The following is a 288358-nucleotide window of genomic DNA, read 5'->3' on the forward strand; positions in this document are numbered from 1 at the left end:
AAATATACCTCATTGATAAAATTTTAAGAAGAAAGAACGACAAGGTTTTCGTATCGTGGCTAGGATTTGACGCCACGCATAATTCATGGATTCCGAAGGAATATGTATTCTAAAAAAAATAGTAAGTACGCTAGTATAATATATTTTTAATTTTTTACTCTAATGTCTGATAGATTTACCATCTTATAGTGTCCTCTCTCTATTGTTGCAGACTTCCCTTGCTCAAGAAACTGTGCTGTTTGTTTTGTTGATGCCAACGTTGGACATTACCTCAATCAAGAAGATATTTTCACCTCAACTCTGCATAATTAATTCGAAACATTTGTGTAACATGTATCTTAATAAATTATATTAAACAAAATTTTTAATAAAAAATTAAACTCCCTCCTTTTTCCTACTCCTTTACGTATCTGTGTTAGTGCGACGTAAAAATTCTCTTTAATTAGATTATCTGTCTAAGAGCAGAAAAGAAAGCAAGATAAATAAAATATATATTTGCACTCACCTATAACGGTTCAAATAAATTAAATTCTCCTCCTCCTCCAGGCTCACTTCTTATTCTTCTCCTATATAGAAAGAAAAAGTTAATGTAAAATAAAAATCTTTCGCAATCCGACAATAGACGAAGTCTTGAAATTTAAAAAAAAGTTAAAACTAACCAAAAATATCACCATCACTTCCGTGATCGTCCATTAACTCTCTTAGTTCAGCTAACATAACGTTGCAGGAAAAGAAACTAAATTTGTGAATAAACAATAAATGGAAGTTCGGACTTTCGCGTCGTAACAAAATACGAGTATGCAGCCTAACGAGAAGCCGAAACTCTTCGTTAGTCAAATGACGTATTCTGTTTACAATCGCTCTCTCAAATGAGCCCTGTACTTCCACTACATTATTTATCTCACACATTTCCTGTAATCTAACTACTTCCCGCAGCGCTAGAAGCTTTTCAAAGAGAGTTTCTTGGACAGATGGCATTTCGATAGCTGTTTGAAACTGTAACGTAGCTACAGCAAGCGATTCGCAGTATATATACCCGTTCTAACGGCGACATGTAATTTGAAAAAAAAAACTAGTTTCAAAAAAACCTGCTTAGGTACAACATCTGCTAGTAAGCTGCGTAGCGACCCAGACTTCAGTTTACGCGTCCTTTTTTTGTAGCCTTGACGAAACCGTGGTCAAAGCACGGCCATGAACAGCAATGACCGTGAAAGAAGTAAGACGTTAACCGGTTTATGCGAAAGCTGCTTGCAGGAAACATCCGCGATAGATATACACTACAAAGGAATGTTCTGCTTCAAACATATGTCTACAAAATAATAATTTTACACACAATAAAGTCGCGTCTGGTAATATAATGTGAGATTATCTTACACCTAGCATTAAATTTTTTATATAAAGCAAGTGAATTCGCTCACATCTAGATGAGTACAAGTTCGATCCTCCTCGTTGGCAATCATAAAATTATTCTCTCTAGTTCGCTATTTTCACACTAGGCAGCTGCTAAGAGAAGTATACCTTAAAGCTAACTGGAGTATACGCCATGTCAGTGTGACGTAACGTAAACTGTAGCACACTATTTAAAAAAGTGTGTGAATAAATATTAAGGTATTGTCCTTGTTGGCAACAGTGTGTGCGTGTCATCAGTCATGGAGCGACAAGTAAAGAATGAGTTTGGTGAGAAGAGAAACCGTAACATCCAGTGTAAATGTGAACTTTGTACACCAAATATTAAACCTGATCCTTTACGTACAATATATTTCTCACTAGTAAGTGAGGCTATTACATCATACTATACACATGGCAGTTTACTTCGAATGCCACAACATCTAATTCGCTATTTACCATCTGGGTTTCTCTCAACATATGCCGCTAAAGATTTAGATGAAGAATGGGAGAAACTACCCTACTATGTAAACGCAAAACTGGAAATAGCAGTCTGCAGCCCATGTGTCAGACATTATTGCTACAGAGGACAGGACGAAGTTGATGGTTTTGACGGACCGAATCCAATGATTAAAGACTGTGAAGCATGTAAGAAAGAATTTAATCATGTATTTTGAACTAACAGGTAAATAAAACAGTGTGATGTTCCACTTATTATTCGAGTTGCTTGAATAATTCATCCTAACCTATATATGCATACACATATTTTGTTTTTTTTTGTTTTTACACCAACCAAATGCTATAACCTTGAATTCTTTACCAGATTTTATTTTTTCTATCATCAAATCACCAACCTGTGTAGGTGTGACAAATTATAGCTTTCACTCACACACTGTCTCAATTCAGAGGTTGATTAAGAAATAATTCGTAATATTTTATTTTAAAAGAAACCATGCTTTACAGTTTTTCAACCAATATTTCGGCTACGTGGCAGCACGTTCTTTTGTTTTGTTATACACTGTCGTGTTTGATGTCTTTGTTCACTGAAGTTCTTTGCTGTTGTTCTTTGCGGTGAATTCACGCGCACCTAACAGATTCATTAGACGATTTATTATTTCATCTTCCGTGCTAAACATATATATTCGATATAATTTTTGATGAGATAGCACATCATGTGTTAGCCTAACTAATTTATTCGTTCAGAGATCATAATGCATTTTTTTTGTGTTAGCCATCTTGGACAAAGATAATAAGAAATCACAGACATGACACTCTCATGTATGGGCTGTTTGACCTCGAAGAGTACAAACAGTTGCCGACGTATCCAACAAAAATGGCGAGATGTTTTTGTTTTATTCCGTATGTAAAAATTCATACTATCGCGTTCGTAACAACGAAATGTCTTAATCAACCTCTGATTTCAGACTTTATCCGAGTTTTTTAAAATTAGTTTTTAACTAGTACAATGATATTTCATAGATAACATTTATTGATGTAAGGTTAGTAAACTGTGTGTGTGTGTGTGTGTGTCTCTAACGTCAAGATTTTACAGCTAGATGTGTTTTCTGTCGAAAAATAATTAAAAGGTAAGTAGTCGAAGGAAAAAAATTATTTTATTAAACTAAGCACTTTTTGTCTCAACCTTCACTGCTCACCAGTTGGCTAGAGTCGTTAGTAGCTAACCTTCAACACACAGGTAAGCAGGAGGAGAGGAGCGATTCTTTTTTACAAAAAAATCTCATATCCTGTTCACCTTTCGCCAGCAAGTAACCTTGTAAAGCAAATCCAGTTGCTGCAATTATTTTACATGTAGCTGTCTCACCTTGAGCAGTGAGAGGAACTCCAGCAAGTAACTTTTAGAAGCAAATCTACTCACAGGACCTTGCCTTTCAAGAAATATTTACCTCTTACATAAAGACCTCTGGGTAAGTGTAGTTAATATTTCATACATGCACCCTAACAAGTAAAAGAACTCTGCAAAAAAAATATATAAATTTAGTACCATATCTAACATGATGATTTATGTCTAAATGTCTTTCCTGTCACCGACATAATCAATTTAAGAGGTAATCACATAGGCAAGTAGGGTAGATTTTTTTTGCTAATTGAACTAAGCAGTTAATTACACTCAATAGAGGTTCTTTTTAAATCTCTACTAGAAGAGTAAGGTTAATAGTGAACTTGTTTTGCTCTTACAATACCTTTCAGTAAAAAGATACTCAATTACGCACTATAACAAGTGATGTTACCTATCACGCCCACCCACCTAGGCATAGCAGTAGAAAGCTACCGCAAGGAGCGACATTCCACACTTGTGTGTAGCCTTGACAGCGAGAGGCGCCCCCCGCACGTGCCTTAGCAAGTGAGAGGCCCCTTCAGGGGGAGAGGAAGCGCACGGGCATGCGCAGTGGCTGCCGCTGGTCCAGAATTCTTCTCTCGCAGCGCTGGTCCAGAATTCTTGTTTATACTCTATTTATGGGACCCTCACCAGGGTCCCCCTGTGGGTGGAGGTGGTAGAATAACACCCACGGTATCCCCTGCATGTCGTAAGAGGCGATTAAAAGGGCCCCAGGGGCTCTGAACTATGGAGCGTGGGTTGGCGACCACGGGGCCCTCAGCTGAGTCCTGGCATTGCTTCCACTTACTTGTGCCAGGCTCCTCACTTTCATCTACCCTATCCGACCTCCCTTGGTCAACTCTTGTTCTTTTCCGACCCCGACGCTATTAGGTTTGCGAGGGCTAGGGAGTCTTTCATTTTCACGCCCTTCGCGGCCCTTGTCTTCCTTTGGCCGATACCTTCATTTTTCGAAGTGTCGGATCCCTTCCATTTTTTCCCTCTGATTAGTGTTAAATAGAGGATGGTTGCCTAGTTGTACTTCCTCTTAAAACAATAATCACCACCACCACCACCTTGGTCAACTCTTGTTCTTTTCAGACCCCGACGCTATTAGGTTTGCGAGGGCTAGGGAGTCTTCCATGTTCACGCCCTTCACGGCCCTTGTCTTCCTTTGGCTGATACCTTCATTTTTCGAAGTGTCGGTCGCCTTCCATATTTTCCCTCTGATTAGTATTATATAGAGGATGGATGCCTAGTTGTACTTCCTCTTGAAACAATAATCACCACCACCACCACCACACCAGGATTCCTTGATTCAAGAACTGGAAAAAATCCAAAGAAAAGCAGCTCGATTTATTCTGGGTGATTCCGACAAAGAGTAGCATTATAAAAATGTTGCAAAGTTTGGGCCGGGAAGACTTGGGAGAAAGAAGACGAGCTGCTTGACTAAGTGGTATGTTACAAGTAACTATTCTCATTTTGGTTCCGTACTGAAGTTGATGTATGTATGTATGTATGTATGTTGGGTATTCAGCCCGAAAGCTGATTGGATCCTCAACAGGTTCACCGTTAGCTGTCATAGATGGCCTAGGTGTCACTGAAGAGGCCTACCAGGGAAATGAGGAGTGAGGGAGTTTCCCGTTGCTTTCCTCACCGAGCCAGAAGTTGCCATTGCACATCAGTCTGCCAAGCCCACTGAAATGCCTGCACTAACCGACCCTATGAGTGACATTTTCACACCATTCATAGCAGGGACTGGCTGCATAAGGAATGGCATTACTAGAGTCACTCATACCTCAGCCACTTTCACATTGTCAAAGCCACGGAAGAGACTGAGACAGGTCAATGAAAGTAACAATTTTATTCTAGCCCATACCAGAAGACATAGCGCACTGTAAACACTACATCTTGCCAGCAAAGGCATGAAGTTGACGTAAGTTGACGTATATCTCAAATATTATTATAATATTTATAGATCCACCTGTTCAGTACAATACAATATAATCCACTATTTCATGTGGTTAAAATTTATACATAATACACAAAAGTCATAGGTACATGTTTCACCTTTTTTTCGGGTATCATCAGCCTATATCAATCTTAAAAATTAATGGATATGGAGTCTTTCTAATCTTATAAACTATAGAGTAAAATGTTGGACAATGATTTCATAAAATGTTATACTATAACATCTAAAATAACAATATTGCACAGAAACTATGTTAAAAATACTGTGAATTAACAGTTTTTGAAGATTAAAACATGGTTAATCATGAATATTTGAGCGTTTAAAACCAAAATGAATCCTCTTCTTATACGGTACATCATTAAGACTGTGATGGCCTTGAGTGTAAGCACAATCATCCAAGGGGATGTTTGTTCCATTCCCAAAGCATGAGTTCAATATAGTAATATCACTGTCAGTTATTTAAAACAGAAGTGTGAACATATCAAATATGTTAAAATATGTACAGTTGATTTATCTGAAAGTTGTAGAAAAGAAAATGGGACTTCAAATATTCATGATTAACCACGTTTTAATCTTCAAAAACAGTATTTTTAACATACTTCCTGTGCAATATCGTTATTTTAGAAGTTATAGTATACCATTTTATGAAATCATTGTCCAACATTTTACTCTATAGTTTATAAGATCAGAAGGACTCCATATCCATTAATTTTTAAGATTGATATAGGCTGATGATGCCCGTAAAAAAAGGGTGAAACATATACCTATGACTTTTATGTATTATGTATAAATTTTTACCACATGAAATTGTGGATAATATTGTATTGTATTGAACAGGTGGATCTATAAATATTATAAAAATATTTGAGATATAAGTGGTATGTTCCGAGCTGTCCACGGAGAGATGGAGTGGAGTGACATTAACAGACGAATAAGTTTGAGTGATATCTTTAAAAGTAGGAAAGATCACAATATGAAGATAAAGATGGAATTCAAGAGGACAAATTGGGGCAAATATTCGTTTATAGTGAGGGGGATTAGGAACTGGAATAACTTAACAAGGGAGATGTTCAATAAATATCCAATTTCTTTGAAATAATTTAAGAAAAGGCTAGGGACACAACAGATAGGGAATCTGCCACCTGGGTGACTGTCCTAAATGCAGATCAGGATTGACTGATTGATTGATTGATTGATTGATTGATTGATTGATTGACTGATTGATGGATGGATGGATTGATTGATTGGTTGATTGATTGATTGATTGATTGATTGATTGATTGATTGATTGATTGATTGATTGATTGATTGATTGATTGATTGATTGATTGATTGATTGATTGATTGATTGATTGATTGATTGATTGATTGATTGATTGATTGATTGATTGATTGATTGATTGATTATAGGCTACCATCCTCTATATAACACTAATCAAAGAATAAATTGGAAGGGATCCGACACTCGAAAACGAAATATCGGCCATAGGAAGATAAGAGCCATGAAGGGCATGAAAATGAGAGACTCCCTAGTCTTCCATACTGAACCGTACTGTTCATGGCTTGATAAGTGATATTTAACGCAATTGTAATATTGCGCAACATGGCGCAAAGTATATGGGTGCGAAGCTGTTTAGAACGTGAGAGCTTGGAGGCGGTTTCCTAGGAAGGGTGTGACCATGCATGAGTGAAATAGAAGATGTGTTGGAGAAGGAAAGAGAGATAAGAATTTTGTTTTGGGAAGTACCATGCTTCCTTAATAGCATTTAAAGCGGGAAGAGACAGGTTTACCACGACACGGGAATCGAGTGATATCTCATCTCATTGAGGGTTTTTCCGGAAAATAAAACGATGAAAATAATCCCCAGAATTTTGTGAACATGATGGTATATCTAACCCCATTAATACATGACAAAATCGATAAATCTGCATTCATACGATCACAGTGGGAAGCAGTCGAGTAGCCTCATACCATACTCAAGTACATTCAGGGAAACGGGATGGCCTAGGGAGCGGTGATAAGGGAACAGGGAACTGGAAATCAAGTAGGGATGACAAAATAGTTAGTGTTGAACTGTAGAAGTATTGTAAGGAAAGGAATAGAATTAAGTAATTTAAATGATATATATTCACCAGATATTGTAATAGGAGTTGAATCATGGCTGAGAAATGATATAATGGATGCAGAAATTTTCTCACGGCACTGGAGTGTGTATCGTAGAGATAGGATAGGAAGGGTGGGAGGCAGAGTGTTCATTCTGGTGAAAGAAGAATTTGTAAGCTACGAAAAAGTTAAAGATGAGACACATGAAATTCTAGGTGTAAGGCTCATTTCTAAAGATAATAGGCAACTTGATATATTTGGAGTGTACAGATCGGGAAAGGGTAGCACTGACGCGGATTCGGAATTATTTGATAGGATAGTCAGCTATGTGGGAAACGACATGGAAAGAAATGTGATTGTAGCGGGAGATCTGAATTTGCCAGATGTCAGTTGGGAAGGAAATGCGAACGACAGGAAGCATGACCAACAAATGGCAAATAAGTTAATATGGGAAGGACAGCTGATTCAGAAAGTGATGGAACCAACCAGAGGGAAAAATATCCTGGATGTCGTGCTGATAAAACCAGATGAGCTCTATAGGGAAACTGAAGTAATAGATGGTATTAGTGACCATGAAGCTGTTTTTATGGTAGTTAAAAATAAATGTGATAGAAAGGAAGGTCTTAAAAGTAGGACTGTTAGGCAGTACCATATGGCTGATAAAGCAGGCATGAGGCAGTTTCTAAAAAGTAACTATGATCGGTGGAAAACGGTAAATAAAAATGTAAACAGACTCTGGGATGGGTTTAAAGTAATTGTTGAGGAATGCCAAAAAGGGTTTGTACCATTAAGGGTGGTAAGGAATCGTAAAGACCCACCTTATTATAATAGAGAAATAAAGAGACTAAGAAGGAGGTGCAGACTGGAAAGAAATAGAGTTAGAAATGGCTGTGGAAGTAAGGAGAAATTGAAGGAACTTACTAGAAAATTGAATCTAGCAAAGAAGGCAGCTAAGGATAATATGATGGCAAGCATAATTGGCAGTCATACGAATTTTATTAAAAAATGGAAGGATATGTATAGATATTTTAAGGCAGAAACAGGTTGCAAGAAGAACATTCCAGGAATAATTAATGAACAAGGGGAGTGTGTATGTGAGGATCTTCAAAAGGCAGAAGTATTCAGTCAGCAGTATGTAAAGATTGTTGGTTACAAGGATAATGTCAAGATAGAGGAGGAGACTAAGGCCAAATAAGTAATAAAATTTACATATGATAACAATGACATTTACAAAAAGATACAAAAGTTAAAAACTAGAAAAGCAACTGGAATTGATCAGATTTCTGGGGATATACTAAAGACAATGGGTTGGGATATAGTACCATATCTGAAGTACTTATTTCATTATTGTTTGGTCGGAGGAGCTATACCAGATGAATGGAGAGTTGCTATAGTTGCCCCTGTGTATAAAGGAAAGGGTGATAGACATAAAGCTGAAAATTACAGGCCAGTAAGTTTGACATGCATTGTAGGTAAGCTTTGGGAAGGCATTCTTTCTGATTATATTAGACATGTTTGTGAAATTAATAACTGGTTCGATAGAAGGCAATTCGGTTTTAGGAAAGGTTATTCCACTGAAGCTCAACTTGTAGGATTCCAGCAAGATATAGCAGATGTCTTGGATTCTGGAGGTCAAATGGACTGTGTCGCGATTGACCTGTCTAAGGCATTTGATAGGGTGGATCATGGGAGACTACTGGCAAAAATGAGTGCAATTGGACTAGATAAAAGAGTGACTGAATGGGTTGCTATATTTCTATAAAATAGATCTCAGAGAATTAGAGTAGGTGAAGCTTTATCTGACCCTGTAATAATTAAGAGGGGAATTCCTCAAGGCAGTATTATCGGACCTTTATGTTTTCTTATATATATAAGTGATATGAGTAAAGGAGTGGAATCGGGAGTAAGGCTTTTTGCGGATGATGTTATTCTCTATAGAGTGATAAATAAGTTACAAGATTGTGAGCAACTGCAACGTGACCTCGAAAATGTTGTGAGATGGACAGCAGGCAATGGTATGTTGATAAACGGGGTTAAAAGTCAGGTTGTGAGTTTTACAAGTAGGAAAAGTCTTCTCAGTTTTAATTACTGCGTTGATGGGGTGAAAGTACCTTTTGGGGATCATTGTAAGTATCTAGGTGTTAATATAAGGAAAGATCTTCATTGGGGTAATCACATAAATGGGATTGTAAATAAAGGGTACAGATCTCTGCACATGGTTATGACGGTGTTTAGGGGTTGTAGTAAGGATGTAAAGGAGAGGGCATATAAGTCTCTGGTAAGACGCCAACTAGAGTATGGTTCCAGTGTATGGGACCCTCATCAGGATTACCTGATTCAAGAACTGGAAAAAATCCAAAGAAAAGCAGCTCGATTTGTTCTCGGCGATTTCCGACAAAAAAGTAGCGTTACAAAAATGTTGCAATGTTTGGGTTGGGAAGAATTGAGAGAAAGAAGAAGAGCTGATCGACTAAGTGGTATGTTCAGGGCTGTCAGCGAAGAGATGGCGTGGAATGACATTAGTAGACGAATAAGTTTGAATGGCGTTTATAAAAGTAGGAAAGATCACAATATGAAGATAAAGTTGGAATTCAAGAGGACAAACTGGGGCAAATATTCATTTATAGGAAGGGGAGTTAGGGATTGGAATAACTTACCAAGAGAGATGTTCAATGAATTTCCAATTTCTTTGAAATCATTTCGGAAAAGGCTAGGAAAACAACAAATAGGGAATCTGCCACCTGGGCGACTGCCCTAAATGCAGATCAGTATTGATTGATTGATTGATGTTTGCCGGGAGTTTACCCGGCGTGGCTTCACTTTTTGCTCCCTATAGGAGCCGGAAGATTTGGAGGGAGGCATGTCATTCGACTGTAAGATTGCTGCCGGTGCGTGTCGCGTGTATCTTTGTCTGAATTTATTATTGAGCCATAAACCTTCGTCTGAACAAAGACTATGATTAATTTTGAACGTTCGCGCTAACTTCATTCAGAGCTGTAGAAATGTGAATAACAGTTTTATCGCGAGATCAGATTTTATTTTGTCATAGTGCGGTCATATACTTATAATTGATCGACCATAAACTTTGCCATTTTCATGGACTTCTTCACAGAAGTGGCATGGGTCGGCTCATAGAACGATGTTGATCCGGTAGTAGGATTTAGTCAACGAACTGAAATTGTCTCTGTGTTTCAGAAGGACTCACGTGTTTAGTTGAGTTAAAAGATCAGTTTAGCTCGACAAAAATAGGCTACGAACTCATGCACAGTGAAGTAAGCCTGCACACATCTTCGTGCGTGTTTTTAACAACAGAAATTATGCCTGTAACTTTAGTACGCTTCTAACCTGTCTGGTATCCGCAAGAGACGGCGTTTGTATGACGGTAGTGCTGTGCAGTTAAATAACTGAGTATTTAATTCCAGTAATTCGGGAACCGTGTTTCAAGACCGTGTGGACGTGAACTTCAAGCGGAGCCTCAAGATGATGTCTGTGATGGACCTACTTGAAAACACCAGTATGAGAGGACAACGGCTATGGACAACGTCTTCATCATGCTTGGCTAAATGGCGTAGCCGAGTCTTGATGGAGAGAGAAGAGGGTCGCCTAAAATGAGCTAAGTGAACCAAAGATGTTAGCATGTGGTAGGATTAGTGACAGTTACGCAGAAAGTTAGCAATTAATAATGTAAATACTAGTTAGTTAAGCCCTTTGGTAATTACGGAAGATTAAGATATTGATGTATGTGTCCATCAGGCCATTTTTAAGATGATTTTGAAGTCATTGACGTTCTTAAAATATATATCTTACCGTGTGTTATAATCTTTTATGGGTGGTATAGTTCTTTAATGATGCTTCTGGAAAGCTGACGTTCAGTTCAGTAACGAAAATTCAATTCTGACTACCTATGCAGGGGCACCACGAGCAGGAATCAGCTTCATGCCAAACAGGTGGATATTGCTTTAAATGAAACTTGCCGGCTTATAACTGGTTGCCTAAGATCTACACCTTGTGATACGGTATACTGCTTGGCTGGCATTGCTCCCCCAGATATTAGACGTGAAGTAGCTGCCAAACATGAAAAATCTAAAGTAGACATTTCGCAAACACATCCATTACATGATTATCAACCTGCTCAACAACGATTGAAATCGAGGAGAAGTTTTCTTCATTCTACTGAGTGCCTTTCGGAATCACCTAAATCATCAAGACTAACTTCCTGGAGACCCAGAAACCTTCATCTCAATGGATGGATGGATCCATCTGAAACTCTTCCAGCCGATTATGAAGAGTCATGGTCTACATGGAAGAGTCTGAACAGGCTACGGTCTGGGGTCGGTCGATCTAAGAACAATATGAAGAAGTGGGGTCTATCTGAAGAGTCAACCCTTTGTGCCTGTGGAAAAGAACAAACCATGGCGCACCTCCTTAGCAACTCCTGCCCTCTCGTTTGCACCATGCAAGATGTAGTGAAGGCCACACCAAATGGTCGAGATCTTGCCAAATTCTGGTCCGATATGGTATTTGAATGTACCTCTAGTATGTTTTTCTTTTTCTCTTTTAACTAACAATTTATATGATGTATTGCTTCTGATACGAATAAATAGATAAATGGCTGATCTGGGAGCTAGCATTAACTTAAAGGTTTTTTTTTGTGTCAGTTTTTCAAAATGGCGCCCGGTAATAACGACGTAGTGTTTTATCCTCCGAGTAAATTAACCGTAAAATGTGACGAAAAGTGCGGAAAATGTCGAAAATTAGTGAAAAATGGAATGTTGTGTGATTCATGTGATCGATGGTGGCATTATAAGTGCGGAAATTGCCCTAGAGACGTAAAAACTAATGAAAATGTTGACTGGATTTGTGAGCAGTGTGTTCGGAATGTTGTTGTTGGCGACGGCGTTGACGAAGCACCTAAAACAGTCGATGAGGAATATAAAAGTGCATTAGAAATTATAAACGTTCTAGAAAAGGACAATGAAACTCTTAAAGTTGAAAATCAAGAATTAAAAGAAAAACTGCGATCGCTAGAATTTGGGACTGACCATTCTTCGAGTGATATACCGGTACCAGTAACAAACTCGAGCACGTGGTGTCAAGTAGTTCGTGGATGGCAGGCTAAGAAGAAATCCACAACTGAATTTCCGGAAATAAACATCAGAAATAGGTTTTCTGCGCTAAATAATTTAATTCTGGAAGAAAGTGATCGCGCGCGTGAAACCAAATCATCGCGATCCGCTGCCGTTGCCGTGCCGAGTTTAAAATTTAGGCCTAGAATTCAGATTCAAGACCCAGTTAGACCTAAATCAGCGAAGGCAGCTGTGTTTGGTGATAGCCAAGGAAGGGGAATTGCAGGAGTGATTAACGACGAAAATATAGCAGCAACCGGAGAAATATATCCAGGAGCTTCTATCAGCAGTGTTCTGGAAAACGTAGAAGCAGCAACTAGAAACTTCGGGAGCGGCGATGCAGTGCTTATCATCGGTGGGACGAACGACGTAGCTCACGACGACGCCAAGAATGTAAGATCAAAACTTAAACATACACTAGGGAAGCTGACCCACACTAACATCTTTGTAGTGAACGTGCCCCACAGGCATGATTTGAGTAGAGACTCGTGTGTGAACATTGAAGTGGACAAGATCAATACATATATTGTTAAAATTTGTAAACATTTTCGGAATACTCAGGTTATTGAATGCAGCAGTTTTGAGAGATACTGTTATACAAAACATGGCCTCCATCTAAACAATTCAGGTAAACGAAAGATAGCAAATACTGTTCTAGATTTTATTAATCTTAAAATACACTGACTGACAGAGCAAATGCAACACCAAGAAGGAGTGGTTCGAAAGGGATGAAAGTTGGGGAAAAAACAGAGACGGCATTGACGAATAATTGATGTTTATTTCAAACCGATATGCAGGTTACACAATGCGCACGGCATCGACTCAGTAGGATGTAGGACCACCGCGAGCGGCGATGTACGCAGAAACACGTCGAGGTACAGAGTCAATAAGAGTGCGGATGGTGTCCTGAGGGATGGTTCTCCATTCTCTGTCAACCATTTGCCACAGTTGGTCGTCCGTACGAGGCTGGGGCAGAGTTTGCAAACGGCGTCCAATGAGATTCCACACGTGTTCGATTGGTGAGAGATCCGGAGAGTACGCTGGCCACGGAAGCATCTGTACACCTCGTAGAGCCTGTTGGGAGATGCGAGCAGTGTGTGGGCGGGCATTATCCTGCTGAAACAGAGCATTGGGCAGCCCCTGAAGGTACGGGAGTGCCACCGGCCGCAGCACATGCTGCACGTAGCGGTGGGCATTTAACGTGCCTTGAATACGCACTAGAGGTGACGTGGAATCATACGCAATAGCACCCCAAACCATGATGCCGCGTTGTCTAGCGGTAGGGCGCTCCACAGTCACTGCCGGGTTTGACCTTTCTCCATGCCGACGCCACACTCGTCTGCGGTGACTATCACTGACAGAACAGAAGCGTGACTCATCGGAGAACACGACGTTCCGCCATTCCCTCATCCAAGTCGCTCTAGCCCGGCACCATGCCAGGCGTGCACGTCTATGCTGTGGAGTCAATGGTAGTCTTCTGAGCGGACGCCGGGAGTGCAGGTCTCCTTCAACCAATCGACGGGAAATTGTTCTGGTCGATATTGGAACAGCCAGGGTGTCTTGCACATGCTGAAGAATGGCGGTTGACGTGGCGTGCGGGGCTGCCACCGCTTGGCGGCGGATGCGCCGATCCTCGCGTGCTGACGTCACTCGGGCTGCGCCTGGACCCCTCGCACGTGCCACATGTCCCTGCGCCAACCATCTTCGCCACAGGCGCTGCACCGTGGACACATCCCTATGGGTATCGGCTGCGATTTGACGAAGCGACCAACCTGTCCTTCTCAGCCCGATCACCATACCCCTCGTAAAGTCGTCTGTATGCTGGAAATGCCTCCGTTGACGGCGGCCTGGCATTCTTAGCTATACACGTGTCCTGTGGCACACGACAACACGTTCTACAATGACTGTCGGCTAAGAAATCACGGTACGAAGTGGGCCATTCGCCAACGCCGTGTCCCATTTATCGTTCGCTACGTGCGCAGCACAGCGGCGCATTTCACATCATGAGCATACCTCAGTGACGTCAGTCTACCCTGCAATTGGCATAAAATTCTGACCACTCCTTCTTGGTGTTGCATTTGTTCTGTCAGTCAGTGTATGTACTGTAAAACAGGCAACTCCCTTGAGTTATAATACTGACCAGGAAAACTAGTAGAAAGAGCCAGCTGTACTTCAAGCTGGCTCAGTCAACTAGAAAAAGAAACTCAGGATTGTAAGGAATTTCAAGTTACCCAATTGCAACAGTCAAGTTTTAGGGAGGAACGGGGTCTGAGATTGCTCTTGGTAAACTGTCAAAGTCTAGTAAATAAACAATTAAAATTCGGTACATTGATGGAATCTTATGAGACTGATGTGGTGATAGGAGTGGAATCGTGGTTGAGTGAAGGGGTGGGTAATAGAGAAGTATTTCCAGAAGGGTACACAGTCTATCGTAGAGACTGGGGAGATAAAAAGGGAGGGGGGTGTTTATTCTGGTGAAGGAAACTTACTGTTCACATGAATGGTTTACCGATGAAAGGGATAAAATATTAGGGATAAAATTAGTTTGTGATAATATGAAGGTGGGAATTATAGGAATATACAGGCCTGGAAGAGAGGAAAGAGACATGGAAATCTTTGAGAAAATAATAGATTATACTCATAAAAACAATAATAATGATGTGGTAATAATTGGGGGAGATCTAAATTTGCCTGAAGTTGAATGGAATGGAGCTGCAAGTGAAGCCCATGAACAGAAACTGGCAAATAAGTTAATTTGGGAGGGAGGATTTACACAAGTAGTACAAGAACCGACTCGTCTCAATAACTTGCTAGATGTATTCTTGGTTAAACCATGGGAAATTGTTGATAAAACTGAGGTAATTGAAGGAATAGGAGACCATAAGGCTGTAATAATGGATGTAGGACTCGTACCAAAAAGGCTTAATAAGAGGGTTACACAAGACAAGAAATTGTACAGAAAAACTAAAGTTGATGAATTTGGGACTTACCTTAAATCACAATTCAGTTGTTGGATAAGTGAAGGGAGTAACGTGGATACACTTTGGGCTAAATTTAAAGGAATCATTTGGGAAGGAGAGAAGAGATATGTACCTGTTAAGAAGGGAAAATGACCTCAGACCCTATTTATTATACAAGGGAAATAAGAAAATTTAAAAGAAAATGTAGAATAGTAAACAGAAAAATCAAAGAGGGTAGGGAGAGTAGAGAAACTAGAAAACAGCTAATGAGGGAACTGAATAGAGTGAAAAAGGAAGCAAAAGAAAATTATATGAATGGCATACTTCAAGAGCATAATGACCACAAAGGGAAATGGAAAAAGCTGTATTCATATATCAGGAATCAAAAAGGAAAAGGAATCCAAATTCCTGCATTGGTGGGAGAAGGGGTTGAACACTATTTAACAGATACTGAGAAAGCAAACCTATTTAGTAGGGAATTTAGAGATTCAGTAGATGATTGTCAAGAGTTGGAAACCGAAACAGAAGACAGAGAGGGAGAGACACAGAGGGAAACAAGAAGCTTCTCAATCACAAATGAAGATATTTATCAGAGAAATCAAACTGCTTCAGCAAGAAAAAGCAGCAGGAAGTGATCAAATTACTGGGGAGGTATTAAAGACAATGGGGTGGTACATAGTGCCGTATTTAAAATTTCTCTTTGACAATATCATAAATAATTGTGTAATACCAAAGGAATGGAAGTAATCTATAATAATACCAATTTATAAAGGAAAGGGTGATAAAAGGAAACCAGAGAACTACAGACCAATCAGCCTGACCAGTATAGTTTGTAAAATACTGGAGAGTTTATTATCGAAGTACATCAGAGGGATATGTGATGATAAAAATTGGTTCATGAGGAGCCAGTATGGATTTAGAAAGAAATTTTCTTGTGAGGCACAACTGGTGGGATTTCAGCAGGACATATCAGATCAATTGTATTTAGGAGGTCAGACTGCATAGCCATTGATCTTTCCAAAGCCTTTGATAGAGTGGAACATGGAATATTATTAAAGAAATTGGAGGGAATAGGATTGGACGTAAGGGTTACACGATGGATCAAAACATTTCTAAATTCAAGGGTTCAGAGAGTCAAAGTAGGAAATAATGTATCTCAGGAAGAGGAAGTTTGGAAGGGAATTGCACAGGGTAGTATAATCGGTCCGTTACTTTTCTTAATATACGCAAATGATTTAGGGAACAATATATCATCAAAAATAAGATTGTATGCAGATGACATAATTGTTTATAGGGAAATAAACAACATTGAGGATTGTTCAGAATTACAAAGGGACCTTGAAAGTATCCAACAATGGGTTGAAGACAATAATATGAAGGTTAATGGAGGCAAATCAACTGTTACAACCTTCACAAACAGGAGCTTTAAAACTGAATATGAATATACTTCGGATGAGGTAGTTATCCCAAAAGATGGCAAGTGCAAATACTTAGGTGTGAGATTTGAAATTAATTTGCACTGGAAGGGTCATGTTGATGACATTGTTGGGAAAGCATACAGATCGTTACATGTCATAATGAGACTACTTAAAGGATGCAACAAAGAATTAAAAGAAAAAAGTTACTTGAGTATGGTTCGTCCATTATTGGAATATGCAAACAGTGTTTGGGATCCTCACCAAGAATACCTAATAAAAGAAATAGATAGTGTGCATAGGAAAGCAGCAAGATTTGTAACAGGGGATTTCAGGAGAAAGAGTAGTGTATCAGAAATGTTAAAGGAACTTGGGTGGGAAACTTTAAGTAAGAGAAGGGAGAAAACTAGACTTATGGGATTATATAGAGCCTATACAGGTGAAGAAGCATGGGGAGATATCCGTGAGAGGCTTCAGTTTGAAAATAATTATATCAGCAGGACTGACCACAAATATAAAATTAGAAGGAATTTTAGCAGAAGCGATTGGGGTAAATTTTCATTCATTGGGAAGGGTGTGAAGGAGTGGAACAGTTTACCAGGGGTAGTGTTTGATCCTTTTCCAAAATCTGTACAGATATTCAAGAAGAGAATAAACAGCAACAGAGAAAATAAATGAAGTGTTAGAGGGCATTCGACCAGTGCAGGTTATTGTAAATAAAAAAGTGTGTGTGAATAAATTAATTCCATCCCCTGGTCTAAGGAGTTTGGACAGCCAAAGTAGGGGACTGCCTGTAGGGGTGAAGTACAATGGTGACTTCGAGGGCCCTGGGACCGCTACGGTAGCTGTGAAGGCCCTTCAGGAACTCTGAAAAGTGGTGGCAAAAGGGGCTCTGGTTAAGACGCAGCAGGTCGTTATGCTACTTAGGTTCCAGAACGGGTAAAAAAAAAGTAAATAAGTGCAATGTAAATATTAATCTTATACCAGTTGTATAGTATCATTTGAAGTAATTCCACATACTGTATATCAGTTGACTATATTTATAAGTAGTACAGGAGATATTATAAGTAGAATTTTGTAAACAATATAAATTTATTAAGGATGAGCTGTGTGTTTAATAGAAAACATTGTTAGCATAAATTGTATAATATTGTATTATAGGAAAATTTTCTTCTCTTGTTTATGTAATGTTTAGTGCTTGACAATAATGTATTTTAGTGTACCATTTGCCACCGAGGTAGACACCTCATTTGCAAATAAATAGATTTTGATTTGATTTTGATTTGAATATTCCTTGTGTATTGTGTCATGGAATTTTGCTGTAAATAGAATCATCCAAAGAAAGCTGGTCGTTCTCAGACATCGGGAAGAATAGAAAGATTAAAGTAGCGTAGTATCTGCATGCTGCACGTGCATGATTTATCTGCATGTTTTCTTTTGATTAAAGTCTGTTGGAGATTAGTACCTCGTTGTGAGTAATGTCAAAATTTCTGATCGAGTTTCACATTGACAAAAAAAAGAAAAGACTCGAACCTGGGTCTTGATGTTATGAGGTGGCGCCATATGTGTGTGGAGCGCTGTGTTTTTATGACAAAATAGTACGTGATAGTACCGTGAATTAAATGAATTAGACCCAAGAAGCGGTCTGGTAACTGAGCCTGATACACTGACTGACAGTTACAATGCAACACCAAGGAGGAGTGGTTCGAAAGGGATGAAAGTTGGGGAAAAAACAGAGACGGCACGGATGAATAATTGATGTTTATTTCAAACCGATATGCAGGTTACACAATGCGCACGGCATCGACTCAGTAGGATGTAGGACCACCACGAGCGGCGATGCACGCAGAAACACGTCGAGGTACAGAGTCAATAAGAGTGCGGATGGTGTCCTGAGGGATGGTTCTCCATTCTCTGTCAACCATTTGCCACAGTTGGACGTCCGTACGAGGCTGGGGCAGAGTTTGCAAACGGCGTCCAATGAGACCCCACACGTGTTCGATTGGTGAGAGATCCGGAGAGTACGCTGGCCACGGAAGCATCTGTACACCTCGTAGAGCCTGTTGGGAGATGCGAGCAGTGTGTGGGCGGGCATTATTCTGCTGAAACAGAGCATTGGGCAGCCCCTGAAGGTGCGGGAGTGCCACCGGCCGCAGCACATGCTGCACGTAGCGGTGGGCATTTAACGTGCCTTGAATACGCACTAGAGGTGACGTGGAATCATACGCAATAGCGCCCCAAACCATGATGCCGCGTTGTCTAGCGGTAGGGCGCTCCACAGTTACTGCCGGATTTGACCTTTCTCCACGCCGACGCCACACTCGTCTGCGGCGACTATCACTGACAGAACAGAAGCATGACTCATCGGAGAACACGACGTTCCGCCATTCCCTCATCCAAGTCGCTCTAGCCCGGCACCATGCCAGGCGTGCACGTCTATGCTGTGGAGTCAATGGTAGTCTTCTGAGCGGACGCCGGGAGTGCAGGCCTCCTTCAACCAATCGACGGGAAATTGTTCTGGTCGATACTGGAACAGCCAGGGTGTCTTGCACATGCTGAAGAATGGCGGTTGACGTGGCGTGCGGGGCTGCCACCGCTTGGCGGCGGATGCGCCGATCCTCGCGTGCTGACGTCACTCGGGCTGCGCCTGGACCCCTCGCACGTGCCACATGTCCCTGCGCCAACCATCTTCGCCACAGGCGCTGCACCGTGGACACATCCCTATGGGTATCGGCTGCGCTTTGACGAAGCGACCAACCTGCCCTTCTCAGCCCGATCACCATACCCCTCGTAAAGTCGTCTGTCTGCTGGAAATGCCTCCGTTGACGGCGGCCTGGCATTCTTAGCTATACACGTGTCCTGTGGCACACGACAACACGTTCTACAATGACTGTCGGCTGAGAAATCACGGTACGAAGTGGGCCATTCGCCAACGTCGTGTCCCATTTATCGTTCGCTACGTGAGCAGCACAGCGGCGCATTTCACATCATGAGCATACCTCAGTGACGTGGTTTACCCTGCAATTGGCATAAAGTTCTGACCACTCCTTCTTGGTGTTGCATTTGCTCTGTCAGTCAGTGTATTTAGAAAGAGAATTGGTTCCTTGCTTGTTATATGAAGTTGTGTAAAAACTCAAATGTTCGTCGAGATAAGGAGGAAGTAAAAGCCCTTGTTTGGATTCGAGTGCAGAAAGGCGGCTGAGACTAGCTCAGTGTCGTGGTTTGTTTACGATTTTTGGTGAGTCTGGGAGTCCCTCACCCTCCCGTTGGCTAAGTCATTGATATAGTCAAATACAGTAGAGACAATACACGACACTGAGCGAGATATCGAGGGACAGCTATTGGAGCACACTCTAGCGGATAGACCTGAACGGTACTGATTCTGTCATAAGAGCACGTGTATTTTTGTGTGAAGTTTTTGGTGTTATTTATGCGTTTTCAGTGAGTTGACATAATTAAATAATAGCGTGTGCCATTCCTTGATATCTCCTCTCAAAATGAGGGGAAAGGTATGTGCTGTGTTTGGCTGCAGTAATTACGAAGTAGAGAAAAATGCGCGCTTGTTTTTCAGGTTCCCTCGTGACAAGAACATGTGAGTAATATTGTGTTTGCATATACTGTATATTCTTCCAGTGACAGAGATTTTTATAGTACTTCATAATCTTCTGACCTGCTCGACCCATGTTTTAACGGGCTTAAAATATAATACGCATATTTTATTGTATAGTGCAGCAGTTAACCTTCAATACCGATGTGTTGTTGTAGGTGTGATCTGTGGATTTTGAAATGTCACAGAAGCGATTTGGATAAAGTGTACAAGAAAGAAGGGACGTTACGCTTGTATAAGAATTATAAGATCTGTTCAGATCATTTCCAGGCCAGCGACTTTAAAAATCCTCGACTGTACAGCCAAGGGTATGTTACATTTTTACTCTAATTGTACGTAAATATTCCTCAAAACATCACTATCGACAACATTTTCAAACTTTTCTTTCTTTTATCCCTCTTCTCAGATTAAAGCCGGGATTTTATAGATTTTATTTCTGTTAGTAGGCTTCATGTTAAGAGGAAAATTGTCCAGCTATTAAATGTTAATTCATTGCATCATATGTGTAAGGAATGTGCCGATATTTTTATTGACACATGTCTTAATATGATGATACATTGTTTTTAAATGAGGAAAAAAGACAAATCCAACCGTAAGATTTCAGGCAGGTATGCTAAAGCTAAAAAAGTAATGCATAAATGAAAGATCAAGTCATTTCACAGCAGTCCATTTCACACCTTGTTTATATGTCTAATTTCAGTCTTTGAATAATAACCTTTTAAATAATTCTTCATTCATTTATCCAGAATTGCTTTAGCAACTTCGAAGTTAATATCTCAATACCACTTTCTTTCTAGACGTAATTAATTTATCCATTTCCGTATATACATTTCCATTGATATTTGAATTTAGCGCGATTTGTTCAGGTCAAGTCACTAGGGGCGCCACCGTCGAATTGTCTCCCATTTTAGCAAGGCGAAATCCGTAAGTGTCGTGTATTGTCTCTACTGTATTTGATATAGTGTTCTCAATTCACCCCAGGGGGTGAACGGCCATTTTTAAAAGCCGCATGCAGTATTCCGTTCCTTTTCCTTCCAGATGAGATTTATCTATATGACTGAGATTTTTCTTTTCTATTGCTTGTCTGTATTTGCGTGTACCGAACGGGTGATATATTTGTGTATTATTTTTGATCGTTAGATTGTCCGGTAACCGTGAAAATTACCCAGGGATCGTCAGTTAACACTCATCCAATTTTTGTGGAATCGTACCACAAGTAACTTCTGTGGATTTTTTGGTTGGGATTTAACTGTGTTTATTTTTTATGATTATGTGGTAAATATGTTCCGGATGCAAGGGATTTTAGTGGTAAATTTATTTCTGCGGAACGTCGCTAATCCTAACATGACAGTTCCAATCAATCAATACTGATCTGCATTTAGGGCAGTCGCCCAGGTGGCAGATTCCCTATCTGTTGTTTTCCTAGTCTTTTCTTAAATGATTTCAATGACATTGGAAATTCATTGAACGTCTCCCTTGGTAAGTTATTCCAATCCCTAACTCCCCTTCCTATAAATGAATATTTGCCCCAATTTGTCCTCTTGTATTCCAACGTTATCTTCATATTGTGATCTTTCCTACTTTTAAAGACGTCACCCAAACTTATTCGTCTACTAATGTCATTCCACGCCATTTCTCCGCTCTCCGTTTTAGGTTTAAGTGTTTTGTACACTGAAGGACCAGTTCACTAGTGTATCCGTCAGTTCATCGCCATTGTCGCTCAAATTTCTAATGTACGCCGTCTTTGGCACTTTTTCTCGCACCATGAGTGCTTCAGATTGTAAATTACATTGTATTTAATAGTGATTGAAGAATTGATTATGCTTTCGTCAATTAAATAGTTCGAATTGACTTCCTCATTTATAAGAATAATATACTAGTATACCTGTCCTATCAACACTCTCGTCGCAAGAACCCGATACGAGTTCTCTCCGGCTGCTGGTTCGGTGTCATTTTCTTCCTACGGACAGGTAAGAAGGTAAGTTATGAACCCAGCATTTTTCTGTGATTTATCCATTTACTCATGCCCTAAAGGATATAATATGTAATACCGTCGGGGTCTGAAAAGAACAACGAGTTGACCAAGGGAGGTCCAATAGGATAGATGAAAGTGAGGAACCTGGTAGAAGTGGAAGCAATGCCAGAACTCAGCTGAGGTGGTCGTGGTGGTGGTGATTATTGTTCTAAGAGGAAGTACAACTAGGCAACCGTCCTCTATATAACACTAATTAGAAAGAAAAATGGAAGGGATCCAACACTTCGAAAAATGAAGGTATCGGCCAAAGAAAGACAAGGGCCAGAAAGGCGTGAAAATGAAAGACTCCCTAGGCCTCCATACGTAATACCGTCGGGGTCAGTAAAGAACAAGAGTTGACCAAGGGAGGTCAGATAGGATAGATGAAAGTGAGGAGCCTGGCACAAGTAAGTGGAAGCAATGCCAGGACTCAGGTAAGAGCCCCGTGGCCACCAACTCGGAGTTCAGAGCCCATGGGGCCCCTTTTAATTGCCTCTTACGACAGGCAGGGGATACCATGGGTGTTATTGTACCGCCCCCACCCACAGGGGGAGTTCTCAGCTGAGGACCCCGTGGTCGCCAACCCACCCTCCAAAGTTCAGAGCCCCTGAGGCGCCTTTTAGTCGCCTCTTACGACAGGCAGGGGATACCGTGGGTGTTATTCTACCGCCCCTGCCCACAGGGGGTTGGAAGATAGGAGCATGCACACCTATGCAGTTAATGCACACAGATGGTGGTTTGCAATGGACACCGGCATGCTCGCATTTCTCACTTATTTTTCTGGTCGTGAGCCTTGACATCGCAATGAGGTGTGGCCAAACGTTTCTTTTGGCAGTTAGGCCTGTAGCACCTCATTGGTGCTGGAGTGTATGGACGAACAGGCAGACGATATATTGCGACCTTTAGGGTAGGAACTGGGTTTCATATATCAAGATGAAAGCGGCCGTATCGAGTAGTTTATCGCCGACACGCCTATTTAACCTCTTCATGTCGGTTACGCCCCGACGTGCTAGGAATCTGATCATAGTATCTTTGGAAGACTTAATCAAATCTTTGTGCAAAATAACTCCTTACCGGGCGAGTTGGCTGTGCGGTTAAGAGCGCGCAGCTGTGAGCTCGCATCCGGGAGATAGGGGGTTCGAACCCTACTGTCGGCAGCCCTGAAGATGGTTTTCCAATGGTTTCCCATTTTCACACCTGGCAAATGCTGGGGCTGTACCTTAATTAAGGCCACGGCCTCTTCCTTCCCATTCCCAGGCCTTTCCTCTCCCATCGTCGCCATAAGACCTATCTGTGTCAGTGCGACGTAAAGCAAAATAGCAACAAAAAAACTCCTTTGCAGGAGTTCAGAGACTGGTGCTTCTCGTGGACACTTCAACCTTCCCAAAAGTTTTGGCTTTAAGTAGTCCCCTTGACACTCTTTATAAGGACGGATCCATCGCGGAGCTTTCGCTTCTCGCCGACTTCACCACCAGCGATTTCTTCAACTGAGTTACTGATAAAGAGTCCGGCTCCATGGCTAAATGGTTAGCGTGCTGCGCTTTGGCCACAGGGGTCCCGATTCCCGGCAGGGTTCATTTTGCTGGCACGGGGGATGGGTGTCTGTGTCATCTTCATCATCATTTCATCCTCATCCCGACGCGCAGGTCGCCTACGGGTACCAAACCAAAAGACCTGCATCTGGCGAGGCGAACTTGTCCACGGACACTCCCGGCACTAAAATCCATACGCCATTTCACTGATAAAGAACGGGCATTCATCTAAAAAGCTCTTTCCGTCGATCCTGGAAACAAGCAGGAATCGAGGTAAACGCTCATCATATCACGTACCGTACATAGTCAACTCGTACTGGAGTATACCCAAGGCCAACTAGATTATACAGGCCATAAGGCTCCCTGTCCAGCTTGGGCGTTACGTCACACAGGTGGCCCGGCCGCTTCACGTCACGCCTGTCAGTGACTTGTAGGCTGAGCTGAACCTCGCAGCAGTAAGGCTATCGAAGGTGTGGATTTAATTATACGTGTGTGAACATCGTGAATTATGCCCACGTCGTCTTGTGTACGTGGTTGTAGATGAAATTATAGTTTAAAACACCTGAATGTATCAGTGTTTAAATTTCCTACTGACTTGCTTCGGAAACAAAAATGGACCTTAGCCATCCATAGAACCGAATTTGTCCTGCAGCAAACTCAGTAGTGTGCATAAAGCATTTTGACGAACGTTTCATAATTAGAGAGGATTCTGTTTAAAGGCCTGATGGATCTATTTTACTGTAAGCGCGACCATTGAAACTCACAAACGAAGCTATTCTTACTAAGATTGAAAATGTGCCGGCCTATCCGTCAAAAAAATCTTCCAAGACTGATGAAAAGTCCTATTCAAAGACAGGAAGAAATTGAAAAACGGGAGGAAGAAAGAAAGCTGAGGTAGAAGATGATAAGATCAAAGACTTCGACGACATTAAGGGTAATTTCACTGTTACATGTAAATTAGATAGATATTGACGAAGTTTTGTCAATTCTGACACAGTCTCTATATTTTCAAAATCTATATGACTGAGGAAATTATTCCGAAATGTTGTACTTCTTTAACATTAAACGGGGTTCTTGATTTTAAAGCCATAAAGCATTATATTTTGATCAATGATGACCCTGATTAGGTGGCGGAGGCAAAATGTTAAAATGGTCAAATTTGAAAAGTATCTGGATCTTTCTGTTTAGTGCTGCTTGTAACTCTAAAGTGACTGTCCACGACAAAATATAAACTGTGAAAAAAACTAATAGATGAAATTGAAAGTGATATTAATGACTGTATCATTACCGATACATTGGAATTTTGCAAGGAACTGTTAAACTTAGCCTTTGCAAAGAAAGTGTCTTAATCCTGTATCCTAATAACATGGGTTCCTTCAATATTTTTCGCATTCCCTGGGGCATATAACAATATGAGACTATCGACGTTCCTTACAATGCTTCACCCTATGTATTTACAGTCATTTTCTGCAAAACTAAGCACGGGATATGCGGGTATAGACGATTCACATTGGAATTACTTGAGAAAGAAACTAAAACTGTTAAATGATCATGAAAGATTCTGTAACTTCTTGCTGAAGTTTGAATCGATGTTTCTACAAGGCGATTCTCAGAGAAACATTCTAATTTTGCTTGTGAACATGTTCCGGAAAATGAAAACGTCGTATTTCAAACAAGCAGTGATCGCGGAAATAGTTTTAAAAATTTCGTTGACAAATGTATATACATCTTTTGTAATATATTACGTATTAACTAGGGAAAAGTTATCGTAGGCAAACGCATGGCTAAGAGGAAGAAATACTCACGTCGGAACACCCATAAATCGCCAAAGAAAAGAAAAAATGATCAATTGAAACCTTAGGAACTGTTAGGTAATTTTTAAGCTGAAGTCTATTTTTTTTAGAAATGTATCAACCTGTTATTGTGAATTGTTATTATGTATTTGCCTAGTAACATTAAAACTATGTTTAACTTATTATGTCTTTAATCTTTTTCATGAAACCGTGTTCGGTTACAAACGACAGATGTCAGCTTAATTTTACGTAAAGAAATTACTATTGAGATAATGTTCGATAGAATGCAGTTCGGTTTTAGGAAAGGTTATTCCACTGAAGCTCAACTTGTAGGATTCCAGCAAGATATAGCAGATATCTTGGATTCTGGTGGTCAAATGGACTGTATTGCGATCGCATTTGATATGGTGGATCATGGGAGACTTCTGGCAAAAATGAGTGCAATTGGACTAGACAAAAGAGTGACTGAATGGGTTGCTATATTTCTAGAAAATAGATCTCAGAGAATTAGAGTAGGTGAAGCTTTATCTGACCCTGTAATAATTAAGAGGGGAATTCCTCAAGGCAGTATTATCGGACCTTTATGTTTTCTTATATATATAAATGATATGAGTAAAGGAGTGGAATCGGAGGTAAGGCTTTTTGCGGATGATGTTATCCTCTATCTATAGAGTGATAAATAAGTTACAAGATTGTGAGCAACTGCAACGTGACCTCGAAAATGTAGTGAGATGGACAGCAGGCAATGGTATGTTGATAAACGGGGTTAAAAGTCAGGTTGTGAGATTGACAAATAGGAAAAGTCCTCTCAGTTTTAATTACTGCGTATATGGGGTGAAAGTTCCTTTTGGGGATCATTGTAAGTATCTAGGTGTTAATAGGAAAAATCTTAATTGGGGTAATCACATAAATGGGATTGTAAATAAAGGGTACGGTACAGATCTCTGCACATGGTTATGAGGGTGTTTAGGGGTTGTAGTAATGATGTAAAGGAGAGGGCATATAAGTCTCTGGTAAGACCCCAACTAGAGTATGGGTTTCAGTGTATGGGACCCTCACCAGGATTACCTGATTCAAGAACTGAAGAATATCCAAAGAAAAGCAGCTCGATTTCTTCTGGGTGATTTCCGACAAAAGAGTAGCGTTCCAAAAATGTTGCAAAGTTTGGGTTGGGAAGAATTGAGAGAAAGAAGAAGAGCTGGTGTTCCGAGCTGTGAGCGGAGAGATGGCGTGGAATGACATTAGTAGACGAATAAGTTTGAATGGCGTTTATAAAATTAGGAAAGATCACAATATGAAGATAAAGTTGGAATTCAAGAGGACAAACTGGGGCAAATATTCAGTTATAGGAAGGGGAGTTAGGGATTGGAATAACTTACCAAGGGAGACGTTCAATAAATTTCCAATTTCTTTGAAATCATTTAGGAAAAGGCTAGGAAAGCAACAGATAGGGAATCTGCCACCTGGGCGACTGCCCTAAATGCAGATCAGTATTGATTGATTGTATATTGATTGTATAAACTGCCCTGCCACTCTTCCCCCAGCATAAAACTCGTGTTGTACACAAGCCTGAATAAATCCACAATTGAAGACGTGTTCAATTACATCGATAAGGTTCAATAAATGAACAATACCATGGTGACAGTGACAGCGGGCCGTACACTGCCACGCTGAGCGTGGTGGTGGTGGGTGGTGATTATTGTTTTAAGAGGAAGTACAAGTAGGCAACCAGGTGGTGGAAAAAAATGGAAGCGAACTGTCACTTCGAAAAATGAAGGTATCGGCCAAAGAAAGTGGTGGTGGTGGTGGTGGTGGTGGTGGTGGTGGTGATGGTGGTGGTGGTGATTATTGTTTTAAGAGGAAGTACAACTAGGCAACCAGGTGGTGATTACTGTTTTAAGAGGAAGTACAACTAGGCAACCATCATCTATATAACACTAATCAGAGAGAAAAATGGAGGGGGTCCGGCACTTCGAAAAATGAAGGTATTGCCCAAAGAAAGACAAGGCCTACGAAGGACGTGAAAATGAAAGACTCTGTAGCCCTCGGAAACCTAATAGTATAAGGGTCAGAAAAGAACAAGAGTTGACAAAGGGAGGTCGGATGGGATAGATGAAAATAAGGAGCCTGGCACAAGTAAGTGGAAGCAATGCAAGGACTCAGCTAAGAGCCCCGTGGTCACCGACCCAATCTCCCAAGTTCAGAAACCTTGGGGCCCCTTTTAGTCGCCTCTTACCACAGGGAGGGATACCGTGGGTGTTATGCTACCGCCTCCACCCACAGGGAGAAAACTAGGCAACCATCCTCTATATCACACTAATAAGAGAGAAAATATGGAAAAATGAAGGTGGTGGTGGTGGTGGTAGCGGTGGTGATTATTGTTTTAAGAGGTCGAACAATTAGGCGACCATCCTCTATATAACACTAATATAAGAGAAAAACATTGAAGTGATCCGACAGTTCGAAATATGAAGATATCAGCCAAAGAAAAAAAGGGCCACGAAGGGCTTGAAAATGAAGGATTCCCTAGACCTCGAGTGTTCTAATACCGTCGGGGTGGGAAAAGAGCAAGAGTTGACCAAGGGAGGTCAAATAGGATATTCGAACGTGAGGAGCCTTGCGCAAGTAAGTGGAACCAATGCCAGGGCTCAGCTGACGGTTCCGTGGTCACCAACCCACGCTACAAAGTTCAGAGCCTCTGGGGCCCATATTAGTCACCTCTTACGACAGGCAGGGGATACCGTGTTATTATACTGCTCCCACAAGGTCCAGGTGATTGAAAGTGTTCACCTCTAACGTCCGACCTAAAGAAAGATGAAGCTCAAAAAGCTCACCGCAAACAGCAAGGCATGAATCCGGTGTCGAATGAGAGCGAAGCTCGCCGTTCGTAGAATTCTACCAGTAGTATGTAGCGATATTTACACCGTGAATTTAGGGACGATCTTATTGCCCGCTTAGGCTTAAAAATTGGTCTTGATATTGTGCCTTCTGAGAATATTGCCAATCGTATCCGTGCCAGATTGTACGAATGGCAAGTAGGTCAGACTCAAAGGACGAGAAACACGTGACAAGGTTTTTGGCAGGGTAGGCGCGCTCTTGCGATTTATGGTCACTGCGACAGAAAAATCGCTGTCGTAGTATTTTATCCTTAGGCTAGGCGCGCGCTTGCGATTTAAAATCGCGCGATTGTTTAGCCGCAAAAATGAAACGCATTGCTACAAATACAAATGCACATACACGTGACTGTAAAATCGCAGCGATTAAGCAGATACAACCGGACCTATTTTCTTGGTGACGCGACTGTCACGCTCTCGGAATGACCCTCATAGAGAGCAATGAATCTGTGCGCACAAACGACCTTTTGGTAGCAGTTCAAGCAATTGTCTTCACTATCTGACTGCAGGAATTTTAGAATAGAACCAGAAATATCTGTCAACGAAACAAACGGTGATGTCGACCTTATAAATAGTGTGCCCGATACCGAGAGATTGTTATTAAGAGATTGAAAAACACAAGGTCTTTAAAATAAAGAACTCAAATAATGTAGCGATCCTAACATAAAAGAAAAACTCGGTTAGAAGTCTGTTTATATGTCTGTCGAAATTGGAACGAGTCTTCCGGGGTAGAGTAGAAAGAAAAGGTGTGTTTGATACCCCACTTCAGTTCAGTTTAATTAATTTACCTTTTCTACGGTGGTGGCGGTTGAGTCATGCTAGATTCTTGTAGTGTTTCAAAGATGGTGGGCGTAATAACCTTCCCGCGCAAACGATATTAGGATCGAGTTCTTTTATTTGTTAGAAGTGCCGGTTCGCACACATACTCTTTGCGTACAACTAAATCATCATCATCATCTTCCTTTCATTTATTAGTCCTATAGAAGAACTGTTACGGTCTATACAAAATATTTGCATTTTCACTCCGTCTCTTCCCACCGGGGCAGTAGTTTATGACTGCTTTGGGGATTCTGCTTCTGTCCATCCTGTTCAGGTGTTCTAGCCAATTTCTGTGGTATTCATAGATGTATTCCAATAGAGGTCTGCTTTTAAGGTCATTCAGCACTACTGTATTTCTTTTGTGTTCCCACTTGTGACTCCTGCTGTTCACCGCATGTATTTCATGTCAGCTGTAGTTATTCTTCTCTCATCGCATTTCCTCAGGGTCCACGTTTAACTTCCACAGCAAAGTACAGGTCTTGCCAAGGTTTTGTAGATTCTTGTACGGGTGTGTTTTTGAACTAATGATGGTTTAAAAACTTTATTGATGATTCTCAAACATCTGTTGAATTTGGAGATTTTCTCGGGTATGTCCAGTTCTTCAAAGAAAGACAGTTTGTAGCCGAGGTATTTAAAATCATTTACTCTTTCCAAAAAATGTTGTAGTACAAGCAGATCTTGCTTCTTACTAGTTCCTTGCCACAGAAAGCCATTGTCTTAGTTTTCTCAGGGGACACTTCCATTGAGTAGGCTACTTTTCTGAGACTAGGTTTAGGTTATACATTGAACGCTGTGAATCATCTTCTGAGGTGGCGACCAACACTAAGTAATCAGCAAATAATATTGTGTCCAGCTGTAGATTTCTGTTAATGCGGTTGGAACCATGTCTTGTTTCTCTAAATTCTCGCATGAGAGCATTCATATAGATTACTAGCAAGATACCCGTGCTTCGGTATTATACGGTATTATACTGAAATTTATAATTGAATGCTTTTTGTTTTAGATATATAATCTGCCGAAATTCGCGATCTGTCTCGTTTCTTGCGAGAATCCACCAAAATTCCCGATCTGACTCGTTTTCTATTAGATTACGGCACGTTTCCTCCCATTTTTCAATCTTCCTTTCCAGCAATCGATTTCGTACTTCCCGGGCTAGGCTCAGATATTCCTCCCGGTCAGTTGGGTCCGTAAATCTTTGCCATCTCCTCCTATAATCATTTTTAATATGGATAAAATCCTTCAGAAGATACGGCGTGGTGTCATATTGGGTGCCTTGGCGGCACTGAACCCGCGGCTGGACTGCATTCTTAGTCATTATCCATCCAGGAGCCGTTTCTAGCGCGGTCCGCATATTTGACGACGGTCCAGAACATTATTATTATTATTTGTTGCTGGAATGAATGATGACAGGGAAAACCGGAGTATACGGAGAAAAACCTGTCCCGCCTCTGTTTTGTCCAGCACGAATGTCACATGAAGAGACCGGGATTTGAACCACGGAACCCAGCAGTGAGGGGCCGGCGCGCTGCCGCCTGAGCAATGGAGGATCCTTATAAGTACATTAAGGACAGTAAAATCAATTGGTCTCACCTCCTTTTACACCCCACCGCCGTTAAGTTTATTTACCGCCAACCCCCACCCCCAAAAAATAATTAAAAGAAGGAGTGTTTCTTTAAGTTTAAAGCAGATTCCAAACACCAATGTTCACGTCTATTACCTCCAGTTTTGAGATATATGTATCCCAATAAAAATAATTCACTTTTTTCACTTCATTTCACACTGCTCCCCCCCCCCCCTAAGTGAATTTTCCCGCAAAAAATACTTGTTTGTTTAATAGTAAAGGATCTTCTAAATACCAATTATCGCGACTCTACCTTCTTCAGTTTTTTATTTATGTGTCCACATTAAAGGAATTCAACTCCTTTACACTCCCGCCCCCAAAAATGATTTTCCCCCAAAACGCGTTTTTCTTTGTTTTTAAAGGAGATCCAAATACGAATTTTCACGTCTGTAACAACTTTAGTTTTTATTAGATGTATGTATTCTCATACAATTAAGTCAATTAATTTTTCCATTCTTTCACCCCCCCTCCCCCCCACTTCATTGGATTTTCCGATAATACGTGTTTCTTTACTTTTAAAGCAGATTGCAAATATCAAATTTCACGTCTGTAACATCTTAATTTTTCAGATATCAGTAGGCTAATTAAAAGGATTCAACACCATTTTCAGTAACTTTACCCCCCTCCACCCAAGTGGTATTTCCGAAAACTAAAAATACACGTTTCTTTATGTTTAATAGAGATAAAAAAATACCATTTTTCACTTCAGTAACATGTTAAGTTTTTTTAGATTTACCGTAAAAGTTCTCATTTAAAAATTTCACCCCTTTTGAGCTCCTCTTAAGCGGAGTTTCAAAAAACAAATCACCTATGTTTCTTTACATTTACAGGAGATTCCAAACATCCACTTTTTACGTCTGTAACATTTTACGTTTCCAAGATATTCTATAGATATAGTCTTTCAAAAAATTCACCCCAATTTGTCACTCCTATTTAACCGCAATTAATTGGATTTTCCAAAAACTAAAAAAAATACGTGTTTCTTTATTTTTAAAGGAGATCTCTTATACAAATTTTCAGTTCTGTAATATCTTCCGTTTCTGAGATATATGTATCCTCATTAAAGGCATTCAACCCATTTTCACCCTTTTACACCCCTCCTATTGGGATTTACAGGGGAAAAAAAATACGCGTTTCTTTACTTTTTAGAGAAGATTCTAACTACCAACTGTTACATCTGTAAATTTTAAAGTTTTAATGTGTAGACACACTCATTTTAAAAAATTCACCCCCCTTTTCACCCCCCAATGTTTGGATTTTCCAAAAAAAAAAGGAAAAATACGTGTTGCTTTACTTTTAAAGTAGATCCCAAATACCAATTTTCAGGTCTGTAATATCTTCAGGTTCTGAAATATAAGTAGCCTCATTAAAGCATTTAACATATTTTCACCCTTTTCCACCCTTCCTATTGGGATTTTCCAAAAACCAAAATATACGTATTTCTTTATTTTTAAAGGAGATTCTAAATACTAATTTTTACATCTATAAACTTTAAAAGTTTTGTGATATATATAGATACACTCAGTTTAGAAATTCACCCCCTTCTCACCTCCCCCCATTAATTGGATTTTCCAAAAACAAAAAATACGTGGTTCTTTATTTTTAAAGGAGATACAAAACACCAATTTTCAGGTCTGTAATATCTTCAGTTTCTGAGATATAAGTATCCTCATTAAATGCATTCAACCCCTTCCCCCCCCCCCCGCCTCCTTTCCTATTACGATTTTCCGAAAACAAAAAATAAGTGTTTGTTTATTTTAAATGAAGATTCTAAATACCAATTTTTACATCTGTAAACTTTCAACGTTTTGAGATATAGATACACTGATTTTAAAATTTCACCCCCCTTTTCACCCTTCCATTAACTGGATTTACCAAAAACAAAAAATACGTGTTTCTTTATTTTTAAAAGTGATCAAAAGTACCAATTTTCAGGTCTGTAAAACCTTTAGTTTCTGAGATATAGGTACCGGTATCCTGATTAAAGGCATTCAACCCCTTTTTCACCCTTTTTCGCCCCTTCTATTGGGATTTTCTGAAAACAAAGAAATACGTGTTTCTTTATTTTTAAAGAAGATTCTAAATACCAATTTTACTTCTGTAAACTTTTAAAGTTTTGAGATATAGATACACTCATTTTAAAATTTCACTCCCATTTTCACCCCCTTAGCGACGGAATATCCAAAAATCCTCTCTTAGCGAGCACCTACATCTTAATATGAATGTATCTCCAAAATTTCATTTCGTTATGTCCAGTAGTTTTGGCTCGGCGATGATGAATCAGTCAGTCAGTCAGTCAGTCAGTCAGGACAAGCTATTTTATATATATATAGATGATCAGGAGAGGGGAAAGCCCGCAACCCTGTCTTAATCGTGTGTTTATTGTTTTCCACTCCGAAAATTTATCGTTGATCTTTACGAAAATCAGGTTATGTTTGTAAAGGTTACTTATGTTCTGCCCAATCTGTTTTTTTTTTTCTAAGGGCTTTACGTCGCACCGACACAGATAGGTCTTATGGCGACGATGGGATGGGAAAGGCCTAGGAGTTGGAAGAAAGCGGCCGTGGCCTTAATTAAGGTACAGCCCCAGCATTTGCCTGGTGTGAAAATGGGAAACCACGGAAAACTATTTTCAGAGCTGCCGATAGTGGGATTCGAACTTACTATCTCCCGGATGCAAGCCTCTACGCGCACGGCCAACTCGCCCGATCTGTTGTGGGGTGTGGTCAGACATTCAAATATTAAGTAAGGTATTGCGGTTTACTTTGTCAAGAGCTCTTTTTGAAATCCACAAAGGCAATATGTGTTTCTACATTAAATTCCCTGTGTTTTTCTAGGATGATTTTCATTGTGAAATAGCCATCGCAGCAAGATCTTCCCTTTCTGAAGCCAAATTGTTCCTCTCCCAGAATGTTCTCATAGTGTTTGTACAGTTTATTTTTAATGATGTTGGCGTATATTTTATAACCAGAATTTAATAACCATATGCCTCTGTAGTTTTCACAATCATTTTTGTCACCTTTCTTGAAAATGGGTACCGTATAACTATTGCTAAATAACCAATTAAATAAAACCTATAATTACGACAATCGATGAGTTCATTATTAGCTAGGAAACATTAAAAGCAATAAAAGGATCCAACAATAATAATTGTGATTTTTGGGCCTTCCAAGTAAATAGTATGACTGCAAAGCTGACAAATTAATGAAACTAATTACGCGCAACATACCGGTAACATACACATATAAGGTAATTGAAGAAATAGATCGTCATGCTTTAATATTATTTGAATAACATATTCCCCAGAAAAAAATGTCTAAATGTTCTGAAGGAGGCCATAGCCCCCACTTGAGCAATTTTTAAAGATGAAAAAGTCAACAGTTATTTAAATAATTTCTGATTTCGATATTTTTTGGTAAGCAAAATTTCATCGTGCAACTACAAAGCATCAGCGATTTATCAGTCGTAGTGCGTGTAGCACTCTGAAGAGTGCTCATTCCACGTCAAACCAAAATACCTGCATCTGGCGAACCGAACATGTCCTCGGACACTCCTGGCACTAAAAGCCATACGCCATTTCATTACAGGTTCAAGGGATGTACGTTCGGCCGACCTCTGGGGAAGTAAGCAATCTGCGCTGCAAGCGACATGGCTGTGTTAAGCGTAACGACATCCTCAATCATGACCGGTTCCGCTGCCTCTCGTAACAAATAGCCAACAGCCATTCCAGCCCTCAGTCCGGTATTACTGGCTGAGAATTGAACCCCTAGTCACAGGGTACCCTACCCCTACACTGTAAGAAATTCCACTGTCATTAGGTCTTTCATCCTTAGGGAGTAATTTTATCACTGATGATGTTTTAGCTGAACTAATTTCTGTAAAGAGGAAGCCATTCAATATAAGGGCATTATGCGGTTCCGTTCACTGTGCGGTCCGCTGTCAAGCTATATAAGTACGCTAGAACAATGTTACATTGATGAGATTGTTGACAGCTTGCTGTTGTAAGTACAAACTTGCTATGTCTAAACTAAGTTCTCGGAATACATTTTGAGATCCATTAGAGGGAAAAAAAGTGAGGGGCACATAAAAAGGCGGGTGAGAGAGCGTACTGCGTAGAGTGAGATGGATGTCACCAAACTGCTTCAATGAACTGTCCGTCTCAGGCTATTCAATTAGCCATGAGTGAATGTGAGGTAAACAAGCTTGTAGTTTACAAGTTTTCTCTCCGTCTCTGTTTAACACGAAACAACAAATAATCCAAATACTTAGATAGTGAACTCAAGAAAAACCACACGCGGCACGAACTGCATTCATGGAAGAGAAAGGTTCAACCGGCGATCGCGTTAAACGGCGCAGCTAGTGCTCACCCGCCTTCTTACAGGCTGCTCACTGACTCTCGCAGTAAGTCGCCTCTAACGTATTAAATTCTGACTTAACCTAAATGACTTTATAACAAACATATTTCTGAAATCATGTCGTTTGTCTGTACCGACTTTCAGCCACATCATTACTTCTAGCAAATGTCCATTAGAAAACTGAGGCACGTAATGATCATTCGAAATATGTCGTCACTTTTAGAAAATAAAATAGATTGTATGAACTGTAAGCGTACTGCGTTAGCTTTAGAGCACATGGGTCGGTCATTGTGGAAGTAACTGCAACTATGTGGTTCAGTCTGCATGTCCTATGAAAAGCCGCAAGAGCCTCAACAGCAGGGATTTTAATAAAGGAAGGTAACAATATCAATAACCAAGGTTACCGTAGATATTTAAAGTACGTAAAAGGTGAAGCACTATGTATGGCTAAGTTACAATTTAATGAGACTATTTCATAACACTGAATGTATATAGAACTGTACTATAGGATACAGAGTCACGGTAACTGTCCACGTTACAACAGTGAGATGACATCCCTATGAAAGCTGCTTTCCCACCGCAGGCGGAGCGGAGCGGAGCGGGTCCGAATTGGGCGAGACCAAGCGAGACCGAGCCTAGTGAGTGAGCAGTGGAGGCTACTCTTTAAGGGCACGGGGACACATGCCCACCCCCTATCCTCTTATAAGATATGAGCCTTCTTGCTTTTTCAGGTAGAATAAAAATCAGGAAAATCGAGATTAAGGTATTTACGTCCTCAAGACAGGCATACATACAACCAATTACATGGATCATATGCTTCTATTCTGCTAATGCCAGTGCTAAATGCAGCAGCTGGGTACAACCCCTCTGTGAGTGAAGGAGCAATGTATAAGGAAACTTCCCGCTACTTTGCCGCTGGGCATGTGGACGAGGAAGAACACTGCAAACCTTAAGCTACAGGAACCTCGGTCACACACTCGGTCTGTCCGGAACTCACTTGCTGGCACTGTGGGGTGGACGGCGGATTTGTGTTTTCTAACGATACTAACTTTTCACCCCGGAGTGCTGTTCAAAGTCTGAAAACTTGCTGTTGCAGTCAGTGTGTTAGTAATTGCGAAAGCAAGTGCGAGTGCGGTGTGTAATATTTCCTAAATCCAAAATTTAATCGTTATATTTAGTAGTTTCTTCGTAAGGATGAAAACAGTCCGAATGATGTTGGTCTCTTTAACTCAGTGTTTATTATTTATTATACAACATACTTAGTGTATTCAGTTGACCATTTACTCTACAACGTACTCTATTCCGTGCATTGTCATTCCTTTTCTGTGTATTCATAACACTGATGTAAAGTTAAATGATGCAGAGGATGATGATGCTAATAAGTTAATGTCAGGCTGAGTACCTACTTCAGACAGTAGAACGCTGGTCTTCTGAGTTCAAGATGGCAGGTTCGAACCTAGCTTAGTCCGGTAATACTCGAATTACGTATTTTTTTAAATTTCAGTTTAGTTCTGCTCTCTCGCGAACCGGCACTGCGAGTGAGTATTCACACATCGGTCGGTCAAAACAATTCTTGTCCAAGAACTGGGGCATCGGCATTTTTCTTGCCTCTAGCCGTTGCTTTATTGCTCTTATATAGTCCATGGCGGGAAATTGGTAGAAAAAGGAGACGTTCATGACTTGAAGTATGGTGAATTTCATACATTACATGAAACGATCGTTTCTTGGGTACAAGACTACATACTCGAGGCTATACATAGCCAAACAGTATTACAGCAACACGTGTGACGAACTGTAGCTCAAGACTCTGCAATCGAACCTCACTCACAGAAGGAGAATCGGCCGCCGGAAACGCCCTCAACACAAACAAATTTGTTTCATTTCGCTCGACTTGGTCAGGCTCTTGTCGGTCCGAACTCGCTCGGCTTTCACTTTGAATAGCCCTGCACTGCAGCATATGTTTGGTTCAGTGGCTGAATCGGTTCGGCTCGGACACGCTCCGCTCCGTGCAGTGTGAAAGCCGCCTAATGCTCAAAGTAACTTTACTCATCAGACTGGGTATCGCGACTAAAGTGTCCTTGTTTTGTTACAAGCTTTTACTTTACCTTAGTGGTTACCATGATTGTTGTATTACATAGATACAGATCACGTAGCTTTTGCGCGACAAGTTTCCTCCATTGCCTCCCGCGTTTCGTCAATGAAACGCTCACCACTTTTAGGTTTCGAGCAAATGAGTTAGTCATTTAAGACACAAGACATGTTGAGAAAACTTCCGGGTGTCTCTCGGTTTCTTTTGGAAAAATACAAAGCACACTTTATACCTTTTCCTCAAGTACAATATGAATTAGAAAACAATTCATTGCTCTATTTAAGAGTGTTACGATGTTTCTGTGGTCTAAAGGGAAAGTGGTGGACAAACGCACACCAAGCAAATTTAAATTTGGAATATCTTTGCAGGGTTACTTTTCGTAACATTTTCAAAAATACAATATAACAATATGAACGTTCAATAACAATCGGTAATTTCCAGTATGCAGACTACGTCGGCGATTTTTAAGATGAAAATGAAAATCAACAGCCTGTTTTCAGTCATTTGACCGAGTCAGGAATGGAATGAATGAAGCCCCCTTCTAGCGACGAGGATGGGAATTGTGCCGGGTGCTGAAGATTGTCGCACTCCTCTGGGGCAATGATTAATGAAATGAAATGATATTGGAGAGTGTTGCTGGAATGCAAGATGACAGGGAAAACTGGAATATCCGGAGAAAAACCTGTCCCGCCTCCGCTTTGTCCAGCACAAATCTCAGATGGAGTGACCGGGATTTGAACCACGGAACCTAGTGGTGAGGGGCCGGCATACTGCCGCCTGAGCCATGGAGGCTCTCATTTTAAGATGTTACTGTTTATTTTAATATTAAACACTTTACTCACAACGCCTGAAAAGAGAACATGAATTTAACTCACTATGAAACGGATCGTTGGCAACTATCAGCTCAGATTTAATGAACGGTCTGTCACAATGTCGTGCCTTCTTAAATAACTTATTAAAATGTGCCAGAAAACTTAAAGAGTATTACAAAGTCAATTTGAGTGATCAGGTTGTTCATTTTAAAGAATTTATTGCTTGAAAACCAGATTCAAGAACTGTTTCCTAATTTAGAGAGTGCATTACAAAATGTTTGTTATCTGGTGCAACCAATTGTTCTGTAGAGCATTCTATCTCACTCCTCAAAAGAATCAAGAATTATTTACGGTCAGTGCTGACATACCACTGTAACTTGGCTACAGTATGAAGATGTGATCAACGAATTTGTAACAGACAAAGAATGCGGCTAATTACTTCCCTAACTTGCACATATTTATTTATTATTCGCTAATCAACCCCGTAGGGACCAAAGAAACTTTCATTGTACACAGTACAAAATATTAGGGGAACATTTTCTTGAATGTATGCCATGCTCCTCAAAACAATACCTCATATCCAGGTAGGTATATTACCAACTGAACTTTTATTCTTTACCGTTGAAGTATACAAAAGAAATCGATGGATTTGCATTCATTTTCAGAACACAAACGAAAATGTCCAAATAGGGGGAAAAAAAGTGTTAACAGTCCTCCAGCGTGGAAGTTTATCACAGTTGGAGAGCTTCAATATGATTTATGTCCTCCACGAGTATTTATCATAGCTTGGCACCTACGTGGCATGCTTTGTATAAGTCAATGGAGGTCATGTTGCGGTATTAGGTCCCATTCTTCAATGAGAGCCTGTTCGAGGTCTTGGAGAGTCTGTGGTGGAACAGGACGACCACGAGCACTTCTGTCAAGACTATCTCACACATGCTCGATGAGATTAAGGTCGGGACTCACTGCTAGCCATTCTATCTCTTGAATGTCCAGTTCTAGCAAGACAGCTCTGGTGATGCGTGCTACATGAGCCCTGGCATTGTCGTGCATGGTTTCGAATTCAGGGCCAACAGCATTTGTAGCAAGCAACATATGCTGTAGCAGTATCTGCTCGTTGTACCCCACAGCGGTAAGATTACCACGAACGATGACAAGATCCGTATGGCCATCAATACTGATGCCGCCCCACACCACCACAGAACTTTGTCCAAATCAGTCGCCTTCCTGGACAACATATGGCATGTACTGCTCACCTTGATGTCTCCATATGTTACGTCCATCACGCTGTGTCAGGGGAAATTTGGACTTGTCTGTGAGCAACACAGATCTCCATTGGCGAAGTTGACAGTTGACGTGGATACGGGCAAATAGAAGGTGAACTACGCAATTTTGTTGCATTAAACGGGGCAATCAAACAGGACGTCTGGGTCGTAAGGCCACTTCTCTTAAAATGTTCCTTACTGTCTGGTCTGGCAGCGTGACTCCAGTTACCCTCCTGAAGTCTTGTTGCAGTTCTCTGGCAGTTACTGAACAATGCCGCAACACACAGATGTGGTCAGATATCAGTCATCCTGTGGGGATGTCATGCATCCACGACCTTGTCCAACCCTCCTTGTGAACTGACCTGTCTCACTGTAATGATTCCACAAACTTTGAATAACTGACGGAGAGACATTGAGATTCTCAGCAACACAATGAAAAAGTCCATCCTTCCTGGATCTAAGTGGCGGCCTTTGCGACTTGAACCTCATTAATTTGTCTCGTGGGATGTGCTGGTTTACATACAACATGCTCAAATGACCACAGTAGTCTGTGAACCTCACAACGACGCACCGATATTCACTTTGTTTTGAGGGGTCACCTGAGATTTTAATGCATGGCTATACCTACGGATGGAGCATAACTTCAATTTCACATACCCTGAGTAGCTGAGGTCTCAAGGTATGCTGTACGAGCATTGGAACCCCATCAACCAAATTAACGTTCACATACCAGATGTTACAAAACATGTTCCCCTAATTTTTTGAACTGCGTATATTCTGTCATTTACTCAGTTTTCTATTGATCCACTAGGTTTTCATGAGCTCACTGTATCGAGCATGGCGTTTATCCAACCACTTTGAAGCAGTTGTCCACTTTTGATTCCAGAAACACCCCAAAAGTCATGATGCTTTTTCTGAAAAAGGCTCTGTAATTATTATTATTAATCCTAGAGGTGCCAACTAGCTAAATTTCTCCCTGACTACAGCCATAATAGACCTTGGCCTTGCTAGCAGATATTGCTTAGCCAGAAGACCTGTAGATAGCAAGGTGACATGTGGTGGACCTCCAAGACCCTTAACGTGGCCGGGAATCAAATCATTACCTCCAGGCCGGCATGAAACAAAACAGTGGTGGCCTAAATTAAGGAACATCTCCCTGCTGTGAAAAACGTAGTATGGTAGTCTTTGACCAAGGTGCCCAAATTTTCGAAAACTTAGCCCAGGACAAAAATTTGTGATTACTTTTCAGAAAGTCAATCCAGAACAAGAACATTAATAATAATCTTAAAGCAAGGAAAGCTATTTTAAATTATATTGCTATCTATTGCTATTGTAGCGAAATGTGATAATGAACATAACTGAGACCTTGTCCTCATGTCCACTAAAATGTTTCATGAACTAATGCATCTTCTTCCTTGTTTCAGAAGGAGAAAGCGATTAATATGTAAGTACCACAACAAACTATTTCCAGTAAATTTAATGAATGACATAAACTTTTGCGGGTTCTAGAAGTACATTTCACAGGATATTTTACTTATTTGTACTGTACATTAGCATTGTTCCAGCGGCAACAATAAAATAGTTGCTTATATAATTTATTGTGAATATGTTACATCAAACTCTATCGATCCAAAAGACTAGTAACCAGGCAGGCATGTTTGGTCTATGTTGCCCCACATTTACGTCATCAGCGTAAGCCTGCCATATCTCTAGCCTCTGTGTCATTCATTAAGAGAGAGCTAAAATATAATCCAGTGGGTTTCTTAAGTAACCCGTTATCGGCTGACATTGAAAAGTCCCTCTTAGACGTTTAACACTTTTAACACTGTAGCCTGCCTTGTGGCCATAATCATTAAGGTTCCCAGTCTATATGGTCTGTCATCATGGTTAGCCCATCCGAGTCCCATTGGACGAAAATATGTCCTTCATTAGATTGCCTGCCAAAAGCCTGGAATCTGTAAAAAATGTCCTTCATTAGATTGCCTGCCAAAAACCTGGATTCTGTAAAATATTTCCTTCATTAGATTGCCTGCCAAAAGCCTGGATTCTGTAAAAGATGTCCTTCATTAGATTGCCTACTAAAATCCTGGATTCTGTAAAATATTTCCTTCATTAAATTACCTGCCAAAAGCCTGGAATCTGTAAAATATTTCTTTCCGTAGATTGTCTGCCAAAAGCCTGGATTCTGTAAAATATCCACATTCATAATTTAAAATACCAAACTAACTCCAAACCTAACTAAAAGTTGCACATTCTAGGAGCCTTGAATCAAGCTGGTTTATCAGCTTAATCAGTCTTAACACCAACATTTTCAAATGCTGTCATGGATCAAATGATAGCAGCGGGGCTGAGTGGATCAGACGGTTGAGGTGCTGGCCTTCTGACCCCAACTTGGCAGCTTCGATCCTGGCACAATCCAGTTATATTTGAAGGTGCTCAAATATGTCAGCCTCGTGTTGGTAGATTTAGTGGCATGAGTGGAGGCGATTATTATTTTAAGAGGAAGCACAACTAGGCAACCATCCTCTATATAACACTAATCAGTGAGAAAAACCAAAAGGGATCCCCCACTTCGAAAAATGAAGGTAGAGGCCAAAGGAAGACAAGGGCCATGAGCGGCGTGAAAATAAAAGACTCCCTAGGGCTCAAGTGCTCTAATACTGTTGGGGTCAGAAAAGAACAAGTGTTGATCAAGGGAGGTTGGATAGGATAGAGGAAAGTGAGGACCCTGGCACAAGTAAGTGGAAACAATGCCAGGACTCAGCTGAGTGCCCCGTGGTCGCCAATCCAAGAGTTCCTGGAGCCCCTTTCATAGCTGGCTTGATGAGTTACAACTCTCAAAACTTATGCCACTGTTTATGTTATGACTTATTCAGTAAAACAGTTATCATCAGTGTCATGTGGGACTCTTGTAGTAAAAAGAATAGGTGCTATTCTACTATCCCATCCACAGGGGGATTAGTGGCATGACAGAAAACTCTTGTTGTATAAAATTCTGGTACCTCAGAATCTATGAAAACCGTCAAAAGTGAGACGTAAAAACAGTAACATTTTTATTATTTAAAAAGTGATATCTGCAATAAAGTAAGGTTTAGGTCCTCAACCAGTCAAAGTTCTAGTGGCATGTATTCTGAAGACATGCTCATTTGTGGCTCTGCAGCAAATTTTCCGCTGATGGCAATAGAGAAAAATCTGCTTCGGAACTGAAGAAAAGATTTATGATTTTGTTATAGATGCATTTGCAGAAAAATATTGCCAAAGTGAAGTTATATAAAAATATTTAGAAATTTTGTAAGTGATATTTTGTTCTTATAAACTTTCAGCATAATGCATAATTTCATAACTGGCTTGATGAGTTACAACTCTCAAAACTTACGCCACTTATTAAGTTATGACTTATTCAGAAAAACAGGTATCATCACTTTCACGTGGGACTCTTGTAGTAGAAAGGGTAGAACCTAAAATTTACTGGGAGTGTAGGCCTAATTGGATAATTTTACCATATATGTTGGAAGAGATAAGTCTCTAGGGTAGCTTGGAGTACCTCATTAATTCCTTTCTACCTTTATAAATCTCTACTGACACCTTCAATTATCAATTTTAATGCAGATTGCATCAAACTGGGGTGTGATGTTAAAAATTAATCTGGATATCCAGGAACATGATTTTTGCAGGTCATCACTTCAGACTCGCCTACTGAGCTCTTCTGATTCCAAACTAGAATTCCGAACCCTCCATGGGAAGTTTTATTCACGGGTTACGAGTTTCTGGTAGCAAATTTAGAAACTCTAGTGTGCCAAAACGTACCTTATTAAACAGTGCTTATCTCTTTGTAAAACATACTGTCTTGGAGTGTTTAATACTTGAATTGTGCAATAAGCATCCTCTTCTCTGTTCCAGGGAAGTGGAAAGAAGTGTTTTGAAGCGGGTGAGTACTCAGTAAGAGAAATGGTTGTTCATAGTAGTGAAGTACAATAGGAAGATATCTGAACCTATTTCATACCTGCCATTTTGATCAGCTCATTTAGTGTTGCTGTGTCTTTGTCCTCTATCGAGGAACATTACGAATCTCAGCCTGATAATATGCAGCAGCTGCACACAGCAGGCAGAAAACTCATCCCCACCATCCCCTATTCAGTCTACAGCCAGCCAGATTATGGCTTACTTCAAAGAAGAGCTTCCTCCCAAATAACCAAAATCCAGAATGGGATACAGGAAGGAAACTGTCTCGTAGGATGAAGGTGCTACCTGGATCATCCCTTACTGAAAGCCAAGGAAGATTTGGCCTGGTCAAAAGCTCTTTTATCCAGTACGAAGAACTTTGATAGGACCAAGATTGGGTGCAAGGAGAACATTGGGAAACCTTCCTCCACCGATGATTTGATCCAAGCAAATGACAAGGCGGTCTCAGTTGCTCGTTATCTCTGTTACTTTCTTCATGTTATCTGATCAAAAACTTTTGATGTAGGTTTCAGACCCCTCTCAATAGTATTTATCTGAATTTCTACCATTAGCAGTTTCATCTTCTTTCCAATCAAGTTTTAAAATGTGTCAAAATTATTTATAATATTTTCTATTCTAGTTACTGTTTAACTTCTAGTTACTCTTGTTTTTTCTAATTTCACCATACTTCACTGTAGAGAACTTGTAATTTCTTCCTACACATCGTACTTAGAGGATTTTGCTTTCTTGACAAAGCTAAACTTTTAAATCTAGCACAATTTATCTTCTCTTCTTTGCATTCCCCTAGACTTATGATGCAGCTTGAATTAATATTCAGCCACTCACACATCCAGTACTTCATGTCGATTCCCAAACATATGTCACTGTGCTGACTACCATTTCCTGCCTCTTTTTTCACTGCCTTGGTAGTAACAATCTTCTAGATTACTTCATCCTTCGCATCTGATGACGTACCCAAAGTTAACACACAGCACTTATGCATTTTCTTTAGCTGTGCAGGAGTCCAGGAATTGTACAATCCTAAACTAAATAACAGTGTCTGTACCCATTTCTCCAATACCTTTTTGTTATTTAAATTCTCTGAGCTAATCAGCATGTTACTACAAATGACACTGCCTCTAGTTTAATTGGTCCATTCCTTCTTATTACCCACACTTTATACGTTATCAAATGTGTAGTACTCTGCAGATTACTCATTTCCATTCTTTGTCACCTCTAACATTTACATATTCATCCTCATCATGTTAGAAATTCTTCTCCTTGCTTCCTTGTTGTCCATATCCCCTTGCTACCCTTCGCCCAATTCCTTCAATATTGACTGTTCACAGTTATGTCATTTTTTACAGAACATTATGTTCTCTTCTTTTTCAGAGACGAGAGGATGATGAAGAGGAGGCTGGGCCCTCTTGGAAAGGTGGGTGTTTATTTTAGAGCAGTAAGGATACTACAGAGAATTCCACTAATCAAATACCATTCTATCACACTCAAACAGGAGATGAACTTGTAAAATCTTACACATTTTCAGATTTTAGCTATTTAACACTACTGACGACAGTGGTTATGCAAGTTAGTCCTGTATTTAGTCAAATATATGCTAACATATTTCAGAAATTAATGGGGCTATGAACATGATTTCTGTACTAGAGCTTAATATAAGTCTCAGCAGTCTTTACAGAATGTTACACTGAGTAGAATAATCACTTCATCATTGAATTATAAAATCTCTGCAGTAGTAATCATATTCTCTGTAAAACATAGAATGCATCATTCAGATCCAACCGAGTTCAAGAGAATACAGGTTTTCAATTAGCAAAGCCTGGGTCACATTTTGCAAGTGTTTTGAATGGTCTCCTTAACACCTGAGCACCTTTAAGAGATTAGTAAAATTTCTGCTGCGCTAGGACTAATATGGTGTGATAACCTACTAATTTCAGAGAAGAGCTGCTATGTACTTGGTACTGACTGGCTTCAGTTCTTTTAGTTTCCAGGATCTTCAACACCGCAGCTGATATTTCTGTTAGTAAGTGTGATAACTGGTGTAGATTGCTTCTCACAGAGGAGATTTTAAACCAGGTGGTAAGAATGAAATCTCATCTAGACAGAGAGAAAACATTTACTCACAAATGTATGGCTAGACTTTCATCCAGTTTCCACAAGACACATTTTGATTCATATTTAATTTATATAGACATCATCAGAGGTTTGGATATTTGTTATCAAGATGATCACATCAAGTAAATCCTCTCGTCAGTTCTGTTCTACCTAAAGTGATGCTCGCATGTTCTATTGACGGGCAATACAACTCTTTTGTAGTGAAGTCCATTAATTTCAGTTCACTTCACTCACCACTTGTTATTTGGTGATTGAGTCAATTCCGTCAACTGGTTTAACTGGTATCAGCGTGTCTTTCAGAATCTAGATATTTACTATGAACTTAAACAGTGTTTTATAGATTTTGTTGTTTATAGAACTTAATTCCTTTAAAATATTCTTTAAATCACATCACATCAAGGCTTAAAAGAAAAAAGCGATAATAAATTACAAAAAAAAAAAATGAAGTCTCAAAAAATTCGGCCTTATTTTTCTTAACATCCATAAAGGAAGCTTTCTATTATCATTTCTCTGCTATATCAGTATTTTATAAAGAACGCATAATATGTGAAAGAACCATTTCATTTCCCCTTTGAATATTTTAGTCGATGCACCTTGTCCAGAATTTGGACCTTGGTTTATTTCTCATAACGCACTTATCATTCTTGTTGTTCAATTTGGCAACAATTATGTGAAGTGTATCTCCCTAATTCTGGCACCTCAGTGTTTCCGTAAACTTTAGAAGTAGTTAGTGGTATGTAACATTACCGGTATTATAAATAGCATTAATCAGGAGCACAAAGAGACTTGCTAAATTCCACCAAAGAAAAATTGTAACAGGGAGATTGGTGACAGGGAGCTAAGTTGCATGTTCATCATAGACTTCTGGCAGTTGGAAAGAAAGCCTGAAAACCTATCTTCCTAACAAAGTAACATCTCTTGTGAGAACATAGGCATCAGTACTGCACAAGAGTCGAATGAATATGTAATCCGAGCAAAAAATAGGCAACAACTCCAGCATATTTGCAACAGACTGTATAACATCCCATGAAGAAAATGGTTTGGGTGTATATCACGCATGAAGGACCAGCTAGGGGGTTGATGATACCTGACCAGTATATCCAAATGCTGGAAATGAGAGTTGCTGGTGACAGAATTTTTCAGCAAACCATTGTTCAGGAAAGTTATGAAATTCTTCAGTGAGAACAATATTCCTTAAAACAGAAAGTACTTGTTAGCTATTAGCAAACTGGGCGAGTTGGCCGTGCGGTTAGAGGTGCACGGCTTTGAACTTGCATCCAGGAGATAGTGGGTTCGAATCCCACTGTCGGCAGCCCTGATGATGGTTTTCCATGGTTTCCCATTTTCCCACCAGGCAAATGCTGGGGCTGTACCTTAACACCACAGCCGCTTCCTTCCAACTCCTACGCCTTTCCTACCCCATCATCACCATAAGACCTATCTGTGTCGGTGCAACATAAAGCCACTAGCAAAAAAAAAAGCTATTAGCAAAGATTGAAGATATGTATTAGGTGAATAAGTGCAAAAAATAAAAATGTGTAGGCCTACGTTCTGATTAAATTGCACAGGACTGTAATTCAGTAAAATCTTTTGCATTACCAGTATCTCACTTTCATGCTGGTCAAGATAACTGACAACCAGATTGAAGGTCAAATGATGAAGTAACTGTAGAATGTTTAATTTCATTTTTGTTTGTTGCAGCGGACTTTATAGAAAGGTGGCTTCAACAGACACTACAACGGTAAGTACCACAGCAATAGAAGGAACTTGTTTATCTAAGGATCTAGAGCTAAGAGAGGCTATTGTTCTTTGAATTAAATTTTTTATTTTTTATTTAATTTTGGTTGGTAATTTCCTTTAACTCCATAAATGCTGACATCAGTGTCTGTTTTATACCTTCCTGTTTTCATTTTTCTGATTTACAGACTTATTAACAGTTTATAGAGTGTACAATGTTCCGTTGTGAAACATGATCAATTATCTTGGAAAACAGGAAAGTAAATGGGAAATAGCTGTAAATAAATATTTGAACAAATTTTAATTTAGACAAACATTAATTACATTCCTAGGAGTATGTATGAGAACAAGCTGCCCTATAATTTCCTCCACTCCATAGACATCAAACGTTTGTCGTGGATGATTGACAAGCTGTGTACTAACTGATTATAAGAGGACTTCAGAGACAATATCAACAGCAGAACACATTCTCCTTTGGAGAGATTGACAAGTTTAATAAAATTCCTCTAAAACTGTAGGGAGGTTACCCTGATTGGCCACCCAAAGTGAACAGCAGCACTAATCAACACAAACATTGCACCATACAGAATTCTAGGCTTACGATCAATTTGAGGAAATAAACACATTGGAGATTGTGATTGCTGCAATAATTGTGAAAAGTCTGATTAGACTGCCTTATTCCTTTTTGAGCTACAGTAGTAACTTTCATGGTATTTGGAATGCAGTTCATGCAGAATAGGTCAAAAGCAACCATAAAATCCTGGTCAAGCGGTAATTCTTTTTTGAGTTTTTCATCTACTTGGTTTCAGAAAATAATATACATTTCTGCTTTCTAATCTTGGGTTACGACAGAATGTTGAAGAGTTGGCATATGTCTTGAAGGAGTACCTAATTTCAGTTGTAAACTTCTCTGATAATAATTTGGCTCAGGGCTACTTCAGTCATTTGGATCAGCCAGGTCCCTTTGGATCTCCAACTTAGCAAGAAATGCATCACAGAACTTACTCTGTGGTGATGTTTTGTATTCCAAAGTACAACAGGATGTAAGTTTTAACCGGAGGGAGGTTGTAATAAATCTCTGAAGTCAGCCTATGCATTAACTCAAATGGGGATAGAAAACTCACAGCAGGTGGTTACATTCCTCCTCCTACACATCCTGTGTACTGATGGTTAGCCTCTTCCTCTCTGTCCTACTGAGATAGGTTATATTGTTAAATACGTCCTTCCCAATCTGCAAGGTCCATATTCTCGAAGTCTATCAAGCAAATTTTTGGTCTTCCTACCAACCATTCCCCTCCCTTGTTGGCACCGTCCTCATGACATGCCCAAACCACATCAAGCTGGTTATGTTGAACTGATCTTACAACATTGTCTCAACCCAGCTTCCTTTCTTACCATGTCATTCCTTAACTTGTCCAGTTTTGGTTTTAGAATTGTGGACTTCAGGAACTTCATCTCAGATGCCTGTAATCTTGATGACTACTTCTTAGTTAGGATGCATATTTTGATATCATAGGTTAAGATCAGTATGAGGATTGATTGAACATCACCATCTTTGTTTTTACTGGTACTTCGGGGTCCTAGAGGAGTATTATTAGTTGCTAGTAAAATTGAGAGCTCTTTTGCACTTTATTTGCCACCTCCTTTTTGGCTAGTATGTCTCAAGGAAAGGTAAACAAGTTTCTGAAAGACCTAGAAGAGAGTATCAGTGAAGGGAGGAACCTCAACATACACCTTGGGACAGAAAGAAACTGTTGAGTATTAAGAAACAGCTGTTTCAACAAAAGAGTAACCTGGTCATTGGCTATGTCATTAGAGATGTAGATGTTGTCAAGGTGATTCCAAGTGAGAACCTCAATAGTGAGCACATAGTAGCTAACGATTAGCTACTATGATAACGATTAGCAAATATCCTACGATTAAAGTGTGGGACGAAAATGGATTGGAAAGATGGCTAACTATCAAGATTGTATAAGAGAACTATTGCCAACTGAGAAAGTGAAGAGTGCTGAGGTAGAGTGGAGCAAATTTATAAACACTGTCATAAGGAAATAATTGAAGATAATTGTAAGACTAAGGGGAAAACAGCCATACTGGTAGAATGAAAGATTGCAATCCTCAATAAAGGAAAGGAATGCTGCACAATAAGAATGAGATAGAAAGAAATCCAAGGCCGAAACAGTTTACCAGGACAAGCAACAGAGAGTTAAAAGAGTAGTGAAAGAGAAGAAAATAGTAGTGGTGGTGGTGGTGATTATTGTTTTAAGAGGAAGTAGAACTAGGCAACCATCATCTTTATTACACTAATTAGAGAGAAATATGGAAGGGGTCAAACACTTTGAAAATGAAGGTATCGGCCAAAGAAAGACAAAGGCCGTGAAGGGCATGAAAATACACCTAGCCTCAAGTGCTCTAAGACCATCGGGGTCATAAAAGAACAAGAAATAACCAAGGGAAGTTGGACAGATTAGATGAAAGTCAGGAGCCTGGAACAAGTAAGTGGCAGCAATGCCAGGACTCACCTAAGGGCTCCGTAGTCCCCAACCCACGCTCCAAAGTTCAGAGCCCCTGGGAACTCTATTAGTCACCACTTACAACAGTCAGCGGATACCGTATGTGTTATTCTGCTGCCTCCACCCACAGTGGGGGAGGAGAAAATAAAGCACTGGGATAACTGCACTCAAAAACTGGAGGAAGACAATAGAGGTACCGTATTATGAAACTGATCAAAAAGGAAAGGAATGCAGTTGAAACCATCAAGGCAATTGAGGTTCCCATTGGAAACCTGGCCAGTAAAGCAGAGGAGAGATTGGGAGGAATCATATGGTATATGTGAGAGGAGCTTTATTCCAAGATACAGTCTTTGGTGCATTTTTGGTGATTTCATTTCTTAAACAGGGGATTAATCATGGCCTTGCTGCAATCAGCAGGTGTTTTTTCATCTATCCATACACACTGCATTGAGCACTCTGTGTAGCACTCCTGCACCAGTGTCAGGTGCTTCTCTTTTCCTGGGTGATATTATCTTCTCATTGATGTACATCGCTCGGTTTATTCTTTTTCTTCTTCTATTTTCATTTAGTTTCACTCTGTCCTAGGATTGATATCTTCCTTCTCTCCACTCCTCACGATCAAACTCGGTACACTGATTGTGAGTGTGTTGTCTTCTTCTTGTATCACCAAACTATCACTATTGCTCTGCATTTAGGGCAGTCGCCCAGGTGGCAGATGCCCTATCTATTGTTTTCCTAGCCTTTTCTTAAATGATTGCAAAGAAATTGGAAATTTATTGAACATCTCCCTTGGTAAGTTATTCCAATCCCAAACTCCCCTTCCTATAAATGAATATTTGCCCTGATTTGTTCTCTTGAATTCCAACTTTATCATCATATTGTGATCTTTCCTACTTTTAAAGACACCACTGAAACTTATTCATCTACTGATGTCATTCCACACTATCTATCCACTGACAACTCGGAACATACCACTTACATGTTATAATTTTTTTTTCTTTTTTTGCTATTTTGTTTTACGTCGCACCGATGGGAAGGAAGTGGCCGTGGCCTTAATTAAGGTACAGCCTGGTGTGAATATGGGAAACCACAGAAAACCATCTTCAGGGCTGCCGACAGTGGGATTCGAACCCACTATCTCCCGGATGCGAGCTCATAGCTGCGCGCCCCTAACCGCACGGCCAACTCGCCCGGTATTCTCATATTTTGGTCCATATTGAATTGTACAATAACGTCAAAGAAATATTAATGTTTATTTATTCCACCTATCCAATATTGAATTTCCTGTTGAATTTATGTGTTATTCCCTATACAAAGGCTTCAACAAGCACCCTAATGCACCCATAGCTGCAGTAGTTTGTCAGGTTTGATAACAGCCAGCAAGTGTACCTGACTTGATTGTTATACTGACAAATCTGAAGGATACAAAAATGAGCAAATTACTTACTTTGAATGCATTGTCTACAATATCCACCCTTGTTATCGTAAAAAGAAACAAATAAAACAGAGCTACCAGCATTTATTGCAGTTTGAGATTTCTAGATGGCAGCACTATCTCTATAGAGAGGGAGACAAACAGAAAGAGGAGACAAGGACAACCTCGCCATCATACGAGTACCTTCTCAGTGGTGGTGATTATTGTTTTAAGAGGAAGTACAACTAGGCAACCATCCTCTATATAACACTAATCAGAGGGAAAAATGGAAGGGATCCGACACTTCGAAAAATGAAGATATCGGCCAAAGAAAGACAAGGGCCACGAAGGGCGTGAAAATGAAAGACTCCCTAGCCCTCGCAAACCTAATAGCGTCGATGTCGGAAAAGAACAAGAGTTGACCAAGGGAGGTCGAATAGGATAGATGAAAGTGAGGAGCCTGGCACAAGTAAGTGGAAGCAATGCCAGGACTCAGCTGAGGGCCCGTGGTCGCCAACCCACGCTCCAAAGTTCAGAGCCCTTGGGGCGAGTACCTTCTCAGCCCTCGACCAGCTCATTTCTGCTTCACCAGGAAGACAGGTCTCAACACTCTTCTCCGTCTTGAGGAGGGATGTTTAGGATAACAAGAAAGCCAGACAAACACAAGAAAAGGGAAGAAACTTAAAGTTTACAAACCTCTTTTCCTTTTGTGTTTGTCCTGTGTTTGTAATTTTTAACCACCCATATTAGTGCCTTCCCTCTTCCTCACAAATATCTGACCATCATACTGAGTATAATTAAATGTTAATTTTTCTCTTTCAGAGTCCAGGACATCCCTGTTATTACACTTGATGTAAGTAAGAGCTCTTACGGACCATTACTACCCAGATCTCTTACTGATTACACTGTACACTGTACTCCATTTAAACGGTTACAATTTTCCTTTATTATTAGCTTTCATTAAAGGTATTTATTTAGGCTTAAATAAAAGAAGGAAAATTATTAACTTACCATGGAAATTATATCCATAGAGAATGATTGAAGTCAGCAATCATTTATAAGGACTAAGGAATAACAGACAGTGCCAGAGAGAAGGAAGGTTTTTACAATTTGGGAAGTACTACAGCAGTAGTGCAAATGCCTCTGTTGCTGACACAACAAGTAACAGAAACTAATTCTAATTTTCACATGATTTCACATTCATCATCCACAAAATCCAGTTACCTGAGTGTGACAAATGAAGTTCCTCTACTCTTAAGACATTATTTTGGATCGTGCCCTCATTTTTTTCATTTGTTCAGTCTACCTCTTCACTGAGGATTGTTCTTGGAAGTTCATTCTTGAACCACTCCTTGTCCAGCTTCTTGACATGACCCCATATCTCTACCAAGCTAAGTAGTTTCAGCCTCTTTCAACAGTGTCTAACCACTTCATTTTTTATTCTAATATTATAGTTTTCTGGACCATAAATTTCAGACAATTCATCTCTGTGGCTTATTTCTTTACATCATTATCTATGTGATGAGCAGAAATACCTGTTCTACGATCCAACAACCCCAGGTATTATGAGATGGAACATTAAGTTCAAGGCTGTTTCCTATATTGAAAACCATCTGTGTATAATGCAATTACAAGATCAGATTTCCATGAATAATACTGTCATCGAATTTTATGAAATTGCTGACAGATGTACAAACAAGAGACCTTCTGAATCACATGGAAACATGCTTAGAATGTAGGTCATTCACTAAAATAAGTGGTCTCAATAATTCCCATTCTACTTTAAGAGACATCTGAATAATCATTCAAGAAACACAAGGAAACACAATTTATTTTAATGTGTAATGCAAAATTATGAGAACACAGTGATACTGACCCCTTTATGCTATACATTAACAAAAAGGATCCATCTTATATTCATTTCAATAAGTGCTTCATATGGCTAAAATAGTAATTTATTCATATAATATGATGCTGTGGTTGTTGCATTTAACTAAATTCTCTGATCTATGGCTCTGTGCATCTGTGAATTTTTGTCCACGTGGTCCATTGATCTTTCATAGTCTACCGAGGAATACGCTTTTCTGCAGGTCAGTGCATGTCTATGCACACTGTTGTCTCTTTCATCACACAGATACACAGTGCCATTGCACCAGTAACTGGGCATTCTCCTAGGTGGTGATTTTGTTTGTGGTAATTTCATACAGAATATCATGGATATGTTTTCTTGTTTTGCTGCAGGATGACGCTGATGAACAAAGACCCTCTCCGGGGCCTTCCCGGGAAGGTGGGTATGCAGTTTAAATATTTCATGCAGTAAGGATATTACAGAGAATCAGAATAATCAAATACCATTACATCATAATCAACCAGGTAGTAAACTTATAAAATTGGGTAACATTATATTTTTATGTATTTTAGCTATTTAACTCTGTTCATGTCAGTGATTAAGCAAGTTATTCCTGTATTTAATAGTCATACTTAACATTCTCCTTCTTAACATAAAGATGCAAAGCGTTGGGTAAGTTCTAAACTCAAGTGCATGCTAACATTTCTCAGAAATTAATGGAGGTGTTCTCCTTACGAGATATGAACATGATCACTGTACTGAGGTAGAAAACCTCTGGAGCTTTGGTGAAAGTCTCCATATGCTTTACAGTCTGTTATACTGAATAAAACAAATAAACAGCCATTGAATTAGTAAATCTTTTTATTAGTAATCAGATCCTTTGTAAAACAGGAGAAGTACTGTGAGAGGCTTTGGTGAAAAGACAGAAACAACAAAATTTAATTATTTCCAGTGCAACTTGAACGGTGATTTGTAGAAAATATTTGAAAAATGGTTAACTGGTCAGAATCAGACAAATATTCATTAGTAGGGCAAAAAAAAAAAAAAAAAAAAAAAAGCAGCTCGATTTGTTCTGGGTGATTTCCGACAAAAGAGTAGCGTTACTAAAATGTTGCAATGTTTGGGTTGGGAAGAATTGAGAGAAAGAAGAAGAGCTGCTCGACTAAGTGGTATGTTCCGAGCTGTCAGCGGAGAGATGGCATGGAATGACATTAGTAGACGAATAGGTTTGAATGGCGTCTATAAAAGTAGGAAAGATCACAATATGAAGATAAAGTTGGAATTCAAGAGGACAAACTGGGGCAAATATTCATTTATAGGAAGGGGAGTTAGGGATTGGAATAACTTACCAAGGGAGATGTTCAATAAATTTCCAAATTCTTTGAAATCATTTCGGAAAAGGCTAGGAAAGCAACAGATAGGGAATCTGCCACCTGGGCGACTGCCCTAAATGCAGATCAGTATTGATTGATTGATTGAAGATAGTTTGGAAGATACTTTGATTATCACTTCAGTTTTAGACTTGAGAAGTGTATGCTTGACAGGGCAGACCCAGCATATGATGTATTGCCTAAATTCTTGTAGATAACAGCAAATGGCTCAAATTACAGACTTATGGTGCCAGAATACTGAATGTTGCTTTTGGACTCAAACGTAATTTTGAGTGGTCCTTCAAGCACCATTTTGACCTCTTAAACTGATGTCAAAAACAAAAGCCTGGTTGATAACAACACCTCATTTAATGTTTTTGGATATGTTACAACCATTAATGATGCCGAAGCTGTGAGTTCAATCCATATTTCATGCAGGTTTTCTGAAAATCTTAAGAAATTACTTGTACTATCGACTCCTCTCATTACATCATGACGTCCAGCACTATAACAACAACTTCCAGTGGCCTTCCAATTTAGACCCTTATAAACTGAGCATCTCAAAATAAGAATTTCACTTTATGTTAAACAATATAACTCAACCCTCAAAATTTCAATGGGCCGGCCCCTACACATGGAGACCAAATCTATTGGCCAATGGCACGTCTTCAAGACTGCCACCCATTTCTATGTGTAGATCATGTTAACCTCATCATTCAAGACAAGACATACTCTCAAATTCCATTAGTGGAGTTAGCCATCAGAACTCAGCTTCATGTCATTTGGATTAAGGAATGCACCAAGTACATTTCAGACATGACAAGATTACACTAGACAAGAAAACAACAATGCACACACAAGGGGAAAGAAGAAAGTCTCAAGGTTTCATGTGTCATGTAATACAAACAAATGTCAAGCAATGGCAGAGTTAGACTGTTTTGGAACAAGTGACACTCTCGGCAAGACCGTCACGTGCATCGGCCCAAAGCTACGACGACCACATGCATTACACTAACGTGCTCCCAGCTTGAGTTGTTAATATTTATGGAAACCCCATATAAATTATGCTTATTTTCTATTGTTTGAGTATTTGATGTGTTTTAGTTAATGCCAGTGAACTGTGGAGTCGACCCACTATGTCCAGGAATTGGACACTTGGTTTAATACTCCTAACATACATGTATAGTTTAACTTTCATTATGGTACACTGTCATCACTTCATTTTTTTTAACAGACTGATTCAAATTCACAGAAGAACAAGGGAAACTATGGCAGGAAAACAAAATGACACCAACTGATGAATGTTTTTTCATCAGAAGTGAATCAAACCCCAGGCTCACTACTGTAGATTTGACTCAACAACTGGAAGTGAACTTACACATTCTGAAGTTCTTCAAAGACTTCTGGCAGCTGGAAGGAAAGCCTGCAAACATCTTTATACAGGAGAAATGTGTAGTAAACATCTCTGGTGAGTACATAATCTTCAGGATTGTTCATTGGAACTCTGGAAGAAAGTAATTTCCTCTGATGATGAGTGTCACTTTGAAGTGCAGGCACCAGAGGGGTGAATATGTAAGCCAAGTGAAAACATACTGTACAACACCCCATGAAGAAGATGGTTTGGGGGTGTTTCACGCATGAAGGACTGGTTGAGGTGTTGATGATATGTAAGCAGTATATCCAAATATTGGAAATGAGAGTTCCTGGTGGGCAGCAGAAGAGGTTTTCAGATGGTGACAGAATTATTCAGCAATACCTGACTTCCTGCCATACTTAAAAAAAAGTGAAGATGTTCTTCATTAAGAACAAAGGCGTGGGAACTCCCCCATCATTAATCAAATAGAGAACGTGTGGGCTTTTTGGTAAAACGAGGCTCACAAAACTTGACTATTCCACAAAAGTACGAAAGACAGAGTCTCTACACAATGAAGTTTCATGGCATTCATACATACATCATTATAGACTCTTGTGCCTTTCAGCGTTCAGTCTGCAAGCGTCTGTGAATTTACTACATGCCACCACAATCCTCTGTTTACAACTAGTGCTGTGGCCTCATTAAGTCCTATACCTCTTATCTTTAAATCGTTAGCAACTGAGTCTAACCATTGTCGTCTTGGCCTCCCTCTACTTCTCTTACCGTCCATAACAGAGTCCATTATTCTCCTAGGTAACCTATCTTCCTCCATTTGCCTTGCATGGCCCCACCACTGAAGCTGGTTTATGCATACAGCTTCATCCATCGAGTTCATTTCTAACTTGGCCTTTATCCCGTCATTGTTAGTACCCTCCTGCCATTGTTCCTGCCAGTTTGTTCCAGCAATCATTCTCACTACTTTCATGTCTGTTACTCCAAACTTACAAATAAGATATCCTGAGTCCATCAGCTTTCGCTCCCATAAAGCAAAGTTAGACTGAGAACAGAGCGATGTACAGATAGTTTCGTCTGGGAGCTGACTTCCTTCTTACAAAATACTGTTGATCGCAAGTGTGAGCTCATTGCATTAGCTTTGCTGCATCTTGATTCAATCTCACTTACTATACTACCATCCTGGGAGAACAAACATCCTAATTACTTGAAATTATCAACCTGTTCCAGCTTTGTATCACCAATCTGACATTCAATTCTGTTGAATTTCTTACCTACTGACATCAATTTAGTCTTTGAAAGGCTAATTTTCATACCACACTCATTGCACCTATTTTCAAGTTCCAAGATATTAGACTCCAGGCTTTCAGCACAATCTGCCATTAAGACCAAGTCGTCAGCATAGGGCAGACTGTTTACTACAATTCCACCTTACTGAATCACTCCCTGCTACTTTATCCCCCTGTGGGTGGGGGCGGTAGAATAACACCCACGGTATCCCCTGCCTGTCGTAAGAGGCGACTGAAAGGGGCCCCACGGGCTCTGAACTTTGGAGCGTGGGTTGGCGACCACGGGGCCTTAGCTGAGTCCTGGCATTGCTTCCACTTACTTGTGCCAGGCTCCTCACTTTCATCTATCCTATCCGACCTCCCTTGGTCAACTCTTGTTCTTTTCCGACCCCGACGCTATTAGGTTTGCGAGGGCTAGGGAGTCTTTCATTTTCATGCCCTTCGTGGCCCTTGCCTTTCTTTGGCCGTTAACTTCATTTTTCGAAGTGTTGGACCCCTTCCGTTTTTCCCTCTGATTAGTGTTAAATAGAGGATGGTTGCCTAGTTGTACTTCCTCTTAAAACAATAATCACCACCACCACCACCACCTGCTACTTTAAACCTTTCAGCAGATGATCCAAGTAAACTACAAACAGCAATGGTGAAAGATTACAGCCTTGTCTAACCCCTGTAAGTACTCTGAACCAAGAACTCATGATACCATCAATTCTCACCACAGCCCAATTGTCAACATAAATGTTTTTGACTGATTTTAGTAATCTACGCTTAATTCCATAGTCCCCCAGTATGGTGAACATCTTTTCCCTTGGTACCCTGTCATATGCTTTCTCCATGACTAAATGGTTAACGTGCTGGCCTTTGGTCACAGGGGTCCTGGGTTCAATTCCCAGTAGGGTCAGGAATTTTAAATATCATTGGTTAATTTTGCTGGTGCGGGTGCTGGGTGTATGTGTTGTCCTCATCATAATTTCATCCTCATCATGATGCGCAGGTCGCCTACGGGCATCGATTTAAAAGACCTGCACCTGGCGAGCCGAACATGTCTTCGGACACTCCAGGCACTAAAAGCCATACGCCATTTCATTTCTAGATATACGAAACATAAACAACACTCCATGCTAATCTTACTACTCTATGAAGCCATTTCTTCCCTGACTTCTCACTATACTTCACCATTTCATGTCTAATCTCATCTATTCCTGCTGTTTTATGACAATGGGGTTTATATACCATCCTTTCCACTTCCTCAAGCATCTATTCCTCTCGTAGCATTTATCAATTACCTGGCGTGTACTGAAAATCTGATCCAGACAGCCCCTCTGTGGTCTGAAAATACACTGGTTTTCATCCAACTTCCTCTCAACCACTGATCGCACCTCCCTTCCAAGATACCAATGAATACTTTGCCTGTTAAACTAATCAGTGAGATACGTCAATAGTTGTTGCAATCCTTCCTGTTCCCTTGCTTATAGATAGGTGCAATTACTGCTTTTGTTCAATATGAAGGTACCTTACCAACACTCCATGCTAATCTTACTACTCTATGAAGTTATTTCTTCCCTGACTTCCCACTATACTTAACCATTTCAGGTCTAATCTCATCTATTCCTGCTGTTTTATGACAATGGGGTTTATATACCATCCTTTCCACTTCCTCAAGAGTAATTTCACCAACATCATTTTACTCCTCCCCATGAGCTCGGTTGTTCACGACACCACCATGAAGATTTCCTTTTACGTTGAGAAGATGTTCAAAATATTCCCTCCACCTGTCCAGTGATTCCCTGTGATCTATTATGAGTTCACCTGAACTACCCAAAACACTGTTCATTTCCTTTTTCCTTCCCTTCCTAAGCTTCTTTATTAATGTCCAGAAAGGTTACCCTCTTACTTGACCTAGCCTTTCCAGGTTATTAAAAATATTTCCACAACTTCTTTTTGGATTCAACAAATATTTGTTTCTTTCATCTACGTACAATTCCCTGTTGCATCAGCCTTTGTTTGGAGCCATTTCTGATAAGCCTTTTTATTTTACGTTTACAAGCTGCTTTCACTTCAATGTTCCATCATGATGTTCACTTTTTTTCCTTCTTTACACACAGTTGTTCCTAGGCATTCCCTTGCTGTTTCCAATATAGCATCTCTGTATGCCACCCATTCTCTTTCTACATCCTGAACTTGCTTACTGTTCACTGTTGAGAACTTCTCACTAATCATATACATGTACTTCTGTCTAATTTCCTCACCTTAGAGATTTTCTATCCTTATTCGTTTGCAGACAGATTTCACTTTCTCTATCGTAGGCCTAGAGATACGTAGTTCACTACAGATCAGATAGTGGTCTGTATCATTGAAAAATCCCCAAAAACCTGTACATTCCAGACAGATTTCTTGAATTCGAAGTTGGTTAAGATACAGTCTATTATGGATCTGGTACCCCTAGCCTCCCATGTGTAGTGGTGAGTAGCCTTTTGCTTGAAGAATGTATTCGTAAATGCTAATCCCATACTAGCAAATTCTTCCCATTGCAATTAGCTTCCATATCTTCCCCATATTTACCAATCACCCTTTCAAATCCTTCAGTTCTATTTCCAATTCTCGCATTGAAATTGCTCATTAGAACCATCCTATCCTTGCCTGTTGACCCTGACTGCGATGTCACTCAATGCTTCTTAAAACTTGTCAACTTTCTCATCTGCACCCTCACATGGTGAATACACTGCGACAATTCTCATCCTAATTCCTGCAACTGCCAAATCTACCCACATCATTCGCTCATTTACATGCCTAACAGAAACTATGTTGCAATAGTATTACTGTTGAACAGTCTTATCCCTTACTCTGGGCTTCCCTTTTTAAAACCCGTCAAGTACACCTTATAATCTCCTATCTCTGCCTCGTTATCTCCCCTTACCCGAATATCACTTACTCCTAGCACATCCATATTCATTCTCTTTGCTGACTCAGCCAGTTCTTCTTCCTTTCTCCCATGTTGTTGTTTGAGTCATCAGTCCATAGACTGGTTTTATGCAGCCTTCCATGCCATCCTATCCTGTGCTAAGCTTTTCATTTCTATGTAACTACTGCATCCTACATCTGCTCTAATCTGCTTGCCATATTCATACCTTGGTCTACCTCTACCGTTCTTACCTCCTACACTTCCTTCAAAAACCAACTGAACAAGTCCTGGGTGTCTTAAGATGTGTCCTATCATTCTATCTCTTCTTCTCGTCAAATTTAGCCAAATTGATCTCCTCTCGCCAATTCGATTCAGTATCCCTTCATTTGTGATTTGATCTATCCATCTCACCTTCAGCATTCTTCTGTAACACCACATTTCAAAAGCATCTATTCTCTTTCTTTCTGAGATAGTTATCGTCCATGTTTCACTTCCATACAATGCCACGCTCCATATGAAAGTCTTCAAAAACATTGTTCTAATTCCTATATCAATGTTTGAAGTGAGCAAATTTCATTTCTTAAGATAGCTCTTCCTTGCTGGTGCTAATCTGCATTTTATGTCCTCCTTACTTCTGCCATCATTAGTTATTTTACTACCCAGGTAACAATATTCATCTACTTCCAGTTTCATTTCCTAATTTAATATTTCCTGCATCACCTGCTTTCGTTTGACTGCACTCCATTACTTTTGTTTTGGACTTATTTATTTTCATCTTGTACTCCTTACCCAAGACTTCGTCCATACCATTCAGCAGCTTCTCGAGATCTTCTGCAATCTCAGATAAAATAACTATATCATCGGCAAATCTTAAGGTTTTGATTTCCTCTCCTTGGATTGTGATTCCCTTTCCAAATTCCTCTTTGATTTCCTTTACTGCCTGTTCTATGTAAATATTGAAAAGGAGGGGGGACAAGCTACAGCCTTGCTTCACTCCTTTCTGGATTGCTGCTTCTTTTCCAAAGCCCACAATTCTTATCGCTGCAGACTGATTTTTACACAGATTGTAGATAAATCTTCGTTCTTGGTATCCGATCCCAATCACCTTCAGAATCTCAAATAGCTTAGTCCAATCAACATTATCGAATGCCTTTTCTAGATGTACGAATGCCATGTACGTGGGCTTGTCCTTCTTGATTCGATACTCTAAGATCAGATGTAAAGTCAGAACTGCTTCACATGTTCCTACATTTCTTCTGAAGCCAATGAACTCCTCCCAACTCAGCTTCAACATTTTTTTTCCATTCTTCTGTAAATAATACATGTTAAAATTTTGCAGGCATGAGATAATAAACTAATGATGCGATAGTTTTCACACCAGTAGCGGCTCATTCTAAAGGGCAGAGGGGCACGTGCCCCTCCAGCTAAGTAACTGTTAATGCATGGTTTTATAAATACTGGCAATTTGAATGGAGATACATTCAGTTTTGATATTAGGCACCGCATGCAGCTAGAGCGTCAATGTTTTCATCATACGCGTACTTTGCTTCCTCCAGCGGGCTCTACGCTGGCCGCACATGCTGGGTCCTGTGCCCTTAGCTGCTGACTCTTTCTTACGTAATTTTCGTTCACGCATGCGTGGAACTAATTTTTAACATGCACTGAATGGGAGATTGGGTCATTACCGAAGCCAGCCCGCTACGATTATGAAAATACACGAAGGCTTATCGCGCCGAGCAGAACATCGTGTTCCAAGTCTGTCATCTGCGGTCTGATAAACATGCTGTACTGGCTAATGAAATTAGTCAGTATCCTATCTTGTAATATTTAGTGTGGTGTCGTTAAAAGTAAATCTGTCATGTTTTGTGTGCGGACATACAGAATCCCTATGAAGAGTCTCTTAAGGTATATCACACAGGTATGATTAACATCTAGGCTACGTACAATGAATTCTGTGAGTAATATTTTAAATAGACCTTTTATCTCAACTGTCCCTAACGGAAAAGACTGAGATAAAGACACTCGGTCAACCAACGCCTCATTTACAACTAGAGCAAGTTGGACAATATAAAGGGCGTGAATATCGACGTAGATTCCAGCCAGGGGTGTATACAGAATACGAGTGGTTGTGTGGCTGAGATTCAAGGAATGCGTTTTTCTGTTTTCCGTGCATGTTATTCGGACATGACCAGACGTGGACGAAAACCGGAGTAACAGATCTCAAGTACTTGAAAGAAAAAATTTATAAAACATGAAAGTTCCTCCCAACATATCAATTCATGCATGGAATTAGCTGTGCTAGGGAAAGTTAATATAGTGACTCAACTGGATTCTGCTTATCGCCAATCCATTAACAAACACAATGATCAGGTTAGGAAAAATAGGCACATATTATGCAGAATTATTCAGTGCATAAAATTCTGTGGCATATTTGAAGTGGTACTCCATGGCCATGATGAGACAGAAAATTCTCTAAATCCTGGAATTTTCAAAGGTCTCATTAATTTTACGGCTGAAATAGACGTTGCCATGAAAGAACACCTGGCCAAAGCTTCTGTATTTAAAGGCACTTCAAAGACCATTCAGAACGAGCTTCTTGACTGTATGTTGAATGTGTGAAGGGAAACAAATTTTTTCAGAAATTGGGGAATCCCAGTTCGTTGCAATAGAAGCAGATGAAACAACGGATGTTTCAAACAAATGCCAATTGGTACTTGTTTTTTGATATGCATTAGAGGGTCACGTCCATGAAAGATTCTGGGGGTTCATGAATCCAACCGACAGGACAGCGGATGGATTGAGTCAATATCTGTTAGAGCAAATTAATCCCATATTAAGGGACACACCACATAAACCTATTTGTCAGAGTTATGACGGAGCCAGTGTAATGAGCGGAAGGACAGGGGGTGTGCAGGCAAAATTGAAAGTACACTACCCTAATGCACATTTCATTCATTGTTATGGACACCAGCTAAATTTGACAATGCAGAAGGTTTGTTCGTACAATCCCCAAGTCAAATTATTTTTCTGTAACCTGTCTGCAATTCAAACTTTTTTTCCAACTCGTCTCACAGAAGTGACCTCTTGAATGAAATAATGAAGACTAGACTCCCTCAGACAATCACTACTCGCTGGAACTACAACATTCGTACGGTGAATATAGTTTATGAGAATAGAGATAAACTGATCGAGTGCTTTTGTAGAATAGAAGAAGAAGGTAAAATGTCTGTTAGCATAAATAAAGCCAGTGGACTACGAAGTGCTCTTGATGATACCATATTCATGTTCTGGTTGTCTATTTTTCACAAATTAATGCCGCATGTTGACATTTTGTACAATCAGCTACAAAAATGCGAAACAGATTCTGTCCAAATAAAAAAGGCTATTTCTGACTTCGCAAAGTGCGTAGCACAACAACGTGAAGAAATAGATACAATTTCATGTGATCTCACGGACTACAATAATTCCGATAAAAGACGTAGAGTAAGAGACACAAGGACCATTGCAGCGAAAGAAGTATGTGACGTTGTAATGAATCAGGTGCATGATAGGTTTGCATTTACTGGGTACATTGAAGCTGCAACACTACTGTACTCCAATTCATTTGACAAATTCTCTACAAACTTTCCACAAAATGTATTAAATTCTACTGCGTTACATTATCCAATGTTGCAGAAAGAAAGGCTAAAGACGGAATTAGAAGTGATTTATAAACGGACAGATTTCAGGCAAGTCAAAGGAGCTGTACCACTTCTCGCTTTTATTTTAGAAAATAATCTGAAATCAATGTTCAAAGAAACGCTAAAGCTTCTCAGGATAATTGTGACAACACCCATGTCCACAGCCAAAGCAGAGCGCTGTTTTTTGACACTGGCTCGTATTAAGACATTTTTATGCAACACAATGACCGAAGAACGACTATCTGCTCTGGCAATGATTTCTATTGGGAAAGACCTTATTTACGATGTGACTGACTTTGACGATAAAGTAATTTGTAAGTTTGTGAATTTAAGGCATAGAAGAATGGAATTCATGTTTAAATAAAGGGATAACACTGCGGTCATTGAACAAGGCCCTACCGTATTCATTTGTATGGCCAGGGCGAGTAGACTGTACTTCATTCGTCCTGTAGACTCAGTAGAAGGCCTATCAGTCGGTACAGTAATTTGAATGGACTTCTGTATTACAAGGCCATCCAACGGTAGTTCCATAATGTATATAGCGCTGTGAACGTATTTCAGATAAACTTCAGTGGCAGTAGACACACTGAAATAGTTCAAGATACATTAGTGACAGTAGGTGCTGTACATTTAAATAGTTCAAGATACTTTAGTGACAGTAGGTGCTGTACGTTTAAATAGTTCAAGCTACTTTAATGAGAGTAGGTGCTTTACATTTAAATAGTTTAAGATACTTTAGTGACAGTAGGTGCTGTACATTTAAATAGTTTAAGATACTTTAGTGACAGTAGGTGCTGTACATTTAAATAGTTCAAGATACTTTAGTGACAGTAGGTGCTGTACGTTTAAATAGTTCAAGCTACTTTAATGACAGTAGGTGCTTTACATTTAAATAGTTTAAGATACTTTAGTGACAGCAGGTACTGTACATTTAAATAGTTCAAGATACTTTAGTGACAGCAGGTGCTGTACATTTAAATAGTTCAAGATACTTTAGTGACAGCAGGTGCTGTACATTTAAATAGTTCAAGATACTTAGGGTGATGAAGAGTCTGGATCGCTGTCTTCTTCGAATGGACACCTACATTTCATTCCACAGTTTCTCTTAAAATGAAGAAGATGACAGTGAAGTAGGTGAGTAATGATCAAGCATTGTGTGATGTGTATCCGGGTATGCATTTCTTTACTCACGTGTGCTTAGAAAGAACGTAAATTTGTGAAAAAGTAGTGTGCCCCTCCGCCAGTTCCCCTCAGCAGCCGCTGCTGTTTCACACCTGTCAGCACCGGCTTTCTTGGGAATAGGTATAACAACATTCTGCCGAAAATTGGATGGGACTTCTCCTGTCTCATACATCTTACACACTAAATGGAATAACCTTGCCAAGCTGGTTTCTCCTAAGGCAGTCAGTAATTCAGAGAGAATGTCATCAATTCCAAGTGCCTTGTTCCTATTTAGGTCACTCACAGCTCTATCAAACTCTGACCTCAAAATTGGGTCTCCCATTTCATCAGCATCAACAGCCTCTCCTTGTTCCAGAACCAAATTATCTACATCTTCACCTTGATACAACTGTTGGATATGTTCCTGCCACCTTTCTGCTTTGTCTTCTTTCCCTAGAAGTGGCTTTCCATCTGAGCTCTTAATATTCATACACCTAGATTTCCTTTCTCCAAAGGATTCCTTGATTTTCCTGTATGCAGCATCTAGCTTTCCTAGGACCATACAACCTTCGACATCCTTGCTCTTCTCCTTCAGCCATTCTTCCTTAGCTACCTTGCACTTTCTATCCACTTCATTCTTTAGTCGCCTATATTCTTTTCTGCCCTCTTCATCTCTAGCATTTTTGTATTTTCATCGTTCATCAATCAGGTCTAGTATCTCCTGAGTTATCCACTGATTCTTAGTTGATCTTTTCTTCCTTCCTAACATTTCTTCAGCTGCCCTACTTACTTCATTTTTCATGACTATCCACTCTTCCTCTATAGTGTTTCCTTCAGCCTTTTCATTTAGTCCTTTTGCAACATGTTCCTTGAAACAATCCCTTATACTCTTTTCTTTCAACTTGTCTAGATCCCATCTGTTTGCATTCTGTCCTTTCTTCAATTTCTTCAGCTTCAGATGGCATTTCATGACCAACAAGTTGTGATCAGAGTCCACGTCTGCTCCTGGGAAAGTTTTGCAATCCAACACCTGGTTTCTGAATCTCTGCCTAATCATAATGAAGTCTATTTGATACCTTCCAGTGTCTCCAGGTCTCGTCCACGTATACAGCCGTCGTTATGGTGTTTAACCAAGTATTGCACGGACTAAATTATGATCAGTGTAGAATTGAACCAGCCGACTTCCTCTTTCGTTCCTATGTCCAGTCTGAATTCTCCTACTGTATTACCTTCTCTTCCTTGGCCTACCACTGCATTCCAGTCTCCCATCACAATTAGATTATCGTCATTTTTTAAATATTGTTTTAAATCTTATATCTCTTCATTGGTTATTCCAATTTCCTCATTATCCACTGAGCTAGTAGGCATACAGACCTGCACTATTGTGGTGGGCATTGGTTTGGTGTCTATCTTGACGACAATAATTCTTTCACTATGCTGGTCATAGTAGGTTACCTGCTGCCCTACTTTCTTATTCATTATTAAACCAACTCCTGCATTTCCCCTGTTTGATTTTTTGTTGATAATTTGGTAGTCGGCCGACCGAAAATCCTGTTCTTTCTGCCAACGTACTTCACTTATACCAACTACATCTAACTTTCAGCCATGTAGCAGTATCAACACAGCTAAGCCATTTTGAGTATTATTACAAGGCCATATCCGTCAATCATCCAGACTGCCGCCCTTGCAAATTATGAAAGGTTGCTAACCCCCTTTCGATGAACCATTCCTCAGTCTGGTCTCTCAACAGATACCCATCCGATATGGTTGCACATGCGGCTCGGCTTTCTGCTTCATTGGGACACGCAAGCTTCCCCACCGCTGCAAGGTCACGTGGTTCGCAGGGGAGGCTTCTCCCACAAGCCCCATATTTATTGATAGCTCCCTATGGATTTCCATTTTGTTCGCCAACTTGCTTCTGAGGACTCCCTCGCCTGTCAAATGGGAGTGGGATTCCATTACTCCCATAGGTCTGAAGCTTCCTTAAAATGTTCTGAACTCCGTAAATTTGTGAAGCAGGATGCTACCCTACTTACACATAGTCCAATTGAGGATCTCTCCTCTAACAGTTTAGGGACCACAGTGGATCGTATAGCCGAAGCCGCTTGAGCACAAGGAGCGCCATGACTCAGAATATGTCTGAGATGCCACTCCCATTCCGTAGCAATTGGTGTCCCAAATATCAGGACCACTTACAAGGCCACTCAGCCGTTGTCCATGGTTCACAAACTACAACGTGACTACAGTCACCCACACCATGAACCATACAGTTTGGATGAAGTTAAAAATGCTTGGAGTGTGAAGGAAATGGTTGTGGCCTTAATTAAGGTACAGCCCCTGGATTTGTCTAGTGTAAAAATGGGAAACAACGGAAAACCATCGTCAGGGCTGCTGACTGTTGGGTTCAAACCCACTATCTCCTGATTGCAAGTTCACCGCTGCATGACCCAAACCACATGGCCACTTGCTTGGTATTGAACAGAAAGGAGGATCTTTTAGCTATTAGCAAAGATTGAAGGTATGTATTAGGTGAATAAGTGCAAAAAATATATATACTGTATATATGAATGTTATGACCATGTTAGAATTAATTTGCACAGGATTGTAATTTAGTAAGATCTTCTCCATTTTCTCAGTTATGTCTTGATCAAGATAACTGAAAACTAGAGTCAAGTTCAAATGATGAAGAAACTGTAGAATCATTGTTTGATTCATTTTATATGTTTGTTGCAGCTCACGTTATGGAAGTTATGGCGAGGTTACAGTAAGTATTACAGCTATTTCTTGTTTATTACCTGAGGATAAATCTTTTCACTGGTACAGTTCCCTAACACCATTTTTGTGGTCAAACAGTAGTTCATTTATGCATTAGTTTTCATGTACTTGAACATTAAATTTCCTCCAGTCTCAGAAAATATTACATCATTCTGATATCTACCTTGGGTTATAATGGACAGTTTGTGTCTTGATGGCATGGCTAACTTCACAGCTTGCTTGCATCTCTGAGAAATTTTTTTGCTACAAGCAGAGCCAGCGCTGCTTCAACTGCTTTGTACGACCCACTCGGGTGAGCTCCACTTAGCACCAGAGAACATGTTCCATGGTTTACGATGTTTTGTGTTCCAAGTTACAACATGATGCAGGTTTCAACCAGAGGGAGGTCAGCCTATATATTTACTCACTTGGTGATAAGAAACTCACAAACAATTATACCAATTATAGCATACAAATATAGGCAAAACATTTTCTTGGTATGCAAAAAATGTTTGTATTGTGTACGCTATTCACCATGCTAAATACTGGCTGTTATCACATTTTAGTTAAGTTTGAAGCAGCACAGTGGTTCAAGTGTGTGAGAGGGAGAGAGAGAGAGAGAGAGAGAGAGAGAGAGAGAGAGTGAGAGAGAAGAGGGATGAGCATCTCTCCTTCATCAACCTTGTTTCTGCATCGCAGCTTCATCAGATCTTCAGCGTTGATGGATAAGTGTAGGATTAGAATAGGGAATACAGGTCCTAACAGATCACTTAGGGGAGGACATGTCAGTCCCTGGTAAGACTCCAATTGAAGTATGGTTTCAGTGTATGTGACCCATACCAGGACTACTTTTTATGAGAAATGCAAAAGAATCAAAGGATACCAGATATAGTAATAGGAGTTGAATCATGGCTGAGAAATGATATAATGGATGCAGAAATTTTCTCACGGCACTGGAGTGTGTATCGTAGAGATAGGATAGGAAGGGTGGGAGGGGGAGTGTTCATTCTGGTGAAAGAAGAATTTGTAAGCTACGAAAAAGTTAAAGATGAGACACATGAAATTCTAGGTGCAAGGCTCATTTCTAAAGATAATAGGCAACTTGATATATTTGGAGTGTACAGATCGGGAAAGGGTAGCACTGACGCGGATTCGGAATTATTTGATAGGATAGTCAGCTATGTGGGAAACGACATGGAAAGAAATGTGATTGTAGCGGGAGATATGAATTTGCCAGATGTCAATTGGGAAGGAAATGCGAACGACAGGAAGCATGACCAACAAATGGCAAATAAGTTAATATGGGAATAACAGCTGATTCAGAAAGTGATGGAACCAACCAGAGGGAAAAATATCCTGGATGTGGTGCTGATAAAACTAGATGAGCTCTATAGGAAAACTGAAGTAATAGATGGTATTAGTGATCATGAAGCTGTTTTTGTGGTAGTTAAAAATAAATGTGATAGAAAGGAAGGTCTTAAAAGTAGGACTGTTAGGCAGTACCATATGGCTGATAAAGCAGGCATGAGGTAGTTTCTAAAAAGTAGCTATGATCGGTGGAAAACGGTACATAAAAATGTAAACAGACTCTGGGATGGGTTTATAGAAATTGTTGAGGAATGCGAAAACTGGTTTGTACCATTAAGGGTGGTAAGGAATGGTAAAGACCCACCTTATTATAATTGAGAAATAAAGAGACTAAGAAGGAGGTGCAGGCTGGAAAGAAATAGAGTTAGAAATGGCTGTGGAAGTAAGGAGAAATTGAAGGAACTTACTAGAAAATTGAATCTAGCAAAGAAGGCAGCTAAGGATAACATGATGGTAAGCATAATTGGTAGTCATACGAATTTTAGTGAAAAATGGAAGGGTATGTATAGGTATTTTAAGGCAGAAACAGGTTCCAAGGAGGACAATCCAGGAATAATAAATGAACAAGGGGAGTGTGTATGTGATGATCTTCAAAAGGCAGAAGTATTCAGTCAGCAGTATGTATTGTTGGTTACAAGGATAATGTCGAGATAGAGGAGGAGACTAAGGCCAATGAAGTAATAAAATTTATGTATGATAACAATGACATTTACAATAAGATACAAAAGTTGAAAACTAGAAAAGCGGCTGGAATTGATCAGATTTCTGGGGATATACTAAAGACAATGGGTTGGGATATAGTACCATATCTGAAGTACTTATTTGATTATTGTTTGGTCGGAGGAGCTATACCAGATGAATGGAGAGTTGCTATAGTAGCCCCGGTGTATAAAGGAAAGGGTGATAGACATAAAGCTGAAAATTACAGGCCAATAAGTTTGACATGCATTGTATGTAAGCTTTGGGAAGGCATTCTTTCTGATTATATTAGACATGTTTGTGAAATTAATAACTGGTTCGATAGAAGGCAATTCGGTTTTAGGAAGGGTTATTCCACTGAAGCTCAACTTGTAGGATTCCAGCAGGATATAGCAGATATCTTGGATTCTGGAGGTCAAATGGACTGTATTGCGATTGACCTGTCTAAAGCATTTGATAGGGTGGATCATTGGAGACTACTGGCAAAAATGAGTGCAATTGGACTAGACAAAAGAGTGACTGAATGGGTTGCTATATTTCTAGAAAATAGATCTCAGAGAATTAGAGTAAGTGAAGCTTTATCTGACCCTGTAATAATTAAGAGGGGAAGTCCTCAAGGCAGTATTATTGGACCTTTATGTTTTCTTATATATATAAATGACTAGCAAGATACCCGTGCTTCGCTACGGTATTATACCGAAATTTATAATTGAATGCTTATTGTTTTAGATATATAATCCGCCGAAATTCGCGATCTGACTCGTTTTCTGCGAGAATCCTCCAAAATTCCCGATCTGACTCGTTTTCTATTATTTTACAGCACGTTTCCTCCCATTTTCCAATATTCCCTTCCAACAATCGATTTCGTACTTCCCGGGCTAGGCTCAGGTATTCCTCCTGGTCAGTTGGGTCCGTAAATCTTTGCCATCTTTTCCGTTAATCATTTTTAATATGGATAAAATCCTTCAGGAGATCCGGCGTGGTGTCATATTGGGTGATTTGGCGGCACTGAACCCGCGGCCGGACTGCATTCTTAGTCATTACCCGTCCAGGAGCCGTTGCCAGCGCGGTCCGCACATTTGACGACGGTCCGGAACATTATTATTATTATTATTATTATTATTATTATTATTATTATTATTATTATTATGTGTTGCTGGAATGGCTGATGACAGGGAAAACCGGAGTATCCGGAGAAAAACCTATCCCGCCTTTGTTTTGTCCAGCAAGAATGTCACATGGAGTGACCGGGATTTGAACCACGGAACCCAGCTTTGAGAGGCCGGAGCGGTGCCGCCTGAGTAACGGAGGATCCTTATAAGTACATTAATAACAGTAAATTAATTGGTCTCACCTCCTTCTACACCCCACCGCCGTTAAGTTTATTTACCGCCACCCCCCCAAAAAAAATTAAAAGAATGCTTGTTTCTTTATGTTTTAGGGAGATTCCAAACACCAATGTTGACGTCTATTACCTTCAGTTTTGAGATATAAGTATCCCCATAAATGTAATTTACTTTTTTCACTTCATTTCACACTACTCCCTTCCCCCTAAGTGAACTTTCCCGAAAAAAATACTTGTTTCTTTAATAGAAAAGGATCTTCTAAATACCAATTATCATGACTCTAACTTCTTCATGAAAGGAATTCAACTCCTTTACACTCCCGCCCTCCAAGATGGTTTCCCGCCCAAAACGCGTTTTTCTTTGTTTTTAAAGGAGATCCAAATACGAATTTTCACATCTGTAATAACTTTAGTTTTTATTAGATGTATGTAATCTCATACAATTAAGCCAATTAATTTTTCAATTCTTTCACCCCCCCCCCCCCCCCCCGCTTCATTGGATTTTTAGAGAATACGTGTATTTTTACTTTTAAAGCAGATTGAAAATATCAAATTTCACGTCTATAAAATCTGCATTTTTGATATATCAGTAGCCTAATTAAAAGAATTCAACACCATTTTCAGTCACTTTTACCCCCCCCCCCTCCACCCAGGTGATATTTCCGAAAACTAAAAATACACGTTTCTTTATGTTTAATAGATATAAAAAATACCATTTTTCACTTCTGTAACATGTTAAGTTTTTTAGATATACTGTAAAAATTCTCATTTCAAAATTTCACCCCTTTTGAGTTCCCCTTAAGTGGAGTTTCCACAAACAAATCACCTATGTTTCTTTACATTTACAGGTGATTCCAAACACCCACTTTTTACGTCTGTAACATTTTACGATTCCAAGATATTCTGTAGATATAGTCTTTCAAAAAATTCACCCCAATTTGTCACTCCTGTTTAACCGCCATTAATTGGAGTTTCCAAAAACTAAAAAATACTTGTTTCTTTATTTTTAAAGGAGATCCCATATACAAATTATCAGTTCTGTAATATCTTTCGTTTCTGAGATATATGTATCCTCATTAAAGGCATTCAACCCATTTTTCACCCTTTTACACCCCTCCTATTGGGAATTACAGGAAAAAAAATACGTGTTCTTTTATTTTTAGAGGAGATTCTAACTACCAATTTTTACATCTGTAAATTTTAAAGTTTTAAGATGTAGACACACTCATTTAATAAAATCACCCCCCTTTTCACCCCCCAATATTTGGATTTTCCAAAAACGAAAAAATACGTGTTTCCTTACTTTTAAAGTAGATCCCAAATACCAATTTTCAAGTCTGTAATATCTTCAGGTTCTGAAATATAAGTAGACTCATGAAAAGCATTCGACCCCTTCTTCAACCTTTCCTTCCCTTCTTATTAGGATTTTTCGAAAACAAAATATACGTGTTTCTTTTTTTTTAAAGGAGATTCTAAATACCAATTTTCACATCTATAACCTTTAAAAGTTTTGAGATATAGATACACTTCATTTTAAAATATTACCCCCTTTTCACCTCCTCCCTTAATTGGATTTTCCAGAAACAAAAAATACGTGTTTCTTTATTTTTAAAGGAGATCCCAAACACCGATTTTCAGGTCTGTAATATCTTCAGTTTCTGAGATATAAGTAGCCTCATTAAAGGCATTCAACCCTTTTTCCACCCCTTTTCACTCCTCCTATTGCGATTTTCCGAAAACAAAAAAATACGTGTTTCTTTATTTTTAATGAAGATTCTAAATACCAATTTTTACATCTGCAAACTTTAAAAGTTTTGAGATATAGATTCACTCATTTTAAAAATTCTCCCCCTTTTCACCCTCCCATTAATTGGATTTTCCAAAAACAAAAAAATACGTGTTTCTTTATTTTTAAAAGAGATCAAAAGTACCAATTTTCAGGTCTGTAATATCTTCAGTTTCTGAGATATAAGTACCGGTATCCTGATTGAAGGCATTCAACCCATTTTCCCCCATTTTCACCCTTTTTCACCCCTCCTATTGGGGTTTTCAGAAAACACAAAAATACGTGTATCCTTATTTTAAAAGAAGATTCTAAATACCAATTTTTACATCTGTAAACTTTTAAAGTTATGAGATATAGATACACTCTTTTTAAAATTTCACCCCCCCTTTTCACCCCCTTAGCGACGGAATATCAAAAAATCCTCTCTTAGCGAGCACCTACATCTTAATATGAATATATCACCAAAATTTCATTTCTTTATGTACAGTAGTTTTGGCTCGGCGATGATGAATCAGTCAGTCAGTCAGGACAAGTTATTTTATATATATAGACAAGCAAGATACCCGTGCTTCGCTACGGTATTATACTGAAATGTATAATTGAATGCTTATTGTTTTAGATATATAATCCGACGAAATTCACGATCTGACTCGTTTTCTGCAAGAATCCACCAAAATTCCCGATCTGACTGGTTTTCTCTTATTTTACGGCACGTTTCCTCCCATTTTTCAATCTTTCTTTCCAGCAATCGATTTCGTACTTCCCGGGCTAGGCTCAGGTATTCCTCCCGGTCAGATGGGTCCGTAAATCTTTGCCATCTTTTCCTATAATCATTTTTAATATGGATAAAATCCTTCAGGTGATCCGGCGTGGTGTCATATTGGGTGCCTTGGCGGCACTGAACCCGCGGCCGGACTGCATTCTTAGTCATTACCCGTCCAGGAGCCGTTTCCAGCGCGGTCCGCACATTTGACGACGGTCCGGAATATTATTATTATTATTATTATTATTATTACTATTATGTGTTGCTGGAATGGCTGATGACAGGGAAAACCGGAGTATCCGGAGAAAAACCTGTCCCGCCACCGTTTTGTCCAGCACGAATGTCACATGGAGTGACCGGGATTTGAACCACAGAACCCAGCTCTGAGAGGCCGGCGCGCTGCCGCCTGAGCAACGGAGGATCCTTATAAGTACATTAATAACAGCTAAAATCAATTGGTCTCGCCTACTTCTACACCCCACCGCCGTTAAGTTTATTTACCGCCCCCCCCCAAAAAAATTTAATAATAATAATAATAATAATAATAATAATAATAATAATAATAATAATAATAATAATAATAATGTTATTTGCTTTATGTCCCACTAACTACTTTTACGGTCTTCGGAGATGCCGAGGTGCCGGAATTTTGTCCCGCTGGAGTTCTTTTGCGTGCCAGTAAATCTACCGACACGGGACTGTCGTATTTGAGCACCTTCAAATACCACCGGACTGAGCCAGGATCGAACCTGCCAAGTTGGGGTTAGAAGGCCAGCGCCTTAAACCGTCTGAGCCACTCAGCCCGGCCCAAAAATTTAAAGAATGCTTGTTTCTTTATGTTTAAGGGAGATTCCAAACACCAATGTTCACGTCTATTACCTTCAGTTTTGAGATATAAGTATCCCAATAAAAATAATTTACTTTCTGACTTCATATCACAATACTCCCCCCCCCCCCCTAAGTGAACTTTCCCGCAAAAAATACTTGTTTCTTTAATAGTAAAGGATCTTCTAAATACCAATTATCACGACTCTAACTTCTTCAGTTTTTGATTTATGTGTCCTCATGAAAGGAATTCAACTCCTTTACACTCCCGCCCTCCAAGATGGTTTCCCCACCAAAACGCGCTTTTCTTTGTTTTTAAAGGAGATCCAAATACGAATTTTCACGTCTGTAACAACTTTAGTTTTTATTAGATGTATGTATTCTCATACAATTAAGCCAATTAATTTTTCAATTCTTCCCCCCCACCCCCTTCATTGGATTTTCCGAGAATACGTGTTTCTTTACTTTTAAAGCAGATTGCAAATATCAAATTTCACGTCTGTAACGTCTTCATTTTTGTGATATCAGTAGCCTAATTAAAAGAATTCAACACCATTTTCAGTCACTTTTACCACCCCCCTCCACCCAAGTGGTATTTCCGAAAACTAAAAACACACGTTTCTTTATGTTTAATAGAGATAAAAAAATACCTTCACTTCTGTAACATGTAAAGTTTTTTTTAGATATACTGTAAAAATTCTCATTTCAAAATTTCACCCCTTTTGAGTTCCCCTTAAGTGGAGTTTCCAAAAACAAATCACCTATGTTTATTTACATTTACAGGAGATTCCAAACACCCACTTTTTACGTCTGTAACATTTTACGTTTCCAAGATATTCTGTAGATATAGTCTTTCAAAAAATTCACCCCAATTTGTCACTCCTGTTTAACCGCCATTAATTGGATTTCCCAAAAACTAAGAATTACGTGTTTCTTTATTTTTAAAGGAGATCCCATATACAAATTTTCAGTTCTGTAATTTCTTTGGTTTCTGAGATATATGTATCCCCGTTAAAGGCATTCAACCCATTTTTCACCCCTTTTACACCCCTCCTATTAGGATTTACAGGAAACAAAAAAATACGTGTTCCTTTATTTTTAGAGGAGATTCTAACTACCAATTTTTATATCTGTAAATTTTAAAGTTTTAAGATGTAGACGCACTCATTTTAAAAAATTCACCCCCCCTTTTCACCCCCCAATATTTGGATTTTCCAAAAACGAAAAGAATACGTGTTTCTTTACTTTTAAAGTAGATCCAAAATACCAATTTTCAGGTCTGTAATATCTTCAGGTTCTGAAATATAAGTAGCCTCATTAAAGGAATTCAACCCATTTTTTACCCTTTTACACCCTTCCTATTGGGATTTTCCGAAAACAAAAGAATACGTGTTTCTTTATTTTTAAAGGATTCTAAATACCAATTTTTACATCTATAAACTTTAAAAGTTTTGAGATACAGATGCACTCATTTTAAAAAATCACCCCCTTTTCACCCCCCCCCCCCCCCCGTTAATTGGATTTTCCACAAACAAAAAATATACGTGTTTCTTTATTTTTAAAGGAGATCCCAAACACCAATTTTCAGGTCTGTAATATCTTCAGGTTCTGAAATATAAGTGCCTCATTAAAGGCATTCAACCCATTTTTCACCCCCTTTTCACTCGTCCTATTGAGATTTTCCGAAAACAAAAAAAATACGTGTTTCTTTATTCTTAAAGGAAATTCTAAATACCAATTTTTACATCTATAACCTTTAAAAGTTTTGAGATATAGATACACTCATTTTAAAATATTACCCCCCTTTTCACTCCCCCTTAATTGGGTTTTCCAGAAACAAAAAAATAAGTGCTCCTTTATTTTTAAAGGAGATCCCAAACACCAATTTTCAGGTCTGTAATATCTTCAGTTTCTGAGATATAGGTAGCCTCGTTAAAGGCATTCAACCCATTTTCACCCCTTTTCACTCCTCCTATTGCGATTTTCCGAAAACAAAAAAATACATGTTTCTTTATTTTTAATGAAGATTCTAAATACCAATTTTTACATCAGCAAACTTTAAAAGTTTCGAGATATAGATTCACTCATTTTAAAAATTCACCCCCTTTTCACCCTCCCATTAATTGGATTTAACAAAAACAAAAAAATACGTGTTTCTTTATTTTTAAAAGAGATCAAAAGTACCAATTTTCAGGTCTGTAATATCTTCAGTTTCTGATATATAAGTACCGGTATCCTGATTAAAGGCATTCAACCTATTTTCCCCCATTTTCACCCTTTTTCACCCCTCCTATTGGGATTTTCTGAAAACAAAAAAATACGTGTTTCCTTATTTTTAAAGAAGATTTTAAATACCAATTTTCACATCTATAAACGTTTAAAGTTTTGAGATATAGATACACTCATTTTAAAATTTCAGCCCCCCTTTTCACCCCCTTACTGAAGGAATATCCAAAAATCCTTTCTTAGCGAGCACCTACATCATAATGTGAATATATCCCCAAAATTTCATTCCTTTATGTCCAGTAGTTTGGGCTCGGCGATGATGAATCAGTCAGTCAGTCAGTCAGTCAGTCAGGACAAGCTATTTTATATATATAGATATGAGTAAAGGAGTGGAATCGGAGGTAAGGCTTTTTGCGGATGATGTTATTCTCTATAGAGTGATAAATAAGTTACAAGTTTGTGAGCAACTGCAACGTGACCTTGAAAATGTTGTGAGATGGACAGCAGGCAATGGTATGTTGATAAACGGGGTTAAAAGTCAGGTTGTGAGTTTTACAAATAGGAAAAGTCCTCTCAGTTTTAATTACTGCGTTGATGGGGTGAAGGTTCCTTTTGGGGATCATTGTAAGTATCTAGGTGTTAATATAAGGAAAGATCTTCATTGGGGTAATCACATAAATGAGATTGTAAATAAAGGGTACAGATATCTGCACATGGTTATGAGGGTGTTTAGGGGTTGTAGTAAGGATGTAAAGGAGAGTGCATATAAGTCTCTGGTAAGACCCCAACTAGAGTATCGTTCCAGTGTATGGGACCCTCACCAGGATTACCTGATTCAAGAACTGGAAAAAATCCAAAGAAAAGCAGCTCGATTTGTTCTGGGTGTTTTCCGACAAAAGAGTAGCGTTACAAAAATGTTGCAATGTTTGGGTTGGGAAGAACTGAGAGAAAGAAGAAGAGCTGCTCGACTAAGTGGTATGTTCCGAGCTGTCAGCGGAGAGATGGCGTGGAATGACATTATTAGACGAATAAATTTGAATGGCGTTTATAAAAGTAGGAAAGATCACAATATGAAGTTAAAGTTGGAATTCAAAAGGACAAACTGGGGAAAATATTCATTTATAGGAAGGGGAGTTAGGGATTGGAATAACTTACCAAGGGAGATGTTCAATAAATTTCCAATTTCTTTGAAATCATTTAGGAAAAGGCCAGGAAAACAACAGACAGGGAATCTGCCACCTGGGCGACTCCCCTAAATGCAGATCAGTATTGATTGATTGATTGAAACCTACAGAGGCTGTTCTTGGTCATCTCCAACAAAATAGTAGTGTTAAGAAAAACGTTGCAGTCTTTGCTCTGGGAAAAGATGTAAGGAGACAAGCTGCTCAAGTAAGCAGGATTCCGAGCTGTCAGTGGAGAGATGGCGTGGATTGTTATTAACAGATGAATAAGGATGAGTGAAAAGATCATAATATGAAGATAAAGTTGGAAATGAAGAGGATAAATTAGGGCAAATAGTCATTTATAGGAGGGGGAATAATGGATTGGAATAATTATCAAAGGAAATGTTTGATATATTCTCCAAGAAAAACCAAACCCAAGTAAAAATTGATAGGGAATCAGCCTTCTGAATGCAGATCAATGATGATTGAATGAATAAGGCAAAATATCAACCAGCCAATCAGGAAAGAAGATGTCCCACCCTCTGAACAACGAAGGGCATGAAAGTGAAAGACTCGTGTCTAATACCGGTGTGGCTGGGAAGGAACAAGATTTGACCAGGGCAGGTCAGATGAGAGTGGAGACTCGGCTAGGGGCCCTATTTTCACCAAATTACACTAAGTAATAATAATAATAACTTAAATGTTTCCACCTTTTCAATACAATATATTCACAAGATTACAAAATTATACGGTACTAGTTTCGACCCATCTAGGGGTCATCATCAGCCGTATTGGAGCAAAGATTGCCATTTGAGTTACCTCATCCAACAGATAGCAGTTATTGTGTGTGTTCTCTACTGCCCTCATCTCTAGGCAACCAGATAGTCAAGGTTTGATTCAATGTCAATCCTAGGGTGAAAATTTCACCTGAAAAATCATGCTGTGACAGGTGGAGCATCCGGCCTTAAGCCCCCAGCCAAAATGACCCTAGAAATATCTTACCACAGTGCTGTGTATAATTAAATGTTATTTTTCTCTTTCAGAACAGAGTATCCCCCTGGCATCACCATTCACGTAAGTAACAGCTAATAATAGTATGACTGGTAGAGGTGTTAGAAAACATTTCTATTCTTTTGAAGATTTATTGATTTAAAATCCTAAACTTACCTGATGTGATGAATCCAGCATTCATAAAAAATTTGAGTACTTATTGTGATGTCATTAGGGTGCAGTCTTACTTTTTATGATTTTTAACTCATTTTGTTCACATTATCACCATAATCATTCAATAAGTGCATTATTAATTTTTAAGAAATGATAATATCATTGTTTCATGAATACAATGAGTTTAACATTTGTCACTTTTAATTAAAAGTGGATAAGGATGACCCTGAATATGGTAAAAACTAGTTCCTTAACATGATGTATATATAGGCCTAATGACAAATTAAAATATATTACCTATTGTAATATTATAAATAGTTCATTAATATGAACCGATCATGAAGATTACTTCATATGACATAGTTATCCATCAATACAATAATTTTGACCGTCATATTTTAAGTCGCCATGTAACGAGCTATCAACGTGCTCTTTTAAGGTTTGTAGCAGAGAACTGTGCTCCCCTCGTCATTTACAGGTCACGTGATTTAAAATTAACTTGCACTTGGATTTACGAGAACCTCCTTAGGTTTACGCCACGGTTGTAATATTGTCATCAGTAACTGAGCCTTGACTCCAAGGGTGGAGAGACAGTGAAACTTCTCAATAACAGACAGGCTTTGGGCAAAAATGAATGTCTATTATTAACCCAGCGCAGGGTGTGAGGTTACTAGGAACAGAAGTGGGCCCTCACCCATGAAATAAATGAAGAAAGTCATTTTTATAGTACAGTTTTAGATTTAATATGTTAATTAATTTTTCTGTATTTATTTTCATAAGAATTATTGTAGATTTACAATATTTTAGTTACAAATGTAGGATATTCTACCTTGTTTAATCAGTATCACATACATCTCATTCACGCGTGACTCTTTTACGCATTTCTGCCAATTTGAGATTGGTAGAATGCACAGTTTGTTTTATATTGTCTTCAGAGAAAAATATATGCCATGCTTCCATTGCCAAATTTAAATTTCATGTTTATCTCCTGGCACCTGGTAGATGTCCCACAGGAATCCTATGCCTAGTTTTATGAGTTGTGCTTCTGCATGTACATCCTGCATGGTAAATGCATCCTTCACTGTTTATATGGATCTATTTTGCACCACATGATCAGAATTCACAACAACAGGTTCTGTTTCAATTCCCAAAAACTCAATTTTGCTACTTTGTTCAATTCGTTTACCATTATCACTGAAACTATCAATTATATCATCTTAGTCTTCAAGTGCTTCTTCCTTCATCTATCCATTGTAACATTTTCTGTGGAGTCACAACACCCATAGTTCAATATATTTACAGTATTCAACGATGCAGAAATATTAATGTAACAAGGTACAAGGTGAGGGAAAATCTCAATGAACTGCAAGGATTACAACAACAACAACACTTCCCCAACAAGTAACAGTTGCAGACTGACACAGAAAACAATGAAATTTGAACAGATAGAAGGATAGGCACGTGCACTGTGGGACATGACAAAAGCACCACATGCCCAGTGCCGGGTTAAGAAGTGACCGCTGTTCAGAAAAAAATGCAGGATGTTACACAATAAGATAAGCATAATACACTACTTTGTGAACATTCAAAGAACAAAATACACATGGTGAATTTAAATTTACTAAAGAAAATACTGTAGGGCCTACACATAGTGCAATCTATTGTGAATTTACTGCATTGCCCATTATCTTTCATTTAGAACAGCCTCTAACTTCTGGCCAGACCCACATTGTCCGAAATCTTTTCCTGAATCTTTACAATTACAATTGTCTTTCCAATATAAGTTTCAAGTTGAGATGCTAAATATGTTTGCATTTCTCCAACACTTCTCATGATAATCAAACAGAATACCACCTGCATTTAAAAAAAAAAGAAATATGTTTGGTAGTATCATTAAACAGTTTGCTACTGTCCGTTGTGTCAGATTCCAGGAATTGCAACCGTTTTCTTTCAGGGTCCATTATTAAAATGTTTTGTTGCATTGGGTAGGAAGTTTTCAGTGTCCCCATCTGTTATTAACTATGTCCCTTAATGAGAAGTAATACTGCCATTAAACCCCATGTATTTCTGCTGGAGAACTTTTCTTTTTTGCTATTTGCTTTATGTTGCACCAACACAGATAGGTCTTATGGCGACGATGGGGTAGGAAAGGCCTAGGAATGTGAAGGAATCTGCCATGGCCGTCATTAAGGTACAGCCCCAGCATTTGCCTGGTGTGAAAATGGGAAACCATGGAAAACCATCTTCAGGGCTGCCAACAGTGGGGTTCGAACCCACTATCTCCTGGATGCAAGAAGGAGAACTTTAAAATGTCCATAATTTACAGGTGCCCACTATTCAAAGGTAAAGTTTAACTTTGTCTTGACTGTTGCTGTTGATCTGGAGATGAATCATCACCTTCAAAATCAGTAACATCTGCAGCATTCCCATTAATGATGCCAATGTATACAGTTTAGAGCAACAAACTCTCCGAGATGCACTTTTATGCCACTGTCTAATGATGTAGCCACAACTGCTGCGTGGGAAAGTCACGATTAACTATATCCATTCTAAGCAAGTATTTGTAGCTGAGGTCAAGGCTGTCAATTGCAAGTGTAATTTCATAAGAGACAACAATTGTGGAACATCTTGTGGAATACATGACTGAACTAGAAGGTCCACAAAGTCTAAAACTTCATATGGAAATCAGGAGGAAGATAATGACAATTGTGAAAAAGCTAAAGAAAGGAATGTAAATTGGATGAGAAATGCAGAACCTAAAGCCACAAGATAACTGTTAGTGGTGTCTGAAGATCTCTGTCCAGTCCAGGATTCTTCATTAGCAGTTGTCGTTGAAATGTGAAGTCTATTCCATGCTTTGTAAATGAGAGTGCTCTACAGTGAACAAAAAAGATTACTGTCAACTTCAAGATCAAAGCAGTACAATTCTATTGCAAGACAGAAGGTGAATAATATGAAGTTCCAAATAGCTTACTTCACAGTCATCGTGAGTTTTGTAGCAGAGCTCTTTAGTTAGTTTGGTATACGTGTGCCAATGTTTCTTCTTCCTACTGAGGAGTTCTGAACAACTTGCACTGCATTGTGAAAGAATATAACGTAATCACTAAGACAATGTTCTCCTTTGACAATTGGTAAAAAACAAAATATGTATTTTACTCTGTTTCATGAGTAATCATAATCAACTGGTTCACCAAACTTCATAGGGAGATGGCTTCTAAGAAGAAGACATTCAGGGATAAAAATGCTTTACTTCAGCAAAAATATTAATATTGCCCTTCAACAATAGAGTTAAATGTAAGTTACCTTCAATTTTAAACGTATTACCAAAAACTTATCTGAGCCCCCTTCAGATTGCAGCAAAAATAAAACAAAATGACACAAAATTCTTTTAAAAAATGCTTTTAAAATAACACCAGTTCCTTTTGTAATTATGAACTAGTATTTATCTCCAGCTATCAAAATGTATGTATTTTGTGGAAGGAGGAGTTTTATCTCTTCCTAAATAACATTCATTCTTCTTCTCTTTTAGCCAAAGCCTACAATACAACAAGGCCGCCCTGAAGATGAAGGAGGTTAGTATGTGATCTTTACAAGTCTCCACAACATAGTGTCATTGTAAGTGAATGGAGAGTACCAGTATCTGATAAACTCCCATTGTTTCCAACATTGTTGCTCCAGTAATTTCGGTGGACAAAATACGATTTGAAATGATAGTCACTTTTCAAGCCTCATTTATGTTAGGAAAATTGGGAAATTAAACCTCAAAGTTCGGAGGAGAACAGCCAGTGGTGTAGTTAGGTCACCTTCTGGCCCTCTACATTGCTTCCTGTTGTACCAGAACGAGGATCCTTTTCCATATTCCCTACTCGTGCATATTCCAGAAGCTAGATCATATCCCTCCTTGTGTCACAAGATTTCTTATATAAATGAATGCTTTTTCCTTCTAGTTCTTTCCTATATTCTGTCTCTTCTCTTGTACTTCATTTCCATTCTCTTTGTTTGTGGTGGTATTTATGTACAGTTTATTTTAATAAATTTAATTAATTTTAATAAATAAATAAATAAATAAATAAATAAATAAATAAATAAATAAATAAATAAATAAATAAATAAATAAATAAATGAATAAATATATAAATAAATAAATAAATAAATAAATAAATAAATAAATAAATAAATAAAAATGATATTTTTTTACAATTTTCTTTAAGTTGCACCAACACAGATAGGTGTTATGGAAACATTGGGGTAGGAAAGGGCTAGGAGTGGGAAGAAAGCAACCATGTGGGCTTAATTAATTAAGCCTGGTGTGAAAATGTGAAACCACAGAATACCATCCTAGGGCTGCCAACATCGGGGTTCAAACCCACTATCTCATGAACACAAGCTGATAGTTATGTGACCAAAACCATTCAGCCACTTGCTCGGTACAACTTGATTTTCGAGTATGAAAGTGCACATTAAAACTGCACAAAACCGCATCAAACAATACTCACTACAATATAATAGAATATTTGTTGATTTAGGTTCTTTTCTTATGACAGTGTTTATAAGGTAAAATAATCAACAATTGGTGGAGCTGTAATTCAACTCTTTGATTACTGCTTATTGTTTGTTTCAGTTGGCAGAGTAGCAATCAATTGGCCGTAAGTACCTACAGAATATCAACAGGCTGGTAGAGTTTCTTGCCTTGGGAACCAGTGTCGTCTTTTGTCTGTGTCACTCCCATGTCGCTGCAGTTCCAGAGATCTAGGATGTAAATGATACAAGCCTTAAAGAGAGTAAAACCCTGGGTAGTTCTAGGATATACAGCAGGTAATGGACACGGTGGTAATGGAAAATACCTGTTATTTCATAAAATGCAGCAATGAGAAAGTTTAGATACTGGTCCATTTTGATAGTTAAGCACAGAGTTATGAGTGGAACCAGCTTAATGCTATCTCGTAAAGTGCAAGAATGAGAAGTTGTAGATTATATCATATTTCATTACAAGAAGGACGGAGCTACGAGTGGAACCAGTTTTACATGTGTGGCAATGATTAAGTTGTGGATCATGGTGAGGTGTATGGAAGTGAGAGTAAGGCTAGTGTTGGCACCAAGTACAAATCAAATTACCCTAATATTAACAAAATGTTACCCTAAATTACCCTAGATTTAAAAAGTGCATGAAGGCTTATAGTAGTTAGTGCCCATTAGACTCATACTAAAGAATAAGACTAAGTATCATTTTCTGTAAGCCAGACAAAAGTCTATATTTCTATGACTTAGCAGTGACAATATTTATATACCTATTCTATTACATTTTACTGTGTTTAAACTAGCTGATGATCAAAATCTGTCTATTGAATCAGAATAATAATGTTATTGGTTTTTATGTCTTATTAAATACCTCTGTGATTTCTGAGGAAATTTGTTTGGAAGGGTAATAGGGAGGTACATTCAGGGAAACAGGGTGGCCTAGGGAGCGGTGATAAGGAAACAGGGAACTGAAAATCAAGTGGGCATGACATAAAATTGTTAGTGTTGTACTGTAGAAGTATTGTAAAGAAAGGAATAGAATTAAGTAATTTAAGAGATATATATTTACCAGATATTGTAATAGAAGTTGAATCATGGCTGAGAAATGATATAATGGATGCAGAAATTTTCTCATGGCACTGGAGTGTGTATTGTAGAGATAGGATAGGAATGGTGGGAGGGGGAGTATTCATTCTGGTGAAAGAAGAATTTGTAAGCTACGAAAATGTTAAAGATGAGACACATGAAATTCTGAGTGTAAGGCTCATTTCTAAAGATAACAGGCAACTTGATATATTTGGAGTGTACAGACCAGGAAAGGGTAGCACTGACATGGATTCAGAATTATTTGATAGGATAGTTGGCTATGTGGGGAACGACATGGAAAGAAATGTGATTGCAGCGGGAGATCTGAATTTACAAGTAACTATTCTCATTTTGGTTCCGTATTGAAGTTGACGTATGTCTCAAATATTATTACAATATTATAAGTCCACCTGTTCAATACAATACAATATGATCCACTATTTCATATGGTCAAATTTTTTTTATACATAATACATAAAAGTCAAAGGTACATGTTTCACCCTCCTTATGGGCATCATCAGCCTATATCAACCTTAAAAATAATACAAATAGAGACATTCTAACCTTATAAATTATAGGTTAAAATGTTGAAAAATGATTTCTAAAACATAGTCAAGTTCGACTACCACATAATTTCCGAACTCCGCTAGCTTTGACATACGTTTTATCATTAGCAACGCCTCTATAAGCAGTTCCATTTTCTTTTCGACTTTCAGATATCCCAACCATCTACATTTTAACATGTTTATCACGTTCACACTTCCGTTTTAAATGACTGACAGTGATTTTACCATCTTGGATTCAACTTGGGAATTGAAGAAACATCCCCCTTTGATGATTGTGTTTACACTCAAGGCCATCACAGTCTTAATGATATTATAAAAAAATGGATCCATTTTAATTTTAAACTCTCAAAATTTCATGTTTAATCACGTTTTAATCTTCAAAACTGTTAATTCACTCTCTTTTAACATACTTTGGTGCATTATCGTTGTTTTAGATGTTATTGTATAATGTTTTACGAAATCATTTTTCAACATTTTAACCTATAATTTATAAGATTAGAATGTCTCTATTTGTATTATTTTTAAGGTTGATATAGGCTGATGATGCCCGTAAGGAGAGTGAAACATGTACCTTTGACTTTTATGTATTATGTATTAAAAAATTTTTGAACATATGAAATAGTGGATCATATTGTATTGTATTGAACAGGTGGACTTATAATATTGTAATAATATTTGAGACAGATCTGAATTTGCCAGATGTCAATTGGGAAGGAAATGCGAACGACAGGAAGCATGACCAACAAATGGCAAATAAGTTAATATGGGAAGGACAGCTGATTCAGAAAGTGATGGAACCAACCAGAGGGAAAAATATCCTGGATGTGGTGCGGATAAAACCAGATGAGCTCTATAGGAAAACTGAAGTAATAGATGGTATTAGTGATCATGAAGCTGTTTTTGTCGTAGTTAAAAATAAATGTGATAGAAAGGAAGGTCTTAAAAGTAGGACTATTAGGCAGTACCATATGGCTGATAAAGCAGGCATGAGGCAGTTTCTAAAAAGTAACTATGATCGGTGGAAATGGTAAATAAAAATGTAAACAGACTCTGGGATGGGTTTAAAGAATTTTTAAGGAATGCAAAAACAGGTTTGTACCTTTAAGGGAGGTAAGGAATGGTAAAGACCCACTTTATTATAATAGAGAAATAAAGAGACTAAGAAGGAGGTGCAGAGTGGAAAGAAATAGAGTTAGAAATGGCTGTGGAAGTAAGGAGAAATTGAAGGAACTTACTAGAAAACTGAATCTAGTAAAGAAGGCAGCTAAAGATAACATTATGGCAAGCATAATTGGCAGTCATACAAATTTTAGTGAAAAATGGAAGGGTATGTATAGGTATTTTAAGGCAGAAACAGGTTCCAAAAAGGACATTCCAGGAATAATTAATGAACAAGAGGAGTGTGTATATGAGGATCTTCAAAAGGCAGAAGTATTCAGTCAGCAGTATGTAAAGATTGTTGGTTACAAGGAAAATGTCGAGATAGAGGAGGAGACTAAGGCCAATGAAGTATTAAAATTAACATATGATAACAATGACATTTACAATAAGATACAAAAGTTGAAAACTAGAAAAGCGGCTGGAATTGATCAGATTTCTGGGGATATACTAAAGATAATGGATTGGGATATAGGACCATATCTGAGATACTTATTTGATTATTGTTTGGTCGGAGGAGCTATACCAGATAAATGGAGAGTTGCTATAGTAGCCCCTGTGTATAAAGGAAAGGGTGATAGACATAAAGCTAAAATTACAGGCCAGTAAGTTTGACATGCGTTGTATGTAAGCTTTGGGAAGGCATTCTTTCTGATTATATTAGACATGCTTGTGAAATTAATAACTGGTTCGATAGAAGGCAGTTCGGTTTTAGGAAAGGTTATTCCACTGAAGCTCAACTTGTAGGATTCCAGCAAGATATAGCAGATATCTTGGATTCTGGAGGTCAAATGGACTGTATTGCGATTGACCTGTCTAAAGCATTTGATAGGGTGGATCATGGGAGACTACTGGCAAAAATGAGTGCAATTGTACTAGACAAAACAGTGACTGAATGGGTTGCTATATTTCTAGAAAATAGATCTCAGAGAATTACAATAGGTGAAGCTTTATCTGACCCTGTAATAATTAAGAGGGGAATTCCTCAAGGCAGTATTATTGGACCTTTATGTTTTCTTATATATATAAATGATATGAGTAAAGGAGTGGAATCGGAGGTAAGGGTTTTTGTGGATGATGTTATTCTGTATAGAGTAATAAATAATTTACAAGATTCTGAGCAACTGCAACGTGACCTTGATAATGTTGTGAGATGGACAGCAGGCAATGGTATGTTGATAAACAGGTTAAAAGTCAGGTTGTGAGTTTCACAAATAGAAAAAGTCCTCTCCGTTTTAATTACTGCATTGATGGGGTGAAAATTCCTTTTGGGGATCATTGTAAGTATCTAGGTGTTAATATAAGGAAAGACCTTCATTGGGGTAATCACATAAATGGGATTGTAAATAAAGGGTACAGATCTCTGCACATGGTTATGAGGGTGTTTAGGGTTTGTAGTAAGGATGTAAAGGAGAGGGCATATAAGTCTCTGGTAAGACCCCAACTAGAGTATGGTTCCAGTGTATGGGACCCTCACCATGATTACCTGATTCAAGAATTGGAAAAAATCCAAAGAAAAGCAGCTTGATTTGTTCTGGGTGAATTCCGACAAAAGAGTAGTGTTACAAAAATGTTGCAAAGTTTGGGTTGGGAAGAATTGAGAGAAAGAAGAAGAGCTGCTCAACTAAGTGGTATGTAGGATGCTAAATGGTTTTTCCTAAATGTAAAATTTTCATGTATTGAATAGGTGACAAAATAAACCATTTAGCATCCTACATTCAGTATCTTCAATACGGATAACAATGACTTTTATCACTTGTAAGTGGTAAGTTCCGAGCTGTCAGCGGGTAGATGGCGTGGAATGACATTAGTAGACGAATAAGTTTGAGTGGCGTTTATAAAAGTAGGAAAGATCACAATATGAATATAAAGTTGGAATTCAAGAGGACAAACTGGGGCAAATATTCATTTGTAGGAAAGGGAGTTAGGGATTGGAATAACTTACCAAGGAAGACATTCAATAAATTTCCAATTTCTTTGAAATCATTTAGGAAAAGGCTAGGAAAACACCAGATAGGGAATCTGCCATTGGGCGACTGCCCTAAATGCAGATCAGTATTGATTGATTGAAGACACCAAAAATATGTCCTGTAGTAGGTCTTTTACATGTCAGTAAATCTACTAACGTATTTGAACTCCACAGGCCTGAGCTGGAATCGAACCCACCAACTTAGGCTCTTAGCCTTTGAGCCTGGCCTACGGTAACATTTGATCTATTTTTATGAAGTCAAATTATAAAATGCTGATTGATCATTATTATTTAGGTTTAAAACCTGATCTTTTTAAATGATTGGAAATAGGCTCCTTACTCTGAATAGAACTGAAGGTGTTCTCTCTCTGTCAAATTCATCAGTGGAAATAATTTTGTATTAAAAAAAGCTGCCACAGAAGTCAGGTAAATACAGGCAGGACCCTCAACAAGACTGAATCCATTTAATTTTGTATTCAAAACTTGTAACTTTTCATTATTAACCTAAATTTACCCTATGTAGATTTGTCACCAACACCTTTGTTTATAAGGAAAGGAGCAAACAAGTGTCAGAGAGATGAACATGGGATTTCAAGAAGAATGAGACAGTGATGCTATATAAGCTGGTGTAGAAGGCAGCTCGGGGTCAGTTGGTCGTGAGAGAGGTCAGCAACTAAACCTCTGCGGTATCAGTCCCTCGGGTACGTCACCCCTGATACCAAGCCGGGTCATCGGAGTATGCCTCAGACTAGATTGGACTCGACATACTGGATCTGGTTGTCAGATAAATTAACGTGCAATTTCAAGAGGATGTGTCTTCATGTAAACGTCTAAGTAGGATCTGGTTGTCAGATAATTTAACTTACAATTTCAGCCCAAAGCTTTTACAGTGAAAAGAACAGTTAACCCCTAGCATTTGAATTTGTTTAGCTGGTCACATACCCCATTTATTTTTCTGGAAATGTATGGCTATACTGTTATTTTTTCTTAAGGCTAAAACAATTTATTTTGCAAAACTCAATCTGAAATAAATCTGTTGACATGCTTTGAGCAAATGTCCCTATATACTCTGAATGAGCAAATTTCATAGGATAGCGGAGCACTGATTTGCAGGTGTGTTGTCTGCGCACCACACGCCCCCTGTGCCAGCAGCAGTTGTATAGAAAACCATGTGAGCAGTGGCTGTGCATGTGACAGGTGTAACATGGAACGACGTTGTGAGCTGACACCGTTCGAACGAGATATGGTGGTCAGAGCCCCATGGATGGGAAGTGCGATTTCGGAAGTGGTGCGGGAATTCGGCTTCACACAATCAACCGTGCCCGGGGTGTATTGTGAATGGTTGAATGCAGGTGTCACCGTCCACAACAGAAGAACGACCGGTCGTCCAGGCACCCTTGATGACCGTGACCGGCGACATCTGAGACGGATTTTCAGTAGTCACAGACGGGCAACCATGCAACAAATCATGGCTCAATTCAACACAAGCTGTGCTAGACATGTCTCCCAGTGGACAATCCGTAAGAACATGGGTTCTATGGGGTATGGGAGCCGGCGCCGCACACAGGTGCCACTGTTAACGTAACGTCATCAGGCACAACGGTGCGCATTTGTCGCCAGTCACCAGGGATAGACACTGGAACCATGCTGTAACATGATATGGTTGGACGAATCACCATTTCAACTGCACCATGCCGATGGGAGGCACCGTGTGTAGTGCAGACCACATGAAGCGATGGATCCCACCTGCCTCGAAGGTGTGGTCCAGGGCGCTGGTGTCTCTGTTATGGCCTGGGGTGCATTTTCCTGGTATGGAATGGGCCCCCTAGTTGTTCTGGAAGAGACTTTAAATGGAACGCGGTATGTTGAGCTGACTGGAGACCATCTCCACCGATTTTTGGCCTTCCAGCGCCCAGACGGTTCTGCGGTGTTTCAAGATGATAACGTGTCGCCACATCGCTCCGACGTCACCCGGAAATGGTTCCAGGAACATGCAGCGGAGGTCCAACGACTGCCATGGCCACCCAGGAGCTCCGATATGAACCCTATCGAGCATATCTGGGATGTTCCGGAACGCAGGCTCTGTGCCACGGATCCTGCACCCACAAACAGACCAGCATTGGCGGCTGCTCTACAAACGATTTGGTGTCAGCTGCATCCAGAGGACTACCAGGGACTTGCCAAATCACTTCCACGGCATCTCACTGCAGTTCGCAGGGCCAGAGGAGCCCCACACGCTATTAGGTGACTATCCCATGACATTTGCTAAGTCAGTGTATATTCACTTGTCTAATTAGTGTGGGTAGGTGGTAGCATGGTAGTGCAACTTCAGATTCACTGAATATTTCTCAAACACTAACTTTCACAAAGACTTGAGTTCAAATCATTCACAATCGCAGATTGCCTGCCTAGATCATACCAAGAATTATATTTTCTGAAGTCTAGGTATTGCCCAAGAACTGGCTACTTAAAACACGTTTTTCTTGGAGTAAACATTATGTCAGAACATCTCCAACATACGAACTTTAAGGGTTGATTTGAAGTTGATGTCTTCTTCTTGTCCCCAGCATTTATCCCTCATAATTCCAGAGTCCACTTTTCTGTACTTCACTTTCCATCGCTTCCAGTCCTCAGACATGTCTCTCACATTTTGTCAGTAATTGAAGCCACTCCAAGTGCAGCTCTGACATCCTGATTTCTTATGTTGGCCAATTTACGGAGTCTCAGAAGCCATCAAGATGGTGTTCATATCTTTTTGTCATGGCCAGCATTCTGAACCATGTAGTGAGTGCTACAGGACAATGACTGTTTTGTAAATCTTCTATTTTATATAAAACCGAACTTCCAGCTAAAAAGTACTCGCATATCTTAGCACCACTTCATCAAGGCTGCATTTACTCTATTCCTTGTGTCTGACAGTTTATCACAATCTGAAACAAAGACTGATCCCAAATATTTAAACCGACTTGTTTTAGGAAGATCAACACCATCAATGTTGATGGACCCATTTTGTTGCACTCCTTACGTTAACCGTATTTACCCAAGTATTTACCAAGAGTTGCAGAAGATCATCATTATTATTATCATCAGCAGATTCCAAGGATGTGGTGACTGAAATCTGCAATGATGGTGTCAGACACAGGATGAAGAAAAGTGGAGATAAAGCCGACCCCTGGGGCACACCAACTTGGATATTAAATAGTGCAAAGATTCCTGCAGCATATCACACAGAGCTGGTGACATTCCTATATAGGAGATGGATCCATTGAACATAAACTTCTAGGATACGGAGCAATCTGAGTGCGTACTAAATAAGATCATGCAGTACTTTGTCAAATGACTTTTCAAGATCCAGGAATGCCATGTGGAGTGGTTTCCATTTCTCTTGGTGGCATTCTATTAGGAGGCATGCAGCATGTATGACATCGACCCTTCCTCTATTTACTGGTTCGGAGTGACATCAACAGTATTGCGAAGATGCACGTCCAGGACATATTCACAAATCTTCCTAGTATGGCAAAGCAGGTGGAATGGTCTACAACTGGAGCATTCACTGACATCACCTTTACCCTTTCCATATTGGAACTGTAATGCTGGTAACCCAGATAGGAGGGACTTCATATTCATCAGCGAGTTTATTGAAAAGATTTGCCAGACTCTGAGCTGCTTCAGGCACAAGCAGCTTCTGTACTTCAGCTGGAAGGTCATTTAATCTGGTTACCTTACCATTTTCCATTTTGTTGATAGCCGTGGCATCTTCTTCAGCAGTGATGAATGAAGCTGATAATATTTCATAAAAGTTTCATGAATTTGAGAACGAGTATTCCTGAGACAATAAGATTCTACTTAATTCAGAGTGTTTTACTACACCATGGTGCAAATAGATTACAGACTTATTCTGTCATGACATGGACGGACGGACGGACGGATGGACGGACGGACGGACGGACGGACGGACAGACAGACAGACAGACAGACAGACAGACAGATGAAATCAAAATATCAAAGTAAAACTGTCTCATCTCCACTTTACCAGGAATTATTTAATATACAGTTAAAAAACATAACCTGGAATTCCATGTTGAAAAATTAAAATATAATTTGATCGACTGAGGGTATGAAACCCACTAAACTGTATTTCATTAAACACTTCTTTTTCCTCTTTCAGGATAATACGAACATCATACGTTACGGTAAGTACCACCTAACAGCATTGTTCCAGAAACCATCAGCCTACTTCTCAGTTATCACATTTAACTGTTTTAACTAATAGTAGTCAAAATAAGTTCCTCTTGCTGGTATATATAGGTGTGTTGTTATCCATTAATATAACTTCCAAGTTCTTCCAGTTTTTCAAAACAAACTTTGAACAGTAAATCATTTTTCATAATCAGTATAAATAAGTGAAAAGTTGTCTTACAAAATATTCAGGAAACCCACTGCACTTCACATGTAATAGCAAACAACATGCACAAATTAGCAGGACTGATTACAATGATCCATACCATTGCGCACAACAGCTTTCAAAAATAAAATACACACAATAAAACAAATTGAAATAGAAAACAACCACAAACTTGACATTATTAAGAACACAAAAATAAAACATCAGAAAAACACCATCTGAAAAAACACAAGCCCTTAATTACATGTACAAGAACACATCTAAAAATAGCCTTCAGAACAAACAACATGCTGCAAAGATACATCACAAATGCAACCTAAAGACCTTCTGTCTAAATGTGATATTTATGAACTCAGATGGCAAGAACCTAACTGCAACATCAAATATATATTCAAAACAAAATACAGTTTTAACACCAGGAACAAGGGACACAAAAATGCCATTGGATACGTGCGGTACGGCATGTATATTCCATAATATAGATGTTGATTTCCATAGGGAATCTGAAGTATTTGTCCCAAATGAGTAAATTTATAATACCAATATAAATGGCCTGTTATTGGACATTTTAAATTTTCCAGCTAACTCGATCCTGGTTGCCAGCATTTTGCTCTCGTGTGCTAGGTAGGGCTCATCAGCTGGTACCTACCAATACGCTGGCTAGTGCATACCGTGGAGGCTTGCTTGCTCAAATGTTTTCATTCCCCACCCTGAAGGGGCCAAGGGATGCGGGCAGGTCAGTAAAGGAGGTGAATAAGTTGGAGATGGGAGAGGATGTCTGTCTATACCTAAGTATGGGACAATTGCTTTATTTATTTCATAGGTTAAGTTACAGTCTTGTATAAGAGAGAAGATATAAACTAGGGTATGATGGGCAATGTGGAGTGTCAGGATGTGAAAGAAAACAGTTTAACACACATTAAAATACCGTAAAATAAATCACACTAATATAGGAAACTATGAGCATTTCAGAAATTAATACGCCTTGGACATACTGCAAGGCGCAAGTACAAATGCATGACCGTAGGTCGGTAATGTCTTTGAGGTTGAGTCAGAGGTACTCCTGAAGCCTGTGGTAATGTGATGGGGAGGGCCCACATAAAATAAACGGTGGTTGGTACGCATGGATGTTGATGGGGTGGAAGGAGGGCTGTTTTGTCTAATGTTATGTAAATAAAAACAAGGCATCATTGAGATATGTGTTTAATTGACTGTACAGTTGAAGGTGTGCCATAAAACTACCTCTGCCTACAATATTTATCCATTTATACAGGTGAAAAGTTATTTGTTGCCTAACAGCAACAGTATGCAGTAGAGGGTTAAGGTAGAGGTCCTGTATTTGTCTAGTGTGAAAATGGGAAACCACAGAAAACCATCTTCAGGGCTCCGACAGTGCAATTTGAACCCACTATCTCCTGGATGCAAGCTCACAGCTGAGTGCCCCTAACCACATGGCTAACTCACCTGGTGAACCAATTCTTGTCTTTTTCTTCTTCTTGCTATTGGTTTTACGTCGCACCGACACAGATATGTCTTATGGCGACAATGGGACTGGAAAGGCCTAGGACTGGGAAGGAAGCGGCCATGGCCTTAATTAAGGTACAGCCCCAGCATTTGCCTGGTGTGAAAATGGGAACCATGGAAAACCATTTTCAGGGTTGCCAACAGTGGGGTTTGAACCCACTATCTCCCGAATACTGGATACTGGCCGCACTTAAGCGACTGCAGCTATCGAGCTTGGTATGTGAACCAATTCAACATAACATACAGGCTCTTTCCAGATCATAGAAAAATAAATACAGAGGCTGCTGTTGCTCTCTGCATTTTTCCTGGAGTTGTATAGCACAGAAGATCATATCTGTTGTGCCTCTGGAGGTTCAGAAACCACATTGAGACTCAGGCAAAATCCTCTCTGTGATAACTCGGAGCTAGTTTAATAGAATTCTTGCAAGAATTTTACCTGCAATTGCCAAAAGCAATATAGCATGGTAGTTCCCACATACCCTATGATCGCCTTTCTTGAAGATAGTGATGGTAGCATTCTTCAAGTCATCAAGTACTTCTCAAGTTTCCCAAATCAAGAGGATGAGTGTGAAAAGTATAGTCTTTAAGGGACCAGGAGCCTTTCTTGGTTTTCGTTGACTGAGTGCTTTGGTGAAGTCTCTGTATGTGGGTGGAACGGCCATGGTTGTTGGGGTTGCTGACGGACATTACAAAGTAAGTCCTCGGCGACACTGGAGACATGATTTAGAAGCGCACAGAAATGTTCCTTCCAATGCTCTAAAATTTCTCCATTACATTACAAGTAATGGAATTAAAATGTTCAATGTTTCAAATTGTGTTACTGTATATTGTGCTAATTTTATGAACACAGCTGTTTCTTGCAGGATAAACCTCTGTCACAGAAAACATTCTCACACAATTTTATTATTTGTCCTTGAATGTTCACTTAATGATATTGTGATGGATGGCAATATATTTTAGATGATGTAACATTTCAATGTGATCATGTTTACACAGCAGAGAAGATTGTTTCCAATTCCAAATATAATTAATTCAGTTCAAGCCCTTGACACTCTGATCACATTTGAAATTAGATATAGTGGCTGCATACAAGCTGCTTCCTACCCCCTGTCAGTCAGGTGATGGTGGTGATTATTGTTTTCAGAGGAAGTACAACTAGGCAACCATCCTCTATATAACACTAATCAGAGGGAAAAATGGAAGGGATCCGACACTTCGAAAAATGAAGATATCGGTCAAAGAAAGACAAGGGCCACAAAGGGAGTGAAAATGAAAGACTCCCTAGCCCTCGCAAAAATAATAGCGTCGGGGTCGGAAAACAACAAGTGTTGACCAAGGTAGGTCAGATAGGATAGATGAAAGTGAGGAGCCTGGCACAAGTAAGTGGAAGCAATGCCAGGACTCAGCTGATGGCCCCGTGGTCGCCAACCCACGCTCCAAAGTTCAGAGCCCCTGGAGCCCCTTTTAGTCGCCTCTTACGACAGGCAGGGGATACAGTGGGTGTTATTCTACCGCCCCCACCCATAGGGGGACCCTGTCAGTCAGTACACCATGGCTCTCTTTCGGCTGGGGATCTGTCTGGTATTAGCATCATCAATTTCCTGGTACCATTGTAACCATGGCGACCAGTAGCGCCATCTTCTCACTGTGCGCTTTCTTCCTCTAACTAAGAGCTTGAAAAAAATCTCATTTCAGATGCTTCTCAGTCCAGAATTAAAATCCTTCTTGCCAGAAAATAAACCCAGAACCTTGGAATAAGAGACAGGCATGCTACCTCTACACCACAGGACTGGCTAATAATAATAATAGTATCTTATTTACAATATGTAGAAAGTCTTCATTCTCTCACAATTCATGAGCCTTACCATTCGTTTGCAATGACACTCATTTTTCTCTCAGTTTATTGGAACGCTTTTTCTCCCCTGTGGTGGAATCTCCGTACTCCCTGCTACTCTCTCTCTCGACTTCTCAGCCCAAAAATAAATCCATGATTCTATGTTTTTCCACGTAGCAGAGAAAATGCATGAGGGAGGTGTCATTAATATTTCTATACTAGGTGATTGGTTATTTATCTCCAAGTTCTGTTTGTGATAATATTACTTTTTGGATGCTTAACTTTTCATTATGTAACAACCATCTGTTATCTCATTTCAGCCAACTCCTGTTGCCACAGGAAATAACCGAGGTATGTATGTAAACGTGCAGCTTAAACATCTACAAAGAATAGAGCAGTCATTAGGCTAGAAATGAGATGATTAATCAGAACTGGATAGACTTGAAATTTATTTTCCTTTCCAACTCATTGTATCAGTACACAACACACAGAGCTGACTACTAATTAACATTTATTACAACCATTATGTTTCAATACCAGGTATTAAACTTCCATGAATGCAGATGGCATTGATTAGGAAATTCCCAGATGTCAGTGTATTCATAGTTTAATGAATTTGTCAAGTTCTAGATTTAACAATCCTGTAGTCTGTTTAGACATGGTGGTAACCGTAAATATTAGAATAATTTAATTTTTCTGCTGCTAATTCACTTGAGAAAAAACAGGAATTTTTCATGGGTTAGCCAAAGATACTTGTTCAGTTATTAAAGTAAAGTGAACTCATGAGTTTGTGCTGCACAATGGAGATGAGTTGCAATTACCATTTTGAACACATACCAGCCCTCTGTCATTCTTAAAATCCCGGTACAGGAATTGAGGATGGCAGTTGATAGTGCTATGGAGGCAGACCTCTTACATACCTCAAAAGACCAGGTGGAATGAGTAACCTGAGAAGTCACAGTGTACAACTAGGCAACCATCCTCTATATAACACTAATCAGAGAGAAAAAATGGAAGGGGTCCGACACTTCAAAAAATGAAGGTATCGGCCAAAGGAAGAGAGGGGCCATGAAGGGCATGAAAATGAAAGACTCCCTAGGCCTCCATACATAATACTGTTGGGGTCTGAAAAGAAAAAGAATTGACCAACGGAGGACAGATACTTACTTACTGGTCGGCGCTACAGTCCTTGTAGGTCCTTGGCCTCCTTTATCACCTGCCTCCATTCATCTCGGTCCTCAGCTTTTCTTCTCCAACGTTTAACTCCTAACTTTCTAAGGTCATCCTCAACATCATCAATCCACCTTTTCCTGGGTCTTCCTCTTCTCCTCCTTCCATCAAGTTTCCCTATAAACACCTTTTTTACGGTGCAGGTTTCTGCCATTCTCTGAACATGACCGGCCCACCTAATTCTTCCCTGCTTAATTTTAGCAACAATATCTGGCTGGCCAAACAGTCCTTGCAGCTCTACATTTGTCCTCATTCTCCACCCATCCTGCTCTCTTACTGCACCGAATATCTTTCTCAATATCTTCCTTTCCCACCGTAACAGCCACTGTTCTTCTCTGGAGGTCATCACCCAGCATTCTGAGCCATACATAACTATTGGTCTTAGTACTGTTGTGTATATTTTAATTTTTGTATTCCTGCTGACATTCCTGGATTTAAACATATTTTGCAAGGCGTAAAAGCATCGGTTTCCACTTGTTATCCTCTCCTGTATTTCCACGGAGGTTTTATTGTCCTCTGTTATAGAGCCTAGATATTTGAAAGATGTGACTCTTTGATATTCCTTCCCATTTAATCTTACTGGGGTCCTTCCTCTTACTCCCTCTGTTACTCCCTCTGTATCTCCCATCTTCATATATTTTGTTTTGTTTATATTCACTTCTAGTCCTAGGTCCCGTGCTTTCCCTTCTAATACTGAGTAGCTCTCTTCAAGAGCTCTTTCATTTCTTGCAATTATTGCTACATCATCAGCATATGCTATCACTTGTACTAATCTGTTCAAAATGGTTCCCCCTGGGTTGATGGGCAATTCACGGATTACTTTTTCCAATGCTAGGTTAAAAAGAAGTGTGGAAAGTACATCTCCCTGTCTTAGTCCTCTCTCCACTAAAAACTCCTCTGACAGATCTTGCTCCACTCTCACCTTGCATACCGTTGTTTTCAAAGTCATTTCTGTTAATCTAATCAATTTCCTTGGGATTCCAAATTCTTTCATAATCTTGTAAATTTTACCCCTATCTAGACTGTCATATGCCTGTTTAAAATCAACATACAGCTGATGTAGCTGTTTGTCATATTCATAAAATTTCTCTAGCACTTGTCGTAATATAAATATCTGATCCAGAGTAGAGCGATGTTTTCTAAAACCTGCTTGGTAATCCCCTAATATTCTTTCCATCCATAATTCCAATCTTAAGGCTAGTACCTTACCAAAAACCTTGTACGTTCCATCCAGCAAGGTGATCCCTCGATAATTTCCACATACTGCCTTATCTCCCTTTTTATGTAATGGGTAAATTATACCCAATGTCCAATCCTTGGGTATTTCCTCCTTTGTCCAAACCTCCTTAATCAATTCATAAACAGCCATTTCTATTCCCTCTCCCCCATATCTCAACAGCTCTGACTCCATTCCATCTTCACCTGGGGCTCTATTATTCTTTAATGCATTAATTGCAGCTTTGACCTCTTCTAAGTCTGGCTCTTTTACTGATTCCTCTTCCAATTCTCTTTCTTCCCCATCAGCATTTATATTTTCCTCCTCTCTATCATCTTCATTATTTCCATTGAGTAACTCGTAAAAATACTCCTGCCATCTTCCAAGCACTTTGCTTTTATCACCCAGAAGGTTTCCATCTTTATCCTTGAAGAAAACAGCTCTTGGTTGAAACCCTCTCTTAATGTCTTTTGTTCTTTCATAGAACTTTCGTACCTCGTTTCTATCCTTCATTTCATCCAGTTCTTCGATTCTCTTTCTTTCAAAAGCTCTTTTCTTATATCTACATATCTTATCTGCTCTTCTTCGTTTCTCTCTATACTCTTCTACTGTTTGTCTTGTTCTCCTTTGAAGCATTCTGTTCCTAGCATCATTCCTCTCTTGGATTAATGTTGAACATTCCTCATCAAACCATTCTGCTCTCTTTACCAATTTCTTCTTTCCCAAGGTACTATCTGCAACTTCACTGATAGTTGTTTTCAGTATCTCCCATTTATCTTCCACTTCTCCTTTCTCCCATAATTCCCTTTTTATTGCCAAAGATTCAGCTATTTTCTTTTTGTATTTCTCTTGCAATTCCTCATTTTTTAGTCCTTCAATATTGTGCTTTGCCTTTCTTGTTACTTTTTCCGTTCTTGCCAAATCTATTTTTTGTCTGTACTTGACTCTAACAAGATAGTGGTCTGTATCTGCATCAGCACCTCTGCAGCTTCTAACATCCATAATATCTGATGCATGTCGCCTGTCTATGATAACATGGTCTATTTGATTTCTTGTCACACCATCTGGTGAAATCCAGGTCTCCTTGTGAATGTTTTTCCTAGGATGCCAAGTACTTTTAATTATCATCTGCTTTCCACTCACAAAATCAATCAATCTCAATCCGTTATCATTACTTACTTCATGCAGGCTTTCTTTCCCTACTAAGTGTTTGTACACTTCTTCTCTTCCAATTTTTGCATTTAAATCTCCAAGGATAATTTTTACATCATGCCTTTGAACTTTATTAATTTCTTCCTCCAGTTTGGTATAAAATGCATCTTTCTTCTCATCTTCTGCCTCCTCAGTAGGGGCGTACACACAAAACACAGTTACGTTGAAGAATTTTGCCCTAATTCTCACAGAGCACATCCTATCATTGATTGGAGTAAAGTTGATCACGCTTTGCTTTACTGACTTATGTATGAGGAATCCTGTGCCATTACTGCCTGCTTTTTCTCCACTGTACATCAAAATATGTTGTCCAGACATCATCATCCCTTGCCCTTTCCATCTTAGTTCCTGTAGAGCTGCTATTTTCACTCCATACTTATCCATTTCATTCCTTAATACTTTTAACTTGCCAGGTCTCTTCAATGTCTTAACATTCCACGTTGCTAATATAATATCATTTTTCCTTCTCTTTAGCCGTTTTTCTCGCCGGTTCGTCACCAAGTTTTCCAGTCCTGCATTATTCATTCTTAAGGTATCCGTAACAGTTGGTTTTTTTACGAGGTAGGGGAGTTAACCCTACGCTCAACCCCCAACCTGGAGGACCAGGGTATCACTCTTAGTCTGGATCATCACCTTAGACCTGTCCGGCTTGGGTGGCCCTACCAGGAGCAGATGCTCCCGCCGGCATAGCTCTAAGGATCATTTGACCACGCAAGCCTCCAATAAACACCCGGCAAAATATATTTTGCCTTCGTCAAGGTGGTGATACCTTCGGGAGGACGGAGGACAGATAGGGTAGGTGAAAGTAAGGAGCCTGGCACAAGTAAGCGGAAGAAATGCCAGGACTCAGCTGAGGGCCCCATTGTCACAGACCCATGCTACAAAGTTCAGAGCCCCTGAGACCCATTTTACTTGCCTCTTATTACAAGCAGGGGTTACTGTGGGTGTTATTCTACCTCCCCCACCCACAGGGAGAACACGTTTGACTTGTAAAATGATGTCACGCAGAGAATTTAAAATTGTCACACTAATAATTTCAATTAAAAATTATTATCACTTAATTTCCAGCTGATGACTACCTATTAATTTCAGCATTGGTGAACATTGGCTTCTGTGACTATTTCTCATTATATGCTCTAGTGTGGCCAGTAAGTTTGTAGCCCTGTTCACTGACCCATCGTACCAGTGAATAACGGTCTGCTCATTATTATCAATCCTAAAGTACAATGGACTGCTCTCTTCTGCTCCCCTCTCAGAGCACAAATGTATTATTCCATCTCCCTTTCAGTTGATAGCAGCTGTGACCATCATCTCCCCAACCCAATGATTCCAGGCAAGTATGGGCAAGTAAGTTTGAGGAGGTCGAGGAAGGAGGAGTAGGAAGAGATTGTGTTCTTGATGGAGTAGCTTTATTCATTATTTCTTCAAAAGGGATGTTAGGTTTTCTGTTATTAATAAGTTACCATTAGGATTGGTTCTTTGACCTATATTGGTAAAAATGTTTTCATATATAGTTAGCAGAGTACCTTTACTAGCTGTTTGAATAGTGTAGACAATGAATGAAAAAGAGAACTCATTGCTGAAAATCTGTTTTTCTATTACCTTTTAACATTTGTGAGGATGAAGAGGGACAAGACATGTTCCTCAAATTTTATTTTAAAGAATAAACTTTTAAGTATTGTAAAGGTGGAACTTTTTCTTTATAAGAATCAAAAACTATTCAGAGTTGACAATACAGGCAAAAAATGACTTTGTTGTTTTAAAAATGTTTGGAAATGGATCTTCAAGAAAAGTCTCAAGGCAGTGTTGTTCTATTTTGCTGATTTTATTTTCACATTGTTTTCAAAAATATGTTTTTATTTTAAACAATTGAAATTGCCATATTGTATTGTTGTTTTAAAAATGTTTGGAAATGGATCTTCAAGAAAAGTCTCAAGGCAGTGTTGTTCTATTTTGCTGATTTTATTTTCACATTGTTTTCAAAAATATGTTTTTATTTTAAACAATTGAAATTGCCATATTGTACTAATGTGAATACTTATAGAGTTCTCAGAATACCAAAGAAAATGTGTTACAAAAAATAATTGAGAGTTCTGACAGAACCCTCCATAGTAGTTGAGAATTTAGAGCAGCCACCATGTGGTAAAAATAAATAGACCTGGTGAACACGAGACCTGTTGGTGTCTTCTGAAATGAAACTCCTTCACCATGCAACTTGAATGTAAACAGGTTAAGGTCATAACAAAGTCATTACAGTCCCAACTAAGCCTATACAGCATCATGTCTATAAGTCTGTACTATTTCTTACAATGTGTAGTCGAGTGAACTGTAGGTTCTGGTCAGGTTAAATGTACAGTAATTGGAAGTGAAAACTTGTGTGTTTGACATTTGTATTTTTGTTCTTTTGTTCACAGGTCACACATCACGCACCCGCCTTTCGTAAGTACCATTATTAGATATGTTTGTTAAGAAATGGGGATATCTAGATTATCATATTTTCTCGAGTTGTAGTGTGTATTTCAATGGATACCCTGGGGTGAATAATGAATCAGTTACTATTTCACAGGAACGAGCTCAAAATTAATTAATGGAGCTACAGCAACACTATTATAACTCTCCATCCTTCTTGTATCAAATCTTGCTCACCCATAAACAACTGAAATGTTATTTCACCAGTGGGGGTTGTCACATCCTAGTAAAGGTCCCGAGAGTCATTACTAGACCATATCCTCTTTAAGCTCAGGTAGTCAGGACTGTAGTGGTCCCTAAACTGGAGTGATGACACTCACCATGTTTTAAGAGTCTTAGACCTATGAGTTGCACTTCCAGAAGACAGGCCAGGGCTCCTTAGAAATACCCTGGTGTGGCTTATAAAGTAAGCTGTGTCAGGATGTTTCAGTAAGGATGAAGAGGTGGCATATTATAAGGTGTTAAAAGAGGATGTTAAAGTGCAGTGTGGAAAATGATATCATGCAATATAATGTTTGGCACTGTTGCAAAAAATGGTCACACTTTAGGCAAAAGTAAGGACAAATTGTCCCCACTATTACACCTTGGATGTCCAAAATTCCCTGTTCTTGTGGCAAACATGTCATCCATTGGTACACATATCATAGAAAAACAATGAAATATTTGCCTCAACCAACCACAACCAGCTGAGCAGTAAATCCGTAACAATGAAGATGTATGTCACGCACAGTGCACGAGAGGGACAGTCTAAAATCGTTTCTACTAGGCTTCCTACAAAACCAGGCGAGTTGGCTGTGCGGTTAGGGACACGCGGCTGTGAGCTTTCATCCGGGAGGTAGTGGGTTCGAATCCCACTGTCTGCAGCCCTGAAGTTGGTTTTCTGTAGTTTCCCATAAAGTTACTACAAACATTGCTATGTAGCATTTTACATACAAGTGAAGAAACCACAGGCACCAGCACTTCACCTGCACATTATCACAAACCAGAATTGAGACTGATATAGTGATACAGTTTCATTCAGAGCAGCCAACTTCACATCTTTAAATTCACAACAGTTTCATTCATCCATTTGCTATTATTCTTCATTCATCTGACTCTCTAATTCAAGAACATTTCTACTAAGTCACCATAGATAATTCAATGTTGTACTCTCTGTTTCAGGGTGAGGAGAATGCCATCTTTCTCCATATCTGTAAGTATGATTTTGTACCTCACTAAATATCATAGTTTTCAGTTATTTGGTCTTAAATATAAATATAAGTATGAAACCAATTTAGGTTTTGATGTCTTAAATGTAAATATGGGATCTGATCGATGTTTGGATGTCTTAAATGTTGTCCAGTCCTTATCCTATTTCTCTACAGTGCCATGTACCTTGTTTTACAACCAGTTTCCCTTCCTGATGTCAAGCTCATCTGGGGAGTTAACAAGATGACATACAACAGTACGAAGGAGAGGGTGAAACCCAGTGCCAACACATAACCTACTGCTGTTGTATAGGACCAAGATTTGAAGTCCTGATCTGATGGACAAATCACCATCAGAAGCATCATAAGCCCTCACTCTATATGAACACTGTGGTGAGGTTTGGCACACAGTCAAGTGATTAGAAATTGTGTCCCAGCACCTCTTGTACCCTGCCACACCACACTCTGGTGGTGAACTAAAGCCGGCTAACCACGGTGTCAGCCCATCTAGGCTTTATGCCTTAACAATCATGGCCACCAGGCAGGCTAGTTTTGATGTCTTAAATAGAAATGATTCCTCCTTCTTGCCATCGATATCTGGTAATCATTATTGTCTGTTATTCCTTCCTCTGTAAACAACTGGTGAAAGTCTCCTCCTTCATTCTTACTCTTAGGTACCAGTAAGTCTCAGTGTCATTATCATTATTTCATGATTTTGTACTCCTTTTGCTGCATGATCTACTTCTTCTCCTGACTTCCAGTCATTGAGACTTATATTTGAAATGATTGCCCTGATTTCTCATCATCATAAATATCATAGATGTACTTTACTTCAACCTCATATTTCCTTACTAGCAGTTACCCGCGGCTTCGCTCGCTGGGATTCATAAAATTATAAAAGTAATCGTTCCTTGGTACTGTAATAAGACATTATCTGAAAATCCCCAAAATATAAACACTCACCAACAAAGTGAGTTTCATTTACCCCGGAAACTCTTCATAACCACGTTTGTGTTATTGCCCTTTGGGGTTAAGATGACCATGCAACGTAGAACTGTACATGTGAGAAAGTCTTCTCTCAAATTGAAAAAAAATATATTTATTTCCATCTATTTCCATGTCTGTAACATCTTCAGTTTTTGAGATAAGCTATAAGTATCTCCATCAAAAGAATTCAATCCCTTTATCAGTCCTTCCCATTTTCCGAAAACAAAAAATACATGTTTCTTTACTTTTAAAGGAGATTCCAAATAAAAATTTACCGTCTATAACATCTTCAGTTTTTGAGATAGAAGCATCTTTATTAAAAATTCATTTTTCACTTCTTTTCACCCTCCATTAAATGCCTTTCCCAAAATAAAAAAAATATGTGTTCCTGTATTTTTAAAGGACTTCCCAAATACCAAGTTTCATGTCTGTAACATGTTAATATTTTTATGTATACTCTAGATATACCGATACTCATTTTAAAAACTCACCCACTTTTCCACTTCTTTTCAGCCCCTTAAGTGGATTTTCTAAAAACAAAAAAATATGTGTTTCTTTATTTTTAAAGGAGATTTAAAATACAAACTATTACATCTGTAACATCTTCAGTTTGTGATATATAGGTTTCCTCATAAAAAGAATTCAACTTCTTCTTCTCTTCCTTCCACCCCCTCTCCCTTTAAATCGACTTTCCGAAAACAAAACATGTGTTTATTTTTAAAGGAATTTCAAAATACCAAGTTTCATGTCTGGAAGATCTATAACTTTTAGAGAGATAAGAATCCTCATACAAATAATTCAACAAATTTTTCAAGTCTTTCCCTCCCCCTTAGGTGGATTTCCGAAAACAAAAGAAGACGTGTTCCTTTATTTTTAAAGGAGATTCCAAATACCAATTTTCACACCTGTAACTGTCAATTTTTGACATATGTATCCTCATAAAATGAATTCAACTCCTTTACACCCCCTCCTCCATAGTTTATTTCCCTCCGAAATGCGTGTTTATTTCTTTTAAAGGAGATTCCAAATACCAATTTTCACGTCTGTATCAACTTTAGTTTTCATAAGGTACATGTTTCCATATACAAATAATTCAAATAATTTTTCAATTCTTTCACCCCCCTTAATTGGATTTTCCAAAATCAAAGGAATATGTGTTACTTAACTTTTAAATGGGATTCCAAATACCAATTTTCACATCTGCAACATCTTTAGTTTTTCAGATTTAAGTAGTCTCATACAAATAACTCACCTAATCTTTCAATTTTTTCACCCCGCCCTAAGTGGATTCAACCCTCTTTTCACCTTTTTCAACCCCCCTTAATGGGATTTTCCAAAAACAAAATCATACATGTTTCTTGATTTTTAAAGAAGATGGCAAATACCAATTTTTACGTCAGTAAACTTTAAAGTTTTTGAGATATAGATATACACTGCCTTAGCAAATGTCATGGGATAGTCACCTAATAGTGTGTGGGGCCTCCTCTGGCCCTGCAAACTGCAGTGAGACACTGTGGAAGTGAGTCGACAAGTCCCTCATAGTCCTCTGGATGCAGCTGACACCAAATCGTTTGCAGAGCGGGTGCAGGATATATGGCACGGAGCCTGCGTTCCGGGACATCCCAGATATGCTCAATAGGGTTCATATCGGGGCTCCTGGGTGGACATGGCAGTCGTTGGACCTCCGCTGCATGTTCCTGGAACCATTTCCGGGTGACGTCGGAGCGATGTGGCGGCGCGTTATCATCTTGAAACACCGCAGAACCGTTTGGGCGCTGGAAGGCCAAAAATGGGTGGAGATGGTCTCCGAGCAGCTCAACATACCGTGTACCATTCAAAGTTTCTTCCAGAACAACTAGGGGGCCCATTCCATACCAGGAAAATGCACCCCAGGCCATAACATAGACACCAGCACCCTGGACCACACCTTCGAGGCAGGCGGGATCCATCGCTTCATGTGGTCTGCGCCATACACGGTGCGTCCCATCGACATGTACAGTTGAAATCGTGATTCGTCCGACCATATCACGTTACGCCATGGTTCCAGTGTCCATCCCTGGTGACTGGCGACAAATGCACGTCGTTGTGCCCAATGACGTTGGGTTAACAGTGGCACCCGTGTGCGGCGCCGGCTCCCATACCCCATAGAACCCATGTTCCTACGGATTGTCCAATGGGAGACGTGTCTAGCATGGCCTGTGTTAAAATGAGCTGTGATTTGTTGCACGGTTGCCCGTCTGTCACTATTGACAATCCGTCTCAGATGTCGCTGGTCATGGTCATCAAGGGTGGCTGGACGGCCAGTCGTTCATCTGTTGTGGACGGTGCCACCCGCATTCAACCATTTACGATACACCCTGGACACAGTTGATCGTGTGAAGCCGAATTCCCGCACCACTTCCGAAATCGCACTTCCCATCCGTCGGGCACCGACCACCATGCCCCGTTCGAATGGTATCAGCTCACGACGGCGTTCCATGTTACACCTGTCACATGCACAGCCACTGTTCACAAGGTCTCTTATACAACTGCCGCTGGCACAGGGGGCGTGTGGTGCGTATACAACACACCTGCGCATCAGTGCTCCACTACCCGATGACATTTGCTCAGTCAGTGTACTCATTTTAAAATTTCACCCCCTCTTCACCCCCTTAGGGATGGAATATCCAAAAACCCTCCCTTAATGAGCAATTACACTCTAGTATAAATGTATCCCCAAAATTTCATTACATTATCTCCAATAGTTTTGGCTCGGCGATGATGAGTCAGTCAGTCAGTCAGTCAGTCAGTCAGTCAGTCAGTCAGTCAGTCAGTCAGGACATGTTATTATATATACAGTATATAGATATCTTTTCTCAAGAACCATATGCAGCAAAAGAAGTTTTTATTAGACCCTTAGTTTTCCTTGCCTATGTCCTTGGTGACCTGTCCTTTTATCTTACTTGTGATGTAATGTGTTGTGCATTGCTTGCAGGATGTGTAGGTCTCTGTCACTCCTCAAGGTATAACTACCAACATGTGCTCTTTGGAGAACACACACTGTATTTCAATGCATAGATGGGCTTTAATTTCACTAAGTTTCAGCTTAGGGTTAATAATATCACCCTCTTCATTCCTGGTCATATTAATCCATTTCAGAGCTTTCTGTAATATTGCTTTTATGTATTATTATTAAATGGCTGTCCAGATTAAATAAAGTCTGAATTAATAGGGTCCAGATTAATGAAGTTATACTGTACTATGGAAGTTAACACCAGCTGTGGTCAAGAACTATTCGAAGGATGTTAAAAGAATAATATTAAATCCAGTTTTTTTGGATACTCTAGTGCTATAACCAAATCATTGTTGTTCATTAACATAATCTATTTTTAATCACTTATGTACCACAAACATCAGATATAATTTTGATTTCTTCTCTTCCTTAGGCTCGACCATCAGAGCTGGAGGTACCAGATGAGGTAGCTCCTGGGTGCTATTGGGGTAAGTAACAAATGACATGTGAATAAGAGTGAAGTTAAGTGATAGTGGCAGTAATTATCTGATACACAGAAGCAATTTACTCTTGATGAGGAGAATACCTCAAAGAGATAGTATGCCACCTAAGGAATGTGGACATTATAAACCTATTAATAAACTAGATTTGAACAAGGTAAAAGAGATGGAAGAGAGGTGGTGGTGGTGGTGGTGGTGGTGGTGATGATGGTGATGATTATTGTTTTAAGAGGAAGTACAACTCTATATAACACTAATCAGAGAGAAAAATTGGAGGGGATCCGACAATTTGAAAAATGAAGGTATCGGCCAAAGGAAGGCAAGGGCCACGAAGGATGTGAAAATGAAAGACTCTCTAGGCCTCGAGTGCTCTAATAGCGTTAGAGTTGGAAAAGAACAAGAGTTGAACAACGAAGGTTGGATAGAATAGATGTAAGTGAGGAGCCTGGCACAAGTAAGTGGAAGCAATGCTAGGACTCAGCTAAGGGCCCCCTTGGTCGCCAATCCATGCTCCAAAGTTCAGAGCCCCTGGGGCATTTATAATTGTCACTATTGGTAGAACTGAGGCCTCTGAAACTTAATCAGCAGATGTTCATGAAGAGAAATGCGATGCCTATAAAGCCACAATTCCATGCTACAAAGCAAAATACAGTAGAAGTCTGTTACAGCAAGAATCCAAAATAGCAAAAAATTAATCGTTATAATGGATCATTTGTGAAATTCAGAAAAACCCACACATTAAAATAGGTATAAAATGACAATCAGTCTGTTTAAAACTTGCATTTTTACAGATAATTTCCATACTATGGCATACTCATTATTTTTCTAATTCTGTTACTATATAAACATGTTTGTTCAATTTCATCCGTAAAACTGTAATAGTACCCCTCCAGAGGCTCCTATGGCAAATGTTTCTATTTTCTTTTTCAGACAGCTTCACCTAACCTAACTTAATCATATATTATGAAAACATTTTCATTATAAATTTAGATAGAAACAGACTTTACCGGGCGAGTTGGCCATGCGGTTAGGAGCACACAGCTGTGAGCTCACATCTGTGAGATAGTGGGTTCAAACCCCACTGTCGGCAGCCCTGAAGATGGTTTTCCATGGTTTCCTATTTTCACACCAGGCAAATGCTGGGGCTGTACCTTAATTAAGGAGAATAAGCAATCGTTTACTTCAGCCCTTATTTCTAATGAGTTAACAACTGCTATTGGCCACATTATTTATGCATCTGTTGTAAAAACATAGTCTCCTCTTTCATTTCAAATTTAGTTTACAGTGCACAAGTCGACTGGCCTTACTGGTGGTGGTGATTATTGTTTTAAGAGGAAGTACAACTAGGCAACCATCCTCTATATAACACTAATCAGAGGGAAAATATGGAAGGGGTCCGACACTTCGAAAAATGAAGATATCGGCCAAAGGAAGACAAGGGCCACGAAGGGCATGAAAAAGAAAGACTCCCTAGCCCTCGCAAACCTAATAGCGTCGGGGTCGGAAAAGAACAATGTTGACCAAGAGAGGTCGGATAGGATAGATGAAAGTGAGGAGCCTGGCACAAGTAAGTGGAAGCAATGCCAGGACTCAGCTGAGGGCCCCGTGGTCGCTAACCCACGCTCCAAAGTTCAGAGCCCTTGGGGCCGACTGGCCTTACTAATCAATTGTCAATGATGAGTTAGTGCATGTAGCAAGAAAAAAGATACTGAAGATGGTCTATCACATTTTAAATAATCGCTTGAGTACATACATTTCGATAACAGAAAAATTAATGTGCTTAATTACTCATAATATCAGATAAATCAATGAGAGGATTCTTGCTGAAACTGAAGGATATTACACAGTTTAATATAGATTTTTTTCTTTCTGCTTTACATCGCACCGACTCAGATAGGTCTTATTGCGACGATGGGACAGGAAGGGCAGGAAGTGGAAGGAAGCGGCCGTGGCCTTAATTAAGGTACAGCCCCAGCATTTGCCTGGTGTGAAAATGGGAAACCACGGAAAACCATCTTCAGGGCTGCCGACAGTGGGGTTCGAACCCACTATCTCTTGATTACTGGATACTGGCCGCACTTAAGCAACTGCAGGTGGTGGTGGTGATTATTGTTTTAAGAGGAAGTACAACTAGGCAACCATTCTCTATATAACACTAATCAGAGGGAAAATATGGAAGGGGTCCGACACTTCGAAAAATGAAGATATCGGCCAAAGGAAGACAAGGGCCACGAAGGGCGTGAAAATGAAAGACTCCCTAGCCCTCGCAAACCTAATAGCGTCGGGGTCGGAAAAGAACAAGAGTTGACCAAGGGAGGTCGGATAGGATAGATGACAGTGAGGAGCCTGGCACTAGTAAGTGGAAGCAATGCCAGGACTCAGCTAAGGGCCCCGTGGTCGCCAAACCACGCTCCAAAGTTTGGAGCCCCTGGGGCCCCTTTTAGTCGCCTCTTACGACAGGCAGGGGATACCGTGGATGTTATTCTACCGCCAGGGGGGGGGATCCTTTAGCTATTAGCAAAGATTGAAGGTATGTATTAGGGGAAGCTGAAGAGCATTTGTTTAATAGACTAACCATGTGCATGTATATTTTAATTAAAAGGGAATTACATTAATTAGTGATTCCCAGCCATTCCATTAAGGAAGGTGAAAGGCTGATAGCACATGCATTGCGTTCACCAACAACATCTGACAGAAATTATAGTCAATTCAATCATGAAGTTTTGCAATAATTTTTATAGTGATGCAGTTCTATAACTACTATACCTTATTGGGAAGCACTTCCCTCTTATCACGGATAGCAAAACCGTTGTCACATATATCCCACCATCACAAGATAGTTCCTCAAACAACAACAGCTTGCTTGTTGTGATATGCATCACTTCTTCCCGGTTCAAGAAGTGTCATGAACAACAAACTGTTATCACAGATATTCCACCATCAGAAGGCATGTCCTTGAATGACAACAGCTTGCTTATTGTGATATGCATCACTCCTTCCTGGTTTTACAGATTCTATACAGTTCAAGAAGTATCATGAACAACGAACTGTTATCACAGATATTCCACCATCGAAAGGTATGTCCTTGAATGACAACAACTTGCTTGTTGCGATATGCATCACTCCTTCCTGGTTTTACGGATTCTGTACAGTTCAAGAAGTGTCACAGACAACGAACTGTTATCACAGATATTCCATCCATCGATATGCATCACTCCTTCCTGGTTTTACGGATTCTATACAGTTCAAGAAGTGTCACAGACAACAAACTCTAGGAAGAGATATTCCACAATCACAACGCATGTCCTCAAATGACAACAGCTTGCTTGCTGCAGTATGCATCACTCCTTTCTGGTTTTAACTATTCTGTACAATTCAAGAAGTGGAAGAAGCCCCACTCCTGTACCCCAATCCACCCAGTGATGAGCTACCTCAGTTCTACACTGATATATTATACCAGATAACTGGTAATATAGAAGATCTCTGCTCAGCTACACCTGAAGCAGTGGGACTAATCGCGTTCACCTGTAACTCAGCTTGCATCGGACATACACGTCAAGCAGATAAGATAAATTTGATTCATTCTACTTGTGTGTAAATTTTGTTGTTTGTATTTTTCTTGTGTTGATCAATTTCAAATCAGTTGTTTAATAAGTCTGTAAGATACATCATATGCTAAATAAATAAATAAATAAATAAATAAATAAACAACTGCACAGACCATAAAAAATATCCAGTGCTCAACATATTTCTCCACAACCTGAAAAATAGCAACATTTATTTCCAGTACACTTTAAAGAATGAAATTTTCTCTTCAGGAACAATCCAATGTTAATTCCTGGCAGTTTCCATTCTAGATTTCTCAGAGAGTTGCACGAGACTCACCTGGAAATGACATAAAAGAAGCGATTCGCTGGCCAAACATTAATTGGGATATTAGAAGTTGTGAAAGCTGCTCTTTCACATGATCAGACCCTTCAAAAGCATCTGTTCACCTTGGGATACTCCAGTGGAAAGCTGGGAATGAATAAATATCAATTATGCTGGTCGTTTTGAAAAATTGGTTTGTCATCACCATCGTCATTTCCTGTTTCCAGCTTCCCAGTTTGGGTTGTGAATCAAGGACATCCATCACTGTCTGTCTCTCCACCACTCTTCTTCTTTTCCAACTACATCGTCGGGTTTTCCTCCCCTCTTCTCTATGCACTCACACACCGAATCTGTCCACCTCTTTCGGGGTCTTCCTTGTGGTCTCTTTCCTGTTAACTTCTCTGGCACTCTCTCTTCTTCCATCTCATCATATGCCCATACCACCTTAGCTTTGTTGTTTCTATCTTGTCTTCAAGTTTCAAGATTCCTGTCCTTTCCCTTATCTCTTCATTTCTAATTCTATCCTTTCTGGTCTTGCCCTTGATACCTCTTAGAAATTTCATCTCCGCTGCCTGTATCCTACTCTCCTGTCATTTTATTGTAGTCCTTCTTTTGCCAATTTCCTTGGTAATCTTTCCATCTTCTGTGATCACACTTCCGAAGTACTTGAAACTTTTAACCACTTCCAGAATTTTACCATTCAGTTTTATCTTTCCTCTTCCTTCCTTCCCATTGTAATCACTATTGAATTACTTTTCTCTGTGCTAACTTTCATCCCAAATATAATAATAATAATAATAATAATAATAATAATAATAATAATAATAATAATAATAATAATAATAATAATAATAATAATAATAATAATTTCATTATTATTAGTAGTAAAGCTCTAAGTGGTGGTGGTGGTGATTATTGTTTTAAGAGGAAGTACAACTGGGCAACCATCCTCTATATAACACTAATCAGAGAGAAAAATGGAAGGGACCCGACACTTCGAAAATGAAGATATCGGCCAAAGGAAGACAAGGGCCACGAAGGGCGTGAAAATGAAAGACTCCCTAGCCCTCGCAAACCTAATAGCGTCGGGGTCAGAAAAGAACAAGAGTTGACCAAGAGAGGTCGGATAGGATAGATGAAAGTGAGGAGCCAGGCACAAGTAAGCGGAAGCAATGCCAGGACTTAGCTGAGGACCCCGTGGTCGCCAACCCACGCTCCAAAGTTCAGAGTCCCTGGGGCCCCTCTTAGTCGCCTCTTATGACAGGCAGGGGATACCGTGGGTGTTATTCTACCGCCCCCACCCACAGGGGGGTAAAGCTCTAAATTGTATGGAAGAAGATGAAAATGAGATGCCAGTTAGGAGCAACAGGAATGTTGAAATTCTGAACTCTCTTGAAATGACATTTATGGTTGCAGTGCTGAGAGCTAACATGGAAAGATTCAAAGCTGTCTGAGGAAATTCATTGTGGTGAATAATATTTTAATTACATTATTATTATTATTATTATTATTATTATTATTTTACCTTGGAGGTATTTTACTTTATAATTACATTCATAATATAGAAAAAATAGTAATTACAATATTGGCTTATCCAGATTGTGGATTTGGGCTGAGAAGAGTTGTAGGTAGTTGTGACATTCAGACCTGCCAATGAATAAACACATCTTTTGGTTCTTTACGACTGACAGGAGATGTTGTAGTTGTATTCTACTGCTCTCACCCACAGAAGGAAGCCTGATGCAAACATATCAAACTCAGCTGTGCAGCTACAGTTGCCTGTGTGTACCATGGGAGATACTGTACTGCTTTTTGCTGCTCATGAACTTTCATCTCTTTACTGCTTCTCGGCAACAGCAGACTTCCTCTTATTATGACATACATTTCATCCAGCTGTTGACAAAATCATCATCATCTGTTTACCTCCTAATTTTGCTACAAATTGCAATGACTATTAATATTAGGCTACCCTCACAGCTTGGAATGTAAAATGTTCAACCTTGATAGTGACATAGATTTATGAACTTGTAAATCATTTCTTCTATCAGAGAATTTCCTCTGCAAATTTAACAGTTTTTGTTAAATACAGTAGTTTATTCTAATATCACCATTGCTGACATGTTATTAATTCTATTTTGGAAGACCTGTTGATTGGTTGAAATGTAACAAGAGAACATGCAGAACTTCTCATAAAGCCTGCACATGGAGTCTGAGATATGGCAATGAGAAAACAAGCTTTCTGAGCAGGCAGCATCATAGATGCCTGGACTAACAGTAGCCAGTGTGATAGGGAACTGAACATTTTGCTATTGTTCTTAAAGCACAAAATATATGTACAAAAGAAATCATACTGAAAACAAAAATCTGCATACTTATATTTTAAAGTGATGGTAGCTAAAGAGAGTTTTTGTATGCATTCTGCACAGAGGGGTGATCTTCTCTTCTTCAGACTAGCTCTGCCCTATCCCTGGTGATACTTTGTACAGGCTTGAGGACCTGACTCTGTATGTGGGACACTGTAGCTATTTTATTATTTGCATGAATGAAACAGATGACTTTCAATAACATTAACACAGCCTGAATTCATTGAAACTCATATATATAATACTCATCTGTTGGAGAGGCGAAGAGTACTCTGAAGGATGAAAACTAATAATTAATATTTTTCATTTTCTGCAGTGCTGAGGAATAGGAAGCGGGCTGTAAAGCGCCCGTGGTGTTTCGCCTGTGAGGAGCCTTACAGCCTGCCTGTGAAGCACCCAAGAAGGTGGTAAGTCTTATATTTAATATATACTAGCTGCTTCGCTATGGAATTCTACGTTGTATATGGAATTCTAGTGTACACATTGTGAGCAAGATTGTATTAAATTGCATAGCTCTTGACGTTACCGTAGAAATGCAACGGGAAAGTCACCAAACATCTTTTCTCACATGAAGACTGAGTTAGGGAATTTTCACTGTAATGGTAGACCCGCTTGCATGCCATCAGTCACAATCAGGTTGGGGAGTTTTCATTATAATGGTGGACACTCACTCTCCACCAGCCTTTTTACATCCTCAGAAAGACTGTCTTAGTGAAATGAACATACATTACAATGTCAGTAGAAATGGCGCGATTTAAAGCAATGCTTTCACATGAAATACTCGATCAAATGAAACACCACACATTTTCTCACTTTTGATGAACAGGACTACACTGCCAATCTAACAGTACATAGTTCCAGAGCTGGAATGACCAAGCCGCAGACAGCCGTAATTCGTGAACACTCTGTGGCTTTTATGGAGGTGAGAGGGTCGAATAGTGGAGAGGTGGTGGTGGTGGTGGTGATTGTTGTTTTAAGAGGAAGTACAACTAGGCAACCATCCTCTATATAACACTAATCAGACGGATAATATAGAAGGGGTCCGACACTTCGAAAAATGAAGAGATCGGCCAAAGGAAGACAAGGGCCACGAAGGGCGTGAAAATGAAAGACTCCCTAGCCCTCGCAAACCTAATAGCGTCGGGGTCGGAAAAGAACAAGAGTTGACCAAGGGAGGTCGGATAGGATAGATGAAAGTGAGGAGCCTGGCACAAGTAAGTGGAAGCAATGCCAGGACTCAGCTGAGGGCCCCGTGGTCGCCAACCCACGCTCCAAATTTCAGAGCCCCTGGGGTCAAATAGTGGAGACACCCAGGGCAAAAACTATGCCCTTTTACTAATCTGTTTCATATGAGTACCCGAGGAGTCGGAAAATATCAATTCACTACACTGGCGGCGGAAAAAAAATCTATCTGACTTGGAGGCAAATGTTTCCTCCAAGGCAGATGAGAAATCCCCGCTTCACTGATAATTTGGAATAAAATGAATGTAGAATTTAATAAAAGTGAAGAGGAAGAAGCTTTTCTTACAAAATGCCTCTTTTTCCGGGTTGAATTTGGAGTTGTTTCATAAATTGTGTTGCTATAATTTGGAATAGGCCTAAATTGTTATTCTAGACCAGGCCATACTACTACTACTAACAAGTTAGCCTCTGCCTTAAGTATGCACACTGCTCATTCAAAACAGTGCATCAGAGTAGGGATCAAATAACTGGAATACTATGTTTTCTTTTTTTTTTTTTGCTTTACGCGCACCGACGATGAGGCAGGAAAGGGCTAGGATGGGGAAGGAAGTGGCCGTGGCCTTATTTAAGGTACACCCCCAGCATTTGCCTGGTGTGAAAATGGAAAACCACGGAAAACCATTTTCAGGGCTGCCGACAGTGGGGTTCGAACCCATGATCTCCCGAATACCGGATACTGGCCGCACTTAAGCGACTGCAGCTATCAAGCTCGGTGGAATACTATGAAGAACCAGTGTGTTACATTCCATCTGTATCAGAAAATGTATGAACCAGAGGAATGGCATGCTAAAGAAGAAAGTTTTCTAACTCCACGGCTATTTCCCGCCAATATTCAGTCAGGCTATTATACTCGGTACGCAGCAGTAATCCCATGTATCGGAGTTGAGAGGCAGCATAAGAGACAAATAACATCAATACAAACAATGGTCAATATAATGTTATTGTTGATAAATGTTATGCGCTTTCGATATTGTAGGCCTTCACATTTAGTTTTCTTCTGACTCTGAAATACCACTCATCATAGTTGGTACGATAAAACTGAATAAAACATAAATGATCGGAAAATGTATTCTCTGTAACTTTTGTTATGTAATACTTTTCGTTTCGGACCAAAAACAAACATATTTAAGAATTAACTTTTAGGTGCCTTCCCCTAAACTACAATTTCATTAAGGGTGAATAAAATTGTTTATAGCTTAGAGTATAGTTTCTAATTCCCCGACTCTATATACCAATTCTTATTAAATTCTGTTAACCCATTTTCTCGTGGCTCGGCGTCGACCTGGACTTGGCAACAAACATACAAATTCATGAATATCTGTGTTATCATAGCCCCCCTAAAAATGTATAAGACATAAATGGTCAAAATTTAATTCTATATAACTTTGGTTATGTAGTATGTATCGATACGACCAATAATAATGTAGGTAAATATTTGAGAATTAAATTTTAGGCCTTCCCCTAAACTACCATTTCATTCAGCATGAATAAAATTATTTATAGCCTAGATTATAGTGGCTCATTCTCAGACTTTGTATACTAGTTTTCAATGAGATAGGACCACTAATGACGTAAATATTTAAGAATTAAATTTTAGGCCATCCCCTAAACTACCATTTCTATCAGCATGAATACAATTATTTGTGGCTTAGATTGTAGCGACTTATTCCCCGACTTTTGCATACTGATTTTTATTAAATTCTCTTTAGCTGTTTTCTAGTGATGCGTGTACAGACAGACAGACAGACAGACAGACAGACAGACAGACAGACAGACAGACAGACAGACAGACAGACAGACAGACAGACAGACAGACAGAAATTATGGAAGAGTAAAAAGTGCATTTCCTTGTTACTATGGACATGACCAATACAGAAATACAATTCTTTTCAAATTCAGAGCAATGCGCAAACAAAACTCTTATTTTATATATATAGACTAGCTGACCCGACAGACGTCGTTCTGTCAAAAATAAGTGACAGTGGAACGAACTCAAATTCAGTCTGTACTGCACACAAAAATCAAAATACCTAATGCAAATGACGAATTATCAACATTGAGTTAATTTTCTACTGCTACAAAAAGTTAGTAACAAACTACTGGGAAAACGTGTTTTCATTACCTGCAATATTAATATCTTGATTGTGAATAAGGAAATGCTCAAATAGGTCACAACATATCACTACCTAGAAATAACCCTGATTGGCTGTAACGTAGATAGGAACTGTTCAGCAGGTCTTCAAATCCCTCATAGAGCCATAATTATTCCCCGTTGCAAATCAAGTAATTTGATAAGTTGATGGCGTGAAGATAATGTGGAAAAGCTTACTTCTCTTTCTTTGTAGGAAATAACTATCATAGAAAACACTGATTCCAATCAACACTATGAAGATATTTTTCATTGTAAAGCTTTAAGGTACACGATATTTTTTGTTTGATTACCTGGTGCGTAAACAAAGAAAGTTGATGGTTTTCCAACACAGGAACAGGCAACATACAATTGGCCATGCGAGAAACATGGGTTTTCAAGATTAATGCCGCAAACACTCAATGACTGCCCCGGGGATTTATTTATGGTCATAGCAAAAGCGAGCCGCACTGGAAACTGCAATCGTTTAAATTCAAATGGTATGTCAGTCGCAATCATAGGGATGTGTGGAATCAAAACGTGTTCTCCTTTATTCTTCCCCCTTAGAATGGTTGCTTTGATCACGTTGTTCAGTAATGTTTTCACCGCTAGCCATGTGCCATTACAAAGACGCAGTTGGTTGATATTTCGCAACATTATGAACACTGATCTGACATATAATTAAAGAATGTGAGGCGGCAATCCTGGCAAATATAGCGAGTTCAAAAATTCGGGTGAATACTTGATGACATCATCTTGGTTAGTAGCGGAATCAACTGATTTGTGTGTCCTCAATTCACCGAATTTTTAAATTTAATTCATATACATCCATGTTTTTGGCAGCCAATATAGCTCGTTCACTCAACCAAATTTGATCTGTGTAATTTTGAGCAATGTTTGGGAAAACCTCTTGAATGAGTTCGGTTTTGGATTCAGTAAACTGACAAAAATTGTCAGGAAAAGTGATGCAGCCAGTCAGAACGTCTGAAGGGAATTTGCCATTACCAATGTCAATGAAAATAAATAAATGAAATGGCGTATGGCTTTTAGTGTCGAGAGTGTCCGAGGGCATGTTTGGCTCGCCAGGTACAGGTCTTTCGATTTGACTCCCGTAGGCGACCTGCACGTCGTGATGAGGATGAAATGATGATGAAGACGACACATACACCCAGCCCCCATGCCAGCAAAATTAACCAATGATGGTTAAAATTCCCGACCCTGCCGGGAATCGAACCCGGGACCCCTGTGACCAAAGGCCAGCACGCTAACCACTTAGCCATGTAACCAGACACGGCGATGTCAATTAACTTAGTTGTTTTGAAAAAATCTCTCCAGATAGATCATTTTGCAACTCGACAAGCATATTCTGGCTTAAATTTAGTATCTTGGCGTGTTTCCACAAAACTGATGACTTTAAACATGCATTAAGTTCATCAGCTGGCGTTGATCATGGAATCACTGGCAATGTTTGACGAAAATCTCCTGCTAACAAAATCATCGCTCCACTAAATCGGTTTTGATTGTTCCACAGATCTTGCATGGTTGGGTCTAACACCTCCAAAGACTTTTTATGTGCCATGGTGCATTCATCCCACACTATCATTTACATTGCTGCAAAACCTTTGCCATTGCTGAGTTCTTCGATATGTTGCAGGTTGGAGTTTCGTTGCTTTGCATATTCAATGGCAATTTTAGTACTGAATAGGCTGTTCGACCACCTTCCAACAATGTAGCTGCAATGCCTGATGAAGCAAGTCTGTGTGCAATTTCATTGTGTGAGTGAATTGTTGCTAAGATCAATGAATTTAAGGAAGTTTTTCCTGTACCCCTGGGAGCATCCAAGAAGTAAATCCCTCCAATTCCATCATTTATGACTTTCATTAGAGTATCAAATACATACTTTTGTTGTTGGTTCAACAGCGGAAGATTTATTCGAACTCATGCTCTTAAAGCACCGAGATCATACAGTTTTCGCGTTGCAACTCTTGATTAAAAGCGTTGTGCATCGGGCGATTGGGCGCAGCCATGCCTAATTGAGATTGTACTTTGTTTGACATCATCAGCACATGTTCTCAATTGATATCAATGCCTCATTGCACATTTCTTCACTGATTTGTAAATTTGTGCAGTCCGATTAGACTGAAAATTGGCTTGGCTTGCAGCATTTCGAGTTCTTCGCCCGAAGTTGCTCCGCCCGCGTCTTGAGTCTTGAAATGAGTATACTGTAAATGGAAGCACACACAAAATAAATCAATCAGCCAAAGAAATCAATGAACTTGTTTGTTGAGAAGCGAAGATTTAAAAACAATCAGGGTAGACAAAGGTCTCTAAACTACGACACTGCGTGCGATTGCCTGGAGAGCGTACATGCAAAACCAAAACCCAAGGAGACATTCTTCCTGTCACAAACTGAGAACTAAGCATGAACTAAGCATGGGGTTTGTTTTAAAAATAACTTCCATATCTGAAGACCATTTGTCTTGCTTTGACCCCCCATGTAAATTCAATAGCAAAGAAGTTGGCCAGCGACTGACTTTTTTGTGCCTGCACATAAAAATCACTGAACATGACTGAAAAGAAACACAAATAGTGCATGTTCTTATCATTTAAATTTAAAAACAAACTTATTATACAATAGGAGTTATGACATGATAAGTTCTATGTAATGAAGATTTTGCATTTGAGGTAACATACCATTATATTCACATTTTCACACTCAATTATTTTGTAAACCTGCTTTTTGTTCACGGCATCAAATACGGCTTGAAATTTTGTACATAATCCAATATTCACCCATTTTAACCGATAACATTGAGATTTACGGACATTTGGCAAACGCGCTGGTTTAGAGGAGGGCAGTGTTAAGTGCAAACGTGGGAGGTGGTGGTGGTGGTGATTATTGTTTTAAGAGGAAGTACAACTAGGCAACCATCCTCTATATAACACTAATCAGAGAGAAAAATGGAAGGGATCCGACACTTCGAAAAACGAAGGTATCGGCCAAAGGAAGACAAGGGCCACGAAGGGCGTGAAAATGAAAGACTCCCTAGCCCTCGCAAACCTAATAGCGTCGGGGTCAGAAAAGAACAAGAGTTGACCAAGGGAGGTCGGATAGGATAGATGAAAGTGAGGAGCCTGGCACAAGTAAGTGGAAGCAACGCCAGGACTCAGCTAAGGGCCCCGTGGTCGCCAACCCACGCTCCAAATTTCAGAGCCCCTGGGGCCAAACGTGGGAGAAGGAAAGAGAGAGGAACAGTTTGAATGGAAAAGGAGAAGTGAAGCTTTTACGGTTTTTCCTGGCATTTTTTCAGTTTTTCTTTTCGTAAAAACCTTACTCGGTCTTCGACGAATATTTGAAAAAAAAAAAAGAATTAGCCGAATTGGTCCAGCCGTTCCCGAGTTTTGCGCTTAGCAACACATTTAGCGATTCATTTTTATTTATATAGATGTATGGATATGATCATATTTATCTTGTCATCCTTATACCAGACTTGTATTGATACTAATGAACAGCAATTTTTTATGACCCATAATTCGATTTTAACTATAGCTGTTTTATAACTTTTCAGCATAATATCCTTTTCAACATAATATCCTTTTATTTCAAAACATTTTTCCCAAAGCTCTACAAATTTGAAAATGACCTCATGGTAAAAATCCTTTCCATCAGCTTGTAGACACTGGTGCAATTCTTACTGAATTTTTTAATGTTGCCTCATAGTATTGACCTCACATCTGCGTAAGGTAGTCAGGGATCCCATGGGCCCCTAGACAGAACATACTCCTTAAGTGAGGGCTCCTGTTATGGTGCAATGCTTGATGGAGCTGGCAAAGTGTTTGGACAAAACTGCAAGCAAACGTTCTAGTTCAATTTCTGATGACCTCACAATTTGTTCCTGGTTCATAATAAAGGAACCAATTTTCATCATCTTTTACACCATTACTTTCATTTCAGTGTCTACAGAAAACCCAGTAGTTATGAACTTCTCATCAGCCTAAGCTTGCACTGCACTGTATCCTGCTGAAGGTGATGTGCCCAACTCTTTCCATCTTGCATTCAGTGCAGGGGGACCACAATCCGCCATTGAATATATTATTCATTGTACAATTCCTCTGTATGAGCCTTTGGCTCATTGGAATTAATTATTGAAATAAACATCATCATAATCATCATCTGTTTCAATTTCATTTCCTACCTTTGCTGGCTGCAATGCACACTTCCTCATGGCAACTCTGAAGTCTATGGCAAATTTCAGCAGGAATTTTTTCTTAACCCTTTTGGAGCCAGGAGCCGATCTGGTCAGCCGCTCACCATCAGCTGGAAGAGGCCAGAGCTCCACCTCCACTCTATTACTGTAAAGTGCCAGGCCGTTTTTAGCGGAAATACATGTATTTTAAAATTTGCGTATATCTACCAGTGTATAGCAAATACCGATATGAAATTTTCTACATATCGACTACGTAGAATAAACAACTGATTTAGAATGATATAAAGAATCAAAAGCATTTTATTGTTGATTTATAGTTGTCAATAATTTTCACTTTTACAAAGATGAAATCATTTTCGCACTTACACTCTCAATATCTACTTTTTTAAAGTTATTTACGATACATAAGAGTATACATAATGATGTATAATGTATTTCTAAATACAGTTATATATAATAATTAATCTGAACGAGAAAAATGAAATCATAAAAAGTAAACATTCAAACATGTCACTAGTAAAAACAAGACAATTTTTACTCACCGATAAAATTCACGTATATGTATCGATGTATGGCAAATACTGACAAGAAACATTTTATGTGCGGACAACATAGTATAAAAAATAATTCTGAATTATTAAAATATTAAAAATCTAGTTGATATTATAGTTTTTGTGTTTCACAAAAACCTTTTCTCATTTTTGATTCTAGTATCTATTAAAAAGAATTTTACAATACAACAGAATATACACAATTACAAAATGTATGGTGCTAAAGCCCTGATTTGCTTTGGCCTACTAAACGACTTTTGCTTAGTTCGAAAACCTGCAGTTTACGAAGTGACACATGGACAGTGAGACAAATCCTCTCGGTCATTATCCTTGGTTTTCTATACCGAGATCGCCCTCCCACACTCAGATATCTTCTCAGTTGCAATCCTTAGAGTCACTTAGGTCAAGTGGACTTCGAACCAACCCTCAGGCTCAGGTAAATAATTCATGACCTGGCCAGGAATTGAACCTGTTACCTCTGGGTGAGAGGCAGGCACGCTACACTTGTCCCGCGGGGATTGGTGGTGGTGATTATTGTTTTAAGAGGAAGTACAACTGGACAACCATCCTCTATATAACACTAATCAGAGAGAAAAAATGGAAGGGTTCGACACTTCGAAATATGAAGGTATCGGCCAAAGGAGGACAAGGGCCACAAAGGGCATGAAAATGGACGACTCCCTAGGCCTCCATACATAATACCGCCGGGGTCTGAAAAGAACAAGAGTTGACCAAGGGAGGTCACATGGGATAGATGAAAGTGAGGAGCCTGGCACAAGCAAGTGGAAGCAATGCCAGGACTCAGCTAAGGGCCCTGTGGTCACCAACCCACGCTCCAAAGTTCAGAGCCCCTGGGGCCTTGCCCGCGGGGTGGTGGTGGTGGTGATTATTGTTTTAAGAGGAAGTACAACTAGGCAACCATCCTCTATATAACACTAATCAGAGGGAAAAATGGAAGGGGTCCGACACTTCGAAAAATGAAGATATCGGCCAAAGGAAGACAAGGGCCACGAAGGGCGTGAAAATGAAAGACTCCCTAGCCCTCGCAAACCTAATAGCGTTGGGGTCGGAAAAGAACAAGAGTGACCAAGGGAGGTCGGATAGGATAGATGAAAGTGAGGAGCCGGGCACAAGTAAGTGGAAGGAATGCCAGGACTCAGCTGAGGGCCCCGTGGTCGCCAACCCACGCTCCAAAGTTCAGAGCCCCTGGGGCTTGCCCGCGGGGATCGGCAGTTACATAATTATAGAGGACTATATGTGACTATAATGTTTAGGAGACGAAAAGTGAAAAGTAAATTGAAGTGTGATATGGGTGTAGAATCAGTTGGAGGGTCATGTTTAGTTCCAAGGAGTTCCATGAAGTAGACAGGAGGCTAAGGAATGTTGTCAGGTTAATTGGGAGAAATTTCCACAAAATGTTCTCCAGAGACATTATTATTATAATGATCTTCATTATCACTAGTTTCATCTACCACCATATTCACAGTAGCTTTAGTGCCGTTAGAAACAAATAAATGTCTCTTTTTTAGCTGCGATGATTCCGAGGGCGTTGCCGGTATGATTTCATCGCTACTCCCTGAACTAAATTCACTATTGATATCCGATAAATCATATGCGTTAACTTTGCATTGTTCCAAATACTGCATTAATTTGTCATCATAAATACGTGCTGAAAAGATATCACGTGAATCACTTGCTATTTTGCTGTCACAAATCCACTCACTGCAAGGAGCAATCTCTTACTGATCGGTTAGCGGTATTTGTAAATACAGCAAACGACTCTTGTGAAAGCTATAACACCCTCTTAGATCTGCCAAAGCAAGGTTAGGCACACAATAACGTGTAGCCCCTTTACTATAGGTTGTCACAAAAGTATGCACGACACTATAGATTGCCTGAAAATTACGTATATCACAGAATTTTAAGCCGGCCGATGTAATCAGGTCTGTCAACTTACGACTGGCTTTTAAAAGCTGATCTGATCAGCTTTGGAAATTTAAAGTGCGGGTGCTCGCACTACCACCTGGCTCCACAAGGGTTAAACAAGGAATTCAATGAGAGAAGACAGCTGAAGAGAAATATCACTGCCAATAATTTCATAACAACTGTATATCCCAAAGTGATAAAAACTAATGATTACACAATGCCTAAAGTATGGAAAATAAGTTGATGAATTCCTTTTTTTGCACATTTATTTTATATAACCTTTGTATTGTGTTTGAATATCATTTATGTTGCTGTGCTGTACTCCTTCCTTTATCTACTGTGAACATAAGATTCTCATACCTTTGTACTTACTTTCATTCTGTCTCAACTTGCTGACGAGTTAATATGGGGCATAAAGTAGCCTGCGTTACAAAAGCCCGGATTCAATTCACAACCTCTCTGCACTGTTCATGTGAGTGAATATGATGCTGCTGCCAGCAATTTAGGGTTGTTAAGCCTGGAGAAAACCCCTTGGTGCTCCTTGTTACGAGTAGTTTATGAATGAACACAGGGCTTCACCCCCTCCCTACCTCATCACTATCCTACATTCAGATGCACAGGTCACCTATAGGCGTGAAATAGAAAGACCTGTATCAGGCAAGCTCAACATGTCCTGAGACATACCTGGCACAAAAAGCCATAAGAATTACAAAGACCACACAAGACTAGTAAGATGAGCTCTGAAATTACTGTGATTTTTATATTTTTTCATTTCTGGTAACAAGTTGGACAAATATAATGTAACATGTTTAGCAGTTGTTGCATTTCTTTCTGTTAATCTCTTTTCAGCCCTTGAGCTCGCTCATCTGGGACCTCCAACAAAGGGCAGGTAAGTGTTTTATACAGCTTCCTAGGAGGAAGCATAAATTGAACAATTCAAAATTAATTCTGATAAATCAACATTTTCAAGTGGATTAGTAATTTTATTGAAGAGTATACATTGTATACACAGAATAAATAACTATGAGTAGGTTAATATCTCAGAGACTGATGGTGTAAACTAACCTTTTAAACACTATAGGAAGCCTGTGTCATGAGAAGCAGGCGTTATGTTGTCGCATTATCCAACCCCCTCAATGAGCTGCGCTACATGGAAAATGTCACTACGTTATTATTACTCGTGCCACACCAAAAGTTTTTTACTTAAAAAAAAATGACATTAAAAGAAGCAGCTTCTCAATTGAAACAGACTAAATTACATGCGTACTTTTGTTGTATCTCTTCTGGCTCTTAAAACTCAAGCATCCCATCTTGATCCCTTTAGGGAATTTTTGGACACTTTCTTCTTCTAGGGATCTTGCAGTTACCAGGTTCTCTGACACAAATGTTTAAGCTTCTAGGCTGCTTTAATTTGCTATGCACACCTCTGTATACTTCAACTTCCATATATTGGTATGAAAACCCTCCCTTAGTATAATAATTCTATTTTCAAGTTTAGTCAGGCCACTTAAGGGGGGTATAATTTTACAATTTCTCATTAGCATTGTCTATAAGGTAACAATTCAACTTTAAACCTGCTGGAATTAGCTACAACATCTGTTTTATTACAAGATAAGTATAATATTTAATATTAAATTCTATAACTTAATTGGATTTCTTTTTATACCAGCCTCATCGGAAGGAGGGTGAACACCGTGAAGTGAAGGGGGACGACCATCTATCCCCCAAACGGGGCCCAATGGGCCCAACAGCCACCCCTTCAAGTGAAATATCTAACAATGACCCCTTCAGGATGAAATATCCAACAGGGCAATTGTTCTGGTGCAAGCGTCATCAAAGGTAAGTCCTGTGGAGGTGAACGCCCCCACAAACATGCACGGTGGGTACGAACCCATCCTCCCTAGAGTTTTACCTATTCTAGTTGTCTCTTAACACTTGAGTACAACCATCACAAGAATACAAGTATCCTATAGATTTCATCTTAATAAGAACCCAATTGAGAATTTCAACCACCCGGCAAATTAAGCAATTCTGCCCTCGAATCCTAAAGGCAGAACTCAAGATAAAACTGCAAACAACAACAACAACAGGTATCTAGGTGATGGAAGGAAACCCCTGACAGCAGAAGTTTTCAAGAAAATTTTCTACAGTTGGGCAGTGTCATGGCATAAGACAAAGAAATGGTTTGCAGAGATCTGGAAAAGAAATACTGGGTGCCAAAACAGCACCCTAGCTTTAACAGACTCAACAGCACAACTTAATCCCTCCCCACCATCTACCTCCTCCAACGAATTTTCCCCAGGAAATGAACATCTTGAACAAACTGACCCTGACCCTGCAGCCAGCCATGACAATCTCATCCAGTGTTACTTCAGCAGACACCTCCCAAAGGATGATATCATTGTGATACTCCCCCCTCCTGTTTAACCCCTCAGCGCCGACCTCTATACGTGGTATAGACCCATACATGGTTCTGCATTTCCGGCTATAGCGCGAAGAGTTTTGGAGTTATGGATATGCAAGTTATTTTGTTTTCAAGATGACATTTTCGGGTTTATCAGTGTTGTAAATAGGAATTGAAAATCGTTAAAATGTAGTTGTTTTTGCAAGGATAATTATTTGTCAAGTAAGTCTGAGCACTAATCTCTGCTTTTCTAAAGTATGTTTGCTTCATTCTTTCCCACAGAATAAAATAAAGAAATGATGATCTGAGAAGTTTGTCTTTCCGCGCGATGTTCTTTGCTCTAATTTTACATTAATAGAGCAGTTTATTTATTATATTTGTCTTTATTTCTCAGCTTGTAATATTTTCGTAACTCTCCGCGAGCGCTTTATGTAGGCATCAGTTAGTGCTGCTTTCTGTCATACGATACGAGAACCAGTTGTTCGTGGTATGTATCTCGTTTGAAAGACGATGTCTCGACCTTTTATCTGAAATATGTATTGAGTTGGTTTGTTAATCCCCTCATTCAGTTTTGTCCTGCTGCTTTCGGTCTCGCTGCAGCTTCATCAGTCCGTGTGACGCGCCGCGCTCAATGGCTAGCTCCAGCCGTGGCTTGACTGACAGTAACGTGCTTGAAATATTGTATAATTCAGATGAAAGTTTAGTCGAAAGTAGTAGTGGCAGTATAAGCAGATAGATGATGTGGCTGTGACGGATGCAGTGCTAAATGATGAGAGTGACGATGAGGAAGAACCAGTACTTGGAAATTTTGTCTAGGAGACTATAGATAATTATACAGGTCAAAGGGAAGTTTTCAAGAGTGGATTCTGATTCCTAAATTCTCTAATAATATTCAAACAAGTCACAAGGACAAACATTGAGCAGTTATCTTATCGGGTTCAGCTGATGGAAGGTTTGTTTACAAAATACGCTCGCTCAGGTGGGGAACGAAATATTCAAGGCGTGCGCGCATCAGATAATACAGTTCCAAGGTTGCAGGAAAGACTTTTTATCAGGAAATTATCACCCAAGTATGAGAAATACAAACCTCTGAGACGTTGTATTGTGTGTTCAAAACACGGCGAAAAGAATACGTCGGTGTACTGCTGCCAGGAGTGTGACTTGGGTCTCTGTCACGAAGAGTGCTTCGAACTCTACCACACGAAACTAAGTTACTAAGGAAATCTGAAACAATTATGTAATTATCTGCATGCATATAATTCTATCATAAGGAATTCCAAATTTCGTGAATATCGGGCTACTCTTATACATGTAGTAACGCTTTAAGTGAATCAATGTATTTCAGTCGCGCGAAGTGCAAACCTCATCCGGCTGCGGGGTAAGATGCTCTTTAAATGGCTGTGGCGCTGAGGGGTAAACTGCCAAAACCATGAAAGCCCACAGGATATCCCTCCAAGAAACACTCACCTACTTGACCAATAGCCTGTCAGTCATTGAAGAAACCTACAACCTTCTCATCCTAATAACTCCTGTCAAAAACAAAGTCATGAATCCCATAACAAAAGCCCTAGAAAAAAATGCAGTACTTCTGAATAACCTATCCCAACTGACATCTCAATAAATCCACAAGCAGAGACTGCACACTTCACAGAACCTCACAAAATTAATAGTACCCAAACCCCCGTAGAAACAGATACCAAACAAACACAGAAAAATGGGCTAGGCAAGGGATCAAAATCAAAGCCCCATACAATTAATATCAATCAATCAATACTGATCTGCATTTAGGGCAGTCGCCCAGGTGGCAGATTCTCTTTCTGTTGTTTTCCTAGCCTTTTCTTAAATGATTTCAAAGAAACTGGAAATTTATTGAACATCTCCCGTGGTAAGTTATTCCAATCCTTAACTCCCCTTCCTATAAATGAATATTTGCCCCAGTTTGTCCTCTTGAAATCCAACGCAGCCCAGAAGCCAGATCCGAGCCAAAACCGTGCCTCCTCTCAACCAATGATGGAGGTGGAGACTACCACTGCAGCCCCTGCCCCCACACCACCACCAAAGACTGCACCACCTACACAGCTGAAGAGAAATCGCCTGAACCATAGACCCAACGCAAAAGCTATAACACATCTCGACAGCTTGTAATACAATGTTTCAACTGTCAACACTTACACCACTCCGCCCACGGCTGTTCTCATCCTCAAGATGTAACAGGTGTGGGAGTAACCCCCACCATTCTGCATGTGAGGTACCCAAACAGAAGACAACATTCAATAACTGTAAGGTTGCCCACGCAGCCTCTTACCCTGGTTGCCCCTCAATGAGAGTGGTGGTGGTGGTGGTGATTATTGTTTTAAGAGGAAGTACAACTTGGCAACCGTCCTCTATATAACACTAATCAGAAAGAAAAAATGGAAGGGGTCCGTTCCTTTGAAAAATGAAGGTATTGGCCAAAGTGGTGGTGGTGGTGATTATTGTTTTAAGAGGAAGTACAACTAGGCAACCATCCTCTATATAAAATTAATCTGTGTATTAAATTGAAGGGACACATCAAAAAATGAAGATATCGGCCAAAGAAAGACAAGGGCCACGAAGGGCGTGAAAATGAAAGACTCCCTAGCCCTCGCAAACCTAATAGCGTCAGGGTCGGAAAAGAACAAGAGTTTGCCAAGAGAGATCGGATAGGATAGCAGAAAGTGAGGAGCCTGGCAGAAGTAAGTGGAAGCAATGCCAGGACTCAGCTTAGGGCCTCGTGGTCGCCAACCCACGCTCCAAATTTCAGAGCCCCTGAGGCCCCTTTTAGTCACCTTTTACAACAGGCAGGGGATACCGTGGGTGTTATTCTACCGCCCCCACCCACAGGGGGGCCCTTCATGAGAGTGGCAATCAGACATAAACAAGCCACACTCAACAGAAAAACATAGCAGATACCCAAACTAGTGGACTTCAACATAATACCTCCAAACGTAAATCTACCTCCAGACGCTATGAAACTGGCTCTACAGTTACTAACTACACTCATTACGACGGAGTGATACTAAGCAGGAACACCAAGGCAGATGCACTTTTAATACGTTATTGATAACTTCATACCAACAGATAAAACTATTTATGGACTTACGTCTTACCATAGCACACAACACTGGTACACTGAGAAGGTACCAATAAAAGCATAAATCACGCACAAACAGTTAAGCAACATCAGGCGTGGTCACCCACTGGATGGATCCCCAAGTCTGCGCTCAGACCCAAACTAGGAAGCAGTGAGTTCTTTCCTAACACCTGACTATATAAACTTACTTGTCATAAGTCCACAAATCAAAATTTAATACTAAAGTTACTAGCTGCAACTTGAATGCGTGCTGTGTCATCATACGCCACGATAGCTGTCCGGTCGGAGAGGATTTCATACCATACTTCTTAACATTACCTAACATTTGCTCTGTAGTCTGCTTCATGCTTTGTTAGCTACAGAGCTAAATTACTTCCACTCCACAGTCGTAAGAGCAGCGCAGAGACGAACCGGAAATAACGAAAAGACAAAAAAAAAAAAAAAATACCTTGCCTCCCCCCTTGGGGTACGGGGCATTGGGGTGTACACACAGGTTACAGGAGTATAAGGCTGGAGCAGAAGCTAGAGAACAGATAACAAGATAGATCTGGAAGACATGTAGAAAGGTGGTGTTGGTGATTATAGTTTTAAGAAAAAGTACAACTAGGCAACCATCCTCTATATAAAATTAATCTGTGTATTAAATTGAAATGACACATCAAAAAATGAAGATATCGGCCAAAGGAAGGAAAGGGCAATGAAGGGCGTGAAAATGAAAGACTCCCTAGGCCTCGGGAACCTAATACCGTCGAGTTCGGAAAAGAACAAAAGTTGACCAAGAGAGGTCAGATAGGATAGACGAAAGTGAGGAGCATGGCACAAGTAAGTAGAAGCAATGCCAGGACTCAGCTAAGGGTCCCGTGGTCGCCAACCGACGCTCCAAAGTTCAGATCCCCTGGGGGCCCCTTTTAGTCGCATCTTATGACAGGCAGGGGATACGTGGGTGTTAGTCAACCACCCCCACCCACAGGGGGAGCCCCTTTTAGTCGCCTCTTATGACAGGCAGGGGATACCATGGCTGTTTTCTACCACCCCCACCCACAGGGGGAGGTGGTGTTGGTGGTGATTATTGTTTTAAGACGAAGTACAACTAGGCAACCATCCTCTATATAACACTAATCAGAGGGGAAAAATGGAAGGGATCCGACACTTCGAAAAATGAAGATATCTATCAAAGTAAGACAAGGGCCACGAAGGGCGTGAAAATGAAGGACTCTCTAGCCCTCGCAAACCTAATAGCGTCGGGGTCGGAAAAGAACAAGAGTTGGTCAAGAGAGGTCGGATAGGATAGATGAAAGTGAGGAACCTGGCACAAGTAAGTGGAAGCAATACCAGGACTCAGCTAAGGGCCCCATGGTTGCCAACCCACGTTCCAAAGTTCAGAGCCCCTGAGGCCCCTTTTAGTCACATCTTATGACAGGCAGTGGATACCGTGGGTGTTAGTCTACCACCCCCACCCACAGGGGAGCCCCTTTTAGTCGCCTCATACGACAGGCAGGGGATACCATGGGTGTTTTCTACCACCCCCACCCACAGGGGGAAGACATGTAGAAAAAGACTAAAAAAACCTCAATTGCAGTGAAGTAGAACATGCAAACAGTAACAGAAACCATGAACACTGCAAAGAAATGTGTATTTTATCTTCAAACCACCCAGATGGATTTCAGTTCTTAAAAAAAAGGATTATGGTAAACCTAAAAAATCAATAACCATTTTATTATTTATTAATACAAATTCATTCCCCCTATGACAAGGATGCTACAAACATGAAATATACTTGAACCGTGTGTTTGGTCTCCTCCCGCCTTAAAGGACTTGGTACCTGTGCTGTGCTCCTAGCGGGCTCATTGAAAATTTACTACCATCATTGTGCGTATTTCTGAATGTCCTAGGCATTGATTGTGTAATAAATGTGTCTCTCCCTGTTCCTCACTTATGGCTCCATGGACAAGGAATTCTTTCCGTCCTGGGGCGTCCCTCCGTATTTGCATTTCTTTCGTATGTCGATCGTCTGCCATGCTCCCTCGCGTGTACTTACCCCCTCCCGGCTTCTCCGAGAGAGGGGCGTGATGACGTTGGTATCGGGACCTACCCCTCCCGGCGAGCCAGTGTGCCTCGCCGGGCGGTGGTCCGTCTCACTTACCTGCTGCTCTTGGTGGAGAGCACTACTCTTGGGTCGAACCAAGGACCGTGAGAGGGGCATGGGAGGTAAGATCTACTGGCTTGCTATGTGTTGGTAGGATGATGGGAGGAACTAGGAACTTGTACAGATATGTAACGCCATGTATCTGGTGGTAGTTGATAAGGAACGGCTTGGTGCCGAGATATTTTGTGAAAGTAACGTAAAGTAACTTAAGGTGTTGTACGTTTCTTGTAACATGAAAGAAAGGTTCCAGAATGTTCTGGACGTGTAGTTGGGAAGTATGCGTGTCATTGTGAGTTCACTGATAGAAGAGTTTTCCTTACCTTGTAACTGGCGAGCTGTATATACGTTGTAGCGCTGTAGTGATTAGTAAGACATTTATTTGGTACCAAGGTGCGCAGCTTACGTTATGTTAAGCCTTTTATTAGAAGAGTGGAATTCCTCTTATATTTTACAAGGATGAGAAATGGAAACGGGTTAAAACCCTTCTTTAGTTATGTTATGTTGATTTTCGTGCGCTTCCGAATTGGTTTGTTTTACATTGTCTATGAATAAAGTTGTTGTCAAGCTGTTTGAATTGGGACTTGACATTATCCTCTGGGTTGGACCTTACTTTTATATCCAGATCCCTGGCCCGCTCTCCTTTGGGTCATCCTGCCGGGGGTACGGCACAGTGGTGGTAGCAGAGCGTGGTTCGATCTGGATTTCCTTTTTTTTTTTCATTAACTTGCGAAATTTGAGCTCCCAGAGCTCTCTCGTCTCGGTGCTTGTAATTTTGCCTTGTGTGTTGTATCATTTACACGATGTCTGCTCGCGACATTATTTATCCGGGAGCTTTGCGGAAGGAGGAATTGCTGTATGAGTTAGCAATACGTAATTTGGAATCGAAAGGGACAGTTAAGGCCGATGAACTCTTGTTGAGGAACAATTTACATCGGAATGTCTCAGCGCCCTGTTATACCGAAAGCGAGGTCACGAGTTCGGTATCCCTTATTGAGACTAACCTCTCTGATATCGCCTCAGTGATGGATTTTCTGGAGAGCGACGTCGCTTCGCCCCATCAACTTAAGAGAGTACAGGGTCGTTTGATGCATTATGTTCATCGTGTAGGTGATTTGCTGTCATTAGAATTGAAGGAGGAGGTGTTAAATCAGGTTCAGGATTTACAGGTCAAATCTTCTACGCTTTTAGAGAAAGTTGAGACTTGGCTAGCTGACCCGTCCATCAAGACTAAGCCAGTGTTACCTTCCACTGCGGCGGTGGTAGGCGAGTTAAACCAACCCACTCCTGACCTTGGGCCTGACGGGCAGCGAACTTCCCTCGAGCCGCATTTCTCATCTTTAGAGCGTTCTTCAAAACAGACTACGAGGCAACAGCCACCTTTGTCGCCGCAGGTTTCACCATTTTCGAGTATTCCTCACCCATTGAATAACATGCTGAAGGACAGCCCGCGCTACTCAGTGAATTCGGCGAGTGATGTGGTTGCATTTCTTCGTTTTCTTGTCGAATTCTTGGATCATGCTCAAGTATTTGGGTTGACGCATGCACAAATTTTACAGGTGATCTATCCGCATACTGTTGGAGTTCTTTCTGATAAGATTGTTAATGCTATATCGGAACAATTATCGTTGCATCAGTTTCATGCCCATATACTAACTCACTTTATCCCCGCTAGGGCTCTTAATTCCTTGGTGCAACAATTCTACTTTCGTGTGCAACGTTTAAATGAGACCTTATCAGAATTTATTTCTGACATTAAATTTTATGCCAGGGTATTCGCACTTGATTATACGGAGGAGCAGGTGGTTTCGACTATCGTGGAAGGGATTACTCCGTCGTATCGTTCTTGCTTGTGTTTTGTGTCTCAGCCTCGTAACTTTGCCGAGTTGGAAGCTATGGTCGTCTCGGCGGAGGGCATTCGACATGCCGACTCGCTTCGCGATCCTGATCTTTCTTCTGGCCGGGGTGTTTCTGAGCGTGCTGTTACTCGTAAACCCGCCCCGTTAAAAATATGTTTTGGCTGCGGCGCGTCTGATCATCTCCGTAATAAGTGCCCTTCTCGATCTCTTCAGGCACAAGGGCCTAGCCGTGGTTCGAGTACCGAGGGGCCGCCTAGGGTTTCGAAGGTTGTATGTTTTCGCTGTGGGACCCCGGGTCATGTAGCGAGGGATTGCACGAAAGGGCCGAAAGGTATCTGACTAGACCGGCAAAAGGCCAGGGACAGGCTCATTAATTCGCCGTCGCCTAGTCAAAATCATCGTACGACTCCAGGTGAACGTTTGTCATCCTGTCCTGCCGAATGTTTGCGGATAACGACCGAGAATAAGGGGGTAGCTCCATTTGTCAAGGCCGAGATTAATAATGAGCCAGTGACGGCACTCTTAGATACTGGAAGTGTTGTTTCCTTTGTAAGCGAGAAGTGGTTTGGTCTGCATAAATCTGTGTGTAAATTTCCCGTCGTCCACCCGGTTTCCTTTTCCTGTGTGGCTGCTAATTCTTCTAGAGTTGAAGTCTTGGGAGTTGTGAAGTGTAAGATTCGTGTTGCTAATTTTTCGTGGAAATTTCCGTTGTATGTGGCCAAAGATTTACCGTGTCCTGTAATCTTTGGATCTGATTTTTTCGCTTACTCAGGCTTGGTTTTGGATATACAGGAAGGGTCCTGCTGGTTCAAATTTTGTCGTGATGTTCGGATTCCTGTATTGCGGTCTAACTCGGGTTCTTCTTTTGCCGTGGTGCCCTCTGAGGACGAAAAGGGCGCCGATCTTAGCCATTTGCCCGAGGATCAGGCCAAGAGCATTAGGGAGTTGTGTGATGCCTTTCCCGAGGTTCTGACGGAAAAATTGGGGATGACTAACTTGTTGGAGTACAAGATAGAGGTCTCAGATTCTATTCCTGTTAGGAGTCCGCCCTATCGTCTTTCTCCCCCAAAAATGCGAGCATTGAAGGAGATCATCGATAACATGTTGCAGGAGGGAATAATTCGGCCTTCCACGTCCGCTTACTCCTCACCCATATTTCTCGTGCCTAAGCCTCAGGGAGGTTACCGTCCAGTTTTGGATTATAGGTCATTGAATAAGAAGGTGATATTGCAATCTGTTCCGCTCCCAGACTTACATTCCTGTTTTTCGTGGTTCAGAAAGGCTAGGTATTTTACCGTCCTGGATTTAAACCAGGCATATTATCAAATCCCTTTGGCAGAGGAGTCCCGTCATTTGACAGCCTTCGCAACCGACTGGAACCTCTACGAATTTTGTCGATTGCCCTTTGGCATTTCCACTGGCGCTGCGGTGCTTAGTAGGCTTCTAGATCAGTTGTTTTCGGATATTAAATTCAGTTATCTTTATCATTACCTCGACGATGTCGTCATCTATTCGGAAACCTTTGAGGAGCACCTTGACCACCTGCGCGAAGTGTTGTCTAGACTGCGTAACGCTGGCCTGACGGTTAAATTGTCGAAGGTTTCCTTTGCAAAGCCGCAGATGTCCTTTTTAGGCCATATAGTGTCATCTAATGGAGTTTCAGTCGACCAGTCTCGCACCCGGGCCATTGATGAGTTCAGACCCCCACAGGACGTTAAAGGCGTCGCCCGCTTCATCGGGATGGTAAACTTCTTCCGTAAGTTTATCCCTAACCTTGCTAAGCGTGCTGGGCCTCTTAACGCCCTCCGGCGTAAAGGGGTGAAGTTTGAATGGGGTACTTCACAACAAGCAGCCTTCGAGGATCTGAAGTTGGCTATAACTAATGCTCCCATACTTGCGATGCCCGATTTTTCAAAAACCTTCATTGTTCAGACCGATGCTTCAGCCTCGGCGGTTGCAGCTGTCTTAATGCAGGAATCCGACCTGGGCCGACGACCTGTTGCTTACGCTTCCAGGACCTTGACTCCTCTTGAAAGTAAATATTCAGTCTATGAGTTAGAGGGTTTGGCTGTGTTGTTTGCCCTAGAGAGGTTTCGAATGTATTTAGAACATGTAAAATTCGAGCTTGAAACCGATAACCAAGCGTTGAGCTGGGTCCTGGGTAAACCTAGGAAAACGGGCCGTCTAGCTCGGTGGGCCATAAGAATATCGGCGTTTCAGTTCGATGTACGGCACATTCGAGGCTCGGACAATGTTGTGGCCGATTCGCTTAGCCGCATGTTCACTGGTCAGCCTATTCAGGATGATGACTCTTCTGACCCTGAGGTCCTAACTTCTTTACCCCTGGCTGGAGCGATCTTGACTGATGCCCCGTTGTTATACCATGATCTTGCAAAATTCCAAGTGGAAGATCCTATCTTAGGGCCTATTGTCCAGCAGTTGAAAGAAGGCAAGATTGTTAACCCATATGTGTTAAGAAATGGTGTCCTGTGCTGTCCCTCCCGCTCTGATCACAAGATGAAAGTTGTTGTTCCATCGGTATTAGTACCTATGATATTTAAATATTTCCATGAAACTCCTTTGGCTGGTCATCTGGGAGTGTTTAAGACCAGGGAGAAAATTCGCGAAACCTTTATTTGGAAGGGGCTGGATGCTGAAGTCCGTGAGATGGTCAAAGCGTGTAAGATTTGTAGGATGAGCAAGCCTGCCCTTAATACTCGGGTCGGCCTGTTGTCTTCTACCCAGGCTACGCGACCCATGCAACGTCTATTTATAGATTATGTGGGACCCCTCCCCAAGTCAAGGACGGATGGCAATAGATTTATATTTGTTTGTGTCGACGGCTTCACTCGTTTTTCTTGGTTTTTTCCGACGAGGTTAGCCACGGCAGAGTCCACCATAAGGTGTTTAAAAACCATATTTTCTTCTTTTGGTCCGAGCCAGTACTTGGTGTCCGATAATGCGAGGGCGTTCACGTCGAATTTGTTCAGAAAGTTTTGCTTTAGCCTGTCCATTACGCATGTAACAACGTCCCCGTACCACCCCCAACCTTCTTATGCAGAGAGAGTCAACCGCAATTTGCGGGCCGCTCTCATCGCCTTCCATCATGACGATGTTTTGAGATGGGACACTTCGTTGCCATGGCTGGCTTTCGCATTTAATTCTGCTGTACATGAAGCGCATCAGTTTTCTCCTGTGTCTCTTATGTTCTCCTTCGTTCCCAACTCTCCACTCAGTAATCTCTGGAACATTGATGAACTGTTACCAGAGAGGATTGACCCCCTTAACATCAGGGCAATTTGGAAAAAGGCTAAGGAAAACCTCAAGGTGTCCTATGAGAAGAAGAGAGAACGTTACAATGAGGGGCGCCGACCGACCGATCTCGCTGTAGGAGATAATGTTTTTGTTAAGAATTTCGTGCCTTCCGGGAAGCTCGCTCCTAGATTCCGTGGACCGTATGAAATTATGGATTTCTTAACGCCGGTCACCTTGTTGGTAAAGGATCCGGAGACGGAGAGAGTCTTCCGAGTTCATCTTTCGCAAGTAAAGCCTGCTTAGCGTTTCAGCTACGGGTACCTTGGTTTCATGTGGTATGAAGCTTTAACTTGGTTATCCGGAGAGTTTTGACTCATTTCCATTCTTGTCGGAGATATGCTCTTCCCTTAGTTAGTTTAAGTTTGTTCTTCCCTTTTTAAGAAAAACAAATCTGGATGTATTATTTATTTATTATGTATGATTTAATGTGAGTCCTCCCGGAGTCCTATCGCACCCGTACTGCTCCCATGCCCCCCGGTCCGGTCCCCTACACTGCATTGGCCCCCTGTACCCTGTACCGGTGGATGGATATCTTTCGACATCTTTGCTGGCCTTCTGCTTTATTTTACAGTGGACTGGAGTATCCACCTACGCCCACTGCTCCATGAGAAGGGCCCCTCGTGGCTGCGATTCCTGGCGATCATTGACTCCAGCCGCCGTGTCTTACGGCTACCGAGTTCAGAAGGATTGGGATTTCCAGCGTCTGAGTTGCCTAAGGAGGCTCCGAGACGGTCCGCTACTGTGGCCGTTGTCCTGCATGCATGCCGCTCAAGGTTTGGTTGGGTTGTATCCCAGCTATGATGGTTGCCGGCCCTGATGGCCCACCTTTCCCCTGGCGATTGCTGGGGACATCTTCATTGAACTGAATGTTGCCATATCCCGGGATATACTTGTCAAAGACTCGCTACTTCATTGTGGTGTACAGTAAGAAACTAATTTTTTGATACAGCAAGAATGTAAAGTCAGAGATATACTTGTCAAAGACTCGCTACTTCATTATGGTGTATAGTAAGAAAGTAATTTCAGTGCTAATCTTGGCAAGAACTCGCTATTTCGTTTAATGTACAGCAAGAATGTAAATTCAGAGATAATCTTGGACTCACTACGTCATTTTGGTGACCAGCAAGAGTATTAATTTTATATATTATCTGGGCAAAGACTTGTTTCTTCATTTTTATGTGCAGCAAGATGTTACTTTTGTATATAGTTATTTATTGTAAAGCAAGAACACTATTGTATATCCAGCAAGTATTCAAGATAATGAACTTTATGCGGCTGATCTTTAATGAAGGAAAACACTTTGGTCAACCCTGGGTTGGTGTTTTGGGGGGGGAGGTCTGAACCGTGTGTTTGGTCTCCTCCCGCCTTAAAGGACTTGGTACCTGTGCTGTGCTCCTAGCGGGCTCATTGAAAATTTACTACCATCATTGTGCGTATTTCTGAATGTCCTAGGCATTGATTGTGTAATAAATGTGTCTCTCCCTGTTCCTCACTTATGGCTCCATGGACAAGGAATTCTTTCCGTCCTGGGGCGTCCCTCCGTATTTGCATTTCTTTCGTATGTCGATCGTCTGCCATGCTCCCTCGCGTGTACTTACCCCCTCCCGGCTTCTCCGAGAGAGGGGCGTGATGACGTTGGTATCGGGACCTACCCCTCCCGGCGAGCCAGTGTGCCTCGCCGGGCGGTGGTCCGTCTCACTTACCTGCTGCTCTTGGTGGAGAGCACTACTCTTGGGTCGAACCAAGGACCGTGAGAGGGGCATGGGAGGTAAGATCTACTGGCTTGCTATGTGTTGGTAGGATGATGGGAGGAACTAGGAACTTGTACAGATATGTAACGCCATGTATCTGGTGGTAGTTGATAAGGAACGGCTTGGTGCCGAGATATTTTGTGAAAGTAACGTAAAGTAACTTAAAGTGTTGTACGTTTCTTGTAACATGAAAGAAAGGTTCCAGAATGTTCTGGACGTGTAGTTGGGAAGTATGCGTGTCATTGTGAGTTCACTGATAGAAGAGTTTTCCTTACCTTGTAACTGGCGAGCTGTATATACGTTGTAGCGCTGTAGTGATTAGTAAGACATTTATTTGGTACCAAGGTGCGCAGCTTACGTTATGTTAAGCCTTTTATTAGAAGAGTGGAATTCCTCTTATATTTTACAAGGATGAGAAATGGAAACGGGTTAAAACCCTTCTTTAGTTATGTTATGTTGATTTTCGTGCGCTTCCGAATTGGTTTGTTTTACATTGTCTATGAATAAAGTTGTTGTCAAGCTGTTTGAATTGGGACTTGACATTATCCTCTGGGTTGGACCTTACTTTTATATCCAGATCCCTGGCCCGCTCTCCTTTGGGTCATCCTGCCGGGGGTACGGCACAATACTGATTACAATTTTTTTTATGTGTATGTCTTTTTACCAATTTTCTTTATGTCACATTGACACAGATAGGTCTTACGGTGACAATGGGATAAGAAAGGGCTAGGAGTGGAAGAAATTAACTGTAGCCTAAATTAAGGCTTAATTAAACCTTCTCTGAACATGGAAAATCATGCAAAATCATCTTCAGGGTTGCCAACTGTGGGTGGTGGTGGTGATTATGGTTTTAAGAGGAAGTACAACTAGGCAACCATTTTATACTTTATTAATACAAATTCACCCCCCCCCCAATATAACAAGCATGCTACAAACACAAAATATACTGATAACAATATTTTTATGTGTGTGTGTGTTTTTTTTAAGTCACATTGACACAGATAGGTCTTATGGAGGGTTACCATAATATATTTTTAAGAACAGGCACTAATCAGAGAGAAAAAATGGAAGGAGTCCGACACTTCGAAAAAGGAAGATAACATCCAAAGGAAGACAAGGGCCACGAAGGGCATGAAAATGAAAGACTCACTATGCCTCCATACGTAATACCATCGGGGCTTGAAAAAAGAAACAAGAGTTGACCAAGGGAGATCAGGTGGTGGTGGTGATTATTGTTTTAAGAGGAAGTGCAACTAGGCAACCATCCTCTATGTAACACTCATCAGAGGGAAAAATTGAAGGGATCCGACACTTCGAAAAATGAAGATGTCGGTCAAAGAAAGACAAGGGCCACGAAGGGCATGAAAATGAAAGACTCCCTAGCCCTCACAAACCTAACAGCGTCGGGGTCGGAAAAGAACAAGATTTGATCAAGGGAGGTCGGATGGGATAGATGAAAGTGAGGAGCCTGGCACAAGTAAGTGGAAGCAATGCCAGGACTCAGCTAAGGGCCCCGTGGTCACCAACCCACGCTCCAAAATTCAGAACCCCTGGGGCCCCTTTTAGTCACCTCTTACGACAGGCAGGGGATACCGTGGATGTTATTCTACCGCCCCCACCCACAGGGGGAAGGGAGGTCAGATAGGATAGATGAAATTGAGTAGCCTGGCACAAGTAAGTGGAAGCAATGCCAGGACTCAGCTGAGGGCCCTGTGGTCACCAACCCATGCTCTAAAGTTCAGAGCCCCTGAGGCCACTTTTAGTTGATTCATACAACAGGCAGCAGATACCGTGGGTGTTATTCTACTGCCCCCACCTACAGGGGGATGCTAACTGTGGGGTTTGAACCCACGATCTCCCCAACGCGAGCTCGCAGCTGCGCAACACTAACCGCACAGCCAACTCACTCAGTTATATTTTTGAAAGTCATTGGTGAATAATAGAATATCTGAGATGGAAAGGAACATAAGGTTCAGAAATAAATTATGATGTAAAATTTGTCGAATGCTAAACAAATTATTGAGGAGTATGGGTAGAGAACCTTGTATTTCGTGAAGTCATGTCCGATTGAGTCCATCAGAATTCGACAGCTGTAGGAAAAGTATAGGGAATGTGCCCTGAGCCATGATCATGTGTTCTTGAACGAAGATGTTGTGTAGGTGATATTTGCTCTTATAATAGTTTACGATAGGCTGGTAAACCGACTTCTTCTTTTCAGGCTGGCCAACATGTGACTCCAGGCGCAACTATCGGCCAAAGGAAGACAAGGGCCATAAAGGGCGTGAAAATGAAAGACTCCCTAGGCCTCCATACATAATACCGTCAGGGTCTTGAAAGAACAAGAGTTGACCAAGGGAGGTCGGATAGGATAGAGGAAGACATCATAAAACGCTGCAAATTGACATGCATGCAGGTTGCGGAGTGTTCACATACTTCACGGAAAGAATCAAAGTTTCACGTTTAGTCACTTAAAATAAGAAGGTATGCTTTACATCTTGTTTCTTCATTTACAGCCTCTGGGCTTTTTTTTTCTTTTTTTTTTCAGACCAAGAATCATTTAACATTCGTTACTAACCTTGTCAGAAAATTCTGGCTCATTTCTCATTTCCTCTTGAAAAGTATGTCTTGTCAGTGGTGGTGGTGGTGGTGATTACTGTTTTAAGAGGAAGTAGAACTAAGCAACCATCCTCTATATAACACTAATCAGAGGGAAAAATAGAAGGGATCCGACACTTCGAAAAATGAAGATATCGGTCAAAGGAAGACAAAGGCCATGAAGGGTGTGAAAATGAAAGACTCCCTAGGGCTCCATTCGTAATACCGCCAGGGTCTGAAAAGAACAAGGGAGGTCTGATAGGATAGATGAAAGTGAGGAGCCTGGCACAAGTAATTTAAGTCAATGCCAGGACTCAGCTGAGGGCCCCGTGGTCACCAACCCACGCTCCAAAGTTCAGAGTCCCTGGGGCCCCTTAAAGTCACCTCTTACGACAGGCAGGGGACACCGTTGGTGTTATTCTACCACCCCCACCCACAGGGGGAACTGAATGGCAGTATATGTCTCTGGAAGTGCTGAAGTGGTAATCTCAACATTTCAGTTTCAGCGCTTCGATCACTATTGCTAATCATAGTCTCATTAAGCCTGGTGTGTAAATGGCAAGCCGCCGAAAACCATCCTCATGATGCCGACAGTAGAGTTCGAACCCACTATCTCCCGAATCAAACTCATAGCTGCGTGACCCTAAATATATGACCAACTCATTCGGTTATGTCTTTGAAAGTCATTGGTAAAAAATAGGATGTCTGAGATAGAAAAGAACAGAAGATTCAGAATTAAATTACGTCATATAGAAGTATGTAAATTTAATTTAATGTTAAACAAATGATTCCAGCATATGTGCAGTGAACCTTGTGAAGCAGTATCCGGTTATGTCCGTGAGAATTCAACCTACCAAGATGCATGGCTAGTGCATACCGTGGAGGCCTAGGACCTTGGGGGATGTTTTCATTCCCCTTCCTGAAGGTAATGCCCTCTTTCTGGTCAGGAGAGTTGACGGGGTTGTGGAGATTTGCTGGTGTTAGGAGACAGAAAATGGGAGCTTTTATTATTAGGGAGATGTGGAGATGTGGCCTCCTGTCTAAGAGGTGCAGTCCATTCCATGCTTTTTATTAGAATTTTTACAAGTACATACTGGGTTACATATACAGATGTGTTATACAATACATTACAGTTTCTGGATTTACATATACTGAGTTACATATACAGATGTGTTACATTCACAGTGCAGTTACAGATTCCGAGTTTACATGTATGTTGGTAGGAAGGGGAGATTTAGTCTGGGGTGATTTAGGTGTAGTGTGAGGAGATGGATAGTATATCTCAAATATTATTATAATATTTATAGATCCACCTGTTCAATACAATACAATATAATCCACTAATTCATGTCGTTAAAATTTATATATAATACATAAAAGTCATAGGTACATGTTTCACCCTTTTTTACGGGCATCATCAGCCTATATCAATCTTAAAAATTAATGGATATGGAATCATTCTAATCTTATAAACTATAGAGTAAAATGTTGGAAAATGATTTCATAAAATGTTATACTATAATGTATAAAATAAGGATAATGCACAGAAATTATGTTAAAAATACTGTGAATTAACGTTTTTTGAAGATTAAAACATGGTTAATCATGAATATTTGAGCATTTAAAACCAAAATGGATCCTCTTCTTATACATCATTAAGACTGTGACGGCCTTGAGTGTAAGCACAATCATCCAAGGGGGATTTTTGTTCCTTTCCCATAGCATGAGTTCAAGATAGTAAAATCACTGTCAGTTATTTAAAACAGAAATGTGAACGTATCAAATATGTTGAAAGATATACGGTTGATTTATCTGAAAGTCGTAGAAAAGAAAATGGGACTTCTTGTGGAGACGTAGCTAATGATAAAATGTTGTGTCAAAGCTAGCTGATGTCAGTATTTAATTATGTTAGTACGGTAATCAATTGGAGAAAAGACAGTCAAGTGGGTGTTAGTAACCCTGTTGAAACATTTGTTGGAAGAAATGATCGAGTTTTTTCCTCGTATGGTGAGTGTTATGTATGGAAAATTCTAAATTCCCATAGAGGGAATTAGATATTTTTCACTAATAGAGCATGTCAAGAACATATCAGATGTAAGGCTTTTCAGGCGTTTGCTCTATTAACCAGCATTTCGTCTTAGGTCTGACACTAGACTCGTCAGAGTGGGATGTGTCAGAGCCTACCCACTGACGCTGGGTGTATGCAGGTGAGCTTATCAGAAGCCTATTTATGAGGCACAGTCTGGTAACTGCATACAGGAGATAAATCTCCACAATGGAATTATTGCCCACCTAGCAATTCCAAATGGAAAATTCTAAATTCCCATAGAGGGAATTAGATATTTTTCACCAATAGTGCCTGTCAAAAACATATCAGATGTAAGGCTTTTCAGGCGTTTGCTCTATTAACCAGCGTTTCATCTTAGGTCTGACACTAGACTCGTCAGAGTGGGATGTGTCAGACCCTACCCACTGACGCTGGGTGTATGCAGGTGAGCATAGCATAGCATAGCGTGAGTTATTTCATTCCCACTCCTCATACGAGGAGGGGCGGGCCAGCAGCTCAACAAAGGAGCTCTTCGGCCTTTGAGATTAAAAGGTCAGCAATGAAAGTAAAACGCAGAAGGGCATGTGTTGTACATACCATATAGAGAGGATGGTAAATGAGTTTGGTGCATGGAGACCGTGACAACAAGCCGGGACCCAGGGAGGACCCGCAAAGCCCCCGCACGAGCAGACCCTTACAAACACCAGAGGAAAAGGGAAGAGAAATTTATTTACATAGCAAAGCATCTTGGGCGCGCATTCCGGAAGAAGAAAAGTGGTACAGAATAAAACATTAATGTTGAGAAAGACAAGAAGAACAAAGACTTACGAGCTAGAGTTTTACTAGTAATGCATAGGGACAGGTAACGGGTTCGGCGGGAAGGTGGTGTAAGGAGGACAAGGGAAGTGTTGCAGTATGAAATAATAAAGGGTGGTTGTGATATTGGTAATCAAGGTAGCGAGTAGGCAAAGGTGATCTAAAATTGGGAGGGACGACGAAAAAGAAGTGTGTTGGGGAGCAGGGAGATAGATGGGCTGCGGGGCTGGGGTGGATGGCGGGTCCGGTGGTGATCGATGAGGAGAAGTGAGAGGAGAGGAGCGAATAGTATGGGGCGGGGAGCGAGAGTGTTCCACTCGGTGATGTCGACGATGGAGGCGGACGCCGGAAGTAACCAGATGAAGGACGTCGTCATTGCAGGGAAGTTGGAGACGGACCATGAACGTTGGACCATGATTGTTGTAGATACGAAAAACTCTATGGGAGGGGATGCCTGCCGCGTGGAGTTCGCTCATGATGTCCTCCTCCGTTATAGCTGGGTCAGCACCGCGGACAACACAGCTCGGCGGCGGAAGGAGACGATGACCTGCGGTAGCTGCAGCTGCTTGTTCTGCTCATCACTACTACTACCCCTACCACTACCATCACCACTTCTGCCCATACTACCCCATCTACTTCTCTTCTTCATACAACAACTAGCCACCTCACTCCTATCATGTCCACTCCCACCCCCTCCCTCTCTACCACACTATCCAGTCCACACACGCCTCCTGTCACCTACACGGATGTCGTCCTTAAAGCTCAGAACATCTCCCACGCCGAAGCAACCACAGCAACGCCACCTCACCAGCAGTCTCCATCTCCGAGCTGTGTCATCCATGGCATTGACCCCGCCATCGCCAACCGGGACATCCTGGAAGAACTACAACTGGCAGGCGTCCCCGCCCGTCGGGCGTTTCGTATCTTCAACGCCAACGGCCCGACCTTCATGGTGCGCATACAACTCTCCTCTGCAGCCGACGTAGACCATCTACTCACCAACGGTGTCCGTTTTTGCGGGCGGACTTATCGAGTGGAGCCCTCTCGCTCCCCACCCGCCCCGACCGATTCCCTCCTTTTACCCCTTCTCGCAGCCCACCGCCCGCCCCGCCACCCACCCCACCCCCACAAGCTGTCCCCCAACCCGCTCCACCACCGAACTTCCTCATATCGCCCTTCCAGACTCTAGACCTCCTTCGCCTACTAGCCACTTCCATTACCAACATAACCATGACCCTTTCCTACCTTCTATCGCAATCCTACCCTCCTCCTTACTCCACCTTTCTCCCAGCTCAATATATGTAATTTATGTAATTCATGTACTTATCTGTAAATACTGTCACTTTCTGTAATGCGCCCCCGAGATACATTGGTATTAAATAAATAAATCACTTGTCCCCTCTTCCCCCGGTGTTTGCGGGGGTTTGCCTATGTGGGGTGCTTTGTGGGTCTTCCCTGGGTTCCCGGCTTCTTGTGATGGTGCCTTTACGCCAGATTCATTAACTATTTTCCCCCTCTGGTGTGTACTACACACACCCCCCCACATTTTCTCTATTTCAGTAAAATCTTTCCTTCACATGGCCGAAGAGCTCCTTAGTTGAGCTGATGGCCCGCCCCTCCTTGTTTGAGGAGAGGGAGTGAAATGACTTGTTTTCGCTTCGCTCACCTGCATACACCCAGCGTCAGTGGGTAGGGTCTGACTCATCCCACTCTGACGAGTCTAGTGTCAGACCTAAGATGAAACGCTGGTTAATAGAGCAAACGCCTGAAAAGCCTTACATCTGATATGAGTGGTGGTGGTGGTGGTGATTATTGTTTTAAGAGGAAGTACAACTAGGCAACCATCCTCTATATAACACTAATCAGAGGGAAAAATGGAAGGGATCCGACACTTCGAAAAATGAAGATATCAGCCAAAGTAAGACAAGGGCCACGAAGGGCGTGAAAATGAAAGACTCCCTAGCCCTCGCAAACCTAATAGCGTCGGGGTCGGAAATGAACAAGAGTTGACCAAGAGAGGTCGGATAGGATAGATGAAAGTGAGGAGCCTGGCACAAGTAAGTGGAAGCAATGCCAGGACTCAGCTGAGGGCCCCGTGGTCGCCAACCCACGCTCCAAAGTTCACAGTCTCTGGGGACCCTTCTTGTCGCCTCTTACGACAGGCAGGGGTTACCGTGGGTGTTATTCTACCGCCCCCACCCACAGGGGATGTATACACCTGACAGCGTCCTGTGTGTGTTTCTTTGTAGTTACGACAGTACACGCCTCAAGCAACACAGAATCCAGCACATCAGGCCCATGTCTGCCATCGTCAAGCCATCTGCATCCCATGTCACTACTTCTTTGTGGCTATGATAGTACACGCCTCAGGCAGCACAGAATCCAGCACATCTGGCCCATGTCTGCCATCGTCAAGCCATCTGCATCACGCGTCACTATTTCTTTCGGAATCAACCTGGGACCCAGGAAAAGGATCCTTATCATTCAATGCAGCTTCAAGATAAAATACATCAAAATGCAGCTCCATCTGAGGATCAGTAGTGGTGTCGGCCTCCGGATCCCAAGGGTTTAGACTCGGCATAAATAGTCAGATTTTTGAAGTGTGGAAACAAATTCAATTCGACATTCCATGTTAAAGCAAGCTAAAGATATCAGTAGTGGTGTCGGCCTCCAGATCCCAAGGGTTTAGACTCGGCATAGATAGTCAGATTTTTGAAGTGTGGAAACAAATTCCATTCGACGCTCCATGTTAAAGCAAGCTAAAGATAAATATATCTCGTGACACATTTGATAACACGACAAGATTCCTTAAAAGCCAGCCATAGATGCAGTTTACTCTGCCATCTATTTGGCCCAGAATAAAGGGGAACATCAAAATTCACAAGCAACCAGCCAGACGGCATCAAATTACAATGTTTGTACACTGTAGCTGAGGCCAAAAGTGGTTATATGCCTACTGGGGATTCCACTATAAAAAAAAACGCACCCTACCTGCTACCTCCGGGGTGGTGTGGAAATGCAGGTCCACAAACAACTGCCCTTCTGCTCATTGGCGATGGACATAATATGTAAACTACTTTATTCTCTCTTCCTCATCTTCACGAATGAGCCAGCAACAACATCCCCTACATCTACACCTCGTGAAATTGGAGCACTACTCTACTACTAATGAGGTGCTGTTTTTCAAAAAATCTGAGACCTGTCACACTCATATAATTTGTTCTCAAAACTCTTGAGAAAATGCTTGATCGGCATGTTAAGGATAATGATCTGGCTAACACACTGCCAACAGAGACTGGATATAGAAGGTGCTTTTGATAACACACCCTTTCATACTATGTCCACTGCAGTCAGGAGCACAGAATGGATGAAACTCATGTAGGATAATGGAATCGATGCTCCATAGCCACAGGCGTAATTCAGGGGTGGCAAGGGGTGGCAGATGCCCCACCAAAATTTTGAAGGAAACCAAATTTTCATAATATTACAAACTTAGAAATACATATTTTTCAAGTATGTTTTTGTTGTCTGGCCCCGCGGTGTAGGGGGCAATGCATCTGCCTGTCACCCGGCAGCCCCGGGTTCGATTCCTGGCTGGGCCAGGGGTTTTTAATTGTAAATTATTAATATCCCTGACCTAGGGACTGGGTGTTTGTGTCGTCCTTAATGTTCCTTTCCTCACATTCAACACTTTACACTTCCGACATTTCCAAATACACGCAGGTTCACAACATGTGGTGCAAAGTAGGGGCAAAAGATTTTCTTAGGTCGACGTCCTGAATAAAAGGCATCTTTTAAAAAATGTTTTTGTTACTCTGTTTAATTTAGCTCAATGAAACAAAATTATCATTGGAAAATTGTATAGGCTACCTTATAATATTTATATTGGAATTATGAATTTACTCATTTAGGACAAATTATTCAGGTTCCCTATGAGAATCAAAATCTGTATCATATGATGGCCTAACAGGCATCAATTTTCGTAAAAGAGACTCGAGTCTCTCATAGTGCATTAACACTGCCTGTGATTCCAAGTAGCCTATGCCATGGCATTTTGGTAGGTGTGCTAGTTACCAACTGATGAGCCCAAATTTGCACACTGGGACAAAAAGCTGACAACCAAGAATGGGTTAGCTGGAAAAAAATTTTGGTTTCCAATAACAGACGATTTATATTGGAATTAAATACATAATGTTGATAGAAGTGATTTGTTGTTCAATTTTACCTTCTCCCCTCAATTCTAATTAAAATGTCTCTAAAAGTTCTGAATAAAAGCTGAAGGGTGGGAGCTAAATGTCTCAATCTGTGGACTGTGGTGGTGGTGGTGGTGGTGGTGAATATTGTTTTAAGAGGAAGTACAACTAGGCAACCATCCTCTATATAACACTAATCAGAGAGAAAAATGGAAGGGATCCAACACTTCGAAAAATGAAGATATCGGTCAAAGAAAGACAAGGGCCACGAAGGGCGTGAAAACGAAAGACTCCCTAGCCCTCGCAAACCTAATAGCGTCGGTGTCGGAAAAGAACAAGAGTTGACCACGAGAGGTCAGATAGGAAAGATGAAAGTGAGGAGCCTGGCACAAGTAAGTGGAAGCAATGCCAGGACTCAGCTAAGGGTCCCGTGGTCGCTAACCCACGCTCCAAAGTTCAGAGCCCCTGGGGCCCCTTTTAGTCGCCTCTTACGACAGGCAGGGGATACCGTGGGTGTTATTCTACCGCCCCCACCCACAGGGGGAATCAGAGAGCAAAATGGAAGGGGTCCGACACTTCAAAAAATGAAGGTATCGGCCAAAGGAAGACAAGGGCCACGAAGGGCGTGAAAATGAAAGACTCCCTAGCCCTCGCAAACCTAATAGCGTCGGGGTCGGAAAAGAACAAGAGTTGACCAAGGGAGGTCGGATAGGATAGATGACAGTGAGGAGCCTGGCACAAGTAAGTGGAAGCAATGCCAGGACTCAGCTGAGGGCCCCGTGGTCGCCAACCCACGCTCCATAGTTCAGAGCCCCTGGGGCCCTGTGGACTGTGGCTCTACATAATTTTCTCGATGGTTAGATGTTCAGATTACTTAAAAGGATGTGTAGTGGAGACACTGGTTTATTAATGTTACAATGCACTGTTTGTCTCATACATCTCCTGTAGTTGTATTCAATGGCTGTTCTGTTTTTCTGAATTCTTCAATATTTTTAATAGCTAAATGGTAAGCAAACTCTCTAATGTATTTATTTTTCTACATTTAATATGTACCAGTGTGAGGAATATAATAGGCCTATTTGTTAGATAAATTTAAAGACACTCTGTCGCCTTTTCAAGAAATTTTATAGACTGTCAAAAAACATGGATGATTTCAACTTTGAATTTAATTTGCTTTTACCCAGAAGAGTTTTAAAGCAATGTGACTCATTATCAAAAACCGTAAAGTTCCGCAGTGTAATCAACGAAGCTGTAAAATCAGTGAAGAATAGGATACTTGAAGTTTTACGATCTTTTAAAACTCAAGAATGTTTTACTCAATATTGTTCAATTACTGCATAGATGTAGCAGTTAAAAGAGGATTTAAAGCATCACAGTTCCCAAGAAAAGGCAACAATCCAGCAAAATTTAGCGATAGGAGTAAAGGTCCATTTGAGACACTGCTACACCGCTACAATTCTGTTTTCTGTAAGTGACATAAGAGATAGAGACCACGTGGTGGTGGTGGTGGTGGTGGTGATTTTTGTTTTGAGAGGAATTACAATGAGGTAATCATCCTCTCTGAACAAATTAGTGTTGAAAAAATTGAAAATTAAAAAAAAAATTGAACACAGGAATTTGGAAAGGCAGTACATAATAACTTTACAATGGCAAAAAATGAGAGTATCCTCCTATTCAATACATCATATATTCTGTCATTAAACGGAGCAAACAAATTCAAACATGTTCCGGCACGCTTGAGCCATCTTCAGTGAAAAAAATTAGGGGGTTGGAATAATTTACATAATATAAGTTGAAAAAAATGCTAAAAAACATAATGAAAGAGCAAATGAAAAAACAAACAAAAGAGAGCCTAGACGGAAACAAAATTAGCACAAATATACAATATTTACATCAATATGCAGAGCAAAAAAAACTTATTGCGACAAAATCAGTGAAACAGGTGTTAATTTAAAATAATAATTGAAACTAAAAACTGCATTAACCTAAGAAACAAGGGAATGAGAAAACAAATGATGCAGATGGAAATGAATAATAGTAGCATATGGTGAGGTTGTGGACCTCATAGTTTACAAATTATTGGTTTAGTAAAAATGACAAAACAATTTGAAACTGCCTCCAAAAGCCTGGATTCTGTAAAATATTTCCTTCATTAGATTGCCTGCCAAATGGTGGTGGTGATTATTGTTTTAAGAGGAAGTACAACTTGGCAACCATCCTCTATATAACACTAATCAGAAGGGAAAAATGGAAGGGGTCCGACACTTCGAAAAATGAAGGTATCGGCCAAAGGAAGACAAGGGCCACGAAGGGCGTGAAAATGAAAGACTCCCTAGCCCTCGGAAACCTAATAGCGTCGGGGTCGGAAAAGAACAAGAGTTGACCAAGAGAGGTCGGATAGTATAGATGAAAGTGAGGAGCCTGGCACAAGTAAGTGGAAGCAATGCCAGGACTCAGCTTAGGGCCTCGTGGTCGCCAACCCACGCTCCAAAGTTCAGAGCCCCTGAGGCCCCTTTTAGTCGCCTCTTACGACAGGCAGGGGATACCGTGGGTGTTATTCTACCGCCCCCACCCACAGGGGGTTGCCTGCCAAAGGCCTGGAATCTGTAAAATATGTCCTTCATTAGATTGCCTGCCAAAAGCCTGGAATCTGTAAAATATTTTCTTCGTTAGATTCCCTACTAAAAGCCTGGATTCTGTAAAATATTTGCTTCATTAAATTACCTACCAAAAGCCTGGAATCTGTGAAATATTTCCTTCATTAGATTGCCTGACAAAAGCCTGGAATCTGTAAAATATTTCCTTTCTTAGATTGCCTGCCAAAAGCCTGGATTCTGTAAATCATCCACATTCACAATTTAAAATACCAAACTAACTCCATACCTAACTAAAAGTTGCATCTAGGAGCCTTGAACCAAGTTGGTTTATCAGATTAACCAGTCTTAACACCAACATTTTCCAACGCTGTCACGGATCAAGTGATAGCAGCGGGGCTGAGTGGATTAGATGGTTCAGGTGCTGGCCTTCTGACCCCAACTTGGCAGCTTCGATTCTGGCTCAATCCAGTGGTATTTGAAGGTGCTCAAATATGTCAGCCTTGTGTTGGTAGATTTAGTGGCATGAGTGGTGGTGATTATTATTTTAAAAGGAAGCACAACTAGGCAACCATCCTCTATATTACACTAATCAGAGAGAAAAACCGAAACGGATCTGACACTTCGAAAAATGAAGGTAGAGGCCAAAGGAAGACAAGGGCCATGAGGGGCGTGAAAATAAATGACTCCCTAGGGCTTGAGTGCTCTAATACTGTTGGGGTCAGAAAAGAACAAGTGTTGATCAAGGGAGGTTGGATAGGATAGAGGAAAGTGAGGAGCCTGGCACAAGTAAGTGGAAGCAATGCCAGGACTCAGCTGAATGCTCCATGGTCGCCAATCCAAGAGCCCCTCGAGCCCCTTTCATAACTGGCTTGATGAGTTACAACTCTCAAAACTTATGCCACTGATTCAGTAGTCATGTGGGACTCTTGTAGTAAAAAAGGTAGGTGTTATTCTACCACCCCATCCACAGGGGGATTAGTGGCATGACAGAAAACTCTTGTTGTATAAAATTCTGGTACCTCAGAATCTATGAAAACCGTCAAAAGTGAGACGTAAAAACAGTAACATTTTTATTATTTAAAAAGTGATAGCTGCAATAAAGTAAGGTTTAGGTCCTCAACCAGTCAAAGTTCTCGTGGCATGTATTCTGGAGATATGCTCATTTGTGGCTCTGCAGCAGATATACACATATTAGGAATTTGCCGCTGAGGGCAATAGAGAAAAATCTGCTTCGGAACTGAAGAAAAGATTTATGATTTTGTTATAGATGCATTTGTAGAAAAATATTGCCAAAGTGAAGTTATATAAAAATATTTAGAAATTTTGTAAGTTTTTATTTTGTTTTTATAAACTTTCAGCATAATGCATAATTTCATAACTGGCTTGATGAGTTACAACTCTCAAAACTTATGCCACTGATAAAGTTATGACTTATTCAGAGAAACAGTTATCATCAGTTTCACGTGGGACTCTTGTAGTAAAAAGGGTACAACCTAAAATTTACTGGGAGTGTAGGCCTAATTGGATAATTTTACCATCTACATTGGAAGTTATAAGTTTCTCGGGTAGCTTGGAGTACCTCATTAATTCCTTTCTACCTTTGTAAATCTCTACTGACACCTTCAATTATCAATTTTAATGCAGATTGCATCAAACTGGGGTGTGATGTTAAAAATTAATCTGGATATCCAGGAACAAGATTTTTGCAGGTCATCACTTCAGACTCGCCTACTGAGCTCTTCTGCTTCCAAACTAGAATTCCGAACCCTCCATGGGAAGTTTTATTCACGGGTTACGTGTTTCTGGTAGCAAATTTAGAAACTCTAGTGTGCCAGAAAGTACCTTGTTAAACAGTGCTTATCTCTTTGTAAAACATACTGTCTTGGAGTGTTTAATATACTTGAATTGTGCAATAAGCATCCTTTTCTCTGTTCCAGGGAAGTAGAAAGAAGAATATTAAAGCGGGTGAGGTGGTGGTGGTGGTGATTACTGTTTTAAGAGGAAGTACAACTAGGCAACCATCCTCTATATAACACTAATCAGAGAGAAAAATGGAAGGGGTCCGACACTTCGAAAAATGAAGATATCGGCCAAATATTGAAGCGGGTGAGTACTCAGTAAAAAAATGGTTTTTCATAGTAGTGAAGTACAATAGGAAGATATCTGAACTTATTTCATACCTGCCATTTTGATCAGCTCATTTAGCGTTGCTGTGTCTTTGTCCTCTATCCAAGAACATTACGAATCTCAGCCTGATAATATGCAGCAGCTGCACACACCAGGCAGAAAACTCATATCCACCATCCCCTATTCGGTCTACAGCCAGCCAGATGACGGTTTACTTCAAAGAAGAGCTTCCTCCCAAATAACCAAAATCCAGAATGGGATACAGGAAGGAAACTGTCTCGTAGGATGAAGGTGCTACCTGGATCATCCCTCACTGAAAGCCAAGGAAGATTTGGCCTGGTCAAAAGCTCTTTTATCCAGTGCGAAGAACTTTGATAGGACCAAGATTGGGTGCAAGGAGAACATTGGGAAACCTTCCTCCACAGAAGATTTGATCCAAGCAAATGACAAGGCGGTCTCAGTTGCTTGTTATCTCTGTTACTTTCTTCATGTTATCTGATCAAAAACTTTTGATGTAGGTTTCAGACCCTCTCAATGGTATTTATCTGAATTTCTACCATTAGCAGTTTCATCTTCTTTCCAATCAAGTTTTAAAATGTGTCAAAATTATTTATAATATTTTCTGTTCTAGTTACCATATAACTTCTAGTTACTCTTGTTTTTTTCTAATTTCACCATACTTCACTGTAGAGAACTTGTAATTTCTTTCTACACATCGTACTTAGAGGGTTTTGCTTTCTTGACAAAGCTAAACTTTTAATTCTAGCACAATTTATCTTCTCTTCTGTGCATTCCCCTAGACTTAAGATGCAGCTTGAATTAATATTCAGCCACTTACACATCCAGTACTTCATGTCGATTCCCAAACATATGTCACTGTGCTGACTACCATTTCTTGCCTCATTTTTCACTGCCTTGGTAGTAACAATCTTCTAGATTACTTCATCCTTCGCATCTGATGACGTATCCAAAGTTAACACACAGCACTTATGCATTTTCTTTAGCTGTGCAGGAGTCCAGGAATTGTACAATCCTAAACTAAATAACAATGTCTTTACCCATTTCTCCAATACCTTTTTGTTATTTATATTCTCTGAGCTAATCAGCATGTTACTAGAAATGACACTGCCTCTAATTTAATTGGTCTATTCCTTCTTATTACCCACACTTCATACGTTATCAAATGTGTAGTACTCTGCAGATTACTCATTTCCTTTCTTTGTCACCTCTAACATTTACATATTCATTCTCATCATGTTAGAAATTCTTCTCCTTGCTTCCTTGTTGTCCATATCCCCTTGCTACCCTTCACCCAGTTCCTTCAATTTTGACTGTTCACAGTTAAGTCATTTTTTACGGAACATTATGTTCTCTTCCTTTTCAGAAACGAGACGATGATGATGATGAGGCTGGGCCTCTTGGAAATGTGGGTGTTTATTTTAGAGCAGTAAGGATACTACAGAGAATTCCACTAATCAAATACCATTATATCACACTCAAACTGGAGATGAACTTGTAAAATCTTACACATTTTCAGATCTTAGCTCTTTAACACTACTGATGACAGTGGTTATGCAAGTTAGTCCTGTATTTAGTCAGATATATGCTAACATATTTCAGAAATTAATGGGGCTATGAACATGATTTCTGTACTAGAGCTTAATATAAGTCTCAGCAGTCTTTACAGAATGTTACACTGAGTAGCATAATCACTTCATCATTGAATTACAAAATCTCTGAAGGAGTAATCAGATTCTCTGTAAAATATAGAATGTATCATTCAGATCCAACCGAGTTCAAGAGAATACAGGTTTTCAATTAGCAAAGCCTGGGCCACATTTTGCAAGTGCTTTGAATGGTCTCCTTAACACCTGAGCACCTTTAAGAGATTAGTAAAATTTCTGCTGCGCTAGGACTAATATGGTGTGATAACCTACTAGAGAAGAGCTGCTATGTACTTGGTACTGACTGGCTTCAGTTCTTTTAGTTTCCAGGATCTTCAACACCACAGCTGATATTTCTGTTAGTAAGTGTGATAACTGGTGTAGATTGCTTCTCACAGAGGAGATTTTAAACCAGGTGGTAAGAATGAAATCTCATCTAGACAGAGAGAAAACATTTACTCACAAATGTATGGCTAGACTTTCATCCAGTTTCCACAAGACACATTGTGATTCATATTTAATTTATATAGATATCATCAGAGGTTTGAATATTTGTTATTGAGATGAACACATCAAGTAAATCCTCAAGTCAGTTCTGTTCTACCTAAAGTGATGCTCGCATGTTCTATTGACGGGCAATACAACTCTTGTATTGAAGTCCATTAATTTCAATTCACTTCACTCACAACTTGTTATTTGGTGATTGAGTCAATTCCATCAACTGGTTTAACTGGTATCAGCGTGTCTTTCAGAATCTAGATATTTACTATGAACTTACACAGTGTTTTATAGATTTCGTTGTTTATAGAACTTAATTCCTTTAACATATTCTTTAAATCACATCACATCAAGGCTTAAAAGAAAAAAGCAATAATAAATTACAAAAATGGTAAAATGAAGTCACCAAAAATTGGGCCTTCTTATTTTTCTTAAACATCCATAAAGGAAGCTTTCTATTATCATTTCTCTGCTATATCAGTATTTTATAAAGAATGCATAATATGTGAAAGAACCATTTCATTTCCCCTTTGAATATTTTAGTCGATGCACCATGTCCAGAATTTGGAGCTTGGTTTATTTCTCATAACGCACTTATCACTTCATGTTTTTCAATTTGGCAACAATTATGTAAAGTGTATCTCCCTAATTCTGGCACCTCAGTGTTTCCGTAAACTTTAGAAGTAGTTAGTGGTATGTAACATTACCGGTATTATAAATAGCATTAATCAGGAGCACAAGGAGACTTGCTAAATTCCACCAAACAAAAATTGTAACTGTAAAGGAAAAAGAAAATGATGCCAACTGACGAACATTTTCCCCTCAGAAGAAGCAAATTATGCTCACTGTTCTGGAATTGGCCGACAAACTGGGGGAAAAGAGAGCAAAGTTGCATGTTCATCATAGACTTCTGGCAGCTGGAAGGAAAGCCTGAAAACCTATCTTCCATAATAGTAACATCTCTTGTGAGAACATAGGCATCAGGATTGCATTATGTATACACTGGAAGGAAGTTATTTCCTCTTATGAGAGTCACTTTGACATGCAGGGCCAAAGAGACGAATATGTAATCCGAGCAAAAAATAGGCAACAACTCCAGCATATTTGCAACAGACTGTACAACACCCCATGAAGAAAATGGTTTAAGTGGGTATCACGCATGAAGGACCAGCTAGGGTGTTAATGATACCTGACCAGTATATCCAAATACTGGAAATGAGAGTTGCTGGTGACAGAATTATTCAGCAAACCATTGTTCAAGAAAGTAATGAAATTCTTCAATGAGAACAATATTCCTTAAAACAGAAAGTACATGTTAGCTATTAGCAAACCGGGTGAGTTGGCCATGCAGTTAACACAGAAAGTACATGTTAGCTATTAGCAAACCGGGCGAGTTGGTCGTGCGGTTAGAGGTGCGCAGCTGTGAGCTTGCATCCAGAAGATAGTGGGTTCGAATCCCACTGTCGGCAGCCCTGAAGATGGTTTTCCATGGTTTCCCATTCTCACACCAGGCAAATGCTGGGGCTGTACCTTAACACCACAGCCGCTTCCTTCCAACTCCTAGGCCTTTCCTACCCCATCATCGCCATAAGACCTATCTGTGTCGGTGCAACGTAAAGCCACTAGCAAAAAAAAAAAGCTATTAGCAAAGATTCAAGATATGTATTATGTGAATAAGTGAAAAAAATAAAAATGTGTAGGCCTACGTTCTGATTAATTTGCACAGACTGTAATTCAGTAAAATCTTTTGCATTACCAGTATCTCACTTTCATGCTGGTCAAGATAACTGACAACCAGATTGAAGGTCAAATGATGAAGTAACTGTAGAATGTTTAATTTTATTTTCGTTTGTTGCAGCGGACTTTATAGAAAGGTGGCTTCAACAGACACTACAACGGTAAGTACCACAGCAATAGAAGGAACTTGTTTATCTAAGGATCTAGAGCTAAGAGGTGGTGGTGATTATTGTTTTAAGAGGAAGTACAACTAGGCAACCATCCTCTATATAACACTAATCAGAGGGAAAATCAATGGAAGGGATCCGACACTTCGAAAAATGAAGATATCGTCCAAAGGAAGACAAGGGCCACGAAGGGTGTGAAAATGAAAGACTCCCTAGCCCTCGCAAACCTAATAGCGTCGGGGTCGGAAAAGAACAAGAGATGACCAAGGGAGGTCGGACAGGATAGATTAAAGTGAGGAGCCTGGCACAAGTAAGTGGAAGCAATGTCAGGACTCAGCTGAGGGCCCCGTGGTTGCCAACCCACGCTCCAAAGTTCAGAGCCCCTGAGGCCCCTTTTAGTCGACAGGCAGGGGATACCGTGGGTGTTATTCTACCCCCACCCACAGGGGGAATGGCACCTCTGATGGTATTGTACTTTGAAATACACTTTTTATTTTTTATTTAATTTTGGTTGGTAATTTCCTTTAACTCCATAAATGATGACATCAGTGTCTGTTTTATACCTTCCTGTTTTCATTTTTCTCATTTACAGACTTATTAAGAGTTTATAGAGTGTACAATCTTCCGCGGTGAAACATGATCAAATATCTTGGAAAACAGGAAAGTAAATGGGAAATAGCTGTAAATAAATATTTGAACAAATTTTCATTTAGACAAACATTAATTACATTCCTAGGAGTATGTATGATAACAAGCTGCCCTATAATTTCCTCCATTTCATAGACATCAAACGTTTGTCATGGATGATTGACAAGCTGTGTACTAACTGATTATAAGAGGACTTCAGAGACAATATCAACAGCAGAACACATTTTCCTTTGGAGAGATTGACAAGTTTAATAAAATTCCTCTAAAACTGTAGGGAGGTTACCCTGATTGGCCACCCGAAGTGAACTGCAGCACTAATCAACACAAGCATTACACCATACAGAATTCTAGGCTTAAAATCAATTTGAGGAAATAAACACATTGGAGATTGCGATTGCTGCAATAATTGTGAAAAGTCTGATTAGACTGCCTTATTCCTTTTAGAGCTACAGTAGTAACTTTCATGGTATTTGGAATGCGGTTCAGGCAGAATAGGTCAAAAGCAACCATAAACTCCTGGTCAAGTGGTAATTCATTTTTGAGTTTTTCATTTACTTGGTTTCAGAACATAATATACATTTCTGCTTTCTAATCTTGGGTTACAACAGAATGTTTAAGAGTTGGTATATGTCTTGAAGGAGTAAGTAATTTCAGTTGCAAACTTCTCTGATAATAATTTGGCTCAGGGCTACTTCAGTCATTTGGATCAGCCAGGTCCGGTGATTATGGTGGTGATTATTGTTTTAAGAGGAAGTACAACTAGGCAACCATCCTCTATTTAACACTAATCAGAGAGAAGGAATGGAAGGGGTCCGACACTTCAAAAAAATGAAGATATCGGCCAAAGGAAGACAAGAGCCATGAAGGGCGTGAAAAAGAAAAACTCCCTAGCCCTCGCAAACCTAATAGCCGCGGGGTCGGAAAAGAACAAGAGTTGACCAAGGAAGGTCGGATAGGATAGATGAAAGTGAGGAGCCTGGCACAAGTAAGTGGAAGCAATGCCAAAACTCAGCTGAGGGCCCCGTGGTCGCCAACCCACGCTCCAAAGTTCAGAGCCCTTGGAGCCCCTTTTAGTCGCCTCTTACGACAGGCAGGGGATACCGTGGGTGTTATTCTACTGCCCCCACCCACAGGGGGAAACAGCCAGGTCCCTTTGGATCTCCAACTTAGCAAGAAATGCATCACTGAACTTATTCTATGGTGATGTTTTGTATTCCAAAGTACAACAGGATGTAAGTTTCAACCAGAGGGAGGTTGTAATAAATCTCTGAAGTCAGCCTATGCATTAACTCAAATGGGGATAGGAAACTCACAGCAGGTGCTTACATTCCTCCTCCTACACATCCTGTGTACTGATGGTTAGCCTCTTCCTCTCTGTCCTACTGAGATAGGTTATATTGTTAAATACATCCTTCCCAATCTGCAAGGTCCATTTTCTCGAAGCCTATCAAGCAAATTTTTGGTCTTCCTACCAACCATTCCCCTCCCTTGTTGGCACCGTCCTCATGACATGCCCAAACCACATGAAGCTGGTTATGCTGACCTGATCTTCAAACATTGTCTCAACCCAGCTTCCTTTCTTACCACATCATTCCTTAACTTGTCCAGTTTTGGTGGTGGTGGTGGTGGTGATTTTTGTTTTAAGAGGAAGTACAACAAGGTAATCATCCTCTCTGAACAATTAAGTGGAAAAGAAATTTAAAATATAAAACAAAATTATTTATTCAACAAAGGAATTTGGAAACGCAGTACAAAATAAAACAAAAAATAATTATAAAACTAGGCCGAAAGGATTACTAACGTATCAAAAGGGAACGTACGTTCCCTGAGTAACAGTACACTTGTAATTTACATACCCTTGATAAGTCCACTGTCGCACATAAAGCGGATGACGAGATCAGCAAATGACATCCTCACAGAGTGCGCCGATCTCTCTCGCCCAAGACGGAGCCTCGGCCTGCAGGAAACACTCGAACGCATACTAGCCGATGACGCGACTACTGCTGATCTCGTCATCCGCTTTATCTTAGGAGATAAGAGTGCGTGTATCGTAAATGACCTATCCTCAGCCTGCACAGTACTATGGCCTCTCTCCGTGAAGGTCAGAAAGAGGACTGCCACAGGGTAGTTGTCCTCTTAATTGCTCTCAGCTTGTTGGGAGTTCGGATATCTAGCCACTCCGATTCCCAGAACGCCAAGATGGTTCGACGTAGCTGAGAACAAATATCCTTAGCAGGTACATTGACGGGTCTTGGAGGTAAAAGTGCAGCTTCCTTTGCTGCTTCATCCACAAGTTTGTTTCCCGCAATCCCAATGTGGCTTGGAAGCCACGCGAAAGTAATTCTTGTGCTAGCATCGCTTAACCTGGCTAGAAGGTCATGTATCTGCTGCACCAGTGTGTGTTGCGAGAAACAGGTTTCAATAGACTGCAGAGAGCTTAACGAATCGGTACACAACAGAAAGTGGCTTCTTTCGTCAAGCAGTGCAAACTGCAGAGCCTCTAACATGGCGTAAAGCTCTGCAGTATACACGCTACATACTTTAGGGAGCGAGATCTTCGTACTCATATCATCAATGACAAAAGAGCAACCAACATTATCTCCGATTTTAGAACCATCCGTGAAGATAAGTCTCGCTGCCGGATATTGGTGAACAAAGTCCTGGAAATACCTCCGATGAACGGAGGAATCCGTGTTCACCTTGGGTCCACGGAGCAGATCTAGACGTATATCCGGTCGAGGAATCAACTACGGAGGTACCTCGCTATGAGTTCGTTCAAGACAACCACCGATATCAATATTCAAATCATGACACAAGCTATCTATCCGAAACCCAACCGGCCGTGTGGCATTCGGCCGGTCTTGGCACCGCTGGTGGTATTGGGTGCGATAGATGCATTGATAGCTTGGATGTAGCGGCATTTCACGAATTTTGGCAGCATACATTAGGAGTAACTGCTGCCTCCTTATCCATAAAGGTGGAACTCCCACTTCAGCGAGCAGGCTGGGAATGGGGCTAGTACGGAAAGCACCCGTTGCCAGCCTTACTCCACATGGTGAATACTGTCTAAAAGGCTCAGCGTAGATTTTGATGCTGAGCCATAAGCCGCACTTCCAGAGTCAATTCGGGAGAGGACCGTCGCCGTGTAAAATCGTAGCAGTACCGCACGGTCAGCCCCCCACGAAGTGCCGCTGAGAAACTTAAGCATGTTAAGTCTCTTCATGCAGGCAACCTTTAACTGACGGATGTGGGGCTGCCACGTAAGTCTCTTATCAAAATGGAGACCCAGGAATTTGCAGGTGTCAACCACTGGTAAGACACTGTTTTGCAAGCGGAGCTCTGGTTCGGGATGCACAGGCCGACGTCGACAGAAGTGTACAACTGAGGTTTTCGCTGCTGAAAATCGAAAACCATGTTGCAGGGCCCATCTGTCGACTCGGTTAATAGCTTGCTGTAGCTGTCTCTCTGAAAACGCCACCCTTCCGGAGCTGTAATGTAGAGCTAAGTCGTCTACATACAGCGATGGAACGACTGCGGGCTCAGCAGCGGCAACTATGCCGTTGTTGGCGATTGCGAACAGCGTGACACTCAGTACCGATCCCTGAGGTACTCCATTTTCCTGAACGTAATATTGAGAAAATGCATTCCCTACTAGGACTCGAAAGAGATGGAGGGACATGAAGTTCTCAATAAACGTTGGCAAATTTCCCCGAAATCCCCACTGGTGTAGAGTGGAGAGAATCCCATATCGCCAGGTAGTATCATAAGCTTTTTCCAGGTCAAAAAACACGGCAACTAGGTTTTCCTTCCGGAGAAAGGCCTCCTGAATGGCGCTCTCCAGTCTGACCAGATGATCAGTGGCAGACCGATGAGAGCGGAAACCACACTGGTAGTTAGACAAGAGGCCCTCCCTTTCCATGGCCCACACAAAACGCCGGTTAACCATCCTTTCAAATAGCTTACAGAGGCCATTTGTAAGGCATATTGGCCTCTAACTATACAGAAGTTTTGGATCTTTACCTGGCTTGGGAATTGGTATTACAATTCCCTCACGCCATTGAGATGGAAACACTCCCTCACTCCATATTCTGTTGAATAGGGTGAGGATATCCTTGAGACATCTGTCACTCAAATGCTTAAGCATTTGATTATGGATTTTGTCCGGTCCAGGAGCCGTATCTCTGCATAGCGCAAGTGCACTTCGCAACTCCCATTCCGTGAAGGCCACGTTGTAGGGATGCGAAGCACTAGAGGCAAAATAGAGATGGTGGGCCTCTGCTTCGCGCTTAATTGGAAGAAATGCAGGGTCGTATCTCCTAGAGCTGGACGTATCTGCGATATGTGACGCGATGTGGTCTGCAATGACTGAAGGATTCGTAACTATATCTCCATTAATGGAGAATCCGGGTACTGAGGGCACATTCTGTACTTCGACAATACGGCGGAGTTTAGTCCACACTTGTGATGACGGAGTATGTGCCGTGATGGATGACACATACTTTTCCCACGTAGCTTTCTTACTTTCTCGACAAAAAACGGGCCTTCGCGCACAGACGCTTAATTGCGATATGATTGGCCATAGTAGGATTCCGACGATAATGCTTAAAAGGCCGTCGGCGATCACGTATGGCTGCTGCAATTTTGTCCGTCCACCATGGGACCTGTTTCCGGCGACGAATACCGGACGAGGAAGGAATTGTTTCCTCTGCAGCAGCCAAAATTCCAGTAGTAATGGAAGAGGCATGGTCGTCAACAGACTCCAGCATATCATCAGCCATCACTGCGCGTTTTGTAAATTCTGGCCAATTTGCCCGCCGAAGTAACCAGCGCTTGGGTACTTCGGACTGTCTTTGATTCAAGAGAGACAGAATTATCGGGAAGTGGTCACTATCACAGAGGTCGTCGTGAACTTGCCACCGCAGCAGGGGAACTAGCGCACGGCTACACAAAGTGACATCCAGGTGTGAGAATGTGCCATGCGCGCTACTGAAATGTGTCGGTTCCCCTGTATTGAGCACACAAAGATCAAATAGGTTGATCATTCGCTCGAGCTTCCTCCCCCTAGAACAGGAAGATGGAGAACCCCATAGTGTGTTACGGGCGTTCACATCCCCCAGCATGAGGAAAGGAGGAGGCAACTGAGCGATCAAATCTTGTAGTGCACTCATATCAAGGTTATAATCCGGTGGAAAGTACACGTTGCTAACCGTTGTCATTACTGGCAACGGAGTGCGAACTGCAACTGCATCTAGCTGAGTACGGAGCGGTACTTCTTCGCTGAAGATGTCAGAGCGAACTAGGGTACAAACGCCCCCAGTTGCCGCGCCATCCACAGCTACTCTGTCTTTGGAATAAAGACGATATCCTCTCATAGTCGTGTCGTGTCCAGGTCTCAAACGAGATTCCTGTAGACAGACTATGGAGGCCGCATAGACGGATATCAGTTGACGTAACTCAGCTATGCGACAGTGGTAACTACTGCAGTTCCACTGCAATAGTGCCATTGTGTGGATTGGTAGTGTTGCGAAATTAGGACAATTGCTTGCCCTTCTTTTTGTCAACTACCTGCCATTTTCCGCCGTTGTTGTCGGTATTGTCGTCACCATCCACGACAATGAGTGGTTCAGTCTCCATTGTCTCCTCAGAAGAAGGAGGCGCAGTGACTGGACCCTCCGCGGACGGTGATCTCATTGGTCTGGAACAGTGGGCCTTCTTCCTGGGAGAACTAGGTTCTCCAGAAAGTGATCGAGCAAGAGGGCATCGGGGCCTCTCGCTCTTGCCCACCGTTTCTCTCTTTTTGGGAGGAGAGCCGGCAGATGGCTTGCCGGATTTCTTCGGTGATCCTGTGGACCCCGACTGAGTTGGAGAAGGCTTCTTCTCCAATGTTTTAAGGGAGCTCTGTGGCTTCACCTTCTCCTCCTTTATGATCTGGGCATTGGAAGGAGGGCTGAACTTTCCAGCCCTATTCGGGAAAGTCTTTCCCCCCGCCCTGTTGGGGGAGGACTTCCCAGCCGAACGTTCCTGGGAAGGGCCCTTCCCAGGCACCGTCGACAGTAACGCTCTTTTCGGTGATTCACATGCTGAAACTCCAGTTTCTTTAGTTACTGAATTTTGTTGCTGGCTTTGACTTTTCAATGCATTTTCAGTACCGGTGTTCTGTACAAAACTCTGTGGAGTGATCCGTACATTTGCGACCTTTTCCACGAATGAGATGGAGAACTCCGGAGCAGCCATGGATTTGAACTTCCTCCGGGCGTCTGGATAAGATAGCTTATCCAGCGTTTTTATCTCCTGGATCTTCTTCTCCCGCTTGAATGTGGGGCACTCCTTGGAGATTGGAGCATGCGTTCCCGGGCAGTTGACGCACACAGGTGGTGGTGTGCATTCAACCCCAGCATGCTCGCACTTCCCACACATTTTGCAGGTCGTCAAACCTGTACATCGCAATGAGGTGTGGCCAAACTTTTGACAGTTATAACACCTCATTGGTGCCGGAATGTACGGACGAACAGTCAGGCGATACATTGCTACCTTTATTCGTTCAGGTATGGTCTCAGCGTTGAAGGTAAGGATGAAAGCACCCGTATCGAGTAGCTTATCACCCACACGCCTCTTCAACCTCTTTACGTCGGTTACACCCCGACGTGCTAGGTACCGGATCATTGAATCATCGGAAGACTTAACCAAATTCCTGTGGAATATAACTCCCTTGCAGGAGTTAAGGGTTTGGTGCTTCTCGATTTTCACCTCTACCTTACCGAATAACTTGGCTTTAAGTAGCCATCTGGACTGTTCAGCCGTAGATGTCTTGATAAGTACGGATCCATCTCGGAGCTTGCGCATCTCGTCGACTTCACCAGCAACAATTTCTTCAATTGAATTACTTATCATAAAAGGACATTCGTCAAGGAAACTTTTACCATCGACCCTGGAAGCAACCAGGAATCGAGGAAGACGTTCGTCACTCATGTAGTCTACAGGAACTGGAGTATACCGCTTACGTTTTTTTACCAATATTTGACGCTGTTTTTTGAAGGGTGCCACCCTTTGTAAAAGAAGGAAGAGAAAGAGGTTCCGTCTTTTGTCCCACGAGTACTCACGGAAATATGAGGTCGACCTCCGGCAGAGCCAAGGAGATTTACCGGAGGCAAGGCTATATACTGCAGAGGGCGCCCGGTATCTGGAGGTGGTGGTGGTGGTGGTGATTATTGTTTTAAGAGGATGTACAACTAGGCAACCATCCTCTATATAACACTCGAGGGAAAAATGGAAGGGGTCCGACACTTCAAAAAATGAAGGTATCGGCCAAAGGAAGTCAAGGGCCGCGAAGGGCATGAAAATGAAAGACTCCCTAGCCCTCGCAAACCTAATAGCGTCGGGGTCAGAAAAGAACAAGAGTTGACCAAGAGAGGTCGGATAGGATAGATGAATGTGAGGAGCCTGGCACAAGTAAGTGGAAACAATGCCAGGACTCAGCTGAGGGCCCCGTGGTCGCCAATCCACGCTCCATAGTTCAGAGCCCCTGGGGCTGTATCTGGAGGTGGTGGTGGTGGTGGTGATTAATGTTTTAAGAGGAAGTACAACTAGGCAACCATCCTCTACATAACACTAATTAGAGGGAAAAAAGGAAGGGATCCGACACTTTGAAAAATGAAGATATCGGTCAAAGAAAGACAAGGGTCACGAAGGGCATGAAAATGAAAGACTCCCTAGCCCTCGCAAACCTAATAGCGTCGGGGTCAGAAAAGAACAAGAGTTGACCAAGAGAGGTCGGATAGGATAGGTGAAAGTGAGGAGCCTGGCACAAGTAAGTGGAAGCAATGCCAGGACTCAGCTAAGGGCCCCGTGGTCGCCAACCCACGCTCCAAAGTCCAGAGCCCCTGGGGGGTATCTGGAGGGGGTCGCTTGGAACTACTCTCCCAGTAGCCATGCATCACCTCGCCACGACCCGAAACTTGTAATTGGGGGAGGATAAAACCTCCGTTCTAACCTATTTATTTTTATAATTTAATTTTTTAATTTATTTTTTAATTTTTTAATTTTATTTTTTTTATTTTTCTGTAATGTCTAACCTAATCTACCCGAGGCAGAGAGGGTGGCCAGACAGGAAGAGGAATGAAATTAAAGATGGTGAGAATAGAAGGGTAGAAATAGTGATGAAGAATAAAGAGCACAGACACCTCTCAAGCAACTCGGGGGACACCTTGTTAGTCTGGACCTACACCGAGGCCTATCCAGCATGGGTAACCCTGAGCTGGCACAGCCCTCGGGATCAAAAAGCACACAAGCCCCCACACCGACTTCAAGGTCATGGTGTCCCTAGAGGGGGGTCCACTTTTGGTTTTAGAATTGTGGACTTCAGGAACTTCATCTCAGATGCCTGTAATCTTGATGACTACTTCTTAGTTAGGGTGCATATTTCGATTCTAAATTAAGATCAGTATGAGGAATTGATTGAACATCACCATCTTTGTTTTTACTGGTACTTCGGAGTCCTAGAGGAGTATTATTAGTTGCTAGTAAAATTGAGAGCTATTTACACTTTATTTGCCACCTCCTTTTTGGCTAGTATGTCTCAAGGAAAGGCAAACAAGTTTCTGAAAGACCTAGAAGAGAGTATCAGTGAAGGGAGGAACCTCAACATACACCTTGGGACAGAAAGAAACTGTTGAGTATTAAGAAACAGCTGATTCAACAAAAGAGTAACCTGGTCATTGGCTATGTCATTAGAGATGTAGATGTTGTCAAAGTGATTCCAAGTGAGAACCTCAATAGTGAGCACATAGTAGCACATCTGAGTGACATTAGTACGCCCAAGATAACGATTAGCAAATATCCTACGATTAAAGTGTGGGACGATTGGAAAGATGGCTAACTATCAAGATTGTATAAGAGAACTATTGCCAACTGAAAAAGTGGAGAGCACTGAGGTAGAGTGGAGCAAATTTATAAACACTGTCATAAGGAAATAATTGAAGATAATTGTAACACTAAGGGGAAAACAGCCACACTGGTAGAATGAAAGATTGCAATCCTCAATAAAGGAAAGGAATGCTGCACAATAAGAATGAGATAGAAAGAAATCCAAGGCCGAACAAGGTTACCAGGACAAACAAGAGAGAGTTAAAAGAGTAGTGAAAGAGAAGAAAATAGTAGTGGTGGTGGTGGTGGTGGTGGTGGTGATTATTGTTTTAAGGGGAAGTAGAACTTGGCAACCATCATCTTTATTACATATGGAAGGGGTCAAACACTTTGAAAATGAAGGTATCAGCCAAAGAAAGACAAATTCCGTGAAGGGCATGAAAATACACCTAGCCTCAAGTGTTCCAAGACCATCGGGGTCATAAAAGAACAAGAGATAACCAAGGGAAGTCGGACAGATTAGATGAAAGTCAGGAGCCTGGAACAAGTAAGTGGCAGCAATGCCAGGACTCACCTAAGGGCTCCGTAGTCCCCAACCCACGCTCCAAAGTTCAGAGCCCCTGGGAACTCTCTTAGTCACCACTTACAACAGTCAGCGGATACCGTATGTGTTATTCTACTGCCTCCACCCACAGTGGCGGAGGAGAAAATAAAGCACTGGGATAACTGCACTCAAAAACTGGAGGAAGACAATAAAGGTACCGTATTATGAAACTAATGTTTAGAGTGATTAAAAAGGAAAGGAATGCAGTTGAAACCATCAAGGCAATTGAGGTTCCCATTGGAAACCTGGCCAGTAAAGCAGGGGAGAAATTGGGAGGAATCATATGGTCCATGTGAGAGGATACAGATACAGTCTTTGGTGCATTTTTGGTGATTTCATTTCTTAAACAGGGGATTAATCACAGCTTTGCTGCAATCAGCAGGTGTCTTTTCATCTATCCATACACACTGCATTGAGCACCCTGTGCAGCACTCCAGCACCAGTGTCAGGTGTTTCTCTTTTCCCGGGTGATATTATCTTCTCATTGATGTACTGGATCTTATCGCTCGGTTGTATTCTTCTACTTTCATTTAGTTTCACTCTGTCCTAGGATTGATATCTTCCTTCTCTCCACTCCTCACGATCAAACTCGGTACACTGATTGTGAGTGTGTTGTCTTCTTCTTGCATCATCAAACTATCACTATTGCTCTGCATTTAGGGCAGTCACCCAGGTGGCAGATGCCCTACCTATTGTTTTCGTAGCCTTTTCTTAAATGATTGCAAAGAAATTGGAAATTTATTGAACATCTCCCTTGGTAAGTTATTCCAATCCCAAACTCCCCTTCCTATAAATGAATATTTGCCCCAATTTGTTCTCTTGAATTCCAACTTTATCTTCATATTGTGATCTTTCCTACTTTTAAAGACACCACTGAAACTTATTCATCTACTGATGTCACTCCACACTATCTATTCACTGACAGCTCGGAACATACCACTTACATGTTATAATTCTCTTTTTTTTTTCTTTTTTATTTTTTTGCTATTTTGCTTTACCAACACAGATAGGTCTTATGGCGACGATAGGACAGGAATGGCCTAGGAATGGGAAGGAAGCGGCCGTGGCCTTAATTAAGGTACAGCCCCAGCATTTGCCTGGTGTGAAAATGGGAAACCACAGAAAACCATCTTCAGGGCTGCCGACAGTGGGATTCGAAGCCACTATCTCCCGGATGCGAGCTCGTAGCTGCGCGATCCTAACCACACGGCCAACTCACCCGGTATTCTCATATTTTGGTCCATATTGAATTGTACAATAAAAGTCAAAGAAATATTAATGTTTATTTATTCCACCTATCCAATATTGAATTTCCTGTTGAATTTATGTGTTATTCCCTATACAAATGCTTCAACAAGCACCCTAATGCACCCATAGCTGCAGTAGTTTGTCAGGTTTGATAACAGCCAGCAAGTGTACCTGACTTGATTGTTATACTGACAAATCTGAAGGATACAAAAATGAGCAAATTACTTACTTTGAATGCATTGTCTACAATATCCACCCTTGTTATCGTAAAAAGAAACAAAAAAAAAACCAGAGCTTCCAGCATTTATTGCAGTTTGAGATTGCTAGATGGCAGCACTATCCCTATAGAGAGGGAGACGAACAGAAAAAGGAGACGAGGATAACCTCGCCATCATACCTTCTCAGCCCTCGACCAGCTCATTTCTGCTTCACCAGGAAGGCAGGTCTCAAAACTCTTCTCCGTCTTGAGGAGGGATGTTTAGGATAACAAGAAAGCCAGGCAAACACAAGAAAAGGGAAGAAACTTAAAGTTTACAAACCTCTTTTCCTTTTGTGTTTGTCCTGTGTTTGTAATTTTTAACCACCCATATTAGTGCCTTCCCTCTTCCTCACAAATATCTGACCATCATACTGAGTATAATTAAATGTTAATTTTTCTCTTTCAGAGTCCAGGACATCCCTGTTATCACACTTGATGTAAGTAAGAGCTTTTACGGACCATTACAACCCAGATCTCTTACTGATATAGAAACAAGATTACACTGTACTCTTCTTCTTCTTCTTCTTCTTTTATGACCACATAGGATCACTTTAGTCAGTCCGTCGTTCAGGTCTCTTTGAAGGGATTGTTCGGGCTTTGCGGTCCTCCCAGTACTTCTTCAGACGCTCCGATCTTCGTGCCCTTTCCTCATTTGAAAATGTGCGTGTTGTTGGTTTGTTTTGTGTAAGGGTAAAGCGGAGGTTTGTATTCTTGAGTTTTGTATTCAATTTTATCTTATTTTTGGTGTCTTCTGTTATAAGGCCTATTTCCTTCAGATCCTCTCTTACTTCTCTGATCCATTTACATCCTGTTGTGGTATTTTTTGAGACGAGATTGTGTTGTACTAGTTGTTTCAGAAGTCTCGAGTCCTGCATCCTCATGATATGTCCAAAGAATCCCAGTCTCCTCTTACGCATAGTATCTGTAATGGGTTCTAGCTCTTTGTACACGACTTTGTTAGGTATTAACCGCCACTGTCCATCTTTCCGATATTTTTTGTTGATACAGGTTCTTCCAATCCTCCTTTCAATTTTCTGAAGTCTGTCAGTCTTTGATTGTTTATTCAGGTAAAAGAGTGTTTCTGCTGCATATGTAGCTTCCGGTTTTATAACTGTGTTGTAGTGTTTTATTTTTGTATTTATTGATAGACATTTCTTTTTGTAGATATCCCATGTTAATTTTTGTGCTTTAGCTAATCTATTTGTTCTTACTTGGATTGAGATTTTTTTCATTTAAGTTATGTGTTATTACTTCTCCAAGATATTTAAACTGAGTTACTATTTTGATTTTATTACCATTTATGGTAACTTCTTTTAGCTGTGTTGGTTTTTGGGGCATAATTTCTGTTTTTTCAAATGATATTTTGAGGCCAATTTTATTTGCAATGTTTTGAAGTTCTGATATCTGGGTTTTTGCTTCTTTTATGTCCACTGCTAGTAATGCTAAATCGTCAGCAAAACCCAGGCAATTTGTTTTGATTTTTCGGCCAATCTTTATTTTGGGGGGACATTTTCTAAACCATTCCCTCATTACCATTTCTAGAGCACAGTTAAATAATAGTGGTGAGAGCCCATCTCCCTGCCGTAGTCCAGTTTTAATTTCAAATGTCTCTGATGTTTCACCCCTAAACTTCACTTTTGACTTGGTATTGGTGAGAGTCAATTTTATCATGTTTATTAATTTGGGGTGTAGTCCAAGGTGTCTTAAAATTTTAAACAGAGATTCTCTATGGATGCAATCATAAGCTTTCTTGAAATCTACAAATGTTATCACCATATCTCTGTTTCTTCTCCTGTTATAGTCCATTATCAACTTAAGACTCATGATCTGATCAGGACAGCTCCTCCAGGGTCTGAAACCTCCTTGATATTCTCCTAGTTCTTTCTCAAGTTGTAAACTTATCCTATTAAGGATGATTATTGAAAATATTTTGTATGTTATGTCTAGGAGCGAGATTCCCCTGTAGTTATTAGGGTCGGTTTTGTCCCCTTTTTTGTGCAGAGGATGAATGAGGGCTGTTGTCCAGTGTTCTGGTAGTTCTTCTTTAATCCAGATAGAGACAAGTTGTTGATGGAGGGCAACTTTTGCTGAGGTTCCTGCATATTTCCAGATTTCCGCAAAGGTCTGATCTTCTCCTGGCGCTTTGTAGTTTTTTAATTTATTCAGAGCTTGGTAGACTTCCTTTATTGTGGTGGTGGTGGTGATTATTGTTTTAAGAGGAAATACAACTAGGCAACCATCCTCTATTTAACACTAATCAGAGGGAAAATATGGAAGGGGCCCGACACTTCGAAAAATGAAGGTATCGGCCAAAGAAAGGCAAGGGCCTAGAAGGGCGTGAAAATGAAAGACTCCCTAGCCCTCGCAAACCTAATAGCGTCGGGGTCGGAAAAGAACAAGAGTTGACCAAGGGAGGTCGGATAGGATAGATGAAAGTGAGGAGCCTGGCACAAGTAAGTGGAAGCAATGCCAGGACTCAGCTAAGGGCCCCGTGGTCGCCAACCCACGCTCCAAATTTCCTTTATTGTGGGGGGATTGATGTTTTCTGGTGATGTTTTTATCGGGGTGTTGGTGTCCAAATGAAGGAGTTCTGTAGGTTCCTCACAATTTAAAAGCTTGTTGAAATGTTTAGCCAGAATTTCTGCATTGTCTTTATTGTTATGGGCCAGCTTACCATCTTCATCCTTCATCAGTAGGGTCGGGGGTTCATATTTTTGGAGCTGCTTTCTGAAGGTTTTGTAGTAGTCCCTTGATTTAGTTTTACTGAACTGTTCTTCAATTAACTGCAGGGTGTCCTTATAATGTTGTCTTTTTATTCTTCTTAAGACTTGGGTAGTTTCTTTTCTCTGTTTTACTAGCTTTTGATAGGATATTTCTGTCTTTTGGGACTGATGTAATAGCCATGCCTGATGTCTTTTCTCCACTGTTTCATCACATTCACTGTTCCACCATTGGTGTTTTTTACGTGGTTTAATTGGAGCTAGGTCTTCTGCAATTTGTTTAAGGTTGTGTACTAAGTCTTCAAGTTTGTCTGTGATTTTTATTTTTTCAGTTGCTTTCTGGTAATTTTTGTTGTTGATTAGCTGGGTAGGATCTATTTTTCTTTTAGTTTTAAGGGCTTGCTTTTGTTGTCTCCCCTGGGGAGTGAGTTTAATTTTAATTTTAACTACGTAGTGATCTGAACCTGTGTCTATTCCTCGGAGGACTTTGATGTTATAGATCTCTTTGTGGTGGTATTTGTCCATGCAGACATGGTCCAGTTGCCATTCTCCTTTAGTGTAGTCAGGGTGTTTCCATGTTTTGAGTTTTTGAGGTTTCCTCTTAAAACATGTAGATTTTGAGATTAAATTATGGTTTCTACACAGGTCAACTAGTCTCTCTCCATTTTTATTTGTTTTCTTGTGTGCTGGCCATTTTCCGATGATGTCACGGTATTTTCTTTCTCTGCCTAGTTGAGCGTTGAAGTCGCCTATTAATAATTTTATATGGTGTTTGGGGATGTTATCTATGGTCTGGTCCAATAGGTCCCAAAATTCTCCTGTTTCCTCCTGGTCTTTTGAGGAGTTGTTTTTATCATTAGTGGGAGCATGGGCATTTATTATAGTATAGATTTTATTAGATGCCTTTAAGGTGAGCGTTGAGAGTCGTGGAGACTGTGATCTGAATTCTTGAACTGAGTTTATTATTTTAAGGCTGACCAAAAATCCTGTTCCAAATTGTGGGACATTCTTCATCACTCTCTTCCCGGGTATACCGTTATAAAGTCTGTACCCTGTACTCTATTTAAAAAGTCACAATTTTCCTTTATTACTAGCTTTCATTAAAGGTCTCTATTTAGGCTTAAATAAAAGAAGGAAAATTATTAACTTACCATAGAAATTTTATCCATAGAGAAGGATTGAAGTCAGCAATCATCTATAAAGACCAAGGAATAACAGACAGTGCCAGAGAGAAGGAAAGTTTTTACAATTTTGGAAGTACTACAGCATTAGTGCAATGCCTGTTGCTGACACAACAAGTAACAGAAAATAATTCTAATTTTCACATGATTTCACATTCATCATCCACAAACTCCAGTTACCTGAGTGTGACAAATGAAGTTCCTCTACTCTTAAGACATTCTTTTGGATCGAGTCCTCATTTTTTTCACATGTTCAGTCTACCTCTTCACTGAGTATTGTTCTTGGAAGTTCATTCTTGAACCACGCCTTGTCCAGCTTCTTGACATGACCCCATATCTCTACCAAGCTTAGTAGTTTCAGCCTCTTTCAACAGTGTCTAACCACTTCATTTTTTATTCTAATATTATAGTTTTCTGGACCATAAATTTCAGACAATTCATCTCCGTGGCTTATTTCTTTACATCATTATCTATGTGATGAGCAGGAATACCTGTTCTACAATCCAACAACTGATGCTAGGACTAAACATGGTGACACTGTCAATCTACAAGGTCTTTTGTTATAATGATTTTCCTAAAAGTCCTTAAGAATTATTTATAGCTCCCCTCATTATACCATTGAAAAAGTACGTATACATTACTGGGAGGTGGTGGTGGTGATTATAGTTTTAAGAGGAAGTACAACTAGGCAACCATCCTCTATATAACACTAATCAGAGAGAAAAAAGGAAGGGGTCCGACACTTCGAAAAATGAAGGTATCGGCCAAAGGAAGACAAGGGCCACGAAGGGCGTGAAAATGAAAGACTCCCTAGCCCTCGCAAACCTAATAGCGTCGGGGTCGGAAAAGAACAAGAGTTGACCAAGGGAGGTCGGATAGGATAGATAAAAGTGAGGAGCCTGGCACAAGTAAGTGGAAGCAATGCTAGGACTCAGCTGAGGGCCCCGTGGTCGCCAACCCACGCTCCAAAGTTCAGAGCCCCTGAGGCCCCTTTTAGTCGCCTCTTACGACAGGCAGGGGATACCGTGGGTGTTATTCTACCGCCCCCACCCACAGGGGGGCATTACTGGGAAGTAAACTCATCACGCAGCTTTTATATATACATTGAAGTGAGTACATTATTAAATTGTCACTTTCCATTAATCAGAGTGAATATAATTGGTAGCAATACAGTATGTATTTCACAAAATTGAGATAAAAATAACTTTAAAACAGTAACATCACAAGATACTTAGGAAACAGCTTGTATGCATTATATTTGTTAATAATTCGACATTTAGATGTTTTAAACATAAATGTATGAATGTAATTAATAGCATGAAAATAACACTTAGAAAGTTCTTCTACCACTATAATTCAACATTTAACATTTCTGATGAAGAACTCTTCCTCACTTCTACGCTGTGGTACACGTCATTCTGAATTTCTGAGATGAAATACATCAGTATAATAGCAGCATTAAGTAAGAGGTGGGTGGTGGTGATTATTGTTTTAAGAGGAAGTACAACTAGGCAACCATCCTCTATATAACACTAATCAGAGAGAAAAAAATGGAAGGGGTCCGACACTTCGAAAAGTGAAGGTATCGGTCAAAGGTGGTGGTGGTGGTGATTATTGTTTTAAGAGGAAGTAGAACTAGGCAACCATCCTCTATATAACACTAATCAGAGAGAAAAACGGAAGGGGTCCGACACTTCGAAAAATGAAGGTATCGGCCAAAGGAAGACAAGGGCCACGAAGGGCGTGAAAATGAAAGACTCCCTAGCCCTCGCAAACCTAATAGCGCCGGGGTCGGAAAAGAACAAGAGTTGACCAAGGGAGGTCGGATAGGATAGATGAAAGTGAGGAGCCTGACACAAGTAAGTGGAAGCAATGCCAGGACTCAGCTGAGGGCCCCGTGGTCGCCAATCCACGCTCCATAGTTCAGAGCCCCTGGGGCCCCTTTTAGTCGCCTCTTACGACAGGCAGGGGATACCGTGGGTGTTATTCTACCGCCCCCACCCACAGGGGGACATTAAGTAAGAACTAGTATTAGGTTTAATGGTCCACCCAATCAATACACCTCAGTACATTGAAGCTACCAGTACCGTATGACAATTCTCAAGAAATATTTAGAATCAAAATTTCAACATGTGAAGAATATTTGTAAGAAAGTGATGGACAGTTTTATGGGGAAATATTGTGTATTGCTTTTAGTGTATTTTCAAACATTTCAGAATGGAAATGGGTTCATCCATTTTACATTATTAGACTGTAATAATTATGTATTTTAATTAGATATGAGACGGTATGGCTGAAGAAGTCTTAAATTAGACGAAACTTGTACCAAAAATGTATAACATATTATAACACTGGATGTGTTCTCACTTGTAAAGTGAAGTGTACTGATTGGGTGGACCATGAAGTTAAATCTAATACTAGTTCTTTAAGAAGAAACTGAAATTTACTGATTGGGTGGAACATTAAACCTCATACTAGTTCTTCATTAAGCTGTATCAATACGAACCTATATGATGAAGTTTGTAAATTGCAACAATAACAGCAGTCGGTAAGCAGACGTTTAGTGTAGTGTTTGGCTAAAGTCAGTATGGTATAGTAGTTATGCCAAAGGTGGGATTAAACAGGAAGACAGAAAGAATGGAATAAAAATTAATGGTTTAGATGGCCAGATTCATCCTGTTACAGAATGGTGCAGATCACACAGCCAGAAACTCAAGACTATGTGTCAGGCTATGTATGAAGACCAATGGCTTAGGTTGGATGATGCTTCCTCAGTAGAGGAAATGCTGCCAGAAACTCCTTGCTAGTAGTGTGTAGCATCTACAAATAGGTATCTGTTGCTCTATGACAGTAGCAAACTAACTTACCCCATGTCATGCAAGGCTGTGGAATACTGCTACGGTACTCACTGCGAGTCGTAAGAGGTGACGGAAATCAGAGGGTCAAATTCAGATTACATCAGTATCACACTCGAGACAGGAAAAAATCCTGAAAGCCTCTCGGAAGTTAGTGCGTATGCAGCGGTTTACCACACCTGGAACCCATTTGTGGTGCCAAAAGTAAGGCCAAAACTAGAGCATCCATACATGAGCGCCAAACAGCATCATTGTCAAAGACTGTCATCCTTGCACCCTTAACTTCATGGTAATGAAAGCCAATAGAAAAGGAACTACCTAGCCGGGCACTCATTTCCGACTGCAAGTTAGTGATCCTGGAGTGGGTTGCCCAGTTCTACTCCCTCTTAAAATAATAATTACCACCACCAACACCAAATAATATCTGTGTCACTGGGCCCTGGCAATGAGAAGTACACAACCAAAACAATCAGAATTGCCTTGCTAGTTAACTCAGGTGAACCTTTTGAGGAAATTGAGAAAGCAGTGTGCGAAATGAAGGCTGGAAAAGCAATACGCCCGGTGGTGGTGATTTTTGTTTTAAGAGAAAGTACAACGAGGTAATCATCCTCTCTGAACAAATAAGTGGAAAAGAAATTTAAAATATAAAACAAAATTATTTATTCAACAAAGGAATTTGGAAACGCAGTACAAAATAAAACAAAAAATAATTATAAAACTAGGCCGAAAGGATTACTAACGTATCAAAAGGGAACGTACGTTCCCTGAGTAACAGTACACTTGTAATTTACATACCCTTGATAAGTCCACTGTCGCACATAAAGCGGATGACGAGATCAGCAGTAGTCGCGTCATCGGCTAGTATGCGTTCGAGTGTTTCCTGCAGGCCGAGGCTCCGTCTTAGGCCAGAGAGATCGGCGCACTCTGTGAGGATGTGGGCCACGGTGAAGTCGGCACCACAAGAACACACTGGGGGGTCTTCCCTCTTTAGGAGATAAGAGTGCGTGGATCGTAAATGACCTATCCTCAGCCTGCACAGTACTATGGCCTCTCTCCGTGAAGGTCGGAAAGAGGACCGCCACACGGTAGTTGTCTTCTTAATTGCTCTCAGCTTGTTGGGAGTTCGGTTATCTAGCCACTCCGATTCCCAGAACGCCAAGATGGTTCGACGTAGCTGAGAACAAATATCCTTAGCAGGTACATTGACGGGTCTTGGAGGTAAAAGTGCAGCTTCCTTTGCTGCTTCATCCGCAAGTTCGTTTCCCGCAATCCCAACGTGGCTTGGAAGCCACGCGAAAGTAATTCTGGTGCCAGCATCGCTTAACCTGGCTAGAAGGTCATGTATCTGCTGCACCAGTGGGTGTTGCGAGAAACAGGTTTCAATAGACTGCAGAGAGCTTAACGAATCGGTACACAACAGAAAGTGGCTTCTTTCGTCACGCAGTGCAAACTGCAGAGCCTCTAAGATGGCGTAAAGCTCTGCAGTATACACGCTACATACTTTAGGGAGCGAGATCTTCGTACTCATATCATCAATGACAAAAGAGCAACCAACATTATCTCCGATTTTAGAACCATCCGTGAAGATAAGTCTCGCGGCCGGATATTGGTGAACAAAGTCCTGGAAATACCTCCGATGAACGGAGGAATCCGTGTTCACCTTGGGTCCACGGAGCAGATCTAGACGTATATCCGGTCGCGGAACCAACCACGGAGGTACCTCGCTAAGAGTTCGTTCAAGACAACCACCGATATCAATATTCAAATCATGACACAAGCTATCAATCCGAAACCCAACCGGCCGTGTGGCATTCGGCCGGTCTTGGCACCGCTGGTGGTATTGGGTGCGATAGATGCATTGATAGCTTGGATGTAGCGGCATTTCACGAATTTTGGCAGCGTACGTTAGGAGTAACTGCTGCCTCCTTATCCGTAAAGGTGGAACTCCCGCTTCAGCGAGCAGGCTGGGAATGGGGCTAGTACGGAAAGCACCCGTTGCCAGCCTTACTCCACTATGGGGAATACTGTCTAAAAGGCTCAGCGTAGATTTTGATGCTGAGCCATAAGCCGCACTTCCATAGTCAATTTGGGAGAGGACCGTCGCCGTGTAAAATCGCAGCAGCACCGCACGGTCAGCCCCCCATGAAGTGCCGCTGAGAAACTTAAGCATGTTAAGTCTCTTCATGCAGGCAACCTTTAACTGACGGATGTGGGGCTGCCACGTAAGTCTCTTATCAAAATGGAGACCCAGGAACTTGCAGGTGTCAACCACTGGTAAGACACTGTTTCGCAAGCGGAGCTCTGGTTCGGGATGCACAGGCCGACGTCGACAGAAGTGTACAACTGAGGTTTTCGCTGCTGAAAATCGAAAACCATGTTGCAGGGCCCATCTGTCGACTCGGTTAATAGCTTGCTGTAGCTGTCTCTCTGCAAACGCCACCCTTCCGGAGCTGTAATGTAGAGCTAAGTCGTCTACATACAGCGATGGAACGACTGCGGGCCCAGCAGCGGCAACTATGCCGTTGATGGCGATTGCGAACAGCGTGACACTCAGTACCGATCCCTGAGGTACTCCATTTTCCTGAACGTAATATTGAGAAAATGCATTCCCTACTCGGACTCGAAAGAGACGGAGGGACATGAAGTTCTCAATAAACATTGGCATATTTCCCCGAAATCCCCACTGGTGTAGAGTGGAGAGAATCCCATATCGCCAAGTAGTATCGTAAGCTTTTTCCAGGTCAAAAAACACGGCGACTAGTTGTTCCTTCCGGAGAACGGCCTCCTGAATGGCGCTCTCCAGTCTGACCAGATGATCAGTGGCAGACCGATGAGAGCGGAAACCACACTGGTAGTTAGACAAGAGGCCCTCCCTTTCCATGGCCCACACAAGACGCCGGTTAACCATCCTTTCAAATAGCTTACAGAGGCCATTTGTAAGGCATATTGGCCTATAACTATCCAGAAGTTTTGGATCTTTACCTGGCTTGGGAATTGGTATTACAATTCCCTCACGCCATTGAGATGGAAACACTCCCTCACTCCATATTCTGTTGAATAGGGTGAGGATATCCTTGAGACATCTGTCACTCAAATGCTTAAGCATTTGATTATGGATTTTGTCCGGTCCAGGAGCCGTATCTCTGCATAGCGCAAGTGCACTTCGCAACTCCCACTCCGTGAAGGCCACGTTGTAGGGATGCGAAGCACTAGAGGCAAAAGAGAGGTGGTGGGCCTCTGCTTCGCGCTTAATTGGAAGAAATGCAGGGTCGCATCTCCTAGAGCTGGACGTATCTGCGAAATGTGACGCGATGTGGTCTGCAATGACTGAAGGATTCGTAACTATATCTCCATTAATGGAGATTCCGGGTACTGAGGGCACATTCTGTACTCCGACACTACGGCGGAATTTTGTCCACACTTGTGATGACGGAGTATGTGCCGTGATGGATGACACATACTTTTCCCACGTAGCTTTCTTACTTTCTCGAATCAAAAAACGGGCCTTCGCGCGCAGACGCTTAAATGCGATATGATTGGCCAACGTAGGATTCCGACGATAATGCTTAAAAGCCCGTCGGCGATCACGTATGGCTGCTGCAATTTCGTCCGTCCACCATGGGACCTGTTTCCGGCGACGAATACCGGACGAGGAAGGAATTGTTTCCTCTGCAGCAGCCAAAATTCCAGTAGTAATGGAAGAGACGTCGTCGTCAACAGACTCCAGCATATCATCAGCCATCACTGCGCGTTTTGTAAATTCTGGCCAATTTGCCCGCCGAAGTAACCAGCGCTTGGGTACTTCGGACTGTCTTTGATTCAAGAGAGACAGAATTATCGGGAAGTGGTCACTATCACAGAGGTCGTCATGAACTTGCCACCGTAGCAGGGGAACTAGCGCACGGCTACACAAAGTGACATCCAGGTGTGAGAATGTGCCATGCGCGCTACTGAAATGTGTCGGTTCCCCTGTATTGAGCACACAAAGATCAAATAGGTTGATCATTCGCTCGAGCTTCCTCCCCCTAGAACAGGAAGACGGAGAACCCCATAGTGTGTTACGGGCGTTCACATCCCCCAGCATGAGGAAAGGAGGAGGCAACTGAGCGATCAAATCTTGTAGTGCATGCATATCAAGGTTATAATCCGGTGGAAAGTACACGTTTCAAACCATTGTCATTACTGGCAACGGAGTGCGAACTGCAACTGTGTCTAGCTGAGTACGGAGCGGTACTTCTTCGCTGAAGATGTCGGAGCGAACTAAGGTACAAGCGCCCCCAGTTGCCGCGCCATCCACAGCTACTCTGTCTTTGGAATAAAGACGATATCCTCTCATAGTCGTGTCGTGTCCAGGTCTCAAACGAGATTCCTGTAGACAGACTATGGAGGCCGCATAGACGGATATCAGTTGACGTAACTCAGCTAGGCGACAGTGGTAACTACTGCAGTTCCACTGCAATAGTGCCATTGTGTGGATTGGTAGTGTTGCGAAATTAGGACAATTGCTTGCCCTTCTTTTTGTCAACTACCTGCCATTTTCCGCCGTTGTTGTCGGTATTGTCATCACCATCCACGACAATGAGTGGTTCAGTCTCCATTGTCTCCTCAGAAGAAGGAGGCGCGGTGACTGGACCCTCCGCGGACGGTGATCTTATTTGTCTGGAACAGTGGGCCTTCTTCCTGGGAGAACTAGGTTCTCCAGAAAGTGATCCAACAAGAGGGCGTCTGGCCCTCTCGCTCTTGCCCACCGTTTCTCTCTTTTTGGGAGGAGAGCCGGCAGATGGCTTGCCGGATTTCTTCGGTGATCCTGTGGACCCCGACTGAGTTGGAGAAGGCATCTTCTCCAATGTTTTAAGGGAGCTCTGTGGCTTCACCTTCTCCTCCTTTATGATCTGGGCATTGGAAGGAGGGCTGGACTTTCCAGCCCTATTTGGGGAAGTCTTTCCCCCCGCCCTGTTGGGGGAGGACTTCCCAGCCGAACGTTCCTGGGAAGAGCCCTTCCCAGGCAACGTCGACAGTAACGCTCTTTTCGGTGCTTCGCTATTTGAAACTCCAGTTTCTTTACTTATTGAGTTTTGTTGCTGGCTTTGACTTTTCAATGCATTTTCAGTACCGGTGTTCTGTACAAAACTCTGTGGAGTGATCCGTATGTTTGCGACCTTTTCCGCGAATGAGATGGAGAACTCCGGAGCAGCCATGGACTTGAACTTCCTCCGGGCGTCTGGATAAGATAGCTTATCCAGCGTTTTTATCTCCTGGATCTTCTTCTCCCGCTTGAATGTGGGGCACTCCTTGGAGATTGGAGCATGCGTACCCGGGCAGTTGACGCACACAGGTGGTGGTGTGCATTCAACCCCAGCATGCTCGCACTTCCCACACATTTTGCAGGTCATCGAACCTGTACATCGCAATGAGGTGTGGCCAAACTTTTGACAGTTATAACACCTCATTGGTGCCGGAATGTACGGACGAACAGTCAGGCGATACATTGCTACCTTTATTCGTTCAGGTATGGTCTCAGCGTCGAAGGTAAGGATGAAAGCACCCGTATCGAGTAGCTTATCACCCACACGCCTCTTCAACCTCTTCACGTCAGTTACGCCCCGACGTGCTAGGTACCGGATCATTGTATCATCGGAAGACTTAACCAAATCCCTGTGGAATATAACTCCCTTGCAGGAGTTAAGGGTTTGGTGCTTCTCGATTTTCACCTCTACCTTTCCGAATAACTTGGCTTTAAGTAGCTGTCTGGACTGTTCAGCCGTAGATGTCTTAATAAGTACGGATCCATCGCGGAGCTTGCGCATCTCGTCGACTTCACCAGCAACAATTTCTTCGATGGAATTGCTGATTATGAAAGGACATTCATCAAGAAAACTCTTACCATCGACCCTGGAAGCAACCACGAATCGAGGAAGACGTTCGTCACTTACATAATCCACTGGAACTGGAGTATACCGCTTGCGTTTCTTGGCAATCTTGGACGCAGTTTTTTGAAGGGTGCCACCCTTTGAATTATTAGAAAGTAAAGAGAGAGGTTCCGTTTCTTGGTCCCACGAGTACTCACGGAAATATGACGTCGACCTCCGGCAGAGCCAAGGAGATTTACCGGAGGCAAGGCTATATACTCCAGAGGGCGCCCGGTATCTGGAGGGGGTCGCTTGGAACTACTCACCCAGTAGCCATGCATCACCTCGCCACGACCCGAAACTTGTGATTGGGGGAGGATAAAACCTCCGTACTAACCTAATTTTTTTTAATTTAATTTTTTTAAATTTTTTTTTTAATATATTTTTTTTCTGTAATATCTAACCTAATCTACCCGAGGCAGAGAGGGTGGCCAGACAGGAAGAGGAATGAAATTAAAGATGGTGAGAATAGAAGGGTAGAAATAGTGATGAAGAATAAAGAGCACAGACACCTCTCAAGCAACTCGGGGGACACCTATTTAGTCTGGCCCTACACCGAGGCCTATCCAGCATGGGTAACCCTGAGCTGGCACAGCCCTCGGGATCAACAAGCACACAAGCCCCCACACCGACTTCAAGGTCATGGTGTCCCTAGAGGGGGGCAATACGCCCTCACAGAATTCAACGAGAGATGTGGTAATATTGGAATAAAGTTTCTTCAGGTTTTGTTTAATAAGATCAAGGACAGTCACCTAGTGCTAACTGTGTTATGGAAAAGTATCTTGTTGTCATTCTACAAGAACTAGGGTGACTTGAGAGACTGTGAAAACTACAGAGGTATTAAACTCGAGCAACATCCAACCAATCATGTGAGACATTTCGTCTAGACAAAGACCCATGCTGACCAGTGTGGATTTGTACCTAGAAAGGCCACAGCAGATGCAATTCAGGCCATGACAATTCTAGCGGAAGAACACGGAGATGCCAAAAAAAGGGATCTGTACATAGCTTTTATTGAGCTTGAGAAGGCATGCAAAAGAATGCCAAGGTATCTGTTTTGGGTAGCATTACGAGCTCATGGAATTCCAGAATCTTATGTGATTTTGTGTCGGGATACGTACGAGGATGTGAGATGCAATGCAGGTATATCAAAAGCTTCTCCAGTCCATGTTAGAGTCCATCAGGGAAGTGTTCTTAGCCTGCTCCTTTAAATCACTGTCTGAATTTCCTTGATATTGGAAATCACATACGGCCTCCTTGAGACAAGACTCTTTGCTTTGATATATGACAGGAGTTATTTGAAAAATGGCAAAAATTGATAGTACAGGGTGGACTGAAAGTGAGCTGCTCACAGACCGAACATCTTCACTGCAATTTCCCAGATCCCATAGCTTCAATTCCAAATATTTTCCTGGACTCCATTTCACTGACAATATTTGGCAGTTTTAAATACCCTGACTCCGCAAAGAAGAATCTGAGTAGATATGATGAGGATGTAAATCTCAGTATCATTGAACTCTGTGATAAGAGTATACCACAGAAGCTTAAAGGAAAGTTCTACAAGACAGTGGTGAGAACTGCACTGGTGTATGCTTCAAAATGCTGGGCATTCTATGAGCATCAAAAGCATTGTCTAAATACCACAGAGAAGAAATGCTTAGAATGTTAGGAGGAGTTTTGGAGAAAGGTTACGTTGAGAATCTGCACATCTGAAGCATGTTACATGTGAAGGATACAGTCGATGAGAAGGTTTAACATGTGTGGGAGTCCGGCCCCACTGTGTAATGGGCAGTGCCTCCACCTGTCACCTGGCAGCCTCGGGTCCTATTCCCGGCCGGGTCAGGGATTTTTAATTATAAAATGATTAATATCACTGGCCTGGGGATCGGGTGGTTGTGTCATCCATAACATTGCTTGCCTCACATTCAACACTCAACCCTGCTGCAATTCCACTTACATGCAGGTTCTTATCATATGGTGAAAGTAGTGACAAAAGATCTACAGAGGTCGACACCACAAACAAACAAACAAAAATAGAAAAAACAGAAAACCATGTGTGGAAAACATGCTTGGAGAAGGTGAAGGAAGAGGATGAAAGCTATGTAGCCAAAAGAGCAATTGATCTTCAATTAAGCGGGATAAGAATAAGTAGCAGCCCTGAGAGCAACTGGGCTCAGCAGATGAGGCAACAACAATAACTTTACAGCTCAACTGATGTTGAAACACAAGCAGCTGCTAACAACAAAGGGCAACTGTGTTCCACTAGCTCTGGAGGATCTGCAGCAGGACATCGTCAATGAAGTAAATTGATGACTAAGTGAGAAAGAAGAGGAGGAAGGAGAAGAACAAGATGAATAGGATTTGAAAACTGTTATGTGCCCATGCTGCAAGTGTATGACATGTGTACCTGGAGTGTGCAAAGTGTGTCCTTTTCTTTAGAGACAACAGAGTGCAATCAAGTGGTAAATAATACACAAGTATCTGTGTGTGGAGCTAGAGCCAAAACTTAAGCAAGATTTGAATGGTACTGGTGCTCATGAAAATGTTCAGGATGTGCTTCAGTTTACTGAAGGTGCTCCACATTCGGTTTTGGACACATTGGCTACATTTGGTGTGATGTGTATTCAAGTAACAATCATCAGTGGCTGACATTAAAGCTGAGTTAAGCCAGAAATATCCACATCTATCTGAGACCCCTAAATTGTTTCCAACCCCAGGGATTATGAGATGGAACATTAAGTTCAAGGCTGTTTCCTATATTAAAAACCATCTGTGTATAATGCAATTACAAGATCAGATTTCCATGAATAATACTGTCATCGAATTTTATGAAATCGCTGACAGGTGGTGGTGGTGATTATTGTTTTAAGAGGAAGTACAACTAGGCAACCATCCTCTATATAACACTAAACAGAGAGAAAAATGGAAGGGGTCCGACATTTCGAAAAATGAAGATATCGGCCAAAGAAAGACAAGGGCCACGAAGGGCATGAAAATTAAAGACTCCCTAGCCCTCGCAAACCTAATAGCGTCGGGGTCGGAAAAGAACAAGGGTTGACCAAGAGAGGTCGGATAGGATAGATTAAAGTGAGGAGCCTGGCACAAGTAAGTGGAAGCAATGCCATGACTCAGCTAAGGGCCCCGTGGTCGCCAACCCACGCTCCAAATTTCAGAGCCCCTGGGGCCCCTTTTAGTCGCCTCTTACGACAGGCAGGGGATACCGTGGGTGTTATTCTACCGCCCCCACCCACAGGGGGAATCGCTGACAGATGTACAAACAAGAGACACTCTGAATCACATGGAAACATGCTTAGAATGTAGGTCATTCACCAAAATAACAGTGGTCTCAATAATTCCCATTCTACTTTAAGAGACATCTGAATAATCATCTATTCAAGAAAGGCAAGGAAACACAATCTATTTTAATGTGTAATGCAAAATTATGAGAACACAGTGATACTCAACCCTTTATGCTATACATTAACAAAAAGGACCCATCTTATATTCATTTCAATAAGTGCTTCATATGGCTAAAATAGTCATTTATTCTTATAATATGATGCTGTGGTTGTTGCATTTAACTAAATTCTCTGATCTATGGCTCTGTGCATCTGTGAATTTTTGTCCATGTGGTCCATTGATCTTTCATAGTCTACCGAGGAATACGTTTTTCTGCAGGTCAGTGCATGTCTATGCACACTGTTGTCTCTTTCATCACACAGATACACAGTGCCATTGCATCAGTAACTGGGCATTCTCCCAACTGGTGATTTTGTTTGTGGTAATTTAATACAGAATATCATGGATATGTTTTCTTGTTTTGCTACAGGATGACGCTGATGAAGAAAGGCTTGCTCCAGGGCCTTCCCGGGAAGGTGGGTATGCAGTTTAAACATTTCGTGCAGTAAGGATACTACAGAGAATCAGAATAATCAAATACCATTACATCATAATCAACCAGGTAGTAAACTTATAAAATTGGGTAACATTATATTTTTACGTATTTTAGCTATTTAACTCTGTTCATGTCAGTGATTAAGCAAGTTATTCCTGTATTTAGTAGTCATACTTAACATTCTCCTTCTTAACATAAAGATGCAAAGCGTTGGGTAAGTTCTAAACTCAAGTGCATGCTAACATTTCTCAGAAATTAATGGATGTGTTCTCCTTAAGAGATATGAACATGATCACTGTACTGAGGTAGAAAACCTCTAGAGCTTTGGTGAAAGTCTCCATATGCTTTACAGTCTGTTACACTGAATAAAACAAATACACAGCCATTGAATTAGCAAATCTTTTTATTAGTAATCAGATCCATTGTAAAACAGGAGAAGTACTGTGAGAGGCTTTGGTGAAAAGACAGAAACAACAAAATTTAATTATTTCCAGTGCAACTTGAACGGTGATTTGTAGAAAATATTTGAACTATGGTTAACTGTTCAGAATCATACAAATATTCATTAGCAAAGAAAGGACTCTTGATAACTTTCAAAGAAAGTAAAGATTGAACTTAGTATGGCAATAGTTTGTCCGTAAAATGAAAGGTTATGCAGGGACAAATGTTTCAGGAGAATTACTGAAAACTTGGTGGCTTTGCAAACTATCCAGGAACATCCATTTCGGATCAGCACTTGGACAAGATTGTGCTAATGTGATCAGTCAATGAACTTCATGCTACTTCAAATCAAATCAAATCAAAATCTCTTTATTTGCAAATGAGGTGTCTACCTCGGTGGCAAATGGTACACTAAAATACATTATTGTCAAGCACTAAATTTTAAATTAACAGTAGACGAAGAAAATTTTTCCTAGAATACAATATTATACAATTTACGCTAATAATTTTTTCTATTAAACACACACATCATCCTTAATAAATTTATATTGTTTACAAAATTCTACTTATAATATCTTACAAACATAGTCAACTCATATACAGTATGGTATGTGAAATTACTTCTAATAATACTATACAACTGGTATAAGATTAAAATTAACATTGAATTTATTTACATATTTATATTTTACCCATTTTGGAACCTAAGTAGCACTTCCACCTGATGTCCTGTGAACTGAGGAATTAGAGAAGGAGTTACGAAGACAGATGGCAAGCATGAAGAAGGACTCGTAGTAGGGAAAGATAGTTTGGAAGATACTTTGATAATCACTTCAGTTTTAGACCTGAGAAGTGTGTGCTTGGCAGGGCAGAACCAGCACATGTTGTATTGCCTAAATTCTTGTAGATAACAGCAAATGGTGGTGGTGGTGGTGATTATTGTTTTAAGAGGAAGTACAACTAGGCAACCATCCTCTATATAACACTAATCAGAGAGAAAATATGGAAGGGACCGACCCTTCGAAAAATGAAGATATCGGCCAAAGGAAGACAAGGGCCACGAAGGGCGTGAAAATGAAAGACTCCCTAGCCCTCGCAAACCTAATAGCGTCGGGGTCGGAAAAGAACAAGAGTTGACCAAGGGAGGTCGGATAGGATAGATGAAAGTGAGGAGCCTGACACAAGTAAGTGGAAGCAATGCCAGGACTCAGCTAAGGGCCCCGTGGTTGCCAACCCACGCTCCAAAGTTCAGAGCCCCTGGGGCCCCTTTTAGTCGCCTCTTACGACAGGCAGGGGATACCGTGGGTGTTATTCTACCGCCCCCACCCACAGGGGGTAACAGCAAATGGCTCAAAAATTCAGACTTATGGTGCCAGAATACTGAATGTTGCTTTTGGACTGAAACGTAATTTTGAGTGGTCCTTCAAGCACCATTTTGACATCTTAAACTGACGTCAAAAACAAAAGCCTGGTTGATAACAACACCTCATTTAATGTTTTTGGATATGTTACAACCATTAATGATGCAAAAGCTGTGAGTTAAATCCATATTTCATGCAGGTTTTCTGAAAATCTTAAGAAATTACCTGTACTGTCGACTCCTCTCACTACATCATGACGTCCAGCATTATAACAACAACTTCCAGTGGCCCTCCAATTTAGACCCTTATAAACTGAGCATCTCAAAATAAGAATTTCACTTTATGTTAAATAATATAACTCAACCCTCAAAATTTCAATGGGCTGGCCCCTACACATGGAGACCAAATCTAGTGGCCAATGGCATGTCTTCAAGACTGCCACCCATTTCTATGTGTAGATCATGTTAACCTCATCATTCAAGACAAGACATACTCTCAAATTCCATTAGCGGAATTAGCCATCAGAACTCAACCTGTACATTCCAGAGAGATTTCTTGAATTCGAAGTCATTTAAGATATATTCTATTACGGATCTGGTACCCCTAGCCTCCCATGTGTAGCGGTGAGTAGCCTTTTGCTTAAAGAATGTATTTGTAAATGCTAATCCCATACTAGCAAACGATTCCCATTACAATTAGCTTCCATATCTTCCCCACATTTACCAATCACCCTTTCGTATCCTTCAGTTCTATTTCCAATTCTCGCATTGAAATTGCTCATTAGAACCATCCTATCCTTGCTGTTGACCCTGATTGCGATGTCACTCAATGCTTCTTAAAACTTGTCAACTTTCTCATCTGCACCCTCACATGGTGAATACACTGCGACAATTCTCATCCTAATTACTGCAACTGCCAAATCTACCCACATCATTCGCTCATTTACATGCCTAACAGAAACTATGTTGCAATAGTATTACTGATGAACAGTCTTATTCCTTACTCTGGGCTTCCCTTTTTAAAACCCGTCAAGTACACTTTATAATCTCCTATCTCTGCCTCGTTATCTCCCCTTACCCGAATATCACTTACTCCTAGCACATCCATATTCACTCTCTTTGCTGACTCAGCCAGTTCATCTTCCTTTCTCCCATGTTGTTGTTTGAGTCATCAGTCCATATACTGGTTTGATGCAGTCCTCCATGCCACCCTATCCTGTGCTAACCTTTTCATTTCTATGTAACTACTGCATCCTACATCTGCTCTAATCTGCTTGTCATATTCATTCCTTGGTCTACCTCCACCATTCTTACCTCCTACACTTCCTTCAAAAACCAACTGAACAAGTCCTGGTTGTCTTAAGATGTGTCCTATCATTCCCTTCTACTCATCAAATTTAGCCAAATTGATCTCCTCTCACCAATTCAATTCAATTCAATTCAATTCAATTCAATTCAATTCAGTATCACTTCATTTAGCTTCAGCATTCTTCTGTAACACCACATTTCAAAAGCTTCTATTCTCTTTCTTTCTGAGCTAATTATCGTCCATGTTTCACTTCCATACAATGCTACGCTCCATATGAAAGTCTTCAAAAACATCTTTCTAATTCCTATATCAATGTTTGAAGTGAGCAAATTTCTTTTCTTAAGAAAGCTCTTCCTTGCTTGTGCTAATCTGCATTTTATGTCCTCCTTACTTCTGCCATCATTAGTTATTTTACTACCCAGGTAAAAATATTCATCTACTTCCACTTTCATTTCCTAATTTTTTTATTTCCTGCATCACCTGCTTTCGTTTGACTGCACTCCATTACTTTTGTTTAGGACTTATTTATTTTCATCTTGTACTCCTTACCCAAGACTTCGTCCATACCATTCAGCAGCTTCTTGAGATCTTCTGCAATCTCAGATAAAATAACTATATCATCGGCAAATCTCAAGGTTTTGATTTCCTCTCCTTCGATTGTGATTCCCTTTCCAAATTCCTCTTTGATTTCCTTTACTGCCTGTTCTATGTTAACATTGAAAAGGAGGAGGGACAAGCTACAGCCTTGCTTCACTCCTTTCTGGATTGCTGCTTCTCTTCCAAAGCCCACGATTCTTATCACTGCAGACTGATTTTTACACAGATTGTAGATAAATCTTTGTTCTTGGTATCTGATCCCAATCACCTTCAGAATCTTAAATAGCTTAGTCCAATCAACATTATTGAATGTCTTTTCTAGATCTACGAATGCCATGTACGTGGGCTTGTCCTTCTTGATTAGATCGCCTAAGATCAGATGTAAAGTCAGAACTGCTTCATATGTTCCTACATTTCTTCTGAAGCCAATGAACTCCTCCCAACTCAGCTTCAACATTTTTTTTTTCATTCTTCTATAAATAATATGTGTTAAAATTTTGCAGGCATGAGATAATAAACTAATGGTGCGATAGTATTCACACCTGTCAGCACCGGCTTTCTTGGGAATAGGTATAACATCATTCTGCCAAAAATTGGATGGGACTTCTCCTGTCTCATGCATCTTACACACTAAATGGAATAACCTTGCCAAGCTGGTTTCTCCTAAGGCAGTCAGTAATTCAGAGAGAATGTCATCAATTCCAGGTGCCTTGTTCCTATTTAGGTCACTCAAAGCTCTGTCAAACTCTGAACTCAAAATTGGGTGGTGGTGGTGGTGATTATTGTTTTAAGAGGAAGTACAACTAGGCAACCATCCTCTATATAACACTAATCAGAGGGAAAATATGGACGGGTCCGACACTTCGAAAAATGAAGATGTCGGCCAAAGAAAGACAAGGGCCACGAAGGGCGTGAAAATGAAAGACTCCCTAGCCCTCGCAAACCTAATAGCATCGGGGTCAGAAAAGAACAAGAGTTGACCAAGAGAGGTCGGATAGGATAGATGACAGTGAGGAGCCTGGCACAAGTAAGTGGAAGCAATGCCAGGACTCAGCTGAGGGCCCCGTGGTCGGTGGTGGTGGTGGTGATTATTGTTTTAAGAGGAAGTACAACTAGGCAACCATCCTCTATTTAACACTAATCAGAGGGAAAAACGGAAGGGGTCCAACACTTCGAAAAATGAAGTTATCGGCCAAAGAAAGGCAAGGGCCACGAAGGGCGTGAAAATGAAAGACTACCTAGCCCTCGCAAACCTAATAGCGTCGGGGTCGGAAAAGAACAAGAGTTGACCAAGGGAGGTCGGATAGGATAGATGAAAGTGAGGAGCCTGGCACAAGTAAGTGGAAGCAATGTCAGGACTCAGCTGAGGGCCCCGTGGTCGCCAACCCACGCTCCAAAATTCAGAGCCCCTGGGGCCCCTTTTAGTCGCCTCTTACGACAGGCAGGGGATACCGTGGGTGTTATTCTACCGCCCCCACCCACAGGGGGAAGGCAGGGGAGGTGGTGGTGGTGATTATTGTTTTAAGAGGAAGTACAACTAGGCAACCATCCTCTACATAACACTAATCAGAGAGAGAAAATTGAAGGGGTCCGACACTTCGAAAAATGAAGGTATCGGCCAAAGAAAGACAAGGGCCACGAAGGGCGTGAAAATGAAAGACTCCCTAGCCCTCGCAAACCTAATAGCGTCGGGGTCGGAAAAGAACAAGAGTTGACCAAGGGAGGTCGGATAGGATAGAAGAAAGTGAGGAGCCTGGCACAAGTAAGTGGAAGCAATGCTAGGACTCAGCTGAGGGCCCCGTGGTCGCCAACCCACGCTCCAAGGTTCAGAGCCCTTGAGGCCCCTTTTAGTCGCCTCTTACGACAGGCAGGGGATACCGTGGGTGTTATTCTACCGCCCCCACCCACAGGGGGATGCCATTCTCAAGCCATCGTATCTCTTGTAGGGCTAGTATATCTATATTTTATTCTTGTATATAACTCACAAGAGTTTGGAGGGCGCCAGTTCTGTACAATGATCGTACATTCCATGTTCCAAATCGCAGCCAATTATCCTTGCAGGGTCGTCTATATTCAATTTGTTGATGGACCCATTTTGTTGCACTCCTTATGTTAAACGTATTTACCCAAGTAACTTTTCCAGTGTTAGACCTGCTGTTGTAGTTCTTGCCGAGATATTCAGAAGATCATCATTATTATTATCATCAGCAGAATCAAAGGATGTGGTGACTGAAATCTGCAATGATGGTGTCAGATACAGGATGAAGAAAAGTGGAGATAAAGCTGATCCCTGGGGTGGTGGTGGTGGTGGTGATTATTGTTTTAAGAGGAAGTACAACTGGGCAACCATCCTCTCTATAATACTAATCAGAGGGAAGAATGGAAGGGGTCTGACACTTCGAAAAATGAAGATATCGGCCAAAGGAAGGCAAGGGCCACGAAGGGCGTGAAAATGAAAGACTCCCTAGCCCTCGCAAACCTAATAGCGTCGGGGTCGTAAAAGAACAAGAGTTGACCAAGGGAGGTCGGATAGGATAGATGAAAGTGAGGAGGTGATGGTGGTGGTGATTATTGTTTTAAGAGGAAGTACAACTAGGCAACCATCCTCTATTTAACACTAATCAGAGGGAAAAATGGAAGGGATTCGACACTTCGAAATATGAAGATATCGGCCATAGGAAGATAAGGGCCACGAAGGGCGTGAAAATGAAAGACTCCCTAGCCCTCGCAAACCTAATAGCGTCGGGGTCGGAAAAGAACAAGAGTTGACCAAGGGAGGTCGGATAGGATAGTTGAAAGTTAGGAGCCTGGCACAAGTAAGTAGAAGCAATGCCAGGACTCAGCTGGGGGGCCCGTGGTCGCCAACCCACGCTCCAAAGTTCAGAGCCCCTGGGGACCCTTTTAGTCGCCTCTTACGACAGGCAGGGGATACCGTGGGTGTTATTCTACCGCCCCCACCCACAGGGGGGTGATCCCTGGGGCAGGTGGTTTGAATGACATTTATAAAAGTAGGAAAGATCAAAATATGAAGATAAAGTTGGAATTCAAGAGGACAAACTGGGGCAAATATTCATTTATAGAAAGGGGAGTTAGGTATTGGAATAACTTACCAAGGGAGATGTTCAATAAATTTCCAATTTCTTTGAAATCATTTAGGAAAAGGCTAGGAAAGCAACAGATAGGGAATCTGCCACCTAGGCGACTGCCCTAAATGCAGATCAGTATTGATTGATTGATTGATTGATTGATTGATTGATTGAAAAGTGGTGGTGATTATTGTTTTAAGAGGAGGTACAACTAGGCACCCATCCTCTATATAACATTAATCAGAGGAAAAATATGGAAGGAATCCGACACTTCGAAAAATGAAGGTATCGGCCCAAGAAAGACAAGGGCCACGAAGGGCGTGAAAGTGAAGGACTCCCTAGCCCTCGCAAACCTAATAGCGTCGGGGTCGGAAAAGAACAAGTGTTGACCAAGGGAGGTCGTATAGGATAGATGAAAGTGAGGAACCTGGCACAAGTAAGTGGAAGCAATGCCAGGACTCAGCTGAGGGCCCCATGGTCGCCAACCCACGCTCCGAAGTTCAGAGCCCTTGGGGCCCCTTTTAGTCGCCTCCTACCACAGGCAGGGGATACCGTGGGTGTTATTCTACCGCCCCCACCCACAGGGGGAAGAATCCTAAGAAATGCCATGCATTACACAAAAGGTACCTGGCTTTGAACGACCTCAGAAAATATGGTCCAAGATAAACCAGATCCAGACTAACCGTGGTGTGTGTGCAGATCTGCTGTATAAATGGAGGAAAAAGTCATCCCTGCTGTGACTGTGGTGCTGAGAGGCAAACTGTGAAGCACATCACACAAGGTGGTGGTGGTGGTGGTGATTATTGTTTTAAGAGGAAGTACAACTAGGCAACCATGCTCTATATAACACTAATCAGAGGGAAATTTGGAAGGGATCCGACACTTCGAAAAATGAAGATGTCGGCCAAAGGAAGAGAAGGGCCACGAAGGGCGTGAAAATGAAAGACTCCCTAGCCCTCAAAACCTAATAGCGTCGGGGTCGGAAAGGAACAAGAGTTGACCAAGAGATGGTGGTGGTGATTATTGTTTTAAGAGGAAGTACAACTAGGCAACCATCCTCTATATAACACTAATCAGACGGAAAAATGGAAGGGATCCGACACTTCGAAAAATGAAGATATCGGCCAAAGCAAGACAAGGGCCAAGAAGGGCGTGAAAATGAAAGACTCCCTAGCCCTCGCAAACCTAATAGCGTCGGGGTCTGAAAAGAACAAGAGTTGACCAAGAGAGGTCGGATAGGATAGATGAAAGTGAGGAGCCTGGCACTAGTAAGTGGAAGCAATGCCAGGACTCGGCTAAGGGCCACGTGGTTGCCAACCCAAACTCCAAAGTTCAGAGCCCCTGAGGCCCCTTTTAGTCGCCTCTTACGACAGGCAGGGGATACCGTGGGTGTTATTCTACCGCCCCCACCCACAGGGGGGCACATCACACAAGATGGTGGTGGTGATTATTGTTTTAAGAGGAAGTACAACTAGGCAACCATCCTCTATATAACACTAATCAGGGAGAAAAATGGAAGGGGTCCGACACTTCGAAAAATGAAGATATCGGCCAAAGGAAGATGAGGTGGTGGTGGTGATTATTGTTTTAAGAGGAAGTACAACTAGGCAAGCATCCTCTTTATAACACTAATCAGAGGGAAAATATGGAAGGGGTCCGACACTTCGAAAAATGAAGATATTGGCCAAAGAAAGACAAGGGCCACGAAAGGCGTGAAAATGAAAGACTCCCTAGCCCTCGCAAACCTAATAGCATCGGGGTCGGAAAAGAACAAGAGTTGACCAAGAGAGGTCGGATAGGATAGATGAAAGTGAGGAGCCTGGCACAAGTAAGTGGAAGCAATGCCAGGACTCAGCTTTGGGCCTCGTGGTCGCCAACCCACGCTCCAAAGTTCAGAGCCCCTGAGGCCCCTTTTAGTCGCCTCTTACGACAGGCAGGGGATACCGTGGATGTTATTCTACCGCCCCCACCCACAGGGGGAAGGAAGACGAGGGCCACGAAGGGCGTGAAAATGAAAGACTCCCTAGCCCTCGCAAACCTAATAGCGTCGGGGTCTGAAAAGAACAAGAGTTGACCAAGGGAGGCCGGATAGGATAGATTAAAGTGAGGAGCCTGGCACAAGTAAGTGGAAGCAATGCCAGGTCTCAGCTGATGGTGGTGGTGATTATTGTTTTAAGAGGAAGTACAACTAGGCAACCATCCTCTATATAACACTAATCAGAGGGAAAATTGGAAGGGGTCCAACACTTCGAAAAGTGAAGATATCGGCCAAAGTAAGGCAATGGCCACGAAGGGCGTGAAAATGAAAGACTCCCTAGCCCTCGCAAACCTAATAGCGTCGGGGTCGGAAAAGAACAAGAGTTGACCAAGAAAGGTCGGATAGGATAGATGAAAGCGAGGAGCCTGGCACAAGTAAGTGGAAGCAATGCCAAAACTCAGCTGAGGGCCCCGTGGTCGCCAACCCACGCTCCAAAGTTCAGAGCCCCTGAGGCCCCTTTTAGTCGCCTCTTACGACAGGCAGGGGATACCGTGGGTGTTATTCTACCGCCCCCACCCACAGGGGGATCAACCTGACTGAGAGATGGTCCAATGAATGGAGACAATTTGCTCCAGCAGAATCCTAAGAAATGCCATGCATTACACAAAAGGTACCTGGCTTTGAACAACCTCAGAAAATATGGTCCAAGATAAACCGGATCCAGACTAACCGTGGTGTGTGTGCAGATCTGCTGTATAAAAGGAGGAAAAAGTCATCCCTGCTGTGACTGTGGTGCTGAGAGGCAAACTGTGAAGCACATCACACAAGAATGCCCACTGAGATGTTTCAATGGAGAAACAAATGAATTTTTCCTGGCGATGCCACAGGTGATTACCTATCTAAATAATGTAGATATAAATCTGTAATTTATTGTACTGATCATGTATATGTCATATGATAAATAAATAAATGAATAGTAAGGGAAGGTAGGGAATTTTAGCATTAATTTTGTGGTTGAAATAGATATGCCAGTGTAAAATATGTTTTGTTAATTTTAATCTTCTGTCTGAGCTGCAGTTTTCTTTTTTTTTTTTTACAAAAAGGGAGAATAAAAAACAAATATATCCATGAAAAAGTAACCATTTTTGTAGAGAAGTATTTGAAAAGTGTGTTCACACTCATTTTTGAATTTTCCCTTTTGTTTTTTCACAGTTCCAATGAATTTAGCAACCTGTAAGGTGGTGGTGATTATTGTTTTAAGAGGAAGTACAACTAGGCAACCATCCTCTATATAACACTAATCACAGAGAAAAATGGAAGGGATCCGACACTTCGAAAAATGAAGATATCGGTCAAAGAAAGACAAGGGCCACGAAGGGCGTGAAAATGAAAGACTCCCTAGCCCTCGCAAACCTAATAGCGTCGGGGTCGGAAAAGAACAAGAGTTGACCAAGGGAGGTCGGATAGGATAGGTGAAAGTGAGGAGCCTGGCACAAGTAAGTGGAAGCAATGCCAGGACTCAGCTGAGGGCCCCGTGGTCGCCAACCCACGCTCCAAAGTTCAGAGCCCCTGGGGCCTAGCAACCTGTAAGAGGAATTGTTTTTTGCTTGTGGCATTTAACAACATACTGCAGAGAGTGGTGGTGGTGATTATTGTTTTAAAAGGAAGTACATCTAGGTAACCATCCTCCATATAACACTAATCAGAAGGAAAAATGGAAGGGATCCAACACTTCAAAAAATGAAGGAAGACAAGGGCCACGACAGGCGTGAAAATGAAAGACACACTAGCCCGCGCAAACCTAATAGCGTCGGGGTCGGAAAAGAACCAGAGTTGACAAAGAGAGGTCGGATAGGATAGATCAAAGTGAGGAGCTTGGCACAAGAAAGTGGAAGCAATGCCAGGACTCAGCTTAGGGCCCCGTGGTCGCCAACCCACACTCCAAAGTTCAGAGCCCCTGGGGCCCCTTTTAGTCGCCTCTTACGACTTGCAGGGGATACCGTGGGTGTTATTCTACCGCCCCGACAACCACCCAGCAGAGGAGTACTAATGGTGCCATTTCGAATGTAATTAATGACCATAATTCGAATCGAAAGAGAAGACTTCATTCTGTGTAGAAATATAAAGAAAAGTTTGCTTTTTGTCTATGTTGGCTGCTAGATTTTTACTTTTACAGGTAAAATAACGTTAAGTAACAAATACATTTGAATTAGATTATTAAATTAAAGTGATTAATATATAATATTTAATCAAAAATTACACCCGTGTCCATAACAGAAAGGTTGATACACATATAGCAGTGTAAAATGGTTGTTTGAGCCATATTGACTTGTCTGACACCATTACAGAACTATTTCAAATAGTTTTACTTAAGTCCATCTTGTCAATACACCTTATAATAAAAGAACACAGAGTTTGGCTATAAGATACAAAGAACATGTTAATGCAGTCAAACATGGGAGAACTTATGGTTGTAAAAAATCATAAATTTACAGACATTTCTAAGGACATGGAATTAATACATTCAGCCAAAAACGGAAAATCAATGACTGTTTTGGAAAGTTTAGAAATTAATCTTGCACAAAAAAAAGAAGATGAATCAAGTTTAAATGAGAGTTCAGAAGATAACCCACTGTATAGACTAGCATATGATCATTTAAGGAACATCAAGAAGAAAAAAAGGAAGAAAAACTTGAAGATCTTAAATTTATATAAGTATTCTAATTCAGTTCAACAAAATTTTATGTATTGATCATTTTCCTATTATTTCATTAGTTTTCTTTATTCATTTATATGATGAATTAGGACACAATAGTACTTCTTATTGTAAAAAAAAAAAAGAGTTATACTGTTTTATTCTTTGAACTGACCACTGATGAATTGAATGGATGGCTTCCCGAAACATGTATGTTAAAATAAATAGTTTTTTTTCATTATAAGGTGTACTGAAAGGCAGACTCAAATAAAACTATTTTAAATAGTTTTGTATTAGATTACTGTTTATGGATCGACTGCAAAAATCAGTAAATAATATATAAATTCTTTCAAGGTCACCTATTCAATACAATGACGTTTTATTGTGATTTAATCACATGTCACACGTCATTGTATTGAATAGGTGGACCTTGAAAGAATTTATATATTATTTACTGTAATCCCACTTCAATATGGAACCAATGAAATTCATAACTATAAGTGCAAAAATCAGTTAACTCTCATTCCATGCAGGCACAAAATGAGGGATTTAAAATGTGTAGTCATAAAACTGCATCCCTTTCCTTCACCCGGAAAAGAAAAGGAAGTAGTACCTCTATTCTTGAAAGGTGACATACATTTTTTGGTTTTTTATTTGCTTTACATCTCACCGACACAGAGAGGTCTTATTGTGATGATGGAATAATAAAGGAAGCAGTCATGGCCTTAATAAAGGTACAGTCCCAGCAATATCCTGGTGTGAAAAGAGGAAACCATGGAAAACCATCTTCAGAGTTGCAGAGAGTGGGGTTTAAACCCACTATCTCCTGGATGCAAGCTCACAGCTGCACGACCCTAACCGTATGGCCAACTCGCCCGGTTGTTAAAATGTTGGGCAAGATTCAGCACTTCATCAGGAATTGCCATATCCTCAGTAGATGTTGGAAGTCAGTCTGGTCGAGGCCTCCCTACTAACAGCTGCCCTAAATTTTCCTTGAAGTATGTGTTGTTGCAGGTGGTATTTCCCATTACACATAATGCTGTCTTCCATTCTTTCATCATCATCATCATCATCATCATAATTCTACAGTTCCAGTCTCCTGGGTACTGTTAATGAGCCTCTTCCACTTCTTCCTGTCCATATTTAACTTGTCATGGAAAACATCATCCACTGTCCAATCCTCTGGTAATTAGATCAACCTTGATCACGACCATCCATCGGGTTTTAGGTCTTCCTGCAGGTCTTTTCCCCTCCACCTGTCTTTCCAAATTTATTCTGGCTCTTCTTGTAGGCTCCATCTTCATCATATACCCGTACGACCGCAGTTTGGATGTGACGATTTGGTCTAATAGGTTTGTCTTTATTCCAGCTTCTTTCCTCACCTCTTCATTTCTTAACTTGTCCATCTTGGTCTTCTGGACGGTGGATCTAAGAAATTCCATCTCCGATGCTTGCACTCTTCATGAATCTCTTTTTGTGAGGGTGCACGCTTCAATTACATAGGTCAATAGTGGTATGAAATAGCTGTTAAACATCATCAGTTTGGCTGGTTTTGGAATCATGTCATCCCATAAAAGTGTACTTACTTGTTGGTACAATTCTGATCACTTTTGCACTCTTGTGTGTAATTTCCTTTCTGACCAAATTATCACCGGAGATTACACTTCCAAGGTAACGAAAACTATTAACACATTCTAGCTGGTGGTCTCCTAGTTTTACACTTGCTGGATGCCGTTATCTTGACTCCCATCACCACTGTCTTGGTCTCACTGATGTTGAGGTTATATTCCTGGAATTGGGATTTCTACATGTTGAGTCTGGTCTGTACTTCTTCTTCTGTTTCACCCGAAATCATGAAATCATCAGCAAACGCCACTGCATTGGTGGTGGTGGTGGTGGTGATTACTGTTTTAAGTAGAAGTACAACTAGGCACCCATCCTCTATATAACACTAATCAGAGAGAAAGAAGGGAAGGGACCCGACAATTCAAAAATTGAAGATATCGGCCAAAGAAACACCCGGGTGGTGGTGGTGGTGGTGGTGGTCGTGGTGGTGGTGGTGGTTATAGTTTTAAGAGGAAGTACAACTAGGCAAAATTCCTTTATATAACACTAATCAGAGAGAAAAAATGAAAGGGATCCAACACTTCGAAAAATGAAGATATCGGTCAAAGAAAAACAAGGGCCACGAAGGGCATGAAAAAAAAGACGCACTAGCCCTCGCAAACCTAATAGCGTCGGGGTCGGAAAAGAAGAAGAGTTGACCAAGGGAGGTCAGATAGGATAGATGACAGTGAGGAGTCTGGCACAAGTAAGTGGAAACAATGCAAGAACTCAGCTAAGGGCCCCGAGGTCGCCAACCCACGCAGAAAAGTTCAGATCCCCTGGGGCCCCTTTTAGTCACCTCTAACAAAGGAAGGGGTTGCCGTGTTTGTTATTCTATCGCCCCCATCCACAGAGGGAAGAACGGAGGTCAGATAGGATAGATGAAAATGAGGAGACTGGCACAAGAAAGTAGAAACAATGTCAGAACTCAGTTAAGGGCCCCGTAGTCGCCAACCCACGCTCCCAAGTTGGGAGCCCTTAGGGCCCCTTTTAATCACCACTTACGACAGGCAGCGATACCGTGGGTGTTATACTGTTGCCTCCACCCATAGGGGGAAAAATGCCCTGTGTTCATCAACCCATGCTCCAAAGTACAGAGCCCCTCGGGCACCGTTTAGTCGCCTCTTACGACAGGCAGGGGATACCATGAAGGTGGTACTGATTATTGTTTTAAGAGGAAGTACAACTAGGCAACCATCCTCTCTATAATCCCCCTGTAGGTGGGGGCGGTAGAATAACACCCATGGTATCCCCTGCCTGTCGTAAAAGGCGACTCAAAGGGGCCTCAGGGGCTCTGAAATATGGAGCTTGGGTTGGCAGCCACGGGGCCCTCAGCTGAGTCCTGGCATTGCTTCCACTTACTTGTGCCAGACTCCTCACTGTCATCTATCCTATCTGACCTCCCTTGGTCAACTCTTGTTCTTTTCCGACCCCGACGCTATTAGGTTTGCGAGGGCTAGGGAGTCTTTCATTTTCATGCCCTTCGCGGCCCTTGACTTCCTTTGGCCTATACCTTCATTTTTCGAAGTGTCGGACCCCTTCCTTTTTTCCCTCTGATTAGTGTTATATAGAGAATGGTTGCCTAGTTGTACTTCCTCTTAAAACATTAATCACCACCACCACCTCTCTATAACACTAATCAGAGGGAAAAATGGAAGCAATCCGACACTTCAAAAAATGAAAATATCGGTCAAAGAAAGACAAGGGCCACGATGGGCGTGAACGTGAAAGACTCCCTAGCCCTCGCAAACCTAATAGCGTCGGGGTCAGAAAAGAACAAGAGTTGACCAAGGGATGGTGGTGGTGGTGATTACTGTTTTAAGAGGAAGTACAACTAGGCAACCATTCTCTATATAACACTAATCAGAGAGAAAAATGGAAGGGGTCCGACATTCGAAAAATGAAGATATCGGCCAAAGGAAGACAAGGGCCACGAAGGGCGTGAAAATGAAAGACACCCTAGCCCTCGCAAACCTAATAGCGTCAGAGTCGGAAAAGAACAAGAGTTGACCAAGGGAGGTCGGATAGGATAGATGGAAGTGAGGAGCCTGGCACAAGTAAGTGGAAGCAATGCCAGGACTCAGCTAAGGGTGTCGTGGTCGCCAACCCACGCTCCAAAATTCAGAGCCCCTGGGGTTTCTGAGTGTTACTTTTGAAATCTACCAATGAAAAATAAATTCTCTGAGTGTCTTGATTATTCATGAATGATCTCGAACCTTCCCTGAGGGTTTATAAACTGCGGCTTTAAACGTCAATTGACCATTTGATTGTCATCATACTAAGTGTGTGTGTCAAAGCAGGAGGCGGGCCGCCTCTTTCATCAGGCAGCAGTACAACTACCAGGTAATGACCACATAACATCTTTCTTTCTTGCTAGCTCCGCAGTCCCTGAGGCCCCTTTTAGTCGCCTCTTACAACAGGCAGGGGATACCGTGGGTATTATTCAACCACCCCCACCCACAGGGGGAGATGAAAGTGAGGATACTGGCACAAGTAAGTGGAAGCAATGCCAGGGCTCAGCTGAGGTGGTGGTGGTGATTACTGTTTTAAGAGGAAGTACAACTAGACAACCATCCTCTATATAACACTAATCAGAGAGAAAATATGGAAGGGATCCGACACTTCGAAAAATGAAGATATCGGCCAAAAGAAGACAAGGGCCACGAAGGGCGTGAAAATGAAAGACTCCCTAGCCCTCGCAAACCTAATAGCGTTGGGGTCGGAAAAGAACAAGAGTTGACCAAGGGAGTTCGGATAGGGTAGATGAAAGTGAGGAGCCTGGCACAAGTAAGTGGAAGCAATACCAGGACTCAGCTGAGTGCCCCGTGGTCCCCAACCCACGCTCCAAAGTTCTGGGCGGTGGTGGTGGTGATTATTGTTTTAAGAGGAAGTACAACTTGGCAACCATCCTCTTTATAACACTAATCAGAGGAGAAAATGGAAGGGAACCGACACTTCGAAAAATGAAGATATCGGACAAAGAAAGACAAGGGCCACGAAGGGCGTGAAAATGAAAGACTCCCTAGCCCTCGCAAACCTAATAGCGTCGGGGTCGGAAAAGAACAAGAGTTGACAACAGAGATCGGATAGGATAGATGAAAGTGAGGACCCTGGCACAAGTAAATGGAAGCAATGTCAGAACTCAGCTAAGGGCCCCGTGGTGGCCAACCCATGCTCCAAATTTCAGTCCCTGAGGTGGTGGTGGTGGTGGAGGTGATTACTGTTTTAAGAGGAAGTACAACTAGGAAACCATCCTCTATATAACACTAACCAGAGGAAAAAAATGGAAGGGGCCACACTTCGAAAAATGAAGGTATCGGCCAAAGAAAGACAAGGGCCACGAAGCACGTGAAAATGAAAGACTCCCTAACCCGCGCAACCTAATAGCTTCCGGGTTGGAAAAGAACAAGAGTTGACCAAGGGAGGTCGGATAGGATAGGTGGAAGTGAGGAGCCTGGCACAAGTAAGTGGAAGCAATGCTAGGACTTACATTAGCTAATGGTGGTGATTATTGTTTCAAGAGGAAGTACAACTAGGCAACCATCCTCTATATAACACTAATCAGAGAGAAAAGATGGAACAGGTCCGAAACTTCGAAAATTGAAGGTATCGGCCAAAGGAAGACAAGGGCCACGAAGGGCGTGAAAATGAAAGACTCCCTAGCCCTCGCAAACCTAATAGCGTCGGGGTCGGAAAAGAACAAGTGTAGGCCAAGAGAGATCGGATAGGATAGGTGAAAGTGACGAGCCTGGCACAAGTAAGTGGAATCAGTGTCAGGACTCAGCTAAGGTGGTGGTGGTGATTATTGTTTTAAGAGGAAGTACAACTAGGCAACCATCCTCTATATAACACTAATCAGAGAGAAAAATGGAAGGGAACCGAAACTTCGAAAAATGAAGATATCGGACAAAGAAAGGCAAGGGCCACAAAGGGCGTGAAAATGAAAGACTCCCTAGCCCTCGCAAACCTAATAGCGTCGGGGTCGGAAAAGAACAAGAGTTGACCAAGGGAGGTCGGATAGGATAGATGAAAGTGAGGAGCCTGGCACAAGTAAGTGGAAGCAATGCCAGGACTCAGCTGAGGGCCCCGTGGTCGCCAACCCACGCTCCAAAGTTCAGATGGTGGTGATTATTGTTTTAAGAGGAAGTACAACTAGGCAACCATCCTCTATTTAACACTAATCAGAGGGAAAATGGAAGGGATCCGACACTTCGAAATATGAAGATATCGGCCATAGGAAGATAAGGGCTACGAAGGGCGTGAAAATGAAAGACTCCCTAGCCCTCGCAAACCTAATAGCGTCGGGGTCGGAAAAGAACAAGAGTTGACCAAGGGAGGTCGGATAGGATAGATGAAAGTGAGGAGCCTGGCACAAGTAAGTGGAAGCAATGCCAGGACTCAGCTAAGGGCCTCCAAAGTTCAGAGCCCCTGGGGCCCCTTTCGACAGGCAGGGGATACCGCGCGTGTTATTCTACCACCCCCGCCCACGGGGGGAACTCAGCTGAGGACTTCGTGGTCACCAACTGACGCTCCAAAGTTCAGAGCCCCTGGATCCCCTGTGGGTGGGGGCCTTAGAATAACACCCACGGTATCCCCTGCCTGTCGTAAGAGGCGACTAAAATGGGCCCCAGGGGCTTTGAACTTTGGAGCGTGGGTTGGCGACCACGGGGTCCATAGGTGAGGTGGTGGTGGTGGTGATTATTGTTTTAAGAGGAAGTACAACTAGGCAATCATCCTCTATATAACACTAATCAGAGAGAAAAATGGAAGGGATCCGACACTTCGAAAAATGAAGGTATCGGCCAAAGAAAGACAAGGGCCACGAAGGGCGTGAAAATGAAAGACTCCCTAGCCCTCGCAAACCTAATAGCGTCGGGGTCGGAAAAGAACAAGTGTTGACCAAGAGAGGTCGGATACAATAGATGAAAGTGAGGAGCCTGGCACAAGTAAGTGGAAGCAATGCCAGGACTCAGCTGAGGGCCCCGTGGTCGCCAACCCACGCTCCAAAGTTCAGAGCCCCTGGGGCCCCTTTTAGTCGCCTCTTACGACAGGCAGGGGATACCGTGGGTGTTATTCTACCGCCCCCACCCACAGGGGGGGCCCATAGGTGAGTCCTGGCATTGCTTCCACTTACTTCTGCCAGGCTCCTCACTTTCATCTATCCTATCCGACCTCTCTTCGTCAACTCTTGTTCTTTTCCGACCCCGACGCTATTAGGTTTGCGATGGCTAGGGAGTCTTTCACGTTCACGTCCTTCGTGGCCCTTGTCTTCCTTTGGTCGATATCTTCATTTTTCGAAGTTTCGGATCTCTTCCATTTTTGCCCTCTGATAAGTGTTATATAGAGGATGGTTGCCTATTTGTACTTCCTCTTAAAACAATAATCATCACCACCACCACTCAGAGCCCCTGGGACCCCTTGTAGTCGCCTCTTACGACAGGCATAGGACACCGTGGATATTATTCTACCGCCCCCACCCACTTGGGGAGAAGTACAACTCTATATAACACTAATCAGAGAGGAAAAAGGAACTGATCCGACACTTCGAAAAATGAAGGTATCGCCCAAAGGAAGACAAGGGCCACGGAGGGCGTGAAAAAGAAAGACTCCCTAGGCCTCCATACATAATACCGTCGGGCTCGGAAAAGAACAAGAGTTGACCAAGCGAGGTCGGATAGGACAGATGAAAGTGAGGAACCTGGCACAAGTAACTGGAAGCAATGCCAGGACTCAGCTTGGGGCCCTGTGGTCGCCAACCTACGCTCCAAAATTCAGAGCTCATGGGGCTGAAAGTGAGGAGCCTGGCACAAGTAAGTGGAAGCAATGCTAGCACTTACTTTAGCTAATGGTGGTGATTATTGTTTTAAGAGGAAGTACAACTTGGCATCCGTCCTCTATATAACACTAATCAGAGAGAAAAGATGGTGGTGGTGGTGGTGATTATTGTTTTAAGAGGAAGTACAACTAGGCAACCATCCTCTATATAACACTAATCAGAGGGAAAAATGGAAGGGATGCGACACTTCGAGAAATGAAGATATCGGTCAAAGAAAGACAAGGGCCACGAAGGGCGTGAAAATGAAAGACTCCCTAGCCCTCGCAAACCTAATAGCGTCGGGGTCGGAAAAGAACAAGAGTTGACCAAGAGAGGTCGGATAGGATAGAAGAAAGTGAGGAGCCTTGCACAAGTAAGTGGAAGCAATGCCAGGACTCAGCTGAGGGCCTCGTGGTCGCCAACCCACGCTCCAAAGTTCAGAGCCCCTGAGGCCCCTTTTAGTCGCCTCTTACGACAGGCAGGGGATACCGTGGGTGTTATTCTACTGCCCCCACCCACAGGGGGAAGAGAAAAGATGGAAGGGGTCCGAAACTTCGAAAAATGAAGGTATCGGCCAAAGGAAGACAAGGGCCACGAAGGGCGTGAAAATGAAAGACTCCCTAGCCCTCGCAAACCTGATAGCGTCGGGGTCGGAAAAGAACAAGAGTTGACCAAGAGAGGTCGGATGGGATAGATGAAAGTGAGGAGCCTGGCACAAGTAAGTGGAAGCAATGCCAGGACTCAGCTAAGGTCCCTTTGGTCGTCAACCTACGTTCCAAAATTCAGAGCCCATGTGGCTGAAAGTGAGGAGCCTGGCGTACCGGTAAGTAAGTGGTAGCAATGACAGGACTCAGCTGAGGGCCCTATGGTCGCCAACCCGCACTCCAAAAGTTCTGAGCCAGTGGGGCCCGTGAGAAGTCACCTCTTACGACAGCCAAGCTCATTGCAAACAGAAACTAGTTCTCTTCTCAAAGCATGAATCCGGTCTCGAGTGGGAACGAAGCTCGCCCTTCATAGAAGTCGACGAGTAGTATGAAGCGATTTTTACACCGTGAATTTAAGGACGATCTTATGGCCCCGCTCAGGGCATTAAATCGAAGTTGTCAAGGCACCTAACGCAGAATACTAGAGACGGCAATTTACCAGCCTTTCTCCGTCCAAGACGTTCAAAGCGTTTCATGTAGTACCGTAAATGATCTCCCCATTGACTTTACTCAAATTCACTGATCTTATGAGGTAGACTTACGGGACCTCTAAATAACATTGGAATACTTCATTTTAGGTTTATAAAATTGTGTAATGCTTATAATATACTGACGCGCTTCTCACTTGCGACCAGGATCAAGAGAGATTTTATTTGCAACAGTCACTCCATAGTAACCAGACTCAAGATAGACAGAGTCTGTTAGAAATATAGTTCACGCCAGGGCCTCCAGAGTCAAGGAGAATGATGATGACGAGTTAACTATGGAGGGTAGCCATGATCTACTCAGTATGAAGCCGTCACCTTTGTTAAAATTATTCGGGTGTTTTTCCATTTATATCGCCACACGAATGATTCTAGGTATAAATTTAAAAAACTGCTTTAAAAATGATTCGATGGTGATTGTGTATGGCAGACTTTGCTGGCTGGCAGAGACGTAAGTGCCTGCTATGTTCCTTGACCCTCGTTGCTACCTTACAACACGTTTGGCTAACAAACACCAATCCACAGGAGCTAGGAATCAATATATTCCTGCACAGTTTAAACCAAAAGGATCCTTAACAGATCGCAAGCAATTGCTTATTATGGAATTAGGCTTAAAAATGATCTTGATATTTTGCCTACTGAGAATATTGCCAACTGTATCCGTGAGAGATTGTACGAATGGCAAGAAGGCCAGACTCCAAGGACGAGAATCACGTGACAATCTGTCTTTTGGGAGGGTAGGTGCGCTCTTGCGATTTTTGGTCGCTGCGACAGCAAAATCGATGTCGCAGTATTTTATCCTTAGGCTAGGCGCGCACATGCGATTGAAAATCGCGCGACTGTTTAGCCGCAAAAACGAAGCGCAATGCTACAAATACAAATGCACATTACATGCGACCGTAAAATCGCAGCGATTAAAAAGATGCCACCGGACCTATTTTCTCGGTGACGCGACTGTCTCGCTCTCGGAATGAGCCTCATAGAAAGCAATGGATCTGTGCGCACAAGGGTTCAAGCGATTGTCTTCACTATCTGACTGGATGAATTTTAGAATAGAGCCAGAAATATCTGACAACGAATCAAACGTTGATGTCGGCCTTATCAATAGTAAGTCCGATACCGAAAGATTGATATTAGAGTCTGGAAAACACGAGCTATTTAAAGCAAAGAACTCTAAGAATGTAGCGATTCTAACATAAAATAAAAACTTAGGTCAGAAGTATGTGTATATGTTTCTCGAAATTGGAACGAATATTCCGCAGTAGACGAGAAAAAAACAACTGTGTTTGATACCCCATTTAAGTTCAGTTTAATTAATTTACCTTGTCTACGGTGGTGGCAATTGTATCATGCTAGATTCTTGTAGTATTTCAAAGATGATGGGCGTAATAACATTCCCGGGCAAATTATATTAGGATCAAGTTCTTTTATTTGTTATAAGTACCAGGTCGCACATACACTCTTTGGATACAACTAAATAAAACCTACAATTAGAGCAATCGATGAGTTCATTTTTAGCTAGTGAATATTAAAAGTAATAAAAGGATCCAACAATAATATTTGTGATTTTGGGGCATTCTAAGTAATTAGTACGACTGCAAAACTGATTAATGAAACTAATTATGTATTACATACCGTTAACATACTAAAATAATTGAAGTAAGAGATCAACAGTCATGCTTTAATATTATTTGAAAAGCATATTTTCTTGAAAAACATTCTAAATGTTCTGAAGGAGGCCATAACTTGAGCAAAATTTAAAGATGAAAAAGTCAACAGTTATTTAATTAATTTCTGATTTAGCAAAATTATCGGTAAGCAAATTTCGAGAAATTAGTACATTATTCATCGTGCAACTGCAAAGCATGAACGATTTAAAAGTTGTAGTGCGCGTAGTACGCTGAAGAGTGCTCATTCCACGTCAAACCAAAAGACATGCACCTGGCGAGCCGAACTTGTCCTCGGACACTCCCGGCACAAAAAGCCATACGCCATTTCATTACAGGTTCAAGGGATGTACGTTCGACCGGCCTCTGGGGAAGTAAGCAATCTGTTCTGCAAGCGACATGACTATGTTAAGCGTGACGACATCCTCAACCATGACCGGTTCCGCAGCCTCTCGTAACAAATAGCCTACAGGCATTCCAGCCCTCAGTCCGGTATTACTGGCTGAGAATTGAACCCCTGGGCACAGGGTACCTTACCCCCACACTGGAAGAAATTCAGCTGTCATTAGAGCTTTCACCCCCAGGGAGTAATATTACTAACACTGATGATGTTTTAGCTGAACTAATTTCTTTAAAAAGGAAGTCATTCAACATCAGGATATTATGTGGTTCCGTTCACTGTGCGGTCCGCTCTCAAGCTATATAAGTACGCTAGAACAATGTTAGATTGATGAGATTGTTGACAGCTTGCTGTTGTAAGTATAAACTTGCTATGTCTAAACTAAGTTCTCGGAATACATTTCGAGATCTAACTCGTTAGTTGTTTTACGTCGCACCGACACAGATAGGTCTTATGGCGACAATGGAACAGGAAAGGGCTAGGATTGGGAAGGAAGCGGCCGTGGCCTTAATTCAGGTACAGCCGCAGCATTTGCCTGTTGTGAAAATGGCAAACCACGGAAAACCATTTTCAGGGCTGCCGACAGTGGGGTTCGAACCTACTATCTCCCGAATACTGGATACTGGCCGCACTTAAGCGACTGCAGCTATCGAGCTCGGTATATTTCGAGATCCATTTGAGGAAAAAAAAAAGTTAGGGGGTACATAAGAAGGCGGGTGAGAGAGCGTTCTGCGTAGAGTGAGATGGATGTCACCAGACTGCTTTAATTAACTCTTCGTCTCAGGCTATTCAATTAGCCATGAGTGAATGTTAGCTAAACAAGCATGTAGTTTACAGGTTTTCTCTCTGTCTCCCGTATTTAACACGAATACAACAAGTAATCCAAATACTTAGAGTGAACTCAAGAAAAATCGCACGCGCCACGAACTGCATTCATGGAAGAGAAAGGATCAACTGGCGTTCGCGTTAAACGGCGCAGCTAGTGCTCACCCGCCTTCTTACATGCTGCTCACAGACTCTCGCCGTAAGTGGCCTATAACGTATTCATTTCTGACTTAACCTAAACGTCTTTTTAACAAACATCTTCCTGAAATTACGTCGTCTGTCTGTACCGACCATCAACCACATCTTTTCATCTAGCTAATGTCCATTAGAAAACTGAGCCACGTAATGATCATTCGAAATATGACGTCACTTTTACTACTACTGCTACTAATAAACTAATGGAAAGGTTAATTCTGAACAGGATAGCTCCTGCAATTGAACACCTGATCCCAATAGAGCAAGCTGGGTTCCCCCCCCAAGCGAGACTTTAGTGACCATGTCCTTGCCTTAACATTATATCTGGAGATTGGTTTTGTGAAGAAATTTAAAAACATTTCTGTCTTCCTTGATCTGTCAGCGGCCTATGATACTGTCTGGAGAGAGGGTCTCCTCCTGAAGCTCATCAAGATTGTACCTTGTCTTAAGGTGATTACTCTCATTGATAATGTATTGAGTAATCGATTATTCCAGGTATTCTCTGAAAATTCCTGGAGTAGATTTCACAAATTGAATAACGGCTTACCGCAGGGTTCAGTTTGTACATCCATGATATCCCAGAAACTACAGCTCGGAAATTCATTTATGCCTACTATATAAACCTAACAGTACAGAGATCTACTTTCAAGGATGCTGAGGATATACTGTCTGAAGATCTACGGGGAATTGATGAATACTTTAGAAAATGGAGACTTCAGCCAAGTCCTTCGAAGACGGAAGTAGCCGCATTCCATCTCAACAACTTAGAGGCTACTTATCAACCTAGGATAGGTTCAGGTATCAACTTTTGAAATACAATAGTACACCAAAATACCTGGGTGTAACATTAGACAGATCACTGACATATCGAAGTCACATAGAAAAAACAGCCGCCAAACTTAAGACCCGGAATAACCTGCTGAGCAAGTTAGCTGGAGATTCATGGAGAGCCGACGCCAATACTTTGCGAACTACCGCCTTGGCCATGGTGTATTCTACAGCTGAGTATTGTGCTGGAATATGGTTAAATAGCTCTCACTGCAATCTAATTGATATCCAACTTCGCCAGGCTATGCGTAGGTATTGTATCCGGCACTCTGTACTCAACTCCAGTGCAATGGTTACCTGTCCTTTGCAACATCTCTTCCCCACATATAAGGAGACAACAAGCACTTAATAGCTTATGGTGCAGAATAGTGAAGAATGAGGCCCTTCCTATACATCAGGATATAAAGCAGCACACTATAACTAGGCTGAAATCAAGAAAGCTGCCTTCCAAGCTGGTTTTGGACCTGTCATGTCTTCGGTTCAATCCCAGGAATGCCTGGAAAGAAGAGTGGAGGATGTCATCTCCCAGTGGCTTATGTGATATCTCCGACCCCAGCATGAAACTGCCTGGCTTTAGTCTGCCCCGTGCTGTTTGGTTAACCTTGAACAGGATCCGATGTTGTGTCGGTAGGACTGGCGCGGCCTTACATCTGTGGGGATGGGTAGATTCTCCCTGCAGTGCAGTCTATAATATATAATTTCGTGTGCTCTTTCTAGCTGGGTGCAGCCCTTGTAAGGCAGACCCTCCGATGAGGGTGGGCGGCATCTGCCATGTGTAGGTAATTGCGTGTTATTGTGGTGGAGGATAGTGCTATATGTGGTGTGTGAATTGCAGGGATGTTGGGGACAGCACAGACACCCAGCCCCCGGGCCACTGGAATTAACCAATGGAGGTTAAAATCCCCGACCCGGCCGGGAATCGAACCCGGGACCCTTCAGGACCATTCAGCCAACGAGTCGGACAAGTGCAGTCTATGAAGCACGTAGTTCAAGAGTGCCCCCTACGTGCATTTCCTGGCTCAGTGGAAGTAACACCAGAAGTGATTACATGGATAAAAAATATGGACATTAAAATATAAAAGTGAAGTCCTGATGCTGTCACCAACTTGTATATTTTGTATTATGTTTGTATACTTGGATTGTCATGTACACATCATACGCTAATAATAATAATTACGGTACTAAACGTTTTCATTCCTCCCCCGAGGCGGGCCTCTTAGAAGGTGACGCCGTCTCTCAGGCCAGGAGATTTGTAGCGGTGAATGAGATGTGCGGAGAAGATGAGGGGGTGGGCGGCCGTGGCCTATACTACGAACTGTCCCGGCATTCGCCTTAGTGCAGGAGAATGGAAAATCACGGAAAACCATTCTCAGGACAGCCGACAGGTGGGGCCAGGCGTGTAGTCCGGCATTGTGCCCCAGGCCCGTCTCCCGAATGCAGAGGCGTAGAGCCACGGTAGAGCCGTGGCCAACTTTCTATGCTCGGTTGGCCGGTCAGAGTACAGAGCTGTTGGACCACGGACAAGCCGTGTCCTCTTAAGGGACGAAACCCACTCTGCATCTACCGACGCGTCACTTTTAGAAAATAAAATAGATTGTATGAACTGTAAGCGCACTGCGTTAGCTTTAGATAGTGATGTGCTTGAGCCCGGCTCGAGCTGCTCGAACAGATGACATCAGAGTTCGAGCAAGTTCGAGCTTTGCTGGAACGGGGTCCACTCAACCTCGGGAGGTCAACTGAGTAGACGTGGGTTCGATTCCCACCTCAGCCATCCTGGAAGTGGTTTTCCGTGGTTTCCCACTTCTCCTCCAGGCGAATGCCGGGATGGTACCTAACTTAAGGCCACGGCCGCTTCCTTCCCTCTTCCTTGCCTATCCCTTCCAATCTTCCCATCCCTTCACAAGGCCCCTGTTCGGCATAGCAGGTGAGGCAGCCTGGGCGAGGTACTGGTCATACTCCCCAGTTGTATCCCCCGACCAAGTGTCTGAAGCTCCGGGACACTGCCCTTGAGGCGGTAGAGGTGGGATCCCTCGCTAAGTCCGAGGGAAAAACCGAACCTGGAGGGTAAACAGATGATGATGATGATGATGATGATGATGACCTATATATTGGAGACAATCAAAATTTGTTTTTTGTGCAATGATTCGTTACAAATGCATCGATCCGAATAAACCAACTGTCTACTAAAATGTGTTGTTTGGGCCGTATACAGTAAATATAGAAAAAGGAAACCATTACACGTGTCATAATATTTACATATTTGAATGGTTATAAAACTAAAAATGTATGATATTTTATCTTCAGTTGTTGACACATTTTTCGCTCGGCTGTATGGCTCAATAGTTAACGTGTTGGCCTTTGGTCCCGGGGTCGATACACGGCAGGGTCAGGATTTTTAACACCATAAGATGTTACCTTGTTATATTTGTTCCAGATGGGCTCGAAAACTACTGGACCGATTGACCTGAATTGTGGTAAAGGATACAGCTTGAAATCTCGAGTCACTTTTGATTTTCATATATATTTCACGCAATCAGACAGTAACATTGTTGCATAATAATATTTAGACCTATACATGCATTGGTGTACACGAATGATGAGATGTCAATCCTTTCTTACTCACATTCTTCTATACGAGCAAACAGAGCAATTCTACCCCAAGGAGTGGATTCAACCCCCCCCCCCCCCCCCCCAACATTGAGGACAGAAGGAGAACCTCGCCTGCCGCGCTTATCGGGTCGGCTCGATCCCGCTCAAACACGGGTATTATTTGCCCATCACTAGCTGAAATACGTCAGCGTCTTGGCGGTAGATTGAATGGCATGCAAAAGAACTACCGGCACCTTGGCGTCTCCGAAAACAGTAAAAGTTGTTAATGGGACGTAAAGCCAAAGAAATTATTATTTTTTTCTTGGCCCTAATATTTTTCCAGCGCTTTATTTCCTGCTTGGGGCCATGACCATAGAAGTAAAGAACCCCATTGTTCGTTATTGCCTTTACGACCCACTAACTACTTTTTCGGTCTGCGGCATCGGTTTCTTTAATTGCCCTTCGTCTTATTCTTCTTCTTCGTCTTAATCTGTTTACCCTCCAGGGTCGGTTTTTCCCTCGGACTCAGCGAGGGATCCCACCTCCACCGCCTCAAGGGCAGTGTCCTGGAGCTTCAGACTCTGGGTCAAGGGATACAACTGGGGAGGATGACCAGTATCTTGCCCAGGTGGCCTCTCCTGCTATGCTGAACAGGCGCCCTATGGGAGGATGGGAAGATTAGAAGGGATAGACAAAGAAGAGGGAAGGAAGCGGCCGTGCCCGTATGTTAGGTACCATCCAGGCAATGACCTGGAGGAGAAGTGGGAAACCACGGAAAGCCACTTCGAGGATGACTGAGGTGGGAATCGAACCGACCCCTACTCAGTTGACCTCCAGAGGCTCAGTGGACCCCGTTCCAGCCCTCGTACCACTTTCCAAATTTCATGGCAGAGCCGGGAATCGAACCCGGGCCTCCGGGGATGGCAGCTAATCACACTAACCACTACACCACAGAGGTGGACTAATTGCCAATCAATAAATAAATTGATGGCATCATAACGTAATGCTTACGCACGTAAAATCGGTATAAACTGTATACCTCAACAGTAAAGTAACTTTCCAGGCGGACATTCTGAGCCTTTCACAAGTCTAATGCAAGCGGCCGTCCACTGTGCTATTCACGAAAAACAAAACGGAGCCTATTAATAATATTTTACCTGCATATGTCGACGTCGTTTTATTTGGAGGTGTCTCCCCCTTATTTGCAATGGTGTTATTCGACGAAGGACGAAGATTATGAATTTTTAAGTGTCTTATTATCGTCGATGTATTTTCACTATCGTTTTTTAATATTTTATCACATCGTATGCATTTTACTCGTTTGTCTGTAAGCTCTTCAAAGTAGTCCCAAGTCCATGACCTTTTTCTACCGGCCATTGTCTGCTCTCTCTGAAGTAATAACAAATTTGTCTATTATAATAATGTATTACTAATTATTAATGAGAAAGCAATAACTCATAGCAAACGAAAAACATGTTAACTATCGGTACCGGTACATGAAAGTAATGATTAACAACATTAAACCTGCAAAACACGACAAAGTTATATAGAATTAAAAATAGGAGAGGATTTCCACCAATCAATACTTATTTATTGCATATATTAAACTACAGGACCGGTTTCGACCTCATATACAGGTCATCTTCAGCTGAACCATACATACATACTTACATAATGAAGCTTTGATTAAGATTGTGTTGTTAAAGGAATGCTATACGATGATGATGTACATTTAGTCACATACAAATGGGGCACGTCTTAGCATGAACTGGCGTATATGTCATTCTGTACAATATTGCAACTGTATGTCTAAAATATTATGTTGAAAGTCTTAAAATTATTGTATAAAATATGTCTTTACTTAAACTAACATATATATGTACAAGATAAATACAGTATATAAAAACACTTCATGCATATGAACATTCGTTCTTGCTTGTTGGTCAATACATCGACTAGCTTCCGTATTTGAGTCTTATTTACAGTTGTACACTTCAGCTGCTATTCTTGGAGTTTGTAAAATTGCATGGGTAAAAAGTTTTGTCTTCCTGTGTATATGTGGGATAAAACACTTTCAATTTTAAAAAGGGGCCAAATGTATGGATGAAATTCAACTAAAATATGTTCAGCTCTGCTGTGTGTGTTGCCCTTTTATTGGAACCAATTCGTGTTGTCCTGTGGCGTCCGTAAATTTGGATGACATTGGGTTCAAAGTAGTGGCTCCTTTCCCATTTGTAGCTGTGCAATGATGTTATGTTTATCTGTGGAAGATAAGATTGAGTTATAAGTGATATCGTGTTGGAGGAATGTCTAAGGGTTATGTGTGTGAATTGGAATGTGTACTTACTGTTGTTGGTGTAGCTGAGTTGTGTTTGACGTGCGAGCCTGTAATGTACTACCAAATACTTTAACCAATACCGGACAGCTGTATCTCAACAGCATTGAGTGGAGTGCGAACAGCGACGGTGGTGACATCTAGCGTGTTGGTGTGAACTGCATACTTGTCTGTGCTACAGCTGAGAGGAATGCACTACACTCATTGGAAATATTTTTGTTAAAATAATTGAATAACCATAGTAATTAAGAATGAAATTTTAAAATATGAAATTCCTCCTCCATAAACCTCCAAACGAGCATTATGTTAGCCGTGCCTTTCGCTATGTCTTAAAAATTATAAAGCAGAATTTGTCTGAGGATCCACCCAGCCTCTGGGGAAATATTTAATAACTACACTCTCCTCTTCTTTCTAATCTTTTCTCAATTACCTAGCGCAGGATTTTGTATGGACTTAGCCTAGTTTTCCGGCCGGATGCCTTTCATAACAGCAATCATATTTGGAGGGATATATACCGTACTCACTAGTGTTTTTGTGGTTGTTTTTTGCATGATGTGTTGTTATACTTGAAGATGCGTATGAATACGAACACAAACCCGTAGCCCTCGATCTACAGGAATTAACAGACGCGATTAAAATCTCCGACTTAGCCGGGAATCGTACCAGGGCCCTCTGAACCGAAGGTCATTACGCTGACCATTCCGTGGTGGTGATTATTTTAAAAGGAAGTAAAACTGGCCAGCCATCCCCTATTAACACTAATCAGAAGGGAAATGAGCCGGCCCCGTGGTGTAGGGGTAGCGTGTCTGCCTCTTACGCGCAGGCCCCGGGTTCGATTCCCGGCCAGGTCAGGGATTTTTACCTGGACCCGAGGGCTGGTTCGAGGTCCACTCAGCCTACGTGATTAGAACTGAGGAGCTATCTGACGGTGAGATAGTGGCCCCGGTCTAGAAAGCCAAGAATAACGGCCGAGAGGATTCGTCGTGCTGACCACACGACACCTCGTAATCTGCAGGCTTTCGGGCTGAGCAACGGTCGCTTGGTAGGCCAAGGCCCTTCAAGGGCTGTAGTGCCAAGGGGCTTGGTTTTAGAAGGGTAATGGAAGAAGTCCAACACTCCATCCATGATTTATTAAGATTTTGGGAAAGAAAAGAAGCTGCAATTAAGAAACAGTAGTTTGGTCCATTATGTTGACTTCTTTTTTCTTCTTCTTCTTCTTCTTCTTCGGTACGGCCGATCTTCCCGAACTCTACAGAGCAACTCAACCTCACGCTGCTATCTCGCTTTTGCCGTTCTTTGAATTACCTCTGAAGACAAAGATACATAATATATAACACATATTGGGGTTACGTGAGTGAACTACGATGTTCCTGACAAAGATGAAGGGTCCAGAATTTCCTAAAGTCTCTTTCAAAAATTAATGCATGAAGAATTACCATATACATGTATTAAATTAATTGGACTGGTGCTCAAGCCTATGCCAATAATGCACTGAAATAATTTTCTTACGCCGGGCTGAGTGGCTCAGACGGTTGATGCGATGGCCTTCTGATCCAATTTGGTAGGTTCGATCCTGGCTCAGTCCGGTGGTATTTGAAGGTGCTCAAATACGTCAGCCTCGTGTAGGTAGATTTACTGGCATGTAAAACAATTCCTGCGGGATTATATTCCGGCACCTCGGCGTCTCCGAAAACCGTAAAAGTACATAGTGGGACGTAAAGAAAATTATTATTATTTTCTTACAGTAAAAGAAAAGGTAACTGGATTCGAAACTCATGGGTTTGAATTTTCAATTTCAAGACTACCCGATAACCATTACGCTACAGACCCACAAGTTTTCGATTGTGAAATTTATGGCACTGTTTAACAATATGGACCCTCAAGCTTGAGTATACTAGATTTGCATATTTGTTAATATTATTGGTTTTACGTCCTACTAACATTTCAGTAGGGTATTTGATTGAATTTCTTAATATAAGGAGCATAGAATGTAATCTCAACACAGATGCGAGGTCATTACTTTTTGTAATACTTGCGGTCCTTATCATTTCTCACGCCCATTATCTTGCTGGGTAATTTTTTCAGCGCATAACACTTTTCTTGGAATATAACTGCAATGTAAGATTATTTAGTGACAAACACTGATACATTATAAACAACACGGCAGTGCGCCAAGAATCATGCAGATGGCAATATGTTTTTGAAGAGTTGGTCACACCAAGCCATGTAGGTAGCAGCACAATCGGCTTTCTCGCTGAAAACAGCAAGGTGTCCGGTATTATCGTATTAAAGTATTTGGTACTACTTCGTGTTCTTCTTGGGCTCATACTAGCTGCTGTGAGGGGAAGGGAAGGAGGGGTAGGGAGAGTTGTTGTTGTGGGGGTAGGGGTGGAGCTGGGTGTGTTGTTTGGTGTTTTTCTGTTGCGTGTCGCGTTCTGTTTATCGATTAACTTAAGGTAAGGGTTTTTTAGGGCGGGGATAACTGTACTGAAGATGATGTTAATTTTTTCTGTGATTTCATTTATGTTGTAATTTGGATTGGTGTACTGATCTAGAGTGATGTAAAATTCTTCTGTTATGTTGAGCAGGGGGCCTTTGGGGTTTATGTTTAGGATTTGCATATCGTTATCGATGTTTGTAAAACTGTGTTTATAGTCTGCGACATGTTGTCCTATTGAGGAAAAATGATTGTGTTTCACCGCGTTTATGTGTTCGTTATATCAATATAACGAACAAATAAACGCTCAACATAACAGAAGGAATTCCTGGTATCCTTTTCTACGTATTTATTAACTGAAGGTTTGATTCTTGTGTATCAGTCATTTCAAATGTACATATACTTTCATGCTTTTATGTCTCCTTGTATGCATTTTGTAAATATGTATATAATGTATATTATTGTTAATAGCCTAGCTGTATTTATTACTTTGTCTTTACTTGGAGACTTATTGACACTGGTGATAAGTAAACAAATCAAATCGCATCAAATAAAATCCATCTAGTAACAAAACTTGTTGATGGAGGACGAGTTCGACAGCCGTAGCGGACGGACGTGTTCCTCTCGCTCGCTCTCTCTCTCCTCGCCAGGCGCTCTGCACTTTCCTAGTACTAGTCAGGCAGTTGTACTTGTTAGTACATCTTCGAAAGAGCATTTGTCAGAGCTGAGCACTTTTCAGTGCTCGCTATTTCTCTTTCAGGAGCTTTATTTTCAGGAGGACCAGGATGGAGAAGCCGACCCTACCAGTGAGACTGGTCGACCACGATTACGAGGCAGCCTTCGAGAAACTACAAGACGCTCTCTACACGATGGAAGCCCCCCACTATGAACGCCCGGAGCTGGTGGTGTTCAACCGGTGGGGGGAAGACAACCACCAGGGGACGCTGAGAGTATTCGACCACCTCAACGCGGTCGCGGAGTCCATCGGGGAGCCAATCCTGCAGATCATAGGCCATATGGTCCCTGTCTGGGCGATCATCATTCGCCCTATTGACGCAGCTAGCTTCAAGGTCTACGAGGAGCGCGCGTCCCAGGAGTTCCAGGTTGCCCGGCTACCAGGACTCAGGGAGCATCTGGACGTCTCAGGCTACCAGGAGGCAGCCTCGCAGACGGAGCCGAGGACCGAGTACGACGGCGGCGCTCCCGAGCGCCACGACGCCGCGACCCCAGTTGGAAGGCTGTACTCTACGAAGTACACGCAGACCAACAAGGCCGCCAACCAGGATCGTCGACCAACTACCAAGGCGAAGTGGTCGCAGACGCAGGCCTACCAGGAAGGGCCAGTTACCCGGGCGCAAGCCAGGAACGCGCCCGTGATGGTGGACAGCAGCACAGCAGTTGAGAAGGACGCCCCCTGGCGTTCTGAGACTGCTGCCCAGGCCCAGCCTGCCTGCATGTCTGTCGAGCTACAGACCTCGATATGCGCCCCTCAGGACAGGGAACGCAGTCGAGTGTTAGCACCGACCGACTCCGCCGCCAACCAGGAGATGGAAGATGACGGCGACGCAGCGGAGCCACCAGATACCCCGGGGTCACCAGGCCGGGAGGAGTGCCACAAGGACGAGGCCTTTTCCCCTGCCGAGAAGCAACCCCTGGAAAGAAGAAGAAGACGACGCCGGACCAGGAAGCAGAAGGCGACGCTGGCCCACCAGGAGAGGGCCGCCCAGCCGCAACCCAGGACTGCTCCCAGGACAGCAGTCTGCCGAGGAACAAATCAGGAGAGGACCTCAGCGCGTAGCGGCAGCCAGGTGAGATGGAAACGTCCCCCTCAGCAGCTCTTGCAGTGTTTCCGCTGTCTGAGGTGGGGCCACCGGCAGGAGAGCTGTGGGCTCCAAGTGAAGTGCAACCGTTGTGGGGGTGATCACCACTACACGGCCTGCGCGACACTTAAGGAGGCGGCGGTTTGCGCCAACTGCGCGGGGGGCCACCCGGCCTCCCATCGCAGTTGCCCAGTCTACCGGGCCATGGCGCGGGCAGAGAGGAAGGAGGCCCGGCGTCATGACCCACCCCCTTCCAGGAGGCCCCCGCCTCGGCGGGCTTGGCCTCATTCTCCGGGATCGGAGACTGGGTACGAGGGACCCCAAGGAGGTGGTGCGGTGCGGCAGCCCCTAGTGGTACTCGACGCATGGCTCCGCAGCCGGCAAGGCCCGCGCTAGTCACGGCAGTGCCCAGACGGACTGATCCCATGGCAGATGGAACGGCGAGACTATGGTTCATGGCTAGCTGGTGCATGATACCTCTTCTCAACTAACACTACCACTGGACCTTTCCCAGTCCACATCCTTGCATGTGCTATCACAAAATGTCAGGTTTTACATGTAGGCTCTTTCTCTTTCTGCCTATGTGGTTTTTCCCTGACCCTTCAATACCACACCTCAACACTACCTTACCAATACAAACTCTTGCCGTGGTAGCGAGTCTAACTCGGAAACCGGCAGATACTCCTTGTATCACTTTCCCACTCTTCCCTGCTATCTCTTTCTTCTTAGAAATCAATAGCATGTCGGAGGCCATGTAGATTGAGTCGATGGTCACGGCGGGGGAGCGGGCTACGGGGGCCCCCCGTATAAAAAAAACTTGTGTTTTTATCTTATGCGTATGTCAAATGGGCTTTAAGACTTGGTCATCAAGGTGTCGATCCTGTTCATTTTTATATCAAAATAGCATTGTTCCTAATTCACCTCTCTTTCACAGTAGGTGATGAAGAGAAAAAGGAATGAACAGCCATGTTTTTTGAGAATGAGGTGGTGGTGAATGTTTTAAGAGAAAATAAAACTAGGGAACCCTCTCTATATAACACTATTGAGAGAGAGAGAAAGGGAATGGATCCAGCATTTTGAAAAATGAAAGAATTGGTCAAAGAAAGACAAAGGCCATGAAGGGCACGGAAATGAAAGACTCCCTAGGCCTTAAGTGCTCGAATCCAATCGGGTCTGAAAAGAACAATTGAGGAGCTTGGCACAAGTAAATGAAAGCAATGCCAGGACTCAGCTAACGGTCCCGTGGTTGCCAACCCACGCTCCAAATTACAGAGCCCCTGGGGCATCTTTTAGTTGCCTTTTACGACAAGCAGGGTATACCAGACGATCGGTGACAGACCGATGAGAGCGAAAAGTGGTGGTGGTGGTGATTATTGTTTTAAGAGGAAGTACAACTAGGCAACCATCCTCTATATAACACTAATCAGAGGTAAAAGTGGAAGGGATCCGACACTTCGAAAAATGAAGATATCGGTCAAAGAAAGACAAGGGCCACGAAGGGCGTGAAAATTAAAGACTCCCTAGCCCTCGCAAACCTAATAGCGTCGGGGTCGGAAAAGAACAAGAGTTGACCAAGAGAGGTCGGATAGGATAGATGAAAGCGAGGAGCCCGGCACAAGTAAGTGGAAGCAATGCCAGGACCCAGCTTAGGGCCTCGTGGTCGCCAACCCACGCTCCAATTTTCAGAGCCCCTGAGGCCTGAGAGCGAAAACCACACTGGTAGTTAGACAAGAGACCATCCTTTTCCATAGCACACACAAGCACCGGTTAACCATCCTTTCAAATAGCTTACAAAGGCCATTAGTAAGGCACATTGGCCTGTAACTATCCAGAAGTTTTGGATCTTTCCCTGGCTTGGTGATTGGTATCACAACTCCGTCACGCCATTGAGATGTAAACAATCCCTCACTCCATATTCTGTTGAATAACTTGTGGATATCCTTGAGACATCGTTTAATCGAACGATTAAGCATTTGATTATGGATTTTGTCTGGTTCAGGAGGCATATTTCTGCATAGCGCGAGTGCACTCCACAATTCCCACTCCGTGAAAGGCTCGTTACAGGAATGCGGAACAATAGAGGCAAAGGAGAGATGGTGTGCCTCTGCCTCGTGCTTAATTGGTAGAAATGCAGAGTTGTATCTCCCAGAGCTGGACATATCTGCGAAATGTGACGTGATGTGGTCTGCAATGACTGAAGGATTCCTAACTATATCTCCATTAATTGAGATTCCAGGGACTGAGGGCAAGTTATAAACTCTGACAATAAGGTAGAGTTCTGTCCACACTTGTGATGACACAGTATGTGCCGTCATGGAAGATGCATACTTTTCCCACGTAGCTTTCTAATGTTCTCAAATCAAAAAATGGGCCTTCGCATGCAGTCGCTTAAATGTAATATGATTGGCCATCATAGGATTCCGACGATAATGCTTAAAATCCTGTCGGTGATCATGTATAGCTGCTGAAATTTTGTCCGTCCACCATGGGACCTGTTTCCGGCGAGGAATACCGGACGAGGAAGGAATTGTTTCCTATGCAGCAGGTAGAATTCCAGTAATAATGGAAGAAAAGTGGTCGTCAACAGACTCCAGCATATCAAGGTCCGCCATCACTGCACATTTGGAAAATTCTGGCCAATTTGCCCGCCGAAGTAACCAGCATTTGGGTACTTTGGACCTTTTATTATTTAAGAGAGTTAGAATTATCAGGAAATGGTCACTATCACGGAGGTCATCATGTACTTGCCAGTGGAAAAGGGGAATGAGATCCAGGTGTGAGAATGTGCCATATGGACTGCTGAAATGAGTCAGTTTCACTCTGTTAAGCACACAAGGATTGAACTGGTTGATCAATTGCTTGAGCATCCTCCCCAGCACAGGAAGACGGAGAACGCCAGAGTGTGTTACGAGCGTTCACATCTCTCAGCAAGAGAAAAGGAGGAGGTAACTGAGCGATCAAATTTTGTGGTGCATGCATTTGAAGATCGTTGTACTGTGGAATGTACACGTTGCACACCGTTGTCATTACTGGCAATGCAGTGCGAACTTCACCTAGCTGAGTACGGAGCGATAATTCATCGCTGAAGATGTCGGAATGAACTAGGGTAGAAACTCCCCCAGTCGCCACGCCATCTTCAGCTACTCTGTCCGAGCCATGTCATGTCCATGTCTGAAACGAGATTCCTGTAGACACACTATGGAGGCCGTTGAGACGAATATCAATTGACGTATCTCAGCTAGGCGACAGTTATAACTATTGCAGTTCCACTGCAAAACTGGATAGGTAGCGCTTCGAAATTAGAGCAATTTCTTGCCCTTTGTTCGGTCCACTACCTGCCAGGCCACCGTCCTTCTCGGTGTTCTTATGTCGTCATCATCCGCGACAATGAGTGGCACAGTCTCCATGGTCTCCTCAGAAGAGGAAGATGCGGTGACTGGTCACTCCGCGGACGGTGATCTCACTGATCAGGAAGAGTGGGCCTTCTTCCTGGGAGAACAAGGTTCCTCAGAAAGTGATCGAGCAAGAGGGCATCTGTCTTTCAATTTCTGTCAATTTCTTTTTTTTAGGAGAACCGGCAGATGGCTTGCCGGTCTTCTTCCAGGATTCTGTGACCACCGATTGAGTTGGAGGAGGATTCTTCTCCAACTTCTAAGGGGAGCTGTGGGGCTTCCCTTCTCTTCTTTTTTTGTTCTAGGCATTAAAATGAGGGCTGGACTTTCCAGCCCTATTTGGGGAAATCTTTCTTGCATCTGGATCTAATCCAAAGTTTTTATTTCTTAGATCTTCTCCTGCTTGAATGTGTGACAATCCTTGGAGATAGGAGCATGCAAACCTGGGCAGTTAACACACACAGGTGGTGGTGTGCAGTCAACCCCAGCATGCTCGCACACATTTTGCAGGTCGTTGAACCTTGACATCTCAATGAAGTGTGGTCAGACTTTCGGCAATTATAGCACCTCATTGGTGCTGGGATATACGAACGAACAGTCAGTCGGTACATGGCTCCGTTTATTCTATCAGGTACGGTCTTTTTTTCAAAGGTAAGGGTGAAAGCGCCCGTATCGAGCAACTTGTCACCCACACGCCTCTTCAACCTCTTTACGTCAGTTACACTCCGACGTGCTAGGTAACTGATCATGGTATCATCGGAAGACTTAACTATAACTTTCTTGCAGGAATTCATGGTTTGGTACGTCTCAATTTTGACGCCTACCTTTCCAAATAATTTGGCTTTAAGTAGCGTTCTCAATGTATTTTATGCCGTCATCGCCATCCACGACAATGAGTGGTTCAGTCTCCATGTTCTTCTCAGAAGAGGAAGATGCGGTGATTGGGCACCCCACGAACGGTGATCTCACTGATTGGGAAGAGTGGCCCTTCTTCCTGGGAGAACAAGGTTCCCTGGAAAGTGATTGGCCAATGCTGTCTTGATTAATACGGATCCACCGTGAAACTTGCGCATCCCATCGACCTCACCACCAGCAATTTCTTATCGAATTACTAATCGTGAATGGACATTCGTCTAAAAAGCTTTTACCATCGATCCTGGAAGCAGCCATGAATTGAGGTAGACATTCATCACTTAGATAGTGACCGGCTCCAAGGCTAAGTGGTTAGCGTGCTGGCCTTTGGTCACAAGGGTCCCGGGTTCAATTCGCGGCAGGGTAGGGAACTTTAACCATCATTGGTTAGTTTTGCTGGCATTGGTTAATTAGATAATTTCGCTGACAAGGAGGCTGGATGTATATGTCGCTTCATCCTCATCACGATGTGCAGGTCGCGTACGAGCATCAACTCAAAAAGACCTGCACCTGGCGAGCCGAGCAAGTCCTCAGACACTCCGGCACTAAAAGCCATACGCCATTTCATTTACTAAGATGTCTAGAAGTACTGGAGTATATAGCTTTCTTTTTGTTCTCTATAAGAACGCATTTATCGAAGAGTTCCATTCTTGGTCCCACAGGTACTCAGGAAAGTAATACCAAAGGCAAGGATAGATACTCCAGAGGGCGCCCAGTATCTGGACGCTAGGAACTACTCTCCCAGTAGCCATGCATCACCTCGCCACGACCTGAAACTTATGATTGGGGCGATAAAACCACCGTACTTACCTATTCTACCCGAGACAGAGGGATACAGGAGGTGACCAAGTGAGGTCGGAAAGGAACAAGTGTTGGTCATGGTGGTGTTGGTGATTACTGTTTTAAGAGAAAGTACAACTGGGCAACCATCCTCTATATAACACTAATCAGACAGAAAAAATGGAATGGATGGTGGTGGTGGTGATTATAGTTTTAAGAGGAAATACAACCATCCTCTATATAATGCCAATCAGAGAGAAAAAATGGAAGGGATCCGACACTTCAAGAAATGAATGTATCGGCAAAATGAAGCCAAGGGACATTAAGAGTGAGATTATGAAAGCCTCCCTAGGCTTCAGAAACCTAATACTGTCAGGGTCGGAAAAGAGCAAGAGCTGACCAAGGAAGGTCGGATAGGATAGATGAAAGTGAGGAGCCTGGCATAAGTAAGTGGAACAAAGCCAGGACTCAGGTAAGGACCCTATTGTCGCCAACCCATGCTCTATAGGTCAGAGCCGCTAGGGCCCCTTTCAGTCGCCCCTTACGACAGGCAGAGGATACCGTGACTTATTTTACCACCCGTACCCACGGGGGAAGAGGTTGGTGGTGATTATTGTTTTTAAAGTACAACTAAGCACCCTTCCTCTATATAATTCTAATCACAGGGTCAAAAAGATGGAAGGGATTCAGCACTTCGAAAAATGAAGGTATCGGCCAAACGAAGTCAAAGGGTGTGAAAATGAAAGACTCCCTAGGACTCGCAACCTAATACCCTTGGGATAAGAAAAGAACAAGAGCTGACCAAGAAAGGTAGGATAGGTCAAAGCGAGGAATTTGGCACAAGGAAGTGGAAGCATTGCTGGGAAGGACACTGCTGAGTGACCCATAATCGCCAATCTATGCTCCCAAGTTAAGAGGGCCTGTTGTCTTTTAGTCGCCTCTTACAACACGCAGGGCATACTGTGAATGTTATTCTACCACCCCCACCCACAGGGGGTGTCCGAGACTGGGTGTAAGGCAAACGTGAGATAATTGGCCTCCTACCACATGCTGCAGATAACTTGTGCTCATGCGGGTCTTTTAGTATGCTTTCCCCTGTATGTTTCTTTCACCACAGTCAATGACAAGGCTGTCTCAGTTGCTTGCCCTCAGACTATGGTAGATATGAAGGGAAGAAGAGCTGGGTTATCTGATCAAAAACTTTTTATTGGGTTTCAGACCCTCTCAGTAGGAGTATTTTTTGGCATTTCTACAGATATAAGTTTCATCATCTTTCCAATCAAAGTTTTAAATACCTATGTATATTATTTTAATATTTTCTGTTCCAGTTCCCCTTTGCTTCTAGCTACTCTTGTTTTCACTAATTCTACCATACTTCATTCTAGAGAACTCATAATTTCTACCTACATAGTGTACTTAGAGGTGTTTGATATCTTAACAAAGCTAAACTTTTACCTCTAACACATTTTCTCCTCTCCTCTCTTGTGCATTCGTTTGGACGTAGGATGCACATTAAATTAGTATTCATTTGTTGCTTCTTTCTATCACTGTCTTGGGAGTGCCTTCTAGAATACTTCATCCTTGGTACCTGCTACCGTTCCCAGACTTGGCACAAAGCACTTATGCATTTAATTTAGCTGTCCAAGAGTTCACTTGACAGCAATCGTGCAGTCCTAAACTAATTGATGCTAGTATCCAGTATTCGGGAGATAGTGGGTCGTCGCCATAAGACCTATCTGTGTCGGTGCGACGTAAAGCCCCTAGCAAAAAAAAAGTGGGTTCGAATCCCACTGTCGGCAGCCCTGAAGATGGTTTTCCATGGTTTCCCATTTTCAGACCAGGCAAATGCTGGGGCTGTACCTTAATTAAGGCCATGGCTGATTCCTTCCACTCCTAGCCCTTTCCTATCCCATCGTCGCCATAAGACCTAGATGTGTCGGTACAATGTGAAACAACTTGTAAAAAAATAAGTGATGGTGTCATTGTCTATGTCTCCTTTCACCCATATCTTTTCGCCTTTTAAATCCTCTGAGTTAATTATCATCTTACTTGATGCTAGAAGTGACACTGCCTCTAATTTAATTGGTCCATTCCTTCTTATTACCCACACTTTATACATTATCAATGTGTAGTACTATGCAGTTTACTCATTTCCATTCTTTGTCACCTCTAACATTTACATATTCATTCACATTATGTTAGAAATTCTTCTCCTTGCTTCCTTGTTGTCCATATTCCCCTGCCAGTCTTCACCCAATTTCATTTTTTTACTATGTTTTTGTACAGGTCATTATGTTCTCTTTTTCCTTTCATAAGCGGGAGGAAGATGAACCACTAGCTGGGCCAGCGAGGAAAGGTGGTTATTTATTTTAAGCACTTCAAGCAGTCAGGGTACTACAGAGAATTCAGTACAACTAAATACCATTATTCATAATCAAACAAGTGATGCACTTGTAAGGTGGTGACTGATGTTGTAAGAGTAAGTACAACCTTGTAATCATCATCTCTGAACAAATTAAGTGGAAAAGGAATTTAAAATAAAATAAAACCATGAATTTAACGAGGACATTTCAAAATGAAGTACAAAAAAGAATTGAGTTAAATTAAAATTAGCACTAATGAATGAAAAGGGAACATGGATTTACTGAGTAACTGAACACTTGAAATTTACATACCCTTAATTAACCCACTGTCACACATAAAGTGGCTGATGAGATCAGAAGAAATCGCGTTATCGGATAATATGCATTCAAGTGTTTCCTGCAGCCCAAGGCTCCATCGTAGGCTAGAGAGATCGGCGCACTCTGTGAGGCTGTTAGCCCTGGTGAAAGCGCCATCACAAGAACACACTTGAGGGGTCTTCCCTCCTTAGTAGATAAGAATGCCTAGCTCGTCCATGACCTATCCTCAGTGGAGAAAACAGTGGGTTTCTCGGGAAATGAGAAAGGAAATCAGCAGTTACAATTTTTATTAAATAAATAATGTAGAAATAACAACATGAATTAGGAAAATTTTAACAATGATTACATCATATTTCAGCACTTGGCCTTGAGCTAAAAAGTTGCCACAGGCTGTGCGAATAAGGACAAATAAGTAAGACTGTGTCTTACGACAGCTGAGAAATGAGATTACAATCTCTTAATAATTAAATTAACTTGAGGGCTGGTAAAAAACCAGACCGAATTAAGTGGAATAATTATGAACAATTAATAAGATTAAAGCTTAACAAAATAACAAGGTTAAAGTTAGGAAATTTGGAGCAAATTTACGCTGTAGCCCAACAGATCTGGAATTGAATTTTAACACACAATTCTCCGCCAGGGAGTAATAAGTTCAAGAAAAAGGGACCTTTTGTCCAGTAACTTCATTATTCATTTAAGAGCTGCAGTTAATAAGTTTGTAGACGATCCAGCCGACATCTGGATAAAACGTGTCTATGGACACAATTAGCTAAAACAGTCATTAAGAATAATTCAATAGATCCTGGTGCAAGGCCCAAACCCTAAGCTGGTGTTGCTTTCATGTCCAAATGTAAAGTACGAGGCCGACAGGGCCACATCAGTGCAGCTAGCTGGCTGGCAGTCATGCTTGGAGCGAACCAGACCTGAGCGAAGAAGGTGAGGTAAATGACCCCGAATTGACTGCAGCAAAGAAGATACCTTGAAGAAAAGTAGCTAGTCCATATGCGTGAAGTAAATATGTTTCTAATAGAAGTACAGCATAGTAGCTACTGCAGAACACCAGCGGCGATTCCGGCCAAATCCGGAATGATAAGGCGAAGGCGAAGCATTCCAGTGGGCATGTCCCTTAAATAGCACTAAAGAAGATTCCAGATGCGACGCAACATGGTACTGCAAAACTAACATAAGTAATTTACAAACTGTGCATGGAAATCTTAGCAAAAAAATAACAAAATAGTAAGAAAAAGGGAGCCCAGAAAGAATAACTTTAAAAATTTACAATTAATAAATATAACAAGTACTAAATACAAATAATGAAAAGAACCAACGAAAGGACAAGAAAGCGCGGAAGGATACACTTGCGGTACCAATCAAGAGAAAAGTTGCCAGTGACGTAAGCAGTCATGTTAAAGTGCTGCAACCAATCAAAAACCAAGAAAAAATGACGTAAAGCAGCGCAAAAGTGAAGGAAAATATACGAACAGAGTTCGTTTAACTTGTTACATGAGTGCACGTTGAAGGAAACTTGTAATCAATTAATGAAAAAAGTAATTAAGGTAAGAACAACATGTAACATAGATTTAGAAAAATAGGAAATGTACCGAAACAGCGAAAATTAGAAACAAATGGTACATTCATGAACGCATGAACCACTCAGCGTACACAATACTATGGCCTCTCTCCGTGAAGGTCAGAAAGAGGAGTGCCGCATGGTGGTGGTGGTGGTGATCATTGTTTTAAAAGGAAGTACAACTAGGCAACCGTCCTCTATATAACACTAATAAGAGAGAATAAATGGAAGGGGTCCGACACTTCGAAAATGAAGTTCAAGGCCTCTGGGGCCACTTTTAGTCGCCTCTTACGACTGGCAGGGGATATAGTAGGTGTCATTCTGCCCCCTCCCCCACCCACAGGGGGAAAGAGGTGGTGGTGATTATTGTTTTAAGAGGAAGTACAACTAGGCAACCATCCTCTATATAACACTAATCATAGAGAAAAAATGGAAGGGGTCCGACACTTCGAAAAATGAAGATATCGGCCAAAGGAAGAAAAGGGCCACGAAGGGCGTGAAAATGAAAGACTCCCTAGCCCTCGCAAACCTAATAGCGTCGGGGTCGGAAAAGAACAAGAGTTGACCAAGGGAGGTCGGATAGGATAGATGAAAGTGAGGAGCCTGGCACAAGTAAGTGGAAACAATGCCAGGACTCAGCTGAGGGCCCCGTGGTCGCCAACCCACGCTCCAAAGTTCAGAGCTCCTGGGGCCCCTTTTAGTCGCCTCTTACGACAGGCAGGGGATACCGTGGGTGTTATTCTACCGCCCCCACCCACAGGGGGACAGGGGGAAAGAGTGTGTATATCGTCCGTGACCTATCCTCAGCCTACACCTCTCTCCGCGAAGGCCGGAAAGAGGACCGCCAGACGGTGGGTGTCTTCTTAATTGCTCTCAGCTTGTTGGAGTTCGGATAACTAGCCACTCCGATTCCCAGGATGCCAAGATGGTTCGACATACTTGAGAACAAATATCTTTACCTGGTACATTTATAGATCTTGGAGGTAAAAGTACCGCTTTTTATGCAGATTCACCCGCAAGTTCATTTCCCGCAATCCTAACGTGGCTTAGTGGTGGTGGTAATTATTATTTTAAGAGGAAGTACAACTATCCTCCATATAACACTATCAGGGTGCTCTAGTACTGTCGGGGTCAGAAAAGAACAAGAGTTGACCAAGGGAGGTCGAATACGATAATAAAAGAGAGGAGCCAGGCACAAGTAAGTGGAAGCAATGCCAGCATTCAGTTAATGGCCCCGTGATCATCATCCTACCCTCCTAAGAGCCTTGAGGCTCCTTTTATCGCCACTTACGACAGGCAGGGTATACCGTAGGTGTTATTCTACTGCTCCCACCCACAGGGTGGGACGGTGGGGGATTTGGTCCTGTCCAAGAGGCGTGTCTCTGCATAGCGAGAATGCACTCCGCAACTCCCACTCCTTGAAAGGCACATTATAGGAATGCGAAGCACTGGAGGCGAAGGAGAGATGGTGTACCTCTGCTTCGCACGTAATTGGTAGAAATGCAGAGTCATATCTCCCAGAGTTGGACATATCTGAGAAATGCGATGCGAAGTGGTCTGCAATGACTGAAGGAATCGTAACCATATCTCCATTAATAGACATTCCGTGGCTGGGAGGGGTCAAGATCTGTACCCCGACAATACGGCGGAGTTTTGTCCACACATATGATGACGGAATATGCGCCGTCATAAAAGATACCTACTTTTACCACGTACCTTTCTTATTTTTTTAAATCAAATAACGGGCCTACACCCAGTTGCTTAAATGTGATATGATTGCCATCGTAGGATACCGACGATAATGGTCAAAAGCTCATCTGCGATCACGTATGGCTGGTGCGATTTCGTTGGTACTATGGCACCTGTTTCTGGCGAGGGATACCGAACGAGGAAGGAATTGATTCCTCTACACTTGCCAGAATTCCAGTAGTAATGGAAGAAACGTGGTCGTCAACAGACTCCAGCATAATGCCGGCCATCCTGGCGCGTTTTGAAAATGCTGGCCAATTTTGTCGCCGAAATAAATAGCGCTTGTGTACTTCGGACTGTCTTTGATTCATGAGAGATAGAATTATCAGGAAGTGGTCATTATCAAAGAGGTACTTGCACCATAGCGGGGAAACTAGCACACGGCTGCACAAGGTGCCATCCAGATGTGAGAATGTGCCATGTGCGATGCTGATATATGTTGGTTCCCCTGTATTACGCACGCAAAGTTCGAACTGGTTGATCAATCTCTCGATAATCCTCCCCCTAGCACAGGAAGACGCAGAACCCCAGATTGTTTTAAGGGCGTACGCGTCTCCCAGCATGAGGAAAGGAGGTAACTGAGCCATCAAATCTTGGATGTGGTGGTGGTTATTGAAGAGGAAGTACAACTAGGCAACCATCCTCTATATAACACTAATCAGAGAGAAAAATTGGAAGGGATCCGACACTTTGAAAAATGAAGATATCGGCCAAAGGAAGAGAAGGGCCACGAAGGGCGTAAAAATGAAATACTCCCTAGCCCTCGCAGACTTAATAGTGTCAGGGTCAGAAAAGAACAAGAGTTGACCAGGAAAGGTCAGATAGGATATATGAAAGTGAGGAGCCTGGCACAAGTAAGTGGAATCAATGCCAGAACTAAGGTAAGGGCTCCGTGGTCGCCAATCCATGCTCCAAAGTTCAGAGCCCTTGAGGCCCCTTCTAGTCGCCTCTTACAACAGGCAGGGGATACCGTGGGTGTTATTCTACCCCACCACTACCACCACCCACAGGGGGATGGAGTCCGCAGAGCCGGATATCAATGGACGTAACTCAGCTAGGCAACAGTGAGAACTATTGCAGATCCATTGCAATAGTGCCAGTGCACTGCAGTGTGTGGATAGGTAGCGTAATGCAATTAGGACAATTGCTTGCCTTTATTGCCAAGTACTACCGTGTATTTTCCGCCGCTCTTGTCGGTGTCCTTGTCATCACCATCCACGTCAATAAATGCTTCAATCTCCATTGTCTCCTCGGAAGAGGGAGACACTGCGACTGAACACCTTGGACACGGTGATCTCATTGATCGAGAAAGGTGGACCTTCTTCCTGGGAGAACTAGGTTCCCCAGAATGTGAACGAGCATGGCCACGACGACACCTGTACCCTTGTCCATCGTTTTCTCAGTTTCAGGAGAAGGCTTGGCAGATGATTTTCCAGGCTTTATCGAGGATGAGGTGCTTCCCAATTGAGTTGGAGAAGGCTGCTTCTCCGACTTCGTAGGGGAGCTCCTTTTTTTTTCTCTCTTTATGGGCTTTCGTAGGAAGGCTGGACAACTTTCTAGCCCTGTATGGGGAAGTTTTTCCCCCTGCCCTGTTGGGGGAGGACTTCCCAGCCGAACGTTCCTGGGATGGACCCTTCACAATCTTCATCGGCAATAACGCACTTGATATTCTAGGTGTTGGAGACAACTTTTTGGGATCTCCAATTTCCATGACTAATGCTTCTTGTTGTTGGCTACTATGCGTTCGACCCTTGTGCTGTACTGCTAACTGGTACAAAACTCTGTGGGGAGTGGTGGTGGTGATTATTGGTTTAAGAGAGAAGTAGAACTAGGCAGCCATCCTCTTTATAATACTAATCAGAGGGAAGAAACAGAAGGGATCCGACACTTCAAAAAAAAAAAAAAACAAGAAACAAGGGCCACGAAGGACGTGAAAATAAAATACTCCCGAGGCCTCAAGTGCTCAAATGCCTTCGGGGTCAGAAAACAACAAGAGTTGACTAAGGGAGGTCTGATAGGATTGATGAAGGTGAGGATCCTGGCACAAGGAAGTGGAAGCAATGTCATGATTCAGCTTAGGGCCCTGTGGTCGTCAATCCACACTCCAAAGTTCAGAGCACCTGGAAGTGGTGGTAGCGATTATTGGTTTAAGAGGAAGTACAACTAGAAGGAAGTTCGAGTTTAGCAAAGGTTATTCCACTGAAGCTCAACTTGTAGGATTCCAGCAAGATATAGAAGATATATTCAGGAGGTCAAATGGACTGTATCGCAACTGGCAGAAATGAGCGCAATTGGACTAGACAAAAGAGTAACTGAATGGGTTGCTATATTCCTAGAAAATAGATCTCAGATAATTAGAGTAGGGAAATCTTTATCTGACCCTGTAATAATTAAGAGGGAAATTCCTCAAGGCAGTAATATTGGACCTTTATGTTTTCTTATAAATGGCATTAGTAAAGTAGTGGAATCAGATATGAGGCTTTTTGCAGATGATGTTATTCAGTATAAAGTAATAAATAAGTTACAAGGTTATGAGCAAGTGCAAAATGACCTTGATAATGTTGTGAGATGGACAGCAGGCAATGGTATGATGATGTATGTGCTGGGTATTCAGAACAAAGGCTGGTTTGATCCTCTACAGCTCCACCAACAGCTGTCATAGACAGCTTAGGTGTCACTGAAGAGGCATACTAGGGAAATGAGGAGTGAGATAGTTTCACGTTGCTTTCCTCACTGAGCCAGAAGTTGCTATTACATATCAGTCTGCCAAGCCCACTGAAATGTATACACCAACCGACCCTATGAGCGATATTTTCATACCATTCATAACAGGGACTGGCTGCATAATGAATGGTACTACTAGAATTGCTCATAACTCAGTCACTTTCATATTGTCAAAGCCAAGAAGCAGACTGAGACAGGTCAATGAAAGTAACAAATTTATTCTAGACCATACCAGAAGACATAGTGCACTGTAAATACCACATCTCTCAAAAAAAAAAAAAAAAAAAAAAAAAAAAACCCATGGCACTACAGCCCTTGAGGCCTCAGGGGCTCTGAACTTCGGAGCGTGGGTTGGCGACCACGGGGCCCTCAGCTGAGTCCTGGCATTGCTTCCACTTACTTGTGCCAGGCTCCTCACTTTCATCTATCCTATCCGACCTCTCTTGGTCAACACTTGTTCTTTTCCGACCCCGACGCTATTAGGTTTGCGAGGGCTAGGGAGTCTTTCATTTTCACGCCCTTCGTGGCCCTTGTCTTCCTTTGGCCGATATCTTCATTTTTCGAAGTGTCGGACCCCTTCTATATTTTCCGTCTGATTAGTGTTATATAGAGGATGGTTGCCTAGTTGTACTTCATCTTAAAACAATAATCACCACCACCACCACCTACAGCCCTTGAAGAGCTTTGGCCTACTAAGCGACAGCTGCTCAGCCCGAAGGCCTGCAAATTACGAGGTGTCAAGTGGTCAGCACGAAGAATCCTCTCCGCCGTTATTCTTGGCTTCCTAGACTAGACTGGGTCTCTCCAACAAAGGCATGATGATAAATGGGGTCAAAAATCAGGTTGTTGTGCCGATGACCTTCGATGTTAGGCCCCTTTAAACAACAAGCATCAAATCAGGTTGTGAATTTCACAAATAGCAAAAGCACCGGGCGAGTTGGCCATGCGGTCGGAGGCGCGCGGCTGTGAGCTTGCATCCGGGAGACAGTGGGTTCGAATCACACTGTGGACAGCCCTGAAGATGGTTTTCCGTGGTTTCCCATTTTCACACCAGGCAAATGCTGGGGCTGACCTTAATTAAGGCCACGGCCGCTTCCTTCCCCTTTCCTATCCCATCGTCGCCATAAGACCTATCTGTGTTGGCGCGATGTAAAGCCACTAGCAAATAGCAAAAGTCCTCTCAATTTTAATTTTGTGTTGATGGGGGGAAGGTTCCATTTGTGGATCACTGTAAGTACCGAGGTGTTAATATAAGGAAAGACCTTCATTGGGGTAATCACATAAATGGGATTGTAAATAAAGGGTACAGTTGTCCGCTTATGGTAATGAGGGTGTTTAGTGGTTGTAGTAAGGATGTAAAGGAGAGGGCATATAAGTCTCTGGTAAGACCCCAACTAGAGTATCATTCCAGTGTATGGGACCCTCACCAGGGTCCCCATGTGGGTGGAGGTGGTAGAATAACACCCACGGTATCCCCTGCCTGTCGTAAGAGGTGATTAAAAGGGGCCTCAGGGGATTCGAAATTTGGAGTGTGGGTTGGCGACCACGAGGCCCTTAGCTGAGTCCTGGCATTGCATCCACTAACTTGTGCCAGGCTCCTCACTTTTATCTATTGTATCCGACCTCCCTTGGTCAACTCTTGTTCTTTTCAGACCCCGACGCTATTAGGTTTGCGAGGCTAGGGAGTCTTCCATTTTCACGCCCTTCACGGCCCTTGTCTTCCTTTGGCTGATACCTTCATTTTTCGAAGTGTCGGTCCCCTTCCATATTTTCCCTCTGATTAGTATTATATAGAGGATGGTTGCCTAGTTGTACTTCCTCTTGAAACAATAATCACCACCACCACCACACCAGGATTCCTTGATTCAAGAACTGGAAAAAATCCAAAGAAAAGCAGCTCGATTTATTCTGGGTGATTCCGACAAAGAGTAGCATTATAAAAAAGTTGCAAAGTTTGGGCCGGGAAGACTTTGGAGAAAGAAGACGAGCTGCTTGACTAAGTGGTATGTTACAAGTAACTATTCTCATTTTGGTTCCGTACTGAAGTTGACGTATGTATGTATGTATGTATGTTGGGTATTCAGCCCGAAGGCTGATTGGATCCTCAACAGGTTCACCGTTAGCTGTCATAGATGGCCTAGGTGTCACTGAAGAGGCCTACCAGGGAAATGAGGAGTGAGGGAGTTTCCCGTTGCTTTCCTCACCGAGCCAGAAGTTGCCATTGCACATCAGTCTGCCAAGCCCACTGAAATGCCTGCACTAACCGACCCTATGAGTGACATTTTCACACCATTCATAGCAGGGACTGGCTGCATAAGGAATGGCATTACTATAGTCACTCATACCTCAGCCACTTTCATATTGTCAAAGCCACGGAAGAGACTGAGACAGGTCAATGAAAGTAACAATTTTATTCTAGCCCATACCAGAAGACATAGCGCACTGTAAACACTACCACTTGCCAGCAAAGGCATGAAGTTGACGTAAGTTGATGTATATCTCAAATATTATTATAATATTTATAGATCCACCTGTTCAGTACAATACAATATAATCCACTATTTCATGTGGTTAAAATTTATACATAATACACAAAAGTCATAGGTACATGTTTCACCTTTTTTTTCAGGTATCTTCAGCCTATATCAATCTTAAAAATTAATGGATATGGAGTCTTTCTAATCTTATAAACTATAGAGTAAAATGTTGGACAATGATTTCATAAAATGGTATACTATAACTTCTAAAATAACGATATTGCACAGGAAGTATGTTAAAAATACTGTTTTTGAAGATTAAAACATGGTTAATCATGAATATTTGAGCGTTTAAAACCAAAATGAATCATCTTCTTATACGGTACATCATTAAGACTGTGACAGCCTTGAGTGTAAGCACAATCATCCAAGGGGGATGTTTGTTCCATTCCCATAGCATGAGTTCAGTTATTTAAAACAGAAGTGTGAACATATCAAATATGTTAAAATATGTACAGTTGATTTATCTGAAAGTTGTAGAAAAGAAAATGCCATTAGGCAACAAATAACTTTTCACCTGTATAAATGGACAAATATTGTAGACAGAGGTAGTTTTACGGCACACCTTCAACTGTACAATCAATTAAACACATATCCCAGTGATGCCTTGTTTTTTTTTACATAACATAAGTCAAAACAGCCCTACAACAGTTTGAGTGATATCTTTAAAAGTAGGAAAGATCACAATATGAAGATAAAGATGGAATTCAAGAGGACAAATTGGGGCAAATATTCGTTTATAGTAAGGGGGATTAGGAACTGGAATAACTTAACAAGGGAGATGTTCAATAAATATCCAATTTCTTTGAAATAATTTAAGAAAAGGCTGGGGCACAACAGATAGGGAATCTGCCACCTGGGTGACTGTCCTAAATGCAGATCAGGATTGATTGATTGATTGATTGATTGATTGATTGATTGATTGATTGATTGATTGATTGATTGATTGATTGATTGATTGATTGATTGATTGATTGATTGATTGATTATAGGTTACCATCCTCTATATAACACTAATCAAAGAATAAATTGGAAGGGATCCGACACTCGAAAACGAAATATCGGCCATAGGAAGATAAGAGCCATGAAGGGCATGAAAATGAGAGACTCCCTAGTCTTCCATACTGAACCGTACTGTTCATGGCTTGATAAGTGATATTTAACGCAATTGTAATATTGCGCAACATGGCGCAAAGTATATGGGTGCGAAGCTGTTTAGAACGTGGGAGCTTGGAGGTGGTTTCCTAGGAAGGGTGTGACCATGCATGAGTGAAATAGAAGATGTGTTGGAGAAGGAAAGAGAGATAAGATTTTTGTTTTGGGAAGTACCATGCTTCCTTAACAGCATTTAAAGCGGGAAGAGACAGGTTTACCACGACACGGGAATCGAGTGATATCTCATCTCATTGAGGGTTTTTCCGGAAAATAAAACGATGAAAATAATCCCCAGAATTTTGTGAACATGATGGTATGTCTAACCCTATTAATACATGACAAATTCGATAAATCCGCATTCGTACGACCACAGTGGGAAGCAGTCGAGTAGCCTCATACCATACTCAAGTATGTTTGCCGGGAGTTTACCCGGCGTGGCTTCACTTTTTGCTCCCTATAAGAGCCGGAAGATTTGGAGGGAGGCATCTCATTCGACTGTAAGATTGCTGCCGGTGCGTGTCGCGTGTATCTTTGTCTGAATTGATTATTGAGCCATAAACCTTCGTCTGAACAAAGACTATGATTAATTTTGAACGTTCGCGCTAACTTCATTCAGAGCTGTAGAAATGTGAATAACAGTTTTATCGCGAGATCAGATTTTATTTTGTCATAGTGCGGTCATATATTTATAATTGATCGAACATAAACTTTGCCATTTTCATAGACTTCTTCACAGAAGTGGCATGGGTCGGCTCATAGAACGATGTTGATCCGGTAGTAGGATTTAGTCTACGAACTGAAATTGTCTCTGTGTTTCAGAAGGACTCACATGTTTAGTTGAGTTGAAAGATCAGTTTAGCTCGACAAAAATAGGCTACGAACTCATGCACAGTGAAGTAAGCCTGCACACAATTTGTGCGTGTTTTTAACAACAGAAATTATGCCTGTAACTTTAGTACGCTTCTAACCTGTCTGGTATCCGCAAGAGACGGCGTTTGTATGACGGTAGTGCTGTGCAGTTAAATAACTGAGTATTTAATTCCAGTAATTCGGGAACCGTGTTTCAAGACCGTGTGGACGTGAACTTCAAGCGGAGCCTCAAGATGATGTCTGTGATGGACCTACTTGAAAACACCAGTATGAGAGGACAACGGCTATGGACAACGTCTTCATCATACTTGGCTAAATGGCGTAGCCGAGTCTTGATGGAGAGAGAAGAGGGTCGCCTAAAATGAGCTAAGTGAACCAAAGATGTTAGCATGTGGTAGGATTAGTGACAGTTACGCAGAAAGTTAGCAATTAATAATGTAAATACTAGTTAGTTAAGCCCTTTGGTAATTACGGAAGATTAAGATATTGATGTATGTGTCCATCAGGCCATTTTTAAGATGATTTTGAAGTCATTGACGTTCTTAAAATATATATCTTACCGTGTGTTATAATCTTTTATGGGTGGTATAGTTCTTTAATGATGCTTCTGGAAAGCTGACGTTCAGTTCAGTAACGTAAATTCAATTCTGACTACCTATGCAGGGGCACCACGAGCAGGAATCAGCTTCATGCCAAACAGGTGGATATTGCTTTAAATGAAACTTGCCGGCTTATAACTGGTTGCCTAAGATCTACACCTTGTGATACGGTATACTGCTTGGCTGGCATTGCTCCCCCAGATATTAGACGTGAAGTAGCTGCCAAACATGAAAAATCTAAAGTAGACATTTCGCAAACACATCCATTACATGATTATCAACCTGCTCAACAACGATTGAAATCGAGGAGAAGTTTTCTTCATTCTACTGAGTGCCTTTCGGAATCACCTAAATCATCAAGACTAACTTCCTGGAGACCCAGAAACCTTCATCTCAATGGATGGATGGATCCATCTGAAACTCTTCCAGCCGATTATGAAGAGTCATGGTCTACATGGAAGAGTCTGAACAGGCTACGGTCTGGGGTCGGTCGATCTAAGAACAATATGAAGAAGTGGGGTCTATCTGAAGAGTCAACCCTTTGTGCCTGTGGAAAAGAACAAACCATGGCGCACCTCCTTAGCAACTCCTGCCCTCTCGTTTGCACCATGCAAGATGTAGTGAAGGCCACACCAAATGGTCGAGATCTTGCCAAATTCTGGTCCGATATGGTATTTGAATGTACCTCTAGTATGTTTTTCTTTTTCTCTTTTAACTAACAATTTATATGATGTATTGCTTCTGATACGAATAAATAGATAAATGGCTGATCTGGGAGCTAGCATTAACTTAAAGGTTTTTTTTTGTGTCAGTTTTTCAAAATGGCGCCCGGTAATGACGACGTAGTGTTTTATCCTCCGAGTAAATTAACCGTAAAATGTGACGAAAAGTGCGGAAAATGTCGAAAAGTAGTGAAAAATGGAATGTTGTGTGATTCATGTGATCGATGGTGGCATTATAAGTGCGGAAATTGCCCTAGAGACGTAAAAACTAATGAAAATGTTGACTGGATTTGTGAGCAGTGTGTTCGGAATGTTGTTGTTGGCGACGGCGTTGACGAAGCACCTAAAACAGTCGATGAGGAATATAAAAGTGCATTAGAAATTATAAACGTTCTAGAAAAGGACAATGAAACTCTTAAAGTTGAAAATCAAGAATTAAAAGAAAAACTGCGATCGCTAGAATTTGGGACTGACCATTCTTCGAGTGATATACCGGTACCAGTAACAAACTCGAGCACGTGGTGTCAAGTAGTTCGTGGATGGCAGGCTAAGAAGAAATCCACAACTGAATTTCCGGAAATAAACATCAGAAATAGGTTTTCTGCGCTAAATAATTTAATTCTGGAAGAAAGTGATCGCGCGCGTGAAACCAAATCATCGCGATCCGCTGCCGTTGCCGTGCCGAGTTTAAAATTTAGGCCTAGAATTCAGATTCAATACCCAGTTAGACCTAAATCAGCGAAGGCAGCTGTGTTTGGTGATAGCCAAGGAAGGGGAATTGCAGGAGTGATTAACGACGAAAATATAGCAGCAACCGGAGAAATATATCCAGGAGCTTCTATCAGCAGTGTTCTGGAAAACGTAGAAGCAGCAACTAGAAACTTCGGGAGCGGCGATGCAGTGCTTATCATCGGTGGGACGAACGACGTAGCTCACGACGACGCCAAGAATGTAAGATCAAAACTTAAACATACACTAGGGAAGCTGACCCACACTAACATCTTTGTAGTGAACGAGCCCCACAGGTATGATTTGAGTAGAGACTCGTGTGTGAACATTGAAGTGGACAAGATCAATACATATATTGTTAAAATTTGTAAACATTTTCGGAATACTCAGGTTATTGAATGCAGCAGTTTTGAGAGATACTGTTATACAAAACATGGCCTCCATCTAAACAATTCAGGTAAACGAAAGATAGCAAATACTGTTCTAGATTTTATTAATCTTAAAATATGTACTGTAAAACAGGCAACTCCCTTGAGTTATAATACTGACCAGGAAAACTAGTAGAAAGAGCCAGCTGTACTTCAAGCTGGCTCAGTCAACTAGAAAAAGAAACTCAGGATAGTAAGGAATTTCAAGTTACCCAATTGCAACAGTCAAGTTTTAGGGAGGAACGGGGTCTGAGATTGCTCTTGGTAAACTGTCAAAGTCTAGTAAATAAACAATTAAAATTCGGTACATTGATGGAATCTTATGAGACTGATGTGGTGATAGGAGTGGAATCGTGGTTGAGAGAAGGGGTGGGTAATAGAGAAGTATTTCCAGAAGGGTACACAGTCTATCGTAGAGACTGAGGAGATAAAAAGGGAGGGGGGTGTTTATTCTGGTGAAGGAAACTTACTGTTCACATGAATGGTTTACCGATGAAAGGGATAAAATATTAGGGATAAAATTAGTTTGTGATAATATGAAGGTGGGAATTATAGGAATATACAGGCCTGGAAGAGAGGAAAGAGACATGGAAATCTTTGAGAAAATAATAGATTATACTCATAAAAACAATAATAATGATGTGGTAATAATTGGGGGAGATCTAAATTTGCCTGAAGTTGAATGGAATGGAGCTGCAAGTGAAGCCCATGAACAGAAACTGGCAAATAAGTTAATTTGGGAGGGAGGATTTACACAAGTAGTACAAGAACCGACTCGTCTCAATAACTTGCTAGATGTATTCTTGGTTAAACCATGGGAAATTGTTGATAAAACTGAGGTAATTGAAGGAATAGGAGACCATAAGGCTGTAATAATGGATGTAGGACTCGTACCAAAAAGGCTTAATAAGAGGGTTACACAAGACAAGAAATTGTACAGAAAAACTAAAGTTGATGAATTTGGGACTTACCTTAAATCACAATTCAGTTGTTGGATAAGTGAAGGGAGTAACGTGGATACACTTTGGGCTAAATTTAAAGGAATCATTTGGGAAGGAGAGAAGAGATATGTACCTGTTAAGAAGGGAAAATGACCTCAGACCCTATTTATTATACAAGGGAAATAAGAAAATTTAAAAGAAAATGTAGAATAGTAAACAGGAAAATCAAAGAGGGTAGGGAGAGTAGAGAAACTAGAAAACAGCTAATGAGGGAACTGAATAGAGTGAAAAAGGAAGCAAAAGAAAATTATATGAATGGCATACTTCAAGAGCATAATGACCACAAAGGGAAATGGAAAAAGCTGTATTCATATATCAGGAATCAAAAAGGAAAAGGAATCCAAATTCCTGCATTGGTGGGAGAAGGGGTTGAACACTATTTAACAGATACTGAGAAAGCAAACCTATTTAGTAGGGAATTTAGAGATTCAGTAGATGATTGTCAAGAGTTGGAAACCGAAACAGAAGACAGAGAGGGAGAGACACAGAGGGAAACAAGAAGCTTCTCAATCACAAATGAAGATATTTATCAGAGAAATCAAACTGCTTCAGCAAGAAAAAGCAGCAGGAAGTGATCAAATTACTGGGGAGGTATTAAAGACAATGGGGTGGTACATAGTGCCGTATTTAAAATTTCTCTTTGACTATATCATAAATAATTGTGTAATACCAAAGGAATGGAAGGAATCTGTAATAATACCAATTTATAAAGGAAAGGGTGATAAAAGGAAACCAGAGAACTACAGACCAATCAGCCTGACCAGTATAGTTTGTAAAATACTGGAGAGTTTATTATCGAAGTACATCAGAGGGATATGTGATGATAAAAATTGGTTCATGAGGAGCCAGTATGGATTTAGGAAGAAATTTTCTTGTGAGGCACAACTGGTGGGATTTCAGCAGGACATATCAGATCAATTGGATTTAGGAGGTCAGACTGCATAGCCATTGATCTTTCCAAAGCCTTTGATAGAGTGGAACATGGAATATTATTAAAGAAATTGGAGGGAATAGGATTGGACGTAAGGGTTACACGATGGATCAAAACATTTCTAAATTCAAGGGTTCAGAGAGTCAAAGTAGGAAATAATGTATCTCAGGAAGAGGAAGTTTGGAAGGGAATTGCACAGGGTAGTATAATCGGTCCGTTACTTTTCTTAATATACGCAAATGATTTAGGGAACAATATAACATCAAAAATAAGATTGTATGCAGATGACATAATTGTTTATAGGGAAATAAACAACATTGAGGATTGTTCAGAATTACAAAGGGACCTTGAAAGTATCCAACAATGGGTTGAAGACAATAATATGAAGGTTAATGGAGGCAAATCAACTGTTACAACCTTCACAAACAGGAGCTTTAAAACTGAATATGAATATACTTCGGATGAGGTAGTTATCCCAAAAGATGGCAAGTGCAAATACTTAGGTGTGAGATTTGAAAGTAATTTGCACTGGAAGGGTCATGTTGATGACATTGTTGGGAAAGCATACAGATCGTTACATGTCATAATGAGACTACTTAAAGGATGCAACAAAGAATTAAAAGAAAAAAGTTACTTGAGTATGGTTCGTCCATTATTGGAATATGCAAACAGTGTTTGGGATCCTCACCAAGAATACCTAATAAAAGAAATAGATAGTGTGCATAGGAAAGCAGCAAGATTTGTAACAGGGGATTTCAGGAGAAAGAGTAGTGTATCAGAAATGTTAAAGGAACTTGGGTGGGAAACTTTAAGTAAGAGAAGGGAGAAAACTAGACTTATGGGATTATATAGAGCCTATACAGGTGAAGAAGCATGGGGAGATATCCGTGAGAGGCTTCAGTTTGAAAATAATTATATCAGCAGGACTGACCACAAATATAAAATTAGAAGGAATTTTAGCAGAAGCGATTGGGGTAAATTTTCATTCATTGGGAAGGGTGTGAAGGAGTGGAACAGTTTACCAGGGGTAGTGTTTGATCCTTTTCCAAAATCTGTACAGATATTCAAGAAGAGAATAAACAGCAACAGAGAAAATAAATGAAGTGTTAGAGGGCATTCGACCAGTGCAGGTTATTGTAAATAAAAAAGTGTGTGTGAATAAATTAATTCCATCCCCTGGTCTAAGGAGTTTGGACAGCCAAAGTAGGGGACTGCCTGTAGGGGTGAAGTACAGTGGTGACTTCGAGGGCCCTGGGACCGCTACGGTAGCTGTGAAGGCCCTTCAGGAACTCTGAAAAGTGGTGGCAAAAGGGGCTCTGGTTAAGACGCAGCAGGTCGTTATGCTACTTAGGTTCCAGAACGGGTAAAAAAAAAGTAAATAAGTGCAATGTAAATATTAATCTTATACCAGTTGTATAGTATCATTTGAAGTAATTCCACATACTGTATATCAGTTGACTATATTTGTAAGTAGTACAGGAGATATTATAAGTAGAATTTTGTAAACAATATAAATTTATTAAGGATGAGCTGTGTGTTTAATAGAAAACATTGTTAGCATAAATTGTATAATATTGTATTATAGGAAAATTTTCTTCTCTTGTTTATGTAATGTTTAGTGCTTGACAATAATGTATTTTAGTGTACCATTTGCCACCGAGGTAGACACCTCATTCGCAAATAAATAGATTTTGATTTGATTTTGATTTGAATATTCCTTGTGTATTGTGACATGGAATTTTGCTGTAAATAGAATCATCCAAAGAAAGCTGGTCGTTCTCAGACATCGGGAAGAATAGAAAGATTAAAGTAGCGTAGTATCTGCATGCTGCACGTGCATGATTTATCTGCATGTTTTCTTTTGATTAAAGTCTGTTGGAGATTAGTACCTCGTTGTGAGTAATGTCAAAATTTCTGATCGAGTTTCACATTGACAAAAAAAAAGACTCGAACCTGGGTCTTGATGTTATGAGGTGGCGCCATATGTGTGTGGAGCGCTGTGTTTTTATGACAAAATAGTACGTGATAGTACCGTGAATTAAATGAATTAGACCCAAGAAGCGGTCTGGTAACTGAGCCTGATACACTGACTGACAGTTACAATGCAACACCAAGGAGGAGTGGTTCGAAAGGGATGAAAGTTGGGGAAAAAACAGAGACGGCACGGATGAATAATTGATGTTTATTTCAAACCGATATGCAGGTTACACAATGCGCACGGCATCGACTCAGTAGGATGTAGGACCACCACGAGCGGCGATGCACGCAGAAACACGTCGAGGTACAGAGTCAATAAGAGTGCGGATGGTGTCCTGAGGGATGGTTCTCCATTCTCTGTCAACCATTTGCCACAGTTGGACGTCCGTACGAGGCTGGGGCAGAGTTTGCAAACGGCGTCCAATGAGACCCCACACGTGTTCGATTGGTGAGAGATCCGGAGAGTACGCTGGCCACGGAAGCATCTGTACACCTCGTAGAGCCTGTTGGGAGATGCGAGCAGTGTGTGGGCGGGCATTATTCTGCTGAAACAGAGCATTGGGCAGCCCCTGAAGGTGCGGGAGTGCCACCGGCCGCAGCACATGATGCACGTAGCGGTGGGCATTTAACGTGCCTTGAATACGCACTAGAGGTGACGTGGAATCATACGCAATAGCGCCCCAAACCATGATGCCGCGTTGTCTAGCGGTAGGGCGCTCCACAGTTACTGCCGGATTTGACCTTTCTCCACGCCGACGCCACACTCGTCTGCGGCGACTATCACTGACAGAACAGAAGCATGACTCATCGGAGAACACGATGTTCCGCCATTCCCTCATCCAAGTCGCTCTAGCCCGGCACCATGCCAGGCGTGCACGTCTATGCTGTGGAGTCAATGGTAGTCTTCTGAGCGGACGCCGGGAGTGCAGGCCTCCTTCAACCAATCGACGGGAAATTGTTCTGGTCGATATTGGAACAGCCAGGGTGTCTTGCACATGCTGAAGAATGGCGGTTGACGTGGCGTGCGGGGCTGCCACCGCTTGGCGGCGGATGCGCCGATCCTCGCGTGCTGACGTCACTCGGGCTGCGCCTGGACCCCTCGCACGTGCCACATGTCCCTGCGCCAACCATCTTCGCCACAGGCGCTGCACCGTGGACACATCCCTATGGGTATCGGCTGCGCTTTGACGAAGCGACCAACCTGCCCTTCTCAGCCCGATCACCATACCCCTCGTAAAGTCGTCTGTCTGCTGGAAATGCCTCCGTTGACGGCGGCCTGGCATTCTTAGCTATACACGTGTCCTGTGGCACACGACAACACGTTCTACAATGACTGTCGGCTGAGAAATCACGGTACGAAGTGGGCCATTCGCCAACGTCGTGTCCCATTTATCGTTCGCTACGTGAGCAGCACAGCGGCGCATTTCACATCATGAGCATACCTCAGTGACGTCAGTTTACCCTGCAATTGGCATAAAGTTCTGACCACTCCTTCTTGGTGTTGCATTTGCTCTGTCAGTCAGTGTATTTAGAAAGAGAATTGGTTCCTTGCTTGTTATATGAAGTTGTGTAAAAACTCAAATGTTCGTCGAGATAAGGAGGAAGTAAAAGCCCTTGTTTGGATTCGAGTGCAGAAAGGCGGCTGAGACTAGCTCAGTGTCGTGGTTTGTTTACGATTTTTGGTGAGTCTGGGAGTCCCTCACCCTCCCGTTGGCTAAGTCATTGATATAGTCAAATACAGTAGAGACAATACACGACACTGAGCGAGATATCGAGGGACAGCTATTGGAGCACACTCTAGCGGATAGACCTGAACGGTACTGATTCTGTCATAAGAGCACGTGTATTTTTGTGTGAAGTTTTTGGTGTTATTTATGCGTTTTCAGTGAGTTGACATAATTAAATAATAGCGTGTGCCATTCCTTGATATCTCCTCTCAAAGTGAGGGGAAAGGTATGTGCTGTGTTTGGCTGCAGTAATTACGAAGTAGAGAAAAATGCGCGCTTGTTTTTCAGGTTCCCTCGTGACAAGAACATGTGAGTAATATTGTGTTTGCATATACTGTATATTCTTCCAGTGACAGAGATTTTTATAGTACTTCATAATCTTCTGACCTGCTCGACCCATGTTTTAACGGGCTTAAAGTATAATACGCATATTTTATTGTATAGTGCAGCAGTTAACCTTCAATACCGATGTGTTGTTGTAGGTGTGATCTGTGGATTTTGAAATGTCACAGAAGCGATTTGGATGAAGTGTACAAGAAAGAAGGGACGTTACGCTTGTATAAGAATTATAAGATCTGTTCAGATCATTTCCAGGCCAGCGACTTTAAAAATCCTCGACTGTACAGCCAAGGGTATGTTACATTTTTACTCTAATTGTACGTAAATATTCCTCAAAGCATCACTATCGACAACATTTTCAAACTTTTCTTTCTTTTATCCCTCTTCTCAGATTAAAGCCGGGATTTTATAGATTTTATTTCTGTTAGTAGGCTTCATGTTAAGAGGAAAATTGTCCAGCTATTAAATGTTAATTCATTGCATCATATGTGTAAGGAATGTGCCGATATTTTTATTGACAAATGTCTTAATATGATGATACATTGTTTTTAAATGAGGAAAAAAGACAAATCCAACCGTAAGATTTCAGGCAGGTATGCTAAAGCTAAAAAAGTAATGCATAAATGAAAGATCAAGTCATTTCACAGCAGTCCATTTCACACCTTGTTTATATGTCTAATTTCAGTCTTTGAATAATAACCTTTTAAATAATTCTTCATTCATTTATCCAGAATTGCTTTAGCAACTTCGAAGTTAATATCTCAATACCACTTTCTTTCTAGACGTAATTAATTTATCCATTTCCGTATATACATTTCCATTGATATTTGAATTTAGCGCGATTTGTTCAGGTCAAGTCACTAGGGGCGCCACCGTCGAATTGTCTCCCATTTTAGCAAGGCGAAATCCGTAAGTGTCGTGTATTGTCTCTACTGTATTTGATATAGTGTTCTCAATTCACCCCAGGGGGTGAACGGCCATTTTTAAAAGCCGCATGCAGTATTCCGTTCCTTTTCCTTCCAGATGAGATTTATCTATATGACTGAGATTTTTCTTTTCTATTGCTTGTCTGTATTTGCGTGTACCGAACGGGTGATATATTTGTGTATTATTTTTGATCGTTAGATTGTCCGGTAACCGTGAAAATTACCCAGGGATCGTCAGTTAACACTCATCCAATTTTTGTGGAATCGTACCACAAGTAACTTCTGTGGATTTTTTGGTTGGGATTTAACTGTGTTTATTTTTTATGATTATGTGGTAAATATGTTCCGGATGCAAGGGATTTTAGTGGTAAATTTATTTCTGCGGAACGTCGCTAATCCTAACATGACAGTTCCAATCAATCAATACTGATCTGCATTTAGGGCAGTCGCCCAGGTGGCAGATTCCCTATCTGTTGTTTTCCTAGTCTTTTCTTAAATGATTTCAATGACATTGGAAATTCATTGAACGTCTCCCTTGGTAAGTTATTCCAATCCCTAACTCCCCTTCCTATAAATGAATATTTGCCCCAATTTGTCCTCTTGTATTCCAACGTTATCTTCATATTGTGATCTTTCCTACTTTTAAAGACGTCACCCAAACTTATTCGTCTACTAATGTCATTCCACGCCATTTCTCCGCTCTCCGTTATAGGTTTAAGTGTTTTGTACACTGAAGGACCAGTTCACTAGTGTATCCGTCAGTTCATCGCCATTGTCGCTCAAATTTCTAATGTACGCCGTCTTTGGCACTTTTTCTCGCACCATGAGTGCTTCAGATTGTAAATTACATTGTATTTAATAGTGATTGAAGAATTGATTATGCTTTCGTCAATTAAATAGTTCGAATTGACTTCCTCATTTATAAGAATAATATACTAGTATACCTGTCCTATCAACACTCTCGTCGCAAGAACCCGATACGAGTTCTCTCCGGCTGCTGGTTCGGTGTCATTTTCTTCCTACGGACAGGTAAGAAGGTAAGTTATGAACCCAGCATTTTTCTGTGATTTATCCATTTACTCATGCCCTAAAGGATATAATATGTAATACCGTCGGGGTCTGAAAAGAACAACGAGTTGACCAAGGGAGGTCCAATAGGATAGATGAAAGTGAGGAACCTGGTAGAAGTGGAAGCAATGCCAGAACTCAGCTGAGGTGGTCGTGGTGGTGGTGATTATTGTTCTAAGAGGAAGTACAACTAGGCAACCGTCCTCTATATAACACTAATCAGAAAGAAAAATGGAAGGGATCCAACACTTCGAAAAATGAAGGTATCGGCCAAAGAAAGACAAGGGCCAGAAAGGCGTGAAAATGAAAGACTCCCTAGGCCTCCATACGTAATACCGTCGGGGTCAGTAAAGAACAAGAGTTGACCAAGGCAGGTCGGATAGGATAGATGAAAGTGAGGAGCCTGGCACAAGTAAGTGGAAGCAATGCCAGGACTCAGGTAAGAGCCCCGTGGCCACCAACTCGGAGTTCAGAGCCCATGGGGCCCCTTTTAATTGCCTCTTACGACAGGCAGGGGATACCATGGGTGTTATTGTACCGCCCCCACCCACAGGGGGAGTTCTCAGCTGAGGACCCCGTGGTCGCCAACCCACCCTCCAAAGTTCAGAGCCCCTGAGGCGCCTTTTAGTCGCCTCTTACGACAGGCAGGGGATACCGTGGGTGTTATTCTACCGCCCCTGCCCACAGGGGGTTGGAAGATAGGAGCATGCACACCTATGCAGTTAATGCACACAGATGGTGGTTTGCAATGGACACCGGCATGCTCGCATTTCTCACTTATTTTTCTGGTCGTGAGCCTTGACATCGCAATGAGGTGTGGCCAAACGTTTCTTTTGGCAGTTAGGCCTGTAGCACCTCATTGGTGCTGGAGTGTATGGACGAACAGGCAGACGATATATTGCGACCTTTAGGGTAGGAACTGGGTTTCATATATCAAGATGAAAGCGGCCGTATCGAGTAGTTTATCGCCGACACGCCTATTTAACCTCTTCATGTCGGTTACGCCCCGACGTGCTAGGAATCTGATCATAGTATCTTTGGAAGACTTAATCAAATCTTTGTGCAAAATAACTCCTTACCGGGCGAGTTGGCTGTGCGGTTAAGAGCGCGCAGCTGTGAGCTCGCATCCGGGAGATAGGGGGTTCGAACCCTACTGTCGGCAGCCCTGAAGATGGTTTTCCAATGGTTTCCCATTTTCACACCTGGCAAATGCTGGGGCTGTACCTTAATTAAGGCCACGGCCTCTTCCTTCCCATTCCCAGGCCTTTCCTCTCCCATCGTCGCCATAAGACCTATCTGTGTCAGTGCGACGTAAAGCAAAATAGCAACAAAAAAACTCCTTTGCAGGAGTTCAGAGACTGGTGCTTCTCGTGGACACTTCAACCTTCCCAAAAGTTTTGGCTTTAAGTAGTCCCCTTGACACTCTTTATAAGGACGGATCCATCGCGGAGCTTTCGCTTCTCGCCGACTTCACCACCAGCGATTTCTTCAACTGAGTTACTGATAGAGTCCGGCTCCATGGCTAAATGGTTAGCGTGCTGCGCTTTGGCCACAGGGGTCCCGATTCCCGGCAGGGTTCATTTTGCTGGCACGGGGGATGGGTGTCTGTGTCGTCTTCATCATCATTTCATTCTCATCCCGACGCGCAGGTCGCCTACGGGTACCAAACCAAAAGACCTGCATCTGGCGAGGCGAACTTGTCCACGGACACTCCCGGCACTAAAATCCATACGCCATTTCACTGATAAAGAACGGGCATTCATCTAAAAAGCTCTTTCCGTCGATCCTGGAAACAAGCAGGAATCGAGGTAAACGCTCATCATATCACGTACCGTACATAGTCAACTCGTACTGGAGTATACCCAAGGCCAACTAGATTATACAGGCCATAAGGCTCCCTGTCCAGCTTGGGCGTTACGTCACACAGGTGGCCCGGCCGCTTCACGTCACGCCTGTCAGTGACTTGTAGGCTGAGCTGAACCTCGCAGCAGTAAGGCTATCGAAGGTGTGGATTTAATTATACGTGTGTGAACATCGTGAATTATGCCCACGTCGTCTTGTGTACGTGGTTGTAGATGAAATTATAGTTTAAAACACCTGAATGTATCAGTGTTTAAATTTCCTACTGACTTGCTTCGGAAACAAAAATGGACCTTAGCCATCCATAGAACCGAATTTGTCCTGCAGCAAACTCAGTAGTGTGCATAAAGCATTTTGACGAACGTTTCATAATTAGAGAGGATTCTGTTTAAAGGCCTGATGGATCTATTTTACTGTAAGCGCGACCATTGAAACTCACAAACGAAGCTATTCTTACTAAGATTGAAAATGTGCCGGCCTATCTGTCAAAAAAATCTTCCAAGACTGATGAAAAGTCCTATTCAAAGACAAGAAGAAATTGAAAAACGGGAGGAAGAAAGAAAGCTGAGGTAGAAGATGATAAGATCAAAGACTTCGACGACATTAAGGGTAATTTCACTGTTACATGTAAATTAGATAGATATTGACGAAGTTTTGTCAATTCTGACACAGTCTCTATATTTTCAAAATCTATATGACTGAGGAAATTATTCCGAAATGTTGTACTTCTTTAACATTAAACGGGGTTCTTGATTTTAAAGCCATAAAGCATTATATTTTGATCAATGATGACCCTGATTAGGTGGCGGAGGCAAAATGTTAAAATGGTCAAATTTGAAAAGTATCTGGATCTTTCTGTTTAGTGCTGCTTGTAACTCTAAAGTGACTGTCCACGACAAAATATAAACTGTGAAAAAAACTAATAGATGAAATTGAAAGTGATATTAATGACTGTATCATTACCGATACATTGGAATTTTGCAAGGAACTGTTAAACTTAGCCTTTGCAAAGAAAGTGTCTTAATCCTGTATCCTAATAACATGGGTTCCTTCAATATTTTTCGCATTCCCTGGGGCATATAACAATATGAGACTATCGACGTTCCTTACAATGCTTCACCCTATGTATTTACAGTCATTTTCTGCAAAACTAAGCACGGGATATGCGGGTATAGACGATTCACATTGGAATTACTTGAGAAAGAAACTAAAACTGTTAAATGATCATGAAAGATTCTGTAACTTCTTGCTGAAGTTTGAATCGATGTTTCTACAAGGCGATTCTCAGAGAAACATTCTAATTTTGCTTGTGAACATGTTCCGGAAAATGAAAACGTCGTATTTCAAACAAGCAGTGATCACGGAAATAGTTTTAAAAATTTCGTTGACAAATGTATATACATCTTTTGTAATATATTACGTATTAACTAGGGAAGAGTTATCGTAGGCAAACGCATGGCTAAGAGGAAGAAATACTCACGTCGGAACACCCATAAATCGCCAAAGAAAAGAAAAAATGATCAATTGAAACCTTAGGAACTGTTAGGTAATTTTTAAGCTGAAGTCTATTTTTTTTAGAAATGTATCAACCTGTTATTGTGAATTGTTATTATGTATTTGCCTAGTAACATTAAAACTATGTTTAACTTATTATGTCTTTAATCTTTTACATGAAACCGTGTTCGGTTACAAACGACAGATGTCAGCTTAATTTTACGTAAAGAAATTACTATTGAGATAATGTTCGATAGAATGCAGTTCGGTTTTAGGAAAGGTTATTCCACTGAAGCTCAACTTGTAGGATTCCAGCAAGATATAGCAGATATCTTGGATTCTGGTGGTCAAATGGACTGTATTGCGATCGCATTTGATATGGTGGATCATGGGAGACTTCTGGCAAAAATGAGTGCAATTGGACTAGACAAAAGAGTGACTGAATGGGTTGCTATATTTCTAGAAAATAGATCTCAGAGAATTAGAGTAGGTGAAACTTTATCTGACCCTGTAATAATTAAGAGGGGAATTCCTCAAGGCAGTATTATCGGACCTTTATGTTTTCTTATATATATAAATGATATGAGTAAAGGAGTGGAATCGGAGGTAAGGCTTTTTGCGGATGATGTTATCCTCTATCTATAGAGTGATAAATAAGTTACAAGATTGTGAGCAACTGCAACGTGACCTCGAAAATGTAGTGAGATGGACAGCAGGCAATGGTATGTTGATAAACGGGGTTAAAAGTCAGGTTGTGAGATTGACAAATAGGAAAAGTCCTCTCAGTTTTAATTACTGCGTATATGGGGTGAAAGTTCCTTTTGGGGATCATTGTAAGTATCTAGGTGTTAATATAAGGAAAGATCTTCATTGGGGTAATCACATAAATGGGATTGTAAATAAAGGGTACGGTACAGATCTCTGCACATGGTTATGAGGGTGTTTAGGGGTTGTAGTAATGATGTAAAGGAGAGGGCATATAAGTCTCTGGTAAGACCCCAACTAGAGTATGGTTTCAGTGTATGGGACCTTCACCAGGATTACCTGATTCAAGAACTGAAGAATATCCAAAGAAAAGCAGCTCGATTTCTTCTGGGTAATTTCCGACAAAAGAGTAGCGTTCCAAAAATGTTGCAAAGTTTGGGTTGGGAAGAATTGAGAGAAAGAAGAAGAGCTGGTGTTCCGAGCTGTGAGCGGAGAGATGGCGTGGAATGACATTAGTAGACGAATAAGTTTGAGTGGCGTTTATAAAATTAGGAAAGATCACAATATGAAGATAAAGTTGGAATTCAAGAGGACAAACTGGGGCAAATATTCAGTTATAGGAAGGGGAGTTAGGGATTGGAATAACTTACCAAGGGAGACGTTCAATAAATTTCCAATTTCTTTGAAATCATTTAGGAAAAGGCTAGGAAAGCAACAGATAGGGAATCTGCCACCTGGGCGACTGCCCTAAATGCAGATCAGTATTGATTGATTGTATATTGATTGTATAAACTGCCCTGCCACTCTTCCCCCAGCATAAAACTCGTGTTGTACACAAGCCTGAATAAATCCACAATTGAAGACGTGTTCAATTACATCGATAAGGTTCAATAAATGAACAATACCATGGTGACAGTGACAGCGGGCCGTACACTGCCACGCTGAGCGTGGTGGTGGTGGGTGGTGATTATTGTTTTAAGAGGAAGTACAAGTAGGCAACCAGGTGGTGGAAAAAAATGGAAGCGAACTGTCACTTCGAAAAATGAAGGTATCGGCCAAAGAAAGTGGTGGTGGTGGTGGTGGTGGTGGTGATGGTGGTGGTGGTGATTATTGTTTTAAGAGGAAGTACAACTAGGCAACCAGGTGGTGATTACTGTTTTAAGAGGAAGTACAACTAGGCAACCATCATCTATATAACACTAATCAGAGAGAAAAATGGAGGGGGTCCGGCACTTCGAAAAATGAAGGTATTGCCCAAAGAAAGACAAGGCCTACGAAGGACGTGAAAATGAAAGACTCTGTAGCCCTCGGAAACCTAATAGTATAAGGGTCAGAAAAGAACAAGAGTTGACAAAGGGAGGTCGGATGGGATAGATGAAAATAAGGAGCCTGGCACAAGTAAGTGGAAGCAATGCAAGGACTCAGCTAAGAGCCCCGTGGTCACCGACCCAATCTCCCAAGTTCAGAAACCTTGGGGCCCCTTTTAGTCGCCTCTTACCACAGGGAGGGATACCGTGGGTGTTATGCTACCGCCTCCACCCACAGGGAGAAAACTAGGCAACCATCCTCTATATCACACTAATAAGAGAGAAAATATGGAAAAATGAAGGTGGTGGTGGTGGTGGTGGTAGCGGTGGTGATTATTGTTTTAAGAGGTCGAACAATTAGGCGACCATCCTCTATATAACACTAATATAAGAGAAAAACATTGAAGTGATCCGACAGTTCGAAATATGAAGATATCAGCCAAAGAAAAAAAGGGCCACGAAGGGCTTGAAAATGAAGGATTCCCTAGACCTCGAGTGTTCTAATACCGTCGGGGTGGGAAAAGAGCAAGAGTTGACCAAGGGAGTTCAAATAGGATATTCGAACGTGAGGAGCCTTGCGCAAGTAAGTGGAACCAATGCCAGGGCTCAGCTGACGGTTCCGTGGTCACCAACCCACGCTACAAAGTTCAGAGCCTCTGGGGCCCATATTAGTCACCTCTTACGACAGGCAGGGGATACCGTGTTATTATACTGCTCCCACAAGGTCCAGGTGATTGAAAGTGTTCACCTCTAACGTCCGACCTAAAGAAAGATGAAGCTCAAAAAGCTCACCGCAAACAGCAAAGCATGAATCCGGTGTCGAATGAGAGCGAAGCTCGCCGTTCGTAGAATTCTACCAGTAGTATGTAGCGATATTTACACCGTGAATTTAGGGACGATCTTATTGCCCGCTTAGGCTTAAAAATTGGTCTTGATATTGTGCCTTCTGAGAATATTGCCAATCGTATCCGTGCCAGATTGTACGAATGGCTAGTAGGTCAGACTCAAAGGACGAGAAACACGTGACAAGGTTTTTGGCAGGGTAGGCGCGCTCTTGCGATTTATGGTCACTGCGACAGAAAAATCGCTGTCGTAGTATTTTATCCTTAGGCTAGGCGCGCGCTTGCGATTTAAAATCGCGCGATTGTTTAGCCGCAAAAATGAAACGCATTGCTACAAATACAAATGCACATACACGTGACTGTAAAATCGCAGCGATTAAGCAGATACAACCGGACCTATTTTCTTGGTGACGCGACTGTCACGCTCTCGGAATGACCCTCATAGAGAGCAATGAATCTGTGCGCACAAACGACCTTTTGGTAGCAGTTCAAGCAATTGTCTTCACTATCTGACTGCAGGAATTTTAGAATAGAACCAGAAATATCTGTCAACGAAACAAACGGTGATGTCGACCTTATAAATAGTGTGCGCGATACCGAGAGATTGTTATTAAGAGATTGAAAAACACAAGGTCTTTAAAATAAAGAACTCAAATAATGTAGCGATCCTAACATAAAAGAAAAACTCGGTTAGAAGTCTGTTTATATGTCTGTCGAAATTGGAACGAGTCTTCCGGGGTAGAGTAGAAAGAAAAGGTGTGTTTGATACCCCACTTCAGTTCAGTTTAATTAATTTACCTTTTCTACGGTGGTGGCGGTTGAGTCATGCTAGATTCTTGTAGTGTTTCAAAGATGGTGGGCGTAATAACCTTCCCGCGCAAACGATATTAGGATCGAGTTCTTTTATTTGTTAGAAGTGCCGGTTCGCACACATACTCTTTGCGTACAACTAAATCATCATCATCATCTTCCTTTCATTTATTAGTCCTATAGAAGAACTGTTACGGTCTATACAAAATATTTGCATTTTCACTCCATCTCTTCCCACCGGGGCAGTAGTTTATGACTGCTTTGGGGATTCTGCTTCTGTCCATCCTGTTCAGGTGTTCTAGCCAATTTCTGTGGTATTCATAGATGTATTCCAATAGAGGTCTGCTTTTAAGGTCATTCAGCACTACTGTATTTCTTTTGTGTTCCCACTTGTGACTCCTGCTGTTCACCGCATGTATTTCATGTCAGCTGTAGTTATTCTTCTCTCATCGCATTTCCTCAGGGTCCACGTTTAACTTCCACAGCAAAGTACAGGTCTTGCCAAGGTTTTGTAGATTCTTGTACGGGTGTGTTTTTGAACTAATGATGGTTTAAAAACTTTATTGATGATTCTCAAACATCTGTTGAATTTGGAGATTTTCTCGGGTATGTCCAGTTCTTCAAAGAAAGACAGTTTGTAGCCGAGGTATTTAAAATCATTTACTCTTTCCAAAAAATGTTGTAGTACAAGCAGATCTTGCTTCTTACTAGTTCCTTGCCACAGAAAGCCATTGTCTTAGTTTTCTCAGGGGACACTTCCATTGAGTAGGCTACTTTTCTGAGACTAGGTTTAGGTTATACATTGAACGCTGTGAATCATCTTCTGAGGTGGCGACCAACACTAAGTAATCAGCAAATAATATTGTGTCCAGCTGTAGATTTCTGTTAATGCGGTTGGAACCATGTCTTGTTTCTCTAAATTCTCGCATGAGAGCATTCATATAGATTACTAGCAAGATACCCGTGCTTCGCTACGGTATTATACTGAAATTTATAATTGAATGCTTTTTGTTTTAGATATATAATCTGCCGAAATTCGCGATCTGTCTCGTTTCTTGCGAGAATCCACCAAAATTCCCGATCAGACTCGTTTTCTATTAGATTACGGCACGTTTCCTCCCATTTTTCAATCTTCCTTTCCAGCAATCGATTTCGTACTTCCCGGGCTAGGCTCAGATATTCCTCCCGGTCAGTTGGGTCCGTAAATCTTTGCCATCTCCTCCTATAATCATTTTTAATATGGATAAAATCCTTCAGAAGATACGGCGTGGTGTCATATTGGGTGCCTTGGCGGCACTGAACCCGCGGCTGGACTGCATTCTTAGTCATTATCCATCCAGGAGCCGTTTCTAGCGCGGTCCGCATATTTGACGACGGTCCAGAACATTATTATTATTATTTGTTGCTGGAATGAATGATGACAGGGAAAACCGGAGTATACGGAGAAAAACCTGTCCCGCCTCTGTTTTGTCCAGCACGAATGTCACATGAAGAGACCGGGATTTGAACCACGGAACCCAGCAGTGAGGGGCCGGCGCGCTGCCGCCTGAGCAATGGAGGATCCTTATAAGTACATTAAGGACAGTAAAATCAATTGGTCTCACCTCCTTTTACACCCCACCGCCGTTAAGTTTATTTACCGCCAACCCCCACCCCCAAAAAATAATTAAAAGAAGGCGTGTTTCTTTAAGTTTAAAGCAGATTCCAAACACCAATGTTCACGTCTATTACCTCCAGTTTTGAGATATATGTATCCCAATAAAAATAATTCACTTTTTTCACTTCATTTCACACTGCTCCCCCCCCCCCCCCCCTAAGTGAATTTTCCCGCAAAAAATACTTGTTTGTTTAATAGTAAAGGATCTTCTAAATACCAATTATCGCGACTCTACCTTCTTCAGTTTTTTATTTATGTGTCCACATTAAAGGAATTCAACTCCTTTACACTCCCGCCCCCAAAAATGATTTTCCCCCAAAACGCGTTTTTCTTTGTTTTTAAAGGAGATCCAAATACGAATTTTCACGTCTGTAACAACTTTAGTTTTTATTAGATGTATGTATTCTCATACAATTAAGTCAATTAATTTTTCCATTCTTTCACCCCCCCTCCCCCCCCCCCACTTCATTGGATTTTCCGAGAATACGTGTTTCTTTACTTTTAAAGCAGATTGCAAATATCAAATTTCACGTCTGTAACATCTTCATTTTTCATATATCAGTAGCCTAATTAAAAGGATTCAACACCATTTTCAGTAACTTTACCCCCCTCCACCCAAGTGGTATTTCCGAAAACTAAAAATACACGTTTCTTTATGTTTAATAGAGATAAAAAAATACCATTTTTCACTTCAGTAACATGTTAAGTTTTTTTAGATTTACCGTAAAAGTTCTCATTTAAAAATTTCACCCCTTTTGAGCTCCTCTTAAGCGGAGTTTCAAAAAACAAATCACCTATGTTTCTTTACATTTACAGGAGATTCCAAACATCCACTTTTTACGTCTGTAACATTTTACGTTTCCAAGATATTCTGTAGATATAGTCTTTCAAAAAATTCACCCCAATTTGTCACTCCTATTTAACTGCCATTAATTGGATTTTCCAAAAACTAAAAAAAATACGTGTTTCTTTATTTTTAAAGGAGATCTCTTATACAAATTTTCAGTTCTGTAATATCTTCCGTTTCTGAGATATATGTATCCTCATTAAAGGCATTCAACACATTTTCACCCTTTTACACCCCTCCTATTGGGATTTACAGGGGGAAAAAAATACGCGTTTCTTTACTTTTAGAGAAGATTCTAACTACCAACTGTTACATCTGTAAATTTTAAAGTTTTAATGTGTAGACACACTCATTTTAAAAAATTCACCCCCCTTTTCACCCCCCAATGTTTGGATTTTCCAAAAAAAAAAAAAGGAAAAATACGTGTTGCTTTACTTTTAAAGTAGATCCCAAATACCAATTTTCAGGTCTGTAATATCTTCAGGTTCTGAAATATAAGTAGCCTCATTAAAGGCATTCAACCCATTATTCACCCTTTTACAGCCTTCCTATTGGGATTTTTCGAAAACAAAAAAAAAGTGTTTCTTTATTTTTAAAGGAGATTCTAAATACCAATTTTCACACCTGTAAACTTTTAAAATTTTCTGATGTAGATACACTCATTTTAAAAATTCACATCACTTTTCACCCCCCCCCTATTTGGATTTTCCAAAAACGAAAAATACCTGTTTCTTTATTATTTTTAAGTAGATCCCAAAGAACAATTTTCAGGTCTGTAATATCTTCAGGTTCTGAAATATAATTAGCCCCATTAAAGCATTTAACATATTTTCACCCTTTTCCACCCTTCCTATTGGGATTTTCCAAAAACCAAAATATACGTGTTTCTTTATTTTTAAAGGAGATTCTAAATACTAATTTTTACATCTATAAACTTTAAAAGTTTTGTGATATATATAGATACACTCAGTTTAGAAATTCACCCCCTTCTCACCTCCCCCCATTAATTGGATTTTCCAAAAACAAAAAATACGTGGTTCTTTATTTTTAAAGGAGATACAAAACACCAATTTTCAGGTCTGTAATATCTTCAGTTTCTGAGATATAAGTATCCTCATTAAATGCATTCAACCCCTTCCCCCCCCCCCCGCCTCCTTTCCTATTACGATTTTCCGAAAACAAAAAATAAGTGTTTGTTTATTTTAAATGAAGATTCTAAATACCAATTTTTACATCTGTAAACTTTCAACGTTTTGAGATATAGATACACTGATTTTAAAATTTCACCCCCCTTTTCACCCTCCCATTAACTGGATTTACCAAAAACAAAAAATACGTGTTTCTTTATTTTTAAAAGTGATCAAAAGTACCAATTTTCAGGTCTGTAAAACCTTTAGTTTCTGAGATATAGGTACCGGTATCCTGATTAAAGGCATTCAACCCCTTTTTCACCCTTTTTCGCCCCTTCTATTGGGATTTTCTGAAAACAAAGAAATACGTGTTTCTTTATTTTTAAAGAAGATTCTAAATACCAATTTTACTTCTGTAAACTTTTAAAGTTTTGAGATATAGATACACTCATTTTAAAATTTCACTCCCATTTTCACCCCCTTAGCGACGGAATATCCAAAAATCCTCTCTTAGCGAGCACCTACATCTTAATATGAATGTATCTCCAAAATTTCATTTCGTTATGTCCAGTAGTTTTGGCTCGGCGATGATGAATCAGTCAGTCAGTCAGTCAGTCAGTCAGTCAGTCAGTCAGGACAAGCTATTTTATATATATATAGATGATCAGGAGAGGGGAAAGCCCGCAACCCTGTCTTAATCGTGTGTTTATTGTTTTCCACTCCGAAAATTTATCGTTGATCTTTACGAAAATCAGGTTATGTTTGTAAAGGTTACTTATGTTCTGCCCAATCTGTTTTTTTTTTTCTAAGGGCTTTACGTCGCACCGACACAGATAGGTCTTATGGCGACGATGGGATGGGAAAGGCCTAGGAGTTGGAAGAAAGCGGCCGTGGCCTTAATTAAGGTACAGCCCCAGCATTTGCCTGGTGTGAAAATGGGAAACCACGGAAAACTATTTTCAGAGCTGCCGATAGTGGGATTCGAACTTACTATCTCCCGGATGCAAGCCTCTACGCGCACGGCCAACTCGCCCGATCTGTTGTGGGGTGTGGTCAGACATTCAAATATTAAGTAAGGTATTGCGGTTTACTTTGTCAAAAGCTCTTTTGAAATCCACAAAGGCAATATGTGTTTCTACATTAAATTCCCTGTGTTTTTCTAGGATGATTTTCATTGTGAAATAGCCATCGCAGCAAGATCTTCCCTTTCTGAAGCCAAATTGTTCCTCTCCCAGAATGTTCTCATAGTGTTTGTACAGTTTATTTTTAATGATGTTGGCGTATATTTTATAACCAGAATTTAATAAGCATATGCCTCTGTAGTTTTCACAATCATTTTTGTTACCTTTCTTGAAAATGGGTATAACTGTTGCTAAATAAACAATTAAATAAAACCTATAATTACGACAGTTGATGAGTTCATTATTAGCTAGGAAACATTAAAAGTAATAAAAGGATCCAACAACAATAATTGTGATTTTGGGGCATTCCAAGTAAATAGTATGACTGCAAAGCTGACAAATTAATGAAACTAATTACGCGCAACATACCGGTAACATACACATATAAGGTAATTAAAGAAATAGATCGTCATGCTTTAATATTATTTGAATAACATATTCCCCAGAAAAAAATGTCTAAATGTTCTGAAGGAGGCCATAGCCCCCACTTGAGCAATTTTTAAAGATGAAAAAGTCAACAGTTATTTAAATAATTTCTGATTTAGATATTTTTTGGTAAGCAAAATTTCATCGTGCAACTACAAAGCATCAGCGATTTATCAGTCGTTGTGCGTGTGGTACGCTGAAGAGTGCTCATTCCACGTCAAACCAAACTACCTGCACCTGGCGAGCCGAACATGTCCTCGGACACTCCTGGCACTAAAAGCCATACGCCATTTCATTACAGGTTCAAGGGATGTACGTTCGGCCGACCTCTGGGGAAGTAAGCAATCTGCGCTGCAAGCGACATGGCTGTGTTAAGCGTAACGACATCCTCAATCATGACCGGTTCCGCTGCCTCTCGTAACAAATAGCCAACAGCCATTCCAGCCCTCAGTCCGGTATTACTGGCTGAGAATTGAACCCCTAGTCACAGGGTACCCTACCCCTACACTGTAAGAAATTCCACTGTCATTAGGTCTTTCATCCTTAGGGAGTAATTTTATCACTGATGATGTTTTAGCTGAACTAATTTCTGTAAAGAGGAAGCCATTCAATATAAGGGCATTATGCGGTTCCGTTCACTGTGCGGTCCGCTGTCAAGCTATATAAGTACGCTAGAACAATGTTAGATTGATGAGATTGTTGACAGCTTGCTGTTGTAAGTACAAACTTGCTATGTCTAAACTAAGTTCTCGGAATACATTTTGAGATCCATTAGAGGGAAAAAAAGTGAGGGGCACATAAAAAGGCGGGTGAGAGAGCGTACTGCGTAGAGTGAGATGGATGTCACCAAACTGCTTCAATGAACTGTCCGTCTCAGGCTATTCAATTAGCCATGAGGGAATGTGAGGTAAACAAGCTTGTAGTTTACAAGTTTTCTCTCCGTCTCTGTTTAACACGAAACAACAAATAATCTAAATACTTAGAGAGTGAACTCAAGAAAAACCGCACGCGGCACGAACTGCATTCATGGAAGAGAAAGGTTCAACCGGCGATCGCGTTAAACGGCGCAGCTAGTGCTCACCCGCCTTCTTACATGCTAATCACTGACTCGCAGTAAGTCGCCTCTAACGTATTAAATTCTGACTTAACCTAAATGATTTTATAACAAACATATTTCTGAAATCATGTCGTTTGTCTGTACCGACTTTCAGCCACATCATTACTTCTAGCAAATGTCCATTAGAAAACTGAGGCACGTAATGATCATTCGAAATATGTCGTCACTTTTAGAAAATAAAATAGATTGTATGAACTGTAAGCGTACTGCGTTAGCTTTAGAGCACATGGATCGGCCATTGTGGAAGTAACTGCAACTATGTGGTTCAGTCTGCATGTCCTATGAAAAGCCGCAAGAGCCTCAACAGCAGGGATTTTAATAAAGGAAGGTAACAATATCAATAACCAAGATAACCATAGATATTTAAAGTACGTAAAAGGTGAAGCACTATGTATGGCTAAGTTACAATTTAATGAGACTATTTCATAACACTGAATGGATATAGAACTGTACTATAGGATACCGAGTCACGGTAACTGTCCACGTTACAACAGTGAGATGACATCCCTATGAAAGCTGCTTTCCCACCGCAGGCGGAGCGGAGCGGAGCGGGTCCGAATTGGGCGAGACCAAGCGAGACCGAGCCTAGTGAGTGAGCAGTGGAGGCTACTTTAAGGGCACGGGGACACATGCCCACCCCCTATCCTCTTATAAGATAAATAGCCTTCTTGCTTTTTCAGGTAGAATAAAAATCAGGAAAATCGCGATTAAGGTATTTACGTCCTCAAGACAGGCATACATACAACCAATTACATGGATCATATGCTTCTATTCTGCTAATGCCAGTGCTAAATGCAGCAGCTGGGTACAACCCTTCTGTGAGTGAAGGAGCAATGTATAAGGAAACTTCCCGCTACTTTGCCGCTGGGCATGTGGACGAGGAAGAACACTGCAAACCTTAAGCTACAGGAACCTCGGTCACACACTCGGTCTGTCCGGAACTCACTTGCTGGCACTGTGGGGTGGACGGCGGATTTGTGTTTTCTAACGATACTAACTTTTCACCCCGGAGTGCTGTTCAAAGTCTGAAAACTTGCTGTTGCAGTCAGTGTGTTAGTAATTGCGAAAGCAAGTGCGAGTGCGGTGTGTAATATTTCCTAAATCCAAAATTTAATCGTTATATTTAGTAGTTTCTTCGTAAGGATGAAAACAGTCCGAATGATGTTGGTCTCTTTAACTCAGTGTTTATTATTTATTATACAACATACTTAGTGTATTCAGTTGACCATTTACTCTACAACGTACTCTATTCCGTGCATTGTCATTCCTTTTCTGTGTATTCATAACACTGATGTAAAGTTAAATGATGCAGAGGATGATGATGCTAATAAGTTAATGTCAGGCTGAGTACCTACTTCAGACAGTAGAACGCTGGTCTTCTGAGTTCAAGATGGCAGGTTCGAACCTAGCTTAGTCCGGTAATACTCGAATTACGTATTTTTTAAAATTTCAGTTTAGTTCTGCTCTCTCGCGAACCGGCACTGCGAGTGAGTATTCACACATCGGTCGGTCAAAACAATTCTTGTCCAAGAACTGGGGCATCGGCATTTTTCTTGCCTCTAGCCGTTGCTTTATTGCTCTTATATAGTCCATGGCGGGAAATTGGTAGAAAAAGGAGACGTTCATGACTTGAAGTATGGTGAATTTCATACATTACATGAAACGATCGTTTCTTGGGTACAAGACTACATACTCGAGGCTATACATAGCCAAACAGTATTACAGCAACACGTGTGACGAATTGTAGCTCAAGACTCTGCAATCGAACCTCACTCACAGAAGGAGAATCGGCCGCCGGAAACGCCCTCAACACAAACAAATTTGTTTCATTTCGCTCGACTTGGTCAGGCTCTTGTCGGTCCGAACTCGCTCGGCTTTCACTTTGAATAGCCCTGCACTGCAGCATATGTTTGGTTCAGTGGCTGAATCGGTTCGGCTCGGACACGCTCCGCTCCGTGCAGTGTGAAAGCCGCCTAATGCTCAAAGTAACTTTACTCATGAGACTGGGTATCGCGACTAAAGTGTCCTTGTTTTGTTACAAGCTTTTACTTTACCTTAGTGGTTACCATGATTGTTGTATTACATAGATACAGATCAAGTAGCTTTTGCGCGACAAGTTTCCTCCATTGCCTCCCGCGTTTCGTCAATGAAACGCTCACCACTTTTAGGTTTCGAGCAAATGAGTTAGTCATTTAAGACACAAGACATGTTGAGAAAACTTCCGGGTGTCTCTCGGTTTCTTTTGGAAAAATACAAAGCACACTTTATACCTTTTCCTCAAGTACAATATGAATTAGAAAACAATTCATTGCTCTATTTAAGAGTGTTACGATGTTTCTGTGGTCTAAAGGGAAAGTGGTGGACAAACGCACACCAAGCAAATTTAAATTTGGAATATCTTTGCAGGGTTACTTTTCGTAACATTTTCAAAAATACAATATAACAATATGAACGTTCAATAACAATCGGTAATTTCCAGTATGCAGACTACGTCGGCGATTTTTAAGATGAAAATGAAAATCAACAGCCTGTTTTCAGTCATTTGACCGAGTCAGGAATGGAATGAATGAAGCCCCCTTCTAGCGACGAGGATGGGAATTGTGCCGGGTGCTGAAGATTGTCGCACTCCTCTGGGGCAATGATTAATGAAATGAAATGATATTGGAGAGTGTTGCTGGAATGCAAGATGACAGGGAAAACTGGAATATCCGGAGAAAAACCTGTCCCGCCTCCGCTTTGTCCAGCACAAATCTCAGATGGAGTGACCGGGATTTGAACCACGGAACCTAGTGGTGAGGGGCCGGCATACTGCCGCCTGAGCCATGGAGGCTCTCATTTTAAGATGTTACTGTTTATTTTAATATTAAACACTTTACTCACAACGCCTGAAAAGAGAACATGAATTTAACTCACTATGAAACGGATCGTTGGCAACTATCAGCTCAGATTTAATGAACGGTCTGTCACAATGTCGTGCCTTCTTAAATAACTTATTAAAATGTGCTAGAAAACTTAAAGAGTATTACAAAGTCAATTTGAGTGATCAGGTTGTTCATTTTAAAGAATTTATTGCTTGAAAACCAGATTCAAGAACTGTTTCCTAATTTAGAGAGTGCATTACAAAATGTTTGTTATCTGGTGCAACCAATTGTTCTGTAGAGCATTCTATCTCACTCCTCAAAAGAATCAAGAATTATTTACGGTCAGTGCTGACATACCACTGTAACTTGGCTACAGTATGAAGATGTGATCAACGAATTTGTAACAGACAAAGAATGCGGCTAATTACTTCCCTAACTTGCACATATTTATTTATTATTCGCTAATCAACCCCGTAGGGACCAAAGAAACTTTCATTGTACACAGTACAAAATATTAGGGGAACATTTTCTTGAATGTATGCCATGCTCCTCAAAACAATACCTCATATCCAGGTAGGTATATTACCAACTGAACTTTTATTCTTTACCGTTGAAGTATACAAAAGAAATCGATGGATTTGCATTCATTTTCAGAACACAAACGGAAATGTCCAAATAGGGGGAAAAAAAGTGTTAACAGTCCTCCAGCGTGGAAGTTTATCACAGTTGGAGAGCTTCAATATGATTTATGTCCTCCACGAGTATTTATCATAGCTTGGCACCTACGTGGCATGCTTTGTATAAGTCAATGGAGGTCATGTTGCGGTATTAGGTCCCATTCTTCAATGAGAGCCTGTTCGAGGTCTTGGAGAGTCTGTGGTGGAACAGGACGACCACGAGCACTTCTGTCAAGACTATCTCACACATGCTCGATGAGATTAAGGTCGGGACTCACTGCTAGCCATTCTATCTCTTGAATGTCCAGTTCTAGCAAGACAGCTCTGGTGATGCGTGCTACATGAGCCCTGGCATTGTCGTGCATGGTTTCGAATTCAGGGCCAACAGCATTTGTAGCAAGCAACATATGCTGTAGCAGTATCTGCTTGTTGTACCCCACAGCGGTAAGATTACCACGAACGATGACAAGATCCGTATGGCCATCAATACTGATGCCGCCCCACACCACCACAGAACTTTGTCCAAATCAGTCGCCTTCCTGGACAACATATGGCATGTACTGCTCACCTTGATGTCTCCATATGTTACGTCCATCACGCTGTGTCAGGGGAAATTTGGACTTGTCTGTGAGCAACACAGATCTCCATTGGCGAAGTTGACAGTTGACGTGGATACGGGCAAATAGAAGGTGAACTACGCAATTTTGTTGCGTTAAACGGGGCAATCAAACAGGACGTCTGGGTCGTAAGGCCACTTCTCTTAAAATGTTCCTTACTGTCTGGTCTGGCAGCGTGACTCCAGTTACCCTCCTGAAGTCTTGTTGCAGTTCTCTGGCAGTTACTGAACAACGCCGCAACACACAGATGTGGTCAGATATCAGTCATCCCGTGGGGATCCACGACCTTGTCCAACCCTCCTTGTGAACTGACCTGTCTCACTGTAATGATTCCACAAACTTTGAATAACTGACGGAGGAACATCTCCCTGCTGTGAAAATGAGAAAAACGTAGTTTGGTAGTCTTTGACCAAGGTGCTCAAATTTTCAAAAAATTAGCCCAGGACAAAAATCTGTGATTACTTTTCAGAAAGTCAATCCAGAACAAGAACATTAATAATAATCTTAAAGCAAGGAAAGCTATTTTAAATTATGTTGCTTCATATTACTTTAACTACCTATTGCTATTGTAGCTAAATGTGATAATGACCATAACTGAGACCTTGTCCTCATGTCCACTAAAATGTTTCATGAACTAATGCATCTTCTTCCTTGTTTCAGAAGGAGAAAGCGATTAATATGTAAGTACCACATCAAAATATTTCCAATAAATTTAATGAATGACATAAACTTTTGAGGGTTCTAGAAGTACATTTCACAGGATATTTTACTTATTTGTACTGTACATTACCATTGTTCCAGCAGCAACAATAAAATAATTGCTTATATATTTTATTGTGAATATGTTACATCAAACTCTATCGATCCAAAAGACTAGTAACCAGGCAGGCATGTTTGGTCTATGTTGCCCCACATTTATGTCATCGGCGTAAGCCTGCCATATCTCTAGCCTCTGTGTAATTCATTAAGAGAGAGCTAAAATCTAATCCAGCGGGATTCTTAAGTAACCCGTTATCGACTGACATTGAAAGGTCCTCCTTAGATGATTAACACTTTTAACACTGTAGCCTGCCTTGTGGCCATAATCATCAAGGTGCCAAGTCTACATATATGGTCTGTCACTATGGTTAGCCCATTTGAGTCCCATTGGACGAAAATATGTCTTCCAGTAAATTGCCTGCCAAAAGCCTGGAATCTGTAAAAAATGTCCTTCATTAGATTGCCTGCCAAAAACCTGGATTCTGTAAAATATTTCCTTCATTAGATTGCCTGCCAAAAGCCTGGATTCTGTAAAATATGTCCTTCATTAGATTGCCTACTAAAATCCTGGATTCTGTAAAATATTTCCTTCATTAAATTACCTGCCAAAAGCCTGGAATCTGTAAAATATTTTCTTCATTAATTTACCTGCCAAAAGCCTGGAATCTGTAAAATATTTCCTTCGTTAGATTACCTGCCAAAAGCCTGGAATCTGTAAAATATTTCCCTCCTTAGATTGCCTGCCAAAAGCCTGGATTCTGTAAAATATCCACATTCATAATTTAAAATACCAAACTAACTCCAAACCTAACTAAAAATTGCACATTCTGGAGCCTTGAATCAAGCTGGTTTATCAGATTAATCAGTCTTAACACCAACATTTTCAAACGCTGTCTCGGATCAAGTGATAGCAGCGGGGCTGAGTGGATCAGACGGTTGAGGTGCTGGCCTTCTGACCCCAACTTGGCAGCTTCGATCCTGGCAAAATCCAGTTATATTTGAAGGTGCTCAAATATGTCAGCCTCGTGTTGGTAGATTTAGTGGCATGAGTGGTGGCGATTATTATTTTAAGAGGAAGCACAACTAGGGAACCATCCTCTATATAACACTAATCAGTGAGAAAAACCAAAAGGGATCCCCCACTTCGAAAAATGAAGGTAGAGGCCAAAGGAAGACAAGGGCCATGAGGGGCGTGAAAATAAAAGACTCCCTAGGGCTCAAGTGCTCTAATACTGTTGGGGTCAGAAAAGAACAAGTGTTGATCAAGGGAGGTTGGATAGGATAGAGGAAAGTGAGGAGCCTGGCACAAGTAAGTGGAAACAATGCCAGGACTCAGCTGAGTGCCCCGTGGTCGCCAATCCAAGAGTTCCTGGAGCCCCTTTAATAACTGGCTTGATGAGTTACAACTCTCAAAACTTATGCCACTATTTAAGTTATGACTTATTCAGAAAAACAGTTATCATCAGTGTCATGTGGGACTCTTGTAGTAAAAAGAATAGGTGCTATTCTACTACCCCATCCACAGGGGGATTAGTGGCATGACAGAAAACTCTTGTTGTATAAAATTCTGGTACCTCAGAATCTATGAAAACCATCAAAAGTGAGACGTAAAAACAGTAACATTTTTATTATTTAAAAAGTGATATCTGCAATAAAGTAAGGTTTAGGTCCTCAACCAGTCAAAGTTCTAGTGGCATGTATTCTGAAGACATGCTCATTTGTGGCTCTGCAGCAAATTTTCCGCTGATGGCAATAGAGAAAAATCTGCTTCGGAACTGAAGAAAAGATTTATGATTTTGTTATAGATGCATTTGCAGAAAAATATTGCCAAAGTGAAGTTATATAAAAATATTTAGAAATTTTGTAAGTGATATTTTGTTTTTATAAACTTTCAGCATAATGCATAATTTCATAACTGGCTTGATGAGTTACAACTTTCAAAACTTACGCCACTTATTAAGTTATGACTTATTCAGAAAAACAGGTATCATCACTTTCATGTGGGACTCTTGTAGTAGAAAGGGTAGAACCTAAAATTTACTGGGAGTGTAGGCCTAATTGGATAATTTTACCATATATGTTGGAAGAGATAAGTCTCTAGGGTAGCTTGGAGTACCTCATTAATTCCTTTCTACCTTTATAAATCTCTGCTGACACCTTCAATTATCAATTTTAATGCAGATTGCATCAAACTGGGGTGTGATGTTAAAAATTAATCTGGATATCCAGGACCATGATTTTTGCAGGTCATCACTTCAGACTCGCCTACTGAGCTCTTTTGATTCCAAACTAGAATTCCGAACCCTCCATGGGAAGTTTTATTCATGGGTTACGAGTTTCTGGTAGCAAATTTAGAAACTCTAGTGTGCCTAAAGGTACCTTATTAAACAGTGCTTATCTCTTTGTAAAACATACTGTCTTGGAGTGTTTAATACTTGAATTGTGCAATAAGCATCCTCTTCTCTGTTCCAGGGAAGTAGAAAGAAGACTGTTAAAGCGGGTGAGTACTCAGTAAAAGAAATGGTTGTTCATAGTAGTGAAGTACAATAGGAAGATATCTGAACCTATTTCATACCTGCCATTTTGATCAGCTCATTTAGCGTTGCTGTGTCTTTGTCCTCTGTCGAAAAACATTACGAATCTCAACATGATAATATGCAGCAGCTGCACACACCAGGCAGCAAACTCATCCCCACCATCCCCTATTCAGTCTACAGCCAGCCAGATGATGGCAAAGAAGAACTTCCTCCCAATAACCAAATTCCAGAATGGGATACAGGAAGGAAACTGTCTCGTAGGATGAAGGTGCTACCTGGATCATCCCTTACTGAAAGCCAAGGAAGATTTGGCCTGGTCAAAAGCTCTTTTATCCAGTACGAAGAACTTTGATAGGACCAAGATTGGGTGCAAGGAGAACATTGGGAAACCTTCCTCCACGGATGATTTGATCCAAGCAAATGACAAGGCGGTCTCAGTTGCTTGTTATCTCTGTTACTTTCTTCATGTTATCTGATCAAAAACTTTTGATGTAGGTTTCAGACCCTCTCAATGGTATTTATCTGAATTTCTACCATTAGCAGTTTCATCTTCTTTCCAATCAAGTTTTAAAATGTGTCAAAATTATTTATAATATTTTCTATTCTAGTTACCGTTTAACTTCTAGTTACTCTTGTTTTTTCTAATTTCACCATACTTCACTGTAGAGAACTTGTAATTTCTTCCTACACATCGTACTTAGAGGGTTTTGCTTTCTTGACAAAGCTAAACTTTTAATTCTAGCACAATTTATCTTCTCTTCTTTGCATTCCCCTACACTTATGATGCAGCTTGAATTAATATTCAGCCACTAACACATCCAGTACTTCATGTCGATTCCCAAACATATGTCACTGTGCTGACTACCATTTCTTGCCTCTTTTTTCACTGCCTTGGTAGTAACAATCTTCTAGATTACTTCATCCTTTGCATCTGATGACGTATCCAAAGTTAACACACAGTACTTATGCATTTTCTTTAGCTGTGCAGGAGTCCAGGAATTGTACAATCCTAAACTAAATAACAGTGTCTTTACCCAATTCTCCAATACCTTTTTGTTATTTAAATTCTCTGAGCTAATCAGCATGTTACTACAAATGACACTGCCTCTAATTTAATTGGTCCATTCCTTCTTATTACCCACACTTTATACGTTATCAAATGTGTAGTACTCTGCAGATTACTCATTTCCATTCTTTGTCACCTCTAACATTTACATATTCATCCTTATCATGTTAGAAATTCTTCTCCTTGCTTCCTTGTTGTCCATATCCCCTTGCTACCCTTCGCCCAGTTCCTTCAATTTTGACTCTTCACAGTTATGTCATTTTTAACAGAACATTATGTTCTCTTCTTTTTCAGAAACGAGAGGATGATAATGAAGAGGCTGGGCCCTCTTGGAAAGGTGGGTGTTTATTTTAGAGCAGTAAGGATACTACAGAGAATTCCACTAATCAAATACCATTCTATCACACTCAAACAGGAGATGAACTTGTAAAATCTTACACATTTTCAGATTTTAGCTATTTAACACTACTGATGACAGTGGTTATGCAAGTTAGTCCTGTATTTAGTCAAATAAAAATGTAAACAGACTCTGGGATGGGTTTAAACAAATTGTTCAGGAATGCGAAAACAGGTTTGTACCTTTAAGGGTGGTAAGGAATGGTAAAGACCCACCTTATTATAATAGAGAAATAAAGAGACTAAGAAGGAGGTGCAGACTGGAAAGAAATAGAGTTAGAAATGGCTGTGGAAGTAAGGAGAAATTGAAGGAACTTACTAGAAAATTGAATCTAGCAAAGAAGGCAGCTAAGGATAACATGATGGCAAGTATAATTGGCAGTCATACAAATTTTAGTGAAAAATGGAAGGGTATGTATAGGTATTTTAAGGCAGAAACAGGTTCCAAGAAGGACATTCCAGGAATAATTAATGAACAAGGGGAGTGTGTATGTGAGGATCTTCAAAAGGCAGACGTATTCAGTCAGCAGTATGTAAAGATTGTTGGTTACAAGGATAATGTCGAGATAGAGGAAGAGACTAAGGCCAAAGACGTAATAAAATTTACATATGATAACAATGACATTTACAATAAGATACAAAAGTTGAAAACTAGAAAAGCGGCTGGAATTGATCAGATTTCTGGGGATATACTAAAGACAATGGGTTGGGATATAGTACCATATCTGTAGTACTTATTTGATTATTGTTTGGCCGAAGGAGCTATACCAGATGAATGGAGAGTTGCTATAGTAGCCCCTGTGTATAAAGGAAAGGGTGATAGACATAAAGCTGAAAATTACAGGCCAGTAAGTTTGACATGCATTGTATGTAAGCTTTGGGAAGGCATTCTTTCTGATTATATTAGACTTGTTTGTGAAATTAATAACTGGTTCGATAGAAGGCAATTCGGTTTTAGGAAAGGTTATTCCACTGAAGCTCAACTTGTAGGATTCCAGCAAGATATAGCAGATATCTTGGATTCTGGAGGTCAAATGGACTGTATCGCGATTGACATGTCTAAAGCATTTGATAGGGTGGATCATGGGAGACTACTGGCAAAAATGAGTGCAATTGGACTAGATAAAAGAGTGACTGAATGGGTTGCTATATTTCTAGAAAATAGATCTCAGAGAGTTAGAGTAGGTGAAGCTTTGTCTGACCCTGTAATAGTTGAGAGGGGAGTTCCTCAGGGCAGTGTTATCGGACCTTTATGTTTTCTTATATATATAAATGATATGAGTAAAGGAGTGGAATCGGAGGTAAGGCTTTTTGCGGATGATGTTATTCTCTATAGAGTGATAAATAAGTTACAAGATTGTGAGCAACTGCAACATGACCTCGAAAATATTGTGAGATGGACAGCAGGCAATGGTATGTTGATAAACGGGGCAAAAAGTCAGGTTGTGAGTTTCACAAATAGGAAAAGTCCTCTCAGTTTTAATTACTGCGTTGATGGGGTGAAAGTTCCTTTTGGGGATCATTGTAAGTATCTAGGTGTTAATATAAGGAAAGATCTTCTCTGGGGTAATCACATAAATGGGATTGTAAGTAAAGGGTACCGATCTCTGCACATGGTTATGAGGGTGTTTAGGGGTTGTAGTAAGGATGTAAAGGAGAGTGCATATACGTCTCTGGTAAGACCCCAACTAGAGTATGGTTCCAGTGTATGGGACCCTCACCAGGATTACCTGATTCAAGAACTGGAAAAAATCCAAAGAAAAGCAGCTCGATTTGTTCTGGGTGATTTCCGACAAAAGAGTAGCGTTACAAAAATGTTGCAATGTTTGGGTTGGGAAGAATTGAGAGAAAGAAGAAGAGCTGCTCGACTAAGTGGTATGTTCCGAGCTGTCAGCGGAGAGATGGCGTGGAATGACATTAGTAGACGAATAGGTTTGAATGGCGTCTATAAAAGTAGGAAAGATCACGATATGAAGATAAAGTTGGAATTCAAGAGGACAAACTGGGGCAAATATTCATTTATAGGAAGGGGAGTTAGGGATTGGAATAGCTTACCAAGGGAGATGTTCAATAAATTTCCAATTTCTTTGAAATCATTTAGGAAAAGGCTAGGAAAGCAACAGATAGGGAATCTGCCACCTGGGCGACTGCCCTAAATGCAGATCAGTATTGATTGATTGATTGATTGATTGATTGAGATATATGCTAACATATTTCAGAAATTAATGGGGCTATGAACATGATTTCTGTACTAGAACTTATATAATTCTCAGCAGTCTTTACAGAATGTTACACTGAGTAGAATAATCACTTCATCATTGAATTACAAAATCTCTGCAGTAGTAATCATTTTCTCTGTAAAACATAGAATGTATCATTCAGATCCAACCGAGTTCAAGAGAATACAGGTTTTCAATTAGCAAAGCCTGGGTCACATTTTGCAAGTGTTTTGAATGGTCTCCTTAACACATGAGCACCTTTAAGAGATTAGTAAAATTTCTGCTGCACTTGAACAAATATGTTGTGATAACCTACTAATTTCAGAGAAGAGCTGCTATGTACTTGGTACTGACTGGCTTCAGTTCTTTTAGTTTCCAGGATCTTCAACACCGCAGCTGATATTTCTGTTAGTAAGTGTGATAACTGGTGTAGATTGCTTTTCACAGAGGAGATTTTAAACCAGGTGGTAAGAATGAAATCTCATCTAGACAGAGAGAAAACATTTACTCACAAATGTATGGCTAGACTTTCATCCAGTTTCCACAAGACACATTTTGATTCATATTTAATTTATATAGACATCATCAGAGGTTTGGATATTTGTTATCAAGATGATCACATCAAGTAAATCCTCTCGTCAGTTCTGTTCTACCTAAAGTGATGCTCGCATGTTCTATTGACGGGCAATACAACTCTTTTGTAGTGAAGTCCATTAATTTCAGTTCACTTCACTCACCACTTGTTATTTGGTGATTGAGTCAATTCCGTCAACTGGTTTAACTGGTATCAGCGTGTCTTTCAGAATCTAGATATTTACTATGAACTTACACAGTGTTTTATAGATTTTGTTGTTTATAGAACTTAATTCCTTTAAAATATTCTTTAAATCACATCACATCAAGGCTTAAAAGAAAAAAAGCGATAATAAATTACAAAAATGGTAAAATGAAGTCTCAAAAAATTCGGCCTTCTTATTTTTCTTAAACATCCATAAAGGAAGCTTTCTATTATCATTTCTCTGCTATATCAGTATTTTATAAAGAACGCATAATATGTGAAAGAACCATTTCATTTCCCCTTTGAATATTTTAGTCGATGCACCTTGTCCAGAATTTGGACTTTGGTTTATTTCTCATAACGCACTTATCATTCTTGTTGTTCAATTTGGCAACAATTATGTGAAGTGTATCTCCCTAATTCTGGCACCTCAGTGTTTCCGTAAACTTTAGAAGTAGTTAGTGGTATGTAACATTACCGGTATTATAAATAGCATTAATCAGGAGCACAAAGAGACTTGCTAAATTCCACCAAAGAAAAATTGTAACAGGGAGATTGGTGACAGGGAGCTAAGTTGCATGTTCATCATAGACTTCTGGCAGTTGGAAAGAAAGCCTGAAAACCTATCTTCCTAACAAAGTAACATCTCTTGTGAGAACATAGGCATCAGTATTGCACAAGAGTTGAATGAATATGTAATCCGAGCAAAAAATAGGCAACAACTCCTGCATATTTGCAACAGACTGTATAACACCCCATGAAGAAAATGGTTTGGGTGTATATCACGCATGAAGGACCAGCTAGGGGGTTGATGATACCTGACCAGTATATCCAAATGCTGGAAATGAGAGTTGCTGGTGACAGAATTTTTCAGCAAACCATTGTTCAGGAAAGTTATGAAATTCTTCTGTGAGAACAATATTCCTTAAAACAGAAAGTACTTGTTAGCTATTAGCAAACTGGGCGAGTTGGCCATGCGGTTAGAGGTGCACGGCTGTGAACTTGCATCCAGGAGATAGTGGGTTCGAATCCCACTGTCGGCAGCCCTGATGATGGTTTTCCATGGTTTCCCATTCTCACACCAGGCAAATGCTGGGGCTGTACCTTAACACCACAGCCGCTTCCTTCCAACTCCTAGGCCTTTCCTACCCCATCATCGCCATAAGACCTATCTGTGTTGGTGCAACATAAAGCCACTAGCAAAAAAAAAAAGCTATTAGCAAAGATTGAAGATATGTATTAGGTGAATAAGTGCAAAAAATAAAAATGTGTAGGCCTACATTCTGATTAATTTGCACAGACTGTAATTCAGTAAAATCTTTTGCATTACCAGTATCTCACTTTCATGCTGGTCAAGATAACTGACAACCAGATTGAAGGTCAAATGATGAAGTAACTGTAGAATGTTTAATTTTATTTTTGTTTGTTGCAGCGGACTTTATAGAAAGGTGGCTTCAACAGACACTACAACGGTATGTACCACAGCAATAGAAGGAACTTGTTTATCTAAGGATCTAGAGCTAAGAGAGGCTATTGTACTTTGAAATACTCTTTTTATTTTTTTATTTAATTTTGGTTGGTAATTTCCTTAACTCCATAAATGCTGACATCATTGTCTGTTTTATACCTTCCTGTTTTCATTTTTCTGATTTACAGACTTATTAAGAGTTTATAGTGTGTACAATGTTCCGTTGTGAAACATGATCAATTATCTTGGAAAACAGGAAAGTAAATGGGAAATAGCTGTAAATAAATATTTGAACAAATTTTCATTTAGACAAACATTAATTACATTCCTAGGAGTATATATGAGAACAAGCTGCCCTATAATTTCCTCCACTCCATAGACATCAAACGTTTGTCGTGGATGATTGACAAGCTGTGTACTAACTGATTATAAGAGGACTTCAGAGACAATATCAACAGCAGAACACATTCTCCTTTAGAGAGATAGACAAGTTTAATAAAATTCCTCTAAAACTGTAGGGAGGTTACCCTGATTGGCCACCCGAAGTGAACAGCAGCACTAATCAACACAAGCATTGCACCATACAGAATTCCAGGCTTAAAATCAATTTGAGGAAATAAACACATTGGAGATTGCGATTGCTGCAATAATTGTGAAAAGTCTGATTAGACTGCCTTATTCCTTTTTGAGCTACAGTAGTAACTTTCATGGTGTTTGGAATGCGGTTCAGGCAGAATAGGTCAAAAGCAACCATAAACTCCTGGTCAAGCGGTAATTCATTTTTGAGTTTTTTATTTACTTGGTTACAGAAAATAATATACATTTCTGCTTTCTAATCTTGGGTTACGACAGAATGTTGAAGAGTTGGCATATGTCTTGAAGGAGTACCTAATTTCAGTTGCAAACTTCTCTGATAATAATTTGGCTCAGGGCTACTTCAGTCATTTGGATCAGCCAGGTCCCTTTGGATCTCCAACTTAGCGAGAAATGCATCACAGAACTTACTCTGTGGTGATGTTTTGTATTCCAAAGTACAACAGGATGTAAGTTTCAACCAGAGGGAGGTTGTAATAAATCTCTGAAGTCAGCCTATGCATTAACTCAAATGGAGATAGAAAACTCACCGCAGGTGCTTACATTCCTCCTCCTCCTACACATCCTGTGTACTGATGGTTACCCTCTTCCTCTCTGTCCTACTGAGATAGGTTATATTGTTAAATACGTCCTTCCCAATCTGCAAGGTCCATTTTCTCGAAGTCTATCAAGCAAATTTTTGGTCTTCCTACCAACCATTCCCCTCCCTTGTTGGCACCGTCCTCATGACATGCCCAAACCACATCAAGCTGGTTATGTTGACCTGATCTTACAACATTGTCTCAACCCAGCTTCCTTTCTTACCACGTCATTCCTTAACTTGTCCAGTTTTGGTTTTAGAATTGTGGACTTCAGGAACTTCATCTCAGATGCCTGTAACCTTGATGACTACTTCTTAGTTAGGATGCATATTTTGATATCACAGGTTAAGATCAGTATGAGGATTGATTGAACATCACCATCTTTGTTTTTACTGGTACTTTGGGGTCCTAGAGGAGTATTATTAGTTGCTAGTAAAATTGAGAGCTCTTTTGCACTTTATTTGCCACCTCCTTTTTGGATAGTATGTCTCAAGGAAAGGCAAACAAGTTTCTGAAAGACCTAGAAGAGAGTATCAGTGAAGGGAGGAACCTCAACATACACCTTGGGACAGAAAGAAACTGTTGAGTATTAAGAAACAGCTGTTTCAACAAAAGAGTAACCTGGTCATTGGCTATGTCATTAGAGATGTAGATGTTGTCAAGGTGATTCCAAGTGAGAACCTCAATAGTGAGCACATAGTAGCACATCCGAGTGACATTAGTACGCCCAAGATAACGATTAGCAAATATCCTACGATTAAAGTGTGGGACGAAAATGGATTGGAAAGATGGCTAACTATCAAGATTGTATAAGAGAACTATTGCCAACTGAGAAAGTGGAGAGTGCTGAGGTAGAGTGGAGCAAATTTATAAACACTGTCATAAGGAAATAATTGAAGATAATTGTAAGACTAAGGGGAAAACAGCCATACTGGTAGAATGAAAGATTGCAATCCTCAATAAAGGAAAGGAATGCCGCACAATAGGAATGAGATAGAAAGAAATCCAAGGCCGAAACAGTTTACCAGGACAAGCAACAGAGAGTTAAAAGAGTAGTGAAAGAGAAGAAAATAGTAGTGGTGGTGGTGGTGATTATTGTTTTAAGAGGAAGTAGAACTAGGCAACCATCATCTTTATTACACTAATTAGAGAGAAATATGGAAGGGGTCAAACACTTCGAAAATGAAGGTATCGGCCAAAGAAAGACAAAGGCCATGAAGGGCATGAAAATACACCTAGCCTCAAGTGCTCTAAGACCATCGGGGTCATAAAAGAACAAGAAATAACCAAGGGAAGTTGGACAGATTAGATGAAAGTCAGGAGCCTGGAACAAGTAAGTGGCAGCAATGCCAGGACTCACCTAAGGGCTCCGTAGTCCCCAACCCACGCTCCAAAGTTCAGAGCCCCTGGGAACTCTATTAGTCACCACTTACAACAGTCAGCGGATACCGTATGTGTTATTCTGCTGCCTCCACCCACAGTGGGGGAGGAGAAAATAAAGCACTGGGATAACTGCACTCAAAAACTGGAGGAAGACAATAGAGGTACCGTATTATGAAACTGATCAAAAAGGAAAGGAATGCAGTTGAAACCATCAAGGCAATTGAGGTTCCCATTGGAAACCTGGCCAGTAAAGCAGAGGAGAGATTGGGAGGAATCATATGGTATATGTGAGAGGAGCTTTATTCCAAGATACAGTCTTTGGTGCATTTTTGGTGATTTCATTTCTTAAACAGGAGATTAATCATGGCCTTGCTGCAATCAGCAGGTGTTTTTTCATCTATCCATACACACTGCATTGAGCACTCTGTGTAGCACTCCTGCACCAGTGTCAGGTGCTTCTCTTTTCCTGGGTGATATTATCTTCTCATTGATGTACATCGCTCGGTTTATTCTTTTTCTTCTTCTATTTTCATTTAGTTTCACTCTGTCCTAGGATTGATATCTTCCTTCTCTCCACTCCTCACGATCAAACTCGGTACACTGATTGTGAGTGTGTTGTCTTCTTCTTGTATCACCAAACTATCACTATTGCTCTGCATTTAGGGCAGTCGCCCAGGTGGCAGATGCCCTATCCATTGTTTTCCTAGCCTTTTCTTAAATGATTGCAAAGAAATTGGAAATTTATTGAACATCTCCCTTGGTAAGTTATTCCAATCCCAAACTCCCCTTCCTATAAATGAATATTTGCCCTGATTTGTTCTCTTGAATTCCAACTTTATCATCATATTGTGATCTTTCCTACTTTTAAAGACACCACTGAAACTTATTCATCTACTGATGTCATTCCACACTATCTATCCACTGACAACTCGGAACATACCACTTACATGTTATAATTTTTTTTTCTTTTTTTGCTATTTTGTTTTACGTCGCACCGACACAGATAGGTCTTATGGCGACGATGGGTCAGGAAAGGCCTAGGAATGGGAAGGAAGTGGCCGTGGCCTTAATTAAGGTACAGCCTGGTGTGAATATGGGAAACCACAGAAAACCATCTTCAGGGCTGCCGACAGTGGGATTCGAACCCACTATCTCCCGGATGCGAGCTCATAGCTGCGCGCCCCTAACCGCACGGCCAACTCGCCCGGTATTCTCATATTTTGGTCCATATTGAATTGTACATAACGTCAAAGAAATATTAATGTTTATTTATTCCACCTATCCAATATTGAATTTCCTGTTGAATTTATGTGTTATTCCCTATACAAAGGCTTCAACAAGCACCCTAATGCACCCATAGCTGCAGTAGTTTGTCAGGTTTGATAACAGCCAGCAAGTGTACCTGACTTGATTGTTATACTGACAAATCTGAAGGATACAAAAATGAGCAAATTACTTACTTTGAATGCATTGTCTACAATATCCACCCTTGTTATCGTAAAAAGAAACAAATAAAACAGAGCTACCAGCATTTATTGCAGTTTGAGATTTCTAGATGGCAGCACTATCTCTATAGAGAGGGAGACAAACAGAAAGAGGAGACAAGGACAACCTTGCCATCATACGAGTACCTTCTCAGCCCTCGACCAGCTCATTTCTGCTTCACCAGGAAGACAGGTCTCAACACTCTTCTCCGTCTTGAGGAGGGATGTTTAGGATAACAAGAAAGCCAGACAAACACAAGAAAAGGGAAGAAACTTAAAGTTTACAAACCTCTTTTCCTTTTGTGTTTGTCCTGTGTTTGTAATTTTTAACCACCCATATTAGTGCCTTCCCTCTTCCTCACAAATATCTGACCATCATACTGAGTATAATTAAATGTTAATTTTTCTCTTTCAGAGTCCAGGACATCCCTGTTATTACACTTGATGTAAGTAAGAGCTCTTACGGACCATTACTACCCAGATCTCTTACTGATTACACTGTACACTGTACTCCATTTAAACGGTTACAATTTTCCTTTATTATTAGCTTTCATTAAAGGTATTTATTTAGGCTTAAATAAAAGAAGGAAAATTATTAACTTACCATGGAAATTATATCCATAGAGAATGATTGAAGTCAGCAATCATTTATAAGGACTAAGGAATAACAGACAGTGCCAGAGAGAAGGAAGGTTTTTACAATTTGGGAAGTACTACAGCAGTAGTGCAAATGCCTCTGTTGCTGACACAACAAGTAACAGAAACTAATTCTAATTTTCACATGATTTCACATTCATCATCCACAAAATCCAGTTACCTGAGTGTGACAAATGAAGTTCCTCTACTCTTAAGACATTATTTTGGATCGTGCCCTCATTTTTTTCATTTGTTCAGTCTACCTCTTCACTGAGGATTGTTCTTGGAAGTTCATTCTTGAACCACTCCTTGTCCAGCTTCTTGACATGACCCCATATCTCTACCAAGCTAAGTAGTTTCAGCCTCTTTCAACAGTGTCTAACCACTTCATTTTTTATTCTAATATTATAGTTTTCTGGACCATAAATTTCAGACAATTCATCTCTGTGGCTTATTTCTTTACATCATTATCTATGTGATGAGCAGAAATACCTGTTCTACGATCCAACAACCCCAGGTATTATGAGATGGAACATTAAGTTCAAGGCTGTTTCCTATATTGAAAACCATCTGTGTATAATGCAATTACAAGATCAGATTTCCATGAATAATACTGTCATCGAATTTTATGAAATTGCTGACAGATGTACAAACAAGAGACCTTCTGAATCACATGGAAACATGCTTAGAATGTAGGTCATTCACTAAAATAAGTGGTCTCAATAATTCCCATTCTACTTTAAGAGACATCTGAATAATCATTCAAGAAACACAAGGAAACACAATTTATTTTAATGTGTAATGCAAAATTATGAGAACACAGTGATACTGACCCCTTTATGCTATACATTAACAAAAAGGATCCATCTTATATTCATTTCAATAAGTGCTTCATATGGCTAAAATAGTAATTTATTCATATAATATGATGCTGTGGTTGTTGCATTTAACTAAATTCTCTGATCTATGGCTCTGTGCATCTGTGAATTTTTGTCCTAGTGGTCCATTGATCTTTCATAGTCTACCGAGGAATACGCTTTTCTGCAGGTCAGTGCATGTCTATGCACACTGTTGTCTCTTTCATCACACAGATACACAGTGCCATTGCACCAGTAACTGGGCATTCTCCTAGGTGGTGATTTTGTTTGTGGTAATTTCATACAGAATATCATGGATATGTTTTCTTGTTTTGCTGCAGGATGACGCTGATGAACAAAGACCCTCTCCGGGGCCTTCCCGGGAAGGTGGGTATGCAGTTTAAATATTTCATGCAGTAAGGATATTACAGAGAATCAGAATAATCAAATACCATTACATCATAATCAACCAGGTAGTAAACTTATAAAATTGGGTAACATTATATTTTTACGTATTTTAGCTATTTAACTCTGTTCATGTCAGTGATTAAGCAAGTTATTCCTGTATTTAATAGTCATACTTAACATTCTCCTTCTTAACATAAAGATGCAAAGCGTTGGGTAAGTTCTAAACTCAAGTGCATGCTAACATTTCTCAGAAATTAATGGAGGTGTTCTCCTTACGAGATATGAACATGATCACTGTACTGAGGTAGAAAACCTCTGGAGCTTTGGTGAAAGTCTCCATATGCTTTACAGTCTGTTATACTGAATAAAACAAATAAACAGCCATTGAATTAGTAAATCTTTTTATTAGTAATCAGATCCTTTGTAAAACAGGAGAAGTACTGTGAGAGGCTTTGGTGAAAAGACAGAAACAACAAAATTTAATTATTTCCAGTGCAACTTGAACGATGATTTGTAGAAAATATTTGAAAAATGGTTAACTGGTCAGAATCAGACAAATATCCATTAGTAGGGCAAAAAAAAAAAAAAAAAAAGCAGCTCGATTTGTTCTGGGTGATTTCCGACAAAAGAGTAGCGTTACTAAAATGTTGCAATGTTTGGGTTGGGAAGAATTGAGAGAAAGAAGAAGAGCTGCTCGACTAAGTGGTATGTTCCGAGCTGTCAGCGGAGAGATGGCGTGGAATGACATTAGTAGACGAATAGGTTTGAATGGCGTCTATAAAAGTAGGAAAGATCACAATATGAAGATAAAGTTGGAATTCAAGAGGACAAACTGGGGCAAATATTCATTTATAGGAAGGGGAGTTAGGGATTGGAATAACTTACCAAGGGAGATGTTCAATAAATTTCCAATTTCTTTGAAATCATTTCGGAAAAGGCTAGGAAAGCAACAGATAGGGAATCTGCCACCTGGGCGACTGCCCTAAATGCAGATCAGTATTGATTGATTGATTGAAGATAGTTTGGAAGATACTTTGATTATCACTTCAGTTTTAGACTTGAGAAGTGTATGCTTGACAGGGCAGACCCAGCATATGATGTATTGCCTAAATTCTTGTAGATAACAGCAAATGGCTCAAATTACAGACTTATGGTGCCAGAATACTGAATGTTGCTTTTGGACTCAAACGTAATTTTGAGTGGTCCTTCAAGCACCATTTTGACCTCTTAAACTGATGTCAAAAACAAAAGCCTGGTTGATAACAACACCTCATTTAATGTTTTTGGATATGTTACAACCATTAATGATGCCGAAGCTGTGAGTTCAATCCATATTTCATGCAGGTTTTCTGAAAATCTTAAGAAATTACTTGTACTATCGACTCCTCTCATTACATCATGACGTCCAGCACTATAACAACAACTTCCAGTGGCCTTCCAATTTAGACCCTTATAAACTGAGCATCTCAAAATAAGAATTTCACTTTATGTTAAACAATATAACTCAACCCTCAAAATTTCAATGGGCCGGCCCCTACACATGGAGACCAAATCTATTGGCCAATGGCACGTCTTCAAGACTGCCACCCATTTCTATGTGTAGATCATGATAACCTCATCATTCAAGACAAGACATACTCTCAAATTCCATTAGTGGAGTTAGCCATCAGAACTCAGCTTCATGTCATTTGGATTAAGGAATGCACCAAGTACATTTCAGACATGACAAGATTACACTAGACAAGAAAACAACAATGCACACACAAGGGGAAAGAAGAAAGTCTCAAGGTTTCATGTGTCATGTAATACAAACAAATGTCAAGCAATGGCAGAGTTAGACTGTTTTGGAACAAGTGACACTCTCGGCAAGACCGTCACGTGCATCGGCCCAAAGCTACGACGACCACATGCATTACACTAACGTGCTCCCAGCTTGAGTTGTTAATATTTATGGAAACCCCATATAAATTATGCTTATTTTCTATTGTTTGAGTATTTGATGTGTTTTAGTTAATGCCAGTGAACTGTGGAGTCGACCCACTATGTCCAGGAATTGGACACTTGGTTTAATACTCCTAACATACATGTATAGTTTAACTTTCATTATGGTACACTGTCATCACTTCATTTTTTTTAACAGACTGATTCAAATTCACAGAAGAACAAGGGAAACTATGGCAGGAAAACAAAATGACACCAACTGATGAATGTTTTTTCATCAGAAGTGAATCAAACCCCAGGCTCACTACTGTAGATTTGACTCAACAACTGGAAGTGAACTTACACATTCTGAAGTTCTTCAAAGACTTCTGGCAGCTGGAAGGAAAGCCTGCAAACATCTTTATACAGGAGAAATGTGTAGTAAACATCTCTGGTGAGTACATAATCTTCAGGATTGTTCATTGGAACTCTGGAAGAAAGTAATTTCCTCTGATGATGAGTGTCACTTTGAAGTGCAGGCACCAGAGGGGTGAATATGTAAGCCAAGTGAAAACATACTGTACAACACCCCATGAAGAAGATGGTTTGGGAGTGTTTCACGCATGAAGGACTGGTTGAGGTGTTGATGATATGTAAGCAGTATATCCAAATATTGGAAATGAGAGTTCCTGGTGGGCAGCAGAAGAGGTTTTCAGATGGTGACAGAATTATTCAGCAATACCTGACTTCCTGCCATACTTAAAAAAAAGTGAAGATGTTCTTCATTAAGAACAAAGGCGTGGGAACTCCCCCATCATTAATCAAATAGAGAACGTGTAGGCTTTTTGGTAAAACGAGGCTCACAAAACTTGACTATTCCACAAAAGTACGAAAGACAGAGTCTCTACACAATGAAGTTTCATGGCATTCATACATACATCATTATAGACTCTTGTGCCTTTCAGCGTTCAGTCTGCAAGCGTCTGTGAATTTACTACATGCCACCACAATCCTCTGTTTACAACTAGTGCTGTGGCCTCATTAAGTCCTATACCTCTTATCTTTAAATCGTTAGCAACTGAGTCTAACCATTGTCGTCTTGGCCTCCCTCTACTTCTCTTACCGTCCATAACAGAGTCCATTATTCTCCTAGGTAACCTATCTTCCTCCATTTGCCTTGCATGGCCCCACCACTGAAGCTGGTTTATGCATACAGCTTCATCCATCGAGTTCATTTCTAACTTGGCCTTTATCCCGTCATTGTTAGTACCCTCCTGCCATTGTTCCTGCCAGTTTGTTCCAGCAATCATTCTCACTACTTTCATGTCTGTTACTCCAAACTTACAAATAAGATATCCTGAGTCCATCAGCTTTCGCTCCCATAAAGCAAAGTTAGACTGAAAACAGAGCGATGTACAGATAGTTTCGTCTGGGAGCTGACTTCCTTCTTACAAAATACTGTTGATCGCAAGTGTGAGCTCATTGCATTAGCTTTGCTGCATCTTGATTCAATCTCACTTACTATACTACCATCCTGGGAGAACACACATCCTAATTACTTGAAATTATCAACCTGTTCCAGCTTTGTATCACCAATCTGACATTCAATTCTGTTGAATTTCTTACCTACTGACATCAATTTAGTCTTTGAAAGTCTAATTTTCATACCACACTCATTGCACCTATTTTCAAGTTCCAAGATATTAGACTCCAGGCTTTCAGCACAATCTGCCATTAAGACCAAGTCGTCAGCATAGGGCAGACTGTTTACTACAATTCCACCTTACTGAATCACTCCCTGCTACTTTATCCCCCTGTGGGTGGGGGCGGTAGAATAACACCCACGGTATCCCCTGCCTGTCGTAAGAGGCGACTGAAAGGGGCCCCACGGGCTCTGAACTTTGGAGCGTGGGTTGGCGACCACGGGGCCTTAGCTGAGTCCTGGCATTGCTTCCACTTACTTGTGCCAGGCTCCTCACTTTCATCTATCCTATCCGACCTCCCTTGGTCAACTCTTGTTCTTTTCCGACCCCGACGCTATTAGGTTTGCGAGGGCTAGGGAGTCTTTCATTTTCATGCCCTTCGTGGCCCTTGCCTTTCTTTGGCCGATAACTTCATTTTTCGAAGTGTTGGACCCCTTCCGTTTTTCCCTCTGATTAGTGTTAAATAGAGGATGGTTGCCTAGTTGTACTTCCTCTTAAAACAATAATCACCACCACCACCACCACCTGCTACTTTAAACCTTTCAGCAGATGATCCAAGTAAACTACAAACAGCAATGGTGAAAGATTACAGCCTTGTCTAACCCCTGTAAGTACTCTGAACCAAGAACTCATTATACCATCAATTCTCACCACAGCCCAATTGTCAACATAAATGTTTTTGACTGATTTTAGTAATCTACGCTTAATTCCATAGTCCCCCAGTATGGTGAACATCTTTTCCCTTGGTACCCTGTCATATGCTTTCTCCATGACTAAATGGTTAACGTGCTGGCCTTTGGTCACAGGGGTCCTGGGTTCAATTCCCAGTAGGGTCAGGAATTTTAAATATCATTGGTTAATTTTGCTGGTGCGGGTGCTGGGTGTATGTGTTGTCCTCATCATAATTTCATCCTCATCATGATGCGCAGGTCGCCTACGGGCATCGATTTAAAAGACCTGCACCTGGCGAGCCGAACATGTCTTCGGACACTCCAGGCACTAAAAGCCATACGCCATTTCATTTCTAGATATACGAAACATAAACAACACTCCATGCTAATCTTACTACTCTATGAAGCCATTTCTTCCCTGACTTCTCACTATACTTCACCATTTCATGTCTAATCTCATCTATTCCTGCTGTTTTATGACAATGGGGTTTATATACCATCCTTTCCACTTCCTCAAGCATCTATTCCTCTCGTAGCATTTATCAATTACCTGGCGTGTACTGAAAATCTGATCCAGACAGCCCCTCTGTGGTCTGAAAATACACTGGTTTTCATCCAACTTCCTCTCAACCACTGATCGCACCTCCCTTCCAAGATACCAATGAATACTTTGCCTGTTAAACTAATCAGTGAGATACGTCAATAGTTGTTGCAATCCTTCCTGTTCCCTTGCTTATAGATAGGTGCAATTACTGCTTTTGTTCAATATGAAGGTACCTTACCAACACTCCATGCTAATCTTACTACTCTATGAAGTTATTTCTTCCCTGACTTCCCACTATACTTAACCATTTCATGTCTAATCTCATCTATTCCTGCTGTTTTATGACAATGGGGTTTATATACCATCCTTTCCACTTCCTCAAGAGTAATTTCACCAACATCATTTTACTCCTCCCCATGAGCTCGGTTGTTCACGACACCACCATGAAGATTTCCTTTTACGTTGAGAAGATGTTCAAAATATTCCCTCCACCTGTCCAGTGATTCCCTGTGATCTATTATGAGTTCACCTGAACTACCCAAAACACTGTTCATTTCCTTTTTCCTTCCCTTCCTAAGCTTCTTTATTAATGTCCAGAAAGGTTACCCTCTTACTTGACCTAGCCTTTCCAGGTTATTAAAAATATTTCCACAACTTCTTTTTGGATTCAACAAATATTTGTTTCTTTCATCTACGTACAATTCCCTGTTGCATCAGCCTTTGTTTGGAGCCATTTCTGATAAGCCTTTTTATTTTACGTTTACAAGCTGCTTTCACTTCAATGTTCCATCATGATGTTCACTTTTTTTCCTTCTTTACACACAGTTGTTCCTAGGCATTCCCTTGCTGTTTCCAATACAGCATCTCTGTATGCCACCCATTCTCTTTCTACATCCTGAACTTGCTTACTGTTCACTGTTGAGAACTTCTCACTAATCATATACATGTACTTCTGTCTAATTTCCTCACCTTAGAGATTTTCTATCCTTATTCGTTTGCAGACAGATTTCACTTTCTCTATCATAGGCCTAGAGATACATAGTTCACTACAGATCAGATAGTGGTCTGTATCATTGAAAAATCCCCAAAAACCTGTACATTCCAGACAGATTTCTTGAATTCGAAGTTGGTTAAGATACAGTCTATTATGGATCTGGTACCCCTAGCCTCCCATGTGTAGTGGTGAGTAGCCTTTTGCTTGAAGAATGTATTCGTAAATGCTAATCCCATACTAGCAAATTCTTCCCATTGCAATTAGCTTCCATATCTTCCCCATATTTACCAATCACCCTTTCAAATCCTTCAGTTCTATTTCCAATTCTCGCATTGAAATTGCTCATTAGAACCATCCTATCCTTGCCTGTTGACCCTGACTGCGATGTCACTCAATGCTTCTTAAAACTTGTCAACTTTCTCATCTGCACCCTCACATGGTGAATACACTGCGACAATTCTCATCCTAATTCCTGCAACTGCCAAATCTACCCACATCATTCGCTCATTTACATGCCTAACAGAAACTATGTTGCAATAGTATTACTGTTGAACAGTCTTATCCCTTACTCTGGGCTTCCCTTTTTAAAACCCGTCAAGTACACCTTATAATCTCCTATCGCTGCCTCGTTATCTCCCCTTACCCGAATATCACTTACTCCTAGCACATCCATATTCATTCTCTTTGCTGACTCAGCCAGTTCTTCTTCCTTTCTCCCATGTTGTTGTTTGAGTCATCAGTCCATAGACTGGTTTTATGCAGCCTTCCATGCCATCCTCTCCTGTGCTAAGCTTTTCATTTCTATGTAACTACTGCATCCTACATCTGCTCTAATCTGCTTGCCATATTCATACCTTGGTCTACCTCTACCGTTCTTACCTCCTACACTTCCTTCAAAAACCAACTGAACAAGTCCTGGGTGTCTTAAGATGTGTCCTATCATTCTATCTCTTCTTCTCGTCAAATTTAGCCAAATTGATCTCCTCTCGCCAATTCGATTCAGTATCCCTTCATTTGTGATTTGATCTATCCATCTCACCTTCAGCATTCTTCTGTAACACCACATTTCAAAAGCATCTATTCTCTTTCTTTCTGAGATAGTTATCGTCCATGTTTCACTTCCATACAATGCCACGCTCCATATGAAAGTCTTCAAAAACATTGTTCTAATTCCTATATCAATGTTTGAAGTGAGCAAATTTCATTTCTTAAGATAGCTCTTCCTTGCTGGTGCTAATCTGCATTTTATGTCCTCCTTACTTCTGCCATCATTAGTTATTTTACTACCCAGGTAACAATATTCATCTACTTCCAGTTTCATTTCCTAATTTAATATTTCCTGCATCACCTGCTTTCGTTTGACTGCACTCCATTACTTTTGTTTTGGACTTATTTATTTTCATCTTGTACTCCTTACCCAAGACTTCGTCCATACCATTCAGCAGCTTCTCGAGATCTTCTGCAATCTCAGATAAAATAACTATATCATCGGCAAATCTTAAGGTTTTGATTTCCTCTCCTTGGATTGTGATTCCCTTTCCAAATTCCTCTTTGATTTCCTTTACTGCCTGTTCTATGTAAATATTGAAAAGGAGGGGGGACAAGCTACAGCCTTGCTTCACTCCTTTCTGGATTGCTGCTTCTTTTCCAAAGCCCACAATTCTTATCGCTGCAGACTGATTTTTACACAGATTGTAGATAAATCTTCGTTCTTGGTATCCGATCCCAATCACCTTCAGAATCTCAAATAGCTTAGTCCAATCAACATTATCGAATGCCTTTTCTAGATGTACGAATGCCATGTACGTGGGCTTGTCCTTCTTGATTCGATACTCTAAGATCAGATGTAAAGTCAGAACTGCTTCACATGTTCCTACATTTCTTCTGAAGCCAATGAACTCCTCCCAACTCAGCTTCAACATTTTTTTTCCATTCTTCTGTAAATAATACATGTTAAAATTTTGCAGGCATGAGATAATAAACTAATGATGCGATAGTTTTCACACCAGTAGCGGCTCATTCTAAAGGGCAGAGGGGCACGTGCCCCTCCAGCTAAGTAACTGTTAATGCATGGTTTTATAAATACTGGCAATTTGAATGGAGATACATTCAGTTTTGATATTAGGCACCGCATGCAGCTAGAGCGTCAATGTTTTCATCATACGCGTACTTTGCTTCCTCCAGCGGGCTCTACGCTGGCCGCACATGCTGGGTCCTGTGCCCTTAGCTGCTGACTCTTTCTTACGTAATTTTCGTTCACGCATGCGTGGAACTAATTTTTAACATGCACTGAATGGGAGATTGGGTCATTACCAAAGCCAGCCTGCTACGATTATGAAAATACACGAAGGCTTATCGCGCCGAGCAGAACATCGTGTTCCAAGTCTGTCATCTGCGGTCTGATAAACATGCTGTACTGGCTAATGAAATTAGTCAGTATCCTATCTTGT

This window comes from Anabrus simplex, chromosome 1, assembly GCF_040414725.1.
Source record: "Anabrus simplex isolate iqAnaSimp1 chromosome 1, ASM4041472v1, whole genome shotgun sequence".
Taxonomy (NCBI): domain Eukaryota; kingdom Metazoa; phylum Arthropoda; class Insecta; order Orthoptera; family Tettigoniidae; genus Anabrus; species Anabrus simplex.